Raw genomic sequence first — 288,358 nt, 5'->3', positions numbered from 1 at the left:
ATTTACACATGGTAGAAATTTGACATCCATTGTAAATGTACTTTCTCTTCCATGCAAGAGTCCTCCATTATCCAAATCTTCCTTGAAGTCCCATTGGATGCAATGACCTGGTGATTGGCTTTGGGGAATGAAGGAGAACAGAAGCAAGCTCTCCAGAAAGAGCTGTAGAAGATGAGGTGGCAACAAAGTCTGACAGAAATCAGACTGGAAAACAGAAGACCAGTGGATGAACTGTGAGTCCCCACACACACCTTCTCCTAACCCAGAGAGTCCATAGAGGCATAAATTACTCTTTTCCTCTCAAAGTCAAGGCAGATGATTGAACCGTGGCGAACTGGAAGAGCCATAACATAACACAAGGGGACCCATGTCAGTGTGTGTATGTGCAACAGGGTAACCCAGTTGGGACACTCAAGTTACAAATCTGTTGTCTCATTCCCAACTCCCAGAAGAAACACCCCATTAGCCTTTTCTTAGAGGTAAACAAATGGAGACTCTAGAAGAAGTCATAGATACTCGATGTGTTGAGACTCTGTGCATTCCAACCCCGAATTCACTCTAATCCCGTACTTCATTGACCTCCACAAAGGGGTGGATGAAACCTAGGGCTTCATACTAGGTTATGTTATGTTGTTACTGCAAAACCACAATCTCTCTAAACAAGTAACCCACCAATACTTTAAAGGACCTCAAATCCAACCTATTTGAAATATGGCACCAGGGCGCATGCGCGCTCACGTGCACACGCACACACACACACACACACACACACACACACACACACACACACACACACACACACAAATATGTACACATCAGACCTGATTACTAAGAAAGATCAGACAAAGCTAATCATGATTGCTGATGAGTTGGTAAATGGAGGGAAACTGAGGTGCATGAAGCATCCTACTGGCTTCTGTCTTCTTCCCAGATTGAAACACCATTCTATTTTAAATATGCAGTGCAGTTTAGTAAGACAATTCCAAAAAGGTCAGTGTCCTCATTTGCTTTTCCTTTATGAGAGCTACGATCGCAATCCATTTAAAATATCATAACCAATCAACTCTCAGCACCAGTAGAGACCTGAAAGCAAAGTGAAGTCTTTCTTATTTCCCTGGGGCTTTTCTACCTTCTCCATTATCTTCATCTCTCACCAATAATATCCTTGATATCTCTCATTCTGCTCACAGCCAGGGCATCTGGCTCTGAGTACCACGATCTCAGCTCTTCTGTGCATTTCCATTCTCACATTTATGTCTTCGTTTCCATTCAGTCCTTAGACCCCTCTCTGTGAGAATCAACCTTCAATCAGGAAAGAACATTGCTTTGCTTCTCTGATGCTGTGAGTCCAGTGGAAATCCAGGGGCTACAGATAAATGTTGTATGCCTTATCTTTCTCGTTAACCCACCAAAGAATTTAGACTAGACACAAATTGATTTGCTAAAACAAAGTAAATGTCACAGTGATCCAGAAAACTCACTCAGATGAATTCTTTGACCTTGGTTCTACAGAAGCTTGCCCAGACGTTAGTTGTGATCCAGAAGAATCTTTGTTAAGATGGAATTAGTGGTACCTGTAAAAGACTGATACCACTGTCCTTGCTAACTAGCTCACACAATTCTTAAGCTGCTTCAATCTAAGCCTCAGATCATGACTAGATCCCAGTTCCTATGCTCTGGGGGAAATGGTGTTTGCTTATGTTTGTTATTATTCTTTTGTTTGGTTTGGTTTGGTTTGGTGCTGGTCAGGGAGCTTGAACTCAGGGCCTGAGGCACCTTCCTTTAGATTTTTGTGCTCAAGGCTGGTGCTCTACCACTTGAGCCACAGACCACTTGCAGCTTTTTGGCAATTAATTGGAAATAAGAGGCTCATGGATGTTCCTGCCCAGCCTGGCTCTGAACTACATTTATCTTCACTTGTCAGCCTTCTAAGAAGCAAGAATTATAGGCATGAGCCACCTGTGCCCAGCAAAAATTAGTATGTGAGAGCTCAAGCGTCCTCAATTGAAATGTTTAACATAAAAAAGGAAGTGAACCAGAGCAAAAGCAAATGATCTCTCCCCTTTTTCCCCACCCAGCATTGCTAGCAAACAACATGTTATTTTTTTACTCTAATGTCCAAGTATCCCACAGTGACATTTCTGTAGGCACCTGTACCTTGCTCGCCTTTCACTCTAGTTCAAGTGGACAAAGAAGTCATGGCACCTTCCCTGACTGTGGTTTTCATGGGTCTCTTCAAAGAAGTGAAGGACACAAGAAGGAGTTTGGAGGCTGAGTGAATTCTCGTCTCCTGTATTTGCTAGTCCTCTCCTCAGTGAACTGCAGTGTGTTTGTACTTCATCAAGTTCACAGTGAGTGGATCAGTTAGAAACCAAATTGTTCAAGGCAAAAAGAAAAAAAAAGGAACAAAAGAGAGAAATGTATTGGTTTGTGGCAATGAAAACCCTAGGGTAGCTGGAGCCTGGCAAGGCTGCGTCAGGTGCTCCAACTCTGTCGCCAGAAAGCTGCATCTTTCAAATCCCATCTCATCACTACATGGGAAGAAGACTGCCAGCCGTTCACATCCATATTCTAGTGCTTCAGAAAGCCTCTGAAAAGAGAATGTCTTCCCAGAAGTTGTAAAGACAATCTCAGGATTGTGTTTCACTGCCATGACAAAAAGGGGTGAAATGGGTAGGCTGGGCATGTGTCAGGAGTTGACAGTGAGCGAGGTTGTAGACTTGAACTATCGAACTGAATCATGGAGGAGTGCTCCCACCTAGAACTGAAAATAAATAAACAGAAAATAAGTGAGCCTTTCCACATTTCCGGGTAACCCTCAAACTGGACTACCTCCTGTGCCCAGTGTTTCAGATGAACTGCAGAACTAGTGTCTGAAGACACTGAGAGTACACTATGCCTCAGTCCCCTAGCCAAGAATGGTGGTCAACACGGAGGATCACAATCAGACACCTCTACCCCCAAATCGACTACCATTCCATTTGTTCTCCTGCTCTTCCCTCCAGATCACTCCTAGCTCTTTCCCACAGACCCTAGAGAGTAGACATTTCTTCTTGGGGTTCATTTCTTATCCCTTTCAAATCATCCCATCTGAAACCACTCATGTCAAAATAAAGGCTGACATTTAGAAGCGCTAGATTCATGATCAAGAATTCGTGGGATAAGCCAGATGTCTGACTTTATGCAATTGGAAGGGACAGAAAGAAACCTTACCAAACGTGGGCCTCAGTGCTGCTGGTTCCCTACTCCCTAGGGGATGGCCCAATGGATGTCATCTTTGAATCAAAGATAGGATTCCTGTCTTTAAGACAGTCAATCTTGGGCTGGGAAGGTGGCTCAGTGGTAGAGCGCTTGCCTTGCATGCATGAGGCCCTGGGTTCGATTCCTCAGCACCACATAAGCAAAAAGAAAAAAGCCAGAAGTGGCGCTGTGGCTCAAGTGATAGAGCGCTAGCCTTGAGCTAAGAGCTGAGGGACAGTGCCTAGGCCCAGAGTTCAGGCCCCACAACCTGACCCAAAAAAAACAGTCAATCGTACTTGTCTTTGATTATGAGGAACTCAAAAGCCTGTGTGCAGCTGGGCGCCGGTGGCTCACACCTGTAATCCTACTCAGGAGGCTGAAATCTGAGGATCGAAGTTCAAAGCCAGCCCTGGCAGGAACATCCATGAGACTCTTATCTCCAATAAACCACTAGAAAAACCGGAAGTGGAGCTGTGGCTCAAGCGGTAGAGTGCTTGCCTTGAGCTGAAGAGCACAGGGACAGCGCACAGGCCCAGAGTTCAAGCCCCACAACTGACAAAAAAAAAAAAAAAAAAAAAAAACCTGTGTGCAAGACAGAAAATAAACTTGGCAACTCTGGTGCCAGAGGCATGTGTAGAATTCTGAGTGACTCAGGAAGTCAAGTCTGTCTCATAGTATGGGATGAACATCAGAGGGACTGGTTGTATCTGATCACAATTTTTTTTGATGGAGGGGGAGGTTAATAAACTTGGATTTCAGGCTGGCTTCTTGACCACAGAGAATTTATCACCAAAAGCTATAGTGAGGCTCCAGGAAGTAAAAGAATAGTTAACAGATGGATCTAGTGATCACAGGGGCAGAAGAAAACTGATACCCCAGACAGGATGAAGCTTAAATGAATCACCCCTAGCTGCCTTTTTACGTAGGTAAGATTCTGTTCTGGATCCCAGCAACGAAACTGACTAGCTGAAATCAAGACACATGCCACTCTCTGGCTGGGGGTGGGGAATACAAGGGGACACATCTTCATTGTGTCCACCCAAAGTGCACCCGATGTGGGTCTGGCAATTCCAAATGACACCAAAGTATGCTAGCAAAAGAATAAAACAGTAGAGCCGGGCACTGGTGGCTCACACCTGTAATCCAAGCTACTCAGGAGGCTGAGATATGTGGATCGCAGTTCAAAGCCAGCCCAGGCAGGAAAGTCTGTGAGACTTTTATCTCCAAGAAACCACTCTGAAAACTGGAAGTGGTGCAGTGGCTCAAGTGGTAGAGCACTAGCCTTGAGCTGGAGAGCTGAGGGACAGCGTTCAGGCCCAGAGTTCAAGCCCCATTACTGACAAAAAAAACAAACAAACAAACAAAGAACAAAACAAAAAAACAATAAAGCAGTGAAATTAAATAAAGGAGAAGAGAGAAGAGGAAAAATCTGCTGGGGAGTGGAAAGAAGGGGAGGGAGAGGTGAAGGGAAAAGAGGAAGAAGAAGAGGAAGGATGGAGAATGAAGGAAGAGGGAAAGGAAGAGAGGAGAGGCAAGGGGAGAAAGAAGAAGAAGGGAGAATGTAAAACTAAGAAAGAGAGGGAGAAGGAAGGAAGTCATTCACTTAATTTGTACCCCAGCTCTCTTTTTATGAAACCATTTTTATTCTTTTTTATTATTATCTTTAAGTAGTTGTGCATAGTTGTCATTTAACTAAGCTGTTTATGAACACAATATCCCTAAATCCCTGTCACCCCTCAGCATGCTTCACCCCTCCCCTACCCACCCCTTCTCTCACTCTTCTTAATTTTGTAGGATATACATTGGATTCTTATCTGCATTTACCCCTTCTTATCCTCTTCATTCACCTAACCCTTTTCCCTCACCCCCACTCCACCCCTTTCAAATGCTTGCTTTCTGGTGTTTTATTTTGCTGGACTTTGATTTTGGCTTTCTAAGGAATGACACTATTAAGTCTCCCTTGAATCTACTGTATTTCAGCTAATGCATTGGTATACACTTGCATGCCACCCAGTGCATGTGCTTAGGCGTTTGTAAGCTCACTCCAGCTTCCACACAAAAGTGAAAGCATGGATCCATTGTCTCTTTGGCCTGACTTACTTCACTTAGCCTACTTTTTCCAAGCCTTTACATTGTTTTTTTCTTTTGTCCGTCGTGGGGCTTGAACTCTGGGCCTCAATGCTTCAGCTCAAGGCTAGCGCTCTACCACTTGAAGCCACAGCGCCACCTTTGGTTTTCTGGTGGTTAATTGGAGATACGAATCTCTCAGACTTTCCTCAAGGCTGGCTTTGAACTGCAATCCTCAGATCTCAATATCCTGAGTAGCTAGGATTATAGGCTTTAGCCACTGGCGCCTGGTGACTTTTCCATTTCTTTACAGATGGTACAATATCATTCTTTCTAATACATGAGTGAAGTTGCATTATGTATATTTTCTTGATCCATTTGTTCCCTGAAGGGCATTTGGGCTGATTCTATACCTTGGCTATGGTGAATAGTGCTCCAGTAAACGTGGTTATACTGGTGGCTTTACTGTATCATGGTTTGTAATCTTTTGGGTAAGTGCCCAGGAGTGGAATTTCTGGGTCATAGGGCAGTTGTATGTGTCAATTTTTTTTTTTTTTTTTGGAAACTCCAATACTGCTTTCCAGAGTGGTTGAAAAGTTTACATGCCCACCAACAGTGTATTTGACCACATCCTGCCAGCATCTGTTATCAAAACAACATTGAGATTCTACCTCACCCCAGTTAGAAAGGCTATCGTCAAGAAACCAACAAATTAAATTAAATGTAAAAATTAAAATAAAACACTACATCTGTTTCCAAAAATTATGAGTAACATATGATTCCCTTAGCACAGGGCCTGACCCATAGCAAATGTTGGCTGAATTTTAGACATGGATTCTGTGGCAAGTCACAAAAGAGACACCCATAGGAAATCTAAAGTTGTTTCTGAAATGCCTGTGGAGCAGTTGTTAGATTCTGTTTGTTACTGTGTTGACTTACTTAAGACAATGAAGTGATCAGTGGTTCATGGTAAACAATGAAGCTACAGAAAGAGATAGCCAGTGTCCTGAGGCCCCAAACTAGAAATTTCCAGAGCATCAAGGCATATAAGGAACCAAAACTGATAAACAGTGGACTCTACACAAGAAAGTGGGCTGTTAGCTGAGAACTGATTCTGAGTCCTAACCAGTATCTTCATGCATTGGTGAACATTTGGTCCACAAAGAAGGTCCTGCCATTATGACTCACATGAGCTTTGCCAAGACCCCCACCATACCTGGCTTCTGCCTATGTCTATCAGGCAGGCTCCATCCTACCCAACTGAGCTAATAGGGATCCCCCAACAGAGTAAAGGTGTGGCTAGAGTAGAACCAGCCTTCAACTTGGGTTCATCTCAGATGGCAAATGACACACCGTTCTGCATCAATTCTAATTGTGGGAGGAGGAGAAACCATTTAAGGACGTCCTCGGAATTAAAGATAACCCTCAAGGGAGCAAGACTCCTGAGCCGGAACCCCACCTGCCCAGATGGGCAACTACCCAGTCTGTGCTGCACGTCAGCCTATGCATGTACATCATCACCACGAGCTTCCAGTGGGCGTTTCGCAGTGAGCACGTACATTACTGAAAACCACAGATATGACTTGAGGTGAGTTGAAAGGAAACGGCCTCTCCATCCACCAGCGTGGTCTCCATCCCTGGCAGTGGCTGCTCTGTTCCCTCCTAAAGAGCAACCCTTCTCTTCCCCACCACTGTGTCACTTTTATTATACCAACACATGATAAGGTAAAACCCATCAGCACAAACCGGCCTGTGAAAAACTAACTAACAATGCAAAGCCAGCATGAAGAAGAAAGTCTTACATTTCCTTTCACTTGTAAGAGGGTTAAAAAAAAAAAAAAGATGAAGGCCAAGACAAGCGTCTATCACCATTCAGCAGTCCATCTTCGCTTAAAATACACAGCACACAGACTGAACAGGAAGATTTCTGCTATGCACGGCAATTGTTCCATTTTCTGTATTTCATAACCTGCAATTTTGCAGCCATGCTTGGTACACCCGCTTGTAAAATAGTCATATCAGATAAAAGCAGAGGGATGCTAAACTATTGGAAAATAAATCAAATTCTCAGCAAGCAGTTATATCCATCACGCTGCAGCAAACGCACGTATAGTTTAAGCTCTGCGAGCACAGACTATCCATTGTAATGATGTGGGGTCAGGATCTTGCCACATGCATTTAGCATTCACTAAGAAGGAAGCCTAGGAGTAGAAGAGGGAGGAGGGTAGAGCCGTAGCTTTGGGTCAGGGAAGTTGCCCTTCGTGCATTTATTTGAATCTAGCCATTGTATCTAAGTAGCGGCACAGAGAAGAATGAACACGCACATAGAACTTGATCATTTATAAGATGTTTGACAAACATTATCTCACTTGACCCTCAAAAGAACCGCAGAAGACAAATGGAAAAAAGCATTCACTTATTACAGTAGCAAAAAGGTATTTGGAAACATCTGTGCAATATTGTAAAAAGAAGCTGAAAATTGAGTTGGAGATGTTAGGAAAAGGCGTTTTGGCAACTCAACATATTCACATTGGACGCCAACAAATTTATTATTGACTTTCTTCCCTTTAATGTAAATATGAAGTTTGTTTGTCATTCAGTTGTACAAAACTGTAAAAAAAAAAATTTTTTAATTTAAAGCCAGGCTCTGGTGGCTCATGCCTGTAATCCTAGCTACTCAGGAAGCTGAGATCTAAGGACTGTAGTTCAAAGCTAGCTCAAGCAGACATATCCAAGGAATTATCTCCCATTAAGTAACACAAAGCCAGAAGTGCAGGTATGGCTCAAGTAGTAGAGTACCAGCCATGAGCAAAAAAAGTAGAGCAAGAGAGTACTCAAGCTGGCCACTGGTAGCTGATGCCTGTAATCCTAGCTACTGAGGAGGTTAAGATCTGAGGGTCAGATTTGAAGCCAGCCCAAGTAGGAAAGTCCATGAGATTCTTATCTCCAATAAACTACTCAGAAAATGCCAGAAATGGTGTTGTGGCTCAACTGGTAGAGCGCTAGCCTTGAGCACCAAGAAGTTCAGGGACAGTGCCTAGGCCCTGAGTTCAATCCCCAAGACAGGCAAAAAAAAAAAAAAAAAATAGAAAGAGTGTACTCAGCTTTTCTTATCTGGCTTACAGATAAAAAGTTGGGTGACTTACAGATAGAAAGGTATCACATTTGTCAATGTAATACTTATGATTTGAGACAATGCACTTAGAAAACATTTTCAAATTTAATAAAGTAGAAAGAGATAGTCACACGGGTCAGAAGACAGGGAGTCATAATTATTGATTCTCTGTTTACAAATGGAAAATTCTACTGTAATACCAGTTACAGTCGAATAAACCTGTCTACCTTAAGTTGACACTGCCTCCAAATGACTTTTTAAAACATGGGGTTTAGGAAAAATACTTTGTTTTCTTTGGGTGGCAGACTGAACTCATGGCCTCCTGTTTGTGAGGCAGGTGCTCTACCACTTGAGCCATAGTTACCGCCCTTATTTGCACTGGTTATTTTTCAAGGTACTGTCTTGCTTTGTACTCAGGCTGGCCTGGGATGCAATCCTCCTATTCACACTGGCCATCTACCAGCCTTTTGTGACCTTGAGTTCAATTCTCAATGTGTTTTGCCCTCAGACTCCTTTATCTCAGGTTCTCTTCCAGTTTGGAAACCTTCTAATTCTACAAATTCACAACCATCTTGCACCTGCAGTTCCCTCCGAGATCCATTCAGACAAGTGGTGAGGAGAAATTCTCCCAGATGTGGTTTAAACCCACGCAGTGCTTCTGACATGCGCCACTCTCATATTAGTCAGGCCTTGAGTGCATTACCTCGATTTTCTAATCCATGCAAGTGCTTAATTTGTTGTATGTAATTTGTTCTCTTTCAAGTTAATATCCCGGCATTATAAAAATCAATAAACACACATTGAAAATAATTACAAAGATATAAACCTCTTACTTTGCAAAACTACGTGGTAATGCATGTATTTTTCTACTCAGCAACATTTACTATGTGGGTTTGTTTTTTTTAAAAAAAAAAAACTGATGTTCTATGCAATCTTAGGCAGAAGAAAATGTTTCCTAGGGAAATTTCAAACATCTACACGAGAAAAGAGAATACACATAATCAACATAACGATCTCGGGATGGCATCAACAAGACATAAAATCGCCTCCTTTGATTCTTCTGGGAAAATCGCTCGCTAAAGATAAAATCAATGCTAGCAAGAGGGGTGGCTGTGTTAGCCCACATCAGCGTACAGCTATTCCGTGGGCATATTTGTTTATGGTACTACACAGATCAATGAAGTTGTTTGGGGACCCTAGATTTGCAACTACAGAACTTCTAATGCTGACCCATGGTAGAAGGGAGAAAGGATGAGGAGGGAGAAGGAAGGGGAGGAAATTTGAAAACCTGGCCCCCTTAGCTAGACTTTCTATCACAGATGTTGACTGCTGATAAGGCTCTTCTCAAGAGATCCAGCCATTAGCACCAAGCACTTTACCAAATGAGCTTCCGGAGACACTCACTCAGGTCAATTAAATTTGAAGAATATCACATCTGTCCTCTGCATGAAAACGCATGAGCATATGAAAGTCTCTAGAAAGTTCTCTGTAAAGACATATGCATGAATTGATTTAGGTCACATTCTCTAAAAAACATAATTTGTCTTTAGAACACTCACCCTAATATCTAGGTAATCCAAGGAACTCATTCTTTTTATTTTTCCTTTTTGCCAGTCCTGGGGCTTCAACTCAGAGCCTGGGTGCTATCCCTTAAGGTTTTTTTACTTAAGGCTGGTACTCTACCATTTGAGCCACAGCATCACTTCTGGCTTTTTTCTTATTGATTGGCGATAAGCACCTCATGGACTTTCCTGACCGGGCTAGCTTCAAATCATGATCCTCAGATCTTAGCCTCCTGGGTAGCTAGGGTTACAGCAAAACACATTCTTTAGTCATATCTAAGGCTACTAATTTCCTGATCCTGTGACATGAAGGTTATTAAGACCAAGAGGAAAGACAGACTCCCATTCATGGGTCACCCACCAGGGCCTAGTTGGGTTCAAAGTTAAATGGAAAATAATCAGATTACAAATATAGACTAACAGATGTATACATACACCTATTATTCCTAGTCTAAGAATCGTTAACTAACAGCTTGACCTTTTTTTACTGGAGGCTGGCACCCTACTACTTGAGCCACACCTCCTGTTTGGGCTTTATGCTGACTAATTGAAGAGTCTCTTGGATTTGTCTGCTCAGGTTAGCTTCAAACTGCTTTCCTTAGCTCTCAGCCTCCTGAGTAGCTAGGATTGCAGGAATAAGCTGCCAGCACCTGCTGCCGCTGCTGCTCATTTATTTCTACTTTATTGATACATAATATTCACAATCATTTTGATCATTTGAATCCTTTGATATTGTGAATGATTTAAAATATGGCATGCATCATTAAGGTGATTGATTCCTTGAGAGTGTTTTAATTCAAAACAAACTTTTTATCATCTGCTGAAGTATATTCTCCATTTGCTACTTAGCTTCTCTGTTTTTTTCCCTGCAGTTTTTTACACAGGGTCATCCTCCTAATGCCTTTTAGTGCCTGGATATGTGTACATGGGCATGCATTTGTGTGTGCATGTGCTCATGTGTGTAAGCATGTATGTTGATACTGGGGCTTGAACTCAAGGCTTGGGCGCTATCCCTGAGGTTTTTTTTTTTTTTTTTTTTTTTTTGCTCAAGGCTACTGCTCTACCACTTGAGCCGTAGCTCTGCTCTCAGCTTTTTTGGTAGTTAATTAGAGATAAGAGTCTCACAGACTTTCTTGCCTGGGCTGGTTTTGAACTTCGATCCTCAGATCTCAACCTCTTAAATTAACTAAGATTACAGGCATGAGTCACCAGCACCCAGCTTGGTGGAGTTTTTTTTTTCTTTTTTCTTTTTTTTTAATTGCATTGTGGTTTTGAAAACACAGAAATTCTTGAATTTTCTTTTTCCTATTGCATAATTCCTGGGGTCAGAAGAAAAGAAATCCTGTCATGTATAGCTTAGCTCTCCAGAAGCTTGACAATATTGTAAGGAATATATTTTAAAGAAGGTTTGTGCTTCCAGTTTTATCCTGGTTGACTTTAGTTTTATTACTCTTATTGCGATGAATTTACTCTCCATAAAATCATTTGCTTTCTTCTCACATGGTATGTGCAGATAGCTTGTTTAGTCCCCCAGAGGATTTCTAAGCAAGGGCAAAACATTTCATCTGAGAAAGCATAAATAATAATGTAAAGGGAAGGATAAACCCAGATGCAATGCAATCCTTCTACTAGTCAATCCTGAAACAGAGGCAGGATTATGGCAAACCAATGTCGGACGCCTTACCAGCTGCTGAATTGGATCCTGCTTTAACTCTGCAAGATGACAGGATGAACTGATTTTCTCTCCTATAATGAAACCAGGATCTTTCTTGGTCAGGAAGAGTGTGGAAGCATCTGGATTCATTGACTGCAACAGACCTTCCTAGTGTGCAACTCGCTGGGGGAAAATTGTGCGTATCACGGTGTCATTTTGCATCTGTTCCTCCGATTCGGATCACTGTGATACATTCAAATTCATTAATGGCGGCTACTTTGGCTCTCTAAATAATTAATGGAATCATAGGTGTCTCCCAAAGCAACAACCTGGTGGCACCATGTTTTAGGCAGCTCAGAATAAATAGCTCTGACACACTGCATCTGTTTGCCAGACTTCACCTCTTACGCCAGCTTCCCGTAGCCAAGCCTGGAAAAAAAACCAAGAGCAAGGAACAAAGTAAAGCAGCCTTCACACAGAGCAGGTAAGTTCTAAATACAGGGTGCAGGGCTCAATTTACCCAATGAGTCAGGACTCCTGAATGGAGGAGTCTAGAAATCAGACACCCTATGGACTGAGAAACTCTAGGGACAGATCTGTTGTTCCCCAGAGAGAAAAAATCAGCAAGATGGGGAAGAACCTGTTGTGAATTCTAGTCCACCAGAAGCTGTAAGATTATATGGATGTTTTTTGCCCCAAATGCCTAATATAATTTCAAGGCTTGAAGGAAAGACTTTCTCCTACTTCTAAAACATGAAAAATCTATCTGGGTATCAGTAGCTCACATCTGTCATCCTAGCTACTCAAAGAGGCTGAGATATTGGGATCATGGTTCAAAATCAGCCTGTGTAGGATAGTCCATGAGAATCTTTATTTCCAATTGACCATCAGAAAGTCTGAAGTGAAGCTAGGACTTACGTAATAGAGCACCAACCTTAGGCATAAAAGCTAAAAAACAGCACCTAGGCCTGAACTATTGGTACACACACACACACACACACACACACACACACACACACACACACACACACACACACACACACACACACTGAGGTGTGAATCAGCCTGTGTGTGAAGCAAATGTGTCAAGATTCTGACTCTTTTCAAGATCAAACTTGAAGGGATACATTTGAAAAGACCATTTATTAAGTTCTAGTTAAGACATACACATACAATTCATTGCAAAATGCTTGTTTCTCATTGTCCCCAGGAAAAAGATACGAGGCAGATTTTTCCATTTAATCTGCACCTCATCAACATGGAAGGTACACAGATCAAAGGCAGAGGCATCTGCTAGGGCATTGAAGAGGTTATGAGACATCTACAGCCATTACAATTGCAAGCACAAATAAAGATGATGCTCCAGTCAGAAATTGAAGGGTTTATTTGTGTTTGTCAATAAATGTCTCAGGGGTAGGAGAGAGGTGGAAGAGAAAGAGAAAGGAAAAAAAAGTGAGAGAGGCAAAGAGGAAGAAAGATCAAGGAACTCTGATACAATTTATATTCCACAAGCACTCTCCTGGTAGGGAGAAAGAACCGGTCAGCACAGACTTTCTTCCTACAATAGCCTTCAAAAACTATCCACAGACATGCCAATAGCCTCTGTCACTGTCTCCATTAGAAAATCAGATATCAGAATATCAAAGGCCATGCAGGGAACCGGAAGATGCATGCAGGTGCTTCCGAAACAGCAAAATAATATCACACACACACACACACACACACACACACACACACACACACACACACACACACACACACACACACACACACACACACACACACACGGGACTCATAAAAATGGGTAAGAGGCATCCTTGCAAATGGAAACAGGTGTTGTTGGGAAGAGAAATTTACAAAAAAAAAAATGTTACTAATCGCCATGATTTGTCAGGCCTTACTAGGTGTCAAACATTTACAGATGGTCCCTGACTTAACCACAGTAAGGCTTACAATTTGTCAATGTTACAAAGCTGCGGAAGTGATAGCATTCAGTAGAAACTTCAACTTTTGAAAGTGGATTATTTCTGAGCTAGTGACATATGGTAGATCCTCTCTTAGAGGCTGAGCAGATCAAGGACCCGCACTCGATCAGCCACGCGACGGTGAGGGTAACAACTGGTATTTCATTGAGCAATGACTTGCTATGCTATGGTGTTTACTCATTTAGATATAGTAGATGCGTTTCAGATTATAAGTCCAGGTAAGAACCATGTTTATTTCAGTTTAATCCTTGCTGTAAGCTTTCTAGGCTTGCACTCATTTTGCTAATAAGAAAACTCAATGTATAATAAGGACACACACCTGGGTGTAATAGAACCAATTTAGCAGCCATTGTACAACTAACTCCAAAGTTCATGTTTTTAACCAGCGCTCTACCAGGGAAGACACTGTATGTTTGTTCTTCTGGTAAGATAGGCACGTGACAAGATGAGGGACACATAGATATAGGGCAACCAATCTGGCTTTGGACACAAGAATCACACGTTAACTTCCTGACTGAGGGCTGAGACCAGAATACAAAAATTCCAGTTCCCTGTACACTGCATGTAGATAATAAATATTCATTAAGTGCATGATTTAATTTTTTCTTTGTCAATCTCTATTCCCAGTGTTAAACATAATATTGCTTGGCACATAAAAAGGGCCCCTAGAATACATAATGAATGAATCAATAAATACATGAGCTCATGAATGAATGAATGAATGAATGAATGAATCATTTTCTATGGAACAAAGTGCTGGGCATTGATGGCTCACCCTGTAATCCTAGCTACTCAGGAGGCTGAGATCTGAGGAACTTGGTTTGAAGCCAGCCAGGACAGGAAAGAAGTCCATGGAGCATTTTATCTCCAGTTGATCAAAGAAAACACCAGACATGGCGTTGTGGCTCAAGTGGTAGAATGCAAGTCTTGAGCAAAAGAAGCTCAGGGACAGTGCCCAGACCCAGAGTTGAAGTCCTAAGATCAGGAGGAAGGAAAAAAAAAAGAAAGAAAGAAGCATTCCACACTGTTTAGTAGGAAATCATTGCCACCAACTTAACAAAATTGATTTTTTTCCATGTGTCAGTGTCCAAATGTACCTCAAAGTAGAGGAGACACAATATTATCACAATCTTACTTTCATAACAGGAGGTACCAAAAGAGGAGTCAATAAAGCTCAGGCTATGAGCATTCGTTGGGGGGGGGGGAGGAGGGGGAGGAGAGAGGATGGTCCTGGACATTATTTTTGACAATTTCCTTGCACAACCCTTTCACTGTAAGAATCAATGCAGACTTCTCACTTGTTCCTTGACCTGAAGCATATGGATTTGCAGCATACCTTCCAGGGCTAGACGATCTTTTATCTTGGATTTTCTATACTTTAAAAAATCAATTTCAACTAATCAGGGCTAATTAGAGATCAACAAACCCTTCCAATCTCTATGTAGGACATATGAAAGGATTGAAGAACCTGCAGAATTTCCCAACTGAGTCACAGTTCATTTCTGGGGCAAATACAGAAAGAATCCACAGTTAGGAAATAAAGTCTTTAATGGTACAGCTTTCAGTGGAAAATATACTTTCATGTTAGGAAAAAACATAGGACAAGGAGCTAGATCTCCTTATCAGCCACTTTGTTACCACTATTAAGTGTGCAACCTCAAGTAGACCACTAACCCACACCAAATCTCAGTGCTATCTGCAAGACAGAGGATTGAACAATCTCTATGTGAATATGCCAGTCATTTTATTCCATTCCTTCTTATTACATAAGTTTCTCTAGTTATTTAACAAGGTTTTACATTACTTGGCTAAAACTTTCTTCCTCTTCTTCCTCCTCCTCTTCTTCTTCTCCTTTTCTCCCTTCCTCTTCTTCCTCCTCTTCATCCTCCTCTTCTTCTTCCTCCTCCTTCTTCTGGTTGATCATGGGGCTTGAACTCAGGGCCTAGGCACTGTTTTTTAGCTTTTTTGCTTAAGGCCGGCTCTCTACGACTTGAGCCACAGTGCTACTTCCAGCTTTTTCTGTGTGCTTTATTGGAGATAAGAATCTCACAGACTTTCCTGCCCAGGCTGACTTTGAACTGTGATCCTCAGATCTCAGCCTTCTGAGTAGCTAGGATTACAGGTATGAGACCCTGGCACCTAGCTAAAACTTTCTTCATCTGTTCCATTGCTTCTAAGAATGATGAAAGGTGACATTGATCAAGATGCATTGTACTTATGAATTGATATGTAGAATTGAACCCCTTTATACAATCACTTAAAGATAATTTCTTAATTAAAATTAAAAAAAGGTTGATCATCAGGCAACGGGTTGATATACATCAAAATTTCCCATGTTACCCTATTAAGAGCGCAAAAATGTATCCAAACTTGTACAGAGATCTTCTTGGGAATCAGGACATTATGTTATACTTAAATGGGGTTTTTCTTTCTGTCTATCTTTTTATTTCTCAGGAATGTAAGATCCCTTTAACAATGTGCGTGTCTGCATGCATTTAAAACCATCTATGCATCTTTCACTCTTGATTAACAATTCTAATGGCTTTCCTACATGACTGCCCCAAGTGAAATTTTTATTGAAAATTGAAAAGGCTCCATTTCTGTTTGTACTAAGTGGTTTAAAATGCATGACAATTAACAAATGAGTCACATACATTCTCTTTCTGTAACTAATGCACTGTATGCCGAATTCATCAATTACAGCAAGGATACGATATCTGCTTGACCAAGCATCCACATTTCTTAGAATTTGCCTCTTTTTTCTCATTTGTTGCTTTGTCCTTCTACACGCTCTATTTATAAATTGCCCCTGACAAATTATAGCAAAGGCATCCCCCTTCTCCTAGTCCACTTTGATATCTATCCTGAATCTCAAGATACCAGCAATGGAAGCTACTCAACTTCTGCTTTCTAAATCTCGCAGCTACAGCTTGTGAAGAATCTTGCATTAGGGTGTTCCATGCTAGATTTAATGCGAATGTTGTAGTCTGATGCGAAAATTATTTTGTGCAGCTGGAATATAACATTTGCATAAGTTACAATTAAAAGGGAAAATATAATTACAAATTTTCAACTTAATTTGAATGGTTGTTAAAATGCTTATTTGGCATAGGCAATGGCTCAGAGGCATACAGAACAACACATTCTCTACGTTGCATCCCTTTGTCTGGGTAGCAGTCATGAGCCCACTTTGAAGGGCTGGCTTTAACCCCTGAATCCCAACAGCAATCAGCACTGAGCATCTAAAGGATGAGGCGATGCTTGTTTTCAAAATAGAACTCTAACATGCTCGGCGATTCATAAATATTTGCATCTTCTAGTTGTTTCTAAAACTAAAAGAGCAAGTGGCATCACACAGAATGTTCCGCGTCCTCAGGATGGAAGGAGCACAGGAATTTTAACTAGCTTCATTCCCTTTCGACTCTCTGATCTGAGATCTTCAGTCACATCTCCTGTACAATGCTTTCCTCATATCACAGTCTCTTTAATGGTTCCAGTTTCTGAGTCTCCTCCCACTACCTCCCCCCTCTTAATTACACATCTTTTTCTTGTAGCTTCTTCATGCTGAAGATATGTCATTCTTCCCAGAGACCATCTCAGTTAGGTATCCATGGGCCAAGTCTGTTCGCTTATTCATTTGCAAGATTCCTTGCCTACAAGACAAAGGAATCTCTTTACCATCCTCAGACACAAGAATCAAAATTTTCATAAAATACTCTATACAACATGTGTACTTAAACTCCTGTTTCCCAAAGTCAGAGTAACTGATCATTATAGAATAGGTATTGGGTTACATTGGTGAATTTTGGAGGAAAGATATGAAAAAGAGAAAATTATTCTAATCAGTCTTTCCCAGAAAAAAAAAAAAAACGCATCCAAAATAGCATACAAACAAAGAAAAAACACTATTACTGTGAGCTGCACAATTAACTATGCCTCTCTATTTTTCTAATCCTTTTTCTTCCCATTGCTATCTTCAAATAATGAGTCAATGTGGGGTGGGGGGGGTAGGGAATGAATTATAAAGAAGCGATGCTTTGTTCTATTTACCATGGAACCTAAAAAGGAAATTCTATGGCAAATACAAAGCTACAAAGTAGTAATACAACTTACTTTGTCCTTCTCCTGAGAAACCACAAAAATTTCAATTGGTTGATAGTATTATTAAGTTGTGTGTGTGTGTGTGTGTGTGTGTGTGTGTATGTGTGTGTGTGTTGTAATCATAGAACCCTTTAATAACAAGTAACAAATACAGGAAAATGAGAGGTTACCATGTTACAATGACTCACTGAACCATGATACCATTATCAGGTCCCTCCTACTGTTAGTCATTATTGGGGCACATTTTAGAAGAATTTTATCAATCAAATGTGAGATATATATATAATGTTTATCATCTATATTGGTATATAAGATAAATGCATAGACATGTGATTGATATTGAAAAAAAGCCATGTGTTTAGTAAATTTTATCCTGTAACCTAAACCTTCCCTTCAGACTGCTGAGCCAGCAGCTTTCCCATATGGTAAAGTGGGGTTTCCCAAAGGGCAGAACATGTAGCACTAGTGGAAGCATTTGAGTCACCATGTACCCCAGTATTTTCATTATTTCTGTTTATGGGGTGTGTGTGTGTGTGTGTGTGTGTGTGTGTGTGTGTGTGTGTGTGTGTGTGTGTGTGTGTGTGTGTGTGTGTGTGTGTGTGTGTGTGTGTGTGTGTGTGTACTGGGGCTTGTGCTCTTGCTTGGGTTTTTCACTCAAGGCTGGCTGGTGATCTACATTTGAACCATGCCTCTTCATCTGGCTTTTTGCTGGTTAATTGGAGAAAAGAGTCTCTTGGTTTTATCTTCTTGGGCTGACTTTCAACAGCAGTCTTCAGATCCCAGTTTCCTGAGTAACTAGGATGAAAGGCATGAGCCACCAGCCATTTATGTTTTGCTTTATTTTAATTAATAATACATCTTTTTCACCAATTTGATGATTGTTCTAGGGTAATTAATATTTATTAATTATGATCAATAGGGGAAACTATTCCATTTTAACTTGAAAAATATTGAGAGAAATAGATCAGAAAGCACTTCTCAAAAAAAAATGGAAGCAGGGGCTGGAAATGTGGCTTAGTGGTAGAGTGCTTGCTTAACATTCATGAAGCCCTGGGTTCGATTCCTCAGTACCACATAAACAGAAAAGGCCAGAAGTGGTGCTGTGGCTCAAGTGGTAGAGTGCTAGCCTTAAGTACAGAGAGACTCAGGGACAAAGCTCAGGTCCTGAGTTCAAGCTCCAGGATGAAAAAAAAATGGAAGCAAATTAAAAATACCAAAGAGAAAACTATTTCTCATTTTTCTTTTTCTCTTTGATTCACAGAAAACATGTCTCCAAACCCTGAGAGCATGAGGCTCAGGAACTTTCCTTGAGTACAGAGACGGATCTGGCACAGGTCCTATAAAAGAAGCTGGATTTCTGCACAGAGGAACTTCCTCACAAGACAAGTGGTAATGTAGGAAGAAGTGGTACAGATTGCATACCAGGTTGCACAGGGCAAGATGGGAGGGAGGCTGCCGGTCATGTGACACTCATTCATGGAGTCATGGCATGTGGAAGCAAACAAGGGTCTAGGGACTGGCCAGACCTACCTGTCTCCCAAGTTTTACATTTCTGCTCCTCCTCCTTCTTCCCTGTCCTCTTTCTTTTTCTCCCCTATCTTTCACCAACTGAACTAACTACATAGTTCATTTGTCATCTTGCAGTTATGATCTTAAGTTTCTTACTTCTTTCTTGTTTTAAATGTACGTGACTATATCTGATTTCAAAAACAAAAAAAAAGATCAGCATTAGACTAAAAATCATAAACTGGTTTTCATCCTGAGATATTCCATCCCAGCCATTTAAAATAGAGCAGTAGTGAGGCTGAAGCAAAGGGATCCATTTCCCCTCTTGAGGAAAGAATAATAGATTAGAAAAATAGTTGTGGAAGGGTTGGGAATAGAAGAAGAAGAGAAGACCCAGAAGAGAGAGGATTCTGCAAACTGCTCTCATACCCTCAAGAACTGAGGCTGGTTCCAATGGTAATTAAGAAGTCTAGAGTAAATTCACTATTAAGATAAATTTGATCATTTTTAAATGTTCCTTTGCATTCTTTTTTCATATAAGCAATGCCTCGAAGAGCAAATGTCAGAATGAATGGGTGTATTCATAAATTCACAAATGTTGAATTGAAACCCCTTTGCATATCTCCAGGAAGAAGGAAAGAGAAGAAGGAAGAGGGGGAAGAGTGGAAAGAGGAGGAAGAGGAGGAGGAGGAGGAGGAGGAGGAAGAAGAAGAAGAAGAAAAGGGGGAGGAGGAGGAAGAGGAAGAAGAGGAGGAGGAGGGGGAGAAAGGAAGGAGGAAGGGGAGGAAGGAGGAAGGGGAGGAAGGGAGGAAGGGAGGAAGGAAGGAAAGAAGGAAATGCAAAAAGAGGTCTGAGCTGTGACCTAGTAATACAAGACCCTGAGTTCAATCCCCAGTACTGCAAATTTAAAAAAAAAAATGAAAGAAGCAAAGTGAAAGGTAAATAACTGCCTGCCTAGTTAGGCGAACAGAAAAACGAGAGCGAGTTCCCAAAATTATTGGCAAATTTCTAAAGTTCTGTTCTTTCATCTCTTCACAACTGGGAGGAGGCCAGGAGATTGCATCTTGGGTCTCCAACATCTGTTTAACCTGGATAAAGCCATTCAAGGCAATCTGGTGTGAGATCACATATATGGGAGTCCTCCAGGTCCTAGAACTTCTTGGAGCTACTCCAAGAGAATTCATTTAGGAATGAATTTCCCTCCTGCCAGAGTAGGGGGGAAGGGGCACAGGAATAAAGGGGCTAAAATAGATTCTGATAAGGGGCATTGTAAGTAATTAGTCCACATTAGAACCATGAAAACAGAATCCTGTCCCAAGGAGTTAGTCCACAGACCACCCACAGACCAGACATGAAGTAGACTGAACCCTAGATTGAAAGCTTTCCCTCTCCAAAAGGAATGTGGGAGAGTAGTTCTTTATCCAGCTCCCCATGTGAGCACAGCTGCATCCCACCCCCCACCCCCACCCCATCCCTCTGCTTCTTGTCACTACGAAATCAAGTGCAAACCCCTTAGCCCTGATCAACCTTCCTCAAGATCCATTCCATTCTCCTTTCACAGCCTCACCTCTCCTAGATCTTGGCTGATCCCTTGACTTGCATGGTGTGTAGTTCATAGTTCTTAGTATGCTTACGTCCTTTTCCAAAGTCTCTGAAACAAACTCATGTTCATCTTTCAGGCTGCAGGTCAAATTTCACTTCCTCCCTGCAGTGTTCCTTTGTGTTAGAGACATGGTTCCATGCATCTACCTTAGCACCTTTCTGGGAAGAGCATATGGGTCCCAAAGTCCTTACTGGACCCTAAGATTAGACATGATTGCACAGATCTAGCAAATACCAGTGGATGTGTACCAAGTGACCTGTGCATTGGGGGCCAATGAGGAATGTAACTACAAGCAGTGGAAGAGAGACTCTGAATACAGCATTGTACCAATCTATCCTCATGGTCTTTAAACATGGTTAACTAAGGGCAGGGGCTCGAAAACCAATGACCTCGATTTCTATCTTCAACATATCACTCATTAATAGTCCTGAATGAGACCATGAACCTCTGGCACCAATGGGGATGAGGACATTGGGATTCTTGCCACAGGTATTTGTTGTAAAGATTACACAAGTCAGTGTATGCACAGCTCTCAACAGTGCAAGGCACAGGACCAGTGTCATGTAAGTACTAGTTATTGTGTTTTTTGTTTGTTTGGTTTTTGGTTTTGGTTTGGTGTTTTTGGTTTTTGGTTTGGGGTGGGGGGTTTGGTCAGTCATGGGTCTTGAATGCTGGGCCTGGGCACTGTCCTTGAGCTCTTCAGCTCAAGGCTAGTGCTCTACCACTTGAGCCACTGCACCATTCCTGGTTTTCTGGTGGTTTATTGGAGATAAGAGTCACACAGACTTTCCTGCCTGGGTTGGCTCTGAACTGCGATCCTCATATCTCCACCTCCTGAGTAGCTAGGATTACAGGCATGAGCCACCAGTGCCCAGCCTAGCTATTGTGTTTAAGAAGTATTGGTGGGCACTAGAAATAGAAACTTCTTTCATTTAGAAGCAGCACTCATTGAAAATCACTACGTTGAGAAAAATTCATATGCACACCAATAAAGGATGTTCTGTCCCAGCTCCCTCCCCTGAGGGAGGGAGATACAAGTGAACACACTTGTATCTTTGATGTGGTGGCATCTAGTGTGACTGGAGACCACAATGGTTCTGGGCAAAGCTCAGTGCTTGACAGGCAGTGCAGCTCAGAATTTGGGACTCTCAGCAGAGGGGCCAGCAGGAGCCATGGCCATCAGCAATGGGCTCTGTGGTCCCCAGAGAGTGTCCCAATACGCCCAATATCCCAAGTGTCTTTTTTTTTTCCAATCAGGTGTAGGGATTGAACTCAGAGCCTGTCTCTGAGCTCTTTTTGCTCATAAATAATGCTCTACCACTTTGAGCCACAGCTCCACTTCTGAGGGGTTTTGTTTTTGTTTTGATTGTTGTTGTTGTTGTTCTTGTTGTTGCTGTTGTTTGGGGATGGCTAATTGGAGATAAGAGTCTCAGGGACACTTTTCTGCCCAGGCTGGCTTTGAACCCTGATCCTCAGATCTCAGCCTTGAAAGTTGCTAGAATTACAGGCATGAGCCACCGATGCCCAGCTTCAAGGTATCCACAGAGTACAGAAGCATCCACGAAGCTATGCATGAAGACAGTGGAGCTTATTGCCAGTAAGGACAAGCAGGGGACATGGCAGCCGTGTCAGCTGAGGCGGTGACCTATAACAGGGTTCAACACACAACGGGAGGCAGGAGGCAAGACATAAACTTGGAAGAAGCTCATGGGAGGAATTCCAGGTCAACCAGAAACGCATGTTGGTGAGACTGTGCCTGTGTGCAGAGGCCCTCTACGAACCCAGTGCAATTACCAAAAACTAAAAAATATTGAGAAACTATTAAATACACACACTTTAGATTTCAAGAGTTGTACTCCTTTCGACTACAGGTATATACTCAGTCTCTGTTGTGCACCACAGCCTCTGCTCTGGTTGGTAGAAATTCTACCATGAGCAAGACAATCAAGATTCCTCCTCATATAGAACACACCTTAGAGAACACACAGATAGTGAACAAGCAAGCAAGTTAGGGAGCACTTTCCTGCCATAAAAGCTGTGAAGACAATGATATAAAAGGCTGATGGATAGCACTGCTGTAGAACAGGATGACACAAATATGGGTCATATACCTGTGACCCTAGCTACTCGGGAAACTGAGACTTGGAAGACCGTGGTTCAAAGCCAGACTGGGCAGAAACATCTGTGAAAGTCTAGTTCAAATTAATCTGCCAAAATGTCTGGCTGGATGTATGCCTCAAATGGTAGCACACCAGCCATGAGGAAAAAAGTTGGGTTAGAGCCTGAGCCCTGAGCTCAAGCCCTGGAATCAGCATAAAATTGTGTGTGTGTGTGTGTGTGTGTGTGTGTGTGTGTGTGTGTGTTCTCTTATTCACAATGAGGGTTCAACTGGTAAGATCTGGAGACAGTTGGAGCCCCAAACTTCTTTGCAAGTTAGAGGAACAAAAGGAAGGATAGAAAGTGGACAAAGGTCAAGGGTCATGGGCTAAATCCAGCCTGCTGCCCATTTATAAAAATGAAATTTAAAGTTGCTTTTCTGCCATAAGAGCAGAATTGGATAGTTGCAATAAACATCCATGGCCTAGAAAAGCATGCTGATCCCTGGTCTGAGACAGACATAGTGAATGAGCTTCATGATTTGCAAAGGGACCTGATGTTTAAGAGATGATGGGAAAATGCAAGCTCCACTGAGGAGAAGTGTTCAACTTATATTCTATTAGGCAAAATGAACCCCAAGATAAGCACTCAAATGGTTTTTCTTGCTTGTTATTGTTTCTAACATATTTATAAGATATTTCTTTGTTGCTTTGTATGGCCCTCCCCCATGGTGTAATCCATGTTTTCACTGTATTTGATGTTGGTATAATTTGTGGAGGGGAAGGAAAACAAATTGTTTAAATAGAGATATGGGTGGACCCATTGCAACAATGAGATGTACAAGACATTATGTCAAAAAACGAACTTTACAACTTTGGCACGAGGGGGAGGGCTGGGGGGTAGATGGGAAGGGATGGGAAGGGGAAACAAAGGAGGAGTCAAGAATGCTTGATAAGAAATGTACTCATGGGGCTGGGAAGGTGGCTCAGTGGTATAGTGCTTGCTTTGCATGCATGAGGCCCTGGGTTCGATTCCTCAGCACCATATAAGCAGGAAAAAAGAGCTGGAAGTGGCACTGTGGCTCAAGTGGTAGAGTGCTAGCCTTGAGCTGAAGAGCTGAGGGACAGTGCCCAGGCCCAGAGGTCAGGCCCCACTACCGGACCCCCCCCAAAAAAAAGAAAAGAAAAAGAAAGAAATGTACTCATTACCTTGCTCATGTAATTATAACCCCTCTGCATGGTATTTTCCCAATAAAAAAGAAAGAAAGAGAAAAAACTCACAAATTAGTTCCAATTTGGAAGAAAAAATAACAACATGCTGTTGGAAGGGCCTGGAAGAAGAGACATGTGATCCATTTGTGCTCTGGGACAACTCTGGGAGCTTTGAGGAGTCTGACGATAAAGGCAAAGTTATGGCTGGAAAGCCAGTTAGGCAGTCTCTGCAGAGCCCAGTGAGAAAAGAAGGTGCCACTTGCTATTTGCAAGTGGAACAAGTTGGAGAACTCCAATTCAACTGTGTGACCCTAGGCAAGTGACTCAGAGTCTTTGAGTCTCCGTTTCTTCCCAAGAAAGCCATCCTGCCACTATTGTGCAGGGTACATTGCCAAAGGGACCTGGAGTCCCTGTCAAAGAGAAGCTACATTGTTACAGGTTGCCGATGATTTCCATTACCGCCGGTGACTGCCACAGCTTGAGGGATCCTTGTCTTAGCTCACCATGATAGCCAATGGCATGCTTCAAGGCCTGATTACACTTACCATTTCTCTACAGCCAGAGACTTTCTCTTATTCATCTTTAGATCCCTCAAACTATGCCTGGCACATATTAGATGTTTCATCAATGTCCATTGATTTAAGAAATTTTTTAAGGAAGAATATCCATCATTCTCCTATTTTTCACCAGAAGTATTTTGCTTTCAGGATGGCTAGGGCACATTTTTAGTATACAAAAGCATTCTCAAGTTGCAGACATAGTTGTCTCTAAGGAGACCTGGTACCCAGAATCCTGACCATGTGAAAGAAAACACAGAGGCTACTCCCCCAAGAAATAGCCCACCCAATAAAATATGTCAAGAATGGGACTAACACACTGAATCTAGACTACAAACCGCACAACCCCATACAAGAAATTCTATCGTATCAAAGGTATCTACATTTCAAAATCCTCTCCACAAAGTGGACCCAAAGAGAATCAAAAATCACTTTCTAATATCAAGTTGTATTCAGACTTGTAGTTCAAACCAGTTGAACATTCTGATGCCTAGTGCAGCTGTTTTGCATGGTCCTCTCTGGCCCTCTACATTATTACCCTCTCTCATTTATTGATTAATTAGCCTATAAATAAAACAGGATTTTCATTAAAATTGGGATTTCAGAATTGGTTGTCAACCTCCCAATTCTCTGCAAATACCACTTGCCATTATGGTAGCTGACCACTTTGAAAAACAAAAGCAAAAATGAAACCATTAAAAGGTGGGGTGGGAATGTGGCTTAGTGGTAGATTGCTTGTCTAGCATGCACAAAGCCCTGGGTTCGATTCCACAGTACCAAATAAAGAGAAAATGCCAGAAGTGTTGCTGTGGCTCAAGTGGCAGAGTGTTAATCTTGAGCAAAAGAAGCTCAGGGACAGTGCCTAGATCCTGAGCTCAAGCCCCAGGACTTGCAAAAAATAATAATAAAATTAAAAGGTCACTTAGACATATACACTGACTCAATAGGTATATTTAGGGAAATAATTTCTGTCATCATAAAATGTTCAGGACCATTGAAACAATGATTTCAAATGAAACCAAGCATGAAATCTATATTTTAAGTGGAAAAAAATGCCATCTATAGAATAGATATATACTTCTAAGTGACCTTTTTAATTTTTTTCGAAGTGGCAAGCTACCAAAATGGTCATCCAGTAGAAAATTGCAAAATTCTCAATGGGGTCACAAACATAATGCACTGGGGGCTGGGATATGGTTCAGGTGGTAAGAATGCCTGCTTAGTAAATGCAAGGCCTTGAACTCAAACACTAGAACTGCACAAAATAAAAAGTACATTCACCTGTGTTATTCACACTGAGCATGTTCTTTCCATATGCATGCTGCTACAATTAAAAATAAAATTATCATTATTTTAATTAACCAAATAAGACAAGGTGAGAAAATGTCTTGATGGTAGTTAGCAAATCGTGGTGCAGGACTGTGCAAATATATCGATTGAGCTAACAAACTCTAAAAGTATGAGAGAAAGAAAATATTTAAAATGACAGGATATTAAATAAGAAAATCCCTCCTAATAGTAAAGAAAAGATAGAAATCCTTGAAACATCAGTGAGCAGCCATGAGGAGGGAGATTGTTGGGTGATATTTTTTTTTAACACGAAGCCTGGCATCTCACAAATAACGTATGTTCCATATTATGTGGCAGTTGCTATGGTAACAACCTTTACTTTCTGAAACAGTACACAGATGTGTACAACATACTAACTCGCTGGTTATAAATTACAGCTTTCCCCATCATTCAATAACTTAAGAATTTTACGTTTTCGAAATCTCCAAAGTTCGGTTGTTATTAAATTTCTTTTATGAGATAATTTCCCTCGTACTTTCAAAATGAGAATGTTCCCAAGCAGGCCCAGAGAAAGGAGCAAGGAGAAAATTGAGTGTCTTGGAGAGTAGCTGCTGAGTTCTGCTCCTGCAGAGTCTATGTGAGCCCCACTGAAATAACTACAAATCACTTTAATGAATCAGGCATCATGTACAATAGCCATGAGAAATAAGTTGCCCGCAAAATGATGTCACAAATAAAGTTATGAATTGATTTCTTATTACGAGGTGCCCGATTTGCAGTTTTAAAATACCTGACGATTATTTCTTAGAAATATTACAGCATTAATACAATTTTACAAGCTACAGTGGTGTGTGAGAATGAGTTAACCTGGTTAGTTGACTTCCAATAAAATTATTTGAATCTTGAAAGGACCTGAGTCTGAAAGATGATTCATGGTACTCTATTTAATAAGAGCTTAGCATCTCTTTGCCAGATCACAAAACAGAAGACAAATCTGTATTGATTAGGATACTGTCCTTTTTTTATATTCTTTATCTTAATCAACAAGTATTTATCAATTACCTTCATGACTCTATACATGTCTGTATGTATAGGAACACATCTGATAGAAAAATTGAGTTTTATAGATTTTGTCCTATTGTGAAATTTCACATTATATTTTCTATGTGTTGGGTCTGAATATTTCCTTAAACTATTTAGTGCACTTTATAGATGTTTAAATCTTACCAGAAAGAATCATCTCTATAGCATTTACCTGGTTAAAGTTTATAATCTGGGCTACATATTTGAAGACTGTGTAGTCGACATGTACAGTTAAAATCCATAGATAGATAGATAGATACACAGAAATAAATACATATATGTATACATATTTAGAAATGTATGCATACTAATAAATACTTGCCTTATACTTAGAAATTAAGTAGAAACAGTCTTATACAAAAAGTAACAAATTACCCCTGAACTTACAAGTCCAGAAATTATACTGTTAATGGATTTTCTTAACACATATAAAACATTTTGAAATGCTATTAATACTAAGTCCCAGTATGGGTACATTCCCATTCAACAGTGTCTTATAGCATTACTGACAGAAAGAAAAACAATTGAGTAGAGGGAAGTTCAGAATGAAACGTTTTGCAAAGCTTGTACCAATAAGTGATGGTAATGCTTTCTACACTCTTTTCTCTATCTTGGTAACATATATTGGTGGGGAGAGGGACACAGGACCATGACTAATTACATTCAAATTGCTGCATTATCAGAGAAAGAGAAGTTATCACCTAATGGGGATCTAGAAGCTAGAACTCAGAACCTGGTAGAAAAAGGAGTATTTTCACCACTACATGCATTTTAAAAGTATTACTTAAATTACATTTAAGTCATAAGATAATTATGAACTTTCTTCTCTTTTATATTTATATGGTGTATTTATTGAATTGCACAGTATGCTTTTACAATAAAGTGCTTTTTTTGCGTTGTCGCTTTGTTCATCCAAAATAAAACTGACAGTTATCCTTTTAGAAGCTATTCCAAGAACATTTTTCTCTTCTTTGAAGCTGATTGATGCACTACTTTAAATGTTCCTGCAAATATCTTTTCAATTCAAGTTTTTTGCATAATGTAATAAGAAGATAAAAGAATTCTATACTTCAACAAGAGACATTACAAAGCAAGTAGAGACATTATCAGGGCATTAACAGGCTCCTAATAGTAATAAAACCTTTTAACTGTCTGATGTAGAACAAGCTCCCACCAAACCACCACATATTATGATAATTGGCTCCAATTTCGGAATCTTACATTGTAAAGTTACAAAGAGTTAGGTAGAACTGAAAAACAAATGTACACTTCTCATCCTGTTACCATTCCCATTATACAATATTTTCTTTCTACCTCTAATGAGGAAAGGTCTGATTCATTCAGCTGTTCATTACTGGGTATCATATTTTTAATACTGTCTTCTTTTTTATTTCTACCTGCTGATATATATAATATGTATATATGTATATACAATTTTCCCCTAATAACCCCTTTCTAACTCCAAAACACCCCAGTAACACAAACGACATTTCCCTCACACTCTCAGTGTAACAAATGTGTTCTGTGCACGCCTGTGTCACATGGCATTCGCTTTCTGTGTTCTTTCATCAGGGAAAGATAGGGTGGGAAGGGGGAACTATTCCAAAAGGATACTTTGATTTTTTTCTTTACGACACGCTACTAAATTACATGAGTAGCCATGCCAGCCCAGCCCAAAAGGAGACAGAGGATTTCAAAGGAAAAGTTAAGCTCTGTTCAAGTAAACAGAGAAGAAAAAGAAAGAAGAAAAGGAAAAATGATTCTTGTCTTTCTTCCTCTTCGAGAGGACCCAGGGCAATGGGGAATTGACAGAAGCCGTTCCTCCGTGATTAACCTGCCTTTCTGTTGTGTTTGTAGGTGAGGGCCCATCTTGTGGAATGCCTCTCACAGGCTGGCGACAGCAACCCGCCGCTTTGAGAACTATCAAGACCCAACTGTCATTTCATGTCTCAGAAACAGCTTCTGATTTAATGTACAAGATGTCAGAAAGAAACGGACAATAAAATAAAAGCCAGGGGAGGGTGGAAGGGAAAGAACTGTTTCAATTAAGAAGCATTTTTATAACTGATCCTTGGAAATCACGTAAAATAAAAGCTGTCAGAATCAATCTGTGTTTAAAGGGTTGATGTGTGTGTGTGTGTGTGTGTGTGTGTGTGTGTGTGTGTGTGTGTGGTGCTTACATACAACATACAGGAGAGAGAGGAATTCAGATTATGAACATAGAGCAGCTGAGCTTTAAAATTTTGTTTCTTACTAGATGTGTATTTAGATATCAAATTTGTCTACTGGATCTAAAAGAAAATGTGTGTAGGATAACGGCTGAAAGCTGGAGAAAGGAAGGAAGGAAGGAAGAAGGAAGGAAGGAAGGAAGGAAGGAAATCCTCATTCAAAGAAGCAACATATGTAATTTGCAAACCTGTGAGAAATTTCATGTATTTTTCAAGGATTTAATCTTTAATTGTCAATCATTCAAAGCTTTTTATAATAGTCTAGAAACTTGTCATTTGGGGGAAGGGGTTAACCAGCTGTTTGGGGGATATTTTCTTTGTCTTTTCTTTTTTGCTACTGGGTATCAAACCCAGGACCTTCTACTTGCTTATCCTTTACTGCTGTGGCTGTCCAGTGATGTTTGAATGTCTTTTTCAAAGGAAGATAAATGTTTCTACAAAGACTGCCCTATCACCCCAGTAATTAAATATCCTAAAGATGAATGAGAAAGAAAAATCTTTATGAAATTTGAGTCAACTTTTCAAATGAAAGTGTAATACTAAATAAAGACATAAGTATTGCCAAAACAAATAGATAAAATTCTTCCACCTGTGACATCTTACAAAACGCATGGCTTTGCCTTTTCCTGTCAAATTGTTTTGATTTTTTAATTGGCAGGTAAAACTGCATGCATTTATCATGTACAACATGATGATTAAGAGAATACATACATGTCCATGGATGTGTGTGGTGAACTTCAATTCAGCCTTATCTTAGCATTTTTATTATGCTTTTTTATTCTCCATGTTCTTTTGAAAGTAATATTGGGCAGAGGAAATAAAAGACAAATTCACATGCTGTCTCCCAAATGATCTGCGAATTTCAGTGGCATGCTCCTTTCAATGGCCTCTTTTTCTGGCTCATATACATATGTATGTGTATATGTATACACATACATATCTATACACACATATATATAATGTGTATGTGTGTTTCTAAAGGGAGTACTCAAAGGAAAAAAATCATTCACTCATCATCAAATCAAGAACTTTTCTTACAGTTCAGCTTCCACAAGCAGTAAGAGAAACAGCCTAAGAACTGCCTCCAATCAAAAGAAGAAAAATAACAAAATCAGTTCACCCATGATTTCCTTAATACACTTAAAAGAGATAAAATCCCACTGATGCCTCTAAAAATAAAACTGAGGAAAGGGCAACTTCATTGATTTCCTGCAAACCAACGAATGTGTAGCTTATTGATAACACTAAACGCCATCTAAGCCTTTAGTGATTTTCCAACCAAAAGTCTGCTTCTGAATGAAGGTTTAAATCATCGTATTAATATATTAGAGAGAAAATTACCATGGGAGACACTAGGAAATTAATTAAAAACCCCACACTCTGGTTTGTTTGTGAGAGAAGATAAATATCACACATGGAAAAGAGGCCTGACAACCACCCTCATTCTCAGATCCAAAATTAGACCCTGACAGCTATGTCTTTGTATGACAATCCTTGGGGTAGGATAAGTAGAGATGTGGAATATGAAGATTTCTGATGGAAGTATTTATTACTGACACTTCCGGAACATTCCATGTGGGGCATCACCAAAGCACGCTTCACCTCAGACAGAAATGTCAGGTTTGCATCCAAGATGTATTTTTCCCATTTCTCTTCCCCCCATTGCCATAGTTCAACCCCATCCACCGCTCCCCCACATGGTTCCAACCCCATCCACCGTTCCCCCACATTTTCCTCCAAGATAGGATCTTTTTTAGAAGTTCAACAGCAACCCCTGGTGGAACTCGGCTGCTGTTTCAGCCAAGCAGTTGTTCAGGCAACCCGGTCCATCCCATCAACAAGAAGAAAAGAAAAGCACGTTCCTGCCTGTGTTTCCACACCAGTGCCCTGTTCCCACCCACCGGCCAGGGATCAGATCACAACACTGCATGTACCAATGCAGTACGTTGTGATGGTAATTTCAGCCCATTGCAGGAGCCAAAGTTTGGGGGTGGGGAGGGGAAGAATCTATATATGTAACAAACAATAAACATCTGCTTCAAATGTCACATTCATTTTATGCGTGAAGACCAATAATTAACTGCTCGTGAATAATGCTTATGACCACAGAGCAAGTCAAAAGGAAGAGAGGCTTCACATGTAGGAGGGGGAGGGGGAGATCATCATTTTGTTTGGGTCGCATGGTGACAGATTCCATTTTGTCATTTAGCAAAATCAGCTCTACAAAGTGACAACGGAAGGATCGGGTCAGTGCTCAGCAAGCACCATAGAATGCCAACCCCATCAGAATAGCAAGCAAAGGTTAATCGGACAGCACCAAAATACTCCTCCTGGACGCCAGGGCGGTGTCCCTCTTGGTACTTCATGAACTGCCATAAACTGCCCTCCAGAGCAAGGAAAAAATGTAGAGTCCTTTGTCTACACTACCCAGGATAAGTCACTTCACAATGGTGCCTGGTTCAGAGGCTCTCAGACTAGAGGTTTCAGACTAGAGGGCAGTCATCTTTTTTGTAGCCCAAAGGCATAGTTCCATTTCTAAGCTCTGAGCCTTGGGAGTCTCATTACCTCCAAAAGAGTTTCCATCCCCTTCACATAATGTGCTACAAAAGCTACGGAAACCCTAGTGCCAGGCAAGAAGAGAGAGAATGACATGGTGAAGAAGATTGCTTTCCTGACTGAGATTCTCGAGTGTTCCAGCCACGGAGGCCATGACAGACATTCAGGTTCCATAAGGCCAACTTCAAGACAAAGGAACAATTGCAAATTTACTCAAAAGACCCAGAAGGTTACTTGAGGGAATTTATTCCACTTCTTCCACTTGGATCTTTTGACTTGTCTCTTTTTGAATGATGCAGTCTGTGAGAAAGAAAAAGCAAGGAGTCCTTTTAAAGCTTAACGGGGATCTATGATAAATACAGAGACTAGAATAAATAATATTGTATGTGAAAAGATGGCTTCTAAATTTTGAAAGTGGCCCCCCCAAAGCCACTTTCATCTCTTGAATGATAGATGAGTCTGAACCAATGAGCTAAGACCAGAGAGAACTGTATGAGAGGCTTCTCCCTGAGCACTGGGAAGGAAGAGGGACAGAAAGACAAGAGACTTGGTCTCCAATGACTTACCACTCAGTGGGAGAGACAGATGTGTCTAGATGAAATCATGTAATATGGTAGCAACACGCAATAGAAGAGACACAATAGGGACTGTTTCAGCCAGCAGTCAACTGCATAGAAATACAGGAATGACACTTTCAAAGCATTAAAAATTAGAAATTAGCTACAGAAAAGAGGGGAGAGGGGATTATGGAGAAGAATCATTGTGACCCAAGGACTCGAGGTGTAAAAACCTACATCATTTGGGTGGAACATTCCTAATCCAAATTTTTTAATCCAAAATGCTCTAAAACCTGAGTCTTTTTGATCACCAATGTGACATTCAAAACGTTTTAGACTTTGCTGGGTCCTGGGGGCTCATCTCTGTAATCTTAGCTAGTCAGGAAGCTGAGATCTAAGAGTCGAAGTTTGAAGCCAGCCTGGGCGGGAAGGTCTATGAGACTCTTATCTCCAATCAACCAGCAAAAGGCCAGAAGTGGCGATATAGCTCAAGTAGTAGAGCATTGCCTTGAGCACAAAAGATCAAGGATAGTGCCCAAGGCCCAAGTTCAAGCCCCAGGGACCAGCACACACACACACACACACACACACACACACACACACACACACACACACACACATACACACACACACACACAGAGTTTCAGACTTTGGAACATTTCATATTTTGGATTAGGGATTTGGGAATTAGGGATGCCAAACCAGTAAAGTCTATACAATGAATCCAAAAACAAAATCTCTACAATCTGGAACACTTCCGCTCCCAAGCACTTAGGATAATGAAACTAAATAACTATATACAAGAGAACTCCAGATATGATATTGCCAGTGTATAAAATAGAAGGCTATGACCAATGCCAAGGCTGGAGGGTGAAGAGCAGGCAGGCAGAGTCTCTTCCACCCTCTTAGGGAGATGGATTTGCCCTCTGAGCCACGGGGAACAAGTGAAAGAGTGAGCAAGTGGAGGAGGAATCGAAAATCAGAAGATGATCAGATTTTTTTTTTTTTTTTTTGCCAAGACTGTTCAAGAGAAAGAAGAAGCTGAGGTCTGGTGATGGAGAGCAAAGAGTCATCTTATGAAATAGGCAGAGGTAGTCACAGCTGAGACAACATAGTGCTATATAGGATGTGGACCGTAAGTACTGGATAATTCCCAGGTTTCAGGCCAAGGAGATATAGCATAGATGTTGGCACCCACAACCAAGCTGTAGACACAGAGGCCCAAGTAGGTTTGAAGGCAGACAAGGACACTCTGAAGGAGTGCTCTTCGACCGTGTCCTCAAGTACCCTCCACTGGCCTCCAGACTGCCCCTCACACAGGGCCCCCAGGTCCTCGACGCTGGAGAAGGACCTGGCAGCCCATTAAGTCCAGTCACTTTCAGACTGTGCAGCTTAGGGCTGGGCAGGGCAGGCAGGGCTCCTTTCAGAACGGTCACCTTTACCTACTGTGGACACCAGAATTCATCCTGAGACTGAATTTATATATATTTATATTTATATATATATATATCACCTTTTTAAAAACTGCTGAGAACCCCTTCCTTTCCAAGGAGGAAGCTGCAACCCACAGAGGAGAAAACTTGTCCACAGACACAGTTCTAGCAGAGGCTGAGCCCATGACAGTTCAGCACCTGTCAGCTCCCAGGGTCCTCCACGTGGTGGTTTCCTCTGCGGAGGTCGATTTTTCTGTCGCCAGGTATAATTATAATTAGCACCAAAATCCTCCTCATCAAGAACCCTCGGAAGTTTCTCCAGTTTTGTTCAAACAAAACATACTTACACTGAGCACCTTTCAAATGCTAAGACCTCTTTGACCAACCAAGATGGTATGAATAGTTTTGTTTGGAGCCCAGTTGGAATCTTTTTTACTCATTGGTGGAATTCTCACACTGCCCTAATCGCTTGGCCATCCACTATCACTGAATGTAGTATGACTCCCCAAAAGAGGAGTTATTTTCACCCCCAACTAAAGGATGATTACCAAAGTGAGACTTTCTTGATTTACCAGAAAAGTACAACTAATTTATTTTTAAATTAGTTTTTCTTAATGCTTTTTTATGTGAACAGGTTTAAGGGGCTCTCAATCCCTGGATAATAAATAATAATGTGTATTGCCTGGGTTCCTTTTCTGGGTTTGCTAGCTGCCTTCCTTCTGAGAATGCTTCAGACTGCCCTGTGGACTCATCTAGTCTGCCTACAAGGTCACTGGGTCAGAAATTTATGGAATCTCACAGAGCACATGAATACTGTCTGGGAACATTTAACAAAATTACCCAAAGTCCAATGCCCTAAGATGCCCTAGAATAGAGAGATACACAAGAATGAGAAACAGGAGACAGAGGGTTCAAAATCTTCTGTCAAGTCCTTGGAAAAAAACCTGATGAAATGCTATTAAAAATCCAAATGCTTTAAGGTAACTATGAAAATTAACATAGGCTCACATACTTAGGGCTTAAAGAACATTTATTAAGCCTAAAATGTAGCAAATCACTCTTTTTTTAAAAAGGCAGATTATTAGTCAGCTGTTGGTGGCTCACACCTGTAATCCTAGCTATTCACTAGACTGAGATTTGAAGATCTTTTCAAAGCCACCTAGACAGGAAAGTCCATAAGACCAATTAACCATCAAAAAAACAGAAGCAGAGTTGTAGCTCAAGTGGTAGAGCACTAGCCTTGAGCAAATGAGCTCAGGGACAGCACACAAGCCCTGAGTTCAAGCCTTAGGACTCACACACACATACATACACACACATACACACACACACACACACACACACACACACACACACACACACACACACAGAAAGACAGAGAGAAAGAGAGAGAGAGCAATTTTTAAAAATGGAAAATATTTCTAAAAATTAAGAATAGATCCCACCTGATACCTGAAGTAGTCAAATTTGCAGTCAGGCAGTAGAATGGTAGTTTTGGAGGTTGGAAAAAAATAAACAACAGGAAGGAAGAGGCATGGAATGATAAATACAGAAGTTTAATTGGTAAAGATGGAAAAAGGAGGTGGTAGGATCATATGGTAGTGTGTTTAATGCCACCAAATTATATAATTTAAAACCATTAAAATGGTTAAGATTCATGTTATATATACATGATCATAATTGTTCATGAAAGCTGGGCAAAAGAAATAAAAAGTAAATTACCACATTGGGTACAAGCTGCCTTGTTACCTAAACCATAATTCATCAATATGAAAAGTTCGGGTTCTTTCTTATATAAAATGCTGGTCATAGTCCCAAATTCAATTTTGCATGAAAGACTCAAGTAATTTCTTGGATGTGAAGGAAATAAAGGCAATAGCTAATGCAAGCATTCAATAGATCTTAGCTATTATCACATATCTCTTGAACATTTCATTCTGCTGCTTATTAGTAGGATCAAAATATTATTCAGTGCTTCCAGTAAACCTGTGAAAATTTACTTTAATTAGCATGTTGGAAAGAATTTTCATTTTGGAAAGAATAATGCACTGTACCACATGTATAAAAAATATTTTTGAAACATTATTCTCGCCTCACCATTTTGCTCAATTTAATGAGTATAGGGTCAAAATCAACGCAAACTTTTCGTGAACTCTCAGAGTTTTACTAACACTAGGAAGGCCCTATTGGTCAAAAAAATCAAGTGGTCAAAAGAGTCTTGTAACAGACTTTGGAACTTTTTTTTGTTTGGCTTTTTCCTCTAAATTACCAGAATGTTGTAGAATATCAAAGGAGAACCTTTAGGAAAATGTACATCAGTAAATGTAATTACACGTTTACTGAGTATGTATATGGTACCAAAATACTGTGCATGGTGCTCTGAGAGACTTAGAGGGTCACACACGTGTCCTGGTTATCATGAAGCTTGCTATCACAAAGAGAGTTCTGGTACCTCAGGTCTTATTTCCCATTCTTCCAAAGTCATGATGAATAAAGATGAGAAAAATCCACATATTTTTTTCTTCTAAACCCTAAGAAACCTTTGGTTGAATCACTGTATCTTCTACCATAGCTAAAAGAATGTATTTTTCCTTTATGCATTTTGATATTTGAGAATAATGAATTCAGAAATTACTAGGAAAAGAAGGTCTGTAATTGACCGCCTAGGGAAACTATGCAAAAAAAAAAAAAAAATCCCTTCAAAATTCCCACCAGAAATAGAAGTGGATTCAGATTTAGTCCAAATGCTTCCCAATCTTGCTCCACTGGAATTCTAATTAGTCAAACCCCTTTAAGCAACTTTGTAGCTCTTCATTTAAATACAGGAAGTGTTTCCTTAGGCTCTATAATACCTTGGCTGAGCTGATCCTATTTCCTGAGATTAAATAAGAGAAAACTCTTCCCTGGGGAGATTGAACCACATACAATAAGATCATTCATTAGAATGTTCCCATACATTCCAAATATACCGGAGAAAGAGTAAATGTCTCCTTCTTCATTAAGAGTCATGTCCTGGAAACGCTAACTGGAGTAATGACTAGTTTCACTCTTAAGACTTGGCCTTTGTGGAATACAACCTCTCCAGAAAGAATTAAATTTTTTAACAATAAAACTAAGTTCTAGCTGGGTACCTGTGGCTCTCCCTGCAATCCTAGCTACTAGGGAGGCTGAGATCTGAGGATGGGTTCAAAGCCAGCCCAAAGAGGAAAGTCCATGAGACTGTTAGCTCCAATTAACTACCAAAAGTCCAGATGAGGAGCTGTGGCTCAAGTGGTAGAGTGCTACCTTTGAGCATAGAACCTTATGAAGTTCAAGTCCCAGGACTGGCAGAAAAAAAGTACCAGATAACAACAACAAATATGAATGGCTCTTTTTTTTCCTATGAAAGAACATATATCATTATTACATTCTTTATTTCTTTTTGTACTACTGGGGACCCAACCCAGGGCCTTGCTGGCCAAGTGTTCTTCCACTGAGCCACACCCCCAGCCCTTTTGTTTACAGTGGTAAAAAATAAAGCTCTATTTTCTAAATCCAAATCGTACTCTATTTTGTACCACTTAAGATTTAACAGTAAGGAAATCACATAAGCTTTTTAAAAGTCTACATGTGGACCAATCAGAGAAGGAGGATGCTTTATATTGATACCCATTTCTCTAATGCCTGCTTAGGAAAGGAAATGGGGGAGCAAGCACTTCAAATACTTTTTTATTGTCCAAGAAAACGAAAGAGAACACTCTTCAATCTCTTCCTGTCCTTCTGTAAATTTACATCACCTCACTAAATTTGATAGCTAAATAGTGTTCTGACAGTGTTGTTGAGACTGACGTGTCAGATTTAGAAGTGTTATTGTTGAGGCTTACTTTGATGGTGAGATTTTAGAAGCCTATTTCCCTGCTAAACAAATGTGTTATAGAGTGATGGATAACAGAGATTCAAAGGATTACAATGAAAGATCAAGGAGTTCACCTGCAATATCTATCGCATTGACAGCCGACTTTATTGAAGTTTCACAATATTAACTGCCTCTCTGTGGACTGGCTTAGCTGGGTTGGTGATTATCAATTTATCACCAGTCAAAACACAAATTGCTTCATGTACAATGTCTGTGGCATAATCATGTACCCTGAATCCCATCAAAATGATCCTACTAGAATGATTCTTGTAAGAGTGAGAAAAAACAATAGTTAGGGACTTCTTTAATGAAACTGGGTCTAATCCTTGGTTAGACAGAACATCTTTCCTGGAGCCTGGATCATACCTGTAATCCTAGCTACTCAGGAGGCTGAGACCTGAGACTCTCAGTTTTAAGCTAGCCTGGGCAGGAAAATCCATGAGACTCTTACCAAAAAGCTGGAAGTGGAGCTGTGGCTCAAGTGGAAAGCACTAGCCTATTACTTGTAGTGCTAAACCCAGGAGTCCAGGGCAACGAAGATGGCTAGGTTGGTCACCTAGAGGTGAGAAAGAGAGGTGACATGAGAAGAAAGGAGTAGGGGGGTTGTCCGGGACCATGAAGAACCATAGGACCATTTTGATGATGCTGATTTTCCAAATGAAGCAAGGGGCGCTATTGTTTTGGAAAGAGGAATGGAACCATCTTATTAACCCTGTAAACAACTCGTTCTGGTTGCTGTGTTGAAAAGGAAAGTTCATCTCAAGCACTACCACCATCATCCATGTGATAGCTGATGGTACTTAGACCAAGGATGTTTTGATAGAAATAGTGGTCAGATTCTGGATATATTTTGAAGGTAAAAAAGATAAGGTTTCCTAACAGGTTGGATGAGAGTGAAAAAGAAGGGTGATTTTCTAGGGACTGTATCCAAGCAACTGGGAAAAAGGAGCTGCCATCAGCTGAGATGTGAAAGACAACATTCAGCCAGCTTGGGGAGAAAAACAAATCAGTTCCATCCTTGAACACTTATGTCCCATTTCCTGCTTTATTTTTCTGCATAGCTGTGAACAACGTTGGCATACTGTATATTTAACTTATTTATTGTCTATATTCAGTCAGTAGAATATAATCTCCAAGAAGACAAAGGATTCGATTTTGCTCGCTGCTGGGTCATCAGCATCTAGAATAAAGTCCTTCATTTTGTAAGCACATAGGGACAGGGTTGAACCCTTAAAATACAATAAGACATGATGTGTGTTCTTAGAGGGGCCACAGAAAATAAAGGAATTATGTTTGAAAAGGATGTACACAAGGAAGTATTTTTAATAATTGTGTCCAGTATTATATCGAATGTCTATGTCTACAGTCAAAACTCCAATTTGGGGACATACATAGAATAAAAAAACACTTGTTTGACGTCCAGATGCTGACCACAGGCTGTGTTCTTACACTGACTATAGAAAGAGAAGGCAGAGTAAACCTATCCCATATACACCTCAGCCCAGACCCCACGCAGGTCGGTATTGTGAATGGGGAGACATGGGGTATGGGGGAGGTTTATCTGCAAATCAAATGTTTTTCTCTGCTAAATCTGAAGAAACTTCATGTGTTCTTTGCCTTCAAGGAGCATACAACAGGCTAAAGAGTATAACCCAGGCACTAGTGGCTCAAGCTTGTAATCCTAGCTAGGAAAAAGGCTGAGATCTGAGAGTTGTGGTTCAAAGCCAGCCCAGACCCGAGAGTTCATGAGACTCTGATCTCCAATTAACCAGCCAAAGGCCAGAAGTGGAGCTGGGGCTCAAGTAGTTGAGTTCCAGCCTTGAGTGAAAAAGCTAAGGGATAATACCCAGGACTTGCATTCAAGCCCCAGGACTAGCACAGGCATGTTCATACATGCACATGTGCACATGCACATGGACACACACACGCGCGCGCACACACACACACACACACACACACACACACACACACACACACACACATACTATTTAAGAAAGAATAGTAAAGAAAGTGGATAAACACTGAACTAGAACAAAGCTCTACCTGAGGAGATTAGAAGTGTATAAAAGATATGTCATCCTGGGAGAAGGTAGAAAGCAGGGATGGGAAAAACAGGGCAGAAAAGACCCCCCCACACACAAAAAGGCCCATATGTAAGCTTCCAGGAAAAGGAAAAGGTAAACAACACACAATGCAATCCTGTGGTCGAATAAGATAAGGTCTGAGAAGGGTTTATTGGATTTAGCAATTAGGAGGTCACTGGTCACTTAACCTCTTTGTGCTTCTGTTTCAATACTTGTTAAATTAAATTGAAAAATAATCTCTAAGGCAACTTACAGCCTAAAGTCTCTCTTACCAGGTTGGGTCTTTGTGTACCCAGAGACACACAAACATATCCACACATTTACACACACTCCCAATACACATGCTAATTTTCTTCCTTAATCTAATTTTCCTATCTCTCTGCAGCTATATTTGCCTTTGGAGAATTCTAGTTCTCTTTGTTTAATTATAACAATGCTCTGAAATAAATCAGTTATGAGAGTCTACAGTGCTCTGAGAAACTGAGCTGCTGGACAATAAGCTGGTTATTAGCAGTTCCCATAAACATTTCTAATGCTTGTAAATGTCTGTTGCAATGCAATAAACATTTTAGAATGTCTATGCTGGATTTTGTCATTTCTTTTTTTAAAAAAATGACTCTAAAACCCATGTTCATTCAAATAAAGCAAAAAAATTATTTCTTAACTATATCATATGTTCATTAGCTGCTAAGTGCTTGTATGGGTCAGATGATAAAATATTTGCTTGGGAAGTGTCAGTGAATAAGACAAATAATTCATGGCTTCCAGTTGCTGAGGAGGAGGAAGGATGGGTATAAGTAACATCAGCAGGACTCAGATACTGCTGTCATCTGACCTCACTCAGGACAAGTTCTGACCTTGAACCTGTTCCTGAGGAACACCAAATGTCTTGGTACTCCAACTGAAGCAATGGTAGCATAGACAATAAATAGCCTCTCAGCACCATGGGAAGCCATAGACCTCTGAGAAGGAAGGGTCCTTCTCAGAATTACATTTTGTTTGTGTGTGTGTGTGTGTGTGTGTGTGTGTGTGTGTGTGTGTGTGTGTGTCCATCTGTCTGTCTGTCTGTCTGTCCTGGAGCTTGAACTCAGTTCCTGAGCACTGTTCCTAAACAAAGCTAGTGCTCTACTATTGGAGCCCTAGCCAAGCTCCTTTGTAGTTTAGTGAAGATAAGAGTCTCACAAATTTTCCTGCCCAAGCCAGCTTTGAACTGTGATCCTCAGATCTCAGCCTCCTGAATGGCTAGGATTACAGGTATGAGCCACCGGGGCCCAACCCAGCTTCAGAATTACGTGTTTAAATGTCTAAAAGATTATCAATTAACTTAATCCATATTTTTAAGTTACTGATAAAATCATATATATATATATCTACATATACATGTATATATAAACATATATATATATATATATATACATTTACTTTAAGTAACTAGTTGAGCAGGTATCTTAATGAGGTTGCTTTGGTGTGTTTTTGTTTTTGTTTTTATAAGCATCAAGGATGCTTATAAATCCTGTACCATGTTCTGAAAAGATCTGTGGCTTCTTAGTGATGACAGAGTCACACATTGGGCTAATAATTCCTCAGTGTCATGACTACATTTATAATTGAATAGACTATTATGTTTCAGTTAGGAGTTAATCAAATGGAAGACTTCTTCCTGCTCAATTCACCAACTCCCCTGAGTTCCCTCCACAGACACCCCTCCTCAGGGTCTGCGCCCTCCCCACCCCATTCTAGGGCATTCCACCAACTCAGGATTCTCTCTTTGAAATAATATCACTGCACCTTCACTTGTAGAGCTGCATGAATGAAACTCCCAGATGTGTAGCTTGTCCATTATTTGGGTCACACTGCCCTCCGATGGCCCTCTTCATGAAGGGGTTACATTAATAATACATCCACAACAAAGCAGCCTTTTAGGGCATCAGACCAAACCTGCAAATTAATGCATGGGTTCATCACAATTCATTAATCAAACTCAGAGTGGATTTAACAACAGATTATTAAAGACTCAAAATTATATCCACGGGGGTGGAGGGGGGGGAGAAAAAGCAGCGCCCAGAGGGTCAAATGTAATGTGAATGGTTTTGCATAAAACTATAAACCTGCTATTAAATTAAAAACAGGAAAAAATTATGTTCATGCCTTATCTCCAGTCATTTAAAAAAAAAGGACTGCCATATTAATTTATTTTTTTTACTGTTCCTGGCTACACAGTAAAAAAGACTCAAAGGTTAAAATGCAATGGTTCTTTTGATATTTGGTTGAGTAACTTACACTAATATATACTGGCAGAGGTGAAGAAATTAATAAAATTGTTCCCATAATTCATTACTAATGGAACACTGTCAGTGCTTTCAACTGACAGTTCACACAAATTGTCCTGAGACACTGAGACACTTTATGGTGTCCCACTTCAGGATGAGACAAAGCAAAACTCAGCTCCTCTGAACCCCTACTGTCTGATCTCTCACTTTCTAGGGTAGGTTCTTGACAAACTGGTCTGTTCTCTTTGTGAACAAAAGAGAGACACACAGAGAGACAGACAGAGACAGACAGAGGAGAAAACAGAAGTAAAAAGTATGATTTAACATTCCTTTCATTCAAGAAATTTCAGTAGATTTATTGGAGATTCTGCAAAACTTATGAACATACCAAATGATATTTTAAAAACTGGCAAGAAAATTTTTTATTTCGTGCAATGAATTTTTTTAAGTTAATGTCTACAGCAGCAATCATGGATCAAGAGTATAACATTAATAAGAGGTATGGGGGGAAATTAATGAACTGTATGACTTTGACAGTTTCACTCTTTTCCCATTACAATTGATCCATTAGTATTTTCTGTTTTTGCAAACCCATATGCAAATTGATTAGCACATGCTGAGTAAGATAGAGAAGAAACAAGTCTAGAAAAACAAAATGTTTTGTTCAACTTGTAGGTTCTTGTTTTATATATATATATATATGTATGTATGTATGTATGTATATATACATGTATGTTCAAACTATTGTTTGGTGATACTGTGTCTATTTTAAACTCTAAATTCTTAAAAGGCAGGGATGATGCTTTTGTTATCTATCTAAGACAAATAATAACTTCCATTTGAAAATAAGCTCTTTAACATTGGTCGTATCAAGATAGAATGAAATGACCAAAAGCACCAAATGTCATAGAATATATGAATAAAATACTGCCATACCTGCAGAGCACAATAGAAAACAGTCCAAGACAGCATCTTCAAAGTACTTTATTCATAGAGTGAGATTGTAATATAACATGACTCAGACTGGAGCTCGGGGTGATATTGTCATGGTTACATCCTGAGCAAGAAGCACACAGTCTATTTTCTAACCCACCCACCCTCAGCCCTGGAACTCCTCCCTGCTGGCTCAGAATCCATCGTAACACAGCATCACAGACAGCCTCTGCTAATTACTCAGTGCTCATAAAAATGAAATGTATTTACTCAATCCAGGTACAATACCTGGCACACATTATTAAAATTAAAAAACAAAATCCTTTCCCTCTTTCCAAATGAAACTATGTTATAGACTTTCTTTCCAAAACTCACCATTAACTCTCCCAAGGCTTAACTGCAAGTAAACACACAGTACAAACATTTTGGGTTTTCTACCATGAATGAGCCTGAGATCTTATGCAGCTGTTTGTCATTGGATCACAAGGGAAGATGTATACATTGCATGGCAAAGTTCTCTTCGCTTTACACACAACTATAAAACCCCTAACCTCCAAAGATCTACTTCATTGTCAAAAATAAAGTAGATCTTAAGTTTTGCGTGCCGGTAGTCTGGGCAAATGAATTCTACTGAGAGCCTTGTTTCTCTTGGGTGAAATAAGTAGGCCAATTACAAGAACTACTACAGTGTATAAAGCCCTTACCTGACATTCGCTAGTAGGTGACATGAAACAACTCAAGACGCCAGTGATGTGGGTTTTGTCATCCTTGCCTTCCTGAGCAGGAAATTGAAGGAATGGAGGTGATTCACCTCGGGTAACACAAAGGAATTGACCAGCCAACATGCAAGGTGACACTGAGCCCCAGTGACACAAATACTCTCTTTTGATGCTCTTTGTACATTGTCCCCATCTGTGCCCTCTATTAGAGCTACCACAAATCACAAAAATAAACAATGGAAGAAAGATCTGGACCCTAACATGTTGTGGAACCAAGTCTCCACCTTCCCCAATAAAGATGGCAGAATAGCAACATTGTCAACACCCTGGACTGTGACATCAGACTGCATTTCACATCTATGACTTCTTTATATGTACAATTTTTTTATCTTGTTGCCTTGGTGTTCCTATAGGGAAAATTGTCAATAAAAACAACATCATAAGGTTGTAGTAGAAATTAAATGAGTTAATAAAGCTGAAGTGCTCAGTGAAAGAGAGGATTGCATAAATATTGAACTATTTGATGCTACTTTAACTCTTAGGACTATAATGGAAGCAGATAGGGTCAGCCATGATTTAGCATGCAAGTTGACTAATGTCTCTCACCAAGTTTTATTGAATTTCTAAACCTCTGCAAACACTGGAGGCCTGGGTCAAATGTAAGAGTGCCTGTCTAGAACTTTGCAGCCAGAACAACAAAACAGCCTTGAAGTAGTTTTAGTCTAAAACATTTGTGTCAAATTCTTTGACACAGAGAATAAACTAGTCATTCTCAGTGAGTCTTAGTTATATAACTCTGCTTAGTCATATAACATGAAATAATGTCATCTACCATGTCCAATATATGATAAAAAAAACAAAGTCCCTAAATACTTCAGAATTCTTAGTAAATTAAAAATTAAATATTAGGCCAGGCAACAGTAGCTCATGCCTATAATCCTAGGTACTCAGGAGACGGAGATCTGAGGATCACAGTTCAAAGCCAGCCTGGGCAAGAAAGTCCATGAAACTTTTATCTCCAATGAACCACTAGAAAACCAGAAGTGGCGGTGTGGCTCAAGTAGTAGAATGTTAGCCTCGAACTGACTAGCCTAGGGACAGCGCCCAGGCTCAGAGTTCAAGCCCCACAACCAACAATAAATAAATAAAAATTACTATGTTGAAAACAAGCTATGCAACTTGTAGGTGGGGATATGAGGAAAATACTGGGGGAGAAAAAAGGAAATGGTGATATTGCCCAAAAAGAAATGTACTCATTACCTGACTTATGAAATGATAACCTCTCTGTACATCACCTTTATAATAACAACTTAAAAATTAATAATGATAAATGTTTAATGGCCATTCCATAAAATCTTAATTAGACTTTGGATACATTACATTTAGAGATAGGAATGTAGCACATTGGTGCAGCATTTCCCTGGCCCAAAGGTAAACAATAAAGTATAAATTCCTTCTCTGAGAAAGCTTCATACTCTAAATCACTCAGGTAAAAATGTCCAAGTGAAAGCTAGTAACTCACACCTGCCTGCAATCCTAACTCCTCAGGAAGCTGAGATCTGAGGATCAGGATTCAAAGCCAGCCCAGGCAGGAAAGCTTCTGAGACTCTTAGCTCCAAATAACCACCAGAAAGCTAAAAGTGGGGCTGTTGCTCTGTGTGGTAGAAGACTAGCCTTGAACAAAAGAGCTCAAGGACAGCTCCCAGGCCCTGAGTTCAAACCCCCCAACTGAGGAGGAGGAGGAGGAGGAGGAGGAGGAGGAGGAGGAGGAGGAGGAGGAGGAGGAGGAGGAGGAGGGGGAGGGGGAGGAGGGGGAAGAGGAGGGGGGAGGAGGAGGAGGAGGAGGAGGAGGAGGAGGAGGAGGAGGAGGAGGAGAAGGAGGAGGAGGAAGAAGAGGAAGAAGAAGGAGGAGAAGGAGGAGAAGGAGAAGAAGAAGGAGAAGGAGAAGAAGGAGAAGAAGAAGAAGAAGAAGAAGAAGAAGAAGAAGAAGAAGAAGAAGAAGAAGAAGAAGAAGAAGAAGAAGAAGAAGAAGAAGAAGAAGAAGAAGAAGAAGAAGAAGAAGAAGAAGAAGAAGAAGAAGAAGAAGTCAGTCACGGTGGTACTCAGAGAGGTTGAGGCAAGATGGTGAGTTTGAACACAGTTATTGGATACATAATGAGATATTGTCATAAATAAAAAGGTAGGAAGAGAGAGAGAGAGAGAGCGCCAGGTGCTAGTGACTCACCCCTGTAATCCTAGCTACTCAGGAGGCTGAGATCTGAAGATCACGGTTGGAAACCAGCCTGGCAGACAAATCTGAGAGACTCTTATTTCGAATTAACCTGTAAAATACCAGAAGTAGAGGTCTGGCTCAAGTAAATGGTAGAGTGCAAGCCATGAGTGAAAAAGCCAAGCAAGAGTACAAGGCCCTAAGTTCAAGCCCCAGTACCGGCACACAAAAGAAGTCACCTGACTGGAATTGTAACCCTTCTATACAACTACTTAATAATAATAAAATAAAATAAAAAGCCCAAGTGACAAAAGTTGTCACCATAAATCAAAAATCCAGATGACCACAGGTGATCTTACCTTAAAGTATATTTCCTCAAATCATGATCTCTAATAAAATCCACATATCAAAATTATCGTAACTATCAAAATAAAAGAAACTTTAGGATAACGTTGCCATTCTTAATTAAAATGGGTTCTTTAACTCTGCTATTCTAACTTACTAAAGTAGATACTAATATTTTGAACCTTTAGCTAAGTAAAGATTCTTATCTATACTCCCAATTAGTGAACACTTAATTTATATATTATGCAGCTGGCTCAAACTATTTAGCACTGTGATTGGGGTAAGTCTCATTGGCCTGTTTGTTAAATGATTAAACACTCCCTACCCAACTAAATAGATATCTTCAGAGTTATATTTTGCATGCTTAAACATACAAGCCATCGCTAAGATTTAAGAGTTAAAAAAAAACCTTAGAATCAGTCCATTTATTATGTTTTTATTAAAGCTAGGCTTTTCCATGGGGTTATAAGCAGCTGAAATGAAGCTCAGTTTAATAACAAAGCCAGCATCCCTAGCACTGCAAAAATTATAAAATTTTAATGTTGAATGTGTTCCTTAATTATAGAAAACTGCAAAGAATAACATCCTTGAAATTTACTATGCAAATGTTCTTAATTTATGACAAATTGCTCCGTAAAACATAGGCATTAAATCTCTATTAGATTTGTTGGGTAATGTACTAATATGTATCACTAAGGTCTTAAATTTCTAAGTAGGGATGCTGTTTGTTAGATGCAAATAAGGATTACCTTAATTAAAATACACTATCCCCAGCCTCTCCACAGATTTAGCTCCATCTTTATATAGGACAGGTTCATTATCTATCTCAAGTTAATAAAAGAATGACCTACTGTGGTTATTTCTTTTAAAATTTAATTTTAATTACTATTTTGTTAATGGAAATAAAGCACTAAAGAGTTGTGAATATGATCCAAAGGCAATTTTGAAAACTTAATTAAAATACTTCTTGAAAGCTTCAGAAGGAATTTAGCACTTGCATGACTTGAGAACCCATGACCTCACAGAGCCAGCATTAGATATCAGCGCCATAAAAATGCTGCGTGAAAGACACATTGCATTGCCCCACACTTCCTCAGACTGCATCTTGAACCAATGGCCCAACTACACAGGGGAAAACATTAAACTTTTAATTCAAAATTTTAATATTAGACAAAGAAATAAAATGAATAACTGCTATGCAATTCCTCTATAATAAATAATAGTTCCTCAATACATAATACTTAATACATAATAATTCCTCATAAGTGTATCCAGAATTTCATTTTGTTTTGTTTTGAGGGGTTTTTTTTGGGGGGGCAGGGAAAATTGTTCTTGATTTCAGAAAACCATCTTAATTTAATCCAGAAGATTGTAGATGTGTTTGGTTTGTCCTCTGGTCTATCAGGACCTGAATATAAAATTAAAAGGCTGGTGTATGTTGTATAAGATTCAGTACCAGAGTTTGATTAGGCAGCCTCCTCTCCAATCTAAATTTCAAAGGTTTACACATATTTTATTGATCTTATCTGTGAACATATTGGTTCAGTAAGGAGAGTTTAAACATAACACAAGCTATAGACTTTACTGAGATTCACTTCTCCTCATGAATAAGATAAGAAGACGAGATACAGGATATAACAAAGAGCATGCTCCAGGCAAGAAACAGTCTTTGTGATATTCAAAATATATTTAGCAGCTCTTCCTTACAAACCTAATAGTGTTACAGCTCTAATGTAATATGTGTTTTTGTACCAGGCTACGTGGCTATTTTTGGTAAGTAAAATCCCCAAATTAATAGGCAATAATAAATGTTTTCTTCTTGTTCTAATGAATGGAAAAGACATTTTACCAAGCTCTTCTCCCAACCCTGTCCAGAAAAGAGAGAGAGAGAGAGAGAGAGAGAGAGAGAGAGAGAGAGAGAGAGAGAGAGAGAGAGAGAGAGAGAGAGAGAGAGAGAGAGAAACTGGTTTAACATTCTATTTAACATAATGTCATGGATCTCAACTTTTAAACTCTGAAATTCCAAATTGATTTTTAAATGAAAGCTATATTGCTAAAATGATAGGATAGCAATTAAGATGAGCATTAAAAGAATCTGTAATTATATATTAATTTACAGATAAAACTTAAATTCATACCACAAATTTGACCTAATTGAACTAACTTTGGGGATTTCTTTTTATCCAGGAAAATGCCAATTTATAACTGAGTTGTTTTCTAAGAACTTATTCACATAGCAGTTGTTGTTGTTGTTGCTTAATTTATAATGAGTATTACCCTAGAAGCAGTAAGTAGGGATAAGGTTTATACTAAAACAAATCTATAAAAGCTTAATTTAGTCTTATAGCATAGCTGAAAGATTCACAGTGAAATATAGCATAGAGCAAAACTGTTTCAATACTAGTAATTAAAGAAAATGGAAAGTCAAATTGAATAAAAGATGCTTTATTATTCTTAAATGTTCTACCAATAATATATTTCATAGGAAGAGCAAGCAAATGAAGATGAATATTCTCAAGAGGCCTTTGAGCTTTTCAAGCTCCCTAGCTACCAGTCCAGTGTTAGGGCTTAGTTCCGAGTGAATACTTAATAGCATGTATTAATGGTGAACTTACAATAATTTTAAAAATAATTTCCTCAGATAATACAAATACTGAGCGTCCTCCTCACATAGAGTTGGGAGTTTAAAACATTAGTCTCATAGAAATAGTAAAGTCAGCATGGCACAGGTGGCTCACATCTATAATCCTAGCTATTCAGGAGGCTGAGATCTGAGTTCTGCAGATCAAAGCCAGCCTGGGCAGGAAAGTCCATGAGACTCTGATCTCCAATAAACCACCAGAAAACCAGAAGTGGCACTGTGGCTCAAGTGGTAGAGCACTAGCCTTGAGCTGAAGAGCTCAGGGACAGCACCCAGGCCCAGAGTTCAAGCCCCACAACTGCCAAAAAAGAAATAAAGAAAATAAAAAGAAATAGTAAAGTCATCATAGCAAAGAATGGGAAAGGTAGAGGGAAGAGGAAGAAGAGAGGCTGGTTAGCAGATTCAGGGGTACAGTTGGATAGGAGGAATTAACACCTGATATTCTACAGCACAGTAGATAATTATGGCCAACAGCAATTTATTGTATAATTCAAAATCACTAGTAGAAAAGATTTTGAGTTTCCAACATGAAGAAATGAGTACTGGTTGGAGGCATAAATGTGCCAGTTAGCTTGATCTGATCATTACACGTTGCTTACATATATTGCAATATTACACTGTAACACATAAACAAATATACACTATATCCAAACAAGATAATACAATGTAAAGTCAAACTATGTTAGAGAAAACTTTCAATAAAAAATAAACTTCCAGACCCTAGAAAAGGAAAATGCCTTTTTACTCCATTGTTGCCAGGATTCCATATTATTAACTATTTTTATCAGTAATGATAAGAATAACTTTTAACTTTTTGTTGGGATTGAAGAAATTTATCTGGAGGTAATTAAGGATGTATTTGCAGAATGGAAAGGAGGGAGAAAGGAAAATAGGAAGGAAAGAAGAAACGAATGAAGAAAATGGTAACTTGAGGTGCATTGATGGATAGAAATTGTTTGTTGAGGTGTGTGTGTGTGTGTGTGTGTGTGTGTGTGTGTGTGTGTGTGTGAAAGAGAAAGAGAGAGAGAAAGAGAGAGAGAAGAGAGATGGAAGAAAAAGGAGCAAGAACTAGCACAACCATGTTCACTGCAACATTATTTACCATGGCTAAGATGAATAGTAGATGAATAGATCAAGAAAATATGGTATGTATACACAATGGAATTCTATGCTTCCATCAGAAAGAATGGCATGTCCCCATTTGTAAGGAAAGGAAAGACCTGGAAAAATCATATTGAGTGAAGTAAGCCAGTCTCAAAGAAACATAGGCTCCATGGCTTCCCTCATTTGTAATAATTAGTATGTCTAGGATAGTCCTAGCAGAAGATCACAATAGTTCAATAGCTATGTGCATAAGACTATATAAAATGATGCTGATCGAAATGAACTCCAAGATATGGAAACAAGAGGTTTGTTGTTGTTGTTGTTGTTGTTGTTGTTGTTTTGGTCCGGTCGTGGGGCCTGAACTCTGGGCCTGGGTGCTGTCCCTCAGCTCTTCAGCTCAAGGCTAGCGCTCTACCACTTGAGCCACAGTGCCACTTCCGGCTTTTTTCTTTTTGTTTATGTGGTGCTGAGGAATCGAACCCAGGGCCTCAAGCATGCAAGGCAAGTGCTCTACCACTGAGCCACCTTCCCAGCCCCCTTGTTGTTGTTGTTTTAATGAACTGTGTGAAGTTATTTCTTTTTATCTTTCGGGAGTTTTTTCCCTTTTGGTTTATCCTCTGTTGTCACTGTTTTTTGTTTTGGGTTTTTTTTTTTTTTTTTTGGTGCCTTGTGTCTTGTATACATGATTATCTGATTTGGGGAAGGGAAGAGGAATAACAAACTGGTGAGACAATGGATAAAGGGTGAACCCATGCAACAACAGCAATACTCACAAGACACTATGTTGGAAATGAACTTTACAACTTTGGGGGGAGGGGAGTTGCAGGGAGGGAAAATGGGAGAAAACAAGGGAGGGGGTAACAATGTTCAACAAGAAGTGTACTCATTACCTTATTTAAGTAACTGTAACCCCTCTGTACATCACTTTTACAATAAAATCAAATTAAATTTAAAAAAAGAAAAAGGAGCAATAATAATATGCCATCCTTACACCAGACTTTCTTTCATTTAGTGTTCTTTTTTTTTTCATCTCAATTGCTTCCTTTGAAGGCAAAACACATCCAAAGGAAGATGCCATACATGATCCCTAAAATATAAAATACAATGGCTTATCTTTCAGTAGTAATAATAACTGAAGACAGGCATAGTAAATAAACCTTAAAATAATTGTCTAAAAATTAATGAAGTCTGAGTTTATACATTAAACCATAGAGGTTTCGCTACATTATTATAAATTATTTTGTTTATATTTTGGTCCTTCAGGATCTATGCAAATTGTTGAACTTTATAATGTACATCATGAAATTCAATATCACAGTTATATCTGGCAAGAGCAAAACAAAAACAACAAAAACCCGGTTTCTGTGCACAGGGATTTTCAAAGACTTGAGCATTGCTTCCCAGACAAGTGCAAATGTTTCTTAAGAGGTAGCTCTGTGAATCCCTCTCTTGGAAAAGCTAAGGAGGAGACAGAGATTCTTTCTAACACCCCTACTGGCCAATGATTCCCATTAACACTTGCATGGTTCAGTGTTTTATAGGATCTGGCCAAAACAGGATAGAGGAAATTGTAGCATAAATTAGAAAGGAAGACTGAGTACTATCATTCACTGCAAATAATATTAGAAAGTCAAGAGAACTGAGCAAACTCTATTATCATGAATAAAAGAATTCAGACGAAACATATGGAACAAAATATCAAATCAATGTTTTTACTTAGATTACCAAGAATCAGTTGGGAAATATAATAGAAAATAAACATTTCACTCATAATAGGAATCAAAGAGAGACAGAAAAAGAAAGAGAAAGAGAGAGAGGGGGTGAAAGAGAGAGATCACCCAAAAGAAAAATGGGCAAAGAATATTAACAAGCAATTAACAGAAATATGCAAATAGCCAATTAACATATGAACAGATGTTCAAGCTCAATAATAATCAAAAAAATATAAATTAAAACAAGATGCCATTTTCCCCTTATGAGAATTGAAATGATTAAAAACGTGGGTAATGCCATATCTTGACATGAAATGTGAGGCAAAGATGATTTTTGTATAAACAATATTACTCAAAGTCCAGACAGGAAACAAAGAGCACACTCAGATTGGGTAGCTTCAAGAACATTTAAGAGGATTTATTTCTAGGGTGTGGTTGCAGAAGATAGAGCCCACAAGGCATCTTGAAGTGCACAGGGCTTTAAACAAGAAGCGCAAAGCTGAGTGGACAGGTTCAACCACCAGGGCCTGTGACCTCAGATCAAGGGAAGCAGCCAATCCAGGAACAATAAGAGATGAAGACCCCAAATTAACCTCTCTCCATCCTTACCACAAACCAGAATACTGGAACTTGTGCTTCCAAACAAGCCTCCTTAGAGCACAAAACAGGCAGAAAAGAGCATAAATAGAAAAGACTGATTGGCCAACAGAAGATGCATAGCAGTTAATCGTTAGCTAAGCATAAATTAGGAAGGCCAACTTAGATAATAATTTGGCACTAAGTTGCAAATTTTAACTTGTAGTTATTTTTAAGCTGAGACACTTGGGGGCTTACAGCTCTGATACTAGGCATTTAGTAAGCTGAGACCTGTAGGATCAAAATTCAAAGCTATCTAAGAAAAGACTTTGAGTCTCCATCTTCAAATAAGCAGCAAAATGCCAAACTGGAGGTATGAGTCAAGTGATAAAGCTCCCATATTGAGCAAGAAAACCAAGCAAAAGTGTAAGGCCTTGAGTTCAAGCCATGGTACTGTCAGAAAAGAGTGAGGTGGAAAGAAAAAAGAGAAAGAGAGATCAAGCCATCAGCAGTAGTAGTAGTCTTTAGACAGAATTAAAAGAGAAGCTCAGAGCTCTAAGATTACAAAGATCTAGGTTCTCATTCTCATTATCTACACAGTTCATGTTTTTGTTTTGGGAGGTTTCTTTGACTGGAAATAAGGGAGACAAAAAAAAATCAAACTGGCCTGTGGGGGAAAAAAAGGTTATCTGGTCAACATTTTCATCCTCAAACCATGGGGAAGTCATTGCCTTTAGAAATATTCAGATGCAGGCATTCAAGGGTCATCTGGCACACTCTCTCTTCCTCTCTTTCTCTCTCCTCCCCCCTTTCTCTCCCCCTCTCTAGTCCTCTCATCTTCTCATCTTCTCTCTCCCAGAGTTGGCCAACACTGTCTCCTCCTTGCACTGGGGTCATTCTCTCAGGCCAACTGCTTCCACAAATTTAGTATGTGGCCAAAATAATGCTAAATTTCTGTTATTCAAATCTCATGAGCAAAGAGTATCCCTAATTAAATTTCAATCTAAATTATCCCAGGAAATGCCATTGATTGGTCATGCCATTGAGTCATAAGGTCAACCATGACAAATCATATAGCAGATCAGAGGAAGGGCATGGCAACTAAACATTTCTGGACCATACACAGACAATGTGGCCAAAGGATATGAGAATTTGGTTGACTCCCAACCATAACCAGAGGTTTGAAATAAAGAATAATCTTCCTAAGAGAGAAATTAATACCATATAAATGTTAACTTAAGCAAATTAACATCCCCAAGCCTCAGTTTACTTAGATATAAAATGAGAAAGATGATGGTATCTTATGTGTAATGGAATTATGGGATGAATCTTATCTTGTTATTTTTGTGATTTTTATAGTCATATTATCTTGTTTTTGAAAAGAACATGTACTCCTTTTAATCTTAATAAAGATGGTTCCATTTGGCCAGAAAAGAAACCAACATTTATTTATGATAACTTGTGTGATAAATTGATCATTAAGGATGTAAATTTTATATTGCCTTTATATTTACCATTTACAAAGTGTCTACCTTAACAATTATTTTATTATGAGTTTATAGGTTATCATATTTCATCATCACCAATAATTCATAAAGTAGATGCTAGTCCATTTTATGGGCAAAATTGAAACTACAAAAGTGAACCAACTTGCCCCAAAACACAATGCCAACAATTCACACAACTGCCATGTAAACCCAGATATGCCTGAGGTAGCGATCTGCAAATGAAAGAGCCAAAATCCTACCCATCTCACTTTTCTTTTCCTAAGGCCCATCTGCTAAGAATGGTTTTAAATTTTTAATTGTTGAGCCAACTCAAAAGCATATTTGCAGCACTTGAAAATTATATAATGTTCAAATTTCAATGTCTATAAATACCTCTGCATGGGGACTTGCTATGCACATTTATGTTTTCTCTACAGCACCTCTGTGCTACAGTGTCAAGAATGGAGTAGCTGGGACTGAGATTGGGTGGACCACAGTGACTACTAGAATATTTACTAGCTTGCCTTTCACAGAAAAGGTTTGCTGGCCCCTGGTTTAAAGCCAAAGCATAGTAGCTTTCAAATACATTTCACCACCTCTCCTCATATTGTCAAAATCTTTTTTGGATGCCACCATTATGAGATCTCTAATGGTACTGGGCAAGGTGGTGTAGGGCAAAAAAAAATAGAAAAGGGTGAGCAAGTTAACTGAGAGGGATGAAGACAATCAAGAGGTTTTAAAAATGTACCAAATATGCTGGCAAAATTGGTTAACTACATGTAGAAAACTGAAGCTAGATCCTTATATATCACCTTGCACCAGAATCAACTCCAAATGGATCAAAGACCTTGAACTCAAAGCAGACACTCTGAAAACATTACTGGATGGAATAGGAGAAACCCTAGGTCTCCTTGGCTCAGGCAGAAACTTTCTGAATAGAGACCCGGAAACACAACAAATCAAAGAAAGGTTAGACAAATGGGATTGCATAAAGTTGCAGAGCTTCTGCAGGGCAAATGACATAGCTAGCAAGATCAATAGAAAGCCCACGGATTGGGAGAAGATCTTTACTAGCCATACAACGGACAAGGGTCTCATATCTAAAATATACTTGGAACTCAAAAAATTAAACCCCCCAACAACAAATCCTCAAAGAAACAACTGCCCAATAAATAAGTGGGTGAAAGACTTAAAGAGAAACTTCTCTGAAGAAGAAAGAAGGATGGCCAATAGACACATGAAGAAATGTTCAACATCCCTAGCCATAAAAGAAACGCAAATCAAAACAACATTGAGATATCACCTCACTCCAGTTAGAACGGCAAAAATCAAGAACTCTAACAACAACAGATGCTGGAGGGGATGTGGACAGAAAGGAACCTTACTTCATTGTTGGTGGGAATGTAAACTTGTTCAACCACTTTGGAAAGCAGTATGGAGGTTCCTCAAAAGACTTCACATAGAACTCCCCTATGACCCAGCAATCCCACTTTTGGGCATTTACCCAAATGTTTACAAACAAGACCACACTAAAGCTACCAGCACAACTATGTTTATTGCAGCATTATTTACCATAGCTAAGATATGGAACCAACCCAGATGCCCCTCAGTAGATAAATGGATCAAGAAAATGTGGTATATATACACAATGGAATTCTATGCCTCCATCAGAAAGAATGACATTGCCCCATTTGTTAGGAAATGGAAAAACTTGGAAAAAATTATATTAAGTGAAGTAAGCCAGGCCCAAAGAAACATAGGTCCCATGGTTTCCCTTATTTGTAATATCTAGTATATGTATGAATCAAGCAGAAAAGGTCAGATAATGTGATGTCAGGAAAATGAACCCTTAGATGTGTATTTTAATGTTTTTTTCTTTCATGCATGTGTTTCTAACGCATTTATAAGATTATCTCTTTGTTGCTTTGTATGTCCCTCCCCCACAGTATAACCCCTGCTTTCACTATATTTGATGTCAGTATAACTTGTGGAGGAGATGGGGAAAAACAAGTCGTTTAAGGATACAGGTGGACCTGTTGCAACAATGAGAAGTACAAGTTGTCATGTCCAAAACGAGCTTTACAACGTCGGGGGGGGGGGGAGAAGGGGGGGAAGGAGAAGGATTGGGATTGGGGGGAGGGGGGAGGCTGGGAAGGGATGTGAAGGGTAAACAAAGGAGGAGGCTGCAATGCTTGGTAAGAAATGTACGCATTATCCTGCCCATGTAACTGTAACTCCTCTGTACAGTATGTTCACAAATAAAATTAAATTAAATTTTTAAAAAAATGTACCAAATAGGCTGGACGCTGGTGGCTCATGCCTGTAATCCTAGCTACTCAGGAGGCTGAGATCTGAGGATCCCAGTTCAAAGCCAGCCCAGGCAGAAAAGTCCGTGAGACTCTTATCTTCAATAAACCACTAGAAAACTGGAGGTGACGCTATAGCTCAAGGGGTAGAGCACTCACCTTGACCTGAAAAGCACAGGGACAGTGCCCAAGCCCAGAGTTCAAGCTGCATGACTGACAAAAAAATTTTTTTACCAAATAAGAGCATCTACTTGGGACAGGTCAGAGAAGGGAATGAAATTATTGATTCTTATATGGTGTGTGGATAGATCATTCAGTTATATAAAATGTTATTAAAAGAATGCCTCAACTCAGTATCAGATATCATTCACAACACTGACATGATTAGGAAAACTTTCTTCAGAATAAAAAAGTTAGAAGTCTCTGGGCACTGGCAGCTCATGCTTGTAAATCTTGCTACTCAAGAAGTTGAGATCTAAGGCTCAAGGTTTGAAGCCAGCACAGGCAGACAAATCTGTAAAACTCTTATCTCCATTTAATCATCAAAAAGCCATAAATGGAGGTATGGCTCAAGTTATAGAGAGCCAACTTTGGATGGAAAAAGTAAAGCAAGAGCTCAAGGCCCTAAACTCAAGCCCCTAGCAGCAGGCACACTCATGTGCACATATACACACACATACATGCACACACACAAAGTAAAACCTAAAAAAATCTGTGTTGCATTCTAAATTTATTCTATTCAAAAAAAACAAAAATGGAAAGAAGTATGAACAAATAATGACATTAAAATTCTTACAATTAATTTTTTAATTGAAGCAGCTTGTAAATATGAGGAAATAGTCTTTTGCTTTTCTTTACACACACACATGGTCATCCATATTCAGAGCAGCTATGTGGGTATAATTACTGCTTTCCCTGATCCATTATACTAGTACTACTTTTTTAAAAAATTGTATTGTTATTATGAAGCTGATGTACAGAGGAGTGAGTTACACAAATCCCAGTAGTAATTTTAAACCATCCTTCAAAAATTATCATCTACTAATTTCTTATAAATCTCTTAAGACTGAAGACTTTCCTGAGTTCACATACTCTTTCTTCCTACCCCTTACTCTTAAGCATTGGCTCTGACATAAAGAAAAATTGTGAAGCAGAGAGATGAAATAGCAAATTTGTGGTTCCCTTTTGTCATTAATCTATCATGTAAATTAGATGTAAAGGAATCTTGTCTATGCTCTAAGTTCTTTATTTAAGTACCTAAGCAATACAGAATATTTTAAGAATTGGAAATAGAAACTTCATAAATTCCATGATAGTCCCTGAAAATAGCAGATATTCATGGCATCTACTGGGGTTTGAATGTTTGTATCTCATGATAGTCCCTGAAAATAGCAGGTATTCATGGCATCTACTGGGGTTTGAATGTTTGTATCTCTCTCTCTCTAAAATTTATTTGGAAACTTCATTTCCACTGTTAAATTATCTTAATAGTACTAAGAGGTGGGACCTTTTGGTAAGTTATTAAGCCATGAGGCCCTGCCTGGCCTTTCAGTCCTTCCTCCACAGGAGGGCATGGCTGCTGCACCCTCTGGAGGACACAGCAGGAAGATGCCAACTTAGAAGCAGAGAGTGAGGGCTGCGGAGGTGGTTCAGCGGTAGAACACTTGCCTTGCATGCATGAGGCCCTGGGTTCCATTCCTCAGCACCACATAAGCAGAAAAATCTGGAAGTGGTGTTGTGGCTCAAGTGGTAGAGCACTTGCCTTGAGCTGAAGAGCCAAGGGACAGCACCCAAGCCCAGAGTTCAGGCCCCACAACCAGCAAAAAAAAAAAAAAAAGAAGAAGAAGCAGAGAGTGAATCCTTAACAGACACTAAATCTTTTTGTGCCTTGAACTTAGTCTGTCCAGCATCCACAACTGTAAGAAATATGTATTGTTTATAAATTACTTACTCAGGACTGGGAAGGTGGCTCAGTGGTAGAGCACTTGCCTTGCATGCCTAAGGCCTTGGGTTTGATTCCTCAGCACCACATAAGCAAAAAGAAAAAAGCCGGAAGTGGCGCTGTGGCTCAAGTGGTAGAGCGCTAGCCTTGAGCTGAAGAGCTGAGGGACAGCGCCCAGGCCCAGAGTTCAGGCCCCACGACCGGGCCCCCCCCCAAAAAAAAGACATAAATTACCTACTCTACACAGTCTAAGGTATCTTGTTAGAAGGGGAATGTACTAACCATATACTAGACTCTTGTTCAAAGGTAAAAGTATGAAATAAGAAGAAATAAGGAGCCACTGAGCTACTAGAGAAAGATGACAAAACTGAAGATAGAATGTGAGTACTAACTTGAGGGGAGGGATGGGTGGGATTGGGAAAAATGGGTGAGAATGATGGAAGGGGTTGATCATGATCTAGATGTATCATATTCATAATGTGACTTACAGAATTAAAACTCTTTTCTGCAACTACTTACTTTAAAACAACTACGTAATTTAAAATGTGTGTGCTAAAGCCCAAGGACATAAATCGAGTGGTAGATCATATGTATACGGTCATGGTTTCAATCCCACTGTTAAAGAAAAAAGAAGTATGAGAGTGCCAATCACTACTGGTTAACCTGGTGATCTTTAGCAAGTCACTCAGCCTCTTAGCCTGTCTTTTGCTACCATCTGAGCAATTGTGTTATACGCATTGAAAGTCTTTTGTATGGGGCAAAGTGTTATAAGAGATGTGTTTGAATTCTTTTCCTCTATAATTTTTCTTAGAATGTCAAAGACAACTGATTTAAAAACACTAAATGTTTCAGAGACAGAGCCAGACCATATTTAAGCAAGTTTCCATGACTACCTAGGGTTAAGAAATCATGGTACATATGTCACACCCAGTGTTACAAGTAAGAATTAAATAGGAAAGGTTGATGGGATGAAGGGAATACAGTACATCTTCTTCTAACTCACAATTTCTTTGTCTCACTGTGCTCTAGGCTTGATTGGAGATTGTATATTACCAAGCAGGTTGAACTTCTCTACATGTCCAGATCTGGGTTCAAGAGCTGATGACAAAACCACCATGTGTCTAAAAAGCTAATCTTCTGAATTCAAACGATGTAAGCCAACTGAGACTGCTATGCCTGTTAATTAACCCCTGTATCCCATCAAGGTAATTGAAGCATAAACTTAAGATGAAGACTTTTATGTCAGGTGAAGTAAAGCATTCGAGAGCACACAGCTCCCAGCCTGCTTGCCCTCTTTCTATCTCAGTTTGACAAAAGGCAACTGCCTTAGCTCCAATCTACTGAAAGGACAAAATGTTCACATGGCAATCAAACAACATTATCAAATACACATAGAAAGATGTCTAGTCTTACAGAATTTTCTTGTTCCACTTGTAAGTGTGTACTTTTTAATGTGTACAGGAAGATAAACAGATTCAGTTACTGTTGGTTTTTTTTTTAATTGGGTTAAACATTGTAATGTTAGGCCAATGATAAGATATCAATCACTTTTATGTAGAAATTATTTTAGTTGTAGACAATGATCTGTTTGCCTTTATTCAAAATCAGCTCCAGGATAGTCCTTCTTATATTTCCATTAACTATGAAATTAAATAGAAGAGGCAATTTTTAAAAGAGAAATATTGCTTTTAGCCTGAAACTCTTAAGTGTTGAGTTTCTGCCTGCAGTGAGTTTTTTCAATTAAATTATAAACCATGGGTAATAGAGATTTATAATGGGAGTGCTGATACAATCTTAAGTATAGGGAAGCCATCCGACTCGCTCTGTGCAGTATACGGATGGATTATTTGCATTAAATTATCTTTAGGAAATGCAAACAAAACAAAGAAAAATGTAAAGCTTGTCGCTTTATTAGCATAAAATTAATGTCCTGAATGCATAATTGTTCCATACCCAAAGCATTAACGGATTTTATTCGTAGAGTTCAAAGACCTCCTAATTAATATGCAAAATGGCCTCATTTTATAAGTGAGCCTTTTTCTCCTAAGCAAAGATACAGTTCTTTGCTGGAGGAAAATATTATGAAGTTTGGAAAATACTAATATTGATATAAAAACCCACACATTCATATAGCCAAAAACAATAACCAGTAAATGCTATTAGAATATTTATAAATCTTTAGTCTATACATGACTATAAATTGCATGATTAAGCAAATAACACCTACCTCAAGAAGATTATATTTTAAAAGTAGACAAAGAAAGTACAGTGTTTAACCATTTTTAAAAACTATTAAGAAGAAAATAAATCTAACAGAAGGAGAAATTCTGGGCCTGGTATAACAAACAAATTTAATTGTACAAAGCAGGGTCCCTTCAGTGGGCAAGATTTATAACAAGAAAAGAAAATAAAGTTTAAATTGCACAAATTTTTAAACTGCACCAAAATGGATGAATATACATTTTTTTTTACTTTACTAAATATAGATTTAAAAATATTATAATTCTTGAAAGTGATTTACTGGGTTTTCTTTAAATAGATTTACTAAACAACTAATTTTTATTCTCAACATGCATGCATGCATGTATTTTTAAATAATTTATACTCTTCAGAGTATTTGACATGCACAAATTAAACCATAAATACTGCAATATGGTCACATTTTAGAACATATAGTAATTTCTTTTGACAAAGAAAAGAAATGTTACTACAGAAGATATATAAAGTTTTAAAATACTACAGTCCCAAAGTGTCCTGTCTATTTGAATAATGGCACATTAATCAATGGGATTTCAACTTCCAGCTATGATGTCCAGTTCATTGCCAAGAATAATACTTCTCTCATATACAGTATTCATCTGACAAAAATTGCTTAAGAATTTATTGTGGTCAGGTGCTAGTGGCTCACGCCTATAATCCTAGCTTCTCAGGAGATTGAGATCTGAGCATGACAGTTCAAAGCCAGCCCAAGCAGGAAAATCCACGAGACATTTTTGTCCAATTAATCACCAAAAAGCCAGAAGTGAAGTTATCATGGCTCAAGTGGTAGAGCACTAGCCCTAAGCTAATACTAGGGACAGCACCCAGACCCTAAGTTCAAGCCCCAGTTCTAACACACACACACACACACACACACACACACACACACACACACACACACACACGAACAAGGAAGAAAGAAAGAAAAACCAAAAAAAGAAAAAAGAAAGAGAGAGGGAGAGAGGGAAGGAAGGAGGGAGGGAAAGAAGGAAAGAAGGAACGAACGAACAAACAAAGAAACGAAGAAAGGAAGGAAAGGAATCTATTAGGTTAAAGTTAGCTTGATTCTATTGTTGGCAGCTTGGTTCTTGGTATGGTGGTACTGGGATGAGGTGTGTGTGGGGGGTGTATTAAGCTTGGTTCTTGGTATGGTGGTACTGGGATGAGGTGTGTGGGGGGGGGGGTGTATTAAGAGTTAGGCATACTGGAAAATAATTGGTACTCATAGTGCTACCCATGGAAGGAAGTCAGAAATTCTCCTGGAGCCCAGGAAATTGCTGCACGAGGGTCACTATAAAACATCAAACCTGAGCTTCCCTCTCTTTCTGCATTTCTATTTTTCTCCCTCCCTAAGTTTCTCACCAGCAGCCCCCCAGGACTTCCAGACTCTAAAACTAGAACCTCTAAAACTAGGAGCTAAATAAATTTCTCTGTAAAGTACTTAACCTTGGGTTATTCATTACAGCATCAGAAAACAGACTAGTATATGTGCAGGAAATGAGAGGCCTCTTCATTACTTTATTCCACTTTGCCCTTGTATTTATATTTCACAATGAAATTTATACACATTTAAATTCACCAGTATAATGTAGGTTAGAATGCTTTATCAGAATATTTGAGGTATAAATATACATCATGCACATCAGGAAAAAAGATATACATATATTCTTTTCAAAAATTCTTCTAGAGTTAAGGGAATGAGAAAGAAAACAGTAAATGTCTTTTCCAAATTCTTAACATGTAATGAATAATTGAGGATAAATAAGTATATGACAATATTAAGCCATATTCAGGCCAGGGTCCCATTATACTCAAAAGTAGTTAAAAATCAGAAAATTTTGAAAGTATATATCAAAATAGAAGGAAAACAGATGACATATTAAAAACTGCTTTGAGAATAGTTCTACTTACTAAAATGGCCTGTCAGTACATTCTCCCATTATCTCATTAAATAAGTATGTACAAATGAAAAGATACCATTTCTCATCTACTTAGAACATGTCTTCCAAAACTCACTTTATGATTTAAAACTTATTTGACTCAGAAAGAGCCCAAAATTCCCTTAAAGGAGCTGAGATCAATGATCTTCACACTTGCCCAGAAAAAACAAACAAAACAAGCAAACAACAACAACAAAAAAAATCTACTGGTCTTTTTGCTAACTCTGCAGACACAAAGTTAGGTCAGCATTTCATCACAAGATATAACAGTGAAAAACACTTATTCTTTGATTATTTGTTGTACCTTAAAGTCTTAAAAGGACTATTTAATTTATAAAGCATACCTTTTCCAATTGATTTCGTGCAAGTCTCTTCTTTTATGGCAATTTTTTGTTTGTTTGTTTGTAGTGATGGAATCAAACCTAGTATTTAAATAATGGGAGGCAAGGGCTCCATCACTCAGCTGCACCTCCAGCCTACCTTTTAAGAGTTTCAGCCCATCTGAAGAAGAAGTCTTCCCTGAGAAATTACAACCCACAGATCACCATCCATGACAGTTCTTTTGTGTTTCTGGCTAGTTCAACTCTGTCCATACCATGGAATTCAATTCTGGATGCCACATTTTGAGACACATTGGCCAATTAAAATGTAAAGAAAGACAAATGTCCAGGTAAATGGGAAAAGCTATATATTTGATGTTATTCAAGCAACTTAGGACATGAAGAATAAAAAATAAGGCACAGTACCTCCCTGAAATGTTTGATACGCTATTACAGAGAAGTATACATTGCTTCTATGCTATTTCAAAGGCCAGGCGAGGATAAAAGGCTAGAAGTTAAGGAGCCCAGATTTTTATTCACTGACAAAGAACCTATTGGCTGTCACCTTGTCCAGTAATAACAACACCTCCCCAATGGGGGTGGGGGTAACGAAGTGGTCCCTAGAGGGTCCCAAGCAGGACTTGCAGGACTATCATAGGTGTGTGTGTGTGTGTGTGTGTGTGTGTGTGTGTGTGTGTGTGTATAGAGGGAGAGAGAGAGATTGTATCACTACCAGGTGCTGGTGGCTTACCCCTGTAATCCTAGCAACTCAGGAGGCTGAGATCTGAGGATCACAATTCCAAGCCAGCCCAAGTAGGAAAGACTATAAGAGCCCTATCTCCAACTAATCACTAAAAAGCTAGAAGTAGAGCTATGGCTCAAGTGGTAGAGCACTAGCCTTGAGGTGAAGAGCTCAGGAACAGATGCTGAGTTCAAGCACCAATACTCACACACACACACACACACACACACACACACACACACACACACACACACACACACACACATTTCATCTCCAGTATGATTTCAAAAAAGATTTGCTTTCAAAGGAATTGACCTTTGAGTCCTGGGGACTTCATTCATGCAAAGCTATTTAACCTATTTTCTTATAGATCCATGAATGATTAGAAAAATAGATGACAATAATTTAGTACTTGAGAGCCTAGAACAAAGCTCTAATTAGGAAAAAAATCAAACGTAGTCTGCCTTTCTCTCTGTTTTATTTCTACTTGGATTTCTTGGGACTTCACATTCATGTGAGCTTCAATGTAAATCCGGGATTGGACTTACTAAAAACCAAGAAGTGAGCATAATTTTAATTCAGAGGAAATTTTTCTTTACTTTTCCACTGTCATTTTCATAGGATTCTGTAGATTAAGACAATTCAGAACAAAAAGTTTCATCTCACTCTGACTCTCCTCACTATCTTAGCACCATACATATTTCCAATAATTATTAGCAATCATCTTAAAGAATAATTACAATAATAAAAATGAAAGCATGCCAAATTGACATGTACTTCATTAGCAATATGGAAATGTAAACTAAGAATGTTCTAGGGTGATATTTCTATATAAATAGTTAAAAATAATCTGTTTTGGTAAGATGTGGGATGGAATTTAAAATACTGTCTTGTTGGTTTTTTCCCTTGTACTCACTGCCTTATATCTTTGTCTCAGGCTAAATGATAAGGTATCCTACCTTACACAACAGCAAACAGCCACCAAATGGGACAAGTGTGAACCAGAAAATCAAACCGTGGATTATCAAATGCTTCCTTGAATTAAAGAAAATCTAGTTTCTAAGAACTGAGAAAAAAACCAAATACCCCATAAAGAACAGATGTGGAACAATTCTCAATCAGTCCTAGTAAAGTAACAAATTCATAGATATCACAGAGGAATTTGATAACATCTGATAGAAAACATAAGAGCTACAAAGAACTATCCTTTCTCACAAAAACAAATAAACAAAGGAACCAGGTGCTGGTGGCTTACATCCGTAAGCTTAGCTACTCAAGAGGCTGTGATCTGAGAATCATAGTTCAAAGCCACCCTGGGAAGAAAAGTCTGCAAGATTCTATGGCCAATTAACCAGCAAAAAAAAGAAAGGAAAGGAAAGGAAAATAGCACTGTGAGACATGTCAGCAATGTACCATGCTGGAGTTCACACACAAAAAATAGTACAATTCCTGTATTCTCTCCTTTAACTACTTCAAGTGTCTTGCAAACACTGAACTGAGCAAACACAAGTTTAGAACTCCAGAAAGATACCTCAAAGTAGATGAGTCCACTTTCTTTAAAAAAAAAATCAATACATGTCTCTGAGTCCATATCTTTCATACTCATGGCCTAGAAGAAATGTCACTTTTCCTAGAATGTGTTATTATGGCCAGTTCTGACTGGATCAGACATTCAAGCAAGCCAAAGTAAGCTACAGTTTGTCAAGTTGTTAACTTCCATTGTAAACAGTATCCTTTAACCAGTAACTCAGGGTTTTATAACTGCAGAAAGAAGGCAGTCCAATAAGTTCAGTAAATATGAGCTGAAAACCTCTTCCTCTCTTCTAAAATTCCAGCTATCAAATCAGAGCAAAATTTGGTTTAATGCATCAACTGACAAACAAATCAAGATATCAGAACAGTTCCAAATGTGAACAGCAGCTTCATTTTACAGAGCTACATTTTAACAACTGATGCCAATATTGTCACTGTTTTATGCCTTTGCCTTCCCTGCTATTTCCTATCTTTAAATAAACCTTATTCTGGTAAGTGACCAGTAGTATCCCATTGTGGGTTTAATTTGTATTTCTCCTGATTGCTAATGAAGCTGATGTGTGTGTGTGTGTGTGTGTGTGTGTGTGTGTGTGTGTGTGTGTGTGTGTGTGTGTGTGTGTGTGTGTGTGTAAAACATTTGGTTTCTCAGTTGGGAAATGCCCAATTTACCTGATGGTATCTGTCTCTTACTAATATTCTGGAACACAAAATGGATTCAAATATCTTCTTCTAATTTTGTATTTGTATTTCTATTGTCTTCAATATCTTCCAGTCAACAGTTGTTCTTAACTTTGATGTAGTCCAAGTCAGCTTTGCTACAAAATTATTGCTTTGGTGTCTTGCTTAAGATTGGGACCCAAACATCAATAAAATATTCTTGTCTTTTCAAACTTAGTTCTGTAACTTACATGTCATTAATTCAGGATATGAGATGAGATGAAGTAGAGGAAATTTTTGCTTTATTTTTTTCCATTATGGATATTCAGTCATTCCAAGCCATGTACTCAAAATAGTATTCTAGCCAGTATAATTTCCACAGCATTCCCATTTAATTCACTCGCTGGGCTTATGTAGAAGTAGCTGGATCTTAGAAAACTGCTATAGATAATCAAACTTAAGTGAGTCATAACTCCAATTGTGGTTGTTCTTCCAAATTGAGTCTTGGACTGCAGCAAATCAACACAGCTCTGAGTACTTGGTATCTACTTCTTGGGCAGGCAAATGCTTCTTAGTGTATATCAATTTGCAAAGACCTCTAGAACAGCCACATACTTCCCCTTCTGGACTCTTATCTTACTTAAGGATTATATCAACTTAATGGCTCAGGGTCGTAAGTCACTATTAAAGAGCTTTCCACATTTCACTATCCCATTAAATTTCTTGTTAAACCTAGTGAATAGAAAGTAGCAAGCACTTCACATACCTTAGAAGACTTTATTTTTGTATGTGCACCTTTCCTGGGGCTTGAACTCAGGGCCTGGGTGCTATCCTTAAGCTTTTTGCTCAAGGCTAGCACTCTACCACTTAAGCCACAGCTCCATTTATGTTTTGTTTTGTTTTTTTGGTAGTTTATTGGAGATAAGAGTCTCCTCCAGGAAATGGAATCAAGAGGATTTTTTTCTTTGCATTTTTCTTTTCTTTTTGCCTTGTTTTTTATGTCTTTGGGAGGGTAAGGGGAGGCACAGAAAACTAGACACTATGTTGAAAATGAGCTCTAAAACTTGTGGGTAGGGCTGGAAGAGAAAAAGGGGGAGAGTATGAGGGAAGAGATGACATTGTCCAAAAAGAAATGTATTCTATTCAACTTATGTAACTGTAACCCCTCTAAACATCACCTTAATAAATAACAATAAAAAAAAATTTTAAGTCTCACAGACTTTTTTTCCCACACTGGCTTTGAACTTTGATCCTCAGATCTTAGCTAAGATTACAGGTGTGCCTATTTTTAAGAGGGAGATCAAGTCCATAAAAAATCTACAAGCCCATCAGCTTGGTGACAGTTTTAGGATCTAATGTTTTGAAGGACACTCCAGTGTGAAAGAACCAGTAAGCACCCTCTCCAACAGTGTAACAAGGATGTCAGCCTTAGCAGCTTTTGGACTCCAGTGTTCCACCCTTTTCTTCTACCTTCTGTCCAGCCCCCACGCCCTCCCTCTCATTCTCCTTTTCCAAGCACAGTCAACAGGTTTTTAACTGACCTAGAACCTAGACTGGTTTGGTCTCCTAGGTGCACTGATTAACCATGCCCTGATCTATTGCCATGTTTCAATTCTAGAATTTCTGTTTGGTTGACAGGTTTTGTTCAAATATGCCTTGCCACCTTTACAGTTTCTAATTCCATTTTACACTTTGGTTTTTATTTCCTGGAGCATTTCAGGCATAACAGCTCTAGGATCTATGTCTGAAAATGCCAGCATGTGGAGTCCACATGGGTGCAGTTCTATTGCCTGTTGCTTCTGCTGCTTCTGTCTTTCATTTCCACATGTATCTTATTATCTCTGATACTTTGTTAAATATTGAATTTTAAAAATAAATCATAAAGCTTGGGGTTTCTGATGTAATTTTTCCTCCAAAGATGATCAGAAAATTTGAAAGCTTTAAAATCATGGATTTCCTTATTCCAAGTTCGAGATTTAAGATTTTTCAGGACTTGGATACTTTTTAAAGGATGTGTCTCATATATATATATACACATATACATATATATACATATACATATATATGTATACATATATATATACACATATACGTATATATACATATACATATATATGTATACATATATACATATACATACATATACATATATGATATACATATATATATTCAGTTTTACTCAATGAGAAGCTCATTACTCACCAAAGGAGAATTCCTAATTATTTTTCTCGAAGTACTGCAAACTAAAAGAACAACAGCAGTCTGAGGCAAACATATCAACAAAAACTACATAGATCCTCTTCATCTAATAGGAACATTTAAAAAATACCATGGACAGATAGCTTTTGGCATATAATTTTTTATCCAAAGGTCAAGTTAATTGTACAGATACTGTAAATACTATCAAAGTTTAGTTTTCCATTCTGGATGAATATGTATTTGTGAAAGATTTAAATATAACTATCTAAGAAAGTAAAAACCAATACTTTTTACACTTTACCAGCCAGACTAGGAGTGAGGGCCATTAAAAAGGGTAAATGAAGGTGAGACGACAAAACTAACAGGACTTAAGAAACAAAGAACTCCCACTCATCTGGTTGAACCACTACTAAATATCCCCATGCTGCTGATCACATATATGGTATATAACATGTGAACACCGTTATATGTTACAGACTGTGATAGACAATTTGCTCCAGGAAAGTTAGAATGAACTTGTAACTTTAAATGAGCATCATTACTCCACAATACTGTGAAATTCTGGAAATTATGTAATCACTTAATCACAATCAAAAAAAAAAAAGAACCTCGGGGAAGGGAGGGAGGGAGGTGATGGTAGGGGGAAAACAATGGAGGGGGTAACAATGTTCAAGAGGAAGTGTACTCATTACCTCACTCATGTAACTGTAACCCTCTGTATAGTATCTTTACAATAAAAAAAAAAGAAAAGGAGGAACTTGGGGGACGGTTGTGATGATGATGATATTTATAATTGAAGTGTAAGAAAAAAAAAAAGGGTAAATGAGGGTGAGTATGGCCAAAGTACTTTATATGTGTGTATGAAGATAGAACCAGGAAACCATAAGGAGGAAGAGGGAAAGGGAAGAGAAAAGTAGAGGTGAATTTGACTGGGTACACTATATGTATTTATGGAAATGACACTGAAAGCCTTTGTAGAACTAATAAATGCTAATACAAACCTTTTCACCCAGTCTCTCAGTATCGCTGTCAGTCTTGATAGAATAAGCCACATTACAATGTTATGATCCGCCAGCTCATATCAGCCATATGGTCAATATTCTGAATACTGTTCTTTTCCATACTTTAATTTTCACTAAAACTACAACAAATCAAATGAAAGGGTAATAATAACCAGCCCAAAGTTTTTGAGCTAATTTCTTGTTTTGCACAGAGACAGGGTGGCTTCATCTTGCCATATATTCTGGTCCCCTAGAATGATACTAACTCCATCTGCCAGTATTTCAGAAAAACTCATAAATGCCCCCCCCAAAAAACGCAATAAATGAAACTGAACAATCCCATCTCGTGAATGGTGCTCTATAACATAACCGTAGGCAGGCGTAATTTAATAACAAGGGTGCCTGAAAATACGGTCATCAGACTGAATCCCGGTCACACAGCAGCACCAGCAAATGGTCCTCAGCATGCCATGTCTCCTCACTTCTGCCCCAACCTGTTAAAACTTTTTAAAGTGCTAAGTGTGGTTGTGCACACCTGTAATGTCAGCTACATGGCCCATAGGTGGGAGCAAAGTCCACAAGCACCTACTAAAGGCCCTGAGCAAAGTCCACAAGCACCTACTAAAGTATTAAGGGCTAAAGGTGTGACTCAAGTGGTAAAGCATCTGCTTAATAAGCATGAGGCCTTGTGTTCAAACCCCAGTACTGCCAAAAAGAGAATATATAAAGACATCAAGGCACTCTGTAGGTTGCAGTGAGGACTGGATTTCCTCCATTCCTTGGCTTCTTATAGAAGCCCAGCTGGCTTCACACACACAAATGTCCTCTCAGATGCAAGCAACTTTTTTGTTGTTGTTAGATTTCAATGCCATCTTTTACTTTGAAACTTTCTCTCTCTTAGGTCATAGTTACCATGATTTTAGAAGATCTCATAACTACTATAGCTATGTAATTTCTTCTATTCAGCCAGCCAAATTCATTTTCTGTAAACATTTCGCCCCTTGAAAAACCAGAAATCAAACATTTCAAATAGAATGTTAATTTAAAAATGTCTTATTTCAAAATGCCAAAGAAAGCAATTCCAACTCAGGTTATAAATGTTTTGGTTTTGTGCTTTGTTTTTGTTTGGGGTACTAAGTCAGGTACTAAGCACTTCACCACCTGGAACACACCTCCTGACATTTTTGCTTTTATTTTTCAGATAGGATCTTGAGAGTTTTATCCATGGCCAGCCTCAGACCTTGGTCCTCTTATCTACATCTCCCTTGTAGTTGGGATTACAGGCATAAACCACCACACCTGGCCCCACATTCTATAGTTTTTCGTTGCTTCACATTTAAAGCAATAATTGATGCAATTCCACAAAAAAAAATCAGTGTTTTTCTTAACATTCAACTTAAAACATAAGACATAGTAAGCTGAATGGAGAAGAATCATGATTAAATGTCAAAAACACAAACACGAGAAATAAACACATGAACAAATGCCTTTAAAAAAAAATCATTTAATTGGAAGAAAATTAGCCAGAAAATTGCATAGTTCCAGTCTATATAAAACAAGGGCTCAGATGACAATGTCCAAAAAGAAATATACTTATTACCTGACTTGTAAAACTGTACCCCTCTGTATATCAATAGCAATATGTTAAAAGTTAATTTTAAAAAAGAACACAGGAAGCACAGATCTGTTTCATAAAGACACCATAAAAAAGTAAAAAATAATAAATAAATAAATAAAACAAAGGCTTGTTATCTCTTTTTATTATCACCTAATTAATATTCTGTCTAGTAAGCCCAGGTTTTCTTGGCAAAAATTAGGACATAAGGGGTATTTTCTTGTGTAATATTCCATGAAACACAACTGGTTTTTGTCCCTGAAATGAGGAAGACTGTACTTCAGAGAAACTTTAAAATTGCCCCCTTGTGATTCTTTCAATGAGCCCATCCCCCACCCTGGGCAAAAACAACAAAACCCTGCTGCTTGATCCAGACTCCTGTCATTCATTTCATTTTACCAGCCCAAGCACAAATTCAGAGAAAAGCTTCTGAAGTCCTGCAGCTTCAAATTCCTTTTGTAAGTCATCCAGTACCGAATACTCTTTGACTTCAAATGCCAGAAACCTGAATTAGACAAGAGAAACTCATGAATATGCCTAGATTTGTCAGAGTATAATTATCGATTCCGTTGCTTTTCCATCTGCAATAGTACTAAATTATACCTTTTGTGTTCTGTCTGTACTTTTGTTTCCAATAGTACACTAATCATTTTCTCTTTGCATTTCTTTCCACTTGAGTCCACATCGACTTTGGCTGTTTTCTGAAGCATCAGGTACTCCTAAAGTGATAGATCAGTACATGAAATACTTCTGAGCCTCAAAGACTTAAAGAGGTCATAAACCTGTGGGCTTATTTTTATGCTTATAGAGGACTTCACTGGGTCAAACAGTAAAACAGTTACATTGCAGCATGCAGAATGTGCATAAGGAGGGATATAACTGAACTGTACACGTTTCAATCTAGAATGGACTACCAGCCACCTCTGATTCTGGGTTGGTTGTTTAAATCCCCTATGCCAGAGCCGGGTCCTGGTGGCTCACGCCTATAATCCTAGCTACTCTGGAGGCTGAGATCTGAGGATCATGGTTCAAAGACAGTCCGAGCAGGAAAGTCCATGATACTCTTATCTCCAATAAAACCACCAGAAAACAGAAAGTGGTGCTGTGGCTCAAGTGGTAGAGCACTAGGCTTGAGCTGAAGGGCTCAGGGACAGAGTTCAAACTCAGAGTTCAAGCCCCATGACCTACAAAAAAAAAAAAAAAATCCCCCCTCCCCTCAGTACCACATAAACAGAAAAAAGCCAGAAGTAGCGCTGTGGCTCAAGTGTAGAGTACTCACCTTGAGCACAGAGAGGCTCAGGGATAGTGCCCAGGTGTCGAGTTCAAGACCCAGGATTGGAAAAAAAAAAAAAAAATTCCCCCAGGCCTTGTTTACCTCCTTTCTAAAATAGGACTCCCAACAGCACCTACATGCTAGGTGGCGTGATAGATAGATAAATAAAACAGGGCACGCTTAGCACACACAGGGACCAGGCTGTGATGTTCAGGCACATTTCACAGACAAGCTCTCACTGTCGTAACCAGCATCTGCACAGAGTCATCAGGCGGGCGCTCAGGCCTCCTCCATGCCAAATCAGGGGTCTCTGGCAAAGCATGGGCAAAGCACTCTCAATCCTACTAAAGAATCTTATTTAAAAAATCAGAGAAATTCACATAAACTGACATTTCAGAAACCACTATTCAACAAAAAGAAAAAAACTCAGAAAAACATAATTTCTCTGTATTAGCAGAGTTACAGTCATATGAATAGAGTTGTTAATTAATTGATGATTCAATCCTAGTAACAGCATGTACAAAATACTGCACTTATCCTAATAGGCCCACACTGGTTCCAAGAAAAATCTGAATTTCAGGTAAATATGAGTGAGAAAATTAATTAGTATTCATTTCTGTCAGATGGTATTTTACTCAGAGATCAAAGTCTATAAATGCACTATGAATTGCCTGAATATCAGTGAGTTCCTTGTTCAGGCACCAATCCAGCATAGACAATAAATGTGATTTTTTTGTTGTATATACTGTATACTGTAACTCAGCCAAAGCCCAGGAAATCAATGTCAAACAGGTTCTGTAATAAGAGCCCACCTTGAAAAAAACTTGATCATTACTCCACACAAGATTACAGGTTGTTCATACTCAGTCTCTTTTAAATAAATTCTACTGTAATTATTCCTGACCCAACCTATCTGAAAGTGTGAAACTTATGAAATGATTTGTATCTCTTTTAAGATCTAAAATATAATAAGCAGTTCTCCTTGTCTGGTCCCTCATAAAATAGGTTAGAGGGGTTCAGAGTAAGCATTTGAAAAATCCGAAGATGATGGTTTTGAAAGCCACCACTGTGATAAGTCAAGCAGAAAGCAGGGTAGGCAGGAGGTGACAGGCTGACAGTCCTCCTGATTCTAGCTCTAGGCTGTAAGGGCCAAGCCCCTGCTCTCCAGGTTGTACAGATACAAAGTTAAACTGTCAGGATTTATTTTTAACTGCCAGCAAGTTACAAATGTTGCAGGCTACCCACCAATATACATCTTGCTGTGCCTAACTACTGAAAGAAATATTAACATTCACAAGCTTTTAGTGTGTACTTATAAAGTTGAGACTTATAGCTAATTATAAAAACAAACATATGGGCCACACTTGTTTTTTTTAATTGCCTATCACTTTCATTAAGTGGCATGGTTTTTTAAATACAATCCTATTCTTCCTATTCTTGAGGTGTGCTAGTTTGTAGCTGTAATTAGGAGCAAGACATGCTTCAAAAAGAAAATGAAGATCCATTTATAGAGTGATATGGAAAGCAGAAACATCTTCATGAATACTCTACCCCATTGTTATAAGGCACACTTAAAGGCACACCATTTTAAGGAGAAAAAAATCAGGTTCACATTCAGCACTTAATTTGGAGGCACCTTGATGTTGCTCCGGTCTCCTTGTAGTAAAATCAGTATTATTTTACCCATGAACATCAGTCTTCCAGTGAGCCTTAAGTCGGAAGCCCATTTCTGCACGGTTCTGATGTATTTAGTCTTTGCCCTCATATGATCTAGATGCAAAAGAGCCAGCCACAATCCATCATCCGTGGTAAGGCTGACTGCAAAAGCATCCTGACCACTGCCCTCTCTGGGCTCTGGTTGGTTGAGGATATGCTGGAGATTCTGCTGAAGCCAGAGGACCAGCTCATGAACCATAGGTTCTGACAGGAGGGTCTCTGCTTGGTCCAGTAACTTATCTTTCACAGTCTCGCACTGGGCCCTGGTCAGATGTTCAGAATTAACGGAGATCCTGGGCAGGCATGAGGGGTAGGTGACAGGTAATTGGAATACCAACTCTATGGGTATGTCTACATCTCCAAGTCCTTCAGCCTTTGTGTGAATCCTGAATACAGTCCCATCTGTTTCTGAAAGACATAGAAAAAGAACCATTAGGTGAACAGCTTTCAATTCCAATGGAATGCTAATAAGTGAAAAGTTTTGTTTTGGATTATAATTTCTTTTATGGAAAGTAAATCACAGAGTGATTTTAGGAAGAGGCATACAATACTAAGAAAGCCAAGACTTACAGAGCATGTCCTTCAACCATAAATAGATAAATACACACATTTGCACACACCACCATCCAAGACTTACCTGAAGTTAAACTATCCCATCCCTCACCCCCTTTCTCCCTCAGTCCTGGGCTTGAACTCAAGGCCTAGATGCTGTCCCTGAGCTTTTCACTCAAGGCTAATGCTCTATCATCTGAGCTATGGCTCCACTTCTGGCTTTTTTTTTGGTGCTTAATTGGAAACAAGCATCTCAACAGACTTTCGCCTAGGCTGGCTTTGAACTCCAATCTTCAGATCTCAGCCTCCTGAGTAACTAGGTTTGTAGGTGGAAGTCACTAGTGTCCAGACCACTTTTTACTAAATTATCAAAAGTTTCTCACCATACAATTCATAGCTTATAATGCTGGAAATCACTGATAATCTCTTAGGAATTTTCCAAGCAACAGTCCCCTGTAAACATTAAGATAAGTGATGACAAAGTTGTGTGCTAACTCATGAAAGAGTATCTTGTAACAAGTCACAGTGGAACCCCAGGAGGCTGGCACGGCTGCATGTGACACTGTGACTGCCTGGTCCCCTCCTGTCTTTCTTCTGATACAGGAAGGCTGGTGTGACATGAAGCGGAGAGATGAACTGAAACAGAGTGTATATCAATTTAACCTGTCTGGCTCCCTGAGGGGAAGGCAGGGGAAGGGACACAGGATATGGCATGAAATACTCTGTTCTCTTTCAGACATGCTCAGCTTCCCCTTCTGATGTGTTCCACACCACTTCACCCCACTTTCCACAGAGTTGATGAAAGAGCAGGCTTATTCATTCTGCAAGGGGCAGAGGCACAGGGACCAGAAGCGGTCAGCTGGGTGCTGGTGGATCACACCTGTAATCCTAGCAGTTCAGGAGGCTAAAATCTGAGGATCGAAGTTCAAAGCCAATGGGGAAAGAAAGTCCATGAGATTCTTATTTCCAACTAACCACCAATAAAAAGGCTGGAAATGGAGCTGTGGTTCAAGTGGTAGAGTACCAGCCTAGCACCCACGCTACTGAGAAAAGGACAGAACTGGGCACAGAATCTCTTGGAGTCAAAGCAGCCTCTACCTCCTTGGTTCTCCATCTGCCTATTTTATTCCTCTTCATGAGGAAAGCAGTCAAAATTGTTCTTGAATTTCATACTTGGGTCACTGTTTAGGAGCCTCAACAACTGAGATGTAACCCCATTTTAAAGACCCTAACAGAGCTCTAACTAATCTCTTCCGAACCTCTAACTGCATGTATATAAAAGCCCCGGTGACATTATGCTCGTTCATGCATGTCTGTTGCACAAAGATTTACTGTTTCAGGACAGAACACAGACAGTAACCAGCCTAAAGACTATGGTCTTATAACTATGGTCCTATAACTGAAACTTCGTTTACACAAGTGAAAAGAGTACTATATAAAGAAACATTTCCCAAATCTAACAGCGTACATCCCTCTGAAACCTACCACATTTCTCAAGATTCTTTTCTTTCATTGAGTTTATGGGGTTATTGTTGTTATTACTGTTGTTTTGTTTTTGTGCCAATCCTGTGGCTTTAACTCAGGGCCTGGGTGCTCTCCCTGAGCTCTTGTGCTCATGGCTAGCACTCTACTATTTGAGGCACACCTCTACTTCCAGCTTTTTGCAGGCTAACTGGAGATAAGACTCTCACAGATTCTCCTGCCCAGGTGGGCTTCAAACTGCAATCCTCAGATCTCAGCCTTCTTGAGTAGCTGGAATTACAGGTGTGAGCCACCAGCACCCAGTAAGGTTCTGTTTTTAAAAAACATATTTGGTAAAAATGTTTATACATCAGTCACATAAATCCAATTCACTTTGACACTTGCATTTATAAACAGACCTGCAGACCTATAACAGATCCATATGACTGTATAAACTCCCATAATGACCTGCAGAAGCCAGTCTTCCTCAAGCCCTTCAAGCATTCATCATCCCTCAGTCACTGAGCATGACCATGCAGTGGTCCCTGAAGGGAGGGGGCTGTGTAAGACACAGACCCTGTCACGTGGACTGCATCAGTGTTTCAGAACATGACATGAAGGATAGCCATTCCAGAGAGGTCTTCCTTAAGGTCTATGCTTTAAAATGTCTTAATTTATAACTATAAATACAGATGATCCACTTCTGGCTGTTTGATAGTTTATTGGAGATTAAGAATCTCATGGGCTTTCTGGCCTGGGCTGGCTTCAAACTATGGATCCTCAAATCTCAGCCTCCTGAGTAGCTAAGAATACAAGTGTGATCCCCTAGCACCCAGCGTGTTGTTTCTTTTCGAACAAGAAGATGAGCATTTTGTAAGGGAGGAGTAGGATCAGGAATGCAAGCGCAGCCAGTGAGTCAGAGATGGGGGCTGGCTGTAGAATGCAAAGATGTTTCTGAGAGTGAAAAGGAGAAAGCAAGATGGTAAAAACAAACATTTAACCAACAAAAAGCTGGAAGTAGAGGTGTGGCTCAGTAGATCACTAACTTTGAGGGGAAAGATAAGCCAAGACTGCAAGGCCCAATATTTAACTCCAGTATCAGCACACATACCAAAAAAAAAAAAAAAATGCCGAGCCCCTGGTGGCTTATGCCTGTAATCCTAGCTACTGAGGCTGAGAGGTAAGAATTGCAGTTCAAAGCCAGCCCAGGAGGAAAGTCCATGAGACTCGTATCTCCAATTAACTATTAAAATAATAATAACATAAATGGCACTGTGGCTCAAAGTGGTAGAGCACTAACCTTGAGCACAAAAGCTCAGGGACAGCATCCAAGCCCTGAATTTAAGCTCCAGGATCAGCACCAAAAATAAATAATTTATACACACACACACACACACACACACACACACACACACTTAACAGGTTATAAGCGGTTATAACCACTTTCATATGAACTTGCTATGACTAATGTAGACACCAAAACATATCTACATTCCCTAAAATACTTAGCATAAATCACCCAAGTACACAGCCTCTTCAATCTTAGGGCCTTAACAGCTGGTCCCCCGGCCTGCCCAGGCCATGGTCTCGGCAGACATACCATCCCTCCTCTGAAGTCTCCTGACTCCACTGGGACAGGGAGAAGGGTGGCCAGGTTGGCTGCACATTTCCTATGGTCTGACAGCTTACCTTGCTTTCCCCAGCAGTAGGCATCAGACACGGCTATTTCAATCACCCAGTTGTTCTACTCACCACTGAACCTTTCAGCAACAAAATGTCCTAAGTTGTTACACTAAATTCTTTTATAATTCAATTACTTATTGATGCCAGAACCCCGAATTAAATTAATTAGGAGGCCTGGCTTCAAAGTCATGCTCAATTTAACAGCAGATAAAGGGCCCACAGTGTTCTCTGCAGGAAGAAACTGCTGTCTCGCTTCCAGCACTTTGGGGGGAGGTTTCCTCTCACCCAGAAGCAGTTGTCAACCCTCAGCCATGGACTCAGACCATGTCCACCTCGTTAAAGTGCAATGGACATCATCCATCCATTTTCCCACATATTCCCAACTGGGCCATTAGAAAGGAATCTAGGAAAACTAATGATTTTTCCAGACAGCAGCCTTGGGCAGAGGATATTATCAATACAGACAGCAATGGAGACAGAGGATGCTGGTAAAGAATTCAGAATGCCAGCCGGGTATGGCTCATGCCTGTAATCCTAGCTACTCAGGAGGCTGAGATCTGAGGATCCCAGTTCAAAGCCAGCTCAGGCAGGAAAGTCCTTGAGACTCTTATCTCCAAAAAACTACTCAGAAAAAGCTGGAAGTGGTGCTGTGGCTCAAGTGATAGAGGCTCACGGTCAGGCCCAGGCCCTGAGTTCAAACCCCAGGACCAGCAACAAAAAAAAAAAGACAGAAGTAGAACTGTTGCTCAAGTGGCAGAGAGTGCTAGCCAGCCTTGAGCAAAAGAAGCTCAGGGACAGCACCCCAGCCAAGTTCACTCCCAAGACTGGAAAAAATAAAAAATAAATCAGAATGCCGTCCCATCAGTAAAGGGATGATAGTACACAACACTAAACAGGAGTAAATCCATTCCTCTGAATTTTTTTTTGGGGGGGGTCCAGTCGTGGGGCCTGAACTCTGGGCCTGGGCACTGTCCCTCAGCTCTTCAGCTCAAGGTTAGCGCCCTACCACTTGAGCCACAGCACCACTTCCGGATTTTTCTTTTTGCTTATGTGGTGCTGAGGAATCGAACCCAGGGCCTCATGCATGCAAGGCAAGCGCTCTACCACTGAGCCACCTTTCCAGTCCCTCTTCTGAATTTTTAAGGAACTGTTTCCAAAAGACACAGGCAAGTTAGGCATGGGTGGCTTAGACCTATAAATCCTAGCTACTCAGGAGGCCAACAACTGAGGATCATGGTTCTAAGCCAGTCCAGGAAGGCAGAAGTGTGTGACTCAAGTGGTAGAGCTCCAGCCCTCAGTAGCAAAGCCTTGAATTCAAACCCTAGTGTACACACACACTCTCTCTCTCTCTCTCTCTCTCTCTCTCTCTCTCTCTCTCTCTCTCTCTCTCTCTCTCTCTCTCTCTCTCTCTACTAAAAAGAAAGCAGCTCCCCTCTTCCAATAGGTTCCCAGTGTCTGGGCACAGCTGTCCTCCATAGATGTGTGGGGGTGTACAGATGCATGAAGGCTAAGAAAAAGATAGCAGTTCACAGGCCATGGAGACTCCAAAACGACCTTCCTCCAGCACAGCTTCCTGTAACCACACACTGCTGACTGCTGCCTGCCTGCCTGCAGGCCAGGCCATGTATAGTCATTCCAATAGAAGACACACTATTCCCTAAGAAGGGGTAATCCTAGTCCCCCAGCCCTGCCCCTCCCCTCCCCCATGTACTTCATTAATGTGCTTTCTCATAAATGTCAAGTTCGGAATTTTCTGGAGTTGTTTTTACTATTTTTTAATAGCTGACATTCATAGGATAAGGGGTACCACTGTGTTCGTTCCATAGATCTGTATGAAGTAGGTGTGTGCGTGTGCTAGTACTGGGGCTTGAACTCGGGGCCTCAAGCTCTCAAGTAACTTTTTCCCTCAAGGCTGGCTGTGGTTCCACTTCTGGCTTTTTAGTGGTTAACTGTAGATAAGAGTCTCTTTCCTTAGTCACTTTTCTTGCCTGGGCTGGCTTTGGAGTACGATCCTCGACCTCGGATCTCAGCCTCCTGTGTAGCTAGGGTCACAGGCAGGAGCCCCTGGTGCTGGCTAGTACAGAGTACTTTGAACAAGTCCATCCCTCTCCCTTGATCCTGCTCATCCCCAGGTACCCTCTCCTTTCCCCCTCACTCCCACCCCAAAACAGTCTGAGAGATAGTTCGGGTTGCTTTGTTTTTGTGTTTTTTTTTTAACTTCAGGGAATCTAAGACAGAAACCAAAGGCTCCATTAAGCTTTGCAGTCCTTAAGCTCCAGGAAAGGCCGGTGACCCACAAGTTCTTCAGGGTTCAGGGGCTCACCAAGCACGGGCTGGATGATTAAGCCGCCCCCCCCCCACGGCCCAGACCTGTCACTGGCAGCCACTTTTCCATGGACTAGGAGGAGGAGGAGGAAAGCAGTCTCCTGTTGCATCTGTAAAAGGTTAGGCCAAATATTGGGGGTGAATCCAAAGACAGACTGAGCACACACCCCGAGCAGGTGCCTGGCTCTGCTCTAGGCGCCCAGACACCCCCAACTCACCAAGGCCCGGATGAAGGACCCCGAGGCGGAGGCAGCGTGGGCCTCAGTGCGACGGGCTGGGCCAAGGCCGCGCCGAGGGCGGGCCGCTGGGCTGGGGGGGTGGGGGGGCGGGCCGCTGGGCTGGGGGGGCGGGCCGCTGGGCTGGGGGTGGGGGGGCGGGCCGCTGGGCTGGGGGGGGCGGGCCGCTGGGCTGGGGGTGGGGGGGCGGGCCGCTGGCTGGGGGGGCGGGCCGCTGGGCTGGGGGGGGGGCGGGCCGCTGGGCTGGGGGTGGGGGGGCGGGCCGCTGGCTGGGGGGGTGGGGGGGCGGGCCGCTGGGCTGGGGGGGCGGGGGGTGTCGTCTACACCCCGGCCGGCCTCGCGGAGAGCACTGGATGCCGACGGCCCGGGGGTATTCACCTGAGCGGCTCAGCACCTCCCATTCGCGGGGGCCGCAGAAAATCGCCGCCAAGGCCACCAGCTCCTCGCGCACCAGCGCCGCCGCCATGTCCCGCGACGCACCGCAGCCTCCAAGCCACTTCCGGCGCGGCCGCTCTCCCTCGGCCAGGTGCGGCAGCATAGCCTCAGGACCACTGGAGGGCGCCCCGCGCCTCCGCAGCCAGGAAGGACGGAAATGGGAGGGCGGGACAGTGAGTGGGTGGGCGGGGCTGGCGGGGTGGGCGGGGCTGGCGCGGGGTGGGCGGGGCTGGCGCGGGGTCCCTAGAAGCCACGCCCATGCTCTCTGATCTTTAACTCCTGGGGCCTACACAAAGTTCCAGTTCCTCTAAATTAGGTTGCTGGAGTGGGGCTGGACTGAGAGAAAGAAATTTGTCAATTGAAAAAAAAAAGCGACGAAGAGCACAGAACAGGTGAGTGCTTCTCCAGCCCTGGAAGTGTTTTTAAGATACAGTTGGGAACCAAACAGGCACGTTCTCTGCCACCATGGGACTCTGGATCAGCCAGGACTGAGGTGATGATGGTCCTGATAAGAAATCACTGCTGCTGGAGGGCAGACTTCACTCTTGACACAAAGATGTTTCTCAATCAGTCCTATCCTCTCCAGACACAAGGTAACTGGCAGGAAAAAGAGGCTCAGGGTAAAAGTTACAAAGTTAAACTGGCATCTGTGGATCACACCTGTAGTCTGTAAGGTTCTCCAGAAAGGAAAACCCACCACATGGTTGAGGCAGAAAAGAGTTTGGGGGATGTGGGGGGGGGGGGGAAGCAATGGAAGCAGGCGGGACCAGAGTGGATTCGGAAGTGATCTCAGAACCTGAGGAACCTCTCACTGTCCAAAGGAGCCATGACCAGGGCGGTTCAGAAAGTGACAAGCAGATGAGGAAGAGACCTCAGAGCCTGGGATTCTTTGCTGACTCAGTCAGGTGATGACTGCTTTCAGGCAGAAGAGGAAGCAGGTGGTAATCCTGAACTACTCAGGAGCCAGCCCAGGTAAAAAATTACATGAAGAGACACTGTACAAAAAGAAATATACTCCCGGGGCTGGGAAGGTGGCTCCGTGGTACAGTGCCTGCCTTGCATGCATGAGGCCCTGGGTTCGATTCCTCAGCACCAAATAAGCAGAAAAAGCCGGAAGTGGCGCTGTGGCTCAAGTGGTAGAGTGCTAGCCTTGAGCCAAGAGCTGAGGGATAGCGCCCAGGCCCAGAGTTCAGCCCCCAGGACTGACAAAAGAAAAAAGAAAGAAATATATTCCTTTCCTGTTACATGTAATTGTAATCCCTCTGTATATCACCTCTACAATAACAATAAATTAATTTTTAAAAGTCTGAGATTCTTATCTCTAATCAATTGTAATAAGAAAAAACAAGTGGAAGGGGGCTCAAATGGCGGAATGCTAACACTGAGCACAGAAGCTCAGCACTCAGGCCCTAAATTCAAATCCCAGGACACACACACACACACACACACACACACACACACACACACACACACACACACACACACACACACACACACACACACACACGAGTTAATTTATAAAGCTCAAGAGGTAAAAATGGAGAGGGATGAAGTGGAGTTTGTTAGGTGATTACCTCCTTCAAATTATGCATGTCAAGTCTTCTATGGAAGGTTAAGTTGAAAAGGTAATTTTTTTTTTTTCAGAAACTACTTCCACTGATAGGGAGCAATGTAGGAATCTTGGCATTACAAACCTTGATGGGTTTAGAAAACTGTTTTCCTTTTCCTTCAGACTTCAAGAGGAATGAAAGAGGTTCCATCTTAATGGTTTTCTGAGTCATTAACATGGCTGTGTGCAGAGTTAACCAGATCTGACCCATTGTTTTAAGACAAAGGAGTTAGATATAAAATGAAGCCAGAGGGCCACAGGTTTTAGCCTGCTTTTAGTTGACTTGTGGGTCTAACTAAGGAGTTAATGCTTTGTGGCAGAAAAACATTTTCTAAGTATCTGTTTGAGACCTACAGACATCAGAATAAACTTACCTGACTTTAAGACTCATAATCCATATAAGCATCATCACTTTTATTTTCTCTGCTGCTAAAAAAGGAGTTTTGTTGTTTTTTGTTTGTTTGTTTGTTTTTTTTTTAAGCAGAAGATCTGGCCATCCAAATACCGAAAACTAACAAGATGGACTGTAAGGGCAAATGGTTCCAGAATGTCATGGGATTTCAGTGACCCCAAGTAATTAAGAACCCTGCTGTGCACATAATTGGAAAGACAAAGGTTTATTTAAACTCATAATTATCTCTAATGCGGCCAATTTGTTTTAAAAGACAAGAAAAGGAATTCCTTTGAGTTATTTCTAACATAGCAGTACTTCAGTAGGCTCATAATTAACCACTAAATAGATTGGTGAAGAAAAAAATAAAATTTTAATTTAAAATGTCACTAAATTGCCTGGCCACCCTTGGCTCATACCTGTATCCCAGCTACTCAGGAGGCTGAGATCTGAGGATTGTGGCTCAAAGCCAGCCCAGGCAGAAAAGTCTGTGAGATGCTTATCTCCAATTAATCTCAGAAAAAGCCAGAAGTGGCACTGTGGCTCAAGTAGTAGAGTGTTAGCCTTGAGCAAAAGGAGACCAGGGACAGCACTAAACCCAGAGTTCAAGCCCCAGGACCAGCAAAAAAGAAAAGAAAAATTTGCTCCAATGTTACTATGAAAAGTGTTAGGAGCCTGGGTTCCTGATGGTTCACACTTAGAATCCTAGCTATAGTCCAGGCTGAGAACTGGAGGATTGCAGTTCTACACTGGTGGTGGCAAAAAAGGCTGAGACTCCATCTCTAAAACAGCCAGCACAAACCCAAACTGGAGCCATGTATGCATCACGGGGTAGAGCACCGGTTTTTTGTGAGCATGCAAGCTGACTAAGAGTACGAGCCTTGAGTTCAAGCCCTGCTACTAACACCAAAAAGCAGAGTGGTAGTAAAACATTAGTTATTTGACTCATTAAAGATAATATAGATAATAAATCTGGGTGGTGGAGCACATGCCCATCATCTCAGCACACTAGAGGATGAGGCTAGATCTTCAACTAGAGACTAGCCTAGAGATGACAACAGACTATCTCAAAAACTTAAAAAACAATAAACATTTTTTAAATATGAAATAACTGAATAGTTCTCATCTACTTTTAATTTTTCAACTTCAATAGGAACAATGAGTGAAATCATCAACAGCAAAATTACTACGGTCAGCCCAGCACTGGTGGCTCACGCCTGTAATTCTAGCTATTCAGGAGACTGATATCTGAGGAACTCCCTCTAGCCTGGGCTGGAAAGTCCAGGGGACTCTTATCTCCAATTAATCACAAAAAAGGTGGAAGTAGAGCTGGGATTTTTGCATTAGCCTTGAGCAAAAAAAGCTCAGGGACAGCAGCCAGACCCTAAATTCAAGCCCCAGTACCAGCATGCACACCAGCCTACGTGCACACACACAAAAGAAAGATTACAGATTACAGCTGTCAAAAGTGTGAGGTGGCAATCGCTGGTGTCTGCTGTCAGCAAGAGGTCTATGGAAATTAACATGAAAGTACAGCAGTGTATCACTGTATTTAAAATCTTTTAGATAGTAGATTGCATCTTTGCTTTGCTTTTCCCTATTGATTTCTTTACTTGCCTTTCATAGCTCATTTAGCATGTTTAAGTAAAGAAGAAGTGGATAAGAATGCCCTGTCGATTGGATTGGATTGTCGCTGTCTTCCAGCGTTGATGTCCTATGAACAAGTCTGCAACCTGACATTTGGAAGGAACCTATCAGAGACAGTGCTATGTCACCTTGATAGTTCTCACACTATAAAAATCTCAGCCACATGTCAAATCTCTCCATCTACCTCAATGCAAGAAAGAAATGTTTTGGTATTTACAGGCTACTGGAAATTCTGAATATTTAAATGTGGAGCCAGTGTCTTCTACAATTAAGATTATCTCTCTTAAAGAGAAACTTCTCTGAAGAGGAAAGAAGGATGGCCAATAGACACATGAAGAAATGCTCAATCTCCCTAGCCATAAAAGAAATGCAAATCAAAACAACATTGAGATACCACCCAGTTAGAATGGCTAGAATCAAGAATTCTAATAACAACAGATGCTGGAGGGGTTGTGGACAGAAGGGAACCTTACTGCATTGTTGGTGGGAGCGTAAACTTGTTCAACCACTTTGGAAAGCAGTATGGAGGTTCCTCAAAAGACTCCACAGAGAGCTCCCCTATGACCCAGCAATCCCACTTTTGGGTATTTACCCAAATGATCACAAACAAGACCACACTAAAGCTACCAGCACAACTATGTTTATTGCAGCATTATTTACCATAGCTAAGATATGGAACCAACCCAGATGCCCCTCAGTAGATGAATGGATCAAGAAAATGTGGTATATATACACAATGGAATTCTATGCCTCCATCAGAAAGAATGACATTGCTCCATTTGTTAGGAAATGGAAAGACTTGGAAAAATTATATTAAGTGAAGTAAGCCAGGCCCAAAGAAACATAGGTCCTATGGTTTCGCTTATTTACAATAACTAGTATATGTCTGAGACAAGTAGAAATGGTCAGATAAGTTGATGTTAGGCTAAATGAACCCCAAGATAAGGAACCAAATGTTTTTCTTTCTTGCGATGTTTCTAACATATTTATAAGATATTTCTTTGATGCTTTGTATGTCCCTCCCCAATGGTATAACCCCTGTTTTCACTGTATTTGATGTTGGTATAATTTGTGGAGGGGAAGGGAAAAAACAAATTGTTTAAATAGGGATACAGGTGGACCCATTGCAACAACGAGATGTACAAGACATGTCGAAAAATGAACTTTACAACTTTGGCGTGGGGGGGAGGGATGTGGGGAGGCGAGATGGGAAGGGATTGGAAGGGGAAACAAAGGAGAAGGCAACAATGCTTGATAAGAAATGTACTCATTACCTTGCTCATGTAATTGTAACCCCTCTGTATGGTATTTTCACAATAATAAAAAAAAAAGTCAAGCCACACAAAAAGAAGATTATATCTCCCTATCTCTCCCCCCCACAAGCACACACAATAGACTGTGACTTTCTACAACCATAGTATTTTTTCCACGCAATTAGTGTGTGTGGGTGTACATGTGCACGCATACACATGCCAGTCCTGAGGTTTGAACTCAGGGCCTGAGTACTATCCCTGAACTATTGTGCTCAAGGCTAGTGCGCTACCACTTGAGCCACAGCTCCACCTCCAGATTTTTGGTAGTTAATTGGAGATAAGAGTCTCACAGACTTTCCTGCCTGGGCAGAAATCAAACTGAATTCCTCAGATCTCAGCCTCCTGAGTAGCTGTGATTACAGGCAGCAGTCACTGCTGCCTAGCAAGCTTGCCATTTTTGTTTTGTTTTGTTTTGTTGGGGTCCAGTCGTGGTCTTAACTCTAGGCCTGGGAGCTGTCCCTCAGCTCTTCACCTCAAGGCTAGCGCTCTACCACTTGAGCCACAGCGCCACTTCCGGCTTTTTTTTCCTGCTTACGCGGTGCTGAGCCACCTTCCCAGCCCCCACTTGCAGTTATTTTTAAAGAGTCCCTTCCCCAAGTCTATTAACCTTTCATCTCTGGTAGAAACTGCTAAGCCAGGAAGGTGATGTATACTGATAATTCTTTTAACCTTTTTTTTGAGAAAGCATTTCTACTTACTTTCTAATGAGCAGTTTATATTCCTGAAGACTCCATTCTTAGGTCTAAAATCTTAAACTAAAACCCATTTGGGGCTGGGAATGTGTCTTGGTGATAGAATGCTTACCTAGCATGTATGAAGCCCTGGGTTCCATTTCTCAGTACCACATACACAGAAAAGGCCAGCAGTGGCACTGTGGCTCAAGTGGTAGAGTACTAGCCTTAAGCAAAAGAAGCTGAAAGACAGTGCCCAGGCCCTGAGTTCAAGCCCCAGGACTAGCCAAAAAAAACCCAAAAAGTTGGACTTGGAACTAAGGATACACAATATTAAGAGTATTGGGAAAGAATATTCCTTTCATGGAAAGAAAGCTATGTGTCATAGATACTAAAATAAGAAGCAATAAGGAAAATTATCATGTGGGAAAAGCAAAAATACTTTCAAGAACCACTAAGAAGCTGGGCATCTGTGGCTCATTGCTGTAATCCTAGCAACACAGGTGGCTGAGATTTGAGAATCAAGGCTCAAAGCCAGCCTAGGCAGGAAAGTCCGTGAGACTCTCCAATGAACCAATGAAAAAGCCAGAAGTGAACAGAGTGCCAGCCTTGAGTGAAAAGGCTAAGGGACAGTCCCAGGTTCTGAGTCTAATCTCCAGTTCCAACACACACACACACACACACACACACACGCACGCACGCACGCACGCACACACACACACACACACACACACACACACACACACACACACACACACAGAACCCCTAAGAAAAAAGCTGGGAATGTAACTTGGTAGAAGGGTGCTTGCCTGGCATCTAGCATGCACAAGGCCTTCATTTCATCCAGAACACTACAAAGGAAATAAAACAGCATCCAATACCAACTTCCTGGGTAAACTGCCTGCCAAGAAGCTGTGCTGTGGTTCTCTGTAAGGGCTCAGGTCTTGACGCATTTCTCTGAAGTTCGCAGGGGTTCAGTGAGGCCGCGTGCACAGATCCACAGAGCAAAGCCACCTGTCCTTGCTCTCAAGGACTTGTCTCTTCCACCAGCACACTTGTAATGTACATATAGCAATTGCACAAGCTTTCGCTGCCCTGAGGACATAAGGATTACGCAGTTCCTCATCAGTGAGAAGTTCAATACCATGATGAAGTAAAACCAAGTGGACTGGGACAGCAGTACCCAGAGAAGAATTTTGTAAGTTCAAGAATATATATGCCAGGTGACAGTGGCTCACGCCTGTAAACCTGGCCACTCAAAAGGCTGAGATCTGAGGATGGCAGCTCGAAGCCATTCCCCCAGGCAGGAAAGTCTGAGACACTCTTATCGCCAATTAACCACCAAAAAAGAAACTGGAAATAGGGCTGTGGCTCAAGTGGTAGAGTGCTAACCTTGAGCAAAAAGGCTCAGGGACAGTTCCCAGGACTAGGAAAGGAAAGGAAAGGGAATACAGTCAGCCTCCGGAGGTACACAATGCTGTTCATTGTTCAGGTTTTTTTTCTGTTTTATTCGGTTTGTTTTTTAATAGTGTAGTATTACAAGTTGCGAATTTATTTTTTACCATGATACCAAAATGAAATTGGATGCTGAGTATTTTAATCCTGCCATTTTTAGAGAAAGATCTGCCTCCACCATATCTAAATAATCTGTATGCCCTCCAAAATATTGATTGCTCCATGCCTGCCCTTGATTCTTAAGCAAGAGTGATAATCAAAACAGGTCCAGCTTTGTGTAAAAAAAAAAATCATCCCCAAGCTGAGTTCATCCTCTGATAGGAGCAATTGCTCATCAAGGTTAGTAAAACAAGGTTTTCTTATCTTTGTTTAAGAGTTTGCCTTGTTAAAATACCATCTAACAATTAATTCCAGTTGCCAGTGAAGGTAGATTCTTTCTACTGGTTGTTTTTCTCAGTGTATATTTCTAGCATAGTCATTTATTATCTGAGGTGGAGTTGAGAATTGTGTGACTTTTAGAAGAAAAATCATTTTTCTTGCTAGGTATTGGTTAGCTCACACCTGTAATCCTGGATACTCAGGAGGCTGAGATCTCAGGATTTTTGTTTGAAGCCAGCCCAGACAGATAAACCTGAGAGACTCTTACTTCCAATTAACCAGCAAAAGGCCAGAAATGGAGGTGTGACTTGGGTACAGAGGACCAGCCTTGAGTGGAAAAAGCTAAGGGATACTGAAAGGCCCTAGGTTCAAGCCACAATACTGATACACACTTGTACACATATCCCACACACACACATAAGAAAACAAACAAAAGAAATCCTTTTTCTCAAACTCATAAAAGTACTATAAATGAGAAATCTCAGCCATTTTGGCAAGATCAATTTCCACTAATGGAATAGAAAAAGAGGGGCTGGGAAGGTGGCTCAATGGTAGAGTGCTTGCCTTGCATGCATGAGACCCTGGGTTCCATTTCTCAGCACCACATAAGCAGGAAGTAGCACTGTGGCTCAAGTGGTAGAGGGCTAGCACAGGCCCAGAGTTCAGGCCCCATGACCAACAAAAAAAAAAAAAAAAAGAAAATGGAAAAAGAGGTATATCAAGGAACCACAGCTATGACTGGGAAAATTGGACCTGAAATTGAAATAAATAAACCAACAGACAAACAAAAGCAGGAGAGAAGATCATACCAAGGGGAGGAATAAAAGAGGAAGGAAAGCCAAGGGGGAAAAGGCTGTGGAAATAAGAATGATTTAAGCTTTTTGTTTTTACTTTGAAATTGAGTCTTACCAAGCCAGGTACCAGTGGCTCACACCTGTAATCCTAGCTACTCAGGAGGTTGAGATCTCAGGATCATGGTTCAAAGCCAGCCCAGGCAGGAAAGTCCATGAGACTCTTATCTCCAATAAACTACCAGAAAACCAGAAGTGGCTGGTGCTGTGGCTCAAGTGGTGGAGCGCTGACGAGCTGAGGGACAGCGCCCAGGCCCAGAGTTCAAGCCCCATGACTGACAAAAAAAAATGAAAGAAAGAAAGAAAAAAGAAATTGAGTCTTACCATGTAGCCCAGGCTAGCTTCAAAAGCTAAAATTTGTCTGAAAACTTTACTGACTTTAACAAGATCCAAGTGGTTTTCTCTTACAAGTCCTAACCTCAAGGTAGACATTGTCTAGATCCAAGCTTCTATTTTGTGTCTCTACTCTGCTTTAATTCCCTTCTGGGCTTCTGATGGCCTGTTGCCCCTGACTTTCTCTACATCCCATCAGGAGATGAGACCCAGCTGGAAGCCATTAGACTCTCTCAGTCTCTGTCTCTTCTCGGTCTCCGTCTCTGTCTCTGTCTCTGCCTCTGTCTCTGTCTCTTCTCACTCACCCCCGCTCCCACCACACTCTCTACCTGAGAGCAGACATTTGCTAGTTGACAACTTCAAATCATGGGAGCAGATGAGACTCCTGCCTGCCTAGAAGAATTCCAACAAGGAGACAAAGCAGCACTATTTTACTGATCTTTCTAACACACTCTGCGTCAACACAATAGTCCCATTGTGGAAATGTGTCTATGGTTCCCAGGCATTTTCCACTTTGTAATTTCATCCTGCTTTTAGTGGGGAGAAAAGTCAAGAATATAGAAAAACACATGGCTCCATCTGGAACTCTTACCACCTGGCAATATCACATCAGTCTCTGTGTCTCTGTCTTTCTGTGTCTCTTTCTGTCTCAGTGTCTCTGTTTCTTTCTCTGTCTCACTGTCTCACTGTCTCTGTCTCTGTCTCTGTCTCACTGTCTCTCCCCCCCCCCTTCCTTCCTTGGTGATAGCAAAACTCTAAGAAGAAAAATCTGGGCTAGACTTTTGTCATTTCAGATAAACTCTATGTGAGTTTCACCGTCCTTAGAGACCTTTCCTCCTGGATGGCGCCATTTTGTTTCAGACTCCTAGAAGAAGGATCAGGGCTGCTGTTGTTCAGATTTGATCACTCCCTCCCCCGTTCACTTTGTCCTTACCTTTCCTCCTTTCTTCTAAACACCATTTCTACTTCTGCCTGAAGAACTCTCAGTGGCTCCTCAGGTTTTAAATCATCCCCATCCTTCCCAGTGTAGGCTGAGGACCTTCCTGTCTGCCCATAATTTTTCACAGTTCCTCACTTGTCAGACTATACTGTCATGGTGCCTCTGGCCATAGTCCCAGTGGATGATGAGTTGGATGACAGAGCATTTCTGTGTCGTTGATGACTGTATCTCCCAACTCGACCTACAGTGCTTATCATATAAAAGGTGTCCAGAAAAAAAATAAATAAATAATAAAAAATAAAAGGTGTCCAGTCTTTGCAGAATGACTCAGAATGAATGAATGTAAAATTGCAGTGTGTCCATATTTAGGTCAGGTTCACTTTTCGGGTTTGCTGCTCATGGCCTTCCTTGTTCCTTGAACGTATTGCCACACATCAGTATTAAACAGATTCTACCACTGTCTTTACTGGAACATCCAACATCATAAAGGAAGTACAGATGAGGCCATATCTTTTGCTTTTTTCTGATGCTTCAATATGTTGTTGATTATGGCTTAAATTAAAAGACCAGATTGTGTTCAAGAGGACAGGGTCCTGTTGGAGAGAGATGGGGGAAAGGGGAAAACTTCTGTCTGAATGAAAGGTGCACTTCCTTGATTAGGGTGATATTTAACTTTACCATTAAGATCTGTGCATTTTGTTTTATATGTATTAGGCTTCAACATTTCTTAAGTATTGGGAAAAACAGGTTAATAAATTTGTAATATTTTCATAAAAAATTTCCCCCTCCTTGGATCATAGCTGAGCTTCCCCTCAGCTTGACAACTGAAGGACATCGATTCTTTTCAAAAAAAACCTTTAAGCCTTGCCACTGTTTGATTTTTATGTAATAATCCAAATCTTGGCAAGCAAAGCTCTAGGTTTCAAGTGTGTTCAAATGGTGTTGGTGTTTTCAGTGAGTTAGATGCGGATTAAAGTGGAGAAAGCCGTTCCTTCATTGACAGTAATTTAATTTTAGCCAGAGAACCCAGTCTACTATTTTGTGATTGACAATGCTGGGCTAGGTAGCTCATGTCTATAATCATAGCCACTCTGAAGATTAAGATCTGAGGATCAAGCCTGGACAGATAAACCCAGAGAAACTCTTGCCTCACGTTTACTAGCAAAAGTCCAGAAGTAAAGGTGTGGCTCAACTAGTAGAGTTCCAGGCTTGAATGAAAAAAAGCTAAGAGATGGCATCCAGGCCCTGAGTTCAAGCTCTAGTACTAGAACAAACAAACAAACAAATAAAAATAAAAATTTAAAAAGAAAGCTATAAATTCCAGGGCAAGTAACAGTATAAAAGAATGGTTATTTGTATGATGCTGAATGCACTAGAGAAACTGATTATTTCAAATAATTTTATGAATTTCTATATTATATATATATATATATATATATATATATATATATATATATAGTACAGTAAGGGACCATAGTGATACAGGTAGTCTATATAGGGGTACACATCAATCCTTAGGAGTGCGTCGTGTGTGTGTGTGTGTGTGTGTGTGTGTGTGTGTGTGTGTGTGTTGTGTGCGTGTGTGTACAGGTCTTAGGGCCTGGGTGCTGTCCTTGAGCTTCTTTTGCTCATTGCTAAGCACTCTACCACTTGAACCAGTGTTCCAACTCTCAATTTTTCTCTTCTCTCCCTCTCTCTCTCTCTCTCCCTCTCTCTCCCTCTCTCCCCTCTCTTTCTCTCTCTCTCTCCCTCTCTCTCTCCCTCTCTCTCTCTCTCTCTCTCTCTCTCTTTCTCTTTCTCTCTCTCATTATTTATTGAAAAGTCTCCTGGACTCCCTGAGCTGGCTTCAAACCTAGATCCTCAGCATTCAGCTTTCTGAGTAGCTGGGCATAGAGGCGTGAGCCACTTGCATCCAACATTTGCTTTCTTTGTACTCCAAAATAATTATCTAAAACAACTCACATTAATAACTGATTTGAAATTATTTTTAAAATAATAGTTTTCTTTTATGTTTTAAGGATGTTTCTATTCTTGATCTCAATCAACCTACACTTTTTACAAAACAAAAATTAAACTCTTCAGCCAAGTCATTGACTTTGAAAAACAAAGCATGACATGTAACAAAAAAATACATTTTTCTTTAAAAAAAAAAAAAAAAAAAAAGCACTAAGCTTTTCTTCCTGTAATGAGAATTTCCAAGTTTGGCTTTTAGATTTTTTTCCAAAATCTGGTGGAATTTGATGAACTACCTTCAAATATAATGCAATTTCAGAGATATTACTCATTTAGTTTCCCTGACCAGGTAATTCCCAGGAACAGTAATTTCCAAACTCAGTAATAAATATAGCTTGGAATGTTTGCTCTGATACCTAACTCACATGTACTAAAGAAATCGTGAAGGGATGTGATTTTCCTCGTGGCTTTATTACTTTGGAGAACATTTTCACAGCAGAAAAACGAAGGAAAGGAAAAAGACATCCACATACAAAATTCCCCACCTTAAACATGGTAAGCTCAAGCAAAAGAGTGTCCACACATCCATGGGTTGGAAGGAGGCCTATCTGTCTGTCTGTCTGTCTGCACACACTGTGATATGTCAACATGCCTTGCTAATTCCAGGCGATTCCTTCAGAGGAAACTTTACTTGGCACCAGTGGCTCACGCCTATAATTCTAGCTACTCAGGAATCTGAGATCTGAGGATCATAGTTTGAAGTCAGCCCAGGTAGGAAAGTCCATAAGACTCCTATTGCCAATAAACTACTCAGAAAGAGCTGGAAGTAGGGCCGTGGCTCAGGTGGTAGAGCACTAGTCTGGAGCAAAAAGAAGCTGAGGGGGCTGGGAAGGTGGCTCAGTGGTAGAGCACTTGCCTTGCAATGCATGAGGCCCTGGGTTCGATTCCTCAGCACCACATAAGCAAAAAGAAAAAAGCCAGAAGTGGCGCTGTGGCTCAAGTGGTAGAGCGCTAGCCTTGAGCTGAAGAGCTGAGGGAAAGCACCCAGGCCCAGAGTTCAGGCCCCACAACCGGACCCAAAAACAAAAAGAAGCTGAGGGACAGCGCCCAAGATGAGTTCAAGCCCCAGGACCAGCAAAAAACAATACAAAAAAAAAAAACCCAACAAACTCAGCAGGGGAGATCCCTGGCTCCCTATCTTTATAGGGGAGATATCAGGGCATCTTTATCACTCATATGTAGTGAGGGTGACAGTGAAGGTGGGCAGGAGGAAGCTGATTCCGTGTGGACTCTCAGCAGCCAGCAGCAGGGCCATCAAACCTTTACTGTCTAATGGAGCTTAGGCCCTGGCTAACTGATGAGCATTAGCACAGATCCCTCCACTACTTCAAGCCTGCACCTTGCAGTCAGCCAGCCCAGGAATTCATGTCAGCAGCTAGCATAGCTTCAGAATTGACACAACCATTTAAAGGTATATTTTCCCATTTAATCCTCAAAAGCTCTACATGTAGACATCAATACTTTTCTCAATTCATGGGTTAGAACATGGAAGCTCACAGGAATGATAAAGCCTACTAGAATACCTGTTAAGGCAATTAGTTTGTCTTGTTTTCTTCCATTCCCAGGGCTAATGATGTTTGTGTGTGTGTGTGTGTGTGTGTGTGTGTGTGTGTGTGTGTGTGTGTGTGTGTGTATGTGTGTGTGTGTGTGTACACACGCACACATGAACATGTGCGCACACCTGCACTACATCTTGAGCTCTGAGCTCAAGATGTCCTATTTACCCCAGGCTAGCACTCTACCACGTAAGCCACACCTCCACTTTTGGCTTTTCGCTGGTTAACTGGACAGAAGAGTCTCACAGACTGGCTTTGAACCACCATCCTCAGATCTCAGCCTTCTGAGTAGCTGGGATTACAAGCCAGAGCCCCTGGCTCCAGGCTCCTAGTACTAATTATAAGGCCAATAAACTTCCTAATCTTATCTTTTTTACACAAAGATACCTATGCGACAATTAGGAAATTAAAGTAACAAAAATGTTGACACATCTGGACACGGATCACTCACACCTGTAATCCTAGCTCCTCAGGAGGTTAAGTTCTGTGAATCTCCATTTTAAGTCAGCCCAGGTAGAAAAATAAGGGACCCTGTTTTCTCCAATTAACCAGCAAAAAGCTAGAAGTGGAAGTGTGGCTCAAGTGGTGGAGCAGCAAGTAGGAGGGAAAAAGCCAAGTTGGATCATGACACTACCACTTAAGCCATACTCCACCCCTTTCTGATTTGGTTCATTTTGAGATGAAGACTCATTGTCTTCCCCAAGGCTAGACCGGACCACAATCTTCCTATTTCTACTTCATAACATAGCTAGACGACAGACCTGTGGCACTACCCCCAGCTTTCTCCATTGAAATGGACTCTGTAAATTCATGCCTAGAACAGGTCTCAAACCATCTCAGCCTCCTGAGTAGCTAGGGTTACAGGTGTGAGCCACCAGCACCCGGCTCAATACTGTTTTTATGAGCTCCTTTACTATGCTCAGTTTAGGCCACTATGAGCATGTTAATAATCTGCACTGAAAAATATGAACCAAATAACTAAGTTCTTGTATGAAAATTATCTATGAGTTTAATCTTAGTAAACACATAAAATCATGGAGTGTATTTAGGATTAAAATTTTCCATATCCTGAGAAAAGACAACATTTTGGGGCTGAAGGATTACAATCATTTATGTAGATACTCCACTCTGGAGTGAGACCAGGTCCCAGTGGTTCATGCCTGTAATCCTAACTACTCAGGAAGCTGAGATCTGAGGATCATGGTTTGAAGCCAGCCCAGGCAGGAAAGTCTGTGAGGCTCTTATCTCCACTAAACTATCAAGAAAGCCAGAATCAGAGCTATGGCTCAAGTGGTAGAGTGCTGACCTTGAGCACAAAAGCTCAGGGACAGTGCCCAGGCCCAGAGTTCAAGCTCCAGGACAGACATTTTAAAAAAAAGAGAGCTTGAGTGAACTATCTCATCTTTAAGTATGGGAATAATGTCTTCCATGCAAAGAGCATCTTAAAAAAGGAAGGCAGGTGGCAGGGAGAATAACTTTACTAACAGCTTCAGCCCTGTGATACCCACTCACTATCACTATGTTCATAACATGAGCCTTTGATAACAATGTGATTAAAATTATACTTACTTCTGTGATCTACCTATCAAAAGCCTTTCACCCAAGTTTTAGTCAGGAGGAAAGCATCAGACAAATCCCAGCTGAGGTAGAGTCTCTGGAATACCTCAAAAGCTGACAAGGCCATCAAAAGCAAGCAGTCTTGAGAGAGGATCACAGCCAAGAGGAAACTTTTGAAAAAGAAACTTAGGGACATTAGCATTTTAAAGAGTTTGAGCGTACAGTGATTCTTAAGTCTGACAGTGCCAAAGCACAGTTTGGGCTCTGTGGATGGGACATTCACAGAAGTGAGACAATGTTTGATTGGTCAAGGTGGAACAGTAGCCTCAATAGAGGTTAGTTGGTTAGTTTCTTATTGATAAGTTTAGTTTGAGTTGGGGTTTGCTTCTATAGAAACTCTACAATGCTATTGTGCTGTCAGCTGCCTACATTTTTAAAAAAATCTTGATGATTTGTTATCTAACATAGATGAGACCTTATAGCAAGAAAAGGACATCAGGGGAAAAAAAACTAGTGGAATCTGAATATACTCGGCATTAATTAGTTAATAATGTGTGGATATTAGTTGAGTACAGTATACCGAGGTAGTGGCATGTTCGTAGTGGAGGAAATCTATTATATATTTACAATATGGTTTTATTGGGGGGGGGGGTTGTGGGGCCTGAACTCTGGGCCTAGGCGCTGTCCCTCAGCTCTTCATCTCAAAGCTAGCTCTCTACCACTTGAGCCATAGCACCACTTCCAGCTTTTTCTGCTTACGTGGTGCTGAGGAATCGAACCCAAGGCCTCATGCATGCAAGGCAAGCACTCTACCACTGAGCCACCTTCCCAGCCCCTTTACAATATGTTTTGCAAAACTAAAATTATTTAAGAAATAAGGGTCTCTTTTTAAAATAATTCACTTGTTATTTGGGCATTTCAATAATGGATTATTCCAGATCTGGCTGGTGGATAACAACAACATTTAATATAAGGATGACATTGTCCAAAAAGAAATGTACTCATCATGCTCCTTACATAACTTTAACCCCTCTAGACATCACCTTTATAATAATAAAAAATTAAGTAATAATTTTATTATTATTATTATTACTAAGGTATTTAGGGGCTTGTATCAGGGCCTGGGTGCTGTCCTTTAGTTTTGTGCTCAAGGCTAGCACTCTACCACTTGGGCCATAGCTCCACTTCCAGATTTTTGATGGTTATTTGGAGAGAAGAGTGCCCTGGACTTTCCTGCATGAGGTGGGTTAGAACCATGATCCTCAGGTCTCAACCTCCTGAGTAGCTAGGATTAGAAGTGTGAGCCACCAGTGCCCACCCTCTACCAGTTTTTAAAAATTACCTTTGTAAAACTGATGGAACTTGAGCTGACTGGTAGGTAGAATTATTAGTTACTCCTTGAGCTATGCAAGTATACAATGAATAAGCTGTGATTCATTTGGGGATGAAGAATTTGTTGTTGTTGTTTGTCTGGGTTTTGCTGGATCTTGCTCTGCTTCTGTCACTGGTGGGACAGGGACCGGGCCTGACGCGCCTGCCACTGTCATCAGGTCATGGAGAGGGGACTTCAGCTCAGTCTGGGGAAGTCAAGGGCAGCAGAACTGGAAATGAGAAGTATTTTTCAACCAGAGGAGACAACCAACGGGCTTGGAGAAGTTAAGATTCAAAGTTATGAAAAGTTCATTCATCAAAAAGTCATGAGCAAGCTGGGTGTGGGTGACTCATGCGTGTAATCCTAGCTACTTCAGGAGACTGAACAAAGCCAAACTAAGCAGGAAAGTCCATGAGCCTTTTTGGTTTGTTTTGTTTTTTGCCAGTCCCGGGTCTTGAACTCAAGGACTGGGCACTGTCCTTGGTAGGCTAGTGCTCTACCACTTGAGCCACAGTGCCACTTCCAGCTATTTCTGAGTATATTGGAGATAAGAGTCTCATGGACTTTCCTGCCCAGGCTGGCTTGGAACTATGATCTTCAGATCTCAGCCTCATGAGTAGCTAGGATTGCAGGCAGGTGTGAGCAACCACCACCTCGCTTCCATCAAAGTGGTAAAGTGCTAGCCTTGAACAAAAAAACTTCAGGGCAAGGGCCTTAGGGCCCTGAGTTCAAGACCCAACACAGCAAAAGTTCTTCCTATTTTCCTATCTGTTTCCCTTTCCCTTCACCTCCTCGGTTTGGTGCCTGATCACAGGGCTGGAGTTCCTTGCCTGGATCTAGTTGATCTCCCCTGGTTAGATTATGGACTCTGGGAGGGGAATTCGACTCATTTCCCAGGGCAGCTTTGCAGCCTAGCGCCATGCCTAGCACCTAGGAGGTGTTCACAAATAATAACTGATTCCTTCCTTTCAGTCTCTCCCCTTCAGTCTGTCACCATAGTTCATTCTCCTGGTGTGGTTGGAAAGTCAATCACATTACTCTGGAGCTTAAAATCTCATCATTTGTCTTTCTGTTTTCCACAGGATCATTTCTCAATAGTGTTCCATGTGACACTGCTCTGAGGGGTGGGAGGAAGGAAGCAAAGCTAACGATATTATGATGTTTTTCTTCTGAAACATATTGAGAAAGGAAGAAAGTAGCCTTTTACATTCAGCTGGGTCTGATATTACTGGCCAGGCTTTGGGGTTCTGCTGTTGAACATAAGCAATTTCATAGAACATTAACATTCAACAAGGCCAACAACGGTCCACAGCAGTGGACAGTGACAGGTCAGAACAAAATAAAAGCACTGCAGGATCACATTTGAGTATAGACACAACAGAAATACTATTGAAGCTACCCAAATGACCCTCTTATCCAAGCTGACATGGGGGACTGATGTGTGTGTGTGTGTGTGTGTGTGTGTGTGTCTGTGTGTGTGTGTGTGTGTGTGTGTGTCTGTGTCTGTGTCTGTGTGTGCACATGTGCATACACAACCACTCATGTGTGCATGCTGGCACTGGGTCTTGAAAGCAGAGCCTCACACTCTTACTTGTCCTTTTCACTCAAGGCTGGCACTCTACCACGTGAACCACTGCTCCACTTGCAGCTTTTTGCTGGGTAATTGGAGTTAAATGGCTCATGGACTTTCCTGCCCACAGTGGCTTTGAAGTGTGATCCTCAGATCTCAATCCCCTAAGTAGTGAAGATTACAGGTGTGGTTTTTCCACTCAGTCATTTGGTTTTAGTAAGACCTACATTGTCAAAAAAATCAAACTATAAAATCAATATTTAAGTTTATAATTTGGATCCTCTGAAAACTGTGAACTAAAAGTCTTTTCACCAGCTGAAGTTTTTCAGCCTTTGCTAAGCTTAAAAGAGCACTGAAGGTCATGATGTTACTTGCCAATGAACTTTCGTGCATAAATAACCTTGCTGATAAGAAGCACTTTGAGAATTCTGAGTAATGTGCTGGCTCTTAGCCTTCTTAGCAAAGATAAGTCCATTGCATTGACCTTACAGGCACAATAAACAAAGGGCTCTTGGTCTAGAAGGGAAGACAACCTATTTAAAAGTGGTTTTGAATCTCTCATTGTTTGCTGGAAGAGAAAGATGGTTTCCCTTCCCCCCCACCAAGAAATTTCAACCATTAGCCTCAAATACTTCACATTTCTGATAAATCAAAATCATGTGAGAACCACATGCCTTGCAAAACATCATGAGATTACATAATGCCTATAAACAGTTGCCATTTACTATTAATATCTTACATTAGCATGGTGTCTCATTCTATAATTAATGTAGATCATGCTTTGTGAAAGGTCAGAATTTTGAATTTCTGGCATCATTTCCAACTTAAAACAAATATTAGTCTTAGCTAGATATTCTAGGTGCTGTCTGTGCCAGAACTCTTGTTGTTTTTTTTAAAGATAAGAAAGCCCAGGCATGAAAAGTCCTTAAGTATTTTAACTAAGACTACCCTGTAGAATGAAGCCATGTTGGCAACCAGCTCCCTGAGTGGGTAAAGGGCTCCCATCCCTCATCACTCAGAAGGATACAAGAGTGGAGGAAATGATGCCCCTTTTAACCAGTACACAGCCAGTTTCTGTGACGGTTGTGATGGTGATGGTGGTGGTGGTGTTTATGGTGCTGGTATAGAACAAGAGAAACGACCCTGGCAGACCTCCAACTCCAGGAGTTGACATTGTAACTATTAGCAAGTTGAGATCACAAAGCAAAAAGACATTGGGCTTCTTTCTTCCTTTGGTGAAGTGGCAAGGGCAAAGCATACTAGGAGAATAGAACCCAGTCTACAAGGTAAAAATAGATCATTAGACATTATGGGGTGACTATATACATGCACTTTTAAGTTTGGGGTTTATTTTTTGATTTTTGATTTTTTTGTCAGTTGTGGGGCTTGAACTCAGGGCCCGAGCACTGTTCCTGAGCTCTTTTGCTCAAAGCTCTCCACTTTGACCCACAGTTTCACTTCTGGTTTTCTGGTGGTTCATTGGAGATCAGAGTCTCACGGACTTTCCTGCCTGGCCTGGCTTTGAACTGTGATCCTCAGATCTCAGCCTCCGGAGTGGATAGGATAACAGATCAGGGTAGTGGGTGACAGCCAGCATTTCCTCTCTCACAGTGAAAGAAAATAGAAAATCTCCAGGCCCATCACTCCTGGGATGGCTATTTATTGATCATGAAATATTTGTGCACATGTGTTTATGTGCTGAATTGTCACACACATAAAACATGTCTCTTCCTATGAATTGTAGCTTCCACTATGCTTGAAAGTCTAGATTTAAGCCCACATTATTTGACCTGGTCTGCTTACAGTCAGGGTTCTTATTTTATGCATGATGAGAGACTCAAGCCCATGTGATGATCTCACACACCAGCATGGCATGTCATCTGCTTACCTATCCCATCATACTTGGAACCTCCCAGGTTCCTCACTATCCAAGCTGTAATCACACTGGTCTGTCACTGCATGCACCAAGATAACCCACCTCGGGGGATTTGCACTTGCTATTTCCTCCAAGCAGAATGTTCTTCTCAAATCATGCTGCAGCTGCCTCCTAGTCTGCATCCAAATGCCTTTCTAAAGTGTCCCCCAACCTCTACTCTCTTCTGCTTCTTTCACGACAGTTGTTCCTATCTGAAACTACTTTATTTGGTTTTCTTTTTCAGATTTTCTTACTTGCCTGACTCCATATGCTAGAATGGAGCCTTGTCTGCATCCTTTAGTGATGTATTCCCATTGACTAAAACCGTTCCTGGTACATGCATAGTACATAGTGACTTTTTTGTCATTGGTTGGGGGGGGGACTTGAACTTGGGGTCTGGGCACTGTCTCTGAGCTGTTTTGCTCAAGGCTAGTGGCTTCACCATTAGTGAAGCCACAGCTCCACTTCTGGTTTTCTGGTGGTCAACTAGAGATAAGAGTCTCACTGACTTTTTGCCCAGGCTAGCTTCAAACTGCGATCCCCAGCTCTCAGCTTCCTGAGTATCTAGGATTACAGGCATGAGCCACTAGCACCCAGCTATAGTGATTATTTTTTAACTGAATGACTTCTCACTGAAGGTTTCAACATTATGCCAGACCAGAGAACTCAGAGAAAGACTCATCCCACATAATCAGCTGACACACACCTGCTTCCCTCTATTCCTTATCTCTTAGTCCATTAGGGCTTTTGTAACAGAATACCATAAACAACAGAAATTTACTCTTCCCTGACTGGAGACTAGGAAGCCCAAGATCAAGGCAGCAGCAGGTGTAGTGAAGCTGGCGACCTTATAGATGGCATCTGTTCACTGAAAACTCACATGGTAGAAGGGACAAAGGATTGGTCCTCTGAGATCTTCCTCTTCCTTCCTTCCTTCCTTCCTTCCTTCCTTCCTTCCTTCCTTCCTTCCTTCCTTCCTTCCTTCCTTCCTTCCCTCCTTCCCTCCTTCCTTCCTTCCTTCCTTCCTTCCTTCCTTCCTTGTTCTCTCACTCCTCCCTCCCTCCCTGCCTTCTTTCCTTCTTTCCTTCCTTTTCTTTCTGTCATTTCTTTCCTTTTTTTTTTTAAATTGCCAGTTCTGGGGCCTGGACACTGTCCCTCTGCTTTTTTGCTCAAGACTAGAGCTCTACCACTTGATCCACACCCCTACTTTTGGCTCTTTGGTGGTTAAGGGATATGAGCCTCAGAGACATATCTGGTGGCTGGCTTAGAATTGTAATTCTCAGATCTCCACTCCCTAAATAGCTAGGATTACAGGTGTGAGTCACTGATTTGTTGTTGTTGTTTGGTGAAACTGCGGTAGAACTCAGGGCCTCATTCTTACTAAGCAGGAGCTTTGCCACTTGAACCATGCCATTAGCATCTATTATTGGCTATTTTGGAAGTAAAGTCTTCTTTTGTGCTTTATGCCCAGATGAACATGGGCTGAGATCCTTCTTCTTGTGCTTCCCAGTGTCACTGGGGATGATGGGAGCACCAGCCATTTTTTTCTTCCGTAGCTGGGACAACAGTTATGTTGTCATCAAGCCTAGCCATTAGTTGAGATGTAGTCTTGAATTTTTTTTTTTTTTTTTTTTTTTTGTCAGTCTTGGGGCTTGAACTCTGGACCTGGGCGCTGTCCCTCAGCTCTTCAGCTCAAGGCGAGCGCTCTACCACTTGAGCTACAGCGCCACTTCCGGTTTTCTGGTGGTTTATTGGAGATAGGAGTCTCACGGTCTCTCCTGCCCCGGCTGGCTTTGAACCGCGATCCTCAGATCTCAGCCTCCTGAGTAGCTAGGATTACAGGCGTGAGCCACCAGCGCCCGGCGAGTCTTGAAATTTTTTATGTCCCAGATGATCTTGAATTGCATTCCTCTTGAGCTACAACTCGACTTCTGGCTTTTTTGACTTTTAATTAGAGACGGAGTCTCATGGACTTTCCTGCCTGGGCTGGCTTCAAACTGACATCCTCAGATCTGAGCTTCCTAAGTAGCTAGGTTTACAGGCTTGAGCCATTGGCACCTGGCTGAAGTTTGCTTTTTAAGAGCACTAATCCCATTCATGATCACCTTGTTCTCCTGACCTAATCTCCCCAAAGCACCATCTCCTAATATTAGTATCTTCAGTTAGGATTTTAATATTTAATTTGGGGACATATGAACATTCAATCCACTGCAACCTCCATTCCTCCCCAAGCTTTCTGTGGTCAAGGATCCTGACAGTGTACTGATTATACCCTTTGCCTTGCGTGGAACCTAGAATGGAAGATTAACATTGTTTAAGTGAATGATTGATACTTGAAATGTACTGGTTCCACCACACAGGGTTGGATAAATTTCCAGCAGATCTCTGCAGTTGTAGTTAAACATGAATAATGTGAGCATTCGATGTGATCCAACATAAAAATATATAACAGCTGAAGCTCAAGTTTAAAAAGGCTGGGAATGTGGCTTAATGGTAGAGTGCTTGTCTAGCATGCATGAAGCCCTGGGTTCCATTCCTCAGTACTACATAAACAGAAAAAGCCAGAGGTGGCACTGTGGCTCAAGTGGTAGAGTTCTAGCCTTGAGCAAAATAAGTTCAGGGACAGTGTCCAGACCCTGAGCTCAAGCCCCAAGCCTGACCAAAAAAAAAAGTCATGAAAGGAGTAGACAAGATACTATAGATGTCTTCTGGCTTAATTTATTTATTTATATTTATTAATTTATTATTTACTTATTCATTTTGAAAATGATTCTCCTATACATAATTTCATCACCAGGCAGTGAAAGATTAATAAAGCTACAGTCAACAACAGTACCATGCAGCCAGGTCATAGACAATAACCATTGTCATAACAATTCCCCCATTCCAACTTATCTTGAGCCTTGACTTTCCACAAAACTCTCACGTTGCTGGGTATTGGTGGCTCATGCCTGTCATCTAAGCTCTGAGGAGGCTGAGATCTGAGGATCACAGTTTGAAGCCAGCCCAGGCAAGAAATGAAACTCCTTTAAAAACACCCAGAAGAGTTGAAAATGGAGCTGTGGCTCAAGTAGTAGAACACTAGTCTTGAGCAAAAGCAGCTCAGGGACAGTGCCTAGACCCTGGGTCTTTCCATCGGCCTGTTATCACCAGGACCACTGAAAATCTTAATGAAAGTCCCGCTTGTACTATATTGAGTTAAACAAACAAATCTGTTTATGATGTTCTGGCTTCTCAAGATAATGCATGATTTGGATATTTTTGTTTTAAATAACTGTTCATATTTTTATTAGTCACCCACTTCCCATTTTGATATTTAATTGTGGGAAAGAGAGAAAATGAGTTCCATATTTGGCTAGTATGATCAAGAGACTTATCTCTTCCCATAATTAATGTTAGGAAGAATATTTTACAAATCAACTTGGCTGCAAGAACAGTGGGAAGATAGATCATTAAAACTTTATCTCTTGCTCCTGAAAAAATGGTGAAGCCCTCAACAAATGTTATACTCAGCCTTTTTGGCTTTATTTCATAACTACAAATCATCTCTTCTTGGAAGTGAGACTCATAGATTCTAAACAAATGGTACACTCACAGACACCAACTTTGCAATCAAAATTAGAATGCAGGCTCCTTCCCAAAACATACACAACTGGAACCAATATTCTGGAACTGCTGTCTGATACGGATTATGTTCATAGCCTGTCATACATAGGACTTTCTCCTAATCTTGATTTAATTATCATAATTATTGAATTAACAGACTGTGGAGAAAAGATAGCCAGTTTTCTTTCTCACTTTACAGATGTCAAAAAATAGATTCTAGGAAGGTGAGAGCATGTGTCAGCATTGTGTGGATGAGGCACATTGGAATCCAAGATGCTAGACTCCCTGATGTAGTCTTCCCAAGATGTTAGGTGAGATGGTCAAAGTCTGTGCTCAAGTCTGAAACGTTTGTGTTCAAGTCACAGGAGTGATGAACACACTCCTCTGACCTTTAAGCTAGAGGTCAGAGCAGCTCAGCTGTGGTCATAGAAGCTTACTCCAGACAGGAAGTTCTGAGAGCAGGCTGTCAATCAAGAATGAGTGGGGCTGGGAAGTTGGCTCAGTGGCAGAGAGCTTGCCTTGCATGCCTGAAGCCTTGGGTTCGATTCCTCAGCACCACATAAGCAAAAAGAAAAAAGCTGGAAGTGGTGCTGTAGCTCAAGTGGTAGAGCGCTAGCCTTGAGCTGAAGAGCTGAGGGACAGTGCTCAGGCCCAGAGTTCAGGCCCCACAACTGGACCAAAAAAAAAAAAAAAAAAAAAGAATGAGTTTATTTATCCTGGTTGTTTCAGGAACATATACTATCAAAAATATTCAGATAGCAGGGAGCTGGTGGCTCACGCCTGTAATCCTAGCTACTCAGGAGGCTGAGATCTTAGGATCACAGTTCAAAGCCAGTCCATGAGACTCTTATCTCCAATAAACCACTCAGAAAACCAGAAGTGGTGCCGTGGCTCAAGTGGTAGAGCACTAGCCTTGAGCTGGAGCTGAAGGCAGAGCCCAGGCCCAGAGTTCAAGCTCTACGACTGACCAAAAAAACCCAAACAAACAAAAATCAGAAAATTGAATGACTTTACTTCTCTCAGCTTCATCTGAATGTGTTTGTTTCTGATTTGTTTCTAGAGAGGGATAAACCATTTTTTGTGTGTCTGTGCCAGTCTTGTGACTTGAACTCAGAGCATGGGTGCTGTCCCTAAGTTCTTTTTGCTTAAGCCTAGTACTGTATCACTTGAGCCACAGTTTTACTTCTTTTTTTTTTTTTTTTGGTGTTTCACTGGACATAGGCATCTCAAAGACTTTCCTGCTTGGGCTGGCTTTGGATCTCGAGCCTCAGATCCCAGGCCTCCTGAGTAGCTAGGATTATAGATGTGAGCCACTGGCACCCCCCAGCTTATTTCTCACATCTTTACTTAGAAGTTTGCAAGTATGGGCTGGGAATGTGGCTTAATGGTAGAGTGCTTCAATAGCATGCTTGAAGCCCTGGGCTTAATTCCTCAGTACCACATAAATAGTAAAAGGCCAGAAGTGGCTCAAGTGGTAGATTGCCAGCCTTGAGCAAAAGAAGCTTCTCTTATCTACTGTGTCCCCTGTGTCACAACTCCATGACACCTAGCTCCTTTTATTTTCACAGTCTTCTTCAGGATGTAGGTTCAGCCCTTTTATTTTTCTTGATCTACTATGTCATCATCATCATCATCATCATCATCATCATCATCATCATCATCATCATCATCATCATCATCATCCCTTCTATCATTCTCCCCTATTTTTCCCTCCCATCCTTGCCCTCAAATTTCATAGTTCCATCTTAATATAAAGTACATAGAATGACTGCATTTTCTCACCTTCCTCCCTCCCTCCATGAGTGCCCCCCTTTGCCCTCTCCCACCCCCAGACATGTTATATCATTGATAATTTGACTCTAATTCACAGAAAAAAAAGGGTCTTTGACTTGTTTAGTTCTACCAAAGAATGTAAAATTTCAAAATGACAATTTCACCTTCTCTTATTTTGTTTCTCACTCAAATACTTTATTTTCTCACACTTCTATTTTCCAGAGGTCTGAGATGAAGGTATGGCAAGGATGGTTTCTTTGGGGTCCTTTACCTTTGGCTTGCAGATAGATGTCATCTGTGTGTGTGTTAGTATTTACATAAGTGAGGTAAGGAGTTTTGTGGGGTTTTTGTTTGTTTGTTTGTTTTTTCCAATCCTGGGGCTTGAACTCAGGGCCTGGGCACTGCCCCCTAGCTTCTTTTGCTCAAGGCTAGCGTTCTACCACTTGAGAGCCACAGCACCACTTCTGGCTTTTTCTGCTTATGTGGTCCTGAGGAATGGAACCCAGGGCTTCATGCATGCTACCGAAGCACTCTACCATTAAGCCACATTCCCAGCCCTAAGCAAAAATGTAAAACCAATTCCTCAGCCCATGGGTTTATTTTTGGGAGGACACTGTCACCCCTTCCCTCGCTCTCTCCCAGTTTTTCCCTCCCATTTCCACTTACTAGTTGTACAGTTCATTTTTCCAATGTCTAGTTAGTACCACTGCTGCATTTGTTCACCCTTTGTCCCTCCGTTGATACTCAGCTTTTCTGTTTGGTTTGCTCTATTTATCACCTTCATCCGTTTTGGTCTATTGTGTTTGTCTCAGGCCAGTTGAGCTTAAGCACTTTGCTAAGGGTTTATGGGTTTTCCCCCACTTAACACTTAACCTCTCTGTTCTCTCATTCATCTAGTTTGATGGGAAGAACACCCTGCAGACGTCGTGTAAGTCCTATTGCTAAGCCATCCCAAAGTACATTTGTTCTTCCTAAATTGCCTTGTTTCAAATTAAAGCTCTCTTGCTAATAGGATGGGATAGCTGACAGGACTGCCGGAGATACTTCCATTATTCTACAAAAAACAAAACCAAGACTGGAAGCTTAAGATCCTTCTTCATGGTTTCCATGGACTCTTAGCTCTTTCCAAGTTACTCTTTCCCAGTGAGCAATTCCTACCAATTTCCTTCCTGTCTAAAACGAAGTCTCCGTTGAAAAGTCCATTCCTTTTGTCTGCTAAAACTTAAGGGGATGTGCCTGCTTGGCAACTCAGATCTTCCCTGAAAGTTTCATTGTTGGGTATTTGGTGAGGACAACAGATCGGGACTTGGGCTCTCCTGAACACAGGAGCAGCTGCCCCAAGGCGAGGACAGTAACCTCCTAGCTGCTGCCTCTCAATGCACGCATCTGGTTGCTGGTAGTGGGTGAAGCATTGGTAAAGTATGTTCTTCTCAGATATAAATAACTTTGACACTGTAGGGAAAATCATGTCCTAGCAGATGTGTGTCTACATAGATAGAGAAGCATATCTGACCCAATATATGTATATATCTACATGTGTGTGTGTGTGTGTGTACATATCGCATTTGAATGTTAAAGTCCATAAAACTTCCTATACCCTAATGTGAATAAGCAAACTGTTTCTAAGTTCCTATCAACCAAGATACAAGGCACAGATAGCATTTTTTCCCCATTCTCTAGTCATTTCCTCCTTCCTTTTGTGTTTTTCCATCCCAATTTCCAGCTCACCTGTATCTTGAGCCTAGATAGAAATGCCCTTCGTCCCTGTTCCCTTCCCTTCTACTGAGGAGTCCCCTAGGAGAGTTCTCAGGTGATTTCTGCTGTTTAGCCAGGCATCTGGTAAGATGATGGGAGAAGTGGTCCTGGAATTTAGCTGGAGGTGGATGTGAGAGGAAAGGGCAGAGAGGAGCAAGGAGCACTGTGACCATGGTAACTGGCACTGCCCTTATGGCAGCATCTAGGAATGTGTGTCAGATTTATCAGCAATGACCCCTGAGAAAAGTTACACATTCTCCAGATCACTCCCACTGGGCACGCTTAAAGACCCAAGGAAAGGGAAGTGAGAATAGGAGAATAAAGGGTAATAATTACATTTGAGACAACCTGAGGTGTAGGAGAGAGACTCCATTTCCAGTGGCTTCAAATGGCTCTGAATCCTTGCAAGTTCACCTGTTGGCTTCTCTCCACTGACAGCTGTGATGGCTATTTTCATTTTGAAATTCAGCTGTTCCTTTGCCAGTCTTGACACAATATTTTAAGCATGTCCTAAAGCATGACTCATGGTTCGCCTCCAAAGGCAGAAAGCACTTCAATATTCTATTTGATTAGTGCTCTGCTTTCGGATCCACTGGATATCTTAGCCCATGATGTAATATTAAGACCACAAGCAATTTGAGTAGGTAGGAATTCCAGCCAAGACATTTGGCAAAACACACTTGAGGCCACATGAGAGGTCTAAGGGAAGGACATTAAAAATGTAACTGCAAAAGTTTTACTTAATCTAAAAGAGCCTATTGATTAGATAGCACTATTCTTTCCATTAAGGAGCAGGACTAAAATGTTTACAACTACTTAGATTTGTTGCAAGGCGTCTAAGTAGAGAGAGAGAGAGACCGGGAGGGAAGGGTTTCAATAAAAACTTCTTTTTAGCATTCAGATTCTATAAGAGATTTGTCAGTCATAGGGCTGGAACTCAGGGCCTACGTGCTGTCACTGAGCTCTTTTTGATCAAGGCTAGCATTTCACCATGTTGAGTCATAGTTCCACTTTCAATTTTCTGGTAGTTAATTGGAGATGAAAGTCTCTCAGACTTTCCTGCTGGGGCTGGCATTGAACTGTGATCCTCAGATCTCAGCCTTCTAAGAAGCTAGGATTATAGATATGAGCCACCAGCACCCAGCTTATAAGAGATTTTTTTTAGGAAAGTAATCTCATCATGCTATTCATTAACTACTATTAAAAAATATACACCACACGATGTTTTGCACTAAATAATTGTGATTTTATTTTTTCACAAAATACAAAGCTTTTTTTCTTGTGTACTAACACAAGAAAAATCCTCAAAGTGTTTATGGGAAAAATCAATGTTTATTTTTCATTCTTAAAATATTAAAATTGTCATGACAAAGTATGCTCACTTTGTATAGCATGCAGTTTATTGCTTAGGAGTTGCATATGCTTTAAAAGGGCACACATACAAATATACAAACATTTCAAAAGTTTAATGAAAATACTGAAAGACATTTGATTATCTCTTCAAACAAACCACAATCTGAAACCAAAATAAAGGATACCAAACTGTATTTTAATTACTGATAGTAGGTCTTAGTAACACTCATTTATAAATTACCTTGGCTTATGTTTTGTAAATAGAAGTTCTCTGGCCTTCTAGAAATAAATTAGAAAGTATATTCTCAAAATATTAAGTGTATTTTGAGACTTCAAAAGTCTTTATGACAATTAAATATTATATACCATATTTTCAGAAAAATTGTACCTATCACTATAGCTTATTGCATTACTTTAGTTTCAGTAGCTTTTCCAAACAAAATCTACCTCTAATTGTTTTAATTATTATAAATTCTAACAGCTGGCAAAACATCTCATAACTTATCCTAGTTAGAAGAGGTACTATTGAAAGAGAAATCCTTAAATAAAAGGAAACAAAATTCTACCAGACACATACAAAAAAACAAACAAACAAGAATACACAGCACATTTTATTTACAGCTACATTTTTAGGTTTCCTTAACCAAGAAGCAGCAAAGGGCTCCAATGCACATTTAATTATAGAATTACATAGAAAGAAAAAATTACAGATATTTGACAAATTTTCAGGCGGAGGTATAATACAAATTTTTTGAGATTTAGAAATATTTCTCTTTTTTAAAGAAATCTTTGAGATCATAGAAATACTTCTCATTTTTTTTTTTGGTCTGGTTTATAGGGCCTGGTAGCAAAACTGTCTGTTGTTCAGAGTCTGTAAGTGTAAACATTTTCATTGCAAAGAAACCAATCTTTAGGGGCTGTGTGCTATTCTTCACGGCAGTCCAAAGCATCTCCTAATCAAGGTCTGATGTCTTATCAAAGCAAGGAGAGGCTTGCTTTGAAGTCCAGGCTAGAAAAGAATAGGGCCCACTTCCTTGACTGTTGTTGTACTTTAGGAAATATGAAGTAATGCATTAAGCTAGTAAGTGGTTTCTAAAGAAATACCACCAGAATAAAGTTAGCTGTATTGAAAAGTAGTACTCAATTCTGCCACAAGCCAGATTCCAGCGAGACTACCTCATTCCAACTCCACTGCAATTCAAAGAGTAAGTAGAACACTTAGATAATTAACATACCTATGATAACCTCAGCTGAAACACTGCAGAAATGCATTGCTCTAGACTAAAAAGGATTACATGGTAAGATCCCAGATCAAACAAACAAGTCAAAAAAGAAATGTAGTGCTAAACTAGTTTTAGAAAAGGAGGCTACAGATGTGTTTTAATAAAACTATAATTAGCATTGTTTTGTATTGCAAACAGGTACTATTAAATGAGGTGTGGCTTCTTCCAGTCTCTTTTTTTGCTAGTCCTGGGGCCTGGGCACTGTCCCTGAGCTTCTTTTGCTCAAAGCTAGCACTCTACCACTTGAGCCAACAGCGCCACTTCCAGCTTTTTCTGTGTATGTGGTACTGAGGAATCCAACCCAGGGCTTCATGCATGCTAGGCACTCTACCACAAAGCCAGTCTCAATGTGGTTTGTCTGATCTTTACTGAGACTTACTATAATTATGTTTTTCAGTAAGAGATATGTTTTGCATTTGTAAATGTTTAAAGTTGCCACAAGAGAAGTTGAGGAATGGTGAATTCTGAGATGATACCGACAGGTTTTGGCATAAAAGAGGGAGGTACTACGCTGATGGCTCAAGCCTGCCTATAATCCTAGCTACTCAGAAGGCTGAAATCTGAGGATCATGACTCAAAGCCAGCCGAGAGAGTCCATGAGACTCTCATCTCCAATTAACCACCAGGAAGCCGGAAGTGGAAATGTGGCTCAAGTGGCAGAGTTCCAACTTTGAGCAGAAAAAGCCAAACAAGAGAATAAGGCCATAAGTTCAAGCCCCAAAACTGCTTGGAGGAAGATCTATTATCTTTTAAGAGAAAATCTGTTATGGTGTCTCCAACCAACTTCATGTCCTGATGGCTTTTCTTGCTCCTATACATTTAATATCACCTGTTTCAGTATCTTCAGCATAAACCATCTGTGGTTAAGGCTGAGAGGCGTGTGTACATCCATTCAGTCTCTGCACACACAAAGGGACACACTATTGGGCTGGCTCATGCCTACTGAGAAATACTGTGTCATGCTTCTGATGACATTATATAAATGATATGTTAAGTTTTTATGGAATCCCAAACACACAAAAGTACATCAGCTTCTATGGAAATATTATTGATAATGGCAAAAAAAAAGGTGTGGGTTTTTCAATTTCATGCATCCAACTAAACCACTTTGAACCAATTAAGATGCATATTTACATATTTGAAGTTGAGAGCAACCCAGGAATAGAAATTAATTCAAACATGAACTTCAAGGGTGTCTTCTAGAACATGCTTCTCTCCCTTGAAAAGGAAACAGAAGAATCTTGCATTACATCCTTTCCCTACTACGTTCCCATGTGAGTGAGAGTTGTGAATGGCACCCAGATGGTACTCAGGAAGAGCTGACTTTAAATCGTGAGAACCAAGCTCCTACTGCCCAATGCTTTCAGAGGAAGTATACAATTTAAAAAACTGACATTTACCAAAACTTTGTGTCAAATAAATTCTTAAAATTTAGGAATGATTTTTATTCAAATACCAAATAAACTAGGCAGTTTTAAAAACTAGATCTTTCAAACACAGTATTGGGTTATCCATAATATCTGGATGTCACCCTTAGAGATGGTAGCAATGTAACTATGACATAACAAAATAACACCTGGAGTAGTAATCATTAAACAAAACAAAGTGATCATACCAGACTTAAGCATGAGTTAATTCTCACACTCATATGTAACTCCATTTTGAGTTTTAAGTAAATGCAAATGATCTTTAAAAGGTTTTAGACATTAGAATGCAAACCCCGTAAACTTAAACTCATAACTTTGAAATCTCACAAATAATATACTTAAATATACGATCTTGCATGCTACTGTTGATTTTCAATTTCTTTTTAAGTGTCACAAGAACTTTTATTTTCTAGAATACTACACATTCAGATTGTCTCTGATCTTGTCTAGAAAAATAGAATTGCTTAAAAATTTATACCAATTTGCCTTTGCATTTTTATAAATATTTTCATACAATTGTGAAATATCAGAATGCCTAATAGAATCATTTTAAATTAATCCATGTAGCCAAAATACTTAATATCTAAAATACCTAGCAAAATGTTTATCACTGAATAAATGAAACATTGTTTCATTAAATGATATGTTCTGTCTTTATTTGTGTTTTAGGTTGATGGATTCAATCACAGAATATTGAAGATTAGCTCTTGTAATTATCTGTAGAGTAGGGTCATCTCCATTTCATTTCTGTGTAGGAAGAAATACAGCCTAGTTTTAGATCCTACATTTGGTTTGTGGCATTAGCTGTCATGCAATCAGGATGAGATAAGGATTGCTGCCTAAAGTAATATAACAAGGCTTACTTTAAAACATTGATATTTTAAATTGGTTTAGTAAACAGGTATGCCAATCAGTGAAAGTAAAAATGAGCTTTGAAGCAAGAAACTTCTCTGGAAAATGCTCTGATTAGTAAGCCTCACTGGCATAGCCTAACATTGACCTTTGAAGTGGTGGGACTAAAAACTGTGTTCAGAACTACTGCAGTATTCAAAGAGTCAAAAATGGTTATTTCAAAATTTGTTTCTTTTTCAAAGGAATTAATTCCCAAAATAGTTTTTAATATAAATATTATCCTTTTCTTTTTTTTTAAAAAAAGCTACTTTTCTTACAAAAGAACAAAAAAATCACTCACTTTCCTCACCTGCACACTCTGCCCCACCAATGAGTCTTTGATGCCAATGAGGTGGCCAGCAATAAATTTAGTGACCAATTTATAACACAAGCAACTTAAAAAAAAACTCCTATATTTTACATTACTTTGTCTTTTAAAAATAAATTTACCAGCCTGGCACCTGTGTCTCACACCTGTAATCCTAGCTGTTCAGGAGGCTGAGATCTGAGGATAGCGGTTCAAAGCCAGCTCCAGCAGAAGAGCCCATGAGACGCTTATCTCCAATTAACCAGTTAAAAAGCCAAAAGTAGAGTTGTGGCTCAGGTGGTAGAGTGACAGCCTTGAGTGGAAAAAGCTGAGGGCCCTGAGTTCCAGCCCCAGTACCAGCATACATATGCCAAAATTACCTGATATAAGCCAATCAATCCCATTTAGTTGACTGAAGTATAAAGTGTAGAACTCCTCAGGTTCTCACTGCATTAGGACAATCAAATTGGGTTAAATGTCTTGATCATATTCAGCCAGCCTTCTGTCATCTCCAAAATAGGAACAAGGAATTCAGAGTCAAACATTCTCCTTCAAACTGAGAAACTACATGGATTCAGTCTTTTGGTTGGGTTCAATTAAGTTCAAGTATTCCTCACTAGATGAACTAAGTACTCTCCCTCCCTTTAGAACAATCATTTAAAAGGTCAAGTATGTGAGTGAAATAAAGGCAATAATAGCTAAATATATAATTCTAGTATTTATATTGTTAGAATCAAAGTAAAAGTATAGAAACACGCACACAACATAAGTAGTCATTTATCTTCATGTAAGACAATTATTTTGATAATCAGAATACTTGGATTGAATTACCTTCTTTCCTGCTCTTTCTTTTTCCAGAAAGACAAGAAAATCTAAAGCACTCAAAATGCTGACTAAGCAAGCAGGAATAGAAACTGAATAAAATATGAATACTGATTCTTTTGTTGTCCAGTCTTACCAACAAGAGGCCTATTTTCGGGGCATGACAAAGGCAAACTGCATTATTACCAGTGTGGAGCTCAGTTGTGAACCCAGGGGAAATGCTATGTTTTTCTATGAAAAACATAGAAAAAAATGCCAAGGAAGACAAGACAGCAGTGTTAAAGCATTTTTCCTTAATGATTAACTTAAGTAATCACCAAACACCTACCAATATGCACTTTGAAAAGAAATCCATCCCTTAAGAAGACCCATCATCTTTCTTAAAATATAAAAACAACAATTTGAGAAAATGCTAGAAATAGGAGGAGACAAATAATTAAATGTATGAAGCATATTTCCATAACTAAAAGAAGGAAATATTCTCAAGTGAACAAAATGTATCCGGCATCAACAGATGATAGCAGATCTGAAATCAAAACCAGAACTTTTTGAATAGCCTAGGAAAAAAGAGATGACAGCAATCTGAAAAGGAAACCTGCCATGGTACTGATGTTAGAGCTGTCTACATACTGAAAAGTAGTTCCCATACTTTCAACAGAACCACTGGCTACACTAAGTGTGCACCAACTTATCACAATCATCATCATAAAGAGAAAACTACCACTTGCAGGCTAGGAGATTCCTGGGAAGATTTGCCACTAGATTTGTAACTTTTATTTAAACCTCTCAATTTTTAATCCATGCTTCTAATGCAGAGGGAAAGAAATTTTGGAAAGAGAAACTAAATTTGAAGTTTCTCTTTTCTAAAAGTTAAAAAAAGACAACAAAACCCCGAATAATAATTCTAATTAATAGAGAAGCACAAGAACATGCCAAGAATTCATCCTATTAGTAGATATAGATGAGTAGTAATGAGGATTGCTTATCTAAACAAGGTGTTTGACAAAAGCACACCTTCAGTCAAGTTTTCCATTCTGAAGACTACTTCTGGCTTTCTCTTGTCTGATGAGAGAGATGACTTTGATGCACCCTTTTGAAATTTTGATCATCCACATGACATTCATCACATCCAAAACAAAACAACTACAGATCCAGGAACACTGGACAAAGAAGCCAAGTCTTTTGTAGGGTTCTGTTCCACACACAGAATATATGAAGATATAAAATGGAGGTATCACGATGATCCGCACGATGAAGAACACTATGGTCATGAGTATCCCATTGAGGACATTCGCTTTGGAAAACTTAGGGTACTTCAGGACTTCAAAGAACCACCTGAAAAGAGAATGAATAAAATATCACATCCATCGGAAAACTCTAGAAGTTAATCGGCTTTGTGATTGTACACAAGTCAGAGAACATCCCTTTCCAATTCATATGAAGATCACTAGGTTGCCTGTGGCTCACATCTGTAATACATGCCACTCAGGGGGCTGAGATCTGAGGATCACAGGTCAAAGCCAGTCTTGTTAGGGAATTCTGTGCCTCTCATGTCCATTTAATCAGCAAAAAACTGGAAGGGGAGGTAAGGCTTAAATGGCAGAATGCCACCCTTGAGCACAAAAGCACAAAAAAGCATTCAGGCCATGAATTCATGTCCCAGTACCAACTGACACACATGTACACATGGATGTACACACACACACACACACACACACACACACACACACACACACTGTACACTGGCCAACAGCACGTTGGGCCCACAAGCCCAACTTTTCTGACCTGACCTCAAGCAACAGTAAAAATGTCCTGCTTAATTTCAGTGGCCACAAATCATATAAGGCTACAAAAACATTTGAAACATTCAAAGTCTGCCTGAGGAATTGGTTTTACATTTTTGCTTAGGACTGGGAATGTGGCTTAGTGGTAGAGTGCTTGCCTAGCCTGCATGAAGCCCTGGGTTGCATTCCTCAGTATCACATACACAGAAAAAGCCAGAAGTAGCGCTGTGGCTCAAGTGGTAGAGTGCTAGCCTTGAGCACAGAGAAGAGGCTCAGGGCCAGTGCCCAGGCACTATGTTCAAACCTCAGGACTGGCAAAAAATATACATACATTTTTGCTCATTTTAATCAACTAAAACATAGGTTTGGGATCCCTAATCACAAAAATCTCAATCTTGAGATGTTCTAAACATCTAAAACATTTTTTTGAGCACCAACATGATGCCGCAAATGGAAAACTTCTCAATTGACTTCCTCTGACACATCACAATCAAAATTCTATCGGCTCTGTGTATAAAGTATTTATGAAACACAAATGAATTTCATATATAGATGTTTCATATACATTTCATACATATCCTCTTCATCACATTATGCAATATGTAAATGTTCTAAAATCCTTAAAAATAAACATCTGAAATCTGAAATGCCTCTGGCCCAGAGCATTTCAGATTAAGGGATATTTGAACTGCACATGGCTTGTGGGTACTCCATTGGACAATGGTGATTTGCAGGAAGATAAAACCGCCCGGGAAAGAGGAGATGACCAAGAACACTGACAATAGAAATGGAGACGTGGTAAGCAATATTGAGTAGTCTTCTGGAACCGTCCAGAAGACTCCAGCTGGGAGATGTAGGTCATTGATAGAACACCTGCTGACCATGCGCCAGGCCTGAGTTTAAGCCCCACCTCTGGGACAACTGAGCCATGTGCTGATCAAGCAAATGCAAGATCAAGCAATGGCACATGATTTTCTGAGAGAAAAAATTCAACTGTAATATGAGGCAGTAGCTAGTATTAAGCATGCTCTTTTTATATACAGAACACAACTGAAGACAGGAATATTAAATTATGTGCCTGATCCAAGTAGTAATAGCAAGGAAGGAGCAAAGCTAACCTAAAACTTGAGTTTACTTGATTCCAAAACTTATTCATAGACCACTGCACCAAGATGAATAAGACCTGACAGAGAAAAACTGAACCAGGCCAAAGCATCACTCAGCAATGCTTAAGGAACCATCTCTTATGAAAAAAGCGGCGGGGGGGGGGGTAGGGGGGAAGTGGGGGAGTAGTGAGGAAATATAAAGAGAACTAGCTGTAGTATCCATTGGGAAAGTCAATAACGTTTGGCAATAGTGTGGCCAATACAACCAAGTCCACAGATGCAGCAGGCGCCAAAGCAAATTCATTGGATTTTGCAACTGGAAATCATTGATATCTTTTTTTTTTTTTCTTTTTGTCGGTGGTGGGGCTTGAACTCAGGGCTTGGGCACTGTCCCTCAGCTCTTCAGCTCAAGGCAAGCACTCTACTGCTTGAGCCACAGCGCTACTTCCCGTTTTCTAGTGCTTTATTGGAGATAAGAGTCTCACCGACTTTCCTTCCCAGGCTGGCTTTGAACCAGGATCCTCAGATCTCAGCCTCCTGAGTAGCTAGGGTAACAGGCGTGAGCCAACAGCGCCCAGATTCATTGATACATTTAATTTAAAAAAAACAACACACATTCCAGCCAAATGGCAAAGGAAGAAACCTAATTGCAGTGGTTTACTCACAAAGAAGATATGACAGTGTATAGCAATCAAGTGTAAACTATGTATTTCCAAGGTTTCTTAGGTTTACCACTTGCTGAATATGTACTGAGTGATGAGCACTGTGCCTGGGGCTTTAAGTATCTAATCCTATCGAATCTTCTCCACAAACTAGGAGAGGGGGTGGGAGGCTGGGTCATCATCCCTACTTTGTAGGCAAGAAGACAGGCTTAGAGAAGATAAATCATCTTCCTTTCATAAGCAGTGACAAAGGGAGAGCCTGATTTGAATCCAGGTCTTTCAGCTTTCCCTCTGTTTCCTCTTTATCCTTAAGGCTTGCAAAAATTACCTTGGCCTCAAGCCCAAGGAATGGATTATCTTCCAAACATATGAAAAACTGACAAGATTAGGTAATAGTTGAAGAAGCAAAGATTGTACAACATATCTGCAATTCCTTCTTTCCTCCTGGGGTGGAAAGATCAACCTCTCACCATCCCATTGCTTAAAAAGACCTGTAAATATACTAATACTAGACATCCTAATAAAGAGGCTGAAAGTATTTATAGAGGAAGAGACTTCTCTCCTGAGTCTGAGGAGCTTATGGTAAGGGATTCAAAAGGCATGAATTTCTGGGCAATGACTGGGTGAGCAATAGCACACAAGTGAAGCAACTATTTGAAACCAGAACTCCTCTATGTCAGCAATATAAACTGCATGACTTAAAGAGCCCTGACAGATAATCTTGTTCCAAAGTATGTCCAGTGCACAAAGGATGCTAGGAAGTTAATGCCCTAAACATTTCCCTCCTTTGCTTGTGCCCTGAGATTGCAGATAGCATTGAAATCATTCACAAGGCTTCATGCAGGGTAGACTCTGTCACTCAAATGTTTGCTTTGAGACTCACCTTCTGAGTTATCCCTGCACAAAATATCCTTCAGGTCTTGTGATTTTGAAGGATAGATAGGTAAAATTCATTCACAAGATCTGGGAAAAATGAAAGATATGAAAACTAAAGGAAGCAAGACAAGAAAGACCAGAGGTACAACAGACAGTAAGAACCTAACACTGATTTTGAGTAGTAAGAAACAAGGTTGAAAACCAAGGGAGCACATTGACAGAGAACTGCAAAGGTCAGTGAGAAAGCTGTCAACAGGACAAGGTTCTTAGTAAGAACATAAGTACTAAACATTAAGTGGTAGAGAAGTGGAACTGTGACTCAAATGGTAAACACTAGCTTTGAACACAGAAACTCAGGGACAACACCCAGGCCCTGTGTTCAAGCTCCAGAAGCAGCACAATGCCAGGTGCTTGTGGCTCACACCTGTAATCCTAGCTATTCAGGAAGTTAAGATCTGAGGATCCAGGTTCCAAACCAGCCCAGGCTAGAAAAGTCCATGAGACTCTTATCTCAAATTAACCACCAGAAAACTGGGAGTGGTGCTGTGGCCCAAAGTAGTAGAGCACTAGCCTTGAGTGGAAAGAGCTCGTGAACAGCACCAGCCCTGATCAAGCCCTACAATCAGCCAAAACAATTGTTTTAAGACCAGGTAAGAGTGATAAAGGTAAGAAATAGACTCAAGATCTAGGGAATGTACTATATGCTTCAGTGCTTTTTTCTAAGGAAGAGAAAATGGACAAGAAAAACCCATCCCAGTAGAGGAAGAATCATTAGCCACCACCTTACCACTTCCCCCCTGTTAACCATCCAGATAAGATATGATAAAGAGTTCTCCATAAACAAAACTGGGCACCAGTGGCTCACGCCTATAATCCTAACTACTCAGGAGGTTGAGATCTGAGGATTGAGGTTCAAAGCCAGCCTGGGCAGGAAAGTCCATGAGACTCTTATCTCCAATAAACCACCAGAAAACCAGAAGTGGTGCTGTGGTTCAAGAGGTAGAGTGCTTGCCTTGAGCTGAAGAGCTGAGGGACAGCGCCCAAGCCCAGAGTTCAAGCCCCATGACTGACCAAAAAAAAAAAAAAAAAAAGAGTCCTCCACTTCTAGGTGATTTCTGTATTATCTATTCATGAGAAAAGCATCAACCACACACAGACTGTACTGGGAGAAAGCTGGCCCCTACTCCTTGACCAGGAGTCAAGGTCAAGAAACACAAGGACAGGGTAAGAAACTGTTACAGAACATTAGAGGCCAGGAAGACATGGCCCCAGACTGAGCAGATAAAGCAGAAGGACTGGCTGGGTTGTATCCTGTAACAGAAACCACTGAAGAGAAAACCAAGCCAGAAGTTTTCTTGGTAACAATGTATCTGGTCTGTTTTCTTAGTTTTAGGAATGCTTGCTCCATGATAAATAAGATAACAACAGAGGAATCTGGGTGAAGGGTAAACTGGAGTTCGGAACAACTTTGCAACTTTTCTATAAGTCTAAAATAAAAACAAGGGCCCAAAATGACTTTATACTATAATTTTAAAAAAACACCTGAAATCAAGGATAAATAAGTGGATGGTCAAGGAGAAGGGTTCATAAATAAGTGGGTGTGCTCAAGAATGAAAACAAGTAGGATTATTAAAATCTTCACACTTCCCAAAGCAATCTACATGTACAATGTAATTCATTCATTCTCTATGACACACTTACTGTTCACTAGTGGCTTCTGGAAAACTTAAAGTTATTTGGAAGAATGAGGTCAGGAGGATTGCAGTCAAAGGTAGCCCAGGCAGAAAAGTTTTTGAGACTCGCCCCCACTTCTCAACCTTTATCTAAGCACAGTGGGACATTCCTTTCACCACAAGCTATATGGGAGGCTGAAATGAGAATGATCACACACAGTTCCAGGCCAGAAAGCCCATGAAAACTGCATCTCTACAGAGAGAAGGTAGATGTGGCAGCATGCACTTATGATCCTATAAATGGAGAGCCCCAAGTAACCCTAGCTGCTCAGGAGGCTGAGATCTGACAATCCAACTCCAGGCAATCTACAACTAACTACCAAAAAAGCTGGAAGTAGAGCTGTGGCTCAATTTGTAGAGTGCTATCCTAGAACAACAAAAAAAAAGCTCAGGGACAGTGCCCTGCCCTGGAGTTTAAGCCCAAGAACTTGCAACAACAAGAAATAGTAAAAGAAAAAGAAAATACACAAATGATCAATGAGTATATGAAAAGAGGCTTAACACCATGAATCAAAGAAACACAAATATTAAAGTTACAATGAGGTATTACCTCATACCCATTAATATTGTCAATGATTAAAAAAAAGGGAAGGGGTAGAAAAATACACATACTGATGAATCTATGGAGGAATTAGAATCCTGTGCATTGTTGGAAGGAATGTAAACAGATATTCTAAAAAATAAGCATGGAGGCTCCTCAAAATGATCAAGGAAAGCCTATGACATGCTCTGATATGATGAGTCTTCATGATGTTATACTGAACTCAGTATGTCAGTCACAAAAAAAAGCAAATATTGTACTACTCTAGTCATAGACAGTTTCTACTCTTTGAGGAGGGGGAATAAGAATTTAGTGGAAGGGCTGGGAAGATGGCTCAGTGGAAGAGTGCTTGCCTTGCAGGCATGAGGCCCTGGGTTCGATTCCTTAGCACCACATAAGAAGAAAAAGCTGGAAGTAGTGCTGTGGCTCAAGTGGTAAAGCGCCAGCCTTGAGCTGAAGAGCTGAGGGACAGTGCCTAGTTCCCACGACCGACCGACCAAAAAAAAAAAATAGAATTTAGTGGATACAGTTTTCATCCAGCAAGATAAAGTTGTAGCTTCCTTTCTGTTGTACAAACAGTGTGGAGGATAGGGTCAGATCTGTAGTCTTCAAAATGGTTCAAATGGCTTAAAAACCTCTGATAACTATTAACATTATGTGTGTGCTGTATATTTGCAATAAAAAAAGTAGTCTGTGAAATAGAAAAGATTCATAAATGGACCAAGATAATGTTGGTATCAAAATTTGGAGACAGAAGGAAATGATGAGTTTCAGCAAAAGAACTGGACCTGAGAGGAGATGGACTAGGGCTTTGTCTGTTTTCTCCACAAATCACTGCAGTGAACTGTAAGGTTAAGCGTGTAGCGCCATTGTGGAGGTGTACCACCCCCACTGACCAGCGGGGACAGCTGAAATACACTTCTTGAGCCTTTTCAAGGCTTGTTTTCCTCATCTATACTACCATGACAGTATTTCATTCATAACACAGGGTCTCATGTTTGATACGGTGGCTCCAGCAACTGGGGGCCGGGAGGAGGCGGGCAGATGTCCCCAACTAAAAAAGTAAACAGCAAACTTTAATTGGTCGATTGATCAGAATAACTTACCGCTGATTCACAAAAGGGCTGGAAAGTTCTGCAAGTAGGCGAAAATTGGCAATGAACGCCAGCATTCCTTGGGTCTGTATGGTAAATGTAAAACATGGTGTCAAGGCCAAGATTCTTACTGAAATGTTCACATACTTGAGAAATAATTCATATCTCCTAGACATACTGTAATAATCAATATGAACACATCCTACCCATTACTGCTAAAGCAATTTTCTTCTTTATAAGATTTTACAAATGTGCTGAGCATTATAGAGCATTTTAAAGACATACTTGCTGGAAGTGGTGCTGTGGCTCAAGTGGTAGAGAGCCAGTCTTGAGCAAAAAGAGGCTCAGGTTCAAGCCCCAGGACCAGCAAGGAAAAAAAAAAGACACACTCATGTTCATTTTGCATATGTACTGTGAACATGAAAGGACAGGTTTCAGTTCGCTGACTCAGGCTTGATTAATGAACTCTATAATGAACCATTAGTGATGGCATTCTCAAATTACTACAGAAAGAATGATCAAGTGCTAGTGTGAATCTCAAAGTTAAAGAACTTTAAAGTAGTTAAACACCCAATAGGATCCCATTTTTTAAAATCCATTTGTCCAACATATTATTAGTTCTTCATCCTTTTCCTCCCAAAATGGAAGTAAGGAAATAAGGAAATAAAGACCAGTTGATGGACGGTGACTGACACCTGACTAGGGTTTATTGTTGTTGTTGTTTGTTTCCTTCCCTACTGGCATCTCCAGACTTAGGGTCAGGAACCCTTCCCTCTTAGGGTTACAGCTTTGGGTGATCTGTGTCCAACATTCAGCAGCTCAGTGTGCTGTTACAGCTCTGAGCTGCTCCTCAGAGCGGGAACTGGGAACTTTAGGTGGCTTTCAGGAATTCTTCCAGCAGCCATGACTTGCAGCCTGTCCAGTCTCAGTTCTCTACCATTTCTCACTCTATCCCCTCTCTTGGTCCATTATTCCTAGTCTCTGCTTTCCAAGTCCCATCTCTTACTCCTCCCGTCTCTGAAACTACTCTGTTCTTCACCCGGCTAGCTCAGTCCATTCCCCCCAGGATAAGTGATTATTTGGCTGAGGCTTTATTGGGACCCATGCCTCAGCACAGCACCAGGTCTCCTTGACTGCTGCCCTGAAGTGAGAGGAGCCGGCTGCTTACCTAGCTGGCCAGTCATACAACATGCACACTAGCTGCCATGCATGGGGGAAGGCCTCCCTTACCTGAGGTTCTAAGCCAAAACTGAGCAAGATGTTGCAGGAGCTTAGCTCTGTGTGGAATCGTGGGTTGGGGAGGGGTATTAGATCAGATATTCCATATTAAACAGGAAATGCTGAAGCACATTCAAAAATCACACACACACACACACACATACACACACCACTTAACATTATTGCTATGACCAATCCCTAATTCATAATGACTTGTAAATTATATATTTATGCTTCTAGGTAGATTTATTTCTCTAAGAGCTACAGAAATATCAATAAGCTTAATTCATAAGAATTACTTCTGTCAATCTTTGCTTATTAGTATGTAAGAAGTTAAAAGAAAATCAGTAGGAAAAAAAGATTGTTACACATATTATTTGAGGTTTTAAGATACTTTATTGGGTATTGTTAAGCATATTACTTAAGGTTTTAAGACTTTTTTATTGGATAAATAATGAATTACTTAATGTAAGCTTAGTGGAAAACAGAAATCTCCTAGATCTTTTTTTTTTTTTTTTGGCCAGTCCTGGGGCTTGAACACAAGGCTTTGGTGCTATCTGTGAGCTTCTTTTGCTTAAAGCTAGCACTCTACCATTTGAGCCACAGCAACCCTTCAAGCTTTTTCTGAGTAATTTATTGGAAATAAGAGTTACAAGGACTTTCCTGCCCAAGTTGGCTTTGAACTTTGATCCTAATATCTCAGCCTCCTGAGTAGCTAAGATTACAGGTATGAGCCACCAGTGCCCAGCTCTCATTCATTTCTAATAGATCTTAATTTTGCTTTGGTAAGCTATACTAATTAGGTGGTAAAAAAAAAAAACACACACACACACAACAGAAATTTTTACCACTCACACTTGTTTTCCAAATGTACTATAACTCACTATCTACAGGCATAACTTGACCAGGGAGAGGAGGTGATTCCCAAGAAAGAGGAAAAACACCTGAGCATACTAACCAAGCCAGAAGAAATATAGATATGTACAAAAGGATCATGGTTTGTCCTTTAAAATAAGAAAGCAAGGGCCAGGCATGGCAGCCCAGGTCTTTAATCTCACCTATTTGGGTGGCAGAATCAGTTGGCTCCAGGGAGGCCTGGCAAGATGTCACTGAAACCCTCTCTCAAAAACAAGTCATGCTAGGTGCCTGTGCTTCACGCCTGTAATCCTAACCAGGAGGCTGAGATCTGAGAATCACAACTGAAAGTTATCCGAGGAAGGAAAGTCCACGATACTCTTACACCTAAAAAGCTGGAAGTGGAGCTTTGGCTCAATGGTAGAGTACTAACTTTGAGTGGAAAAGCTAAGAGACAGTGCCCAAACCCCAAGTTCAAGCCCCAGGACAAACACTAAGTAAATAAACAAAAATGGATGAATGAATGAATGAATACACAAATAAATGAATGAAAAGTCAGATGTAGTACCCATGCCTATAATCCTCACTATTCTGCATGGTCCCCAGCCTGTCCTTGACAAAAACATTAAGACATTAAAGCACAGACAGGCTCCTTTCCCTTTCCCCATCCTCTTCCAAAAAATATAGCCTGCCATTGTTTTCCTTGGTTATTATGATGCTTTTCTCCAGGGTGAATACTGAATGCCAGGCAAAAAAGATACAGGATTTTTTTAACCTCTCTCTATAGACAAGAAGAAGTTAAGATCTAAATTACTCTGTCAGAGAATTTTTAAACTTTAGCAAATTTAGCAGAGGTACAGAAATAGTGATCAAGATATTATATAATCTAGAAATAACCTATAATAACTTAGATGCAAAGAATCTTGTTATTCATCTTTTCCTTCAGTGTGCCATATATTTCAAACCTACTTCTATTCATCACTGTAAGTTTTATTTAGTACCAATGTCAAAATCATTTAAGAAAAAAAAGTTTAAATAGTTGCAGAATTCTCAAGTCAAAGCACTTTCCAAACACGAACCCTTATACCACAGTAAAAATTTCAGAACTGGCCAGGCACTAGTGGCTCATGCTTGTAATCCTAATTACTCAGGAGGCTGAGATCTGAGGACCACAGTTCAAAGCCAGACCAGGCAGGGAAGTCCATGAGACTCTTATCTCCAATTAACTACCAAAAAAGCCAGAAGTGGCTCAAGTGGTAGAGCACTACCCTTGAGGAAAAAAAAAAAGCTCAGGGACAGTACCCAGACCCTGAGTTCAAGCCCTAGGAACAGCACACATGCACGCACGCACGCGCGCGCACACACACACACACACACACACACACACACACTCACTCACTCACATTTTCAGAACTGTTTACAACCAAGAGTAATAATGATAACTTTTCTAGTGAGCAACAAAAATGCAGAGTTGGAATTTACTGCACCACAGAGAAAATTTCATATATTGAATGAAGAAAAATAAGATCTAAAAATACCACAGAATCTCTCTAACTATAAAACTATAAACATTCTTCATTCCATCTATTTTATTTCTATTTTTCTGCTATGAATAGAATCACAAGATAAATTTATTTCAGACTAAAATAACAGAAGAGGAAGCTATATCAAAACAGCTACTAATTTCTTTTTTTCTGCAAGTTCCAGCGTGCATTTGATTTTTTTTAAGGCATGAAAACCCAAAGGGAAACTAGTATTCATCTCACATAATTGAACATTCAACTTGCCAATTCAGACACTGTTTGCCAAGCCTGTGATTTTAACAGCAAAACAGAACAGCAGTTCATAATGCCCACATTTTAAAATGCTCTGTAAAGTGCTCTCTTACCTTTCATCAAAGTTTGTATAATTCTTTCATAGCCCACTGGTTATTTGTCCAGGGAATATGCTTCTAAATTGTAGCAAGATATTGAACTCAGGATTGTTAATCAGTCTGCATGTCCTCTAAGCAAAAATTCCCAGGAAACAAAATATCTGCATAAGAAGTCTCTAAGACCTCTATAAAACCAGGTTCAATTGATTTAAACTTTTTAAAAAGAGGATGAAAGCAAAGAGTAGAAATCACACACACACACACACACACACACACACACACCCCACACACACATATCTATTGTTTCAGGAAAATAAAGCAAATGTGGATTCTTTACACAAGCACTCACACATTCAAAAAAAGTTTTTAAATATAAATATAAGTGTGAATTATTTAGATTTGTGTCTGAGTGGGTAATATAGAGGGATGTTTTGATACAGCTAATTCTGGCAGAAATGATGGCCAAATCTTCTTTGGATTCATAATCCCCCCATGTGTCAACAAAAACAAAAACAGAAGAATCTGGAATTTTAAAAATCCCCCAAATACTCATAAGTACTCAATAATACAAGGATTTAAAACTACTAAGTTGGAGGGGTGGGGAAGCAAGAGTTTACATACAAGTTTTAAAACAGAAAAAAAAAAACAGAATTGGATACCACATCGATTACTTAAAATTCATAAAGTTCTAGTTTGCTTTCATCACTTACAAAATGTCTATTTTAAGCATGTTGGAATATCTAGGTTAAAAACAATGATTGTAGAGAAATCTAACAAACATGCAAGGAATAGCAACTGCCAGTTTATGAACTCTGTGTGCAATTTTAGACACAGGATTTAATATGCTTTAGTGCCTGAGAGTTGTTTCAAGAATTCTCTCTTAAGTTCTGTTTTTAAGCAGGTGCAGTGTGGCACACCTATAGTCCTAACTAATTGAGAGGCTGAATCAGAAAGATCACTTAAGCCCAGAAGTTTGGGGGTCAACCTGGGCAGCACAGCAAAATTTTGCCTTTTGGGGAGAAAAAAAAACTCCAAAAAAACAAAACAAAACAAAACAAAACCCCCTGAAAACTTCAGTTGTGAAACACTATTGATAAAATCTCTGAGCAAGATTCTCCTAGTGATTAAGCCTACTTAATTTTATTTATGTATGAATTTATATAGAATTAAACAGAAATCATGGACTGAGAAGGAGGCTCAGTGGTAGAGTGCTTGCCTCCCATGCATGAGGCCCTGGGTTCAATTCCTCAGCACTACATAAGCAGAAAAAGCCAGAAATGGCGCTGTGGCTCAAGTACTAGAGTGCTAGCCTTGAGGTGAAGAGCTGAGGGACAGCGCCCAAACCCTGAGTTCAGGCCCCATTACTGACAAAAAATAAATAAAAAATAAAACAGAAATTATATGGATTTTAGACCTCAAAAATATAAAGATATATGTAAACACAAATAGAATATGTGTGTTCCCATATTGAAGGTCAAACTGGTAATGGTATACACGGGAGGGAGAGTCTACGGTGAAACCCCTTTGAACAATTTACAGACAGTTTAACAAAGCAAGGGCTTCGCGGAATGGAAAGAGGAATGGAGGGTGAATAGAGTCCTAAGACTCAATGTGTGTATGTGAAAATGGAAGTAGGAAACAAGATTGGTGGAGGAAGGAAATGTGGGAGGAAGTGAGAATGATGGAAGGATTATCTCTGATCAAGATGCATTGTACGCATTGAAATCCCCTTTTACAACTACTTAAAGATAATAAAAAATTGAAAATATATGTACTGGTCACAGTAAATTATTCCCCCTTTGTATAACCAGTTGAAGATATTACTACTACTAGAAAGAAATCTTTCAGCTTATATAGCTAAATAGGAATTTGTACTTATCTCTCGCTATTAAATGATACATGCATCTAGAAAAGACAAATACCTACAGCTACATACCCAGTGTTTTTGAACAGACACTTGGGGCTGAAGGAGAGGCTCAGGTAGAGCGTCAGCCCAATGAGCAAAAGCTTCAGATACCAAGTTTGAGTCTTGGTCTCTGACAAAAATAAATAAATACAAAAATATATGAATAAATAAAAATAAATACAAACTCAAAGAATAGGGTCATCTGTCTGTCTCTGTTTATGAGTACATATAGACACTCTAATAGAAACACATGTGAAGATAACACCTCACAAGAGTGATCCCTGAATGAATTTGAAGATGGTATGTATAAATTAAGACTTGTACATTGAGTTACATTCACCCCTGAGTTTCTGTTACCCAGTCTGATTGACTAGTAAGGCCACAGGAAATTCTGGCACTCACCAGTACTATGTAGTATGCATACAGTGCTGTACAATGATGAATCACAAAAAATTTGTCACCAATCACTTTCCAATTGAAAAGGATAATCAACAAATCTGTAAAGAGGAAAAAGAAGTAAGACATTACACAGGAAGAAAGCACCATTGGGTCACATGTGTATTTAACTCACCCTCTGGACAGCTCAACACCTCTCACACCAAGGCCACAAAACTTCCTTCTTCCCGCATCCACTCTAGTACCCCTGGTTCTCAGAAGGTATTGGCTTCTGTGCCCTTTGAGCCTGCCTCCCCTCACTGTTTTGTGGCCAAGCCATGGGTATCTTTATACCCTCAGAATTCTAACACAGACCCGGGAATACAGTTTGTAATCAACCTAATATTTGTTGAGGGTATAAATGAATTACTTTGTCCCCAATGCTAAATAAAATAAAATATTACCAAATATAAATAAATTTAAAATAAGCCCAAATTACTGGTATTTGTCACTACAATAATACAAAAAGATTAGTGACAGGCAAAATACAAAATGATCAACTTATTTATAACAAGAGTTACTTAACAAAGGATGCAATGAAATATCAATTCAAAATAGTAAACACAGCAAGGCTGATAACTAGGTGCTAGAGGCATGGCTCAGATGGTAGAGCACTAGTTTTGAGTGAAGTGTAAAACACAGTTCAAGTCTAAGTCCAAAGGAAGAAAAAAAACTGACTATAAAAAAGACAAAGAGTTCAATCTATCAAGTTCCCTTTAAAAGCTTCTCAATCTAAATACTATGATTCAGAAAACAGATCTTGCTCAAAATGTCAACACTCATGTTTTGTTTACCAAATGGTTAAACCTGAAATGTCCACAGGGGAAATAAATGGCTGTCATAGATGAAGACTGAGGCAGGACAGGTTGCATCAGGTCAGAGCTTATAGACTATAGGATTTTTATGGGATCAACCTTTAAAAAATACTAACACAAGCATGAATGTTCAGAAAGAGAAATCAAAACTACAACTTTTCAAGAGAAATCGGATACTCTAATGGTGAAGATCAAGGAGAGTGATATAACATTATCAGTAGCTAAGTACCTGATACCTTTCTCTAAAAATCACTAATTTTTCCTACATATTTGGCTGTACATACTTTTGGGGGACCAATTTATGTAATGATTTTACTTATTTATTTTGCCAATCCAGAGGCTTGAACTCAGGGCCTGGGCACTGTCCCTGAGCTGCTTTTTGCTCTACCACTTGAGCCACGGGACAGGCAAGCACGCTAACCGTTAAGCCTCATTCCTAGCCCTGTAATGATTTTATAACAATGGTCTATAAGAAGAATAAAATGAACTCACTTCTCATTCAAATTGGTTCAAACGTTTGTTTTCAATTCACTCCTTTTGTTTGTGAATTTTTGTGGTTTTTTCGGACTGCCACGTTTTGGGGGATAATCTTTCTCTTTTTTTTTTTTTTTTTTTTTTTGCTGATCTGGGGCTTGAACTCAGGACCTAGGCACTGTCCCTGAGCTGCTTTTGCTCAAGACTAGCACTCTCTCACTTGAGCCACAGCGCCACTTCCAGTTTTTTCTGTTTATGTAGTACTGAGGAATTGAACCCAGGGCTTCATGCATACTAGGCAAGCACTCTACCCCTAAGCCCCATTCCCAGCCCTGGGTATAATCAGTTTTCTTTCACACAGGATTTCCCAAGTGGTTACTCTTCTCTGAACTGACAGCATTCATAACCAGTGCATGTGGTATACTGGCATATTATAAATTCTGAGTAATCCTTATTAATGACACTGTTGTGTCAAATTTCCAAGATGTTCACGAGTGTGTGTGTGTGTGTGTGTCTGTGTCTGTGTGTGTGTGTGTGTACTGACCCTGGGGCTTGCCTGGATGCTGTACCTGAGCTTCCTTGCTCTAGGCTAGTATTCTTCCACTTGAGCCATCACCCTACTTCTGGCTTTTTGGTGGTTCATTGGAGGTAAGAGTCTGATGGATTTTCCCGCAGGTGTTGGCTTTGAACAGCTATCCTCTGATCTCAGTCTCTTGAGTAGCTAGGATTATAAACATAAGCCACCAGCACCAAGCCAGTACTAGGGTTTGAACTCAGGGCTGGCTCAAATGGCACTCTACAACATGAGCCACACCTTTAGTCTGGCATTTTGCTGATTAATTGGAGGTAGACTCTTGGGGATTTATTTGTCCCAACTTGTCTTCAAACCTTGATCCTCCAGGTCTCAGCTAGGACTAAAAATGTGAACTGCAGGTACCCAGCCAGGATTCACTTTTTTAAATTAGGCTACCTGATAATCCAACAGTCTAGTCATTATTTCTCATCAAGATGTATCTCTTTTTATTAATGAGTTACTGGTTTTGACAGAATCTAATTTTCTTTGTTAGAATTCACTTCTTCACATATACCAACTTCAAGTCCTATAAACATCCAAATCATAGATTTCTTATTTTTCTGTGGTTTTTATTAAAATGATCCAAAATGTCACTTCAAATTGTGGTTAGAATGGCACATTCTCAATCTTGGCGGCCTTGTTGTAAAAAGTGCCACTCTGTCCCCATGTAACATGTAAGAAAATATACTAGATGGTAATATGGAGTAGAAGATTCCAGAACATTAACTGATAAGGGCAAAGTTTTGCCAAAATTTTGACTGGTGGAAGACACATCACTGGTATCAACAAGTAAGTACCAGAGTCTAAGGCTTAAACTTCATAGTAATTACACAGGAAAAAAAAAATCTCAGATCATCAGTGAGAATCAGAAAGGTAAAAAGAGTTTCACATTCTACCACCATTGCATGTATTATTGTATTATTGCTTTTGCTGGTCCCATGAATTAACTAAAGGCAAGCAAAGGCTTTGCATCTCCACTTTGATTTTATTTATTTGTTTATTTATTTACTGCCAGTTCCCAGCATTTTAGTTTTCTTTCTAGTCCTGGGGCTTGAACTCAGGGCCTGGCACTGTCCCTGAGCTTCTCTGGCTCAAGGCTAGCACTCTACCACTTGAGCCACAGTGCCACTTACGGCTTTTTTCTCTTTATGTGGTACTGAGGAATCAAACCCAGGGTTTAATGCATGCTAGGCAAGCACTCTACCACTAAGCTACATTCCCAGCCCTTCACCTCCATTTTATACGTGTTTTTGCTCGAAGACACTATCTGCAGTCACCAATGGACTTCTCATAGAATATCCATGCCATGTAATAAATCTCTTACCATGTCTTCTTGGTATTTTGGAGTGAACAGCTGGAACTGACATATCAACTCTGGGGTTTGAGACAGATCTAAAACTCTGATTCATTATTTATCTTGGGACAGGTCCTAAAAGCTACTTCTCAAATAAGCCAAAATAAAAACAAACAGAAAAGAATACAGATACTGTAAATAATCCCATGATCCATTTAATGAGAACTATACAATGTATAACATTATCACATACCAGAAATGAGGTAGCCTGAGGCAGTAGCAATATTCACAATCACATGTTTTGGATCACCCCTGAAAATATTTAAGACAAAATAAAAAGGGTTGGTTGGTTTTCTTTTTAAAGCATATGGGTTATAGATGACCAGTGCACCTTTTCTACTGAGATTTAAGTACAATAAAAATGCTTTCTTTGATTTTCAAATGGTAAAGCTGTTGTTTTCAAACATAAATCGCAAAGCACCAGCCTCCATTTAATTGAGCCATGATGCCTCCTGGCTAGTAGAAGACAGATGCTGTTCCAGAATAATATAAACCCACGTCCCCTGAGGAAATCTAGTAACTTCTCATCTGAGATGAATTGTTAGCGATCTGCTGCCCATAGTGGACATGAAGTTTCTACTCTAGCCTGAGCAAGTTTCCAAAATCTCCTTGATGATAAATCAGAAACTCTTGGAATTAAAATAAGCTGAGATCCTTTAAAAGCATTTAAAGCCAAACCATACTGAGGTCCCAATATTTAAAAAAAAAAAAAGAGGCCTCTTGAAGGTGGCTGAGAGAACACAATGCATTGATGAACCAAAGTTAAAACTGCCCCACAACTTCCAAATCCAAAAGCAGAGTAGAGGGTTTGCTTTGTGTGAAATGAGAAGGAATCATCCTACCACATATGGTGTTTCCATAGATCCAGAAGATGACTAAGAGCTCCATCCATCTGCATCTGACTTCTCAATCCTATCCTGTCAGAGAACTGTGCAAGCTGAGAGACTACTTCTAACTGCATGAATCAACTATTTCTTTATACACACACAACTATGCTAAAGATGTTATTTAAAAACTGTAAATGTACCAGATACTGGTGGCTTACGCCTGTAATCCTAGCTACTCAGGAGACTAAGATCTGAGGATTGTAGTTCAAAATCAGAAAGTCCATGAGACTCTTACCTACAAGAACTCTGGAAGTGAAGCTGTGGCTTAAAGTGGTAGAGCACTATCCTTGAGCAAAAAGAGCTCAGGGACAGTGCCCAAGTCCTGAGCTCAAGTCCCACGACCAACCAAAAAAAGACTATGTATTCTATGATTTGTAAAAGGACTCCAATAGAATTGTAAGTACCAAAGGTTTTTATTCTTTATTCTGAACTAAACTCACCATGGGAAACCATGTACCCCATTTTTGATTTTCAAAGCAATCTAGATCGTCATCCTCACTCAAGGATTTTCCATTATCACACAATTAGGAAAATGGTTAGAAGAGGAGAGCCCTGCTCTTTTGACCCCTACACACATCAAGATGGCACAATTTCTTACCACTCAACAACATCCTATGCTTGATTAATAATACTTGTGGAAATAGCCCAAAATGAAACTGATAGTGGAAGCAATGGAAATAAACAAGGGCTTTTTTAAATATAAATTTTGTTCTGCAAATATAACCCAAGAAATGTGGACTTGAAATAAATCATGGCATGAAATACACACCCACACCCACACACCTAATATATCAGATTAAATCTTAATAAAACAATATGGACTAATGAGTCCAATCTTGGTGCAACATTTACTTCATAAGAAAACTGGTTCTGCCAATAGAAGTAAAGAAAATTTAAGCTAGGTATTACTTAAGGAGATGATATAAAAGTCTGGTCAAAGAACTAAATGTACTAAATTGGATCCCTTTTGAAAAATATCCTCTTTGTGAAATGTATCAATCAGTATGATTCTAATGAGAATAGCTTCACACTTACAACCAAACCCTAGCAGACCAATAATAATAGTTACGTTGTCTTCTAACCTACAAAGCTCATAACTACCATTCCACTCCTTCCAACACAGTACCTCTTCTTGTAAACTAAGCTGACCTAAGCCATAATGTTGAATGTGTCTTTGGAATGACATTTGATATTTTGTGTGTGTGCCAGTCCTGAGGTTTGAAATCAGGGCCTGGGCAATGTTCCTGAGTTTTTGTGCTCAAGGCTCATGCTCTACCACTTTGACCTACCACATCGCATTCCAGCTTTTTGGTAGTTAACTGTAGATAAGAGTGTCATGGACTTTCCTGCGTAGGCTGACTTCAAACTGTGATACTCAGAGCTCAGCCTCCTGAGTAGCTAGGATTATAGATGTGAGCTACTGATGCCTGGCTGGAATGACATTTTAAATTTGTCAAAAAGACTCATACTTTATCTTACTACTGCCAAATTGAATCATTACTACTGCTCCTCATCTGGCACTAATCTCACAAAGCCACTTTTAATTCCCATTTCATTTCTTTGGTATTGAACAACAGATCGAACATAAATTTGAAGACAAAGACTTTAGTAGGTTTTATTCCAAGCTGACCATCCCATGTCAAATATAAGTCAGTTTGGCAAAATCAGTGTTCATCTCTTCACCATATTTTCCTTTTTTGAAAACAATCCTTTGGGCTGGGAAGGTGGCTCAGTGGTAGAGCACTTGCCTTGCATGCTTGAGGCCCTGGGTTCGATTCCTCAGCACCACATAAGCAAAAAGAAAAAGCCGGAAGTGGCACTGTGGCTCAAGTGGTAGAGTGCTAGCCTTGAGCTGAAGAGCTGAGGGACAGCACCCAGGCTCAGAGTTCAGGCCCACAACTGGACCCCCCCCCCCAAAAAAAAAGAAAACAATTCTTAAAACTAAAGCAAAACTACCCACCCCCATTATTGGCATTCAAAGCTAAAACCATTTTAACGTACTTTGCTGGAATATATGAGAACACCAGCAATTTAATAAAACATACACCATAAATACATTTCCTGTTTTAAAATAAATGACCCTCATTAATAATTAAGAGCAAACAATAAATCTAAATGACTATGTTAGAAAAGAGCTTACCAAAGTGGATCCGCTATAGTAGCTTCATCAAAGAGGAAAAGGTAGAGGCCAAAAGTCCCAACCACCAAAGAATGGCATGTAGATACTACCCTGAAATGAAAAAAGAAAAAAAAAAAAAGAAATGTAGGTAAACACTTCATGTCCCTTGCAATAAACTTTCATTCTTGTAAGCCAGTTAACATTCTGAAGTTGCACCTTAGAACATTCAAACATAAGAGCGCATGGAAAACTGACACAGAGTAGGCATTTAGAAATGGGGGCCAGGAGCCTTGCTTCACTTGGGATAGAGTATCAGGAATTCCAAGGTCTGCCATTTCATGACTCATCAGTGCTTGGGCTAAGATTCTAAAGCAGACGCAGCACACAGGATTGTGTAGTTATGAGCACCTCTTGGAAGTGAAGGGGTAGCTCAAGGGATAGGGTACCAGCCTTGAGGAAACAACAACAACAAAAAAAAACTCTGGGTCAGTGTTTAGGCCCTTAGTTCAAGCCTAGGACTGGGGGACAAGGAGGGGTATGGTCTCAACAAACTGATGACAGTGAAAGGGCTACTGCCCTGCCCCTCCAAGTTACATACCGAATGATCTCACTGCAGGATGAGTTCCCTGCTCCAATCAGGTGGGAAAGACATTTACTTCCAAATCTTCCACATCAATCAACTCTCTCTATAGAGAGGTTTTTTGTTTTTGGTGGTTTTTTGGTGCTAGTCTTGGGGCTTGAACTCAGGGGCCTGGGCTGTCCCTAAGCTCTTTTTCCTTAAGTCTAGTACTATACCACTTGACCCACAGCTCCAGTTCTGTGGTTTTTAGTGTTTCATTGGAGATAGGCATCTCGCTTTCCTATCTGGGCTGGCTTTGTACCTGGTGCCTCAGATCCCAGGCCTCCTGAGTAGCTAGGATTACAGATGTGAGCCACTGGCACTCAGCCTATTTCTCACATCTTTATTTAGAAGTTTGCAAGTATGGGCTAGGAATATGGCTTAGTGGTTGAGTGCTTTGCTAGCATGCATGAAGTCCTGGGATCTATTCCTTAGTACCACATAAACAGAAAAGCCGGAAGTGGTACTTTGGTTCAAGTGGTAGAGTGCTAGCCCTGAGCCAAAGAAGCTCAGGGAGCACTGCCCAGGCCCTGAGTTCAAGCCACAGCACTGGCCCCAAAAAAAAACAAAAACAAAAAACAAAAGCATATATATAATATATATATATATACATATATATATATAATATTTTAATATATATAATATTAAAAAAAATAATTTAGTCCACAAAAGTAGTTTTTAAAGACAGCTACATGCCTATGTTTTTACCTTGAGTTCCATTCAATCTTCTTTTCGTTGCTTAGATTATTATAACCTGAAGAAACCTTTGCTGAAAACCTATGACTTACAAAATGGAAAAGCAACTGAAAGGTGAAAAAACTGGTACACACAATGCTGAAAACCATGTGGTTGTTGTTGTCCATATTTCTTTAACCTGTTAAGAGAAATGGTACTGTAAGTTACTAGTTCTTTAAAGAGCACATATTCCTATTTTATAGTAGTTTTGAAAATTAGCACAAATTAGGAGAAGAAACCCTAAGAATTGGAAATCTTTCATGCTTTTCAACCTTACCATTTATTTGTTATATAACTTATTTTTGTATTTAAAATAAAAAACTTTGATTTTTAAAGATTTGTGAATTGTAGAATGTATTTAAAATGATCTCTAAGTCTTAGAGTTCAACATTAAAAATGAAGATATTATTTTAATAATATATTTAATTATATTTAAGACAAATCCCCTTATTTCCACTATTTCCTCATCTATAAATTGGAGAGTCAGATAATTTCTAAGTACCAATTAAGTTTAAAGTACTAGAACATCACCTATATTAAAAAAAACAGAAAATTATATAATAAAAATTAGTTATACAGTGGTGCAAACCACATTTAAAACAAAATTAAAATAATAATAACAATAATGGTCTTAGAAATAAACACCATATGTTGGTGGGAATGTAAATTACACAGTATGGAGATTCCTCAAAAAAATTAAAAATAAGCATCAATGACTCATGCTTATAATCCTAGCTACTTAGGAGTCTGAGATCTGAGGATCACAGCTAAGCTAGTCCTAGAAAGTCTATGAGACTCTGCTCTTCTAATTCATCACCCAACAAGCCAGAAGTGGAGTTGTAGCTCACTTGGGAGAACTCCAAACTTGAGCCAAAAGGCTAAGAGACAGTGCCCAGGCCTTGAGTTCAAGCCCCAGTACCAGAAGACACACATACACAACCAAAAATTACCTAATCTAAAAACAGAACTCCCCTATGATCTAGTGATAGCACTCTTGGGTATTTATCCAAATAATTACAAGCCAACATATATAATAAACTCTTGCATAACCAAGTTTATGGTTGAAATATTCACCGTAGCTAGGTTATGAAAACAGCTCTAATGCTCTACAACTGACAAATGAAACATGTACATATACACACATGCATGGGCATGAATTATTCTTAAGAAAGAATATCTGGCCAGGCACTAGTGGCTCACGCCTGTAATCCTAGCTACTCAGGAGGCTGAGATCTGAGGATCGCGGTTCAAAGCCAGCCCAGGCAGGAGAGACCTTGAGACTCCTATCTCCAATAAACCACCAGAAAACCGGAAGTGGCACTGTAGCTCAAGTGGTAGAGTGCTCGCCTTGAGCTGAAGAGCTGAGGGACAGCGCCCAAGCCCAGAGTTCAAGCCCCACGACCAACAAAAAAAAAAAAAAAAAAAAGAATATCTGTCCAAAACAGAAATGTACTCTTTACCTGACTTATGTAACTGCAACTTCTCTGTACATCATAACAATATTTTTTAAAAGAAAGAAATGTTACGTCATTTACAGAGAAATGGAAAGACCTGAAGAAAGATTATATTAAATGAAGTCAGGCTCAGAGAGACAAAGGGCTCATGTTTTCTCTCAAATATGGAAATCAGACCTAAAAATAAACATATATAACACACACATATATAAACCCACAAATACACATGTGTGTGGATATATAACCAGTATAAACAGAATACCAGTACACTGAGGGAAGTAGGTTTAAGGTAATGATTGGTGAATTAATGGAGAGAGGAGTAATGGATGAATACAGTCATAATACTCAATATGCATATGTGAAAATGGAACTAGAAAACTTGAGGTTGAGGATAGATAGGAGAAGGATGATGGGAAGGGTGACACTGATCAAGATGTGTAGTACTCATAAATTGATATGGTGAAATTAAACCTCCTTCTATAACTAAAGATTTAAAAAAGAAAGAATCATATCATTATCTAAAACTACTATTTCACATTTTCCCCTTCGGCCAAAAGGTCTCTATACCTTTTCATCTCTATTTAAAAATTTTTTTAAGAACTATAGATTTTTCCAGGCACTGGTGGCTCAATCCTGTAATCCTACCTACTCAGGAGGCTGAGATCTGTTCTAAGCCAGCTTAGAAAGTCTGTGAGACTCTTAGCTCCAATTAACCACCAAAAAGCCAGAAGTGGAGATGTGGCTCAAGTGGTAGAGCACTATCCTTGAGTAAAGTTAACTCAGGAGCAACTCCCAGACCCTAATTCCAAGCTCCAGGATGCACACAATAAGTAAATAAAAAAAAACTTACAAATTTTAAGGAGTTAAAGTATAATAATATGCTTATACACACACTCAAAGTCTGTTTTCTATCTTATTGAGCTGAAAACTTTATTTGGCTACTAAAAATCTCAAGAACATTCAGGTGTTAAAAAGCCACCAAAGCATTTGTTCATATCCAGCAAATGTAGCATTTTTCTGGCTCTATTTCTCTACTACAGCTGATCCTCAAATGATCGGAGGAAACAAATCAATACACATTTCCAGCTGCCTAATGTGAAGAAATAAAGTCACTTACTGAAACTGACTCACTGGAGAAAATCCAAGTCATTGGCTGCACTAGTAAATGCAATACCTCACTTCATTCCCTTCCAGCCAGGATGTCATAATGAGCATCAATCTCCCACAGGGCCCCCATGATAGAGTTCAGATGTCTGTAATGAATTCTTCCTTTCCATCCCCCTTTTTTGAGGGGTACGTGTACTTGGTAAAATTATTGATACTGCAATTCTTCTCTGTGAGACTCCATTAATTTCAATTCTCCTTTACTTCTTTGGGTTCAACATGTGTTTATGGGGTAATTAAATAAATATTTAATTTAGTCTAGGCTTCATATTAACCAAACAATACATAAAAGTAAGCTTTGTACATATATTGGACATCATTATAATCTGCTAAGTGATGTAAAAAAGGAAAGTGATTTCTAAGATGAAAGCAAATAGGGATGTGGAGGCCAGGTGGACAGATCATTGAAGAAAATGGAATCAGTAATGACAAGAGAGCTAGGATGATTTGTCCTGAAGGCTACACATGCTTTCTGCTGATGTTAGAGCATGGATAGGCAAGGGCTATTCAGGCTCTTTTGTTCAAATTCAATGTGTACACACATGAGCTTTTTGTTTTCAGAAGCTCTCATGAAACATGAATATCATACACGGCATTATCCAGTTAAGGAATGGTTAGTTTAATACATTAAAAAACACTCTAACAATTGTCAGTTACAAAAAGAAGTACCACCCCTCCCCCAATAGGTTGATAATCTCCCCTTGCAAAAATGTTTGATTTGAAACTAAATAAAGAGGCTCAGATATTCACCCTGTAGTTTTTATTACAGGCTGGGCAGGGAGAGCCATTTAAATTCCTCTTCCATCAGCCTTGCTTCTTAATAAGTAGCTGCTTGCCTAACCAAAGCCAAGACCAAGACTTTTTTTTTACACAAATTCCCCCAGATAGGACAGCTTAAGTGGAGACTCATTAGGGGCTAGCAAGGGGCAGAAGGCTGGGACTTACTAGCTGTCCTAGAAAGGAGTGGCTGAAACAGACATGGAATACCTCAAGAGTGTCTACAATATCATTACCCCATCCCTGGTTCACAGGAATGATGGACACCAGAGAAACTTCCAGAGGCCTACTGAACACACTGATGACTGTCCTTGTTCCAAGACAGCAAACAGCCACTGAAGCTGGTGTCTTAGAAGGAAAAAAGCATGAAGACATTGGAAGTACACATCTCTATCAGGAAAGCCCTCCTCTTCCAGAAAGACACTCCCACCCAGAGACAAGGTCCTCAAACACAGCACAACCAACATGTAGTTGTCACTTTAGCCAACAGCCCATCCAACAACTGTCACTTGTCTACCAAATACCAAGTTCTGCTGGTGTTTGGAAGACACATTTATAAGCTAAGAGATTAAAGGAACCCATTTAACATGTCTGGGATGCTAAAGAGAATAAATGGAGTCCTCTCGAGAGATGACAGTGAAGATGACACATAAACAGTGAGGAGATAGCCAATGGAATTCAAGGTGAAGCAAGGAGTCTATCTTTTTTGTTGAAATCCCAAGATGCTTTGAGGTAGAGGCTAGAAAAACTCAGTTCTGCTAGGAGTTTAGAGCCAACTTCCACAACCCAACCAACATCTGGGACTCCCATTTCCTCCAGTCTATTATTCCTTTGTAAGTATATGGTTCCTTGGGACTTTGAGAATCACCAGTGAGAATACCAGACATAGCCTGCATCACTCCCCACCCCCCACCCCCATCTCCAACTCCACTGTGATACCAGATAGGAGTTAGCAGTAAAAATTCTTAATGGAGTAGAAGTGGGAGAGAGGTCTATGTGTGTGTTGTTTGCTTTTTGTTTGTTTTTTGACAGTCTTGGGGCTTGAACTCAGGGTCTGGGCACTGTCCTTGAGCTTCTTTGGCTCAAAGCTAGCACTCTACCACTTGAGCCACAGTACCACTTCCGGCTTTTTCTGTGTATGTGGTACTGAGGAAGGGAACCCAAGGGCTTCATGCATGCTAGGCAAGCACTCCACCACTAAGCCACATTCCCAGCTTCTGTGTTTGTTTTAAATGCCAGCAGGGAAAAGGGAAGCTGAGAAGAAAGCCTCACTCACACTCAGCATTTCCCTTTTCCATCCCTAGTAGGTTGCCTTTCCTATTTCCCAACTGATTCTAAATATGTGTTCACTAATAGCAAATCTCCATTTCTCCCCCTTCTTGTAGCAGATGAGGTTTCTTCCCATTTCACCAAGTAAATGAATGCTATGAAACATCAACTCCCGTAACAGGGCATTGTTAAGGACAATCACCACAACATGGAGTCTCTTCTTGGTGCTCTGCGGGTTCTGCCTGACTATATAGCCCACTCTCTCAACAATGCTTATGTTGTGTACAATCAACATAAACTTACAGCTGCCCCCCCCCCTACATACACAGTACACCAGGACTGGGTAGACAGCTGGCCTCTGAATGGTTCCATATGGGCATTCCGGAAGCCCTTGCAGGTTCTATCTGGTCCAAGATGAACGAAATGCATAACCATCCCTTCTTCCATGGCTCCCAATCTCAGTGACTGACACTGCCATTCACAGTATCTCCCAAGCTAGAACAGCTCAGCCCTGTCCCTTCTTCCCACACAGCAATGACTGGCAAATTCTGGCAGATTGGAGAATGCCAAATAAAGGGTAACTTAATTCTAGTCTCACCTCTCATGATAGACTAATACAAAGAAATATGACTGGGGAAGAAAATTTGGCAAATACAGGGTAGATCAATGATCTGAAGTAGACCTGAGACATTATCTCCTCCTACCACTTGATAAATTCTTCTCTTCTTGATCCTGTTTTATAAAAACATTTTTACAAATATTTGTATGTCAACTGCATTCTATATATAACAGAGCTGGGAAGAGAGATGATATACTGAATTAACAGAGTCAAGTTTCAGAATTGTCCTCATTGATAATTCACTAGAATAATGAATCTAGTCACAAAGACAAAATATAATGGGGATAAACTTTTCAATGATAACACTTAAGTACAGGATTTACATAATAGCATGCACATACACATACACACACAACCTTAACATTGTAAGTAACACAACTCAATGAGATGACAAATATATATGATGCCAGATACAAAAGATATAAAACACAGAAAAAGAAATTAGGCAAGGCAAAGTATGCCTTTTGATCAAGATAAGAGCCAGCCTCATTTAATTCAGAATGAATCACATATTAACACACCCTTAAGGTAGTATAAATAAAACATTTTTTCAGAAAGCATACCATATTATAAAGATGTATTAAAGAGCTAAGAAATATCAGCTTGAAGGAAAAAAATTTTTCTTAGAAAGTACTTGAGCAGCTGGGCGCAGGTGGCTCATGCCTGTAATCCTAGCTACTCAAGAGGCTGAGATCTGAGGATAATGGCCCAAAGCAGCCCAGGCAGGAAAGACCATGAGACTCTAATCTCCAATTAACCACCAGAAAACCAGAAGTGGTGTTATGGTTCAAAGTGGTAGGGTGCTAGCCTTGAGCAAAAAAGCTCAGGGACAGCATCCAGGTCCTTAGTTGAAGCCCCATGGCTGATGGGGAAAAAAAAGTACTTGAATGGCATCTTTGAACATTTAAAAAACACTCAATGTAAAATGAGAGGAAAAACTTGTCATTAGTCATAATAGCATAATTAGGCAAAACCTATAATAAGGGGAGAGTTGAGATTGATTAAAGAACCAACTATTTTCTTACAATGTAGAAATGGCCAAGTATTATTCACCGTGGATGTGGAGAAGGACTGCTAGAAGGATGGTCAGGAAGAATGAGCCATAGGCTGACCTTCAAAGTGCTAAGAGAAAGTCTGATTCCAAGACTGAGCTGAAATTTACTATTTTTTTTTCTTTTGGGTTGGTCAAGGGGCCTAAACTCTGGGCCTGAGCACTGACCCTCAGCTCTTCAGCTCAAGGCTAGCACTCTACCACTTGAGCCACAGTGCCACTTCCAGCCTTTTCTGCTTATTTGGTGCTGAGGAATCAAACCCAGGGCCTCATGTATGGAAGGCAAGCGCTCTACTGCTGAGCCACCTCCATAGCCCTGAATTTTACTATCTAAAAAGAGGATTTTAACCACATTGATTTCTCAGCACTCTGTCGCTTGCATTCAACAGTTAACATTTCACCTGTAAGGAAATGGTATGTACATGTAACATAATGGGAAGTGCAGAGGCACCAAGTCTTGAGATGGAATCAAGACCCAAGTGTGAGCCAAACAACCTCACTTCCTGGGTGGAAACTCAGTGTCCTCTTCCTACACTGAAGATAGCCTAAGTACCAGCCTGACTGCTGTTGTGGAGGAATACATGATATCATGTTCAGGGGACACAAGGACAGTATTGAGGGAATGGGTCACACTCATCCTACCTGCTTCCAATACTGTCTGTCTCTGGAAGCATGGAGCTCGAGACATCTCTGGGCCTATTGCTACTGCAGCCTGGAGAGTCTAGGCCATTTCATAATTCTGTGTTTCTACTTACCTCCTCCACCATCTGAGGGGTTATGTCATGACCCAAAGTTCTTTCCAGCCATCTGTCCCAGCCCATTGTCCCCTGTACTTCCCAGCCCCTTCCACCAAGCTCCCTAGAACTGCTTTCTCAGCCAGGTACTGGTGGCTCACACCTGTCATTCTAGCTACTCAGAAGGCTGATCTAAGCATCATGGTTTGAAGCCAGTCCAGGTAAGTCTGTGACATTCTGATCTTCAGTTACCAAAAAGAAAAGCCGAAAATGGAGCTTGGCTCAAGGAGTAGAATGGAAAGAGCATGAACCTTGAGGGAAAAAAAAAAAGCTCAAGGACAGTACTCAGGCTCTGAGTTCAAGCCCCAGGACTGGCACACACACAGAACAGTGCTATCTCTTTGGCCTCTCTTAGGCACACTCTGAAAACACCATCTTCTGCACACTTTTCAGGGGGAGGCCACTGAGCCTGACACCTCAGTACCTCAGTCAGGAGACATTCCAATAACCTTCCGTCGCCTCCTCGAGCCTTACTCCTCCCCCACCCACTGTCTATTACAGACCCGTATCCCTTTTGGTCTTCCATTTGTTCCCCCTCTTAATTTGTCTCTTATTCTAACCTCCCAATCAATCAAAAAGATCAGCCCCAGCTCACCAGTGTCCCAAAGTTCAAAGTAACTCAAGTGACTTCCTATTATTTTCATGGAACAGTACCTTGTCCTTCCCTGCCCCTCCCAATCACCCACAGATCTTCACGAGGGCCTAACCCATCGCTTCTCCATCTCCAAAATAACATCTCAGGTATTCCTTTGTTGAACACCGCTTCCTTGCTCAATGTCATAACAGTAAGGAATCCACTGACCTCTCAGCGTCCCCCTGAAGCATTAGCCTTTCCACTCTTTAAAGAAAAATGTCTCTCTTTAATCAGCTTAGATCCTAGAGTCATCATTTCCCTAAGGCTCTTACTAACCTCATCTGTTGCCAAGAGCTGGCAAAACCCAAGGCGTGGATGTGTCCAACTATTTACTCAACAATGAGCCCCGAACAATCAGAGCACTGTTCAAGAGAGTCATACACAGGAAGGGATTGAAGTTGGTGAGCATGAAATTATACAGGGATCAAACAGCCTTCTCTACTCTCTGGGCTAAAACCACACAGCCTTGGCCAACCAATCCTCTCATATTTCACAGTAAAATTTCCAAACCGTCCCAACTTTTTTCAAGCTTCCAATCATCTAGCCCCATTCTACTCGACCAAAAAAAAAAAAAAATCAAAACACATGAAAATTTTCTGGATCTTACCACCAACTACACAAACCACCAGCACTAAACCAGCCTTTTTTCACTTGGGTTCCATCCTTTTTAGCGATTTGGGGAACCTTTTCTCACAAGCATCCTTTATTTTCTCCTCAACTGTCTCTGTTAGTTTATTTATTTATATTTTTTTGTCGATCATGAAACTTGAACGCAGGGCCTGAGAGATGTCCCTGGGCTCTTTTACTCAAGGCAAGCGCTCTATCACTTTGAGCCACAGTGCCACTTCCAGTTTTCTGGTGGTTAACTGGAGATAAGAGTCTCATGGCCTTTCCTTCCTGAGCTGGCTTTGAACCACAACCCTCAATCTTAGCCTCCTTAGTTACAGGTGTGAGCCACCAGCACCTGGCTTCTTCTCACTTCTGAGTATGTGTTCTTTCATTCCCTCCACTCCTTCACAAAAATGTAACATGATTTTGTTCATACTCTGTCATCATTCATTTCCAACTCATTCCATCCTCTTCTCCATCCCTCTCCTGAACTAATCATTGCCAAGGTCAACGACAGCTCCTCCTACTGGACAGTTCTGCTATTGTCTGCCTTCCTGGACACTTCTTCCTTGCAACACTTTCTTAGTGAGCTTCCCTCACCTCATACTTCCTTGACCTCACCACTAAAGAGAGCATTTCCTAAGGCTCCAGACCACCTGCTCCCTTTCTTGCCTTCTTATGTGATTTCAGTCATCTCTGGAGCTTTGGTTATCAATTACATGAAGGGAAAAAAATCAAGTTTAAATATCTATTCCAAACTCTATATGGAGCTCTGGACATATTTAGCTAACTTGTCATTTTGACACAGTGTCTCAAAAGCATCTCAAACAAAGCTCACAACCAGCCACATCTGATTCTTCATTTCAGCAAATGGTGTCACCATACATCCAAATCTGACAGAGGGAAACCAGGAGTCCTCCCTGAGAACTTGTTCTCTACACCTTGCTAAAACTCTGTCCCTGCCTCCAATCTACCACCAAGTCCTACAGATTTCAAGTCTCAAATTGCTTTCACAATTCATGTATATCTCACACTACTCTATCACTTTCCCAGAATGGCTCCAGACTGGCTTCCTTAGTGTGCAGAACAGGACTGAAAGGCTCCAAGAGAATCTTAGGAGAGGATGCGCCCCCCCCCCCACCAAAACACATTACCTCCTTACCTACTGTCAACTTACAGTCATTAATGTTCCCCAGTACTCTCCCAAAGACTTCACCTTCTTCAGCCTCAACTGGTCCTTGCCTCTCTTGCTGCATTCTAGCCATGTGGCCTTCTCTCTGTTCCTTGGGGACCTGGTGTTCCCTCCCTGCAGGAGGCCTTGCAATTCCTATTTCCCACTCTCATGCCTTCCCCCTCACCTTAACTCCCATGCTTCTTCACCCCTCAGGATAATCCTTTCGTCCTCAGGGAGGCTTTCTCTGAGCTCTGCCAACAGGTCACTTCCCCCATTATCGCCTCTAATCCTAGCTACTTACAAAGGCTGAAATCTAAGGATTGTGGTTTGAAGTCAGCCCAGGCAGGAAAAGTCTATGAGACTCCTATCTCCAATTAACTACCCAAAAGTCAGAAGTGGAGCTGTGGATTAAGTGGTAGAGCACTAGCCTTGAGTATGAAAGGTCAGGATCAGCACCCAAGCCCAGAGTTCAAGACTTAGGAGTAACACACACGTGCGTGCGTGCACACGTGCGTGCGCGCACACGCGCGCACACACACACACACACACAAAGACATTCCTATTCTGACATATACTTTCCACTCTGCTAGCACCTCATCAATCACTGGGCCTTTATTGTTACATCAATAGAATATTGAAAATATTTCTAAATTTCTAAATTCTCAGCCCTACTTTTTTTTTTTTGGTAGGTTGTGGGACCTGAACTCTGGGCCTGGGTGCTGCCCCTCAGCTCTTCAGCTCAAGGCTAGCTCTCCGCCACTTGAGCCACAGCCCCACTTCTGGCTTTTTCTGCTTATGTGGTGCTGAGGAATTGAACCTAGGGCCTCATGCATGCAAGGCAAGCAATCTACCACTGAGCCACCTTCCCAGACCCATCAGCCCTATTTTTAAAGCAAGAAAGTACTTTGCCCTCAAAAAGGTTCTTACCTCCAAATATGTCCATAAGCAAAGTGTACCAACATTACAAATGAATTAATATTAAATGCAGTATCCATTCCATACTCCCTACAATATATAAATGTATTCAAAAGTTTCATAGGTATGAATACATAATAATCTGTACTTGGCCATTCTTACCAACTATGGGGAACACTTTTACTTATCTTTATCAATGGCCCTAACATTCTATTCTATGAGCAGTCTATCTGTGATTGGCAACTCCTTTGTCCATGGACTGCAGAAGAAAAGAAAGTGCAGCTTTTTTGTTAAGATGAGATCTTGCTGTAACTTTTTGCCCACAATAGCCTCAAACCACTATCCTCTCAATTTCTGCCTTCTGAGTGTCTGGGATTACAGGGGAAAGCCACTCTGAAAATACTTTTTGATCCCTGTCCTTTTGTGCCTATGTGTCCTGGGGGTAGACCACAAGGCTTCCCACATGTGAGGCAAGCACTTTACCACTCACAACAATGGACTCACAACAATTCAAATGACAGAGAGACAAAGTCTTCACTCCTACCAGTGACAGAGCTGCTAACTGACCCAGCATTGAAACAAATGTTTTGATTTAACAACAACAATTAAAAAAAACATTTTAGGTCAAATGGTCATACTTTTCGAAGATTTTATTTTCCACACAATTCTGTGCACAAGCAAAGGATGTTAGAGCAGGGAGGGAGAAAGGTAGCCCGTTACCTAATCAGACAGATCACTATGGGTCACCAAAATCATATACAGACTCACAAACTGCGGGGTGGCCCCACCCCACTACCACGGGCTCACAGAATGGTTTTAACAGTTAATTCCTATCTCTGCTATGAATCTCACATGTGTGTGTGTATGTGTGTGTGTGTGCACATGTACCAGTACTGGGACTTGAACACAAGACCTGGACAATGTCCCTTAGCTTTTTTTGCTCAAGGCTGGTGCTCTACCACTTGAGCCACAGTTCCACTTACAGCTTTTTGGTGGTTAGAGGTAAGAGTCTCACGGTCTCATGAACTTTCCTGCCCAGGCTGGCTTTGAATCTCGATCTTTAGATCTCAGCCTCCTGAGTAGCTAGGATTATAGGAGTGAGCCACTTGGGATCTGAACAAAACTTTTACTGGTATTTCCCTAGCTTCCATTTAAATGTCATATGTTCTAGCTTTTACCTTAAAAATAAATGGACTCTAGTAATAATTCATGGCCACCCTTAATCACCTGTCACATGTGAAATGTTGCCTGAGTTCTAGCACTTACCCCTTTCTACTTGGGCCTCATCTGCACTAGTGCCTAAGAAGCAGCATGGCTGCAGGCACACTGTGTGCTAAGAAAGGCAAGCGTGCCCTTTCCTCTCTCCTTTCCCAGCTCTCTTCACTGCTCCTCTGTTCCCAGCCACTGAGGAATTCCACCTTAGGAAATTCAGTTCTTTTTCTAGAGCCCACCCAAAGGCTCAGGACGGAATGGCACATGTGATTTTCCCAGATAAATGATGCTTCTTCCCATCACAGTCAATTAAAAGTTTTATAAAGAAGGCTTTCTTTTTGTAAACCACTAAGTTCCAATTACAGCCACTGCATTTGAATAAACCAGAACATCTTAAGCCCAGAGACCTCAGTAATTGGAAGGGCACGTTAATACAGCAGCTGGCATATATACAAAGGGCTTTGATGCTGATACAATTTGAGTTTCCTCTGACAGGAAATAGCCATTGCTACTGCAACACTAAGCAGGTCTTAGATGGGATCTATGCTGTAAAGACTTTGATGCTAAAGGAGGGACCCGGTGGCTCTGGCTGTATCACCTGAGGCCTCAGGAAGAGGTCAAGGGCTCTGCAGACTGTTATCTTTTCTACCCCATTTCTCATGTACCTTGTTCCATACCTGCGTGCTTCCTTCCTCTCCTGGAGGATCACAGAAGGAGCCTCTTGGCTTGAACCATCCTTGGCTTCCTGCCAACACTGTGAAATCAAGGAAAAGCTGGACAAAGCATGGTTTTCCCCAAAATCTATTTTGCTCTTTCTTTTTTTTTTTTTAAGGGACTATTGGGGACACCTGCCAAAGTACCCAGGAAGTCAACAGAACCTACAGAGACAAGAAGGTTCTTCTAACCTCCAAACCAATAATCTGGTCACAGTAAGAAAGATCTTAGGATGTGGTGAGGAGACAAAGGCAGGGCTTTGTCTACAGATTTCCATTTCCCTGTCTTATCGCGTGTGTGTGTGTGTGTGTGTGTGTTAGCACTGGGGCTTGAAATCATGACCTCATGCTGTCACCTGGCTTTTTTGCTTAAGGCTAGCATTCTACCACATGAATCACAGCTCCATTTCCAGATTTTTCTTGGTTAATTGGGGGCAAGAGTCCTGGGGACTTTCCTCCCTGGGCTGGCCTTGAATTGCAACCCTCAGATCTCAGCCTCCCGAGTAGCAAGGAATGGAGGCATAAGCCACCAGCTGCCAGCTCACTTAAATTCTTAAAGTGAACTTTGCTTAGCTAGAGAACTAGAAATAAATCCTAGGTCGAACACTTTCAGTGGCCTTGGGTAAGAGGAAGATGGCCTCTCTAACCTGCCAAACAACACTGCATTGCCAGATGGTTCTCTGGCTTAAATGATAATACCTGGCTGGCACCTGGTTGGTACAGGTAGCCATTTGTGGTAAATCATTTAAAGGCCATCAGTCCCTTCTGCCAGGGGATACTACCACTCCAAACCAGAGATGGGAGTCTCCTCCTCCATGCATCTGGCCTGGCTTCCTGCAGACACACAGAACACCAGAAGGGAAGCCCTGGGTATGCTGGAGGCTGAGCAGGGCTCACAAGATTTCACAGTATCACAGTGTCTGTCTGCAGGCCACTGGTTAACTGAAAGACAAGAGTCCCGGGGCCTCTGCCCTGCCACAGCCAATGAAGGAAAGCTGTCTAAATTACTGAAGGGTCAGAGGCCAGGAGGAGGAAACTGAGGCTGCCCAGCTGGCAGATAACACTTGATACTCCCAGATCTCTAGTCCAGCTGTCCCTGCAAGTGACTGTCCCCTCTTACTCAAGATGTAACCAGCAGAGAACTTCCAAGCATGTCTCCAGAATGTCAAGAAATAAAAACACTGGTTTCAAACGACCAGGACTTGGGGATGATTTGTGTTGGGCAGTAGATAGATATAACACCCAATAACAAACAATGCTTGAGCACTAGCCCTTTCCAGTGGAGAAGTGCTGCTCTAGTATCAACAAATCAGAGAAAAATACAAGATTTTGCATGTTAGAGTAAATTAGACTTTGCCAGAAAACCATGCAGAGAACCAGGTACAAAGAACAAAGAAAAGGTTTATTGCAAGTAAAGGGACCAGCAAGACCTCTTCTCACAAGAGAGAAGTGCCAGCTATTGTGCCCAGTGACCTTTTATAATCTACGAGGTTTAGGAGGCGGAGACCCTGGTGTGGACGTGAGGACCAGGGCCTTCATCATGGTAGCTTAGGATTTATGGCTGCTGCCCAAATAGTAGATAAGGGGTCTTGAAACTGCCCACACCAGAAGGTCACTCTAGGGGCTCTTGTTGCCTTAGATGGTGGTAGCTGCCCCAGAGGAGTGCGATCTTAAGGTAAACGGGGGGGGGGGGGGGGGGGAACTGGAGGCTGATTAGTTACTGCCTTTGCTACATGGGCCTAGTATTGCCTAGAAAAGGAGCATGCTAAGCTATGGAAAGGGAGCTTATTGGGCTAACACTGCACCAATCACAAGTGACATCCCTTTTTTTCTCTTCTGTTTAAGAGCCCCACAGATTTCCTACTCCAGTGACCTGATAAGAATTTGGTGGCTCAAATGAGAAGCTAGCCAAGGACTTCCTAAAATTCAAACAGAAGCTGGGTACTGGTGGCTCACACCTGTAATGTTAGTTACTCAGGTGACTGAGATCTGAGAATCACAGGTCAAAGCCAGCTTGGGCAGGAAAGTTGGTAAGATTCTTTATCTCTAATTAACTATCTAAGAGATAGAAGTGGACCTGTGGCTCAAGTGGTAGAGTGTTAGTCTTGAGCAAAAAGTTCAGGGACAGTGCCCAGGCCCTGAGTTCAAGCCTCAGAACTGGAAGAAGAAGAAAAACAAACTCAGAGTGACATGTATCTTTGAACTACCTCACCATCCTTAAATTCAAGAATGGCAATTGCAGAAGGTAGAGACAGAAGGATGGTAATTTGAGGCCAGCCTGGGCATGGCAATTTATATCTATAATCTTAACTCCTTGGGAGGTTAGAGAGTCTAAGCACAGCAGCCAGTCTGAACCAAATTAGTAAGATCCTATGTGAGAAACAAACTAAAAGCAAAATGGACTGAGGTTGGAATTCAATAGGTAGAGTGTTGGTACAACATCCCTAGTTCCAATTCCAGTACTAAAAGTTAGATAAGAGGGCCTAAGCGTGGTCGATGGCCTTGGTAATGATCAATGGCTCTAACATAAGAATTTGGTGGTTTGGGTCATGGAAGCTGAGACCCAGGTGGCTGAAGAGAAAGAGGGTACTTCCTAAATTTATAAACAAGGGCCAAGCTTCCTTAACATTCAGGTGTCCAAGCTCTAGAGATCAATCACACTCATTTTCAAGCCAGCTTGAAGATGTTCAAGACTTTTTACAATGGTGATTCCAATTCTTCTGTCTTGAGGGTTGACCAATGCAAACAATTATTATCCTTGCACAGACCAAATGTACTGTTGTGGGTTTTGGGAAAATATTTTGCTGGGTCATTGTAATTAATTCTAGTTCAGACTACCTTGGTTCCAAGTCAAGTATTGTTGGGCAACGGATTTCACTCACAGAAATGTCACACAGGTTGCATACTTGATCCTGCCTTGTGGAATAATCCTAACACATTATTGCTTACATTGGGTAAGTGTCCCTTGAGGGCCTCTTAAAGCTATTTCTGGAGTAAGTGCCTGAACTTACATCTCTCCCTCCTAACCTTTCACTGGACAGTGCGGTGGTGTGACACCCCTGGCTAGCACTGAGGAACATGATCTGAAGTGGCATCAGGAAGCCAAGTCTTGAGCTGTACTACAGCCCTGGGAATGGTGTTGGGGGTTGCTGACCTCTTCAAGTTGAGTGCTTTCTTGAAAACCCTGAGATCTCTTTCTCACTTCTTGGGGACTGGTTGGGATTTTACCATTTCGTTTTCTTTTCTAGTCTTGAAGCTACAAGACTTCAAAGAGGAGATCTGAGGATCTGAAGCTGGGGTAGGGAAGTCTGTGAGATGCTTGTCTCTGATTAACCACCAAAAAGCCAGGGTCTGAGTTTTGGCTCAAGTGGTAGAGTACTAGCTTGAGCAAAAAAGCTAAAGGACAGTGGATACAGTATCCAGGCCCTGAGTATAAGACTCAGTATAGGGGGCTGGGAAGGTGGCTCAGTGGTAGAGCACTTGCCTTGCATGCTCGAGGCCCTGGGTTCGATTCCTCAGCACCACATAAGAAAAAAGCCGGAAGTGGCGCTGTGGCTCAAGTGGTAGAGCACTAGCCTTGAGCTGAAGAGCTGAGGGACAGCGCCCAGGCCCAGAGTTCAGGCCCCACAACCAGACCCCCCCAAAAAAAGACTCAGTATAGGCATGCATGTGCACGCATGCACATACGCAAAAGGAAAAAAACAACTCTACCTCCTCCACCTTAAGTTCCCGTGATCCACTGAATTCACTTAATCTTATCAGTGTCCGTATCCCTGTAAGCCATTAAAATCCTCAAATCCCTTTTGGAACAAGAGTGGGGTCCAAATCACTCTAAAGGCCTTACATTTAAGGTGAATGCCTAAGGCCAACTATAGGATGTGTTCTAAACAAGAGCTGGACCCACTCTGAAATTCCTGCCACATCCACGCTGCACCTCACTACTGATGGAGAACTAAGCAGCTGACCAAGGCAATTTAGGTAGCATTTGAATTATAAAACAAGCAAAACACTAATGAGCTAACTTTTACCCTATATACAATTCATACAAACAGTACATAAGGGTCTTTTGGCAGCCCTGGGGTTTGAACTCAGACATTCTATTATCTGAACCACTTCAGCTTCCTGCCCTCTCCCCTTTTTGAGGCTTTATTTTTCAGATAGGGTCTAACACTTTTTGCTCAGGGCTGGCCTCAGTCTGAAATTCTCCTGCCCATGCATCCCACATATCTGGGATTAACAGGCATAGACCACCATACCTGGCTAGATAGTTGGGATGGAGCAAGGGTGGGTCTCATTGCCTTTTTACCCAGGCTGGCCTAGAACTGCAATCCTCCCAATCTCTACCTCCCAAGTAGCTGATATTATAGGTATGAAGCACCGCAACTGGGTGAAGGGCATTCATTTGCAGCATCATGAGTAGCACCATTAGCCATAGCCATTGAAATGTTTAAATGTACAGATATGGTGATATGGCCAGCTATAGAAATAAGGTGATATTCTGCAGAAAAATCAGTCTTTCATAAATAACTGAGCACATTTCACAGAGAAAAGTCTATAGGGCTACACCTCAAAACTTGGAACACATGCTGTTCGCAGTTAAACTAGGGGAGGTGGGAGGTGGGAAAGTGGGAAGAGATTAACTTTTACTGGCTTTTCTCCTGGTTACTGGTTGTAATGCTGCTAGCTTCACTACTCTGAAAAAAACGAAAAAACACCAGAGATAACATTTATGATCTCAGGCTATATCATGCATTCTCAAATTCCCAAAACATGCAATGTCTTACAGATTCACAGGCAAAAGGCCAGGAGTTGTTCAGTGTCCCAACTATACTCTGGACGGGCTTTCCCACACCCTCACCTTTATCCTGCTCTGAAGTCTTCCATAATTCTACAAAGCATGTAAGAAACCTATATGGAAGCACTCAGAGAAGCTAAAAAAGCCAAGAGCTCTTTCTCAATCTAAATAAAGTTGTGAGTTGTTGTTTTTTTAAATGTCTTTAAAATAGCATGTGACAAAGTATAAAACATTTTATAATTCATCATTGTCTCAATATTTTTACATGTATTAGAGCCAATATGCTAATCAAGCAAGATTAGTTTTTTTAATCATATAAACAATCCAAAAAGGGGGCTCTAAGATTATTTCAAAACATTTCATCCAATAAAAATTCCTTCTTCCTTCCATCCCACTAAATAATACATTATCAAATAGGAAGACAGTTTCAATATCTTCATTCTTTCCTTGTGTCTGTGCGCACATGCCAGGGATTTAACCCACGTCCTCACATCTGCTAGGCAAGCGTTCTACCATTAAGCAGTATCTCTTACTTCCCAATTATGCTTTTGGTGTGAGGAGTGGGGAGGAGGGACAGTACTAAGAATTGAACTCAGGGCCTTACACTTGCAAGCTGGGCATGTGTTCTACCACTTAAGCCATCCGCTCCCCCGCCCCCCCCCCCAGCCCTTTTGCTTTGAGTTTGTTTTTCAGAATAGGGTCCCATGCTTTTACCATGGCCAACCTCAGACACATCTCTCCTACTTCCATCTCCCAAGTACCTGGAATTACAGGTGTATACCATCATACCTAGCCCAAAATACACTTTTAACCTGCATCTTTAAGTCTATTTGGATGAAACAAATTTAAAATTAACTTAACCAAGTTTCTCCATGTCCCAACTTTTAAAGTTTAATCAGAACCCAAGATAAACTTATCAGTGTACAGCTCTTTCCAGGGTTCAGGGTGCAAAACCAGGCTCCACAGGAAGAGGCTGGTGGGAACTCCAAGTCAGAGGAGTCAGAGGTATCATTAGAGAAGCCAGAAGTGAAGGTGTTAGACGCTTGCCAGACAGCAGACAGAGAGAGAAGTCAGACCCCCAGTAAATACCACTTAAGGTAAGAAAAGTAAACAAGGAAGCAAGCTGGCTCAAGGAACATCCAAGTAGGTGGTAAAGAGGGTGTCAAAAGGCAAGCAGTAGCTAAGCAACTCGTCTGGGTGAACTCTGATACTTGTGTCCTTTTCCCCAGGCTTTGTTTTACTTGCTGGTGGGAGTGTTGCATGTTGGGAGCCAGATTTTACTGTGATGACACTGAAGATCAAACACCTACAGATTAGACTCTACCCTTGATTAACTCCAGGACCCACACTGGAATTAGTACCCAGATGCAGCCTGAGACAGAAGCTTGAGTCTGAGGGTGGCTCATGAAACAAACTTCTGAGGAAGTCTTGATAACCTAATCCTTTTCTAGAATGCAATGAGAATACTCTTCCAGTTCTTGGGAGAGGCAAGCAGCCAACTTTCAAGCAAATCTGATCAGCAAGTAGGACTCAGAAACAACACATTCCATCCACTTGGCTCAAACATCTCAAAGCTGGAAAGGGAGGTGGGTGCCTCCTACTCATCCATTATACATTTGAAGCCCTGAGTACCCTATCCAGCCCACAAGAGTGGTCCTGACCTAAATCCATCAGCGAATTTGTTTGGGGCCCATTTGTTTTCTCATTTCGCCAGAGAGAAAGGAGCTTTGGTTTTTATCTAAAGAGATCTGCTTTCAAATCCAAATACACTCCTCCTCGTCCTCCAAACCCAGTTTCTTTGCTTTTCCTTGCAAGGAACTGTGGGAAGGCCCTTCTAGCACCTGCCCCATCCAGCTGCCTTTTATCTATGTGAGTCCTATACCCATCAGACAGCAGATGAATTCCCACATTCCTTCTGTTCTCACCAGCAGAGCAGAGAGCTGGGTCACCTTCTCTACCATCTCCACCCTCCTCAACCCCCCCACTCCTCATCAGACAAATGGCTTCCAAATAGTGGACCGTGAATCATTCACAGGTCAAGAGTTCTAAAGAACACAGGAGAGAAACAGAAATAGAAACTTGTTTCAGATACACAGATTACTTACTCCTGTTCTGTGTCTCAAAGTAAAAAAAGAAAAGAAAATGCATTCTGTACTATGGTAGCCAAAAAAAAAAAGCTGGAAACAGTACTTTCAACAAGGCTTTGCCATCGAGTTAGACTTCCCTCTCAACCCAGTGGCAACACTTCTCCACATTGGCTCAAGCTCTGAGAAGACTTCTAGCTATCTTGTTGGTCAGCTATTAAAAAAAAAAAAAATGCTGGCTTTTGATGTTCATTCATAAGCTTCTTCCCCCAAACACCAATATTCTGTGCATGGAAACACCTCTGCTCATGCTGCCTAATCCTGCCTTCTCCGGGCTCCCTTCGGCCTGTAATACATCCAACTGCCTTGCCAGGAACAGCAGGCCTCGGAGCAGCATGAGCTCCATTTCTTTGCATCCTGCCTTTCATCTTCAATCAGAACAAATACGGGCCAAAGTCACTCTTGAAGTACCTTCAGCTTTCTTACAAAATTAGCCTCCATCTCCTGATGTGATGCATTCTTTCCCAATGCCAGGTAAAAACAGCCAGGCCTAAGGTTCAGTTCAAGCCCCATTCACCATTCTAAGGGTAAATGGCTCTGCTCTCTTCTTCCTCTCCCAGGGCGAATGGAAGGAGGCCAGCAGAGAGAGGTGACAAGCTTAGTGTGAACGTGATGTCCAAACTAACTCTACCCACATGCCTGCTGTGCTCTGACCAGGCTGCCCACAATTCTCACCTAGACAATTAATTCATTGTCTTTCATCAAAAGAAAAACAACTTTTCTGTATCCGTGTAGCCGGCTCAGCTGGCTCTTCTCAACCAAACAGAATATCCTACTTTTTAGCTTTCCAAGAGATACGGAAACCAAAATGAATCATTCATCTGTACAAGATGGGATGTCAATTTGGAAAGAAAGGTAAACAGAGACAATGTGGTCTGAAGGGTTTCTTTTTAACTGTTTGGTGTCCTCTAAGTCATGTAAAACCAAACCAGGAACCATCTGTAATCCTAGCCACTCAAGAGGCTGAGACCCAGAGGATGTCAAGTGGTAGCCAGCCTGAGCCAAAAGTCTCCAAGACTCCATCTCCAATTAACCAGCAAAATGCTAGACTGGAACTGTGGAGATGTGTGCACCAGCCATGAGCAAGAGAAAGAATCAGGGGAGTAAGGTCCTGAATTTAAGCCCCAGTACTGACATAAAGAGAGATGAGAGAAGGGGACCAGTGGCTCACACCTGTAATCTTAGCTACTCAGGAGGCAGACATCTGAGAATAATGGAGATCTCTGGATTATGGTTTGAAAACAGTGGGCAGAAAAATTTGTGAGACTCTTACCTCCAATCAATGACCAAAAAGCCTCAAGTGCAGCTGTGGTTCAAGTGGTAGAGTGCCAGTCTTGAGCAGAAATAGCTAAGGGACAGCACCCAGGCCCTGAGTTCAAGCACCAGCACAGAAGAAAAAAAAATGCCAGCTTTGAGAGAACACAGATACCAGGGACCACCTTCAGAACGCCACAGGTGGCTGAATGGTCTGCCACACCAAACGCTGAGCAACAAGAAACTCCCAAAGCCTGAGGACACAGAGGGTCTACTAAATAAACCTCAGGCCCATCACACTCCAGAACTAGCCCCAAGAATGCACCACTCCCTTTTCACAAGCCCACCCCTTCCCATTTCACAGGGGCAAGCCAGCATTCCAGGGAAGGGGAGGATCCTGGGAGGAAGTTCTCAACCCTCCTAAGCCTACTCCTACTTCCCAGCCCTCAAGGCTCCCCTTACCAACCAAAAGTACTTCCCCAAGAAGATTTCAGAAAAGTAAGGAACGTCTGTTCTGGAATCCATACAGTGGGGGTCTATTCATAGGATCCTGGCAAAGATCTAAACTTCTCTAGGGATTGCTATAAAGTGTCAGCAGCCAGTTCTAGTCACCTTCAAGTCAGCACAGGGTGTAAGCAGCAAAGAGGCATCATTCTTTCCATTGGGGTACAGAACCTGTGGATGGAGAGAGAAGAAAGGAAAGCTAATAGTAATGACTAAGCAGCTGGCTTCCAAGGCATCTGGCCTAGACAGATAAACAAGACCACACAGTCAAGTCTGAGAGCAGCAATGTGGTTAAAGGTGTTGCAGAGGAAAGAAAAACAGAAGTAGCCTCAAAGTAAATAATTCTCCAGGTCCCCACAAGGCACAGGCAAGGACTGGCAAATCAATTCCACCCCACCATTCCTCAAGCCATAACAATGGAAGGTGGACACATTTCAGAGTTCATCTCGCCCATCCCACAGAAGGAAGATTAGGCCCAAGGGGAGATAGTTTAACTAGTACACTAGCACACTTAAAAGGAAACTGGGATTCTTTCTGAGTTCATCTCACCCAACCCACAGAAGAAAGATTAGACCCAAGGGGAGATAGTCTAACTAGTACACTAGCACACTTAAAAGGGAACTGGGATTCTTCCAAAGGAGAGCTCCTTACACCAGGCGTTCACGCTGCAGTAACTCAACTAAAACCACCTGCCATCCAAGGTCTATCAGTTTCCATCGATGTAACACTTTTATTGGCCTGTTTCATTCATCAATCCCACCATCCACACGAACTCTTCTTCCCTCTACTCCAAAGGGGTATCTGTATTTAAACATCACCAAAGATCACTGCCAAGTAAAACCTACAATTTCATAGAAGGACCAGCACATTCACATTCGAATGAATACCACTGAGAAGAGCCTGTCGACCAGCCGGACAGCTCCAAAGGACCTTCCCAGGGGTTTTCCCCCTTCGCTGACAAGGTAGGGAGATGCTGACGTTGCAAAGCCCATTTCCTGGCTGTGCAAACTGAGGGACTTCGTTTGATCAACCGGGGGGGGGGGGTGTACCAAAGTAGAGCTAGAATTTTAAATTAAAAATAAAAGCACCAACAGTTTCTCCCTCTGACTCAGTGGCTAGAATGGGACCACCCCCCCCCGCGCCTGGGGGAGCTGCCCGGGGAAATAAAAGCCACTTGTTTTAGACAGACGCGGGGGCGGGGGGTGTTGCCATTTGGCATGCTTGATGGGGGGGGGGGGAGAGGGGGGCAGAAAGCCAGCGTTCCCCGGATGCCCACGGGTCGCACACACACTCACTGGGATGCGAACCCCCCACCCCGACCCCCAGCTCCCCTGGATGCACCGCCGGGCCGGAGCGGGAAGACACGGGGTGGCCGGGCGTGGGGGGGGGGGGCACCTGCTCCGGAGCGGCCGCGGGCAGGGATGCTGCGCCCGCCGGCTCCTGCCGACCCCAGCCGGGACCCCCGCCGACCCCTGCCGGAGCCCAGCCGGACCCCCGCCACCCCCCCAGCCGGGACCCCCGCCGCACCCCTGCCGAGACCCCGCCACCCCCCCCGCCGGAGCCCCCAGCCGGGACCCCCGCCGCACCCCTGCCGGGACCCCGCCACCCCCCCCCCGCCGCACCCCTGCCGGAGCCCAGCCGGACCCCCGCCACCCCCCCGCCGGAGCCCCCAGCAGGGACCCCCGCCGCACCCCTGCCGGAGCCCAGCCGGGACCCCCGCCACCCCCCCGCCGGAGCCCCCAGCCGGGACCCCCGCCACGGCCGCGCTAGGCCGGGGGCGGGAGCCGCGGCGCCCCTAGCCAGCACCCGGGGCCGCGCGGGGCGAAGACGAGCCCGCCCGCCGCCCCGATCCCTGCCGAACCGCGTCACCTGTGCGGGGTCCCGGGACGGCTCGCGGCGCCAGGCCGGGGTGTCGGGGGGCGGCAGCGGCGCGGGTCACAGGCGCCGGGTCATCGGGCCGGGCCCCCGGGGCGGGTGCCGGCCGGAGCCACCCGCGAGCTGCGGGCGGGAGCCGGGGAAGCCGCGGGCTCGGGGCCGCCGCCGGGAGGAGCAGTGGCCGAGGCTCCGGCGCCGCCGCGCCCGCCCGGACTGCGGGCTCGGGTATACCGCAGAGCGGCTCCTTAAAGGGGCCGCGGCCGCCGGGCTCGGGTTCGGGCTCCGGCCGGGCTCCGGCTCCGGCTCCGGCTCCGGCTCCGGCTCCGGTCGACGTGGGCGGGGCCCGAGGCCGGCGGCGGGGCCCAGATCGGCGCGCGGGGACGCGGGTCCGGGGGTCCGCTGCGCTCCCCGCGTACCTGCGGAGGGGGGTCCGCGTCCGGGGTCCCCGGACGACCTCACCCCGCCGAGCGGCTCCCGGGCTGCCCTCAGGAGCGGGGGGAACCGGGCGAGCCTGTGCCCAGCACCCTCGAGAGCCAGGACCGCCTCGGCCTGTGGACTGGCATGCTGCCTTAAATGCCCCGACTCTGTGCGCACGGACGGCGCGCTCCGGTCCTGGCGAAGGGGACGAAGGGCAGCCCGGGCCCGCCACGTCTGACGTGGCCCAAGTCGAGTCCCGCCCCGCCCTGGCCTCCTGGGGCGGCAGGTGCAGCCGGGACCCGGAGGGGGGGCGGGGAAGGGGGAAGCCTCCCTCCCACCGCCCCCAGCCTCCCCCCCCCCCCGGGGCAGGCCGGCCCAAGAGCTGCTCTAGTGCGTGCCCGAGGCCCTGGGTTCGATCCCAGCCACCCACCTACATTCTCCACCCGCCAGTTGTCAGGGTGTGGTGGGAAGGGTTTGCATTGCTGGTGCTGGCTGTGAGTCCCTAGCTGCCTAAATGAATAAAGTTTAGCATTCAGTGGAGCCGACCAAGTTACCTAGGGCCTGCCTGCCACACTGCCACGTGACCTGAATCCACCGGCTGGGAGGGTTTGGAATAAAAATCCAGAAAAGGAATATTTAGGCAATTATAATGTGCAAAAAGCAATAGCAAATCCCCCCCCCCCGTGTGTGTGTGTGTGTGTGTGTGTGTGTGTGTGTGTGTGCTCTTGAACTCAGGGTCTGAGCACTGCCCTTTGGGTGTGTAGCTCAGATTGGTGCTTTACCACTTGAGCCACAGCCCTATTTGCAGATTTTTGGTGGTTAAGTGGAGATAGGCATGTCATAGACTTTCCTGCTCAAACTGGCTTCAAACCATGATCCTCAAATCTCAGCCTCCTGAGGAGTTAAATCTCTCCTTTTCTTTATTTGAAAAGAAGTACATCCTAAAGAAACCATCTCACCCCTCCCTACATGAATAATAATTTGAGAGAAATGATCCTTTGAGAGAAATATCCATAGGTAGAGCTAACACATTTAACCTAATACATACATGCACACAAACACTGAAAATACACATCTTCACACATCTTCCTATTTCTTTTCAACTAGAAAAGCAACAGAAGGGATAGAGTGTGACTCAGGAGGTAGATGGTTACTTAGCAAATAGAAGGATCTGAGTTCAAACCCTGGAACAGGAAGGGAGGGAGGGAGGAAGAAGGGAGGAAGGAAGGAAGGAAGGAAGGGAGGAAGGGAAGGAAAGAGGGAGGGAGGGAATCAAAGTCAGAACCTGGGACTCTTATTAGAGACACTTAGCTTTAGCTAACCTGACTGACGTACAATCTGTTCATCTATAAAGTGGGCATGATGATTCCATTATTTCTGAAAAGTTCTTATCAGAAAAATCTCAGACTGAGGAAAGGTAATTTTCTACACCCCCCCCCCCACCTTATAGAGACAAAAATTTGTCTGCACAGGACCTGCCTTCCTCCTCCCTCAAGTTCACCATTTGGTGTTCTCTCCCCAGAATCAGAATGTAGCAGGGCATCACTGCACTTTGACCACACTGTGCACAGGACCTAGCTACCTTAGTTTGTCCCATACCTGCTTTATTACTATCAGTGGGTAGGTTGGTTGTAGGTGGAGATCTGTGGGGTTAGTCCAAAAAGACATATTTCACAATGTCATTTCCAGCTGCTATATCAAGACCATGTCTTACAGATACTCTCCCGTGTTTATCAAGGGCTGTTCATTGCTTTGGCCTCTCCTGATAAGTGTGAATCGTTCTTTCATTGATATCTATAATTATTTAACACTAACAGCAACAAACCAGGCCGAGTAAAAAACCCCAGAAATAACTATTTTCTGCAGCTCACTTGATTCCTTATCGTTGGGCCTCTATGAACAGAAGTAAATGTATTCACCTTCACTTAAAGAAAAAACAAATACAAAAACTTGTCTGAAATCCATTTTCCTTAATGAATTTCTCTTTTGCAAAATTCTTTAACTCCTTTTGTTTTTAATGTCTGTGATGAGATTTAAACTCAGGCTCTAGATGATGCTCTTTAGCTTTTTCACTAAAGGCTGATGCTCTACCACTTGAGCCACAGCTCAAGTAGAGCAGTTGAGCTGTGATTCAAATGGTAGAACAGTTGTAGCTTTTTGCTGGTTAATTGGAGGTAAGCAGCTCATGAACTTTCCTGCCCAGGTTGGCTTTGAACCACAATCCTCAAATCTTAGTCTCCTGAGTAACTTAGTACAGGTGTGAAACAGACCCAATTGTTTTCAAAACTTGAGATCCAAGCTGCTTCTTTCTAAATTATCAAGAAAATTAACACCAACAATGGTGGGAAAATTCCACTTTTCTGCTGTTTATAAAGATGTAACCCAAACAACAGCAAACATTTTGATTGGAAAGGTTTTGATTAGGGATAGAAGGATAGCTCATAAGTTATAGTGCTTACCTAGCATGTGGAAGGGCCTGGGTTCCCCATCAGCACAGCAAAAATAAAGAAAAAAAAAAAGATTTGAGTTAAAAGAAATAGTGAACAACTTCAGGCATTACTTTGCCTACACTGTTCCATTTTAGTGTATCAAGATTTTTTTTTATAAAAGCCAAATCTAATAGTAAACACTTGTAATCCCAGCACTTGAGGGGTTGAGGCAGAATGATCATAGGTATGGAGCAGCCTGGGCTGCTTAGTAAGACCTTATCAAGAGACAGCAAAAGAGGAGAGAGAAAGGGAAGGAGGGAGGGAGAGAGAAAGGGAAAGAAGGAAGGAAGGAGAGAGAATAATTTTATAAGTTTCAGGAAAAAAATAATTCAAGATATTAAACAACATCTCTGAAATTCTGGACATGTTTTGTGTTTTAGGGGAGTGCCTACTTTATGTGATTCCCCCCCCCATGTATGTGTGCTGCTTCTGTTGACATTTTTACTTTGTGTGTGTGTGTGTGTGTGTGTGTGTGTGTGTGTGTGTGTGTGTGTGTGTGTGTGTGTGTGTGTGTGTGTGTGTGTGTGTGTGTGTGTGCCAATCCTGGTGCTTGAATTCAGGGTCTGTGTGCTGTTCCTGAGGTATTTTGGTTTTTTAGTTTTTTTTAGGTCAAGGCTACCACTTGGGCCACAACTCTGCTTCCAACTTTTTGGTGGTTATTTGAAGATGACAGTCTCACAGACTTTGCTGCCTGGGCTGGCTTTGAACCAGGATCCTCATATCTCAACCTCCTGAGTACCTAGGGTTAATGTATGAGCCACCAGGGCCTAGTTGCATTTTTATGTTTCATAAAATCAGTATAAGTAAGCGAAAACTCAAATGGTTCTTAAAAGCTTAAAACAAAAGCTATGCACAAGTCCTACCAGCCCCGTCTGTCTCCACCCCTCGTTCCTAATAATCCTGATGAGTGTTCCTCATTTCCTTATGCCAATGTTTCTACCATTTCTCAGACACTGTATACTGACATCTTATCAGAGTATGAAGGACCTATCTCATGCTACCATTAGCACTACATTGCCCCACCCTTGCTCTCAATTAGATATACCAAAACAAACAACAGTGAGGGCTTACATCATCCTGACAATATAAACAGAATGCATTGCTGAACCAAATAACATACTATGATAACATTTTTTTTAATCCCTCTTTGGACTCTAATTGATTCTTCCATTGAAAAGAAAACAAAGCCCTGTATCTAACCTTTACCCATTCTTTCTTCAACATATCAAATTCCCATCAATATCTTCCAATGCCTAAACATGGAATTTTTAGTTTACTCCTATTTTTTTTTAAAGACAAAGTACCTTACTCAGAGGGAGTACTTAGGAATAAATATTAGAGTACTTTTATGTCTGAAAATATTTTTATTCCTGATTAATAGTTCAAAGATGTTGAAACTGAGTTTCCCCCAATCTTGTTTTTTTTTTTTTTTTTGTCGGTCCTGGGGCTTGAACTCTGGGCCTGGGCACTGTCCCTCAGCTCTTTAGCTCAAGGCAAGCGCTCTACCACTTGAGCTACAGCACCACTTCCAGTTTTCTGGTGGTTTATTGGAGATAGGAGTCTCACGGTCTCTCCTGCCCGGGCTGACTTTGAACCACGATCCTCAGATCTCAGCCTCCTGAGTAGCTAGGATTACAGGTGTGAGCCATCAAAGCCCGGCTTTCCCCAATCTTGTAAAAAAACATTCTTCCATTGTTTTACTTCCAGTGTTGCTGTTGAAATGTCTGCTGATTTCTGATCACCTTTGTGTCTCACTTGTTTTTGTTTCTAGCATCTTCTCATTGTCCCTGGAAGTCTGAAATTCCACAATGATGTATCTTTCTTTCTTTGTATCTTTCTTTTAGTATAAGGGATCCTTTTAATCTTATCTGTAATTTTTCCCTTTATTTCTCTGCTAATTTCTTTTCTTCCATTTTTTTTACAATTCACTTTGTGAATTCTTTAGGGTTTTAGAACATCTATATTATTCTCAAGCGTTAGCCTATTGAACATGTCTGCTTCTTTCTTTTGTCTGAGCCAAGTCAGAGAGAGTTGATGCATCTGATTAATTCCACAGGGGCCATGTGTCAACAGCTGGAGGAATTTGGGGTTGTCATGACAGGAACTCAGGGGATACACTGTCATCTAATAAGCAGAGGTCAGGACTTTTGCTAAACATCTTACAATGCCCAAAACAACCTCCCACTAATACCCCATTCCAAATGTCAATCACACCAAGACTGAGAACTCCACAGGAAGTGACTTCACAGAAGGATGGCTTTGATTGTGGTACCATTAGAGTGGGATGCACTGGGGTATACTGGCTGGATGAGAAGACAAAAGGATGCAAAGACCCCAAAGCTTCGAGTTAACTTTAGGATAATCCTTCACTCTGGTGCCTAACCCCTGCCTTCCACAGTACAGAACTTCCCAGTGCTAATTCTCTTCCAAATACTTATATTAGTCCTTCTTCTACTTTGCCAGGCTAGCTGCCACTACTTTATTCAATTTCTGAATTCTAAAATTTACTGACATCTCTCATCTTCTGTAGTTTTCTCCACATCAAAATAGAAAACAAAAGAACAGCCAGGCACCGGGTCTCATACCTATAATCCTAGGTAATGAGGAGACTGAGATCTAAGGATAGCAGTTCAAAGCCAGCCTGGGCAGGAAAGGCTGTGAGACTCTTTATCTCCAATTAACCACCAGAAAACCGGAAGTGGAACTGTAGCTCAGAGTGGTAGAGTGCTAAGCTTTGAGTGAATAAGCCTTGAGCGAATAAGCTCAGGGACAGCACCCAGGCCCTGAATTCAAGCCACATGATGGGAAAAGCAAAGTTTTCTGATGGATTTGTTTGCCAAAGCTTTTTTTTTTTTTTTTCCCCGTGCTGCATTTCCCAGCGTGGCTTTGAACTCCTAGATCTAAGCAATCTTCTTCTTTTTTTTTGGTTGGTCATGGGGCTTGAACTCTGGGCTTCGGCGCTGTCCCTGTGTTTTTTAGCTCAAGGCGTCCACTCTACCACTTGAGCCACAGCGCCACTTCCTAAGCAATCTTCTTGATTTAGCTTCCCAATTCCTAGGGCTGCAGATATACACCATTGCCTTGTAGCTTATATCTTGTGAACCTTTTGTTGTGTTATTATTATCATGTTATTTTGCAGTGAATAAATGACAAACACCTGTGGTCATAATATAATATTTAAACAATGGAATCTTATTTTTATACTAGGAAGCAAGTAAATAATAACAAAAAGGATGCAAAATAAGAAGTGGGAAGAACAATAGGCCTAAATTTATAAATTTCTAACTTATTTTAATGACTATTTTCAACTTAATCTTTTTATATCTAACTTTATTTTTCATAGATTTTGAAAAAATTTATAAATTCATTAAAATTGATATTACTCATCACTTTTAGATCAGTTTGTTAAATATCTTTCCAGGTATCTTTTCATCCATACCTGCATGACCTATGTGGTAAAGCAACTGCCTAGTGAGTGTAAGATTTTTAGTTCAAACTCCAGTATCATTATTAAATTATTTTTGAAAGATGGTTAGAATTCAGCGTCTTCTTCATCAATATATTCTTTTAACAAATGTATAGTATCCCCAAATGCTAACATAATGTTTAATTGCCAAAAGTTTATCGAAGAAATGGATTCTGTAATACAGGAAACTTTTTTTTTTTTGAGGGGAGAGGAGTTGGTATCAGGGCTTGATCCTAGGGTCTCACTTTCATTCAGCTTGCTTGCTTAGGGCTGGCACTCTGCCACTTCAGCCACACTTCTAGCCCTGCTTTGTGCTGGTTACTTTTGGAAATGGACTTGACAACTTTTTCCCATGGCTGTCCTCAAACCTTAATCCTCCATTTTAATCTGGAGGATTACAGCCATGAACCACTTGACTAAAACACTTTTATTTATTAATACTCTCTATAAAATATAACATATTAGAAACTACAGTATTGTTTATGAAAAAACACCACCAGGATAAGGAAATGTAACTTATCTACTAAATCTCTCCTATCAAGTAGAAGAATTTCACAAGCATATAAAATAGATGTGAGCATAGTAATTAATTTTTTGATCAAAATTAAAACCCATTTTATATCCAAATATTTACAAGTTGAACTTGAGGTCTTTAAAAGTCCAACGTCCATCGATAAAACAGTTTTCAGATAGAATGTTATCTACAATGATTTTTTTTTTTTTGGAGTAGGGGGAAAGGCATTGCCTTTACTAGGGCTTGAATTCATGGCCTCACAATCTCAGTTGGCTGTTTTGCCCAAGGCTAGCACTCTAACACTTAAACCACACCTCCACTTTCTATGCTTTGATTCTAACTCTCCATTTGGCTACCAGACTGGTCAAACCATCACAAAAACCTGAAGTTCCCCTTGACTACTTCCTCATCCACAGTAGACAAATGGTGTGTGCATTAGAGCAACTACTTCCAACCTAGTCCCCTATGTTCCAGTACACAGTTCTCACAACAACCCTTCCCATTAGCATCTATGACCACCATTGATAAGTAAATATTTTCAAAATTTAGAAATTAACAAAGTCATATATTTATCCATATTCCACGTTTCTTAGTCAAAAGACCAAGTAAGAAAATCCACTCTCCATTAAAGAGGGAATTAAGTGATCTATGGGGCTATTTGTTGTTCATCTTGAATTTCTTCCAAAGAAACTTCCTTCTGGTTTTACATACATGAAGTCCTGTCCTAGATGATATTTTTGTGTGCACACACCAATCCTGGGGCTTGAGCTCCAGACCTGGCATTGTCCCTTAGCTTTTTCACTCAAGGTGGGAGCTCTACCACTTAAGCCACAGCTCTAATTCTGGATTTTTGGTGATTAATTAGAAATTAAGAATCTTACCCAGATGTCTCAGGCTGGCTTTGAATTGCAATCCTCAGATCTCGGCTTCCTGAGTAGCTAGGATTACAGGTGTTTGCCAGCAGTGCCAGGCCGTGTTATTTTCATAACTACCAGAATTTGGCTTTTTAGACTTTTATTTGCACACATTATTTCGCTAAGACAGAAAGGGAAAATAGCCCTCTAGTGAATTTTTAAAAATGAAAGGAATTCAATTTCAATTTACTTTTTGTTTTAATCCAAATGATTGATTCTTTCAATAAAAATGTGCATTGTAAGAGCAGGATGAGTCAACTTGGAAAATATTAACTATGACAGATAGCTGAAAACACCAACTATCTAGATTCAACATTTGTCCTATCGATTTGGGCAGAAAGGATGGACAATCAAATAGAGTTGAAGTTCAAAACCATGTCTCCTAAATACATGAAATGTGGTTTTTTATTATTATTTTGGTCTTTGTTTTTGTTGTGACCATTTTAATAGTAATGACCAATCATACTTTGACTGTGTGGACATAAATAAAAATACAAAGAAGCAATTCACCACCATCCCCACATTACTTCATTACCTTAACTCAGAATTTAATGTCTACAGGAAGTTATCTTCAAGTATTTTGATGATCACCTAACTTTACTGTATGGAAATAAACAAAAATGCAAAGAATCAGCCTGGCACCAGTGGCTCACGTCTATAATCCTAGCTACTCAGGAAGCAGAGATCTGAAGATCACAGTTCTAAGCCAGCCTGGGCAGGAAAGTCTGTGAGACTCTTATCTCCAATTAACCTCCAAAAGGCTAGAAATGGAGCTGTATCTCAAGTGGTAGAATGCTAAGTCTTGAGTGAAAAAGCTAAGAAACAGTGCCTAGGTTCTCAGTACAAGCACTACTGACACACACACACACACACACACACACACAGCTCAACAACATCACCACATTACTTCATTATTTTACCTCAGAATGCAACAACTACAGGAAGACATCTTTAAGTATTTCCATAGTTGTTGTTGTTGCTCAACCCCTTAAGAGTTTCACTGTTCTTCTGAGTTCTTCTGAGTAAACACTCCCAACAAGCAATTCTTCAAAAGAAACATTCTTCAACCTTACCCATCACCTTTGCTACAATGCTCTATCCTTTGGGCTTTTCCTTGGGCCTGACATTGTCCTAGCACAATCTGTAATGCTTTTCAGAACATATACACCTTATATGTTGATACTCATCTCTATATTTCTCAATTAACCTTTTGCTCCATTCATTTTCAGGTAATGTCCTTATTCAATGTTAACCCTACCTCAGCCATGCCTTAATTTGTCCTGTTTCCTCATGTTACTACGCTGTACTAGATACCAACTCTACTTACATAATTGCTATCTAAACTCTTTCTAGAGCTCTGGGATCTCACCATGCTTTCTCAAGTTTTTCAAATGCAATAAAATATATATAACTATAATAATTTTAATTACAGTTTAATAAAAATCTTCTGTATTCCTTACTCCATTTATGGAGTCACCACCAATTCAGAAACCTCATTTCCCTCCCCTCCCAAGTCTTCCCTCCCCCTTCACACTATATTCAAGCACAGTCCTACTTAGAAAATTACTTTATCTCCCAGACTCTTTCCTTTTCACTCATTACATTCTTTTTTATTTATTTATTTTTTTTTTGGGTCTGGTCATGGGGACTGAACTCTGGGCCTGGGCACTGTCCCTCAGCTCTTCAGCTCAAGGCTAGCACTCTACCACTTGAGCTACAGTGCCACTTCCGGCTTTTTTTTCTTTTTGCTTATGTGGTGCTGAGGAATCGAACCCAGGGCCTCAGGCATGCAAGGCAAGCACTCTACCACTGAGCCACCTTCTCAGCCCCACTCATTACATTCTTTACCTCTGAGTTCTCCCTGTATCATACCAAAATAATTTTCCTTAGACCATCAATAAATATTTATTAATTATAGAAGACATTTCAAATCTGTAGCATCTTACATCTTTCTTTTTCTTTCTTTCTTTCTTTCTTTTTTTTTTTTTTTTTGTCAATCATGGGGCTAGAACTCGAGGCCTGGGTATTATGTCCCTAAACTCTTTATGCTCAAGGCTAGTACTCTACCACTTTGAGCTACAGTGCCACTTCTGGTTTTCTGGGAGTTAATCTGAGATAAGAGTTTCACAGACTTTCCTGTCCAGACTGGCTTTCAACTGTGAGCCTCAGATCTCAGCCTCCTGAGTAGCTAGAATTACAGGTATGAGTCACCAGTGCCTGGCTTCCTTGTCATTTATAAATTGCCTCTCTCTCTCTCCAACTTCAGACCTCTTTAGAATTCTTGTGATCTGTTATTGGCCATTTTCCTTTTTAGTTGGTTTTTAAATTTTTGTGCCGGTGGTAGCTTTATTGCTTAAGGCTAGTACTGTGCCACTTGAGCCACATCTCCACTTTAGGCTTTTTACTGGCTAGTTGGAGATAAGAATCTCTCAGACTTGTCTGCCCAGGCTGGCTGGGAACCTTGATCCTCAGAATTCAGTAGCTAGAATTACAGGCATGAGCCACAAGTATCCAGCGGTTATTTTCTTATTCTTTTGCTTTGAGACAAAAGCTTTCTTTCCACTGCTCTTTATTACCTATAAAAGTCCTCCATTCTAACTCAGACACACCTCTTCAGTGGCATCCTTTATAATCTACTCAGTCTAGCCAAATCTATCCAGTAGCCATTCAAAAACTCAAATAAAAATAAACCTATATTCCACCCCAGGCCTTTGCTCATTCTGTCCTTAAAACAGAATGTCTTTTCCTCAAATCTTTCCTTGTCATATCTTTTTTTCTTAAGGCCCATATTGATTCTGTGTGAAACACAGAATCATTCCTCCTAATGGAATTTGTCTCTTCTCTCCTAGTGGAATTTGTCTATTCTCTCCTTTGAGAGTTGGAAAAGTGCACAAATTATCTTCTACAAGCATTTTATTTTTTCTACTAAGAAAGCAGTATAACAGTAGTTGGGTGTTTTCCAGACCACCTGCAAAAGAATACTAGTCTTGTTAAAAACACAAAAGTAAAGGCCACCCAGATCAGACTGTGATCTGGGAGGCCTCTCTCTCTCTACCTTAAGAACAGACTCTCCAGCAAAGCATACAGTGTTGTTGGTGAGGAAGAAATGAGCATTGAAGAAATGAGCTCTGAGTCTGTCACTGCAGAATTCAATTCTAGGTGATCTGTTAAGTGGTAATTTTTGCTGTGTGCTGGTGGCTCACACCTATAATCCTAGCTACTCGGGAGACTGAGATCTGAGATCTGAGTTAAAAGTCAGCCTGGGCAACAGAGCCCTTGAGACTCACATCTCCAATTAATCACCAAAAAGATGAAAATGGAGCTGTGGTCCAAGTAGCAGAGCACTAGCCTTGAGTACAAAAGCTTAGGGACAGCACCTAGGCCCTGAATTCAAGCCCCAGGACTGGCACAAAGAGAGAGAGAGAGAGAGAGAGAGAGAGAGAGAGAGAGAGAGAGAGAGAGAAAGAGAGAGAGAGAGAGAGAGAGATACTTTTAACATTAAGTAAAAATATGAGGCCCTGAGTTCAAACTTCAGTACTGGTACAAAAAAATTAAAACCAATAATAAAAAAAGAGATAGTTTCACAAAAACTTAAACATCATGACTGTGATGCAGACAGAAAAGACAAAAAAGTTGACTATTTTCTTTAATTCATTCAGTGAGAAACCAAGGCAGGCTTTAGAACCTGTTTTTATTTAAAGAAAATTTGAAAAAGACACACTTAAGCTGCAGTATAAATTATTTAAAGATGATCAAAGGCAGGAATCAGATGATATGGAAGTTATCTTCTGTGAAACAGAGCTTTCTATTGAAACACCAAAATAATTTTTGTATTTCTTACTAGTTATATAGGTTTGAGTGATAATAGTAATATTTCATAATTGTGAAAAAATTTATGAGAATAATACCTTAATAGGGTTATTGTGAGAATTAAGATGGAGTAGTTTGGAAAGTGTAAAGTGAATTATACTCAAAATGTTACCCATTAGTAGTAATATTGTAGTAATACTATTACTCAGTAATGTTACTTGAGACTTGTCCCTTGGGGTATTTTTGTTGGTGGTGGTTGTGGGGCTTGGACTCGGGGCATGGGCACTGTCCCTGAACTTTTTTTTTTTTTTGCTCAAGTCTAGCATTCTACCATTTAGATCCATAGTGACACTTCCTGTTTTTCTGGTGGTTAACTAGAAATAAGAGTCTCATGGACTTTCCTGTCTGGGCTGGCTCTGAACCTTGATCCTCAGATCTCAGCCTCTTGCATTGCTAGAATTATAGGCATGAGCCACTAGTGTCTGGTTTGTCCCTGTTTATTAACAAATATACCCATTCTAGCAACCAGTATATACAAATTACTAATTTATACCAGGTTTAGGTTGATAATAAAGTAGTCCATGTCCACAACATGTCTGCACTAGCAGAGATGAGAGCTTACTTAGATAAATATTTACATGGGATATAATTAGTAAAATCAGAAGTATGACAGTACAACTGAAAACAAAAAAGCTAGCCATGTATAAAACTAGAAAAGGATTACAAGGGCTAGTTTGAACAGAATCTCAAAAGGGTGACCAGGAAATCACAAAGGAAGCTCAGTGTCCTAACAATATTCATGCTACAATAATGTTGCTGACTAATTTAATTGCATAAGGGCTCTATAATAATAGCTTATCCCAAGTATTGTCAGCACTGTTTAAAAGCACCATTATTACCCTATTTTATGAAGAAAAATCAAAACCCCCTGAGGCTTGAAGAAGCTAAGCAACTTTTCCAAGAAAGTCTAGTAAATGGGATAATGATACCAATGTATTCCAGATAAATTGTTTCCAGACCGAGGAAAAATTTCACTTTTTCCAATATGATCCAGACCCTGAGAGATTTAGGCAATCTCAGAGACTGGTAGAACTTGAGTCTCTGGTCTTATGTCCAGGCAGATGAGAAGGAATAATACTCTAGTAAGAGGGAGAACCAGTTAGGTGCAGGTGGTTCACGCTTGTAATCCCAGCTAGTCAAGAGGCTGAGATCTGGATTGTGGTTCAAAGCCAGCCCACACAGGAAAGTCAAAGTGAAAGAGCTCAGGGACAACACCCAAGCCCTATGATGAAAGAGGAGAGAAAGACAGAAAGAAAGACAGAAAGAAAGACAGAAAGAAAGACAGAAAGAAAGACAGAAAGAAAGAAAGAAAGAAAGACAGAAAGAAAGAAAGAAAGAAAGACAGACAGAAAGAAAGAAAGAAAGAAAGAAAGACAGACAGAAAGAAAGAAAGAAAGAAAGAAAGAAAGAAAGAAAGAAAGAAAGAAAGAGAAAGAAAGGGAGAGAGAGGGAGAGAGGGAGGTAGGGAGGGAAGAAAGGAAGAAGTGAAGGAAGGAAAGAAGGAAGGAAGGAAGGAAGGAAGGAAGGAAAAAGAGGGAGGAAGGAAGGAGACAGGGAGGGAGGGACACAGGGAGGGAGGAAGAAAGGAAGAAAGGAAGAAGGAGGGAGAACCATGCCAAACCAAGAGCCCAGCACAATTCCGGGAGACATAAGTACTGAAACTCAGTGTGCACTTGTAGAAGCAGTAGCAGAAGGCTACTAAAGTAGTAAAGGTTTCTAAAGTAGGCTGGGATTATGAAAACTAAATTATACCACATTGAATTATGTAGCTTCTGCTCTGAGGAGATGAGCAGATAATGAGGGATCTTAAGCAAGGGGATGAGGAAGTCAAAGGTTTAGAAATAGGAGTCAGGACCACTTGCTATGAGGCAGCAAGAGCTAATGTGACTGAGGAGGTTTGATGTCACAGAAACTGCCACTTATGGTGGCTTTAGAAAAGAGCTCTTTGAGCCAGAGCCTCTTCATCTGTAAAAAGAAATGTAATAATAAGGTATTATAAAGATGAAGTCCAAGAACCCAGGCCAGCATCTGATACTATATGTCAGTTCTAGTAGACACTTCATAGATGATGGTGGTCATATTTTGTTCACTGATAACATTGTTGTGACACAAATACATTGAGTCCTAATTGAGGTGGGCTTGAGGTACAGATAAATTCAATACATTTACCAACATGCTGTTGCTTAGGTTGTTGGAAAATAAAACCAGTGCTGCTTGATTTGTGCAGGCACAATAGATTGGTTTGTATCACAACAGTGAAGCCTCAAGACCACAAAGATAACCAGGTTTCAGGAATTACATGAGGTTAAGGATTTATGTCTTGTACCCCTATTATGTATCTAACATTGCATATTGCATTGATTACACACACACACACACACACACACACACACACACACACACACACACACACACACACACTTCCTTTCATTTGGAGTTGAGGCTACAAGGCAATTTTTTTGGTTGATTTCTTTCACTTCCAATCCTTCTCTTTGATTTATAACCTCATGCTTACACCTTATTTACATTACAACTGTGAGCAATCTTGGCTTACCTGTTTGATTACCTTCATCTTAGACTTCTTCCTATTCTATATACTCCTACTGAGGGTATGCTACCCTGGTTCCAAGATGCCTTACTAGCTAAATGCTGCCAAATGCTAGAATTCTTGTCAGAAGAAACATCCTGATGAGTCAGTGTACATAATGGTCCAGATAATGGAGATTTGGAAGATATGAATAACAAAAGTAGGACTCTTTTACCTTAGAAATTAATTTGGTAATATGGATATAGTTAGTGATAAGAGAAGAGAGACAGGAAAATAGAGTAACTAACTTCAGAGTATGTCTCAAACACTTCTTGAGATGTATAATATTCTAAGCTACTTGTATTTCTTTAACCCCTCTTGTTCCCAAATCTTCAATAATCTTTCTACCATCTCCCCCATGCGTGAGCCAAAGTGGAGGTTAAAAGAAGAGACCAGAGAGTAGAGCTGGGCACCCGAGGCTCACACCTGTAATCCTAGCTACTCAGGAGGCTGAGATCTGATGGTGGTGGTTCAAAGCCAGCCTGGGCAGTAAAGTCCAAGAGACTCTTAATCTCCAATTGACCACCAGAAAACTGGAAGTGGCACTGTGGCTCAAGTGGTAGAGTGCTTGCCTTGAGCTGAAGAGCTGAGGGACAAAGTTCAAGACCCACGACACCCCCGCCCCCCCCCAAAAAAAAGAAAAGAAAAGAAACCAGAGAGTGGGGAAAAGCTGCACTGTTAAATCAGTACAGTGAGACAGAGTGAGATAGTCTATCATACCCTTTCCACAATCTGTCTTTCCAGTTTTTTCCTGTGCTTTCCCTTAAGTTAACCACCATTATTGTATACCAGATTATTCCAACCGTCTCTTGGGATCAACCAACTTTTTTTTGTGTGTGTCAGTCGTGGGACCTGAGCTCTGGGCCTGGACGCTGTCCCTCAGCTCTTCAGCTCAAGGCTATCGCTCTACCACTTGAGCCACAACACTGCTTCTGGTTTTCTGGTGGTTAATTGGAGATAAGAGTCTCATGGACTTTCCTGCCCTGGCTGGCTTTGAACCACGATCCTCAGATCTCAGCCTCTTGATTAGCTAGGATTACAGGCATTGTGCCACTGGCATCCGGCCATTTTTTTCTTTTAAGGCCAGATAGTACAAAGATCAGTCTCTGTAAGCCAGCTGGTCAGTTATTCAACTCTATCCTTAAGGTCTCCTAGCAGCTATTTTATTTTTTATTTTTTTTCCTAGCAGCTATTTTAAATAATACCAAATGAATAGCTAACTGGTATGCTCCAATAAAAACTTTATTGGAGGCTGGGAAGGTGGTTCAGTGGTAGAGCACTTGCCTTGCATGTTTGAGGCCCTAGGTTCGATTCATCAGCACCACATAAGAAAAAAGCCGGAAGTGGCACTGTGGCTCAAGTGGTAGAGCGCTAGCCTTGAGCTGAAGAGCTGAGGGACAGCACCCAGGCGCAGGGTTCAGGCCCCACGACTGGACCACCCAAAAAATAAAAAAATAAAATAAAAACTTTATCGGAAAAAAAGACGGCAAATGTTCTGTCACAATAATTCTGTTTTTCACCTTGTAGTCAGTGTTATTTCTAAGCCTCACTCCTGTGTTTAAACCCTTAAATGGCTTCCCATTGCCCTTCGGATCAAGTACAAATTCCTTAACTGGGTAAACAGAGTCCATGGCCACTTTTGGCTCCTAATGCAATTGTTCATCGATGTTGGCTTATTTTAATTCTCCAAGTTTCTAGGTTTTTTTCTTCCTTCTGCCCATTTATATATGCTGTTTTAGAGGGGTTTAGAAAATTACCATCTCACACTAGCTATACCCACCACCATCTCTACCCCAACTGTCTACTCATCCATGTCCCAAATCTCACCTTATCCATAATTCTTTTCCCATGTCCATCCAATCCCCTTCCCCCCGGCTTTCAGCAGTGAGATAGCTGGTGTTATGGGCCAAATCTATTAGTCAGAAGCTCTGTGAGAACAGAAATTGACCTGTCATTCACTCTTGTATTCCGGAGTGTTCAAGAAATAATTAATGAATGTGAATTCTTGACTTCGGAGTTATAAAAAAAAGAAGAAAGGAAGAAAAGGCAAACAAGAACCAACCTGAAGATGGAGGGGATTGTCAAAGGCTAAGGTGGTAGGAAATGAACTGTGATTGTTTGAGTGTTTTCCTCTAACCTTAAGTCTGCAGCTCTAATACTTCCTGCTCACTCTTGGAGTTTCTTTTACAGAGGCTTAGGAAAATGACATCTGCAAGGCTTCCTGATCCAGTCACCAAGATAAAGTTATCCTCGGTAATTTTTCCATCTCAAAGTGACCTTGACTTGCTTTTCTAACCTTCATGTGCATTAAATATCATGTAATTGGCATGCTCTATGTGTCAGGCCTTTAAGACTTAATCTGCATGACAAGAGACTTTTTCTTTATTGTTTCTGCTTTATAATTAACAAAACTAAGACATACTTTCCAAAGAAACAACACGTGGCAACACTGATAGGTGAGGGAAAAAAGTCTGACCTCGTATTACATTAAAGTTCTCTAGGACCCTAACGGCTTTCTGCCTCTGAAAACTGTCCCTCCACAATCCCAGAAGTCTCCACTACAAGTTTTATCTGGAATGAATGGATCAAGAAAATGTGGTATATATACACAATGGAATTCTATGCCTCCATTAGAAAGAATGACATTGCCCCATTTGTTAGGAAATGGAAAAACTTGGAAAAAATTATATTAAGTGAAGTAAGCCAGGCCCAAAGAAACATAGGTCCCATGGTTTCCCTTATTTGCAATATCTAGTATATGTCTGAGTCAAGCGGAAAAGGTCAGATAATGTGATGTTAGGAAAATGAACCCTTAGATATGTATTTTAACGTTTTTTTCTTTCATGCATGTGTTTCTAACGCATTTATAAGATTATTTCTTTGTTGCTTTGTATGTCCCTCCCCCACAGTATAACCCCTGCTTTCACTATATTTGATGTCAGTATAACTTGTGGAGGAGATGGGGAAAAACAAGCCGTTTAAGGATACAGGTGGACCTGTTGCAACAATGAGAAGTACAAGTTGTCATGTAGAAAACGAGCTTTACAACATAGGTGCCGGGGCTGGGGGAGGGGGTGGGGAGGAGGATTTGGGGGGAGGGGGAGGCTGGGAAGGGATGTGAAGGGTAAACAAAGGAGGAGGCTGCAATGCTTGGTAAGAAATGTATGCATTATCCTGCCCATGTAATTGTAACCCCTCTGTACAATATGTTCACAAATAAAACATAAAATAAAAATTATAATTTAATCCTCAAAAAGAAAAGTTTTATCTGGAGTTTCATGGTCAGTGTTGTTGAATCCAAGATAATTGTAACAGTAACATGATAATTAGCTTAGTGCTTGTACCCAGATCACCTTATCTGAATTTCATCTACCCAAATTAAAAAAAAAAGACAAGGTTATTTCTATTTTAAAGATGAGAACACACAAGCACAAAGAGGTAAAATAATGTTCTCCACAATACACACTTCTAACACTAAAGAGGCTGAGACAGGAGAATTTTAAGTACAAAGCCTGCCTCAGCTATGAAGTAAGGTCTTGTGTCAAACATGAAACCAAATAAAACATTTTCCCCAATCAGTCTCTCCATTAGTAATAAAAGAGTTAGAATTTAAATCCATGCACTCGGACTCCACAACCACTATTTCTAGTTCAAAGAGAATGTATATGGAAGGCGAGAACTTAAAAACAATCTCTAGCACTCATACGATGGGGTTGAAAGCATACGTTAGTTCAGTGATTCAGATTTTAAATATCTTGGGAGGGAATATATCTTTGTTATTTTATGCTGTGTATGAAGCTATTGGAAAACTTCATGGCTTCAAGCATTTGTTTACCAGTGAAAAATTCTATGGCTAAGTATTGGATTGCACTTTGCCGGCAGGTTCTTCACACTTTCCCCTGGATTCATTCATGTGCTGACAGTTGTCTGGCAGCTTCATGGTGCTTGATGATACAAGATGGTTTCCCAAGCAGTCAAAACTAGTACGTGGAGACCAATCGATGCAAATGCTTATGCTTGCTTTGCTGTTGCTATCCTGACATTCTTTAATATTTATGAAACAAAGGACCACAATTCACATGTATGTTGTCAGTCCTGTTGGCTGTGGTATCAAATGTCAAGAGGGCATCTTTCTCTCTTTAGCCTTTCACCATGGTTTCTAGCCATGGTGTCATCAGATGACAGGAGTTTTATAAGAGAATGAAAACAAGAACTCTCTCTCTCCAGCCATGTATCCAGCTTGTTTTTTTCTGGTTAATGTGTATGTATGTGTTTGTCTTCTATTAATTGCACAAGGAAGTTTCATTTTGACATGTCTATTTTTTGTACACAATGCACCTTCATCAATCACCCCCCTCCATCTTTTCTCCACCTCTCACCTCTACATTCCCATACAAGTTGTATCATGTTTCCTTATTCTGTTTCACAAAAGTACATTGAGTAATATGACATTTACCCTTCTTTCCTCTCTCCATTCATCTTTTCTGACTTCACTGACACCTCTTCCCTGGCAAGATATGCTTCAACTTCCTATGATTCTTTCTGTCAGACTGTATGTTCGTTGTTCAAATGGGTTACAAATTGTAATCTGACTCTTGCATATACCATAGTTTAGTCAGTTTGATCATATATATATATATATATATATATATATATATACATATGACTCTACAAATATGTTTATATTTTAGGTCTAATATCCACATATAAGAGATGGTATATGCCTTTGTTCTTCTAAGCCTGGCTTACTTCACTCAAGATGATGTTTGCTAGATTCAACCATTTCCAGACAAATAACACAACTTGATTCTTTTAGATGGCTAAATAAAATTCTATTATATACATGTACATATATGTATATATGTGTGTATATGCATGCACACACAAATACATGTCACATTTTTAAAAAATGATTCAAAGGTTGTAGGGCATCTGGGTTGTTTCCATAAAGTGGCAATTGTAAATAGTGCTTCAATGAACAGGTGGGCAGGTATATCTATTTTGTCCTGTTCTTCAGATAAATCCCCGAGTGGTATTGATAGATTATAAGGTCATTGTATTTAAAATTTTTGAGAAATCTCCATATTGACTTCCATAATGGTTGCATTAATTTACATTCTCACCATTAGTGTAATATGGGTTCTTTTTCTCTGTATTCTTGTCAGCACATATTGTCATCTTCTTGATTATGGCCATTCTGGTGACTGAGATGGAATCCCAGTGTAGTTTTGATTTGTATTTCCTTTATGGAGAGGGATCTTGAGTATTTCTTTATGCATTTATTGATCACTTTTATTTCTTTTCCAAAGTATCTAAGTACTTAGCCAATTTATTAATTGGGTTATTGATGATTTAGGCTTTCAATTTTTAATCTCTCTGTATATTCTAGTCATTAGTCCATTGTCAGAGGTATAGGTGGCAGAAAATTTTCTGATTCTGTAGACTATATTTTTAGTCTAGTGACTACTTCTTTTGCTGTGCAGAAGCGTTATAGCTTCATGCAATCTCATTTGTCAATCTTCAATTGTATTTGTTCAGCTGTTTTCCCTATTCTTTCCCATAAAAGTGTCAAAGTTTCAGGCCTTACATAAAGGTCTTTGATTTACTTTGAATTGGTATTAGTACAGTTGAGAGATAGGGGTCCAATTTCAGTCTTCTGTATTTGGATATCCAGTTCTTCAAGCATAATTTGCTGAAGAGATGATCTTTTCTCCAATGTATATTCTTTGCTCCTCTGTTGAAACATAAATTGGCTATGGGTATATGGATTAATAGTGTGTGCCCTTGCCTTTGGGCCTGGTATGTTTGCCAGTACCATCCTGTTTTTGTATTATGGGTCTATAGTATAATTTGAAGTCTGATATTGTGAGTTGACTTTAAATCTTGATCCTTCATATCTTAGCCTCCTGAATAGCTAGTATATTTATATAATCTTAATTATCTAAGATTATATATCATATATTATATATTATATATTTATGACATATATATATATATATTTGTGTGTATGTAAATGTGCTTTTGACCCTGAAATTCCTGAGCTTCCAATAATTATGGCAGAAACTAGATTTCAATGAGTTGAAGTACAATTAAACAAGAGAAAAAAAGAAACAGCAAACATAGACTAGTCTTTTTTTTAAAAAACACAGGCTCTCAAGAAAAGAAATAAGGTAGTTAGTGTAGCCAGTCCTAGAGGCTAGAGTGACTCATAGTTCTACCTTCCCTGCCTATGTATAAAGTGCATCTTCAAAAGCTAGATGAACATAATATTCCTAGACTGTTGAAGTTATCCAAACTTCCAATATTTAGATGTGATGGTTGAATAAGATCCCACAGCCTCCAGAAAACATTCCTCCATTTTTGGTCCTATAGTCAGCAACTGTCACTTCTGCATTAGATAGCATATTACCTGGAGAGTCAAAGGGCTCCAGGCTGGGTATGGAAATAAGCAAGTACCAGTAATACCTGAGTGATAGCTGCAGTGTGGGAAAAGCTCACCCCACTAGAATATCAGTTGAGGGAGAACAAAATATATGAATAAGTCTGAGTGGAAGAAATATGAATTGGCAATAAGTAAAACATAAAATTTTCAGTATTGTTTATAGTCAAAACTTCCATCAAAGATGATGTAATTAGCCAGGAGTAGTGGGCCATGCCTGCCATCCTAGACTTGGGAGCTGAGATCAGGAGAATCCCAGTTCAAGGCCAGCCAGGGGAAAGGTTCATTTTACCCAATGAAAGGCCAGTGTAATGACGGGAGCCTGTCATCTGAGCTATATGGGAAGCATAAATAGGATTGTGGTCCAGACTGACCTCAGCAAAAAGAAAGCTCTATTTGGAGAATAAGGAAAGTATAAAGGATTGGTGGTATGGTTCAAGTGATAGAGATAACAGACAAACAAATGGGAAAGAGAATGCAAAGTCAACACATTCTGATTAAAGTTGGAAGTAAAAGCCAGAGTCTTTTGTTCTGATATGATGAGTCAAAAATTCCTTGAAGAAAAAAAATTATTTCATAGAGAAAGGAGCAGGTGGTGCTGCGTAACAAGTTGGATGTTTCTTATTGTAACATGTGCTTACATTCTGGGTGACTTCTGTTGCATTGAGCAGAATGACCAACTAGGGGAAGGTTTATCTTTTATCTTATCTACAGAACTTTATCCCATTATCTTCAAATTCTCATTCAGATGATATCTGAGGCTTTATGACATGGAAGAATAAACCAAAGAATGAATCCTCCTTGAGTGGGAAGCGATTGAATATGTCAGGTGGGAAATATGGCTGCCACATTGAGAGATTTGGGGGAGGAGGAAGCAAAGCTGGGCAGGAGACATCAGAGATGTTAAGGAAATGTCTTCCTTGAGGGGCCTAGGTTAGGAAAGCCCCTTGCTTGGGCAGTTTTTTGTCATCTCCTTGAGGAAGAACATTAAAGGGCTAGATGTGATGGCTCATGCCTATAATCCCAGCACTCGGGAGACTCTGAGGCAGAAAGATGGAGCATTCTAGGCCAGTCTGAGCTATATCAGGGGACCCTGTCTCAAAAAAAAAAAAACAGTAAGCAATAAATAGATAAGAAAACATAAAGAAAAAAATCAAAAAGTTGCTGTAAAACCATGGTTTGCAATGACTACTTCTAACATCTGAATCCTCACCTTGTGCTCAGTGGAAGGTTTCAGATCTGTGACAGTCAAACTGCATAAAAAATAGACCTGGGAGTGGAAAAGCAGTCCAGCAAAGGACAAAAGGCATGGTTAAAGATTTCAGTGCCATTTTAATGTGGTTGGGCTGTGTAATTTAAAGGCGTTATGCTGAGTCAGAACAGATGGAGGTAGGGTTTTATTGATTTTGCTTTTTATTTTTTAATGGGAAAGACTTAAGCCAGTTTATAGGTTAAGAGTAAAGACACAGTAAGTGTCAGTGGTTCGAGATAGAAGAGAGGACATAATTGATGGACTCTTCTAAATGTTAAGTTCAGACATAGTTATTCCACAGGCCCATTATCAAGTATTAATCAAATGTTTCTTTTTTTTTTAAATCAAATGTTTCTAAGTTAAGACTTTTGCAGATCCATTTCTATAATGGTTTAAGTTCCCTAATACAAACATAATTTTTTAAAAACCTCACTTAGTGCTAGTATGGAGAAGAAAGGAACATTAACTTTACGAAACAGCTAACACTCACCTGAGATTGATAATGAAAACAAAATGTCACTCAATTAACAAATCTGTTTTGTAATAAATTAAGAAGACCACAGTGAATAGGGTACCTAATGTGGATGAATGAGAAACAGGACATGAAATGCTGAGATTTCACAGAGATGCTGAGAAGAAACAAAGTTAAATTTAGAAAATAGCAAGTCTCTGCATATTGGGAAGTACTTTCACTGATGACTTACAAAAGATTTTCAAGGGAAAAGGCCACTGATCTTTAAGTAGTACACCTGCAACTTTCATTTTTCTTATCCTGTCCTATCAGTAGAATGCTTTCTGTATTAAGCACTCTCCCCAATTATTACTATATTCTGAAGCCGCTAGATGGCCACAACATGTGCACAGGAAGTAAATCAAAGTACTAAGATCAGAGATTTAGCATGATAAAGTCACTAAATGGAAATAATAATGGTACTTAAGCTGGTTGTGAAAGGTAGCTGAGAAGGTATGTACATACTGCCTAAGTGTAGACACATTATTATTGTATATGGATTTCATAGAAGGTTTGACAAGCTTATATATGCATATATATTTAAGGAATGACAAATTAAAATGAAGACAGAATTTGTATGTTTCCACCAAGGGAAAATAAGTTCTATGGTGGCAGAAAGGAATTCTAGAAAGACACAGAAAAATGCATAGGCAAGGAGGTTCCAGGTAGAAGCTTTGTGAGCAAGAGAGTATTGATATGATTAAAACAACAACAACAAAAAAAAACCCTCAAGTTCAGCGCTGGTGTCTCAGTCCTGTAATTTTACTTACTTGGGATCCTGAGAATGGGAGGATTATGGTTCTAGGCCAGCCTAGGCAGAAGAGTTCAAAAAATGCCTTGTCATTCCATCATTGGGTAGGGTTGCATGCACCTGTCATCCTAAACAATGTGAGAGGGAGGCTGAGATTGGGAGGATCACAGATCTAGGCCAGCCTGGGCAGAAAAGTCTGACAGAGTCCATCTCCACTGAGGGAAGCTTTCCTCTGGAAGCTGGGTGACACATACTTGTCAAACCAGCTACACTGGAAAGCCTAAAAGTAGGTGGATCACAGCTCAGGCTTAGGGTGAAAACGAGGACTCTATCCTAAAAAATAACCAGTGAAAACCAGGGCTAGACATGTGGCTCAGGTCAACAAGTGTTAAGCCTAAGTTCAAATCCCAGTACCAGAGGGGGGGGGGAGGGAGGGGGGAGGAGTGCACACACACACACACACACACACACACACACACACACACACACACACACACAGACTGAGACAGAGAGACAGAGAGGTCTGTAAAGATAAGCAATGGTTGGGCTGGGAAGTTGGCTCAGTGATAGAGCACTTGCCTTGCATGCATGAGGCCCTGGGTTCGATTCCTCAGCACCACATAAGCAGGAAAAAAAAAGCTGGAAGTGGCGCTGTGGCGCTAGCCTTGAGCGGAAGAGCTGAGGGACAGCGCCCAGGCCCAGAGTTCAGGCCCACAACTGGACCCAAAACAATACAAAACAAAAAAGATAAGCAATGGTCAGTGCAGAAATATATTTTTACTGTATTATTCTGGTAAATTTGAAAAACTACTGCTAATACTATTATGGCAATTAAAAAAAGAATGCAATGCAGTAGATATCCCACAATAGTCTGGAAATGTCTTGTTAAATAACATTTTAATGTCCTGTTAAATTTTGAACTAAGAAGGCATTATTGAGTATACAGCGTTAGAACAAGGGGCTTCTAAATATCTGTGTATAAATGTATGCAAGATAAATGGACATAAAGTGAGAAAGAGAAAATAAATCATGTTGTTTTCTTTTTTTGTTGTTATTGTTGTTGGTTCTCCTCCTGGAATTTGAACTCAGGGCCTGGGCGCTGTATCAGAGCTCTTTTGCTCAAAGGTAGCGCTTTACCTCTTTGAGTCACAGCACTACTTCTAGCTTTCTTATGGTTAATTGGAGATAAGAGTATCAGGGACTTTGCTGCCTGGCTGACTTCAAACCATGGTCCTCAGATCTCCGCCTCCTGAGTATCTAGGATTACAGGTGTGAGCCATCTGCACCTGTCAAAGACTTTATATAAATACAGTATAGAGGCTTGGAATTTGGCTTAGTGGTAGAGTGCTTGCCCAGCATGCATGAAGCCCTGGGTTCAATTCCTCAGTACCACATAAACAGAAAAGGCTGGATGTGGTGCTGTGGCTCAAGTGGTAGAGTGCTAGCCTTGAGCAAAAAGAAGCTCAGGGACAGTGCCCAGGCCCTAAGTTAAAGCCCAGGACTGGCAAAAAATAAATAAATAAATAAAAAATAAAAAACAAATATAAATACATACATATGTGGTAACCCTTTTTGAGTCCACTTGGAAAAAAAAAGCTATAAAAAAGTAATGCAATTCTTTACTAGAATGTTTAAGAAAAAACATTTAAAAATCTTTTTCCTATTTAATTTTATAAATGGAAAGTCAGGAATAGAAAATAATACTGCCCTTTCTAACTTTCTTTAATATACAGTACAGTAGCTGGTATTAATATACAACAATTTGATTTTTTGTTGTTTTGTTTTTGTCGGTTGTGGGGCTCTAATTCTGGGCCTAGGTGCTGTTCCTCAGCTCTTCAGCTCAAAGCTAGCGCTCTACCACTTGAGCACAGTGCCACTTCTGGATTTCTGGTGGTTTATTGGAGATAAAAGTCTCACAGACGTTCCTGCCTGGGCTGGCTTTGAACTGCCATACTCAATTTCAGCCTCCTGAGTAGCTAGGATTACAGGCGTGAGCTACCAGTGCCCAGCAACAATTAAATTTTAATGATACTATTGATGATAAAGGGGTAGACCACAGAATCAGATTATGACCAAATCCTGATTTGACCACTTTCTGTATGACATTTCTGTACCTCAGTGTCCTCATTTTAAAAATGAGAATCACATAGCGTCTATCTCAAAACATAGTCAATTCACATTTTGGGGCTTGGCATAGAGCAAGCACATGGTGAATGCTAATTAATAGAATTCGTAAATACCTGCTTTTGTTTCAAGGCTTACCATCTAAAGAATCTACTCAGGAGAGGGGCACTAACAGAGACTCGTATATTTGACAAGAAAAATTCTTGCCTATAACTAAGGCATATATATATATATACATATTACTAGGACAATTCCTGTCCCCTAACTTAACAGTAAGGTATATAGCCATTAGTAATGGCCCCAACTCTGTATCTAACCTGGACTGAGTGCTCCGGGAGTTATCCTACCTTGTCATGGACAAGCATAATGCTAATCAAAGTGGTCTCTGGGGTTCTTACAGGAAAGCTTCAGTCTTCTTTGTCCATACTTCTCTACCTTCATTAGGATTGATGGTTGAACTCTGGCAGAAAGAGGCCTGCCAGAATCTCTAGCAGTCCAGTCCATGAGATGGGTGGCTTTTCTCTAGGAGACCCCTGACAAGAGGTCTGGGTCCTGCTGTACATAGTCAGGCTTATTGTTAAGTCACTGCTTAGGTGTTAACTGTTATCACTTTACCACTGGACCCTCAGTGCCTTGCCTAGTGTCTGATGAAAAATAGCACTAGTAGATCTGAACTCAAATAAATAGCCTGTCCACGCCCCTGTTCATTGCGGGCATGCACAGTCATCCCGAGCCTTCTCTCCATAGTTCATGGGAAAAACCCCCATCGGACCAAGCCCCATTCTTCATCAGCTTCAAACCTTTCCCTGCATCCTGTGTCAACATTCCTCTGCCGTATCAGCAAATATTCTTTTATTTAACAAATTTAATTTTAAAAAATACATTTCCTGGGGCTGGGAGTGGAGTTCAGTGTGGGAACATGCGCCTTGTATTCCAAGGCCCTAGGTTCAATACTCAGCAGTTTGAGGGGGGAAAAAAGCAAAATCAAACATCAAATGGTTCCACAAATGATTCCAAATTCCCTTCTATCACTACCTCATATACCTATTTCCCATAAAAGAAAAACATGAAACACTGTCTCGAGACACTTCTGCTTTTCTTTATCTCCAATTCCCTTTTTTGCTCATTCCTGTCTGATTTCCAGCATGTCATCCCGAGGAACACTACTCTTGTTTACATGCTCAGAGACTGACTTGTCCCAGAGTCCCCTGACCCTATCCATGAGCAGCATGTGACACAGCTGGCTGAACTTTCCTTCTCAAGTTGTTTTCCTTTCTCCACTTTTCCGATACTATTCTTTCCTGATTTTTCCTCATTTCCTCAAGTTGTGTTTCTCCATCCCCTCTGCCAGACTGTGTAAGCAACTCCAAACTCTTCTTTAGCTGTGCCGTCTCATACAACAGACATTAGGTACACAATCTTTTTTAGATTTAGGATAATGGAGCTGGTTGTGGTAGCAAACTCTCACCACCCCAGCACTTCAGAGGCTGAGTTAGAAGGATAAGCCTCATGGGATACAGCAAAACTCTGTCTCAAAAAATATATATGGATATATATGTACATAATGAGGTAAAATATTAAAAGAAAGTTCAGTTTCTCAGTATTACTAGGTCTATTTCATTAGGAAGATGTGGAGGGGGTACATCACAGGTACAAAACACTTCCATCAACACAGAAAGTTCTATTGGACAGGAATGACCTACCACCTTAGAAGATCTTTCCCAACCCTGGGCTTTTAATACCATCCATATGCTAATGAATTCTAAATTTGTACCTCTAAATATGACCTAAGCTTCAGATCTCTACATATAACTGCTTATTTGATATAACAACCTGCATGTTTAACAGGTTATTCCAACCAAACTGCAAAACAGAACATTTCATTTTCATCCTCTTCTCCTCCCTCTTCCCTACCCACAAAGGTTTCTTTCTCCTCTAGTCCCATTTATTTGTAGCAAATGACACCATCTAACCAGTACCTACTCCCCCCAAACACACAAAGAAAATTTTAACAATATGAATGAAAAAATAGATGTTTACCATAGAAATTTTAGGAAATAGATTAAAAAATAATCACCTCCTGGGCAAGCTTTGTTCATGATTAATTTGAACCACACTCATATGGTTGCCAACTTCTTTCTTGTAGAATCTGTTATCTGTGTTGTCAGTGTGTGCACTTTCTAAGAAATTTCAGTTGTTGCTTCTTCTGGCTCAGACTTAACATTCTTGATTAATTCACTTTAACCTCCTGATCCCTTGATTATCTGCACATTTTGATATAGCCCAGGATTCAGCTCACCCAGTAGACAGTTTAAATTTTTTTCTACCGTATTATATATATAGATAGATAGAATGCCGTACAAGGAGTAGGGTTTTGTGAATTCCCATTCATACATACAATTTCCTCAGTCAAACTTACCCCCCCTCTCTCCCTCCTTTCACAGTGTACCAGACAGCTTTTGAATCAGAATTTCAAGGGTAGCCCCTGAGATCAGCTTATACAATCAGTTTTTCCATTCTGAGAGTCTGCACAAAGATGACCATCAATCAAGCTGAGTTTAGCTAAGGGGTGCATGATGTGGTGCTCTTACAGTGCAGGGGTTAGGACTACTGGTTTCTAATTCTAGATCAGACACTATTCCACTTTGGAAAATTAGCCTACTCACCTATTAAACTGTACTGTGTAACCTACAAGTATATGGAAATTCAAAGGAAAATCACATTTGGAGTCAAGGGGCTTCTTTAACCGCAGTATGAAAGTAGACATAAAAACAAGTATAGGCTGGGAATGTGGCTCAGTGGTAGAGTGCTTGCCTAGCATGCATGAAGCCCCGGTTTGATTCCATATAAACAGAAAAGGCTGGAAGTGGTGCTGTAGCTCAAGTGGTAGAGTGCTAGCCTTAAGCAAAAGAAGTTCAGGGACAGTGCCCAAGCCTTGAGTTCAAGCCCTGTGACTGGCAACACACACACACACACACACACACACTCACCACAACACAAGTATCACTAGGACTGGAGGGGGTGGTGACTTTGGCTGAGGACATGGGGTAAAATGTTTTGGGGTAAAATTAACTGAGTAGCTACTCTGTTTCGGGGAACTTCCATTTCTCTAGGGAACGTGGTATAACTCCAGGTGATCACCTGCTTGAGATCTGTGAAATTACCTAGAAAACTAAAAAACAAAAGTGTTCAGAAAGAGTAGGTATGAAATGTGACTGGCAAAACCTTCAGTTGTGTCTATTAAGCAACAGCAACATGTCCTTTGAGAGAAGTGAAGGAAAAGGGACAGAAAGAATGGGTTGGGAAAGAAGGCTGGGAGGGAGAGAGAGAAGGAGGAAGGGGAAGATCTGAGGGAAGAAGAGAGGAAGAGAGGACTAGGAGGAATAGGAAGGAGGAAGGGAAGGTGGAAAGGAAGAAGGGAGGGAGAATTTCAGATGATCCGTTTGGACAGAAGGAAGGACTGACGTAATCTGTTAGCCTCAGCCAAAAGTCAGTAGAGCTGGAACTCCTAACGAGATAACTTCAGAGCCTTTCGGACCCACAGACGGCCTGACCTCATCAGCAGACGTCTAGGATGTCTCGGCTTAGGTTCCAGGCGACAAGCGCCTTAAAATCCGGTAGGGAAGAAGGCCCGACTGCCGGCAAAACCCGCCTTTTCCTCTCCCGCCCTCAACCCCGCCCATCTCTGGTAAGCCCCGCCCACCTGGAAGCGCCGCGCTCGGCGTTTGAGTCCCCTCGGCTCCCGTAAGTCTCGCACTTTGCCGGCGCCAGGAGCAGTGCGCATGCGCCCTTTCTTCGCATGGTATGCTTATTCTCGCCGTCGCGATAGGAGCTGTGGCGGTCATCCTCGTCCTGCGACTATGGATAGTGCTTCGGACCCAGGAGGTTATTCCCCGGGAGTGTTTCAGTCTCTTGGTAGTGGCTGGGTCGGGTAAGTCTCAAGGCGGCGAGGTGGAGTTGGGGCCGGTCACTACAAGCTCCACAATCCACCGCGACTCTTTTCTCGGTTCCTCTCAGCGCTTCGCGCCGCGCGGCACGCTGGGACTTGTAGTTTCTCCCCGTCACCGGAAGTGGTGGGCCCACCCTGGGAAGATGGCGGCGTGCTGACGCTACGGAGACGGCTTGAGTGATTCACTCTTGTCTGTAATTAAGCTTCTCGGCTGCGTGTAACTTCACAACAGATAATTAGCGAGCCGAGAGCGTTCCGACGCCTTTTGATGCTAGCATGCCGCTGCTCCATCATGGCCGCCGTGCAATACTAATCGAGGCGTTTTCCTAAACTAGAAGTTTGGGGAGGCACAGAGACTGCTGGGTAGAGGAGGCCACGTGGACTGTGCACCGACTCCTACGCGAAACGGGCGAGGACGAGGGCGGAATCCACAGGCCTTAGACCAGTACATACTTGGGGCCCGGGTATGAGCCAAGCCTCCAAGTCAGCCATCCAAATCCACCCACTCTGAAAGCACTTAGGTGTTAGGGTTTTGATTGTCTTGACAGGTGCACTAGCTTCTTTGGGGAAAGGAGTCCTTGTTGTAACGTCGGTGTCCTTACCTGAGCCTAACCTGTGTCCTATACATAGTATCCCCAGGCCATGTGGCAGGTACGCTTAGTGTAGGGTCAGGTGAACCATCAACACAAGATTAAATCAAGCACAGCAGAAAATGATGCAATCTAGAGACACAGAAACACAAGACATACAAGGCTGCCGCCTCCACAGCAGGGCATGTTTTATAGTAAGCTGGTTTTGTTTTTTAAGTAGGAGTATATTCTAAAATAACAGGTATAGTATCATAAATAGATACACCAGTTGTACACTTGCTTATTATCGTTCACCAGGTGAACTGGACATAATTGTATGTGCTACACATTTATATATGTAGTGGACAGCACAGCCAGTTTGTGTATACCAGAATCGCCACACACTTGTGAGCATTGCCTTGTGCTGCTATGTTATGATGTCTGTGATGTCACTGGCTAGTATGAATAGTTATGTCCCTGTAATTTCATGGGATCACTGCCATGCATGCCATTCATTACTGATGGGAGGAAGCATCATTATGCAGCAAATGACTACATGCAGAGTGTGTTCATTTGGAAATGCCAGGTGATTTTATCCAGGTAGAATAATATTTCTACTGTAACCGAGTGTGAGAAACTTATCTTCAAGTATAATCCACTATTGCCTGACATACTTTAATCTGGAGCAGCTATCAGGCTCTGAAGGAAGCCCTCTAAATAACAAAACTGAATAGTATTACTTGCTATGAAGAGCCCACTCTGTACCCAGCACCATGAAAAGTTCAAAGATACAGCAGTGAGTGAAACAGAAAATATAGAAAACCTAACAGGAAGACCAAACAAAATGGGTACTTGCCACTGTGAGAGATGACCTAAATCTTACATTGTGTAAGAAACATATCTGTACTATGGCTATGCATTCTTCAGAAAAATCACCATTTATCAGAACTTTCCCTATGGAAAAGCTAACAGTTGATATCTGTGGTTTTTACTTGAACAACAGCTGTTCACTTGATAATACTAGATTTGGTGAACTAGAAACCAAAATTAAGATAGAGAGTTCAAGCATGCTCTCCCTCATTCAGATCATTTAGGGTCAAGGGCATTAAAGAGTCACTCAAGTCATAAAATGACCTATAATTAAATAAACACTTCTAAAAAATAGTCTGTACTCAAAAAAGCCTCTACTCACAATTGTAGAGGTGGAAGAAGGCTTTTTCAATGTTTATCTTAGAACTAAAATACTTAATCTTTAGGTACCATGAAAGATTATTAGTTGATCACTATATTCAGAGATAATTTTCAAAATTATTTTTCTGTGATACACATTATGTGTTCCTTAGGTAAATTTTGTATTTGATATCTAACTCTCATTCACTAAGCACAAGATGGGGCTCCTGTTTTCTAGGCCCTGAGATTACAGTAGTAACAAAATTAACCAAAATCCCTGGCCTTATGGTGCTTTCCATCTCAATTGGGTAAGGATAGGGGAATATAAAAAGCAAAATAAATAGAGCACATTGCAAGTTCTATATTGATAACTACTATCACATGGGGAGTATTACATTTCATTTATTATTTATTTATTTATTTATTTATTTATTGGGTTGATCCTGGGGCTTGAACTCAGGGTCTAAGCTCTGCCCCTGAGCTTTTTTAGCTCAAGGTTAGCTTCTTACCACTGGAGCAACAGCTCCATTTCCAGCTTTTTTCTGGACTTTCCTGTGCAGGCTGGAATCAATTCAAGAGCCTCACATCTCAGCCTCCTACTGGCACCTGGTTTAAGGAATACATTTTAAAAGAAGTACCAGACAAAGCTTCCTAGAATGGGGCAGATTATCAACAGCAAGAAAGCAGAGTGATGGGAAGAATGAGTAAGGGGAAAGCAGGAGGTAAGGTCCAAGAAGTAAACAGGCAATAAAAAACTTTTTGTGTGTGGGTCCTGGGGCTTGAACTCACTGAGCTTTTTTGCTCAAAGCTAGTACTCTACCACTTAAGCCACAGCTCCACTTCCGGCTTTTTTTTTTAGTAGTAGTTAATTGGAGATGTCTCACGGGCTTTTCTGCCTGGGTTGGCTTTGAACTGTAATCCTCAGATCTCAGCCTTCCCCCACCCCCCTTTTTTTTTTTTTTGGTTGTGGGGCTTGAACTCTGGGCCTAAGCACTGTCGCTGCGCTCAAGGCTAGCTCTCTGCCACTTGAGCCACAGTGCCACTCCGGTTTTCTGAGTGGCTTATTAGAGATAAAGAGTCTCACAGACTTTCCTTCCTCAGGGTGGCTTTGAGCTGTGATCCTCAGATCTCAGCCTCCAGAGTAGGTAGGATTACCGGTGTGAGCCACCGGCGCCCAGCTGATCTCAGCCTCTTGAGTACCTAGGATTGTAGGCATTGAGCACCCGGCAAGATACCTTTTATTCCATATGATTTGCAAAGCCGTTTAAGAGTTTTAAACAGAGACATGTAATTTGACAGCTTTTTAAAATAGGATCACAGTGGATAGGGATAGGGAATTAACATCCAGAACCTATGTTCATATTATATGGAAGAGGGGATAGTGGTTTGGAGCAGGACGATAGCTAAGAAGGGATTGGATACTGGATGTGTTTTAAAGTACACTCCCCAGCCCTCCCCCCACCCCCCCCCCCCCAAATGTATCTTTTAAAAGAGCAAAACAGGCCAGGCAGTGGTGGCTCACACAGAGATTGGAAGATCTCTATTCAAAGCAGTAAGTCCTGGAGACTTTTATCTCCAGTTATCTTCCAGCTGTTAGCTGGAAGTGGAGGGGTGGCTCAAGTGGTAGATCATCAGCTTTGCATGAAAAAACTAAATAAGAAAGCAAAGCCCTGGGTCCAAGCCCAGTACTGGTTAGAGGGGGAAAAAAAAGAGCAAAATAAACTCAGTAGTAAAAGAGTCCATGATTTTAAGACTTCATTCCGTAACAAGTTAAATTTTCAATGAATGTATTCAGTGAGGGTTTCATTTTTTAAAAAAAGAAAGACTAAAGACTATTGAAGCAGGAATAATAAAGTTTCCATTGAACTGGAAAAGGTGGCTTTTAAGTTTTATCGTTAATTATTCTAGCTGTGAAAACAAGTACCTCCTTAACAAACCACACCACTTTTTCAAGGCTAAAAATAAAGATTCTGAAATGAGTAAAATCAAATGTGTAAATTTCATGTCTCAGTCAAGATGGGTGAAAGTCATGAAGTGAATGTGTGATTCAGATTCCTGAAATATACTAAATCTATGATATATTTCTTTCCTTTTTATTAGTTAATTGTATCATAAAATGTGCCTATTATTTCTTGCCTGTATTTTTCCCCTCTGGTACTAGGTGGGAATTGAATCCAAGGCTTCATGCTTGGTAGGCAATCACTGTACCACTGAATTATATACCCTTAGCTTGGTGTCATATTTCTTTCTATATGTAATTCCCTCTAGAACCTAGAAAGAATTTTTTTGTTGTTGTTGTTAGGCATGGGGCTTGAACTCTAGGCCTGGGCACTATCCCTGAGCTCTTCAGCTCAAGGCTAATGCTCTACCACTTAAGCCACAGTGCCACTTCCAGCCTTTTTTGTTTATGTGGTGCTAAGGAATCGAACCCAGAGCCTCATGCATGTGAGGCAAGCACTCTACCACTGAGCCACCTTCCCAGCCCAAGCTAGAAAGAAATTTTCTCTGTTCCACTATTTTTTAAAAAAGATATTGAGGGAAGTACGTAGCTTGTTTATCTGCCTTTGTGTTCATATATTGTTACTAAAAGCCCATTCTTAGAACAAAAGCAGTTAGGTGAAAGGGAGCTTTTCTTTTCTTTTTTCTTTTTTCCGGTCGTGGGGCCTGAACTCTGGGCCTGGGCGCTGTCCCCAGCTCTTCAGCTCAAGGCTAGCACTCTACCACTTGAGTCACAGCGCCACTTCCAGCTTTTTTCTTTTTGCTTATGTGGTGCTGAGGAATCGAACCCAGGGCCTCAGGTATGCAAGGCAAGCGCTCTACCACTGAGCCACCTTCCCAGCCCAAGGGAGCTTTTCTAAGTAGGTAAACAGCCTAACCAAAGATGTGGAGGATGTAACAATAAGATAATGGAGAGAATGTTGAAGACACCTACCTGGCTGAAGCACAGAGCTTATAAAGTGAAATGAATGTTTTGTGGTAAATGTCCTTTTCTTGTTGGTGGTGGTGTTTGAGTGAAAGAAACCCCATGAACTTACACTTGGCCCTCTTCCTTGTGCCAACCACAGATCCAAAATACTTGAAGAAAACTTGCATCTCTGTTAAACATATGCAGACCTTATTTCTTGTGATTATTCCCTGAACAATACAGCATAATAACATTTACATTGTACTAGATGTCTTGAGTCATCTAGAGATGATTTAAAATGTATAGGAAGAGTCCTATATAATTTACTGTGTCCTGTTGTATTTTTAGATCTAACTTCTGCATATGAGAGAAAACACATGTCGTTGTCTCTATGAGCTTGGTTTCCCTGAAAATGACTGTGTAAAATTACATTATTGGCTTTTAGCTTTTTTTGCTTTATACCATTTGAATCACACGTCAAGTTCTGCTTTTTGCTAGTTATTTAAGAGATAGAGTCTAAGGGCTTTTCTGTCTGGTCTGACTTCGACCCACTTGTCTTTGGGATCTCAGCCTCCTGGATAAGTAGAGTCTCTCAGATTTTTATTTCCTTAGGGTTCTTGGATGCAATGCCCTATAAATACTGGGGAAGTGATTAGTTGATTTTGAAATTAAAGTATTAAAACTTTAGAGATTGGTCAGCCACCAGTAGTTTACACCTATAATCCTAGCTGCAGGCTGAGATCTGATCCAAGTTCAGAGTGAACTTGGGCAGCCAAATCTGGGAGACTCTCATTTCTAATTACAGCTGGAAATGGAGGCAGGGTTCAAGTGTTAGAGCAGCAGCTGTGCATGAAAAAGCCAAGTGAGAACTGAAGGCCTGATTAAGCCCTAGTACTAGCCCTCACTAAAAATAAATGAGTGAAGAAACAAATAAATAAATAAGAGGTTGTACTTGATTAGTGAAATTGGTAAATATTTAAGCACCTGTGGTTTGTTAAGATTACCACAGTGATGAGCAACTGTCCCTAGGAACAGCCAAGTCTCATGAGTCAGTGAGCATGCCTTCCTTACCTTACTTCTCTATACAGAAGCTTTGGTGACTGTCTTTATCCTTCTTCCCCCGACTTCACCTTTACCCTTCTGTCCAGCATTCTCATTGCCCTACAAGCATTATCTCAGATCTAGCCATTTCAAGTTATAAGGATCTTTGCCCCTGTTCCCTGGCCTTCTGCCTATCTGTCCATTATCTTCACTTTCCAAGTGATTTTAGCCTTTACAGGGGCATTCATTTTTTTCACAGTCATTTGTTTGTGTCCCCGTTTTGGTTTTTTTGCTGACTTGCATTCTCTTTATATTTATAAGTATGTTGTCCTTTCCCACAGTCTTTCTGATTGCAAGAAGTGTATCTTATACTTCTGTGTTCCTTCCCCAGTGCCCACTGTTAGTGCCAATTTTATTTTTATTCATTAATGATTTCTCTCATATAAAATATATTTATACAAGGGCATAGATTATTGTTTTCCAAACATTCTTGTATATTTTGAGAAATATGCTGTTACAGCAGAATATGACATTGGTATAGTGTGACCAAATAGATAATGTCCATTGTGGGTTTCTTAATCTTAGCCTTACTTTCATTTTCAGGTGGGCATACCATGGAGATCCTGAGGCTAGTTGGAAGCTTGTCCAATGCTTACTCGCCTAGACATTATATCATTGCTGATACTGATAAAATGAGTGCCAGTAAAATTAAGTCTTTTGAATCTGATCGTGCTGAAAGAGAACCTAGTACCATGGTAAGTGATTATTTCCTTGATACAAGTTTTATGTTGTCTTAATTGTCTCTGAAAATAATGTCATGGCACTTCAGTACCCTCCCCATGTCAGGCAATCAAATGTTTACTAGTAATGAATTATATTTCTTTACTGCCAAAGAGTTTTCTTCAGAGTAAATCTCCAAATTAAAAATGGCTGCTTAATCTTTTGTTTACAATAACTTTTCTTCTGGTAGAGAAAACACTTTGTCACTCAATTTTTATTTATAGTCATATAGATAAAATGATATATTTTTTGGTTCTTCAGAAGTTCTTTATCAATGTATTTATATTTGATTTATCTATAACTTCTTAATTTGTAATTCTCTACCCCTTCATACACTTCATTTTAGTTTTTTATTCAGAATTTGTAGTTTTGTGTTGTTTTTTTTTTTTTAAGTGAAACCGCTTCTTTGTTGAATAGGGACATTAGACCTGTTCATTCTATATACTGTCACCTTCTGTCTCTTCTTCTGACAACTATCTGGCCACAGGGCTGTAAGAGGTAGTTCAGGAGTGGACATCTACGGTAGACTAGGTCCATCAGAGTCTACCACTTGGCTGTTTGCTCTTGAGACCCAGAAAATGGAGTTGGTCTTTCTTCAGAAATAAGCTCTGTAAAAGATAAATTTGGGGTAGTACTGGCAGTCATATTTTCTCCTGATAAGTAGAAGTGGGCTCTAGATAGAGGTATGAAGATGACACATAGGAAGAAAAAGACAAGCCAGATGGTAGAGCTGCCTTCAGTGGCTCTGAATGCCCTGCTCATCTGGCTTGTTCCTGGCTTGGTCTGTCTTCTCTTGTTTAGAAATTGAGATCTTCTAATGGATCTCTTTCTCCATTCCTTCATTTCCCCATGGCCACCCTCCAGACACATTTTTTAAAACACCTGTTCGAATCTTAATTATTTGTAACCATAATCTCTAACTAACATACTACTAAAATGTGTTTTTAAAAAAGACATATCCAACGAGAGTGGAACATAAATCTACATGCTATTATCAGCCCTTAAAATATATATACATGGGCTGGGAAGGTGGCTCAGTGGTAGAGTGCTTGCCTTGCATTCATGAGGCCCTGGGTTCGATTCCTCAGCACCACATAAGCAAAAAGAAAAAAGCCGGAAGTGGCGCTGTGGCTCAAGTGGTAGAGCATTAGCCTTGAGCTGAAGAGCTGAGGGACAGCACCCAGGCCCAGAGTTCAGGCCCCACGACCAGACCCCCCCCCCAAAAAAAGACCCTATTTCTAAATGATATCCTATTCATATTTTCTAGATAGATAGATAGATAGATAGATAGATAGATAGATAGATAGATAGATAGATGTAAATTTTGAAAGGACACTGTTCAACCCAATGCAAGAAAGTTCACAGGCCTGTTTCAGGAAAGTCTACATTGACATGTAACCACAAACTTGAAAGGAGACTAGGCTTATCAGTTTGGTAATCATTATCTGTTTCAGCCATTGTGAGACCAATAATAGTATTCTCCCTTAACAAATAAGAAAATTGAGGCTCACACATGCAAATAACTTCAGGGTCCTGTCAAAAATGTGTACTCTGCCTGGGTTTATGCAAATCCTCTGCTTCTCCTGCCTAATCACTCTGCCTCATTTATTTCTTTTCCAATTCAAAAACCTCAGTGAAAAAAGAATGCCCTGGTAATTTTTTTCATCCACAACATTGGGGACTATACATGTCCATCTTATTTTATATTTGTTTGCTTTTCCATTTCCTAGAATTCATTTTGATAAGTATTTCAAATCTTATTTTAGAGTATACCTGAGAATTTGGAGAAAACTGATGATTTTACTCCCATAAGAAGAATGTAAAAGTATTATAATTTACCAGTGGTATAGGCTACTTGAAAATCCATAAAGTGCTGAACCTGATGAAACACCCAAATATTTAACAAATATTTAACAAAATATTTAACAAAAGTCCCTTTTGTTTTATAAAAGAAATCCACATAGTCTGGCACCAGTGGCTCATGCTTGTAATCCTAGCTATTCAAGAGGCTAAGGTCTGAGGGTTGTGAGGTTTGAAACCAGCCTGAGAAGGAAAGTCTGTGACTCTTGTATCTTCAATTAAGCACCAAAAAGCTGAAAGTGGAGTTGTGGCTCAAATATAGAGCATTAGACTTGAGCACAAAAGCCCAGAGACAGCATCTAGGCACTAAGACTGGCACAAAGTAAATAAATAAAACACATAAAGGTTAAAATAATCACAAAGTTCTTACTGTTAATTTCAACCTAAGGAATAGGTATGTTTGGTTTTACTCATTTATTCTTTCTGAAGTTACATTCAGTTTGGAGGTAGCTTTAATTTAGCATGTGCATAGAATTTTCTGACTCATTGTTTAATGTAATACTTGAAAGATTTGTTGATGTTGTTGTTGTTGTTGTTGTTGTCATCAGTGGTGGTTATGGGCTTAATCTCTGGGTATGGGTCCTGTCCCTGACCTTTTTTTATGCTTTACCACTTTGAGTCATAGCTCCACTTCCAGCTTTCTAGTGGTTAATTGCAGAAAAGAATCTCACAGACTTTCCTACCTCCAGTCTTCAAATCTCAGCCTCCTATGTAGCTAGGATTACAAGCATGAGTCACTAACACCCTTTTTTTAAAAAAAAAAAAAAAGTCATATGCTGTGGATTACATTTTAGAATCTATTAGGGTTTCATTCACATTGAAAAGAAAGCAAACAATTTTGGATTTTTCCAGTCATGGGATTTTGTCAGTCATGGGGCCTGGATGCTGTCCCTCAGCTCTTCAATTCAAGGCTAGTGCACTACCACTTGAGCCACAGCACCACTTCCAGTTTTTTCTGCATATGTGGTGCTGAGGAATTGAACCCAGGGCCTCATGCATGAAAGGCAAAAGCAGTGTACCACTGAGCCATCTTCCCAGCCCCCCATTATATTTTTTATTTATTTTTTATTTTTTATTTTTTTGGGGGGTCCGGTTGTGGGACCTGAGGAACTCTGGGCCTGGGCACTGTCCCTCAGCTCTTCAGTTCAAGGCAATCACTCTACCATTTGAGCCACAGTGCCACTTCCAGCTTTTTTTTCCCCGGCTTACGTGGTGCTGAGGAATTGAACCCAGGACCTCAGGCATGCAAGGCAAGCGCTCTACCACTGAGCCACGTTCCCAGCCCCCATTATATTTTTTAATCATAAAAGTGGTGCCGCAATCAGTGTGGCCTTGGCATCTGGCTTGAAATCCTTCCCTGTCAGTTAATCTCCTCTGAGGGCAATGAAACCACTTTTAGAGAAAGACAAACTGCACCATTCTTGAGAGAGTCCCTACATATGAATCTGATAGGGACAGAGATGCAAGAGAGAGCTGTTGAGGATGTTAGTGTAAACATGGTCTACATCCTTTTGTCTTGGACAGGATTGTTTACCACTCTGTGTGTGTGTGTGTGTGTGTGTGTGTGTGTGTGTGTGTGTGTGTGATAATGAAAGAGAAGGAAGCAGGTAGATAGATACTTTGCCATCCCCACAGAGCCATGCTGAAGAGGAGGGTCCACCTACTGGCCTTTGTCTGCATGACATCCTGGAGCTTGGCCCTGCCATGACAGCCACCCACACCATACTGTAGGTGGAACTAGCACTGACACAGGAAAAACCAAAACCAGAACCAAAACTTGTTGAAATCTTCATGGCTTTGAAATTTGCTTATTGTATTGCTCATGCCCAATTGTTTCGTGTGTCCTTAAGAAAAAGCTGTATTTTCCAATTATTGAATTCATTAACCATGATGATCAGATGACGCTTACTACTGATAGCGTTCAGATCTGTGTGACCTTACTAGTGTTCTCATGTGCTTAACATATCTGTTACTACAAGAAATAATGTTGATGCCGAGTACTGGTGGTTCATGCCTGTAATCCTAGCTACTCAGGGGACTGAGATCTGAGGATTGCAGCTCAAAGCCAGCCCAATCAGGAACATCTGTGAAACTCTAATCTCTAATAAACCACTAGAAAAACAAAGTGGTGCTGTGGCTCAAGTGGTAGAACGCTAGCCTGGAGCTGAAGAGCTCAGGGGCAGCACCCAGGCCCAGACCCATGACCAATAGAAAAAAAAAGGAAAAGAAATATGTTGAAATTTCCCTCTGTAATGAGATGTGTAATTTCTTTCTGTGCTTATTTTATTATTTGTGTAGACTAAGACTTTTATTAGACATATTCAACTCTAGAATTGTTATAGCCTACTGGCCAGTTGAACTTTTTTTTATTACAGTATTTCATATTTGTCCTTAAAATACTTTTTCTTGGGCTGGGAAGGTGGCTCAGTGGTAGAGTGCTTGCCTTGCATGCATGAGGTCCTGGGTTCGATTACTCAGCACCACATAAGCAAAAAGAAAAAAGCCCGAAGTGGTGCTGTGGCTCAAGTGGTAGAGTGCTAGCCTTGAGCTAAAGAGCTGAGGGATAGCGCCCAGGCCCAGAGTTCAGGCCCCATGACCGGAACCCCCCCCAAAAAATACTTTTTCTTAAACTATATTTTTCTGTATTAATATGTGTATCTTTTCTTTTCTTTTTTTTTTTTTTAAGAAAAAGCTGTGTATTAACATATCAGTTATACAGGAATGGGTTTCATGTAGCATTTCCATACCTGCATACAATGTACCCAAACTCATTCGCTCTATCTCCCTGCCTTCCTCTCTTCTCCCTTCTAAAACAATTTCAACAGGTTTCATCTTTCTGTTTTCATATTTGCAATTTTAAAGCACTTTAGCCTCATTACTCCTCATTTACCCTTCAGTCACCCTTCCTGCAGCAGAGCCTGTTTTACATTCCTGTCACTCTTTTTTAAAATTGTGTCTTAATTGTGCCCAGAGATTTCACCATGCATACTCTCCTCTATTGTTCTCTGTGTCCTCATTTCCCCATGCCCTATTGATCCGCAGCTTTCAGTGAGATTCCGCACGTCATCTCCATGTATAGTTACCAGGTATTTCAAAATTATTCACCCTTCATCACTCTTTTTTCCTCTTCTTTCCTTTTTATCCCCCTAAAAGTCCCATAGTTAGAAACATGTTGTATGTATATGTATATGTATATGTTTGAATATGTATATGGCAAATATACAATGTATATATATATATACGTATATATATTCTTTGGGTCTACCATCTACAAACACATAGTATTTGGCTTTTTAGCTTGGCTTTTCTTACTCATAACTTTTTGTTCTTCATCCTTTCAGGTGGCTATATTTTTCTCTCTGATGTGTCTTTCATAAGTAACAGGTAGTCAAAATTTTTTTTTTTTTGTCAAATTCGAATCTTATTTTATGGGCAGAGAATGTGTTCTTATGACAGGAGAAGTTTGTTTGTACTATATACTAAGGCTTTTTCTGTGACCTGGGATATAATTTGTTTGAGGTAAATCTTATGTGTTCAAAAAGGAAGTTATTTTCTACTGTTTTATACAAGATTATTTTATTGGGGGGGGGATGAGAAGTATTGGGGATAGAACTCGGGGCTTCATGCTTACTAAGCAATCACTCAACCACTTGATCCATACCTCTCTCCCCTCCCCCACGTACCTTTTTTTTTTTTTTTTTTCTGATCCTGGGGCTTGAATTCTGGGCCTGGGCACTGTTCCTGCTCAGGGACAAGTGCCCTGGGACAAAGTGCTTGCTCAAGGCAAGCACTTTACCATTTGAGCCACAGTGCCACTTCTGACTTTTTTTTGTGTGTGTAGTTTATTGGAGATAAGAGTCTCACAAACTTTCCTGCCCAGGCTGGCTTCAAACTGTGATCTTCAGATCTCAGTCTCCTGAGTAGCTAAGATTAGAGGTATGAGAGCCACTAGCACCTAGCAGTCCCTGCCCTTTTATGCTGTAGTTTATTTTTGATAGAATTTTAAGCTTTTGCCCATGCTGGTCTCAGACCACAATTCTATCTTTACCTCCCAAATAGCTAGGATTATAAGCATGAACCACCATGTCCAGCTTTTGCTTTTCTTTTCTTTTGAGATAAGATCTTATAAACTTTGCCTAAGGTAGCCTTAAACCACAATCCTCCTGTCTTCATGGTAAAGATTGTTTGATGCTCATAAACAAATCATCTTTTATGTTCTTATTAATTATTTGATTCCTTGATCTATTAATTACTGAGAGTATATAAATACCTAAAACTGTTTTGTCTGATATTGGCAAAATGCCACCTCCTTTCTGACTCATGTTTGCATGGTATATCTTTTTCTGTTTGTTTATTTTATACCTTGTATGTGTCATAGTATGTCTTTTATAAATGGTATGTAGCATAATTTTAAAAACAGAAAACAAATGTCTTTTAATTGCTTTATTTGGCACATGTCCATTTGTTCTGATTGCTAATATATTAATTTCAACCTTTCTACTCACTATACTTTTTTCTCTGAGTTGTCCCCCCTCTTTTGTTGTCTTTTTTGCTTAATTGAGATTTCTTTTGTTGTTGTTGTTTTCAGTTTTGTTTCGGTCCTGGGGCTTGAACTCAGGGCCTGGGCACTGTCCCTGAGCTTTTTTGGTCAAAGCTAGCACTCTACTAGTTGAGACATAGCTCCAATTCTGGCTTTTGGGGTGGGTTATTGGGGATAAGAGTCTCACGGACTTTCCGGCCCAGGCTGGCTTCAAACGATGATCCTCGGATCTCAGCCTCCTGAGTCTGAAATTCAGGAAAGGGGTCCAGTCTGGAATATAAATTTTGGAATCATCCTGTGTATAGATGATTTTCCTTAAAACAAGAAAGAGAATTCAATTCCCCAGGAGCAAGCAGAAAACCAAGAACGAGGCTCTTGGGTGCTGTCACATCCAGATACTTGGGAGCTGGCACTGGGGAAAGTTTGTGTCTCCTTTATAAGGCCCCTTGGGAGGCACTGCAGCAGCCCTAGGCCTCTGGCGTAACTCACCCTCCTTCCACAAACCTCATTGTCACAGGCCTCTGCTCCCTTCGCACTTTCTTCTTTCTGGCAAGTAGGCATTTCCCTTTCTCTGTGCAGAGAAAATAATATTTTGCTGTTTCTTACAGCACCATAATTGGTTTATAGAAGGAAAATTTTTAGTTAGCATCTATTGCCATTATATCAGAAGCAGAGTCAAATTTGAGTTCTAATTAAAATCAGAGTTTTGAGGCACAGTCTGTGTGTCTGTTCTGTACCACTCCTGCCTACTCAAAGTTTCCTCACTTTTTTTCTTCCTTTGGAGGTGACACCAGTGATGCTTTCAGAAATACTCCTATAGCTACAGGCCTTGAACTATCTCATTTTTTGGGGGGGTCCAGTCGTGGGGCCTGAACTCTGGGCCTGCGTGCTGTCCCTCAGCTCTTCAGCTCAAGGCTAGCACTCTACCACTTGAGCCACAGCACCACTTCCGGCTTTTTTCTTTTTGCTTATGTGGTGCTGAGGAATAGAACCCAGGGCCTCATGCATACAAGGCAAGCACTCTACCACTAAGCCACCTTCCCAGCCCAGAACTATCTCTTTATAGATCAACTTTTTCAGGCTTCTTCTTCTTCCTCCTCCTCCTCCTCCTCCCCCCCCCCTCCTCCTTCTCCTCTTCCTTCTGCTGCTGCTGCTCCTCCTCCTCCTTCTTTTTCTCTCTTATGGTATAGGGGATTGAACCCACGACGTTGCACTTGCTAGGCAAGCGCTTTGCCCCTGAGCTATGTCCCAGCCCTTTCCAGGCTTCTTAAGTGAACCAGAAAATGTGCACCATCATAAAGCGTTAGCACTCTGCCAGTCCCATCCATCTCACTGCAGGCACTAAGGAACAGCAGTGAATGGGTTCACAGGTGTGCTGGTGAAGCCAGCTGACCCAGGCTTGCCCTTCCAGGAGCATGAAGACTTCCCTGAAACTAGGAGAGGCACATCACCACTGTTTGCCACTCAGTCACCCAAGCAACAAGAATTTTCTCTCATTTGCCTCCAACAACTCACTATGACCTAGAACAAAATTACTTAATAGATATCTAAATGTTTGCTAGTTTTTACAAAATATATCAATTTACCCCTTCGCTATAGAGAAATATATAAAATATCTACGTAATACATTGTATAATATATAATTATATATAATATAATTGTATTTTATGTAATAATAGGATATATGAATATATATTACATTATAATATATTGCATTATATAAATATATATTATATTTTATTATATATTTGTGGATTATATTATTCCTCTGTATACATACATATGGAAATTATATATTTGAAAATTTAAACATCAGTGATTATTCCTGGTATATATTTTTAAAACTCCTCTATTCCATCTATGTTCCTCTGAGTAATTGAACTATCTTTTCATGAAAAACTGGCTTCCCTTGACTAATAACAATCGAGATTAAAAAAGTGAAGGGCGTTTGACTGTGAAATTGCTTATATGAAAATATATACCTTGAAAAATCCTCCTAAAGAAAACTGCAGCTTCCGCTGAGATTAGTTCCAGCATCAGGAGTGGCGAAAAGTAATATTTTCCAGCCAAAATTGGATGGTAACCTTTCCAAGTAGAGCCAATTACTAGGGTGGGGTGAAAGGTAGCAAGCGGTGACTCAAAGCAGCTTTCTTGAGGAGGTTGGTCCTCTTGGCGTAGGTGTCAGTGGAGCTCATCCGTCCCTGGAAGGAGCATTTCACAGTGAGCTTTGGTTCATCCCTTTGTTTTGCTTCTGAATTAGAGCCTTGTTTCCACTGCCTCCCTGCACACCAATATTACCCCTGTGCCTTCTGTCAGGCTGTCAGGCGACTCTTTGTATCATGTGGCTGACGAATAAAAACTCAGTAACTCTAGATTTACATGTTTTAAACTGCATGTGAAGATATAGATTGAACTCTTTTCATGCATAAAACAATAGTAGAAGTTCCCCAAAACGAATTTGAAAGGCCAAAAATTATAGCCAACCTTCTTTACTTTCAGGTCAGATGATTATTGGATTTTTCCACTACTCTACAAATCGCTTTTTAGTGTTTTCTCAGGAAAAGTTGTTTGTCTGGTCATTAAAAATATGTTGAATGTTGAGCCTGTACAGAGTATCCACTCAGTGGATATTTCAGTCAGAAGTAACTCTGGAATGTTTTTCCTCCTAAATTTTATTCCTTTGTTTGTTTCTTAGCTGAAAGCATTGGGTGATAAAGAAGGATAGGAAGTAAAAAGTTGGGGCGTAACCTGTTCTAGAGGCAACCCTGATACCAGCTGGAGTTCCAACAACTTTTTTTTCTGTACTTGCTTTCCATGTTGCTACATTGTAAGTCTCCTTGTACTTGGAAATGATTGCCTTTAGTATTTTTGTTTTACTTACTCTGTGTGTGTGTGTGTGTGTGTGTGTGTGTGTATGTGTGTGTGCGTGCGCGCGTGCATGCGCACACGCATGTTCGCACGCTGATCCTGGGGCTTGAACTCAGGGCCTAGATACTGTCTTTGAGCTTTTGTAATGGAGGCTAGCACTCTACCACTTGAACCATAGTTCCATTTCCAGCTTTTTGGTAGTCTTACATTTTTTCCTGCCCAGGCTGGCTTCACATGTCTAATCTGATCCTCAGATCTCAGCCTCCCGAGTAGCTAGGATCACAGGCGTGAGCCACCATTGACTGGCAGGCAGTAAATATTTTTGTACTCATATACATTCTTCAACTATTCCAAGTTTTCTACAATAAGTATGTGGATGTTCCTTTGATGAGGGGGAAAAAAGAAAAACAAAGAAACCCAAGTTAAATGACCTGCTAACATTAACTTTTTCCTCCTTTAGCATTCTGGCAGATTATTAATTGAATTTCTGTGTTTCTTGTACATATTTATACAAGAGTATAAATATATGTGTTAGAAACCAGTCACAGGTCTCCACATTCATGTAGTTTGAGCTTCTAAATGAAACCCATGCCCTCTGTTCATACTGTTTTAGTAATTTGCTTAAACTGCCATATGGGAAATCCCATTGTATGGAGATCTTACACAGCCCCTGAAGCTCTACACCACCTGCAGAACCAGAGCTGCCCACATTTTGCTTGATGTGGAAAAGTATATTTAGAGCCAGAAGCCAGTATCCATTAGAAGCATTCTTTTTTTGTTTTGGTTTTTTTGGTTTTTTTTTTTTTTTTGCCAGTCCTGGGGCTTGAACTCTACACCTGGGCAAAATCCCTGAGCTGCTTTTGCTCAAGGCTACCATTTGAGCCACAACACCGCTCCTGGCTGTTTTTGTGTGTGTGGTACTGAGGAATTGAACCCAGGGCTTCATGCATGCAAGGCAAGCACTCTACCACTAAGCCATATTCCCAGTCCTAGAAATATTCTTTATCTCCCAAATCAGAACCAAAATAAAAGCCTCTGCCATTAGGCATTTTTTTTGCTTTGAAATAGAGGTATAAATATTCAAAAGGAAGAAACAAGTCATCATATCTAGAAAAAGGGGTTAACAAATAATAGAAATTTAGAAATGTGTTAGGTCCAAGCTGAATATACAAAACAATAGCAGTAACTAGCAGAAAATAGTGATGAAAAAAAACACACCTATATAAAATGCTGGAAAGAATCTTTCCCAGTGAAGTGATGGTAATGTAAAGTAATGGTGAGATTTTTTTTTTAACAAGAGACATTAAATAGAATGCAGTGTATACACATGTATATTCTTGATACTTAAAAACAGATAAGGACTAACAACTTTCCAAATTTTTGGCAGCAACCCAAGTAGAAATAAGTGTGGCTTGTACCTGTAAAGGGAGGAATAGGGGAAACAATTGGATTATGGTTGTGCACGCGCGCACGTGTGTGTGTGTGTGTGTGTGTGTGTGTGTGTGTGTGTGTGTGTGTGTGTGTGTGTGTGTTGGTACTGGTGTGTGAACTGAGGACCTTGTGCTTTCGTTCATCTTTTTTAGCTTATAGCTAGCACTCCTTAAGTCACACATCTAGTACTGGCTTCTTGCTGGGGAAGTGGAGATAAGAGTCTGACAGACTTTCCTGCCTGGGCTGGTTTTGAACTGTGATTCTCAGATCTCAGCCTCTTGAGTAGCTAGAATTATAGGCATGAATTGTTACCACACATACCTAGCTGGTTATTTTTAAGTAGAGTTACCAAAGTTTTTGCAGACTGGCTATGGGATTTGAAGGGAAGAGCCAAAGTATTTGGTCTGGGCAATTTTAAACAAGGAATTGCTTTATCTCTACTGACTGGAGAAGTATCTAAGCCAGAATCTTGTCTGCATCTTCGTAGTGTTTCCTCCTAATTCAGATTGGTCGGCAATCTCTGCCAGCGTCGGGAGCTTCCCAAGGTTCCTTCAACTGATCGACAGTTCTTTAAGTGCTGTATACTTGATCCAATCCCATCCCCTTTCTCTCTTCTTCTCCCTCCTCGTTCTCCCCTTTCGTCTTCTTCTTCTCACTTGCCCTCTCCAGAGCTCTCTCAGACCTCAAACCTGGCCCTGTGAAATCCCTCCATGTTATATGTTGAAGAGCTTTTATTACCACACTTTCCCTCTGTACTCTCCCAGTCCCTGTTGATGTTATTCCCCCATCGGACCACCAGGTGGCAGCACAGCTCGTAACATTGAGCCACACTCCTCCATGGTGAAGGGTGTAGAGGGGCTGAGTTTAAGGAGGAATTGCATGTTACCGATGAATCTGGAGGAGGCAGATGTGCAGAGGATTTTGTCCTCTTTTTTTTTGTATCATTGTTAGGGATGATTTCGCTCTCTCAAATTAGAACAAGTTTTCTATGACTTTGCAGTTGTATTTTATGTGGAGAAAGTTTTCGCTGGAAACCTTCCTTTAAGGTCTGGGGATACAACTCAGTGGTAGAGTGCCAGCCTATCAGATACAAGCCTGGGTTTGAGTTCCACCACCTTAAGAATGAAAATGAAATAAAGACTTTTCTTCACCAGGTAGGTTGCATGCTGGTCCGTTTACTTAAGATGCTCCTTGGGTGGGACAGCTCGCTAGAAGCTTTGCCACCCCAAAAGTAAAAAATCTTCCTTCAAAAGTGGATAGTAGTGATAGAGCACTTCTGTATGCAAAACTGCGCTTTTTAAATGAAGAACAGGAGTGAAAGGAAGTTTTGGATGCAATTGGAGAGGAAAGGGCATGAATCCTGGAGACCTTGGGGTGAATAAAAGGCACCAGTGGGCAGTAGCAGTGAGTAACCAATAATGAAGGTGTTAGGCTCCCAGAAGCCTGGACAGCAAGGAGAGCTGGGCCGGTCTGCCTGTAGAGCAGTTAAACACCCACACTCTATCTGACACAGCTCTGTAAACCCATGAAAGTTGAACTGAGTAGTTTTGGGCTTTTGTGAGCAGTAAGCGAGAATGGGGAAGAGGTAAGCTACAGCCCTAGAAAACAAGGGGGAAGGCTTCCTCAGAGGGCCAGCCCTGTCCCCTCTAGCACTTTCCACCCAGCTCCCCTTCCAGGATCCTTCCCAGAATGCTACATTTCTGTCCTCCACACTATAAACTGAAGGTTACATTTGACGAAATTGATTTGCCTAAGAGAACAGAACTAACTGTAAATTCTAACACTTGGGCCCTTTTTTTTTTTCCTCTCTCTTTTTAACTCTTCAGTAAGCCCGATGCAGCACACGGGTCTCCTAACATGACTCAAATGCATCATTCCTTAATTCGAACCAGATCTTTCATTCTCAAGTCGGATTGACATTTGGCTCATGGAGATCTTGGTTTGGGGGAATGTTCTGTGTATTGTAGGATGCTTAGCAACAGCCCTGGCTTGCACCCATCAGATGCCATCGCAGGAGCCCACCGCCTTACCCGTCATGGCAACCTGAATGAAGTATCTGCAGGCCTGGCTAAGTGCAGTGGGAGGAGTCTTTTCCTCCTCCTCTTCTTGAAAATCACTGGTTTGAGCCAGCAGAGAGGAATGCCAGTGACATAAATGAAACTAACACTATTCATCAGTGAAAGGAACTGTGAGAAAAGAAATCAGAGGCTAGGCAGAAGCTTGAAAAAGAATACAGTTTGTTCAGAGAAATGAAAGGATATTATACCCCTCAGAATGAGATTTTTAAAAACAACAACTCAGTATCAGAGTGAGCGATTAAAATTTTGATTGTGGGAATTAAAAAAATAAGTCTATGAATAATTAGCAGGCTATTAAAGACCTCTGCTATAAAGCATAAGAATAAAGAAGAAAAACAGAGAAAACAAAGTTAGACAATCAGACTGAATATTAAAGTCTACCATCCATAAAGAGCAAGAGAATAAAAGGAAGTTCTAACCAAAACCAACTCATGTCCCAGGAAAAACATGTCCCAGAACAAGAACATGGCCTTTAAATGAAAAGAACAACCCTCAGCTCAGTTAAACTGTAACCACAACAAGACAAGTCAACTACAATTTCAAAGCTAACTGTAGAAAGAAGATAACCCACACTTCTAGAAAGTGTAAGAAAATGTATCACAGTGGGAAGGTGGCACTTAGAACAAGGAAGCCCTAATAGGGGTAATTATTTACTGATATGAATTATTTACTACAAAAGTAACCTGAGTACCTACCAAAAGCATCAATGTTTCAAGGCTTGTATTTTGTACTTTGTACTTGTGCCTTGGAAGCAGAGGAGTTTTAGTTATTTCAATAGGGCAGAGATTTTGCTGCTGTTGTTGGTTTTTGATTTTGCATGTTTGGTTTGTATCTGAAGCAGTCATAGTTTATCACTAGCACCTCTAAAATGCCCTACCTTGCTCCCACTTATCATTGCCTGCCCCTTCCACAAGGTGGGGTGCTACTGCATTCAGTGGACCAGGCCTGGACTCAGCTTCCAGAGACTTCTAAATTTCATGCATATGGTATCCAGCAGTTCTCAAACGATTCTAAAAGAAATCGTTGTAAAATACACAACTGTGATCGTAAGGCTTTTAATTTGTAAATTATGTTACAACTCCTGGCTTAATATACTTCTCTTGTAAGAGTGTATTACACACATACACACACTCCCACACCCCACACACATTTTTCCTCATTCTAATGAGCCTGAACTATAGTTGATTGTAGTTAAAAGTAAAGATACATATAGTTTAGAAGAAAGCCAGTCCAACTGAGCCCCGTGGAGACAGTCAGAGAGAAGTCATGTCCCATAAGTGGCAAGGTTGGGCCTAGCAATGTACTTCCTGTTTTAATCAGGATTGACTGAGGCACTGAGGATGGCAAGTAAAAGTAAAAAGGAAACTGAGTGCAGAGGGCTGGTCCCTTGTCAGGAGTGGTGCTGTGGTAGAGTGCTAGCCTAGAACAAAAGAACCTCAGGGACAATGCCTAGGCCCTGAGTCCAAGCCCCAGGGCTGACAAAAAAAAGATCAACAAAGACAAAGAAGACAACAAATATCCATAAAGAGAGCTTAAAATTCTTCATGCCAGAATCTCTTCATTATTTCCCCAGCAAACTACGCATTCATTTCCTAAAACCTTCCAGCAGGCAAGAAGAGACTTCTCAAGATGAAGTGAGGAGTGGCTTTCAAGCCAAAGGGGAGCACTGCAGCGGCAGCCTTGTTGGCTTTCGACAGTTCATCCTTGAGGGACAGCTGTGGGGTCCTGGTAGCCCGTTGAGGGTCCCTGATCAGATCCATGCCTACTTGCTTCGCAGTGGGAGACAGAGGTCTGCGGAGATGGGCCTACTAAAGGTGACAGACAGCGGGTGGCCAGCAGGACTCTGTCTGGAGCATAGCTCCCACACTCAGACGTGTGGGGCTCTGACTGCTTGTGGGATTGAGAGATGACGCCTCCACATTACTTCCTCCTCATTTCCCATGAACTCAAGAAAATCTACCAAGTGTTTGAGAAAAGTTTTCAATTAGCAATAATCACGCCTCAGATAGACCTCATTGGCTACACTTCTGCCACTGCACAAAGCTTCTACCAAGTATTTGAAGGAACTGTCTGCAGAAGTGTGTGTGTGTGTGTCTGTGTGTATGTGTGTGTTGCACATTGTGGTCATCTCAGTTTCAGAATGACTGGTTAAACCATTATGTACATACACATAGCATTATTTTTAAATGTTCTCAAAGAAAGCTGAAACCATATTTGGACGACTGAAATCTTACCATTTTAGCTTTTGTCTTCTTTCCAAGATTCTGTAATAGTGTGACATTCACTAAATAATAAGTGTTTTGTATGTTTCAGTATGTGGCAAGAGCAAAAAATGACTTCACAGGCCACTTCATCTGCTCTGTTGTGGTTTATGATGCCATCTGGATTCTTTGGTGGAATTATTTCCCTCTAAATCACTATAAACTTCTATTTAGTTTTCCCCAATCTGAAGCCAGATATGTTTGTGGTTTTTAGCCATGATGTAATTCTGGAACTTCTTTGAAAGGTCTAGGTTGTCCTGTTCTATCAGTATTTAACTCAATGTTTCATGTAATTTCAAACAAACTAGAAGCTTGGAGGGGGGGAACATTCTGCACTTTATGTTTTTACTCTTCAGCATTCTACTTTTCTTGCCACTGAATACTTGGTTGTACATCAGTCAAGTAGGTACGGGAGCCTTTGGGAGGCCCTACGGGTACACAGACTAAGATGTGGGCACTGCCTGTCCTTAATTAGAAAGCTCACTAGCTAGATAGAAAGTTTTATTAGGTTGTTTTTCTATATGATGGAGAGAGAGGAGTCTTACTTCTTTGGCTAATTGTGAAAAAAGAAGGTCATGTGACACATTATATACATATTCATCATAAACACATTAAAGTTCACAGAAAGAAAGGCCTCAACTAAATTTATCCTTTCTAGGAGTATGTAACCCAAGCAAGAGCAAAACCAAAATAGCAGAACTTTCCCAAAGTCCTCTTTTTTTTGGTCAGTCATAGGGCTTGAACTTAGGGCCTAGGCTCTGTCCTTGAGCTTTTTTTGCTCAAGGCTAGTGCTCTACCACTTTGAGTCACAGCACCACTCCTAGTTTTCTGGTCGTTAGTTGGAGATGAGAGTCTCACAGACTTTCCTGCCCAGTGTGGATCCTCAGATCTCAGCCTCCTGAGTAGCTAGGATTATAGGTGTGAGCCACTGGTGCCAGGCTGGTCCTGTGTTCACAAAAGAAGAGTGAGGGGCGGTGGGGAAACTTCATGGTATCAGCAATGGATGGTAAGCCATAACTACAGTGCAGGATGGAGAGACAGGAGGAGACAAAGCCAGGGTAACTCACAGCAAGCTTTGTGGGTTTGAGGTTAGAAGTATATAAAGGAGATGAGTTTAATAACAAAATGAGAAAAGGAAATGTGTCAGGATCAGTGGTTGGCTGTGTGTTGGAAAAATAAGAGGCAAGAGTAGATGCCATAGAAGCTGGTAGAGCTCTGTGGGTATTAGGGAAGATCTGTGTCTCAGCAGTGAGGCACAGAAACCCCAGAAGGGTGAGTCATTATATTTTAGGACATGTGGGGAACCTGGCCCAGGTCCTGGCACTGTCTGTCACCTGACAAAAGCCCACATTCCTTACGGGTGAAACAAGGAGATTGGGTCAGTTGGTCTCATAAAGCCTCACAATAATATGAGGACATTTTCAAAACCAGCATTGTGTCTATCAACATCCCACGCAAAGATATCATAGTTTGGAATTCTAGAAACTGTAACAATAAACATTTATCTCTATGGTAAACATTTACTACATACTCACGATGTAGGAAGTGCCACCACTAATGTTCGCTAATAGTAAGCAAAACAAAATCTTCCTGTCTCATGAAGCTGCATTTTAGGGAAAGCGGCAGAAAATCAAATACACACATAAATGAACACGTTAGTTTGAGGTGCCGATAATTGCCACTAAGACAATAAATTATGCTGATAGCTCACGCCTGTAATCCTAGCTACTCCAGAGACTGAGATCTAAGGACTGCAGTTCAAAGCCAGCCTGGGCAGAAAAATCCCCATGAGACTCTTGCTGTGACTTAAAGTGGTAGAGCACTAGCCTTGAGCAAAAGAGCTCAGGGATAGTGCCCAGACCCTGAGTTCAAGCCCCATGAGAAGAGAGAGAGAGAGAAAAAAAAAAAGACAATAAATTACAAAGTGTAAAGGGTGTCCATGTATGAGGGGAAGAACCATCTCTGAGAATATAATATTCAAATGAGGCTAATTTTAGGAAGAAAAAAGCTGTGAGACTGAAGCTAGTTAGGATGAACTGAAAAGACCCCAGGAAGGAATGCGTTTGACACACTTAAACAAGAGAAGTGTGGCTCCATTAATTGAGCAAGGAGAACGTAGAGAATTAAACCAGCATCAAATCAAATGAGAACGTGGGAGCAATTGTAAGCAATTTAGACCTCATTCCAGTTGTAAAGTTTTAAGCAGGAAAATGAGTGCATCTACTTTAGGAAAAGATGGCTTTGGTGATTCCATTACAGAATAACTGGTAACAGAATTCAGTGTAGGAGTGCTGCCTCTGCTCCAGTCTTAGTAACAACTATGGACATTTTCTTCCTTGGGGGAAGTAAGATGAGTAACAAGAGCCAGAGTTAAACTGACTCTCCCTTCATTCTCTTAGGGTCCTGTTCCTATGTAATCCAGAAACATTGTTTGCTGCTTTTTTTTTTTTTTTAATTACATGCGCACAGCTTTAAAAAAAATTAAAACAACATGACAGCTTCTTTTGCTTTTAAAGATACTGAGATCAGGCCATGAAGGTTAGTGGCCACAAAGTTTTGGGTGTTGAAAGTAACACCATCAAAATTTTATAATCATACCTTATTGGGTATTTGTTAGTTTGTTTTTTCCATTCCTGGGGCTTGAACTCTGGGACTGTGCACTTTCCCTGAGCTTCTTTGCTCAAGACTAGCACTCAACTACTTGAGCCAAGTAGAGGCCAACCCTTCTGATTTTTTTTCTGAGTAGTTTATCAGAGATAAGAGTCTCATGGACTTTCTTGCGTGGGCTGGCTTCAAACTGCAATGCTTAGATCCTGCATAGCTAGGATTACAGGCCACCGGTGCCTGGCCTCCTATGAGGTAATTTAAAAAATCATACTAATCACAGTGACATGATAACTTATTGGATTCAAATGTTTTGTAATATGAATCCACAGTCCCTTATGTGAAATACTAGAGGACCAAAAACCTCCGTTTTCATAAACATACATAATACCTAAAGCTACTATGAACATGTTTGATGCTTATAGTCTCTTTTTAATCTCACTTCCTGTGACTATTCATGTTTCACGGCAGAAGTATTCATATATTTGATTACTTCTCCAAACTCCAGAGGAGGATACCCTATAATCTATGACATATGTTTACCACACACTTCTGACAGTAATATGCGGTTCGGTAGTACTACTTGGCATGTGACTTGGTTTTCAGTTAGTAATTCCAGTAATAAGCAAACATACACGTTTACCTCTGATTGGTTATTTCTCCATGTGTAAGCTATAGTTTGAAAAATAGTATCAGTTTGTAGTTAATGTTTAATACCTCAAGCCTTTGAAAGGAAAAATAGTTTTTAAAAAAAGATTATCTTTTGTCTTTTCTTTCTTTTTTTTTTTGGTCAGTCGTGGGGCTTAAACTCTGGGCCTGGGTGTTGTCCCTCAGCTCTTCAGCTCAAGGCTAGCACTCTACCACTTGAGCCACAGCACCACTTCCGGCTTTTTCTGCTTATGTAGTGCTGAGGAATCGAACCCAAGGCCTCATGCATGCAAGGCAAGCACTCTACCACTGAGCCACCTTCCCAGCCCCTTGTCTTGTCTTTTCTTTCTTTCTTTTTTATTTTTATTTTTTTCCTTTTCAATCCTGGGGCTTGTACTCAGGGTCTGGACACTGTCCCTGAGCTGCATTTGCTCAAGGCTAGCACCCTATCACTTGAGCCACAGCGCCACTTCAGCTTTTCTGTTAATGTGGTACTGACAAATCGAACCCAGGGCTTCATGCATGCTAGGCAAGCACTCTACCACTGAGCCACCTTCCCAGCCAAGGGAAAATAATTTTACTTCATAGATGACTGATAAAAGTGGAAACACACTGAGCCCCAAACTCACATTCTCCACTGTGGGTCGTGTCATTCTCTGGGGAGGCAGTGGTCGCATGCAGTCCCTCTGCCTTCAGTTCTAACTGTCTAAGAATAGCACTCAGGCCCTCTTCCAGTGTTAAGAGATGCCTGCAAACACCTTGTTCTGAATACAAACTGAATACATAGCTGAGAAAGGGGATTTCTATTCTTTTTACAAGGAACATGTAATTGTTCCTCAATGCCAAAGGAGAAGGACTTAAGTTGTTCACCCTCTGACCTAACTGTGTGGTAGCCAGGCTCTAAGAAAACCATCAATGATTCTCTCCTCCTGCTATTCATGCTTCTGTGTGCTCCCTTCCATTTAGAATAAGGTTAACCTGTATACGCAATAGGATTTTTTCTGAAGTGGCCAAGTGTGTGACTTCTGAGGTTTGGACATAAAAGACACTTTGGTTTCTGCCTTGCCCTCCCTTAGAACATACATTTTGGAAGCTAACTGTGGTATCATGAGAACACTCAAGCAGTCCTGTAGAAAGTTTCATTTGGCTAGCAGCTGACAGCCAGCCAATAGCAAGCACAAAATTGACAGACATTCTAAGTCATCTTGGAAGTATATTCTCCTCACTGCTTAAACCTTCAGTGGCTTGCAGCCCCAGACAACAACTTGGTTTCAAGTTCATGAGATACCTCAAGCCAAATTAACCCAGCCAAGCCACTCCTAGATTCCTGGAATCAGTTGAGGAAAAAAAAAAATGTTGTTTTAAGCTGCTAAGTTAGGGGGTTGTTACACAGCAGTATGTAATCAATATCCTTGGAGCTTTGATTCAAGGAAAATATGTTGCTTTCTCTGATTATAAAAGTAATAAGACGTTTTTGAATTTCAGACATATATATGACCTGGAAAAATGGAAATTTCCTATAACATAATCTTGATAATGTATAGAATATAGTTCTATATTTTCTCCACGTAAAATACTAATGAATATGTGTATACAAATAGGCGTGTAAATTGTATGACTGTTTTGTTAAAAGGCACTAATCATATTAAACATACTGACAACTTGTAGGATTCTCTCAATGTGGTATATTCTATAGAAGTTCACATAGATAGATAGATAGATAGATAGATAGATAGATAGATAGATAGATAGATAGATAGATAGATAGATAGAGTCATCAACATATTTATATTTTATCAACATATTTATATTTTATTGTAAATCTCCTACTGGAGATTTGCTGCCTTAGTTTCCGCACATATAAACAGAGAGACAGTGAATGAGCATGTGGGCAAACCTGCGGCATATATTTTCAGAAAGAGAAATACTGGATCAAAAGTGGGTACATCTAATATTGTGATAGGTGGGCTAGGGTCATGGGGCTCTGGATTAGATCTCCCACACCAGAAAATAAAATAAAAAGCAAACAAATAAAGTAAAAAAAATTCTGACAAGTACTTCCAAATTGCCCTCCCCAAACTTTGGACTAATGCATTTGCTCAGCTCATCTAAAGATCTAGGTGATCTATACGTTGCCCCTTGAATAGCACTGGGTATGCACTGTCACTGTTAGTCAGGCAGGTGCAGTTGTTTTCTTTAGTGCTTCATTGTTAGCCATAATTTCAAATGTTTGCAGGTCACTTGTTGCTCTTGTGGTTGAAATTACCTTCTGTCTTTGCCTGTCTTGATACCAGTTTGTCTTATATATCAGTTTGTAAGAACTCTTTGGGTGCATGTGTGTGTGCCAGTCCTGAGGCTTGAACTCAGAGCCTGGGAGCTGTTCTTGAGCATCTTTTTGCTCAAGGCTAACACTCTACCACTTGAGCCACAGCCACTTCTGGCGTTAGACTTTCCAGCCAGGAATAGCTTCAAACTGTGATCCTCAGCTTCCTGAGGAGCTAGGATTATAGGTGTGAGCCACCAGTATCCAGCAAGCCCTCTTTTTAATGTATCATTGTGTTCAGCTCTTTACCTATAACAGAGTGGGTAGAAAATTTCTCCTTAGGGTCAAACATAACTCTTTTTAAACATTGCATTTAGAAACTTTCCTGTCATGATGTCATCACCCAATGATAAAGCATGAAATAGGCTTCACAACTCTTAAGTGATTAGCAGGAAAATAAAAAGAAGAAAGCATTTCCTAAAAAGTCATTTCTACAAATGTCATCCATGTTTAACTTCAGTACTGATGACCCAGTTGTCTCTTGTCTCCTTCCAGTACACAGAATACCACATCCACCAAATTCCAAGAAGCCGTGAGGTCCAGCAGTCCTGGCTGTCCACAGTGCTCACTACCATGTGGGCCATTTGGTTCTCCTTTCCCATGGTTTTCCGGATAAAGCCAGATTTGGTATGTAAGACCATCTCCAAGGAAAGGGAGGCCAACTCTCCTTTGGGCCTTTCAGTAATGATAAGATGTATTATTTCATTAAGCAGTTATCACTTAATAGTGTACCAGGTAATGTACTAAGCTTTTCAAAAGGTACGTTAAAATCTATCATTTTAAGAGCATGTTGCTGAAGAACTGAGAAGTTGGCCTTCTTTTCTAGCCATTCACTTGAACTCAAAATTTCCCCCTTTCTCTTCTTTGTTCTATGTTGATAAACCAACAGAGCGGTGTCTTTAGCCCACTTATATGCCTATTCACCTGTGGTCAGCCAGAGAATCATCATTCCTTTACTTGTTTCCAGTAGGCTTTGCAGTTTTATCAAGATGTTTTCAGGGGCACAGGCAGTACTAGGGCTTGAATTCAGACATTATGCTTAGTGGACAGGCACTCTACCATCTGAGCCACACCTTCAGCCTAAGACACTTACCAAGTGTGGAATAAGACTCTTACCAAGTATGGTATGCAGCAGGCAGAATGTCATAAGCACTTAACACTTGGCCAGCTTTTTTTGCTCTTGGCTGATGCTCTATCACTTGAGCCACTCCTCTTTTTGCTGGTTAATTGGAGATAAGAGTCTTGTGGATTTGTCTCCCCTGACAGACTTTGAACCTCAATCCTTAGTTCTTTGCCTCCTGAATAGCTAGGATTACACAGGCGCCTGCCTTAAGTAGGAGTGTTTAAGTTAGCCTGATAATCTCATTCTCTGAGAAACACCTCCTGGAAGAGAAATTAGTTTGTTTTAGGGACAAGATGAGAAAGTTCAATTTGCCAGGTGAAGAGGTCTGCCTGTGTGGGAGGAGGGGAAATCTGTGAACTTCTTGAGGGTAAGGTCCAAGTATTTGGGGGTTTCCCATGGTCCTTTCCTAGAAAAGTGTTTCCACATATTTGTAGAATGACTTAAAAAGAAATGAATGAATGCTGGATGATGTGAGTCATGACACAAACAAAAACACCCACTCCCTAAATTGGTACTCCCCTTGAGCTTTTCTTAAGAATCTGAAAACCCAGGAGCTGTTTCCAAAGTTTTCAAGAGTTTTATCACTGGCTTCATTCCAACTTGGCTGTTGTTAAATGAAACATTTAAAGAAAGAGCCCTGAATTTAAAAAAAAAATAGAAAGAAAAAAGAGAAACCTAATTTAGTATCTAATTGAGTAAAAAAAATAAATTTTAGATATCCAATATGTAACAAATTGGAAATAAATAGGCCTTTCCTGTCTAATAGGCTGCCTCTTTGCCTGAGGCTGATTTGGTTCACCATGGCAAATTTAGATGTACTTTTAACATCTCCACTCATACTTCATATGAAAGAAGGCCCTTGTTTTACTTGCACATTTTTTCCCATTCCATACCCAGCTTGAGCAAAGAATGTCTAAGTTCATAGCAGTGAGTGAGTTGACAACATTAGGTAGCAGGTTATTGTTCTTAATAGGATAGTGTAACTTTTTCTAATGGAATCTTTTCTGTGGTGAACCACAAACTAGGTAGCACCAAGATTATCTGTTTGAATAGCATATAAAATTTTGATTGACTTACTAATTAACATGTGTTTGACACATTATAAGGCGTTGATTAACTTTTTGTCCATGTGCCAGAACACTTAAGAGAAACTTTGTTTTTTCCTTTGTTGATTTGATTCTATTTGTAACACAACCTTCATCTGGTATTATATTTGGGGGTGATTAAGAAAACCTTTATAATATAGTTCAAAGGAAATTTAGCTAGACAAAGAAACGATCTGCTATCTCAAGATGCCTATCTAGAAATGAAGTTCAGTGAGAATAAGATTTTAAGCCAAACCCGGTGAGAAACAATTAGACCACACCGTGTGTAACTGCTGCTTGCTTTCCAAGATGAATGAAATCATACTTGGGAGCCACAGTTCCTGTGTTGCTCAGTCCACTGTAAAGCATTAAGATACTGCCCACATTTCTCTTTCCCAGCCTGATTCTTTTCACCTATGCTTTATAAGATAAGCAATTGCCAGATACAGAAGTACCAGCTCCCAACTTTACACGCACTTAGCCAGTCTAACGATGGTCAGAGTAAGAAATGATTTGATGTGAAAAGCCTTTCCACTATCAGGTTTCTTATGACTGACATACTGCTTTTCTCAACTCCATGGACAAACTACCAGCTGTGCCACTGCGATGCTGGGTGGGCAACAACCTGTGGTTACTTGTGCCCACAGATGAGGTATTTACTCTAACTGTTATGGCTTCTGTTTCCCATTGAGAGAGAAAAATCACATTGAGAGAACAAAATCAGTGCCAAAATCAGGTGATGTATTATCAGAAATGTCCTTGAACTGTTTTGATCATGTTCTCTGTGTTAAGGGACTCTCAGAAGCCTGAAGGTTTTCTTTTCCTACTTTGATTCCTTTTTCCACTTGACAAACATTACACATTTTTCCCTCCCTGCAGAAGCCAGCGTGGCTTCGCCTACCATTTTTGCTCTCTTGTTGAGCTTTGCTTGCGTCATTGGCTCAGCTGTTCCTGATCCAGACCACCAGGCATGTCAGGTGTGGGCCTGGTGTGGCCTCTTCTTTCAAGGTGAAAGCAGGTGTGTTCTGAGGGTCAGCAGTGTAGCTACAGCAGAAAAACAGAAATGAAAGTGGAAGGAAAAGGAACGCAGTGAAGAGAACATTAGGAAGGGGTGGCATGGGAGGAGGCAGAGCTACATGCAAAGAAAGGGCCAATGTGCAGCCACAGAGACCATGGATGTGGAGAGACCTGGCCTTGTGGACAGGGTGCCCGGAGGTGCTGGGCTTCCTGGAAACACAGGGTGGAATAAAGAGGAAGGAAATCTTCACAGTGACCTTGGAAGCATAAGTAGCTCCTAGAGCCAGTCCAGCTTTGTATACTTTCAATGCCTATTTGTAGTCTGTTTTAAAATTAAAAGTTAGAAATTAATTAATTAAAATTTTGGATTTTAATTACAAATTTAAAAAAGAAAAGCTTTAGTGGCACTGGGGTTTGAACTTAGGGTCTTTGGCTTGCTAGACAATTGTTTTACCATTTGAACCATGCTTTCCAACTCTTCCTTCCCCCCTCCCCCCGGCCCAGTACCCATCTTTGTATAGCATCTGAAAAATCAATGAATGGATGCTTTTGCTTTTTCAAGTCCTCTTTTAATCTGACAAAAGACAAGACACAAAAAGTGGAAACAGTTGCCTATGGAACTGGAAGAGCTTAGGGAGAACACTACAGCCCAAGCTAAGTAGGATTGCTAAAGGTCTGGAGACTTTGTAAGTAGAATTGTTTGGAAGTGGCCAATTGTTGGGAGATGTTGTAAGTTTGAATATAGGGAGTGAGCCCCTTCAGGAGTGGCCAGTTGTATTGCTCCTTGTGGCCACCCTGGCACTGTGCAAGCGTGTCTGCGGTCCTCTGGTATTGAGAGAGAAGTTGGGTGAGAGGGGAACAGGAAGGGAGAAGTCAGCAGTGCCTTCAAAATTTGAGGTCTGGTTACAGCCTAAGGTGGGGTAGAAGAAATCGAAATTGTATAACTGGTTCTTGATTGACGTTTGCTTCCTCTGAATTTATCCCTGGAATTCAGCTAAGGATTTTCATGTATAACACATTTGGGAAATGCTAAGCATTCTCTTGGTCTGAATAATCAAAAGGGAATGGCAAATAGTTACAAAACCAGCAGGCACCAAAACAGACACTGAGACCAAGGAATGAAATAAAGGACCCAGAAATGGACTCACATAGCTACAAGTACCTGACTCTCAGTGAAGATGCTAAAACATGCATTGCAGAAAAGACAGCCTCTTCAAATGGTGCTAGGAGAACAGAATATCCACACATAGAACACTGAAACAAGTTCCTGATCTATTACCTTGTAAAAAAAAAATCAATTAGAATAGGCCAAAGTCCTTAATGTAAGACCTGAAACTTAATTTGTGCATGTACATGCTCTAGGGTTTGACTCGGGGCCTTGAGTCCTCTTTTGACTTTTTCTGCTCATAGCTGGGTACTCTACCACTCCTCCAGTCTGATTTTTGCTGGTTAATTGAAGATAGAATCTCTCAGACTTTCCTTTGCTCTCCTCCAGATCTCCGTCCCTTGAGCAACTTAGATCACAGGCATGAGTACCCATTGCCTGGTTTTCTTCCTAATTCTTTGTTTTCTTGCCATGTTTACCCCCTAGTCATTGGGTAAATGTATCCTTTTTTTCCCCTTAAGGTTAGCATTTACTCTTGCTGGCAAAGTAAAGCGTTTATTCCCAGCATAAAACATGTGACGTTAAATCAGCTCTAGAAAACTGATTGCTCTGCCAGTTAGGATGCAGTTTGACATTCCACTTATACCAGCACAGCATTTTGTAGCATATGTAGGCCACGCTGTTGCTCACTTTCCATGGTGCCTTTTCCACATAGACAGAAGGATAGACTGAGGCTGCAGGTGCAGCGCAAATGGTAGAGTACCTGCCTTAGTGAGAACAAGGCCTCGAGTTCAAAGCAAAACTTATTTTCTCTAAGATGCATGGCAAATGATTATAGAAGTAGTCTTCAAATAGATCGTCCACTCAGGGATAAGGAAGCTGCACTTACCACAGACTTACTGAGAACTCTGTAAACACTTTACACATTTCAAACATTGTTGTGGTTTATAGAAAATGATATGTTCACATTATTGTTCAGAAGGCCATAAAAGGTCAGATTAGAAACAGATTAGGAAGCCTGAACTGATATTACACACTCTTAAAAATAGCAACAAGTTCCCCAGTGATAAGATGTTTGAATTACAGAAAGAACAGGTTGTGACTGGTCATTCCTTTCAGATATGTGAATAGGAGATTTATAAGTTTCATGGTTATGACGTCAAAATGTCCGTATTCTGCTCTGAGGAATGAAATCCTGCAGTGGAATCAGCTGTAGAATTGCAAAGGGCAGCAAATTCCACTTATTAACAAAGTGCTGCTTTGCATTCTTGATCTTCCTGAATTCACAGTTAAGCCCTTTACACAAATCTTTGACCCAAGCAGTTTTTCTTTCAAATGTTTACAGATGACAGTTTGTGCAAACAGGGCTCAGTTTGCTTTTGTGGACTAAATAATCACTTTTCTCTAAAGACAGGTGCCTCGTACTCAAATCAGTTGTGTCCACATCTTTAAAAGCTCCAGATGCTATTTTCAAAAGATTTGCTTACACAATACAGCGTTGTGTAGAAAAGTCTTGCTGGTAGAGGCTGTGCCTGGTTGCTGATTTATTATTCTCAAGCCACCTTTCAATTTCCCAAGGAGCCATGTTCTTCAGTGTACACGGGAAGCAAGAAGGTCTTTGTGGATCATCCAATAGGAGAACAGAATTGGGATGGGGAAGGGCTAGGGGCAGTTTAGGACTGGGAGCAGGAAAGGGTAAATTTCCTTCCTCTCTGTGTGAGAGTCATGTGAAGCTTATGTAAGACAAAGTTCCAGTCTTCAGGTCCTAGAAGGATATTCCTTATATATGTTTTATCGAGAATACCTTAGAATCTGTCTCACCTTTTTCTTATATTTCCCAATCTATGTCTTCCTCTGGTTTATATCCATTACACTTTGTTGTGTACAGAATCAGGAGAATTGGCAATTGTTCATGGCTCTGTCAATAACTAGGGCTGGTGGCTCGAAACTGGTTTGCTCTCCTCTCTGAGCATGGCCGCTCCTTATCAAAAGGGCATAAGTAGGTACAGAAGAAGGGGCACATCCTTGTCTAGGAAGGTCATACCTGCAAGCCATTCAGAACCAATAACTGGCGTTGGCTTCCTGCCAAAATGAAAAGCTCCTTGTTCATCATCATACCTTAGAGACTATACATTTTTTTATGTTATATTCTTTTATTTACTTATTTTTAAAAATTTTACTGCCAAGGTGATGTACAGAGGGTTTACAGTTACATAAGTAAGGCAGTGATTTCTTGTCTAACTCGTTACCCCTTCCCTCATTTTTCTCCCTCTTTCCCTCCCTCCCTCAGTCCCCCCCCCAGAGTTATATAGATCATTTCCAACATATTGTCTTATGAGTGTCACTGTTGCATAGGTTCCCCCTTTGCCCTTTGTCTCACCATTTCTTAGATACTATACATTTTTGAAAAACGTTTGCTAGGGTGCTGATGGTAGCCTAGCTCTTCCAGTCATTCTGGGTTCCTCCTGGTTTATTAAGAAGCACACACCTCCTCAGGTGATTTGGGTGTCTCCCGGTCCTGCCCCACGCTTAGTGGTCCCCTCTTTTCCTATTTGCACTGTGCTTTGTGTTTCTTCCTCTCCCCGCTTGCACCTCTGTCCTCCCATTGAAATACTTGTGTTTCTCCTCTCACGGATGCTTCCTTTCTTCCCAACAGTCATGGGATGTGGCCTTGCACCAGGACCGCTTTCCAGCTGCCTCTGTTGTGAGATTTCTTTGTGTCTTAGGATTCCGGAACATAAACTTAATTTTAATCACCAGTTCTCCTGCTTTTGTTCTTGCTGGCACACTAACTCTGTTTCTGTTTTATTTGTTTTTTTTTTCAAGATTTGTTGCTGCTATTGTTTTGTTTTGCTTAATTGCTGTTGTTTTTCTCCTTACTGGGCTCCTCAATTCACCAGGGGCCATAACTGGGTATTTTTAAGGGTTTTCTTGCTGTTTAACCTTAAGCAGCATGTTAGATAATTTAAAAAACCGTAAGTGTCATGGGAGTTAGATGTACAAGAGCTTTTGGGGTATGGGTGAACTTTATTCAAATGGGAAATGGACAAGCTTCCTCTGTGCCTTTCCTTGTTTCCTTGAGTGAACTTTTTTTTTTTTTTTTAATTTCTAAGTCTAGCACTGAACCAGCTTCCCTCCATCTTTTTTTAATCAACCATCTCTCTGAAACAAACTGATGATCCTTAGGCATGTTTTATCTGATTGGTGAGTTATTTCACATTAAACAATAATCCATATCCCTGGCTCCTTTTGCAAAATTAGAAGGGCTGGTGACTTGAGGACAGATTTCAGTGAAAGCTAACAGTAACTGCTCTATCTGAGATTCTGACCCCCGCCCCCCCCCCCATTTGCTCTGTCTTCTCTCCTTATCTTTTATCTCTGCTTATTTCATTCCCTTCCTGAGCCAGGGTTTGGTCCAGCTTCAGTCCTTTCTCTGAGGCCTCATAGATGTTATGCTATATTACATGTAAGTGAAGGCAGTCAGTTTATTGTATAATTGGAACACAGACCTGCTATCATGAAGCCCCTCTTCCGTAAAGCCCTGGAGCTGCCACAGTAGCTGTGGCATAATAGTTAGTCTTTGTCTGATTATTTGTATCTTGGTGGATTTCTACACATAAAAATCAGTATATAGCTTTATATTGCTCTTCTGTTCTTATTGAAGTAGTTATAATAAGCCATTTCCTGATGGGGAATTCATTTGTATCCTTTGAATCCCACACATATTCATATGATATCTTTGCTATAATTTAATACCCTATCCTGTTTTTAAAGTTTAAATAATAGAACTAAGAGAAGGGGAGTAGCTTGTTCAGAGACCTAGATCCAATAGCAAAGAAGGGACAAAAACTTAATTGTCCTCATTCACAGCTCCAGGCTCAGATCTAGACCACGCTACAAATGAGTCATTGCACCATGGTTTGAAATTAGGTAGGTCTGCCATATTGATATTTAGATAAACTCAGGTAAACTATTTAATCTCCACAAACTTCCCTTTCCTCATGTATAGAACAGGAATCATAAGTGTAGTGTGTGAACATGTGCTGAGAAGGAGCTGTCTTGGTGGGTTCCTGGGTCTCCTCCCTACCCCACCACCCATGAAAATGAAGAGGCTAACAAGGAGTTAATAAACATTTTGACTTGGACGGAGGAATGTTCCTACAGTGCCCAGTTTGGTTGTGTCTGGCTGTTTTCACACTGATTTTCATGCCACAGTGAGCTGCTTCGGGCGTGAAAACAACCAAGGATTATTTGCTTCTCTGTTTTTCTTTTGGAGCCCTCTTGTTATGTTTTCCTCACAGACTTTGGCCCTTCCAAAAGCCATATGTCATGAATCCCACCTCTCTCCTACTGGACCGTCGTTCAGGGGCATCCTCTGAACTTCCTCCTCTTGAAGGGCTTGTCAGCTTGGGCCTGATTCACAGTGCTCGTTCCACAGTTGAGTTTCTTGATTTCTTGAGGTTTCTTCTGAGACATTATGCCATTCCAACCTTTCCTATGAACTCTCTTTGAACTTAGAGTTTCACAATTAATTGTTCTCCCATCATTTGAGTTGTTATTTTTTTTCCTTTGAGGAGAGAGAATTACAATTAATTTACAGTTAAAATTTTAAATTAAAAAATAAAAAATTATTTTTTTTACATTTTAACATAGAATTTTAATTTTTTCTCTCCTCAGAGTGAAGGCCTCCTAACCAAGTCTTCTGGGCTTATTTTCATCCCCTAAGGAGCTTAGCAATATGTTGGGTGTCTAGAAAGGTCTTCGACTAGTAATGGAATCATACAGAACTAGGACACAGCAGTGCCTGGTCCCAGCCTCCCTTTCATGCCACAGCACTGCACCCCCTTGTCTCTGAATTAAATGTCTCCTCCTTAGATAACATCCTCAGATCCTGCCTGGATCCCACTGAGAGGTGAGCGGAGTTTAGGAGCCCCTTGGTGGATCACTTTAGTGACCCCCTTCTCACTGTCTCCCCTGTTCTGAGTGTCATGCAAGTTCAAAACTATGTGAAGTTGTCTTTAGATTGAAAAGGATGAGAATCCATAACAAAGTCTTATGACTCAGGTCTCCTTCTGCCACCACTGACTAATTTGCTGGCTTAAAACCACTGGCTTAAAATTTGCTTTGTCTATTGTGAGAATAGATACTCTTGCTTGCTTTCAGATTCTCTTTACTAGAATATCATAGTCCATACTTTCACTATCAGTCTGTGTATGCTCACTGTGCGTGCCAATAAAGTGAGTTCCTTCTGGACAACAAACATTTGAGTCTTGTTTTTCATTTCATTCAGTGTTGACTCTCTTCATTGGAAAGTTAAAACCATTGATTTATATCTAGTTTTATGATTGGGGGTTATGTACTAACTTCTCCTTTCCTCATCTTAGAAGGCTGCTGGTTTATTGAGCTAATAATGGTTGTTCCTTGTTTTATTTTATTCTCCTAATGAGATTCTTTCTCTTTCCTAAGCGCTCATGCTTGTGTACTTATGTCTTCTTTTTTCTATCTGCAGGTTTCCTTTAAGTATCTTGTACAATGCTGGCTTAGAGCTCATGAAGCACTTCAGTGTAGGCTTTCTCATGGAAGGTCTTAGATGTGAGGATAATGTGGCTGTGACATAGGTCACACCAATAATTGCCAGGGTTCATTCAGCTGATATGGCTGGGCTAGGCATGTGTCCTCTTCCTCCCTCACCATTCCATTTGCTTCCCTCCTGAAGTTACATGCTTGCTCATAGAGGACAGCCATCTCTGATAGAAGAGGATCATTCTTTGGTCAAGGGTATACAAGTATCTATACTCCCCTGCTAGGACCTCCAAACCAGCTCTCAGTCCACCTTCAAGAATAACTTTGCTGGTTGTAGTAGTCTCTGTTGGTTTTTATTTTGCTTCAAGACCTGAAATACATCAGTCCTTTTCCTCCTGGCCTTTAGACTTTCTCCTGAGAGATCTGCTGTTATTCTGATATATGTGCCTTTATAAATATCTTAACAGTTCTCTTTCCTCCCTCCCTCCCTGCCTCCTTCCTTCCCTTTCTCCCTCCCTCCCTCCTTGACTCCCTCCTTGACTCCCTCCTTCCCTCCCTTCTTCCTTTCCTTCCTTCCTTCCTTCCTTCCTTCCTATCTTTATTGTTGTTTTATTCTCTTGGCATTTCAACTGCAATATGATATGGAGAGGTTATTTTCTGATCATGTCTATTTGAGGTTCTAAAGGACTCGTATGTCCATTCCTTTACATGCCTTTTGTCTGTATCTTGGTTCCCTTTTCTATATGATAGATTTATAGGTTTGAGATTTGGTCTCTTAATTCTATCTCAGAGTTCTTAGGTATTTTAGTCATATTTTTACTTCCACTACTATTTGCATGTACTAATTCTCAACCTTGTATTTATCCCTAATACCCTTTCTTCTTCCTGATGGTCTAACTGTTGGCGATGCTTCTGCAATGAGGTTTTGTTTTTGTTTTTTCTTTTTCATTTCCAAGATTTCCATTTGGGTTTTGGTGTGCATTTGTTGGTTTTTTTTTCCAGAATCTCTGTCACTCACTTTACTGAATTCTCATTGAAGTTATTCACTTTGTCATCAAGCTCTTAAATTGACTTTTTGATCCAGGGGTAGGGGGGTGACTTCTTTATTTCATTTTTTAATTTTTTTTAAATTAGACTTTCTAATTCTTTGACATTCCAATCATTTCAGCATCTTTAGATTCAGTTATCGTTGGGTTGTGTACTTTTGGAGGACTCATATGGTCTTGCTTTTTTATATTGTGTTTCTACATTTTATTCTGTTAAACTTTTATTCATGAATCTTTTTTTTTTTTTTTGTCAGTCGTGGGGCTTGAACTCTGGGCCTAGGCGCTACCCCTGTACTCTTCAGCTCAAGGCAAGTGCTCTACCACTTGAGCCACAGCGCCACTTCCAGTTTTTGAGTGGTTTATTAGAGATAAGAGTCTCATGGACTTTTCTGCCCGGTCTGGCTTTGAACTGAGATCCTCAGTTCTCAGCCTCCTGAGTAACTAGGATTACAGGCATGAGCCACCAGCGCCCTGCCATGAATCTTCTTACTAAGCAGCTTTCTCTTGAGAGTTCAGTCTCCAGTGGGTAAAACAGATGACCATAATGGCAACAATACCAGACAGAGCCAACCAAATGTATAAAAACAATTAAAACCAATAAAAGCCAACCATTAAATCACCAGTTACCTTAGGGGGAAAAAATCTGTAAAAAGTCAGGCACTGGTAGCTTATACCTGTAATTCTAGCTGTTCAGGAGATTGAGATCTAAAGGATAGCAATTCAAAGCCAGCTGAGGTGAAGTTTGCTAGGTTTCATCTCTAAAGTAACCAGCTAAAAAGCTTGGCTAGAAGCATGGCTCCAGTGGTAGAGTGACAGCTTAGGAAACACAAAGCCCTGAATTCAAACATCTCCAGAAAGAAAAAAGAGAGAGGAAGAAAGAGGAATAATATAGAATAAGCTAATTAAAGATAAAAATGACACTGAATGAAATAAAAGAAGCAGGGGAATGGAAAAAGAAAGAGGCAAGTTAATTTTTTAAAGGAGAACAATGTGAGGAAGAAGCAAAGAAGAAGAGAAAAAAATCAAATTGCAAAATAAAATACATAAATGAAATTAAATAAAGGTAATAAGAGGAATAAAAATGACATTAGGGAGCTGGGAAGGTGGCTCAGTGGTGGAGCTTTGGCCTTGCATGCCTGAGGCCCTGTGTTCGATTCCTCAGCACCACAGAAGCAAAAAAGAAAAAGCCGGAAGTGGCACTGTGGCTCAAGTGGTAGAGTGCTAGCCTTGAGCTGAAGAGCTGAGGGACAGTGCCCAGGCCCAGAGTTCAGGCCCCACGACTGGACCCAAAAAATAAATAACTAAATAAAAATAAAAATAAAAATGAGATTAGAAGCTGGGTGCTAGTGGCTCACACCTGTAATCCTAGCTACTCAGGAGGCTGAGATCAGAGGATCACTATTTGAAGCCAGCCCTGGCAGGAAGCCTGTGAGGCACTTATCTCCAATTAATCACAGTAAAAGATGGAAGTGGCACTGTGGCTCATGTGATAGATTGCTAGCCTTGACCTTGTCCAGGCCAAGAGGTCAGCCCCAGCTCTGGAAGAAAAAAAAAAAAAGACATTAGAAATTAAATAAAATAAACAATATTAAAATATATTTTAAAAGTGTAATAAACTTAAAGTTCAAAATGACAAAGCTGGTCACTGGTGGCTCACACCTGTAATCCTAGCTACTCAGGAGGCTGAGATCTGAGGATCGCAGTTCAAAGCCAGCCCAGGCAGGAAAAGTCCATGAGACTCTTATCTCCAATAAACACTAGAAAACTGGAAGTGGCACCGTGGCTCAAGTGGTAGAGTGCTAGCCTTGAGCTGAAGAGGCCCAGAGTTCAAGTCCCAGGACTGACCAAAAAAAAAAAAGACAAATAATCGAGGCTTCTCTCTGGGTCTGCAATATTGTAATCTGCCGCAGAGAGGGAGCTTGTTCCCCGCTGCTGCTGTTTGCAGGCTGCAAGCTGGGCAGGTCAGGGGTGTGTTGGCAGTGTCATGGCTGCCCTCACTTTAGAAGCGTCCCTTCTTTGCATATTTGCAGCACTGGTTTAGTGGCCGTGCTTAGTTTAGGCTTATCATGGATGGTCTTTATTTTGAATGCCCTAACTCACCCCAGAGCCCTGTAATCTCTTGCACCCAGGGGTGGTCAACCTCCAACCCATCAGGGAGTGGGGGAAGCAAACAACACTGAGCTGGGCATTGCAAGGGAGAGCCGAGGGAACCTGGCACTCTGCCTGCTGATCTTACCACCTTTAGACCCTGTCCTACAGTAAACCACGCCCCGTAGGAGAGAGGAAGCTGCAGAAATCTAACAATTCGCAGAGCTGGCATCGGACTCTCACTCTTAGCCCACAGCAAACCACATGGCAGAGAAGCAGTTCTGTGGCAGAGCAGGCCTTCAGCCCTAGGCTCAAAATTCTCAGTCTCCATATTAATCCTCAGTAATAGGGCTTTGTCCTTGCCACAAAAGGCGGGCCACTGAACACCACAAATATTCAGACTCCAGCAAGAAGTCATAATAATCTTCAGGTTTCTTTACGCTGTTGATGTGAATCTCTTGGTCTCCAGCTTATTCTTTCTGAATTGACTCTCTCTCTGATCATCCTGTGACTCAATCAGCACACAGTATTCTAAATATAGGGTCAAAACAATCCCTCAGACTTTTATCAACATCTTTGTTTACATATGGAAGAAATCTGCTTGTTTTTGCTTCTTGCTAGGCCCTGTTAGACTTGGAATTTTATCTTGTAAAACTTTTTACTAAATATGGAATGATATTCTGATATTTTTTTCCCCTTCCAGTATAGAAGAACTCCCTTTTCTTTGTAGAATTCAAGAGTGGAAAAAGAACAAACCCATTTTTGAGGTGTTTTCTAAATCCCTAATACACAAATGAGTAGTCACATAGTTAACAGAAATTCAGTATATAACAGATTCATTCTCTTTTAAGTCAAAAAGAGCATTTGTACCATCAAAAATCCCATATTAACCTATAAACAATTTCTACAACCATTTTGTAACTCTTCAGGCTGAAAGGAGATTTATATTTTACTCATTAAGAGATAATAGTTTTGTGACTATCGATGATAAAGATAATTTAATTGCAACTTTATACCTAGTGCATAGATATATTGCATTCAATACTTCAGTGTAGACCAAGATACTGTTTGGGAGCTAAGAGTAAAGATTGTCGAATTTAAGGCAAAGAGATCCTGTGTTTCTCACTTGGGTAGGTGAATCAGGCTTTGGTTGATTTCGGAAGTAGGGATATCCAGTAGGCCACTGGATGTACTGTCAGAACTCAGAGAGCAATCTGAACTAGAAACATTAATATGGAAACATTTGAAGAGGACAATTATTCAAGAAGATGTAAATGTTAGGAAGACCTTTTCTATGTAAAGTTAGTTCTAGAAGGTGAAGTTGGAAGCACCAGAAGAATACGTGTAGAGAGGAGAAATATACCTCCAGTATGACAATGGGAATAGAGGAGACAATCGGTTATTAGAAGTACTAGTAGCCCATTAGTTAGAAAACAAAAGTTTTCTCATCTATGTATGCTAGAGGCTCATTCAAGACTCACTCATAAATTTGTCAAATTCAAATTTAATAAATTCAGACTTACTATTAATATTTCTAATTATTTGGCTTAATAATTTTGGGTACCTATTAAAGCTTAGGCACTGTAATTATTTTTCAACTTTTCATTTTGAAACCATTTTAAATGTACACAGAATTTGCAAATAGTAGAGGATTCCTGTATACCTTACACCTGGCTTCTACTCTGGTTAACACCTTATATAACCATGCTCTTGCTTTACCAAAGCTATCAATGCTGACAATACTATTGACTAAATTATAGACTTTATGCAGGTTTTACCAGTTTCATCACCACTGTCCTTTTTTCTGTTCTAGTGGCAGTTTCATTGCATTTTATTATCGGGTCTCCCTAATTTCTTTAAATCTCCACAGTTCTGTCATCTTTATTTGTCTTTCATACCTCTTTTACTTTTGAAGAGTATTAATTGATTATTTTATATACAGAGATGGTAACTGTGTAACCAAGTAAAGAGATTTGTTCTTACTTCTTGTTAGGATACAGTTATTGTGAGGGAGTCTGTTGTTAATCCATTTTCTCCTCCTGAACTGCAAGGACATGAGGTGAGCGTTTATGAAATTATTATGCCTTTTGGAGCCAAACCTGAGGTTCACTAGATACATGGGAACATAGGGGCTTTCCACACACATACCAAATCCCAGCGTAAGTGTGAGATACCCATTGTGTTTTATAGACCAAGCCCCTGGGAAGGGCGGTGACTGACTAACTTAGTTAGATTGACTTGGGAAATGGGCAGGACCGGAGTCTATGAAGAGAAAAATGTCTCAAACAGGAAATGACAGTAGGAGGCTGGCAGACAGATGCTATTGGCAAATAAAAATAATTGTTAGTATTTGTTAGCCAGACCCACATTTTTTTCTTTTAACTCTCACAACAAAAAAAGGAGAAAAAATACTTGTTGAGATCAGCAGTTTCATTGCATTGAAAATTAAAATAGAATTTGCTTCAACAAGGAAGGAAATTTTTTGGTATGGAGATACAATGATTATTAAGTTAGATTCCCACCTGGCACTTCCTCCATAGTGATCTGTCTAAGGGGAGATTATTAGGAAGTACAGTTATATATTTCTACTCTGGAAACCACATTTGGTTCTGGACACCACACTTTTAAAGGCCATTGACAAATTGGAGCATGTTCAGAGGAAAACGACCCAGATGGCAAGGGAATATGAAACCATGCTATATGAGAAACAGTTGGAGGAACTAGGGAGATTTAGCCAGAGAGAGAGAGAGAGAGAGAGAGAGAAAGAGAGAGAGAGAGAGAGAGAGAGAGAGAGAGAGAGAGAGAGAGAGAGAGAGAGAGAGAGAGAGAGAGAGAGAATATTAACCAGAAGGTATTTCAGAGCCACAGTGTTCAGAATCTGGAAGAGGTACCCCCAAAGTTTAGAGACACATCATGCTCTTCCCAGTGGAGCATCCTAAAAGAAGGCCTTTGTGGGGAGATGCAACAAGAGCATCTACAAGAACTCAGTACTCTAGGCACCCTTGGAGGTAGATAATGAGTTGCATTTCTGGAAGTATGTAAGAAGGGTATCAGCCAGCCTGTGTTCACATCATACTTCCTTTAGGGATCTTTCATGATTTCCCTTGGTGAGTAATCTTTCTTCCTTGTTAATAACCTTGTGAGGCTTCTTAAACTCCCTTTGTACTCTTTAACCTTTCTAAAGTTCTTTCATTGGGTTGCTTTGCATTTAGTTCCTTTGTATTTACTTCTCAAACCCTTTGCAACCTAATATATCCATTTTACAACACAATTTCCCATCATGGATGAAATTCATAGCTTATGTAGCCTGCCTCGGTACACAATTCCAGGAATTCAGCATAATACTTTAATTGTAATAAAGAGGAAAAGACAAAGGCAAAATGAATTGTAAACAAAATGTATACATATATGTGTGTATAAATGGGTGTTTTTATCCTTTTTATTATTATAAAGGTGATGTACAGAGGAGATATAGTGTGAGATACACACACACACGCACGCACGCACACACCACACACACACACACACACACACACACACACACACACACATGTTTTTAAAACTAGTATTAGGGGTTGAACTCAGGACCTGACATTCTTGCTGGCCTTTTTGCTCACAGTGGATGGTGCTATACCATTGAGCTCCACCTCTACTTTCAACATTTTGCTGATTATTTGGAGATAAGAATATAAGAATCTCCTGGATTTATCTCTCTGGGCTAGCCTGCAACTGTGATTTCCAGATCTCAGCCTGCTCAGTAGCTAGAATTATAGGTGTGAGCCACTGGCACATGGCTCAAATTATATCTTTCTTTGATAGTCTATAAATGCCTAAGAATGACAACACAGAAAGACATAATCAAATAAGTAGATTCTGAATATAGAATCACCATGAGTAACACAACTATAGTTCAGGCTGATCTAAGTTCATTGTGTTTGATAACTTAAAAAACTGAGTATCTTTGCTGCCCATGAATATATCAAACAGTAGACAGCTCTTGATGAAGTCCCAAAGAAAACAAGTGTAATCTTTCCCATTTTCTGTGGAGGCTCTACTGAGGACAATTCAATGTATGTTTAAGACATGCCTCCCCCAAAATATTTGTCTTTCTGTGTGAAACAGAATTGAGTTTGATTCAGACAGTTTTGCAGTGATTATCACCCCGTGGATACCCAGTGGACACTTGAAAGTCAAGAGGGATGTACAACAGTGCTTCATAGGGTTAGGCAGTCCCAAGTATTGATATATGATTGCCAGGAAGGAGGGACCCAGGTTTGTTCCTCTTTTAATTGCCTTAGCACTTGGTAGAAGACTGGGTATAAGCAGAGAAGTACGGTAGGAAGCATTGTCCAGATGTCCCTTATATAATTCACAGAGTTCTCCAAAAGTGAACCAAGGTATCTTCCTATTTCCGATCCCTGCTCTCAGTGTGTTTACCTCCATAATTCCCAGTCTTAAACTGGACAGTGATGTAAAAAGCCAGCACACCTGGGTCCATCTTCCTCACCATGTACATCCAGTAGGTCACCAGTCCATTTTGCTTCTGGCTCAGAAATAAATCTTCCCTGATGCTGCCTCCTCCATTTTCCTCCTTTTTCCTCTCTTTCCATCTTCACCTGGGCTGTCCTAACTGTCCTATTTCCCTGTTTCCAGACTTCTTCCTTCAAAGCCCACACCAGCCTCTGAAAATGGACATGGACATGGCAAGCCCTGAAAACTTCAGTAACTTTTACCTTTTTACCTAAAAATACTGCTGCATGCTTCCAGACTTGACTCTCAGTGTCTCTTCTTCTGTGACATCTTCCTAGACTAGGCTCAGTGTATCTCTTACTTGTTTTGTGGCATTTCTTTCAATCATCTTTATTTCTTTGTTGGCCTGTGGTCTCTAATACACACAGAATTAAATATTCAAGTCTTTAGGAGTCAATGGCCAGAGTTTAAATCTCACCTGATTTAGTAGTTGTGTGATCTTAGGCAAAGTCCTTAACCCCTTGAATCCCAGTTTTCTTATCTGTAAAATGGAGGTAGTAGTAACCACCCCATAAAGATATTGAAGATTGCCAGGCACTGGTGGCTCATGCCTGTAATCCTAGCCACTCAGGAGGCTGAGATCTGAATATCTTAATTCCAAACCAACCCTTGCAGGAAAGTCCCTGAGACTCATAACCCCATTGAAACAAACAAACAAACCAACAAAAACCGCCCAAAGAGCCAGAAGTGAAGCTGTGGCTTAATTGGTAGAGGCCTGGCCTTGAGCAAAAGAAGCTCAGGGAAAGCAACCAGCCCAGGCCCTGAGTCCAAGCCCCAGGACTGGCATATGCACATGTGTACACACACACACACACACACACACACACACACACACACACACACACACACACACACACACACACACACACACACACACACACACACACACACACACACACACACACACACACACACACACACACACACACACACACACAGAGATAGATATTAAGGATTAAATACAATGTTTCTATGGTATTTAAAGCAAAGCTTGCAATGTTAAGCAGCATCATTAGCTTTTTGTATCTGACCAGCCTATCACATTAAACATTAATTGGGACAGTACAAGGCCTGCCAATACTGTGTAATTCAGGGATTTTATATCTAATCATAATAATGGATGTTATCATTGGACAGCCTAGCCAGTTTTGTCAAACATTTAACAGAAGTAAGTAAATTAATCCATGGAAAACATGCTTCAAAGGCGGGGGAGGTAGAGGGACGGGGAAGTGATCTACTTTCTCCTATAATTTATTTGGTCCTTTTAAAGGCATTCATCTAAAACAATAATGTAAAATAAAACCCTTGGGCCTTTAAAGTCCATGCTCATTGTGGGAAATCCTGTGCCTGGAAGGATCTGTGCTTGGGATCTCGATTTATACCTTCTAAAGTGTGCAGCGTGGGGGAAATGTGGCCTTCCCACTCCACCTGGGGCTGGGACCATCAAGAGCACCGCTGGTATGTTGCACTAACACTGCAGTAGCTTTTGGCTGAAAATATGTATTCTTACCCAGCCTGTCTCAATTGTTTCCCTGCTTAAAAGTAGCCTTTCTTTTGTATGTCTTACGTGCTATTTGAAATACAAAACTGAGTCCTAAATTTTTGAAACTTCCATAGTTAGTTCTCTGCTAAATGTGTAAAGCCTGACATCTAATCTTCCTGTACTGGGAGATTTGCTCTGATTTCACCGTTTTCAGCTATGAATGTCACTCCAGCAAGCATTGTTGTGGTGTTCACTCATTTTCAGTGGGTGCAATGGGTCAGAGAATTCTTTGTGTACCTCTCCACAGAGGGGGGAAAAAGAATAAGCCCGGCCTTTAAACATGGGCATGGCAGACAACCCAGCTTTTATGTGGTACTTGTGGACAACCAAGCCTGAGTTCTGCCAGATCTCCTTTAAAAGCAACTCCACTAGCTCAGTTAGGGCTGGCTGCCTCTGAGCTTCCTCCCCGCCATCTCCCCACCCCCCATTCTGTGACATGATGGGGGACGATGGGACATGATGGGAGGATGTCATTACTCTGGAGGACTCTAGTCATCTGACTCCCAAAACTATTTCCATCGGGGGTATCTTTTTAGTTTCTGCAGGCTGCGTTGATACAGGCCCAGCTCTCGCCTTGCATCTTTTGTTGTTATTGTTGTTTGGTTTGGTTTACTTGAGGTCTCACTATTTAGCCTAGGCTAGTCTCAAATTCACAGTCCTCCTGCCTCAGCCTTCAGAGTGCTGAGATTACAGGCCTGAACCACCCATGCACAGCAAGTAATTATTCCCTCTTGTTCTTTGTCGCATCTCCTGGCTGCTGAATTGAAGTCTAGAAATTGAACAGCATTCTAAGCCCTGGAATAGAATTTTAGAAAACCACAAGCTTTCCTTCACACCGCCGTTGAAGTCCTTACTGTGTTACTTACTAGCTGTGTAACCTTGGACAAATTAACAAATTTGAAATTAACAGATTCATTTTTATTACCTTTTTTTAAAAAAACAAAAAAAAACAGCACTCTATCGCTTGAACCACATCTCTGGTCCTTTTTGGTTTTAGTTAGCTTTTCTTATATTTTTGTTCCAGGCCAACCTTGGACTACAATCTTCCTATGTTTGCCTCTCAGTATATGGTAATTACAAGTGTGAAGCACTATGCCTGGCTTATTGGTTAGGATGGACTCTCTATAAATTTTTGCTTTGGCGTGCCTTGAACTACAATCCTCCCTGTCTCTATCTTTGGAATCAATTAGGATTACAGGCCTGAGTTACCATACCTGGCTGCTTAACAGATGTTAATTATTCAACTAATTGAATAATTAACATCTGTTTAATTTTTAGCTTTTTGTATAATTGACCAAGGTTGAATTCTTCTGTCTTCCCCTCTTACATTCACAAGGAATTCAGAAGTAAGATACTGGGCTGGACTTTTAGCTCAGAGGTAGAGAGCTTTCTTAGCTCCTTGCTTCTATCCTTGGTACTGCAAAAGGTAGAGAAGGGGTGGTAAAGAGAGAGATAAAAGAGACAGAGAAGGAGGGACAGAGGGAGGGAAGGAAGAAGGAAAGAAGGAAGGAAGGAAGCCAGAATTAGGTTACTAGTTTTATCAATTGAAAAATGTGGAACTGGAGGATGTGGCTTGCACGCACAGCCCCATAGGTTTATGAGCTTCTGTCCTCAGTGAGATCAGGGGCTGTCTGTATGCAGTCACAGGGTGTAGCAAGCTGAATTGCACAAAGTGAAGAAGCTCCTAGAGGCTGCTGGCTGAGCATCCTCTGTTCTAAACTCACTGTCAGTCTAGCCCCTCTTCCCTGGGGAAAGACAATGAAAAGGCGGAGAGACCCTTCTTTTTCCCTTTGGGGTCTGGACATTCCCTCCTCTGTGTTATACTTTACCATAGTAAGCAAAGTAAATATTACTTGTGTATTCTGTCAGCCATAAAATACAGATAATGACAGCGAGCTGTTTTTTAACTATAATTTTTATTATTAAAATGTAGTGTAAAGAGGTTACCATTTCATAAGTCGAGTAATGACTACATTTCTTTTTTTTGCTTTGCTTTCCTTTCCCCCAGGTTCTCCCTCCCTCCCTGCCCACAAGTTACACAGTTCACTTTCCACATAGTGTAATTCTGAATAGAATAACATGATTGTATTTGTTCACCCTTCCTCCCTCCCTTTCTGTTATCCCCCCCCCCCCCAAAAAAAGCAAAAATGACCACCAACACCAACAAAAATCCCATTTCCTGGAGTTTGTTTCAAGGAATAATGTTTTAAATGTTCAGAGAAGTTACACCTTTGGGTTCCTCCCCTATGGGTATCCTTTTTAGTCTCTGTGTGTGTGAATGCCCAGAGTCCTTCATAGGTTACTTTGTCCAGTTATATTTTAGACCTAGCTTCCACCTATAAGAGAAAATATGTGCCATTATAGCTACCTTGTGACATGGCCAAGACTCCCTGAAACAAGGCACTTTCCAAAAACCCTGAGTTTGCACTTCTCTCTTTGATTAGGACCAGCCTGACCTAGAATCGCCCTTTTGTAGGCCTGGCACATCTTTGTTGTCTCTTTTTCTTCTCTTTCTAACCCCAGTTCCTTTACTTTCCTCCTGCCTTACTCCTGCTTTGCTTTGTTTCATTTTGACTTGTTTTATCTTGTTTTGTTTTGTTTTGATATGGGAATACTGCTCCTAGAGCTTTTGATTTCCAGTAAGCATGGGTTGAATTAATTCAAACTGGCCAAATCTTTGCTAATCCTGACTTACATGTGCCAGAACTCATTAATTTGCACAAAGAAAGCATTTGGAACAATTAAGTCTACTTTGGAACTACAAAACTGGCTGTACCTGAATGGTCAGCAAGGGACAATAATACATGGCCTCCCACATATATTATTATCTGAGAATATATTTCTTGATTCCACACATGTATTGTTGTTAAAGGAACTGGAATAAGGGGTACACAATGCCACCATCGCACAGGACATAACTCGGGTGAGCCTTGAAACTACAATAAGAAGCAAAAGGATAGGAATGAGTTTAGGAAAGACTTGTAGCACAGGGTGCTTGGGCCTTCTGTGTAGACAGAAAGAAGCTGCAGAAAGATTGGTGGAGACAAGATTTCATTTGTGGGAAAGTTGTGTGGCGAGGTAAAGCTGGGAAGAAGGAAGCAGAAGGGGATAAAGCTGGGAAAGCTGGGGGAAGATTGGGGAGCCAGGTGAGAAGAGAGGTAGGAGGAGGAGGAGGGAGAGGGGGAGGAGGGGAAGGAGGAGGAGGGGGGGGGAGGGGGAGGAGGAGGAGGTAGTGGTTAGAGAATAGAGAATAAAACTTTTTTGTTTCATTTTATTTTTTGTTAATCCCTAGACTTGAATTCGGGGCCTGGGTGTTGCCCCTGATTTTTTTTTTTCTCAAGGCTAGTACTCTTCCACTTGAGCCATACCTCAACTTTGGGCTTTTTGGCAGTTAATTGGAGAAAAGAGTCTCACAGATTATTGCCTGGGCTGGCTTTGGAGCATAATCTCTCAAATCTCAGCCTCCTGAGTAGATAGGATTACAACTCCCAACCTAAAACTGTTTTTGTTTTTGTTTTTTGCGAATCCTGGGGCTTGAATTCAGAGCCTGGGCACTATTCCTGAGCTTCTTTTGCTCATGGCTAGCACTCTACCACCTGAACCACAGCACCATTTCTGGCTTTTTCTGTGTATGTGGTACTGAGGAAGCAAACCCAGGGCTTCATGCATGCTAGGCAAGCACTCTACCACTGAGCCACATTCCCAGCTATAAACTATTGTTTCTTAAAAACTTGCATGTAACTGTTTTCTGAGGTATTATGATACTAAATTGGCCAGCACCTTTAGACATCTAAGTTTCTTAAGGTTCCCCCTTGAAACTTGTGTGCACCTGTTTGGTGCAAAGCACGTGAAAGGGGTCCATGCAATGCCACATTTCTAGGGCGTGAATGCCCTGTCAGCATGTCTTCTCCAGCTGAGAAAAAGGCGAGGCCCTTGTGAATATTAACTCACTCCTTCCTCACAGCAACTCTGTGAGATAGTTACCTGCCATTTTTATCGCCACTTTGAAAAACACAACTGGAGCATAAGAAAGAAAATTGACTTGGCCCATAGTTTGATAACTCAGTGGACAAGATAGGAACCAAACCCCCATCCCTGAGATGTAGCACCCAGCCCCAGTGCCCTTCTCCTGGGGAGGTGGCCACTGAATTCCTGCATGAAATTTCTCAGAGAAGACCTGGAGATGAGACAACTCAAAGAGATGGGCTGGCACTAGTTATTAGAATTACAGCCTGGGTTTTTTTTTTTTTTTTTTTTTTTAACCACACTTGCTTCTAATTAGCATGGAATTTGAAGTTTGGTCGGTGGCACTTGTGAGTCCCTTGTCCCCATCCCCTTTCAGGCTGCCCCACTGCCAATATTTCCCTCCATCAAAGCGGGCCTGGCTTTGTTTCCAGTCCCAGCAGCTCTGTTTCGAAGCTCCACACCATGGTGGGCCAGCAGGACAGGCCAAAGGCGGGACAGCCAGTGGAGGCAGAGTCCCTGGCAACAATGGAACAGTAGCATTGGAGCTGTGTGCCACTTAACTCTCCCTGGAAACGTGCTGTCACACTCAGGAAGTGCCATTTCATCTTGGCGAAGAAAATTCCTTTTTATACCCCAGAATGGACTGCCTACAGTCTTTAATGGAATCTTATTCTAAATCTCACCCTGAGAAGTTCTACTGGTAAATAACTTGCTGTCCATTATTTGCCCTATTAGCTGGGCCACACAAAGTAGGGGTTTATTTTTTTTTTTTTCCTTCCCATCTCTTTTTCCATTAAAAGGCTCTTAAAAGAGAACCTGAGAACCCACTGCCCTGGACCGTAGCCCAGCAGTGCCCTCAGCGGGCTGGGGTGGGGGTCTGGGGGGAGGAAGCAAATTCAATCAAAGAGCCACTGTGGAGCTTGAAAGAACATCAGCTATACATATGCCACAAAGACTCTCTTCCCCCTCAGCTCTCAGATCTATCTTTTGGTATTTGTGAAGCTGCCCTAAGCCCAGAGACTGGGAGTAACAGCAGCAAGGACATGCTCTGATCTAAGGGCTTTGCAGACTTTCCCTTAGTCCTCACCACGAGAGAGCTGCCACTCTGATCCTCCTTTTACAGATGATCAGAGACATGGACAGGTGAGCTAACAAGCCCAAGGTCGCACAGGTTGGAAGTGAGGGAGCCAGTCTTCACTCCTAGGCAGCGCAGCTCCTAAGTACACACTCCCACCAACGTCTTCCTTGAACTTGCTGTACCTCACATACTCCCTGTTGCTTGCAATCCAGCAGACACTCTTATTTCAAGAAATGGAAGTGGAGCAGGATGGACATACATTTGAATTAGGAAAGCTACCATTTTAGTATTCTTACCACAGCACCTACCAATTGCTTCCTGAACACATTTGAGCTTTTGATGAGGCCAGATGCTTCCCAGATTACTTGCTGGTTTAAAATCTCTGCCCCTGCCCTTAAGACTGCTCAGGCAGAGGCTTTACTCTCATGCTGCTGACAGACTGAACCCCAGAACTGAGCCCTTGCTTATGCACCTGTCACCTCCCCAACTCTCAAGTTGTATGAGCAGTAAACTATTCCCACGTGCTTTTTAGTAGAGATGACACAGGATGGGATCCCATAGAAGGTGACCTTGAGTGGAAGGGAATATGGTGCCTTGTTTCCTGCCACCTCCCTCTTAGTGTTGGAAAACATGTGGACAATCAAAAGAACATAATCTTTGAGACCTTGAATGTGTAGAGTAAAGCACATGTTCTTCTGAGCCCTCAGTGCTATTCATGGCTCCAAAGTGCTGTGTTCTTTTTTTTGTTTTTGTTTGTTTTTGTTTTTGTTTGTTTTTTGGGGTCTGGTTGTGGGGCCTGAACTCTGGGCCTGGGCGCTGTCCCTCAGCTCTTCAGCTCAAGGCTAGTGCTCTACCACTTGAGCCACAGCACCACTTCCGGCTTTTTTTTTCTGCTTATGTGGTGCTGAGGAATCAAACCCAGGGCCTCATGCATACAAGACAAGCACTCTACTGCTGAGCTACCTTCCCAGCCCAAGTGCTGTGTTCTTTAACCTTACCAAGAGTACAGTGGCTTAATGCATCCAAGTTTGTGAGATTCTGTCTTGTCTTCTTACCTCTGCTTCATGGTCTGTAAGTATTATAAGCATTATCTCTCTGTCTCTGTCTGTCTGTGTATCTGTCTGTGTCTCTGTCTCTGTCTCTCTATCTCCCTCTGTTTCTGTCTCTCTGTCTCTGACACACACACACACACACACACACCCAGAATCTCACAGACAAATATTCTTTTACACACACACACACACACACACACACACACACACACACACACACACACACACACACACACACACACACACACACACACACACACACACACACACACACACACACACACACACACACACACACACACACACACACACACACACACACACACACACACACACACACACACCCAGAATCTCACAGACAAATATTCTTTTTTTTTTTTGCCGGTCATGAGGCCTGAACTCTGGGTCTGGGCACTGTCCCTCAGCTCTTCAGCTCAAAAATTCTTAAACTTTTTTATGCTATAAAATAGTTGCCCAAATCAGGCACCTGTGGCTCATGCCTGTAATCCTAGCTACTCAGGAGGCTGAGATCTAAGTATCAAGTAGTGGGTGCCCAGTAAATTATCAATCTGAAAGGAGATTGAATTAAATGATTGCTCTAGGTCACTTCTGACTTTAGCTATCCATGCTTTGGAGAGCTATGCATGATGCAGGGTACAGACATGGGAAAACAAAAGGGAAAAAATACCACATTCCTAAGCTTCAGAGACCTTGGTAAAAACAATGAAAATACAAAGAAAACCAAAAAGAACGCCAGTGAGCACAAAACAGTCACCTTGACCATTTGGTCCAGGAAACAGGAAAACTAAAAGATTGACTTTCCTCAAATGAAAGTAGAAGCAACTAGAAAGGTTGAAAAAACAATGACTCAGCTTGGTGATGGCCTTTAGTGACACTGCTAAGCAGGCTTAGCCTGGCCATTCTGACAAACAGATTTTTAAAGTTTTTACTTTATGTGTGTATTTTTTTTTCTTTTTGTCAGTCATGGGGCCTGAACTCTGGGTCTGGGCACTCTACCACTGAGCCACCTTCCCAGCCAGTGTGTACTTTTTTTAATGATGGCAGGAACATGAAACACCAGCTTCATATAAGCACTGATAACTGAACACTGTGGCCTACTCTGTACTACAGTTGTGGAAACAGTCACTAGCATATCGAAACTGTGCAGTCTTAGGTCTGGTGTGTGTCTCCAGTATGTACCAAAACCACAGCTGAAGCCAAGCATAGTGGTACATGGTTGTTATTTCAACAGTTTGGATAGCTGAGGCAGGAAGATGATGAATTTGAGGCCAGTCTGAGCTAATAAAGAGACCCTGTTTAAAAACAAAAACAAGCAAACAAACAAAAAAACACCCCACAAGTTAACTATCCCTGCATTGTGGAGGAGATATTAGAGACAGATAATATCTGGCACCTGTTTCCTTCTACCCCTTTACCCTAATCCAAACCCTCAAGTTAGGATGGTCACAAATACATTGGGAAGTCTCATTCCCTATGCAAGAGCAAATATTGCCAATTCTTATTTTGAAATGAGCAAGATCAGGCTTGCTTATCATGTCATCTGGCTTGCTCACCATATTCTGGCCATGAACTTTCAAGGCCATTTGGCTATAAACTAAGAAATACATTACAAGAGCACTGCAGATTCAGAGGAAAAGCTCTGAAATCCTGCAGTAATTTACCACATGTAGAAATCCAGAAAGTGCCTTGCTAGCAATCAGGTGCTTTTTATCATTTTTAAAAATATGAATGTCACTTAGAGTAGGCTGGATGATAAATTGACTGAAAGAGATAGTTAGATTACTCTAATTAGGTATCCTTGGAAGGTAGGGATAAATCATGCCAGATCAAAGCTGTGCCTGCAACAGAGTTGACAGACCTTGAGGAGAAGATCAGCACAGTGCATTTAATCTCTCTTTATGTTCTGCCTCCAGCCTTTATTCCACACAACACTCAATTCCACTATATACTATTGTACTTTGTGGTAGAGTATTATAGCCACTTTTGTATTTAGTTTGTTGGTCCTGGGGCTTGAACTCAGGACCTGGGCACTGTCACTGAGCCTTAAAAAAATAATAATTGTAAAGATGATGTACAGAGGGATTACAGTTACATAAATCAGGTATTGAGTACATTTATTTTGAACATTTTCACTCTTCCCTCATTTTCTCCTGAGCTCTTTTTGATCAAGGCTAGCCCTCTACCACTCTGAGCCACAGCACCACTTCTGGTTTTCCGGGGGTTAATTGGAGATAGGAGTATCACAGACTTTTCCTGCTCCAGCTAACTTCAAACTGTGATCCTCAACCCTCAGCCTCTTGAGAAACTAGGATTACTGGTGTAAACCACCTGCAATGGCCACTACTGACATTTTGTCATGGGCCAGACACTGTGTTAAATACTTTACCTTTTACTTAATCTATACAACAGCACTGTGTAGCAGATCCAATCTTATATGTTTGGTTCTGACTGGATTGTTATATTTGGTTCTGACTGGATTGCTATTTCCATTCTAACATTCCTTGCCTTTACTATTACAGACTCAAGATGAAAATAGGTTCAAATTGCCACATCCCTCCTAAAAACCATAGAGCCAATTCCATCTTTGTTTTAAATCTGCATCTTTGTTAACATTATTACTACAAGAAGCTCAAAGCTCCGAGATACAGTTCAGCATCTCTGCTTGATAATATCACATCTCCAGGTCTCTCCTTTCCAGCCCCAACCCAAACCCTTTTATTGGCCCTCAGTAACTCAGTCCACTTGTCCTGCTGTGTATTGTATATTCATATGCCTGTCTTTTGCTTTGTTTTGTTGTTGACCTACTGGAGTGTAAACTTCATTAAGCTATACATCCCTGATACCAAGAACAGTACCTGGCACATTGTTCGTGCTCAATAAATTGTTTCTTGAAAGAATGGATCCATGATTGGAGAAACTGAAGCATGGATAGATAAATTAGTTTTGCTGGGTCACTTGCCATAGAGCAGCCAACCCTGGTCAGCATGATTGCAAAGCCCTGGTCCCTAAACACCATGCTGTTCATCTTCTTTAAAAAAAATAAATTTAAAAAAATCAGTTAACATTTTTTCATTCATTTGTAGAGTATAAGGTAATTCAAAACACATTTAAAATGTGAAATTATTATTATTATCATTTCTCAGTACTGGGAGCCTTCACACTCCTGCTCAAGTTATTTTGAAATACATCATTATTGTAGCCTGTAGTTCTTCTGTGCTGTGTACCATTAGAACTGCTTCTTCCCTCCACTGTGTTTTGGTGCTCATTACCCAGCCTCTCCCTCTCCCCTTGCAGAAGCCTCTAAGGGCCTCTGTTCTGCTCTCTGCTTTTATGTCATCAACTTTATTTAGCTTCTACACACAGGTGAGAACAGAAGGTGTTTGTCTTTCTGTGCCTGACTTAACGCACTTAACCTGACACTCTCCGGTTCTATCTACAGTACCACAAATGGCTGGATCTCCTCCTCTCCTCTGGCTCTTATGCAGCTTCTCGGCGGACTGCATGCAAGCATGACTGCAGAGGAATGGGGTCATGGACATGGAATCTCTTCAGAGTACTAATTGAGGAGGATTTTTTTTTTTAAGTTGTGAACATTTTTGTTTAAGTTGTGTACAAGGAAAACTCAAGTAACTTCTATTTGAGGAGCCAACAATAAATTCATTATTCTTAAAACAATTAGTGTATTAGTCTAGACAAAAACTACTTTGAGCTCGGCACTGGTGGCTCACCTCTGTAATCCCAGTTACTCAGGAAGCTGATATCTGAGGATCGTGGTTTGAAGCCGGCCTGAAAGACTCTTTATCTCCAGTTAACCAACAAAAAGCTAGAAGTGGAGGTATAGCTCATAGTGATAGAGCACCAGCCAGCCTGGAGCAAAAAAGCTAAGCAAGACCGCAAGGCCCTGAGTTCAAAACCCAGTACTGGCATCAAAAAACAAAACAAAAACCCCACAACCCAGTTTGTAACTTTCTTACTTTTTAAAATGGCTTAGAAGATGAAAGGTGTGCGTCTAGATAAAGAGAAATAGAAAAGTTGTTGAGAGGTGGTATGTGTTCTCTGGTTGGTTAATGTTAACCTGAAACTATCACCTCCACCTCCCTTTCTTGCTGTCAGCCTCATGCCATTTTTGAAGTCAGTTTGGTAGAAATTAGTAAATATGATTTCCAACATAAAAATAAAAGTGTCTAGCTAGGCTGTGGCATGTTCTCACTGTGAAGGAGCTCACTCCGTCACAAAAACACAGGACAGAATCTGTGTGATAAATGGGAAAGCAGACCTCAGAATGTTGTGTACCCAGTGATGACAGACTCAGAAAATTCTGTTAGCAGTGGGATCATAGGAGACTTTGAAGTTCATAAGGAGTGATTCGGTTGCTTAGGATTTATTTGACCCATGTTGGTCTTGATAGTTAGATGTTTCTGTTTATCACTACTCAGATGATTACATATACACAAAAAGGAAGAAATGAAGCGTACCATAACCTAAGCCAGACACGTGCGTCACCCCATCTGCCACACATCCTTTTCCTTCCTGCTGTCCACCTCCACTGATTGCTGACAGGGAGTCCCGCCCTTCCTCAGCCTCAGCCCAGATTCCTGTCCCCCGCACGGCAGAGACACCTGCCCTGCAACTGCATTTTCTTCTTCACTCCCTGATGCTTCACTCAGATGCTTCTCTGTTCAGTTTTTGGAGGCTTTTGGTCCACTGCTCTTGCCTTCCTCTTGTCTTGGATGTGACCTGTATTGCCTATTTTTTCCATACCCTGGAATGGTCACCAGATTTGTTCTGCCAGTAATTCTGACCCATGTTCCACCCTGACTCTTCCTGTGCTCACAGCCCAGCTTTTGAAAGCCCTGCCTAAGGAAATCCTGCCACTGCTCTAATGGGATCTGTTCTTCCCTGACTCTCCTTTGTTGCCCTCATCATCTTCATTCTTATTAGCCTTCATCATCCTTTCTGATGGACTGAAGCAGATGAAGATTTTAGCAGCTATGGTCAGTTCTTCTCTCTGCCTCACTTTGTTTCCACTCATCTTCATATTCACATATTGCCCATTGGCTCCTTTCTGTAAGTCCACCTCAGCTCCTTCTTCCCTGCCCTGTATTTTAACCTCATAACACATAAGTAGCCGTTACTGAAAGTAATGGAATCCTCAGATCAGAGGCCAAATCTAAAGATCTCTTCTCTTTCTCTATCTTGGTAGCTTTGCTGACTGCAAGATGCACATTCATCTTTCTTGTTTTTTCACACTTTAGAAACTAGACAAGGGACTTTGTGGCTTTCCTCTTAATTTCTTGAACCATTCTTAAAGTGGTTTGTTTAGTTTTGCTTCTTTTTACACTGTTCATTCCCCTCCTAATCTCCCCCTTAGCCTTTCTGCATGGCATATCCATTATCCAGTAAGCAGAACCATTAAATCTGCTAACACCTGTGACCTTTGTCTAGCCTGCTTGTTTGGGTCAGCTCAAATTTTTCACCATGGATTCTAGTTCTCTGGCTCTTTATCTATGGCTCATGGCTCATAGAACATGATAAAACTTCCCTGAAGCTCTGTTCTGTGCTTTCTGGACTCCTTGTAGCCTCCACATCCAATAGCAGGAGACTGATTTTTCAGGCCTGTGACACAACATTGGACTCTGCTTCTTTCTAGCCCCAAGACTGAAGCCTTAGCTGGGCTCCACATGGCTCACAGCCACATGTTCTGTCTTAGATCACCCCCAACTACATGATCTCTGCCCTACAACCAATCTGAGACCCCAAGTTCTTTGAGGAGGAGGGGAGGTGCTCCTGCTGGGTTAGCAGTTAAGTTCAGACTACAAAAGATAAACACATCTTTTCATACATACCAGTGTTATTTCAGCCAGTGGGACTTGACCTGCAATGACCCAAATCTACAGAACAATAAACATGTTCGAATTGTTCTTGATTCTTGATATGCCTCATCTAACCCCATGACTTCATACTTAAAGTAGCCCTGGCCCCTTTCCAGTTTCTAGACCTATAACTTACATTATTTTTAGTCCATTTCATGGGCTTTCTGCTCTTGGAGAACTTTATTTATTGATTTGGCCATGCATCCAGCAGACATATTGAACACCTGCTGGTAGACGTTTCAGATTGTCCACGGCTGGTTGAGGAGTTAGGCACAATAAAGGATTGTGTCATTTAGTGTGCCTTTTATTGCCAGTGACAGAAATCCTATTTCAAACTGGCTTACACAAAAATAGAATATGTTCATTTTCTCATGTACCTGGCACGGCTAGGAAGAGATCTGTTTTTTTTCAGGCGAAGCTGGAACTTCTGTGCTGCTTCAGAACCTGGTGTCCTTATTGCCCTGTTTTGCTCTGCTGTGTTCTACGATGGCTTTGTTCTCAAGCTCTCCACTTGGTAGTAAAGTAGATGTCGGCAGTGCCGGGTCCATGCATCTTAACGCTTCCAGAACAGTAGGAGAGGCACCATTCTCTCAGCAGCTCCAGCAGACAGCCCACTAAAACTTGTGGTTTCTGCCTGAATTATGTACTCTTCTCTGAGCCAGTGCTTTTCACCACGGGAATTCCATGCTCTGATTGCTCAGTCATAAGTCTTCTTATAGCCAGATGTGGAGTCAGCTCTACTTAAATTGAAAGCAAGGGGTGCAGTGGTTTCCCTAAGAAAAAGGTGAACAGATGTGGGATAGTTTTTAAAAAGAAGGAGAAAGTTGGGGTGCCAGTGGCTCAGGCCTGTAATCCTGCTATTCAGGAGGCTGAGATCTGAGGATCGCAGTTTGAAGCTACCCAGGCAGGAAACTTGGTGAGACTCTTATCTCCAATAAACTACACAGAAAAAGCCGGAAGTGACACTGTGGTTTAAGTGGTAGAGCACTAGCCTTGAACACAAAGAGGCTCAAGGACAGAGCCCAGGCCCTGAGTTCAAGCCCAAGGACTGGCAAAGAGAGAGAGAGAGAGAGAGAGAGAGAGAGAGAGAGAGAGAGAGAGAGAGAGAGAGAGAGAAGAAAGAGTCAAGAGTCAGACACTGGTGGTTCATGCCCATAATCCTAACTAGTCAGGTGGCTAGATCTGAGGATCATGGTTTGATGAGGAGGAAAAAATAACAATGTATATAACAGAGTTACAAATGGCCAATCTGTCCAATAGAAGCATTTGGCTCCACACAGGCTAAACAAGGAAGACTCTTCCCTTGTCTTCTTGCTCCATCCTTTCCTTGCAGCCTGCTCTGTTCCACATGAAGAGTATAGATCAGCCTAAGAGTGGTCTCTGCCCACAAAGAGCTTCCAGTAGTAAGGAGGAGAGATGGCATGACCCCACATTCACTACAGAAATGTAGACTTTTTTTTTGGTAAAAAGACAGCTCTAACCATTATATTACTTAACATCTACTTTATGCAGGCTGTCTCAGTGGGTATTTTTTTATTGTTGTTGTTCAGTCCTTGGAATAAATCTGTTTGGTATGCTTTGAATAATGAAATATCCATAATCCACACTAAAGAAAATGTCTAGGCTGCTAGAAACAAAACTGTGCTTAATTAAGTGATTTTTCTTGAGATTTGTTTGCCTTTTCTTTTTCTAAGTCTTTTTCCTCCCTGGTGCTGAGGGTTGCCTAGGCCCTTGCATATGTTGAGGCAGTGCTGGAGTTTGAAATCAGGACACGTGCTTGCTAGGTTGACCCTCCACCATGTCTTCCATCCTCTTTTGCTCTCTCCACTTTGAAATAGGGTCTTGCTTTTTCCTAAGCCCATGTTGCCCCTATTTTACACCTCCATTGTAGTTTGGATACCAGGTGTATGCCACCACACCCATCTTCTTTTATTGAATGGTCATCTCCTAGTCCTTTTGTGTTTGACCAGTCTCCCATGTAGCTAGGATGACAGGTATATACCATGGCCCCCACCTATTGGGTGTCTGCCCAGACTGCTTGCCGGTCTGCCTAGGCTGGCCTTGAACTACAATCCTTCCCATCTCAGGATTACAGGTGTGAGCCACTGGTACCTATCTGTGTCCACTTAATTATGATTTTTATGATTTTCTTGTACCTGGGACTTTTGTATTAAGGTACCTCAAAACATGAATATATGCAACAAATATAAAACAAAATTCCTTTAAGTTAAACTCTATTTCTAATCTGTGTCAGGTTTTTAGTGCATCTCCTACCAATACCCAATCATAGGCAGTCATCTCTATAATGTAGAAATAATGTAGAGCCAGGTATGTGACACACCCCTGTAATCTCAACATTCAGCAGGCTGGGGCATGAGAATCACAAGTTTGAGGCCAGGCTGAACTTCATAGTAAGTTCCAAGCTAACCTAGGGTACCTAAGGAGACCTTGCCTCAAAACACCAAAAGAAAAATATATAAATAATTTGTCTATAGAGGGTCCATCAGATGTTGAAATGAACAACAAAATAGGAAAATCATTTTGTGACATTCAAGGTCCAGCAAGATTTCCTTACCTTCTTTTAGCTATAATTGCATTTTGTCCTATAAAATTGAAAAGAAGATTGAAAAAAGCAACACAAATAGTCCAGGGCTTAAGAAGTACTAAATACAGTGCTTTTCAGCTAGACACACATGTCAATGCACAGAGTCATGTCAATGCATGGGTTGCATAGGACTGGCCCACAGCTTAAATACATTTGCACAACCACAGTCCAACATGTCAGCAGTGCCATACATTCTTAGCGGTTCTAGAATTCTAAGTCCTAGCCGGGCGCCAGTGGCTCACACCTGTAATCCTAGCTACTCAGGAGGCTGAAATCTGAGGATCGCAGTTCAAAGCCAGCCCTGGCAGGAAAGTCTGTGAAATTCTTTTTTTTCTTTTTTTTTTTTTTATTGTGAACATACTGTACAGAGGGGTTACAATTACATGGGCAAGATAATGAGTACATTTCTTATCAAGCATTGCAGCCTGCTCCTTGGTTTACCCTTCACATCCCTTCCCAGCCTCCTTCCACCCCCCCACCCAATCCTCCCCCCCCCCCAACCAAAGTTATAAAGTTTGTTTTTGATATGACAACTTGTACTTCTCATTGTTGTAACGGGTCCACCTGTATCCTTAAATGACTTGTTTTTCCCCTTCTCCTCCACAAATTATACCGACATCAAATATAGTGAAAGCAGGGGTTATACTGTGGGGGAGCGACATACAAAGAAACAAAGAAATAATCTTTTAAATGTGTTAGAAACAAATGCATGAAAGAAAAAAAAAGTTAAATACATGTCTAAGGCTTCATTTTCCTAACATCACATTATCTGACCTTTTCTGCTTGACTCATACATATACTAGATATTGCAAATAAGGGAAACCATGGGACCTATGTTTCTTTGGGCTTGGCTTGGCTTCACTTAATATAATTTTTTCCAAGCCAATAGACACATGAAGAAATTCTCAACCTCCCTAGCCATAAAAGAAATGCAAATCAAAACAACATTGAGATACCACCTCACCCCAGTTAGAACGGCAACAATCAAGAACTCTAATAACAGATGCTGGAGGGGATGTGGACAGAAGGGAACCTTACTTCATTGTTGGTGTGAATGTAAATTTGTTCAACCACTTTGGAAAGCAGTATGGAGGTTCCTCAAAAGACTTCACAAGAGCTCTCCTATGACCCAGCAATCCCACTTTTGGGCATTTACCCAAATGTTTACAAACAAGACCACACTAAAGCTACCAGCACAACTATGTTTATTGCAGCATTATTTACCATAGCTAAGATATGGAACCAACCCAGATGCCCCTCAGTAGATGAATGGATCAAGAAACTGTGGTATATATACACAATGGAATTCTATGCCTCCATCAGAAAGAATGACATTGCCCCATTTGTTAGGAAATGGAAAGTCTGTGAAATTCTTATCTCCAATAAACCACCAGAAAACTGGAAGTGGCTCTGTAGCTCAAGTGGTAGAGCACTAGCCTTGAGCTGAAGAGCTGAGGGACAGCGCTCAGGTCCATAGTTCAAGCCCCACGACCAAAAAAAAAAAAGCTAAATCCTGAGACAAGTTTGTAATATGAGGCAAATTCAAGTCACAGGATCACAGAATCATAGAATCCTGGCTGACCTAGAATATCCTTTAGTCCAGTGTTTCTGATTTTAGATAGGATAATTTAACCACAGAAGAAAAAGTGACCTGAAACAAAATGACTCTTTCACCTACTAAATAGGACTGAACAACTACCATAGTGTCTCTGTGGCACATTTTCTTCATCTGCAAATAAGAATTAAAATTTAGGCTAAGTGTGATGATAATTAATTTAGAATGTGAAAACAGGCCAAACTGGGCAAAAGATAGGGAGACCCTATCTCAAAAGCAATCCAACCAGGGTTAGTGCAGATCTGTGGCCCTTGTACTTGGGAAACAGAGGTAGGAGGATCATGATTGGAGGCAGTGTTTGGGCAAAGTTAGCAGGAGAAAAACTAATAGTAAAAAGACAAGGGATATAGCTCACAGTGCTTGCTAGGCAAGTATAGGCTTGATTTCATACCCCAATACCGCACACAAAAAACTATGTAATAATGGTTGCTATGAGAATTAATTAAAATAGGATATATGTGAAATGTTCAGCCCAGTGCTTTGCTATGGCAAGTTATTAGTAATGATGGAGAGAGCTGAGGTGGTGAATGTCACTGCTGCTGCCCAGAATAACAGAGCTAGTCCACAGGCTCTTAGCTCTGCTGCTTAGCCCCTTGTTCTTTCTATTATATTGCCTTGGGGGTCTATTTAGACAGGTTGGAGAGTTTGTTTGCTTGCTTTGAGACAAGGTCTCACTCTGTAGCTCAGGCTGGTCTTAAAGTTGTAATCCTCCTCCCTTCGCCTCCGCAGTGCAGGGATTACAGGCAGGTATCTCGTAGAACCTGGGCGCCAGTGACTCATGCCTGTAATCCTAGCTATTCAGAAGGCTGAGTTCTGAGCATAGTGATTTGATGCCAGCCTGGGCAGAAAAATCCTAGACACTCTTATCTCTAGTTAACCAGCCAATCATCAGAAGTAGGGGTATGACAAGTGGGAGAGTACCGGCTATGAGCAATAAAAAACAGCAGCCAGCACCCGTGATCACAGCTGTAATCCTAGCTACTCAAGAGTCTGAGGTCTAAGGATTTCAGTTCAAAGTCATCTCAGGCAGGAAAATCATTGAGACTCTTTATCTATGATTAACCAACAAAAAGCCACAAGTGGAGGTGTGGCTCCAGTGCTAGAGCACCAGGTTTCAGCAGAAAAAAACTAAGTGACAGTGCCCAGGCCCTAAGTGCAAGCTCCAGTACTGGCACCAAAGAAAATAAATAAAGGAACAAGTTAAGAGTCTGGAGAACAGTATAGCAGATGGTTACTCAAGAGAAATTATTTAAATTTTAAGTAAAGAGTTTCAGGAAAGGGCTGGGAAGGTGGCTCAGTGGTAGAGCGCTTGCCTTGCATGCCTGAGGCCCTGGGTTCGATTCCTCAGCACCACATAAGCAAAAAAGAAAAAAGCCGGAAGTGGTGCCGTGGCTCAAATGGTAGAGCGCTAGCCTTGAGCTGAAGAGCTGAGGGACAGTGCCCAGGCCCCACGACTGGACCCCCCCCCCAAAAAAAAGAGCTTCAGGAAAATGGACAGAAGATTGCTCCCCCCCCCCAAACAACAACAACAACAACAACAAGTTATGTTACCCACTCTCTTCCCAAAGCTTTCCAAATGGTCACTCCTCAGGAGGGGCATAATCAATCCAAACCAGACCACTTTTAGCAAAACTTTGCAACTCTGACCACAGGCCATGAGGAAGCAGGAGTGTCTGTCTGTCTAGGGGACTCCCTGCATTGCTGAAGTGGTTAAACAGTGTAATGGGAGGTGCATCCCACTATTAGAGTCTTGTGCTCATGGCCTTGAAAGGTCATGTGACATTGTAGATCATGCCAATTGGCATAGACCCAGATGCCTCCAATTTTAAGGTTTTAGGAGTAAAACACTTTGTTAGGTATCACTAATTTGGTCACTGTGAACATATGATTAAGATACTGGGTAAGATTCTTTTTCCTCTAAAAATAACAATAGATTATCAACAAATTATGTAAAGTAAGCATCTTCTCATTTTCTTCAGACATACAAACATTCTTTGCAGTCATTCTGTGGATTGAATTTTTTGTTTCTCTTGTTAGGTTAGTCAATTAAATTGTTTTTAATCAGTAGCTTTCTATAAAAATTAGCACACTTTCAAACTTGTTTAACCACTTTGGAAAGTAGTATGGAGGTTCCTCAAACAGCTCCACATAGAGCTCCCCTATGGCCCAGCAATCCCACTTTTGGGCATTTACCCAAATGGTTACAAACAAGACCACACTAAAGCTACCAGCACGATTATGTTTATTGCAGCACTATTTACTATAGCTAAGATATAGAACCAACCCAGATGCCCCTCAGTAGATGAATGGATCAAGAAAATGTGGTATATATACACAATGGAATTCTATGCCTCCATCAGAAAGAATGACATTACCCCATTTGTTAGGAAATGGAAAGACTTGGAAAAAATTATATTAAGTGAAGTAAGCCAGGCCCAAAGAAACATAGGTCCCATGGTTTCCCTTATTTGCAATATCTAGTATATGTCTGAGTCAAGCAGAAAAGGTCAGATAAGGTGATGTTAGGGAAATGAACCCTAAGATATGTATTCAAATGTTTTTTTTTCTTTCATGTGATTGTTTCTAACACATTTATAAGATTATTTCTTTGTTGCTTTGTATGTCACTCCCCCACAGTATAACCCCTGCTTTCACTGTATTTGATGTCGGTATAATTTGTGGAGGGGAAGGGGAAAAACAAATCGTTTAAATTGGGATACAGATGGACCCATTGCAACAATGAGATGTACAAGTTGTTATGTCGAAAACAAACTTTACAACTTTGGTGGCGGGGGGGGGGGGAAGCAGGGAGGATTGGGTGGGGGGGCAGGGGGAGGATGAGAAGGGATGGGAAGGGGAAACAAAGGAGGAGGGTACAATGCTTGGTAAGAAATGTACTCATTATCTTGCCCATGTAAATGTAACCCCTCTGTACAGTATTTTCACAATAAAAAAAAAACAAAGGAAAAAAATTAGCACACTTTCAAAAGCATTAAAAGTTGGCTGGCTTTCAAACACAGATTAACCCCTCTTAAGGGTTTAATGAGAATAAGAAAAATCTTGGGCTGGGAAAGTGGCTCAGTGGTAGAGTGCTTGCCTTGCATGCATGAGGCCCTGGGTTCCATTCCTCAGCACCACATAAGCAAAAAGAAAAAAAGCTGGAAGTGGCTCAAGTGGTAGCACACTAGCCTTGAGCTGAAGAGCTGAGGGACAGTGCCTAGGCCCAGAGTTCAGTCCCCACAACCAGACCCCACAAAAAAAAATCTCATTCATGTGGTTGCCACCCTGAAAATTATTTCATATCTCACAAAAATATCCTATAAGATAGCCATCCAGGACATTTTCTCCTACCTCCAAAGTACAGTAGTAGAAGAAAGAAAACAGAATGAATCTTAATAACTCGGTCTGTTTCAGTATATTTGGAGACAGATAAGATTTACAGAGAAGAACCACATGTGTCTGTGAGCCCCAGGCTCTTGTTAGAAGTTCAGAATTGGTTCCCAGTCCCGGAGCTGGTGACCAGGAGAGCCAAGGCAAAATGCTCACATGGTTTCCACGAGCATTGGCTTCCACGTGCTCTGCCCGCTACATCCAGGTTCTTCACCAAGAAAGACTTACTGGACTAATACACAAATCTCTTAAAGTGCAGGAGGTCTTAATGCAAGATACCTCATTTTGATTAATCTTCTGTATTGTAATTTAACCTTTAATTTTTTTTAAAGGTGTTGTGTAACGGACCAGGAACATGTGTTCCTATCTGTGTATCTGCCCTCTTCCTTGGGATCCTTGGAATAAAGAAGGTGATCATTGTCTACGTTGAGAGCATCTGCCGAGTGGAAACATTATCTCTGTCCGGAAAGATTCTGTTCCATCTCTCGGATTACTTCATTGTTCAGTGGCCAGCTCTTAAGGAGAAGTATCCCAAATCTGTGTACCTTGGGCGAATTATTTGACCAATGGCAATTTAACTTCTTTAGAATTTTGCAGTCAACGATATTGACTTAGAACACTGATCAAGACTTCTGAAAGTCTTAAGAATTATGGATGATCATAGTTAAATAATGTACAAATATCTCGCTAGAGAAACTGAGATGCCAGAGTTATAGCACACACCTGTAATCCCAACACAAGGGCAGCTGAAGCAGGAAGAGTGCAGGCTCTAGAACAATCTGTATTATGTAGCAAATCCCTGTATAAGAAAGAGAGAGAGAGAGGAAGGAAGGAAAGAAGGAAGGAAGGAAGGAAGAAAGAAAGAAGAGAGAAGGAAGAAAGAAGAGAGAAGGAAAGAGAAAGGGAGGGAGTCCTCTCATAGAATTATTAAAATATTAATAAACAGTTCATATCAAATATTTATGCCTCCATACACCAAATTTCTTCCTAGGTTAAAATATGAAACACTACTTGCAGGTTTTCTTACAAATTTAATACTTTTTTCTCAACCTAATAGAATTTATATGAAATAGAAAAATGTGTGTGTGTGTGTGTGTGTGTGTGTGTGTGTGTATGAAATAAAAAGCAGCATTTCCTATCCTATGACTTTTGCTTTTTAAAACAGTATTCTGAATCATTAAAAGAAAGGTTATTTCTTCCTTTTTTGTTCTGATGCAACAGCTTTATTTCCTGTGTGGAGTCAGTGATGTCCCTGCTGAGCGCTTCTACATGAAGGAAGCAGTTGTGTGAAGCTGGCATCATGACAGCTTGCACTCCACAGGCTTCCCAGCCCTTGACTGAGGACGAGTATCTTCTTTCATTCTGCAATCTTGCTTTATGACTTGTTGGCCTCAAGCCAGACTCTCTCTCAAAATACCTCATTTAATTGTTAAAAATAAATTAAAAGGCCCAGTGCTGATGGCTCACACCTGTAATCCTAGCTACTCAGGAGGCTGAGATCTGAGGATTGCCAGCCCAGGCAAGAACATCCTTGAGACTCTTATCTCCAGGAAACTGCTCTAAAAGCCAGACACGACCCTGTGGCTCAAGTGGTAGAGCACCCACCTTGAGCAAAAGAAATCATGGACAGCACCCAGGCCCAGAGTTCAAGCCCCAGGACCCACAATAATTAATTAATTAAAAGGTGACCACTGTCATTGTAATAAAAACATAATTCTATTTATCAGGAACCCAGGTTTTTTAAAACATCAAAAAAATGTTCATAAATTCATGATGTCTTGACCAATAGTTACCTCTGGCAGGTTAAGATACTTATTAGTCTTGCTGTAGTATATATATTTACTATACATTTATCTAATGTTTGCTTTATGCCAGATATTCTAGACACTTTTCAAACCAGAGAACTTGATGAGGTAGATGCCTTGTCCAGAATCACATAACTGAACACTTTCTTTTCTTTTTTTCTTTTCTTTTTTTTTTTTTGGTCGTGGGGCCTGAACTCTGGGCCTGGGTGCTGTCCCTCAGCTCTTCAGCTCAAAGCTGACGCTCTACCACTTGAGCCACAGCACCACTTCCAGCTTTTTCTGCTTATGTGGTATTGAAGAATCGAACCCAGGACCTCATGCATGCAAGGCAAGCATTCTACCACTGAGCCATTTTCCCAGCCCCCACTTAACACATTTTCAAAGCCAGACACGACCCTGTGGCTCAAGTGGTAGAGCACCCACCTTGAGCAAAAGAAACTCATGGACAACACCCAGGCCCAGAGTTCAAGCCCCAGGACCCACAATAATTAATTAATTAATTAAAAGGTCTGGCTTGGGAGGCGGGAGAGGGGGGCAGTCACAGTGGGATGTGGGTCACAAAGGTGACACACTGAGGTGCGCCTCTGAACTTGACTCAACACTTGGCTGTCCCTTTGGAATTTCTTGGTAATTTTGATTGCTGGTCAGTTTTTGTTGTTCTTCTGCAGTGCTGGAACTAGAACCCAGATCCTTGCACGTGATAAATGAGCACTCTGCCACTGAACTCCACCCCCAGCCCTTTTAGAAATTTAGTTCTTGAGCAGGAACTCATACTTCAACCCCCCAACCAGTTATGTAGCTTGTTCTGGCTACTACAGCACAAGCATCTCTACACTGCTCCTTTGTTCCTTAAGCAGAAAGAGAGAGAGAGAGCTATCTATGCTTATGTCAGTTTATGGATTATTCTTCTGAATCTTTTATTGTAGAACTGTGATATAAATGGAATAAGAATGGAGAATGATTAATAAAGGGATTTGATTTACTTAAAAGAGGCATGGTCACCCATGATTCTGTCTGGACTCATGCTCTGCCCACTAGTGCCAGTGCTGATGCTCACTGATCTCAGTCCTGGAGGTCATGGAACCAGAGGGGTCTGCTTTGAGATTGTTGGAGGGTCCTGGTTTCTCCAGGATCAATTATTCATACATTCATTCATTCGTGTGTATGTGTATGCTGGTACTGGTGCTTGAATTCAGAGCCTTGCCCTCTTACTTGACTATTTTTTTCTCTTATGCAAGGATAGTGTTCTGCAACTTGAGTCACTCCTTCACTTCCACCTTTTTTCCATTTCCCAGAATTCATTTCAATAAATATTATTTTATATGATGAGAGGCAATGTGCCTTTGTCTTCCTCCCCTAAGAGTCTCCTCCTATTAGTCTCACTTTGTGTGAATGCCTAGACTCCTGTATAATTCATTATGTCCCAGACTTCTACCTTTTTGCTGGTTAACAGAGAGCAGGGTCTCACAGACTTTCCTGCCTGGTCTGGCTTCAAACCTTCTGTATCGTTCAGGAACCAGCCCTCTAGTGACCACTCAAACGGAAGGTCAGTAGCTGGCTTGTAATCTTTTCCAGTGTCTCTTACTAGGAATGCATCATTTTTATGAAATACTCGATGAATCAGCCCACAAATGAGAGGCATTGGGCGCACACATCTGCTCACACCTGCTTCCCTGGAAGACTCAAATCTGCAGTTCACTGTCCTCAAAGGTTCAGCAGCTTGTCGGGTCCCCAGGGCCAACTGTTTCAAACAGGGTGCCCCAAGGCATGGCAGGAAGCTTAGCCTGGAACAAAGAGTGACCTGACACTCACAGCACAAGGAGTGTGTGCAGTTTTCAACTGTTCAGTGAGAGGTCTCAGCTATAAAGTTGATGACCCCAGCTTCCACTTACGAATAGGGATTTTTTTTCCCAGTCCTGGGGTCTGAACTCAGGGCCTGGGCACTCACTGTACCTAAGCTTTTTTTGCTCCAGGCTGGCACTCTTAACACTTGAACCACAGCACCACTTCTGGCTTTTTCTGTGTATGTGGTACTGAGGAATTGAACCCAGGGCTTCATGCATGCTAGGCCACCACTAAGCCACATTCCTAGCCTTGCTTCATTTTTCATGTCACTAGAATTTTCCCTGGCCTCTGTTGCCTCTTTTCTCTTTGGGATTACCTTTGCTGTTCATCTCCCTTGTCCTAATTCATCTGCTGATTCTACCATTGATCCAGTCGATGTCTACCTTTTTACCCTTTTCAGTCCTGTAGTCACAACTGATGTGTTTGTTGGCTTGTTTTTCTTGAGTGTTGAGAATTGAACCCATGATCTTGTTGCATGGTAGGCAAGTACTCTGCCAAATCCCTAACCATGACTCAACAAAATTTCCTTGTTTCAGTAGCACATTTTTTTAAAGGAACTAAGGCACAGAAACATATCCCAGCCTGGTGGCACACATATGTAATTCCAGTCCTTTAGAGGCTACAGCAGTATGCTCTAGAATTTGGGGCCAGTCTGGGCTACATACCCAGATTATGTCTCAAAAATAAAAGTTAATCACTATATTGAAAATGAACTATACAACTTGTGAGTGAAGACCGGAGGGAAAAACTGGGAGAGAGGGAGGGAAGGAAGGAGTGACATTGTCCAAAAAGAAATGTACTGTTTACCTAACTTATCTAACTGTAGCCCCCCTGTACATCACCATCACAATAAATTGTTTAAAGTTATATAATTAGAAATTAACAGAACCAAGATCTAACCCAAGATACTTTAGCCCTAGCCAGATTTTCCCTCTCCACCCACTTTGTGTTTTGCTGGGGATTGAGCTAGGGGCCCCATGCCTGGCTGCTGCCCTACTTACTCTTAACAACTCCATTAGGTTTTTAAAGTAAAAGGTGAAAAAGGAAATAGGTGGGTGCCATGATGAAGTGGGGGTACAGGGTATTCTGGACAGAGGTTCCAGGGAAGGTCTATGAAACTGGGAACATTTTAGCTGAGAACTGAAGAGGGCTACCTGACATATTTGTCCAGCTACTTCTTCCCGCCAGCTTTCCTAGTTTGAGCTGCCTCTTCTCTTAACACCTCTGCAGACAAACACCCATGCATCAGAGATTACCACTGAGCATGAAAGAACCCTGCACTCCCTCAGTGAAGAAGGACCACACGCTGGCAAAGGCCCTCCCGCCTCTCTAAGCCAGTAGGGCTGAGGTGAACTGTACTTTTTTTTTTTTTTTCCACAGTTGGTCTCCACATGCTCTTCTGCACTCACTGCCTGGATCTTTCTCCATGCCAAGGAGGAGCTTGATTCTTCTGCCTCCCATCAGAACTAACTCGGCCTGAGTCTGAGTTTGCCTGTCCACTGGAATACAGCCAGCATGACATTCTGACTCTTTCTTGTCATATTTGTTCTCTGAAGGTATGCCTGTCTCAGAATCCCATCAGCACCCAAGGAGAAACTCAAGCCACCTTGGAAAAGCCATGTATAATTGCTCAGTTGCATCTTGCTGCGGGCTGAGTCACCTCAGTTGCTAGGCCTGAGTGCAGAAGGCTTCAGATGATCCCAGCTCTGACACAATGTCACTCCCAGCCTTTAAGTCTTCCCCGCAGAGGCATAGATGCCACAAGCCAAGAAAAGCCCTCTCCGTGCACTGCTGATCTGCAGGGCCCACTGACAGGCATGCTTAAATGGTAGTTGCTTGCCAGCATGGAGTTAGGTTGCAGAGCAATACATAATTAGAAAAAGAACCTCTCCAAGGAAGCCAGTTTCTTCAAAGTTTGGTTACATTGGCTTGCTATTAGAAAAGGAAGCAATTTCTTACCCCCACAGCTAATGGAAGATAGATTTCCATACCATGAATAGGGAAGAGTGTTTGTTTCATTTGGGGTTTGGGTTGTTTTTTGTTTTTTTTTTTTCTTTTTCTTTTTGCTTCTTGGCCTGCATGTAGTGAGGAAACAGGAACTAGTAGATTCCTTTAAGTGTTTTAACCCGTATACAGATGAATAAGCAAATGGTTGGACTCGCTTCCTAATCTTTTTTCCTTTCCTGTATAACTGAGAATTGGTTTCCACTCTAATAAACTTAAGCATTTAACCAGAAGTCATGTGTCATGCGGATGACGATTTGCAGCAGGAATGCAGAGCAGGCAATCGAGGCTGAAGACAAGCCCTTAGATTCCCCAGCCATTCTGAAAATACAGACGGCAATGATTCTGGCAGGGAAGTGTCAAATCCTTTTTCTGTTTAACTTGTCATCCTTTTTTTTTTTTTTAAACTCCCTCCTAGTTCTCCTGGTTTCATGGAAGAATGATTTCAAATGTAATGACGATAAAGGGAACTTTACATTTTCAGGTTAGCTCTAGTGAGTGAAATAACAGTCATCTTTCTGTGACTTGGAGTCAGGCCACTGTCCACATTTCTGGGCTCCCACATAGATGACCATTGTGTAAATCTCAGAATGCACAAGAACCAGACTGAAGAAATGTCAAGCCACAGCGGGAGGGAGGGGAGATTCTGGAATGACAGCCTCTTGTCGCCAAGAAGAAAAGGAAAAAGAAGTTCCATTCTTCAAAGAAAAGGCAAAAGAAAAACAAGACTTTTATGGACATACCATATTCAGAGCTGGCAGAAATTCAGCAAGGAATAAAGAAAACTATCCAAAACGTTCCCTTATTCAGTTCCAGTCTGGCAGGCAAATTAAAAGAGGTTCAACTTTCAAACAGTTCCCTGAATTATGTAGACCTAAAACCGCGAGAGGCATCTAAAGGGGCCTGTGCTGTGGTCCATGGAGGGTGCAGAAATCAGCTGAATCTAACAGTCAGACAGAGAGAGACCCTGAGATGTTCTCGTGGAAATCTTGCAGCCAGCTAAGGAGTTATGGATAACAGGCTCACAAATCCATTGCCAGGAGAGGGAGGAAGAAGTCACAGGTAAACCAGGACTAACCAGGCCTGGCCATCATGGCACCTGGATGCACAGTGTGTGCACCAGGAATGGTCACTGTACAAACCCTCCAGAATCTCTACTTTTTGTGTATGTGTGAGGCCTTTCTATAACGATAAGTTCCTTTAAAAAAGTCTACCAATTACCTGAGCCTCTGTGGCTCATGCCTGTAATCCTAGCTGATACTCAAGATGAGATCTGAGGATCTAGGCAGGAAAGTCCTTGAGACTCTTTTATCTCCAATTAACCACCAAAACGGCTAGAAGTACAACTGTGGCTCAAATGGCACAGCACTAGTCTTGAGTCCAAAAAGCTCAGGGACAGCACCCAGGCCCTGAGCTCAAGGCTTAGGACCACAAAAACAAAAGCCCATGAATGGATTTATTCATGATAGTTAAGCTAAAACTGGGCTTTAAGATGAGAACAAGTAATGCCACTTAATTATTTGTCTTCCATGGGAAAGAAAAAAATTCTGTCTGCAAATTGATTTCCTGAACCTGAATCTGTTTTTCTAACTTGATTTGTAGGCCGTTTAATACACTGCTACCTCATAGGAAAAGTTGCCTTACCCTTTCTGTGCCTGAGGGCAGTGCTGTTCATTGCTGAGTAAATATTTGCTGTGTTCCCACATCACCTTGCGAAGACCTTTACCAGAGGCTCAAAGTCTCTGACTCCTTCTGAAGTCCTTCCAAGGTCACACCCCCTTAACCCTGAGCCAAAGACTGTGATAACTCAGGTCACCTCTGTTGGCCATGAAGATTAGAAATGAGGCTGGCCCATGGGCTTCTTCTGCGAGACAGGCTGCCCGGGAAAGGCCACTGGGCGAGGGAAGCCCTGGGTCCTGTGTGCAAGTTACTTGGCTTCGTCACCTGTGGATATGTTTAATCATGGCTAACTTCCTTCCCCCCATTCCCTGCCTCCTCACGCAGGGGGTTAGGGCCTTGTGCATGCCAGGCATGTGCTCTACCATGGAACTCCTCTGCCAATCCTTGGAATTTTTAGCACAGAATTTTACAGTGTTGCCCGGGCTCACCTCAAATTTCAATCCTCCTGCTTATGCCTCCCAAGTGCTGGAATTATAAGCATGAATGGGGCTTAATCATGTGGAGCTTTTACTTTTCAGTGTTTTAATCTTCTCATCGCTTAACATAAAGGATTATGGTCCTTTGGTTGACAGGAACTACTGCCACCACAGTGACAGTGACAGTCTCCATCATTTACTAACAGCCAGCAGCAGGCCAGCTACCATGAGTACTCTATAGACCTAGACAGGCAACTGAGGCCCTACACATTGGAGATGCTCATTTACCAAGTCTTTCCCTGGTTGGGGGAGGGGGTGTGGAATGGATGTGGCAACTCCTTTTTTCTTCTTTCTTTGTTTTTATGGTGGCACTGGGATTTGAACTCAAGGCCTCACAGTTGCTCTGCAAAGACTCTACCACTTGAGCCATGCCTCTAGCCCTGCCACCCCCCTTTTTCTAAGCCAAACTCTGGCAGACCAGGACTGCAGAACTCTCCCTACCTCAGTGGGTCTCTTTGTCTCATCAGGTTCAGCTGAGTCAGGCCTGGGGCTGAGAGCCAAACATTTTTGGCAGTGAAGAAGGACGTGGGAGGATCTAGGAACTGCAGGACGCAGCCAGGTGGACATCAAAGGGAGGGAGACCTAGTCTTAGAAAGCCACAAGTGAAAAAGAATGTGATTTGCCTCAGGTGGCACAGCCAGCTGGTGGCTAAGCCAGAACTGAGACTCATTCTTATGGTCCCGTACCCATACCCTTCCTTCCTAGGCCCCCACAACACAGTCCGCAGAATCTGAAGGTCCCTGAGTGCATCCTGGAAAGCTGTCTTCCATCAACAGTTGCTTTTCTATTCCGTGTGATCTTATTGGTGCCAGTGGAGATTGTGGCCCACAGCAGTGATGGCATCCTGGTCCAGAAACAATTACCATGGGAAGCTGATTCATCAGAAAAGTATTTGATCCAAAAGAGAAGGACAGTTAATCCTGGGATTTCACTTGTTCTGAACTTCTGACCTACTGCTGCTAGGCCAACCAGAGACTAGCAAGAAGGTCACTTCACTAGATTGTAACTTGGGTGCACAAGTGTTTGGCCAGTCAAATCAGTACGTCTTTGTTTCTTTCCTTTAAACTTTAAAACCAGGAAATTGCTTCTGCTATACTAAGATCTCCGCCTTTACTCCAAGCACATCCTGAGGCCCCAAATAAAATCCAGACAAACATAGTCTCAACTACTCAATTACTATTCAAAAGGAAACACCCGGCAAAAGTACAGGTAATTTTTAAAAAGCAAATTGTGTGTGGGGGGGAAACCTACAAAAATATTATAAAATTTGTAGAAGGCATAATTGGATGTACTTAATACCAAGTAGTCAATTTAGTTATGTTTTGGATCCTAACCACTAATAACTAAGGTTAGTAATAATAATAGCAGCCAACATGATTTAGTGCCAAAACACTAAATAAGTCTCATAGATATGCACATTCATTATAAGATATTAATCTTATAAATATTAATTCAGTCTTCATGATGCCCTTAGGAAATGCCCTTAAGAATAATTTTTCTTATTATTCTTAGGAATAATAATTATAATTCTTGTAGATGAACAAACAGATAAAGAAGAAGAGTAATCTTGAAAATAAGATTATACACAAAGGTGTTTTACAAATCATTATAATAGAAGAAATGGAAACAATCTAAATTGCCAGATATTTAATAAATTGTTGTATATCCATATAATCATGCAACCATTAAAAATCCTGCTTGGGGGGACTGGAGAGTATAGTTCAATGACACTGCCTAGCATATGTGAGGCCCTGAGTTTAATCCCCAGCAGCACGCACACACACACACACACACACACACACACACACACACACACACACACACACATCATATTCTTAGCCAGGTGCTATGGTATGTACTTGTAATCCCAGTAATTCTGGAGACTCAGCAAGGAGGACCACTTGAGCAAAAGAGTTTCAGACCAGCCCAGGCAAACATCAACACGATGTCTCAAAATGATGATGATGATGATGATGATGATGATGATGATGGTGGTGGTGGTGATGATGATACAGTCAGCATCCTCAGCCATTAAGGAACTGAAAAATCACCATTAAGATTGCATGAGGTCTGGTCGAACCACTACTAAATATCCCCATGCTGCTGATCACATGTATGGTGTATATGTGTACACCGTTATATGTTATAGACTAGGATAGACAATTTGCTCCAGGAAAGTTAGAATGAACTTGTGACTTTAAATGAGCATCATTATTCCACAATACTGTGAAATTTGGGAAATTATGCAATCACTTAATCAAAATTAAAAAAAAAAAAGAACCTGGGGAAGATGGAGAGGGAAGGGATGATAGGGGGAAAATAATGGAGGGGGTAACAATGCTCAATAGGAAGTGTACTCATTACCTTGCTCATGTAACTGTAACCCTCTGTATAGTATCTTTACAATAAAAAATTTTTAAAAAAAGATTGCATGAGGAAGATTAGGGGGGAAGGGAAAGCAAGAGAAAATGAGGGAGTTGGACATGTACTCACTATCTTACCCTCTATTTCACCTTGACAATAGAATTCAATTTTTAAAAAATGGTTTAAAAAAAAAAGATTGCATCTCACCCAAGCCAGAATGATTCTCTTTAAGAAACAAACCACAGTAATGATGAAGATGTGAGAGAAAATGAACTATAAATTAATGTAGCCACTCTGGAAGTCCATGTGGAGATTCCTCAAAAGCATCCATGAAAATAGAAATACCCTAAGATCCTACTATTACTGCTCCGTGGCATACCTCTGAAGGATGTCGAGACCTGTGCATCCATGTTTATAGCAGCACTTTTCACAATAGCCAAATATGGCATTGCCTGGGTGCCCATGAGCCAATGAATGAAGAAAAATTATATATATATAGTTCCTTTTTCCCTTGTATGTATTATTCATCCATAAAGAAGAATGAAAATGAATAGAACTAGAGATCATTATGTTAAGGAAAATAAACCAGACAAATAGTGTGCATTCTTTTTTTTTTTTTTTTTTTTTTTTTTTGGGTCCGGTCGTGGGGCCTGAACTCTGGGCCTGGGCACTGTCCCTCAGCTCTTCAGCTCAAGGCTAGCGCTCTACCTCTTGAGCCACAGCACCATTTCCGGCTTTTTTCTTTTTGCTTATGTGGTGCTGAGGAATTGAACCCAGGGCCTCATGCATGCAAGGCAAGCACTCTACCACTGAGCCACCTTCCCAGCCCTGCATTCTTAACCTTAAAAATGAACAGCAAGAATGTAAAATGGGTTCTGTTTAGAAAGGGCTACCAGCAGGATCAAGGGAGGGCTGAAAAGAAAGAATGAATGGCCTTGAATGTGGTCAGAGTACTTTGTTTACATGGAAATAGAAACCCAGTTGAAATTGTTTTAATAAGGGATCTCATGGAGGGAGTGAATACAACCTAGTACTTCATATGCATGTATGAAAATACAACAATGAAACTCCTCTTTACCACCGATATATTCTAAAATTATGTAAAAAATGTAAGAAAAAGTACATGTGTATGTGTGTGTGTGAGTCATGGTGCTCGAACTCAGAGCTTGGACACTGTCCCTGAGCTCTTTTGCTGAAGGCTAGCACTCTACCACTTGACCCACAGAGCTACTTCTCTGAGTAAATTATCGGAGATAAGAGTCTCTTGGACTCTTTTGCTTGGGCTGGCTTGGAACAGCAATCCTCAGATCTCAACTTCCTTAGTAGCTAACATTGCAGGTGTGAGTCACCAGCACCTGGCAAGAACATTTAATGATATAGAAAAATTCCTACAATACAAAAGTCACACCTATAATCCCAGCCGCTTGGAAGACTAAGGCATGAAAATCACAAGTTCTAGGTCAGACTGGGAGTCTATGTCTCAAAAAAAAATGTAAAGGGCTGGTGATATAGTTCAGTAGTAGAGCACCTGCCTAGCATAAGGCCCTGGGTTCAATCCCCAACACTGCAATAAATAATTTTTTGGGGGGGTCCAGTCGTGGGGCCTGAACTCTGGGTTTGGGCGCTGTCCCTCAGCTCTTCAGCTCAAGGCTAGCGCTCTACCACTTGAGCCACAGTACCACTTCTGGCTTTTTTCTTTTTGCTTATGTGGTGCTAAGGAATCAAACCCAGGGCCTCATGCATGCAAGGCAAGTGCTCTACCACTGAGCCACCTTCCCAGCCCCAATAAATAACCAATAACCAATAACCCCAATAAATAACCTTTAATATGACATTAAGTACATTTTTCAGATTTGAACTAAGGCCTTGATGTTTACTAAGCAGACATTCTGCTGCTGAGCCGTATCTCCAGCCATTTTTATGCGGCTTTGTTTTTGAGCTAGGATCTTGCTTTCTGCCCAGGATCCTCTGCTGAGATGCAATCTCCCACCACTATACCCAGCTTCTGCTGAGATGGAGTCTCAAGGATTTTTCTGCCCAAGCTGACCTAGAACCATAATCCTACTGATCTCAGTTTCCCATGTAGCTGAAATGATAGGTACATGTCACCATGCCAAGCTCTTGAGATGGAGTCTTGTGAACTTTTCTGCCAGAATGGTCTTGAAACACAATCCTCCTGTTCTCAGCCTCCCAAGAAGCTAGGATTATATTCATGAGTGACCAGCACCTGGCTACTACAGTTTTTAGTGACCAAAAAAAAAATGTGTGTTATCAGCACTATCTAACAAACCATCTACATAAAGTTTAAATAGGTCTGAAATAAAATATTAAAATTGTGCATTATCCTGCCCATGTAATTGTAGCACCTCTGTACAGTATGTTCTCAAATAAAATAAAATAAAATTTAAAAAAAAATATTAAAATTGATGCCTGTAAGTAAAGCATAAAGTTTATTCCTTTTTTTTGTGCTGGTCCTGGGGCTTGAATTCAGGGCCTGAGCATTATCCCCAATCCTCTCCATTCAAGGCTACCACTTGAGCCAGATCTCTACTTCTGGCTTTTTTTTTCCTGGTTAACTGGAGATAAGAGTCTCACAGACTTTCCTGCCCTTACTGACTTCCTAAGGTTAAGATAATATAAATGCCTATAAAGGAAGGAGTTTATATCATTCAGTTTTGGTCTGGTGGGTCCTTCATTCTGTGTGCAAGTGCAGACTCTATATTGACAAGCAAATCTTGTTACTACACCAGACTTGCATCCTCCCAACTCAACAACTCCAAGAACCTCTCTCTCTCTTTCTCCCTCTCTCTCTCTCTTTCTCTCTCTCTCTGTCCCATGAACCAAATTACATTATTGGCATCAGGGTTTGCAATTGATTACCCATCAATATCAATGGCTCGTGGAGTCGGGGAGAGATTACCAACAGAAGCCAAAAGAAGAGAGAGGAACAGCAAGCAGACGGCAGGCCAAGGTAGAGCTGACAGTTTCTGCTATTAAAAGGAGATTAATCCCAGTGTGGTGGCTCACACCTATAATCCCAGCTACTCAGGAGGCTGAGATCTGAGAAGGTTCAAAGCCCTCCCAAGCAGGAAAGTCTGTGAGACTCTTATCTCTGTTAACCACCCAAAAAAAAAGCCAGAAGTAGAGCTGTGGCTCAATCCAGTGCCAGCCTTGAATGCAAATGCACCCAGGCCCTGAATTCAAGCCCAGGTACCAGCATACACACACACACACACACACACACACACACACACACACACACACACACACACACACACACACACACACACACACACACAGTGATAGTGATTAGTTGAGGAAACAGGCATATGAATCAAAAGATAATACAAAGACATATACACTTACTTAATGAGTGGTGCTCGGAAAGAGAAATCACTGTGAACTGAAGACAGAGCCAAGGAATGAGGAATGCAATGCAGAAGGGCCCGCCTTTCCTCCTCTCCAGAGGCCTTTTGAACATGCCCTTTGGTGTGGATCTCCCAACTCCTTGGCAGTTACTCTCCACCCCACCTCCTTTCATCAACTTCCTGTAGCTTTCCCTGGTACCAGCTCCCCCCATACTGGTGGGAACAGATGGAAGCCCACTGGAGAAAATGGTGCAGCAGTGAGATGAGTTCCCCACTCACGCGTGTGTCTAGGACCCAAAAACCGGTGAACAAAGAGCCAACAGTATGACAGGAAAGATTTGGTTCTAATGTGAAATCGTTCATCTCTTTTGCTGAACATTCGTTGAGTAACAAGGTGACCTTTCTTCAAAGACAAAAGCTCTGTTCCTGATGCTGGTTTGAGAAGCAATGAGTCAGCCTCCTCATCTTTTAGAGTGGTGGGCTTCATTGAGCCCCTCCACAATCCCCCCCTCCCTGTCTTCTCGCTCTCATCACCTCCTGTCTGTTTTCTACAAAATCTTTCAAAGAAGATTGCTTTTCTCTGCAGATCAGTGAGAATTAAAATTCATGAAGAACAAGGATGGTTCTGTCCTAAGTGACTGTCCTAAAAACAACACCTAAGTGGCCACACACCTTCAGGGCGACCCACACGTCCCTCCTATCAGCCTTGTCTGAAGTGATCCAGATTGAGCAATCTTCATTAAAATTCTTATACATATCGGTGATTTCTATGGGGTATGTGCACATTCTCACTTAGAATCAGCCAAACAACTCTCATTTCGTTTTGTCAGTGTTTCATGGGAGTTTCGTTTTTTCTGTTACTAAGAGCATTTTAGAGGGGTTTCCACACCCTGGCCATATCCCGAGGGCCCCTCACGAAACTGGCTCTCGTGGGTGCTAAATGTACAGAGGTAAGAACAATGCAGTGTATGCGGTGTGTGGTGCAGGCAGTGTCGGTTATACAATGGAAGGATTTCCTTGCTTTTTCCTCTACAGTTCTTGAAAAGGTATGATGGTCTGAAACCCAGAGTTCTTTTACTAAACATTTCACAAGTTTTGTTTTCATCCACTTGCTATGTTGTAGATAGGAATTGGTTCTAGAATACTAAGGGTCTGACTTCCAGCTATTAGCTCTCTAGTTTTAGTCAGTAAATGTTTAGCATTTTAACACCCACACCCACCCACATACACACACTTTTAAGCCAGGGATTCTTAACTGGAGTCCAGGGAATGCAGTGTGAAGAATTATGTACATCTGTGCATTTTCCAGAAAGCATCTTTTCTTTCCATCAGAGGCTTGAAATTTAATGGAAAACAAACATCTCTTTTCCTTCTTTTCCTATTCAATCATACCTCTCCTCCAAAAAATGAAATGTGTATGCATGTGTATACATATATGTATGTGTGCGCACATGCCTGTGTATATTTGTGTGCATATGTGTGTGCAAATGTGTGGGCATGTGTGTATACTGTTATATGTTTGTATGTATGCCTATGAGCATGAACATACAAGTGCACTGGATATGGTTGTATATTATATGTATGCTCACATGTGTATGTATGCTGTATAGGTGTGTGCTGTATATATGTTCATTTATGAATGTGTATATATGTGTGCCTGTGTGTGTTCTTAAAACTCTGAGAGCAACAAAAGGTAAAATACTGAGAAGAGAAAGAATTATGCTGATTTGTTTCAGAAAATAAGAGTGGTTGTTTTTTTTTTTTTTTTTCATCAGAAATTTGCCTTGAACTGTTTTATTTCTCTCAGGAGTCTCTTAGATATTATTTAGTGTTACTTAGTGAATTTCTTTTGTGGGTGACTGTAAATTACTAGATCTATTTTAACTAGAGGAGCCAACACAGCAAACATGGGTTCTGTTATAAATTAGGCGACGTGATGACATAGGCTTAGTGGTCAGCCTGACATAAAGAGAAGGTCAGATGGTGATCATTTGCATATCAGTCCAAGACAGCAAATAAACCATTGTGGGGTGGAAAAAAAGACAGAACCATCTTAGCAGCACTCGGCCAAAGTACAAACATGCTGACTGCGCAAAAGAAGCATAGATTCAGTTCGATCCTTTCCTCTCCTCTGAGGCCCAGCAAGGGAAGGTAATAACTGAGATGTGAAGATCTGGAGTTGAGAGTGAAGATGAAAGACCAAAGCCATGTCCGTGTTCTAGATGACACACTCTCTGACCACTAAAGCTCAGATGTTTGTCTGAACTTCCAGGCCTGCTTTCCATTCCCTCTTTTCTGAAGCACTAAAGAAAGAACATGCTGGCACTGGTGGGCTCATGCCTGTAATCCTAGCTACTCAGGAGGCTGAGATCTGAAGATTGCAGTTCAAAGCCAGCCTGGGCAGGAAAGTCTAGGAGAATCTTATCTCCAATGAACCACCAGAAAACTAAAAGTGGCACTGTGGCTCAAGTGGTAGAGGGCTCACCTTGAGCTGAAGAGCTGAGGGACAGCACTCAGGCTGAGTTCAAGCCCCACAACTAACAAAAAAGAAAAAGAAAGAAGGAAAGAAAGAAAGAAAGAAAAGAAAGAAAGAAAGAAAGAAAGAAAGAAAGAAAGAAAGAAAGAAAGAAAGAAAGATAAAGAAAGGGAGGGAGGGAGGGAAGGAAGGAAGGAGGGAGGGAGGGAGGCAAGGGAGGGAAGGAAGGAAGGGAGGGAGGGAGGGAAGGAAGGGAGGGAGGGAAGAAAGGAAGGAAAAAAGAAAAGAAAAAGAAAGACAGAAAGAAAAGGAAGGAAGGAAGGAAAGAGGAAGGAAGAAAGAAGGAAAGAATGAACGAACAATGAACGTGCAAATTGTCATGCAACGCTGTTAAGGAATGCACAGTTAGAACACACTTATAATAATACCTGCATCTCAGGTAACAAATCTCAGATAACAGTCTCATTATCAGGAGAGCCAAAAAGATACTGTCTACCGATCACTAAATGATACCCAGAACAAATGTAAAGCTGAGGTTAAACTTTAGTCATTGTGCTTCTCATGCTTCTGGCCTTTCGTTTTTTAAGTCAACTTAAAAAAATTAACTTCATTCAAATCATTTTCTTTATTTAAAGTCATACTTGCCTTGTGGTACAATAGCAAAGGAAAGAAGTACAGGGCTAGGTACAGTAGCTCTTGCCTACCAGCCCAGCTACTTGGGAGGCAGGAGGATTGCAGGTTGAGGCTAGCCTGGGGGAAAAGAAATTGTCACAACTTCATCACAAAGAACAGGGTGAGCTTGTTGGTGATCTGGGATTCCAAGGACTTCTGTGGTTTCTGCAAACAGAGGCCTCTTTTCTTCCATCTAGCCTCCCCTGACCTGGGAACTGAAGTGCTAAGACAGAGCAAACCCAAACAACTGGCTTCCCATTGGCTTTCATTAGCTTGCATTGGGCTGTCTCAAAGAGACAGTGAGTGATACTATGGGGTTTGTCTGTGGGAGTCAGCGGCCTCACAGAGCTGTCTCATCTTGGTGTGACACAAGTGTTTTGTCAGTCCAGTAGATGCTACACACACATTTTTCTCTTCAGGACAATCCTGGAGGATACTGCTTGCTTGCTTTTTTTTTTTTTTTTTTTTTGCTGGTGATGGGATTTGAACTCTGGACCTAAGTGCTGTCCTTTACCTTTTGTGCTCTGGGCTCTACCTCTTGAGCCATGGCTCCACTTCCAACCTTTTTCCCCCAGTGGTTCATTGGAGATAAGAATCTCATGGACTTGCCTGTCCAGGCTGAACCATAATCCTCAGATCTCAACCTCCTGTGTAGCTTAGATGACAGGCAGGCGTCAATAGCACCGGGCTGAATTCTTGTTTTTACATATATTTTTATTATCTTTTTTTTTTTTTTTTGTCGGTCGTGGGGCCTGAACTCTGGGCCTGGGCACTGTCCCTCAGCTCTTCAGCTCAAGGCTAGCGCTCTACCACTTGAGCCATAGCACCACTTCCGGCTTTTTTTTCTGCTTATGTGGTGCTAAGGAATTGAACCCAGCAAGCACTCTACCACTGAGCTACCTTCCTAGCCCTATTTTTATTATCTTTAAGTAGTTGTACAGAAGAGTTCCCATTTGTTTTGTTGAACTCTTTGGAAGAAAAAAAAAAAGACACACAACTTAAGAATCTGCAGCGCAGTGAAGCATCAAGTTCCGCCGACACCGAGGAGGCTACTGTGAGGTTGTTCGTCACCTGGAAGCTGAGCCTGAGCAGCCGAGGCTCCCATCTGTTCTTCTCTCGCCTTGGGAAAGTGGCTCAGCTCCACGCCTCAGCTGTCTGCCTCGCTGGGGCTGTAGCTGTAACTTCTTTATAGGGTTGTTTTGAAGATGAAGTGAATTAATAGATGTAAAGCACACCGGAACACACACAAAACACACAGTTAAAAGGCTTTATTAACTTACATGCCTTTCTTTGTAACCCCCATAAAATCTTTGCCACCCTTTTGCAGCAGACTATTTTCAGAAAGTATTTAGTGGGCTGGGAAGGTGACTCCGTGGTAGAGCGTTTGCCTTGCATGCATGAGGCCCTGGGTTCGATTCCTCGGCACCACATAAGCAAAAAGAAAAAAGCCGGAAGTGGCGCTCTGGCTCAAGTGGTAGAGCGCTAGCCTTGAGCTGAAGAGCTGAGGGACTGCGCCCAGGCCCAGAGTTCAGGCCCCACAACTGGACCCAAAAAGAAAGAAAGAAAGAAAGAAAGAAAGAAAGAAAGAAAGAAAGAAAGAAAGAAAGAAAGAAAGAAAGAAAGAAAGAAAGAAAGAAAGAAAGAAAGAAAGAAAGAAAGAAAGAAAGAAAGAAAGAAAGAAAGAGAGAGAAGGAAGAAGCAAAGAAAGAAGGAAAGAAAGAAGGAAAGAAAGAAAGAAAGAAAGAAAGAAAGAAAGAAAGAAAGAAAGAAAGAAAGGAAAGAAAGAAAGGAAAGAAGGAAGGAAGGAAGGAAAGAAGGAAGGAAGGAAGGAAGGAAGGATGGATTTAGTGATGTCTGTCCAGGGCACTCTGTGCTCCTTTCCCAAGGGCTCCTGAGAGCGAGCCTGGAGTCACACTGCTAACATGGCCTGAGGGCAATGTTGGTGGGGGTTTTCCAGGCAGCCTAGGAGCCTGGGGCCTGGTTGGAGGAATCCAAATGGCAAAAAGGGAAAGCCAAATAGAATCTAATTAGAGACACAGAGACAGAGAGAGGTGGAAGAAAGAAGTGAGACAGAGACAGAGAGAGGGAGGGAGGGAAGAAGGAAGGGAGGGGAGGGGAGAGGAAGGAAGGGGTAGGGGAGGATGCTTTGTAAGCATCCTGCTTCCTTGTGTACATCTGCTGTCTATCTACTCTGGATTTTCTAGAACAATCCTAATTTTAAACCTCTTTGGTGCTTTTTCAAGGAGATACATTAGCACAGAAGAGGGGGGAAAAAGCCTTTCTCCGCACTGCACCCAGAGTTTTGTGACATGTGGGCATGGCTGTGTCTCTTCGAGCCTGCAGTCAGGAGCTGCCAGTTTAGCAAGGTCCTGGGAGGCAGAAGCCGGCCTGTCCTATCCAGGAAGAGTTTTAAGTGTCCAGTTGTCAAGTGTAATTGTGATGGTTTCTCTGAGGCTGTCAACACTTGAAACTAACATTCCATTCTCTCTCTCTCTCTCTCTCTCTCTCTCTCTCTCTCTCTCTCTCTCTCTCTCTCTCTCTATATATATATATATATATATATATATATATATATATATATATATATAGTCCTGGGGCTTGAACTCAGGGAACCATATCACCACTTCCAGCTCTTTTCTGAGTGGTTTATTGGAGATAAGAGTCTCACAGACTTTCCTGCCCAGGCTGTCTTTGAACTGCGATCCTCAGATCTCAGTCTCCTGCATAGCTAGGATTACAGGCATGAGCCACTAGTACCCAACTTATTATATTCTTAAAGTGTTGTTTTTTCATTTTGTAATGAGCTTCATTACTGTGATAAGTGATAAGAAGTTTATAGCGGAGTCTTTAGACTGCTGGCTGTCACAAACAACATGGACGTGGCTGTTTGCCTAAGTGAGAATGTTAAGGGGTAGAAAAAAAGCTATGGGTTCCATGAGGGCAGGGAGAGAAAGGAAGGGACAGCGAGAGAAAGAGGTGGGTGAGGGAGGGGAGAGGGGCTGGGCCACTATCACCTTAGCACCCTACAGAAGGGTACCAATAAACATCTAACAAAGGAATGGGCAGGCCTCTGCTATTCCCCTTAAAACTCCTTTGCTTTCCCCAATAGGAAGATGGCAGCTCACCCTTGGCATGCCTAGACGTATATGTGTGGCCGGGCACTGGTGGCTCATGCCTGTAATCCTAGCTACTCAGGAGGCTGAGATCTGAGGATCAAGGTTCAAAGCCAGTCGGGGCAGGAAAAGTCCATGAGACACTTATCTCCAATAAACCACTCAGAAAACCGGAAGTGGCGCTGTGGCTCAAGTGGTAGAGTGTTAGCCTTGAGCTGAAGAGCTGAGGGACAGAACCTAGTCCCAGAGTTCAAGCCCCATGCCCAACAAACAACAACAACAACAAAAGTGTGTGTGTGTATGTGTGAAACATCTGGATTTACATTGAGTTTACAGACTATTATTTACTAAGTGAAAGGATTCCCCATATTTCTTTACACAGCAAACTTCCAGCAGTTAAAGTATGACTTGATTTACCTCCCTATCCGTATGAGGTAGTGGAGTAAAGTAGCTTTGGTAAGCTAGGAGAGCAGGTTTGAACCCTGCTCCACTCTTGACTCTGGGGGTTCCTAGGCGGGTTTCTCTGATCATCTCTTTCACCTCTGCATCCTCTGATCTATCTATGCCAACCTCTGAGGATTAACCAGAGAGAAGGAAAGAAAAGAAAAGTAATAGTCAGCAGCTGCTCAGTTTGGATGTTAGAACACTCAGCGTCAGTGTGAACTCTTCTTACTGACCCATAGATTCAGAGCTGCCTGCAGTGGTGAGGCTAAGAAGAAACACGTTTGTCCCCCGCCCCCCCCCCCCACCATGCCACCATCCCTTCTCTTCCAGGCATGGAAGAGTCTGAGGGGCTGAGAGCCAGGGTTCAAGATCCCACATAGCCAAACAAAGAGCATTTGGTTCAGGTTCATGTCAAGAACAAGTTGGGAGGGCAGATGGGGTGGGGGAGCGGGCAGCTGTGTTTTGTGTCTCTTGCTGCGGAACCTGCCCTCTCTGGGAGTTCTGGTTACATGTGCCCAGCCTCCCTGTGCCCCTGGGTGGCTTCCAGGGCCGTGGGGTGCTCTGCGGGTCAGGCTCTCCGGCTTCCTCCCTGGTCATGCCTGCTCTGATCTTCCAGAACAAGGGAGGGCTTCCATGAAGGCAAAGGCCTTCCATCGCGGGGTTGCTGGCTGCCCTCATCCTGACTCACAGGGGAGATCTTGTTTCTCTTTCTGTATCCCAGGCTCTCTCTCTCGAGTTGCTGTAGAATCCATTCCAGCTCACAGGAGAGGAAGAGTAGCCTTTAAGAGCAGAGACCTACCATCTAACCCTTCCTACCGATCCCAAACAGTGTCAGATGCTCCCAGGAAACCAAGTCCAGGAAGAACACAGGGTCAACATGGGAGTCTGCTGTTCTTTAACACACACACACACACACTACACACACCACACCTATTATGTACACACTTGCACACCTCAGGCATACACATCACACATATCGCATACACATACTTGCACACACACCATGCAATTTCTCTGCCTAGGCTGACTTTGAACTCCTACCCTCAGATCTGAGGAGCTAGGCTGACAGGCATGACCACTGGTGCTCTGCTTCCCATACAGACACAAAGGACACCAGTGCTGTGACTGTTGTGTTCTATGATGCTCGTGCAAGAAATCCCTTATGTCTTTATAGAAAGTAGGATGCTTTCGCATACCTTGAAAATAAGTATTTTTCTTTACCTGGGGTAAGAATGGCCTCCAAATGAAGATGGGAATGAGGTATATCCCGTTTCTGCATGGGGTAGTCATTCATGTCGTGACATCTTGGTGTAGTTTGAGGAAGTACTGGCTGCTTGGGATGGCTAATTTTATGTTTCAATTTGGCTGAACCATGCAGCCAGACCATTTCTCTGGATATTTCTGTGAGGGTACTTTGGGATGAGATTAATGTTTCAATCCACGAGTAAAGCAAATTACCTTGTATGTGAAGGATGGATAGCTTCACCTCATATCTCTCTCTCTCTCTCTCTCTCTCTCTCTCTCTCTCTCTCTCTCTCTCTCTCTCTCTCTCTTTCTCTCTCCCTCTCTCTTTGTCTGTCTGTCTGTCTCTCACTCTCTCTCTCTCTCTCTCTCTCTCTCTCACACACACACACACACACACACGTACATACACACACACACACACACACACACACATCCTACTGACCTGTGTCTTCAACTAACACACTATTGTAACAAACCATCTTCCCCATTGCTGAACACAATCAACTTTGCCTCTCTTGGGGAGCAGGCCAATACCAATGTTTCTTCCTAAGGGACAGCCTCCTTGTGGTAAGGCGGAGAGAAGGATCATCCTTCACCCTCCAGATGCTCACTCAGAGTCCCTGTGTCAGCAGCAGAAAGGACAGTGAGAATGAAGAAATGGCTGTGAGCTCAGTATTCCGGCCCAGGTGTGACCCTCATGGCTTCTGCTCAGAGAACATCTTCCAGTCCATTGAGCAGAACGACCTGGGCTGTGGTTCTTGGTTGGGCACCAACCACTTCCCACTACATAAAAGGCAGTGAGAATTTGATAGCTAGCACAGTCTTCTTTGTAAACCCTCATTTCCTTATGTTACATATTTTTAAAGAAATCTTGATGTAATTCCTTCTGCATTTTCATTGACAAAACTCCCAATGCTATTTGTTTCCATCTGACGGGACAAAACACCTGTCATCAACTTTCTGAGTTTGAACGTGGTTTGACTATGTCCCCAAAGTTCATGTGGAAAGCTTCATCCCCGTGCAACAGTGGGATCAGACTTAGGGCCTGATGGGAAGTGATTGGGTCAGGAGGCTCTACCTCTATGAATGGGTTAATGCCAGTGGGTCTGTCCAGGTGTCAGTGCCATGCCCTTGGATTTCTCAGCCTTCAGAGGTGTGTGTGTGTGTGTGTGTGTGTGTGTGTGTGTGTGTGTGTGTGTGTGTGTGTGTGTGTGTTGTGTGTGTTGAACTAAGGGCCTTGCACAAGATAGACCAAAAATTCTACCACTAAGCTACCCTCAACCCTTTTTATTTTTGATGGTACTGGGATTTGAACTCAAGGGCCTCACTCTTACTAGGTAGGCATTCTACCATTTGAGCCAAGACCTTCTCCCTTTTTGTCTTGTTTTGTTGTTTGAAATAAGATCTTGCATTTATATGCCTAGTTTAGCCTGGATCACAATCTTCCTATTTACACTTCCTACTTCGGTTGGGTTGACAGGTACATACTACCATGCTTAGCTTTTTTATTGATTGAAATGGCATCTCAAGAACCCATTTTTTCCAGGACTTTCTTGAACTTCAGTTCTCCTAATTTTTTCCCAGGCAGAGTTCCAACTTGCTTGCAACCCCTTCTACCACAGCCTCCTGAGTAAGATGACAGGAGTGAGCCACTACACACAGCTAAATTTTATAAGTTATTCAATGTGTGGTAGTCTATTAGAGCAGCAGAAAATAGACAACACCTTTCTGTGACTTACTTATCATCTTTAAATTTAACAAGGAAAACTTACTTATCAACTTTAAAATTTAACAAGGAAAACGACCATGGTGGCACCTGCCCGCCAGCATGTAGGGAACCGAGGCCAGTTTGGGCAAAATCCTGTCTTAGCCCTCACTCCTAAAGAAGGGAAAAGATGACAAGATAAACAAGAGTAACACAAAGGAAAAGACTAAATGCCAACATATGACAGCGTATCTGTATATGAAAAGAGCAGGGTTGAGTATACTGTGGGCTTCGGAGACAACGCCATGACCCTTCTACCTGCCGCCATCCTCCTCCTCAGGACCTGTGAGACAGGTGAGGTGAGCACATCTCCCATCCTGCAAGGTCTCCACAGCTCCCGCACAGTGCTGCCCCTCTGTGATCCTTGACACATGGGGAAATTATGGTTTTCTTTCCCTGAAGCCCAGTAGGTTGTGGGGCAGTGGCAGGGGGATAAGATGGAACAGACAGATGGGGAGACAGGGTAGATTGGAGTAGGTGGAGGTACTTGGGGTCTTAATGCTAATAACGAATGGCTTCCAATTCTAATATATATATATATGTGTGTGTGTGTGTATACATATATATACATGTGTGTGTGCATGTGCACACACACACCAGAGGGAAACCAGGAGGTTTCTAATGTGGTGCTGAGGAATTGAACCCAGGGCCTCGAGCATTTAAGGTAAGTGCTCTACCACTGAGCCACCTTCCCAGCCCGAGAAAGTAGTTTTGAGGTACAGTCAACAATCAATGTGAGCAGAGGGAATCCTAGGAAAATATTAGTTTAAAAAAAAGGAAAAAAAAAGAATCTGGATCACGTTTGAACTGAATTAAAATAGTATATAAATAACAGAAGTCCTTTGGGGATTTTTTTTTTGCATGACAAAGTATTGGTTTGGAAGAATAGTAGAATGTGCAGGATGGTTGGAAGGGGATTCCACAGAAGGAAGAGGCAGGGGTCTTCAGGACCCTGATTGTACAACCTTGTGCTTGTTTCTGTGTTTGTTATTCAGGACTTTCTTAGTTGCCCTGTGTAAGAAATCCAACTTTATGTAGCCTAAGCAGAAAAGGGAAGTTCTTAGTTTACCTACGAGGAAATCTGGGCTGCCTCTGCTTGAGACCTGGCCGGATCCAGGAGCCAAAAAGAAATGTATCATTCCAGTGTTTGGTCTTTCCATCTCTCAGCCCTGTGTGTGTGGCTTTGTCTTTTTGTACACAATGAACAGAAGGATACTGACTCCTCCAACTACACATTTACACAGCTTGGCAATTCCAGCAAAAAAAATTTTCTCAGTAGGGCCTGTAATGAAGGCCTGGAGCTAATGTATATCGAACAGGCTTCCATCAACCTGCCCCAGAACCACATTTGAAGGCCAGAGAAGTAGATGACTCTGGGCAGGGCTGAGCTCTGTGCCTCTGAGTGGGAAGCTAGGTATATTTACAGAGAGAGTCCTAAATATATTCAGCCCTGGCTGAAACACCGTAAAACGGGTCCACCTTGAGGACAAGCGGTTGGTTGGTTTTAGTGTTGCTTTTTGTGCCTGGGTTCTGTCCTTTCATTTTTTCACTCAAGGCTGGAGCTCTACCACTTGAGCCACATCTCCACGATCAGCTTTTTGGTGGCTACTTGGAGATAAGAATCTCACAGACTTTCCTTCCTGGCCTTGCTTTGAACCTGGATCTTCAGATCTCTGCCTTCTGCCTAGCCAGGATTGCAGGTATGAGTCACCAGCACCTGGCAGAACAAGAGAGTATGATAGCAAGCCAAGGAAAGAGTACACTTCACTATAGATGATTTACTTGGGGGGGGTGGATTTGCTTTTTATTTTTCCCCCAAAGATTTATAGTTTCTCCTTAGCTAGACAAACATTAGAGTATCTGTGTCTTGACCAGATGATGCTTGACTAACAGCTAATCACATTCCCTACATCACAGGATCTAGTGCTGAACGTGTAGGAAACACGCATTCATTCTTCCACTTGAATCCCACATCTCTACCGTATGAACAATGCTTTCTGCCTTTCTAACTCATTCTGCACAAACTACCAGCGTTATCATCCCAAACCACAGGTCATCTGGTGATAAACATAAGACCAATTCCAGAGGCCTTAACTTGGCAACCAGGTAGTTTGTTTAGTGGCTACAAATTTCTCCTATCTCCCTCTGTACATTTGTTTGCAATAGGACCTCACTGATTCTTCTCTGGGAACTGGAGTCCATTTTTCCATGCCCTAAAATGTATGCTGACCTTGTGACGGGGTTTGACAAAACAAGACACAACAGATGTGACCTAACAGTTGTGAAACTTAGGCTTAACAGGCCTGGCAACTTCCACCTTTGCTTGTTTGGAAGGTTGCCCTGGGACGAAGGCAAGGAAACCAGCCTGGCCTACTGGAGGACCAGTGGCCGCCCGGAGAACTGAGATTCTCTAGCAAACAACTAGCACCCAGTGTCACCTGGAAGACAGCAGCGAGGCCAGGCGGGGTCCCCCCTGGCCAGCTGAGGGTGGTTGGATGGGCCCTAAGAGACAACCAGAGGATTTGGGGGTGGTAGGAAGACATTCAATGGGGGGGCTGGAACAGGTTGAGTGACAGACAGGATGTGTTGGAAAGTGCGGGAACCTTCTAAAATGCCCGCCCCATAATAGAGGTTAGGGACGTGGTAAGTACTGATGGATAGTGATAAGTAGTGATACGATCAGGGCCTTTGGGGCATCTCATACAGACACCAAGTGGAGAGATAAACACATGACCTCATCCTGCATTGCTGCTGTCATCAGTTTCAGTAGTTGAGCTTTAAATCACCCAGGGCCAGCCAGTGAGAGAAGACGAGGAGCCAAAGGTCAGACAGACCTCAAGACATTTATCCATGGGGAGAGGGGGAAGAAAGCCAGCAGAGAGTGAATTTGGCAATACAACTCCAAGAGGATAAAATATATTTCTTTACTTTGCTTTTATTGTTCACTGATTTTTTTCCCCCATCCAAATATTAAGGAGGCAAAAAGAAGCTGTCGAAGAAGCCGAGAAAGATACCTGGAACAGAAGGTCAACGAAGGAAGTCCCAAGGATCTCTGAATGCAGACAACTCTGGAAACCTCAAGTCAGGGCCAAGATACTTACAATGGCATGTCAGGGCCCTGGAGAAGGGCTTAGCTGAGAATCAGAGCCAGACAGGCAGCAAAAGTCACTCTCCTGCCTGGCTCCTCCTACATCTGTTTCCCCAGACAAAGGTCTCAGGAAAACCCAAACAAATTCACAGAAAAGAGACAAACGAGCCACTCTAATCAATGCCAGAAGAGACAGAAATGTGTAGAGACACAGTCACAGTAAGGCACATGGGAAAATACCCTGAGCACAGACAACACAGGAAAAACAGCAATAGAGATCCAGGAGGCATTTCCTGAACTGTCTCCCCTCCCCCCCCTCCCTCCTTCTCTCTCTCTCTCTCTCTCTCTCTTCCAGTCACAACATCACTTGCAGCTTTATGGGCGACTTACTGCCTGTGGGAAACTTGATTGCTCCTTTTATACTTTAAGATGTAGGTATGTAATTACATATTTATGTCAGAGTCAGAAACTCCCAATCCAAACACCCTAACAGCTTAACAAAGCTGCTGATGCTGCTTAAAATATGTGGGTAGTGTGTGTGTGTGTGTGTGTGTGTGTGTGTGTGTGTGTGTGTGTGTGTGTGTGTGTGTGTGTGTGTGTGTGTGTGTGTGTGTGTGTGTGTGTGTGTGTGTGTGTGTGTGTGGTAATCTCAGTGTGTTCCACATAGAAACTCAGCTATCTTGAAGCTAGTCTTCTCTTTTTACAATGCTTGGGACATTTTGAACAAAAGCTGCTAGCACTGTTTGCAGCTCTGCCGCTTAACTGAAGATTCAAGTTTACAAGCATTTCGAGTGCTCGCACCACGCAGGACCGTCCACAGAGCATACACAGATGCAAAAGTGATATGCTGGTAAAAACCAGCACTCCAGAAAAAAGAGACTTAATTTTGCAGCATTTGACAATTTTTGTGGAGTTAATATTCCCATCCTGGCTGATTTCAAGTTGCCAGTGGTTTAACAATTAGCTCTAAAAATCCTGGAAATGGCTGGGTGCCAGTGGCTCACACCTGTCATCCTAGTTACTCAGGAGACTGAGATCTGAGGATGGTGGTTCAAAGCCAGCCCAGGCAGGAAAGTCCACGAGACTCTCACCTTCAATTAACCACCAAAAAACTGGAAGTGGAGTTGTAGCACAAGTACAGAGTGCCAGCCTTGAGTGAAAAAGCTAGGTGAGTTCAAGCCCCAGCAAATAAATGAATAAATGAAATCAAATAAAAATTCTGAAAATTTAGCTTCCCTGAGACAAACACAGAAGCTATGAAATGTGAAGTCCTTCAGACAAGAGTCACTATCGGCTCACAGCTCTATGTGTGTAAAGCCTTTTTCCTTCCAGCCCAATGACTCAGTGGCCCTCGGGCACAGTCCTAAGGGCGGGGGGAGGCTAGGAGGATGGGCAGGGAGGTGGGGGACAGGGTAGGAGCTCCCTAAGAATTTCCTCAGCAAATCAAAGAATCACAAGAAGTAGTCGGTTGTTGGGTTAAGCCACTAAGATTTGGGGGTGGTTTGTTACACAGCAATAGTTAACTGATACACACACAGTATAAATGGCATGAGGAAGGGTCAGGCTATAGAGAAACAAGAGCTTCTTCTCCTTCATTGCATTCCCAGTCAGATTGCCACACAATCTGGAACATCTAGGCCCTCTCTTAGCATACACCAAGATTCCATGGACCCCTGCTTCTAAACACATCATGGATCTCACTTATGCTGTGCCCCCTTGATGGATAGTCAGCTCCATTCTCAATCACACTAGGGGATGGACAAAGAAAAACCCCATGTCCATAGGAAGTTATACTCAAAATTTTTGTTTTATTGAGAAGTCAGGGACCTGGTGTAGTGGTGCATGCTGATAATCCCAGCACTCAGGAGGCTGAGTCAAGAGGATCAAGAGTTTAAGGGGTCAAATTTTGAGAACCTATCTCAAAAAAGAGGTTGTGGGGAGAAAGAGAGAGAGAAAGAGAGAGCAAGCAAGCATCAGGAGTATAAATGCCATCAAATGAGCAGAATTGGAACTATGCCAAGCCGTATCAGTGAGAAACGTTACAACGTTCAGTAACACCCTTGTCACCTGCTTTATGGTCTTTGGATGCCAACATTTCTTATCTGCCCCGCCATCAATAACGGACTTAGAACAACTCTATCTGATCTGTTAAATAGTAACTTGACTTAGTAAAGAGGATCCAGAATCTGTTTGGGTTTTTTTTTTTTTTTGGTCAGAAAACTTCATTCCTAAAGTTTAGTTTAGTTTTTTTTTTTTTTTGTGCCATTCTGGGGCTTGAACTCAGGGCTTGGGCATGGTCCTTGAGCTTCTTTGGCTTAAAGCTAGCACTATACCACTTGAGCCACAGCTCCACTTGTGGCTTTTTGGTAGTTTATTGGAGATAAGAGTCTCACGGGCTTTCTTGCCTGGCCTGGCTTTGAACCTTGATCCTCAGATCTCAGCCTCTTAAGTAGTTAGGATTACAGGCTTGAGCCACCCGCACCTAGCTTTAAAGTTCTTATTTCAGATGGTGTACCCTCCCTTTTCTGAACACTTGCTGAACAGACCCAAATTCAGACTTCTCTAAAGAATTACCTCCTATCAGAGATTTTGAAATATAAGATTATCTTTTAAAAGCTTCTGCATACTTTTTCCATGTGTGAAATATTCATTTTTTCAGTGTCAGACACAGAATAACTAGATAGATAGATAGATAGATAGATAGATAGATAGATAGATAGATAGATAGGTAGATAGGGATAGATAGATAGGTAGATAGATAGACAGGTAGATAGATAGATAGATAGATAGATAGATAGATAGATAGATAGATAGATAGATATCTTCAAAGAATCCACAGATTACAAAAGTCAAGAACGTTTGGTCTCCTGTGAGGAGCAGCTTTCCAGTGCTGTAGTTTTTTTATTGTAAAAATATTATATAGAGGGGTTACAGTTACATGAGCAAAGTAATGAGTACATTTACTATGATGTTCTGATTCTTACCTAGGAGGTAGATTCACATAACTCTTCGCTTTAATAACTTTTAAGGTATTCATGCAACTTTTATGCCTCTTGTGACGGTAGGCTTAATTTCACAATAAAAAAAGCAAATCTGAGGCCAGGCACCAGTGGCTCGTATCTATAATCCTAGCTACTCAAGAGACTGAAATCAGGGCTGGGAAGGTGGCTCAGTGTTAGAGCACTTGCCTTGCATGCATGAGGCCCTGGGTTCGATTCCTCAGCACCACATAAGCAAAAAAGAAAAAAGCCAGAAGTGGCACTGTGGCTCAAATGGTAGAGTGCTAGCCTTGAGCTGAAGAGCTGAGGGACAGCGCCCAGGCCCAGACTTCAGGCGCCACGACTGGACCTCCCCCCCCAAAAAAAAAGAGAGAGACTGAAATCTGAGGATCGTGATTTGAAGCTAGCAGGGGCAGAAAAGTCCAAGAAACTTCTATCTCCAATGAATCACTGCAAATGCTGGGAGTGGAGCTGCGGTTCAAGTGGTAGCATGCTAGCCTTGAGTATAAAAGCTCAGGAAGAAAGCCCGGACTCTGAGTTCAAGCTCTAGTATGGTGCACAAGCACCCACCCACACCCCCACATCCCGACACACACACACACACACACACACACACACACACACACACACACACACACACACACACACACACACACTCCAGAAGTGCTCCTTGATTCAGGATAAGCAGTTATGTTCTGTTAACCCCTTAAAAGTTAAAAAGTATTCTAAGTTGGAAATGTATTAAATATGTCTTACTTCTCAAACACCCTAGCTCAGGCTGGACTCCCTTCAACTTGTTTAGAATATTAGGGAAGCCTGCAGTGGGATGAACTCATCTAATACCAAGCCTATTTGATAAGCAATTGTTGAGTGGCTCGTGTAATTGGTTGAATACCATATTAAAAGTGAAGAAGAGAATGGTTTCACACTATTGTAAACAGTGGGGAATGGAAGCCACTCCAACCTTATCAAAGCCACATATGAGTCATCTCAATCTATGGCAAGTCAGGGACTGTCATAATGCAGTTCGTGCTCTGATTTCTCATTTTGTGACTGGACAGCTTGACCCCCAGGCCAGACCTGTTGGACCTCCTGATCCATGAGAGATCTGTCTTCTCCCTGAAGCCTGAGCAGCGCTGTCCAAGACTGCAAGGCCTGGGCTGGGAAAAGTCACTTTTTCCCACTTTTTCCCATCTCATCTGTGAAACAGGTGTAATATAATGCAGGCCTGTTCCCTGCTCCAGCCTGCTGTGAGGATGGCGTGAGTTGATCTGCGTGAGAGGCCTTTGAGGATCAATTACACATTCCATCATCCTGGGACAGAGTTCTGCAGCAATCCATTGCAGAGAAGAAATAATGATCATCTCCTTGAACTCCATGCTTCCTGGAATAGTTTGAGCTCTAATGTACTGATGCACTTGAGTGCCTGGATTCTGCTGTAGCAGGATAGACATGGGGTCATCCAGACCCACTGCAGGGCTCTAAAGCAGATTCCCTCTGCCCCTTCTTTTGCCGAGCCCTGGAATCCCCATCCTGACTTTTTGACCAATCAGGTCACAGCATTGGCTGCCTGCTGAGAGACGATGGAATCTGGCCTCACTTGGGCTCCATGGTTGCATTTGTGAGTCTCCTGGAGGACCTCAGGAGCTTGTGCTTGCACTGTACGTTTTATTCCCCTTTACTTCTTGCCCAGAGTGCAGGCATCTTGTCGTTGGGCCAGAGGTTGGCATGAGAAGGATTGTGTAGGAGTTCTTCTTGGGAACCATCAAACCTACTGCTCTTAGGGGCTTCTCCATGCAATGCAGTACTAGTTACCATAAACAAAAACAAAACAAAACAACAACAAAAAAACGTGTTTTGTGTGTGTGTGTGTGTGTGTGTGTGTGTGTGTGTGTGTGTGTGTGTGTGTGTGTGTGTGTGTGTGTGTGTGTGTGGTGGGGAATGCTGGTGTTGCAGCGTTGTCTAACTCAATGCAGATGGATGAACCTACAATTTTCAAGATTCAGAAACATGAGGTTCAAAGAAAAAAAGACTCAAACCGTGGAAGGTAAAAAGGCTGCAAAGCAACATTCTGTCACCCATGACTCTTCCTAACACTGTAACAGCAAGAAACTTTGGTACTGTGGAATTTAGCTGCATTGCAGAGAGTAAAGCAGCAAGTGGCGATGCTGCCATTTACCATTTTTAGATCATTATACATTAAAAACTCTCTGATCCATGTCCATAGGTCATTAGATTGGATTTCCTCAATAGATTGGATTTCCTTTCCCTCCCTTTCTTCCTTCCTTCCTTCCTTCCTTCCTCCCTCCCTTCCTCCCTCCCTTCCTCCCTTCCTCCCTTCCTCTCTTCCCCCCTTCCTCCCTTCCTCCCTTCCTCTCTTCCCCCCTTCTTCCCTTCCTTCTTCTTTCTTTTCTTTTGTGTAACAGGGTTTTGCTGTGAAGCCCAGAGTGTCTGAAACTTGAATCCTCTTATCTGGGCCTCCAGCATGCATGTTGGGAAACAGTCCTTTTTTAAAAAAAAAGTAAGTTTTTTGTTTGCTTTGTTTTTGGTGTTTGTTTTATTTGCGATGCTAGGTATCAAACCCAGAAGGGTCCTGGGCTTGGTTAGGCACTGAGCTCCCATCTCCAGCCCAAATAAAGCCGATTCCATGTTAACAGTTTTAAACTACTTTTTTGCGCATCCATTTGAAACATATGAATGAATACTGTGACCTTTAGTACAATGCCTAAGTGCAGCTTAGAAGCCCTTGTTAGGCAAGCCTCTGGAAACTTGAGTTCTCTTTTCTTTTTTTTTTCTTTCTTACTTTTTTTTGGTTTTTCTTTTGCTCCAGTAGTAGGGCTTGAACTCAGGACCTGGGCAGCACTGCCCCTTAGCTTTTCTCACTCAAGTATGACACTCTACCACTTGTGCCACTGCTCCACTTGTGGTGGTAATTGGAGATAAGAGTCTCATGGATTTTTCTGTCCTTCCTGGCTTCCAACTTCTATCCTCAGATCTTGGCCTCCTAAGTAGTTAGGATTACAGGCGTGAACATCGGCACTGGCTTATTTTTCTGTTGAAGATGATCAGTATCACCATTCATTTAAGGAGTATCACTGGTCTTGACTGTGTGTTCAATGAGCTAGTTAAAAGTATTGTTTTCCATCCCTCTGATGGAATGCAGATTTCTCAAAAGGTTTAGTGAAGCCAGACTCCTGAGGCTCAGGCCTGTAAGCCTAGCCATTCAGGAGACTGAGATCTGAGAATCACGGTTTAACTCCAATAATCTACTAAGAAAAAGCCAGCCAGCAGAAGTGGTGCCATGGCTCAAAGTGGTAGAGCACTAGCTTTGAGGAAAAGAAGCTCAGGGACAGTGCCCAGGTCCTGAGTTCAAGCCCCAAGAGCAGCAACCAACCAACCAAACAAACAAACAAAAAATGGTTTAGTGAAAATAATTTTACTAAATCATTTCTTTCCAGCTTGAGGGAAAAAACTTGTATATAAGCCTCTTTTTGCACATCTGGACTAGAGCATTTTCATTTGGTTGCCCAACTTTCAGACCTGCAAGCCTTTGCTCTACAAGGGAAGCATGCCCTGAGCTCCTCCAGCCCTTCTGATTTGAATGATCGGGTGGGTCTCTGCATTGTGGCTGCTGCAACCCCTCCCTTACAGTGCTGACAGATCCAGAGAAGGGCTATACCACAACTGTTATGATTTTCCTCTTCTGATTCCCCAGTTGCCTCATGACTCTATTCATCCTATTTTATTTTTTTTTTTTTGGAGCCAATTGGGACGCCTACATTGCATAACAGGCAAGAATGATGGAGACAGTGCATCCAGCTGCAACAAGAAACATCTCACTGAAACATCTCAGTTATCTGCTGCACATGGGCATTGCCTGAATTCTGGGGTCAGGAATAAAACAGTCAAGCATAGCCCTTGTTTTCCTTGAATTACCTGGGCACCTGTCTAATGGTCTTTGGTGTCAAAGGGCAGGACAGTCTGCTGCCTCTTCTATAGCCAGGGGCTATTCAAGGGGGAGAGGCAGGGGGGGAGACTTCTGCATCCCAAGAACTGAACCCAAGAACTGGCCATCAAGGGTCAAAATTGCTGTTCTGGTCTCCTGGGAGCCCCAAGTTTCTGTGTCTTTATTCTCCAAGCCTCTATGTCCTCCTCACTTCCCACTGTCCAGCTGTACTGGTTTTTGTTTTGTTTTGTTTTGTTTTTTTGTCGGTCATGGGGCTTGAACTCTGGGCCTGGGTGCTATCTCTTGGCTCTTCAGCTCAAGGCGAGCGCTATACCGCTTGAGCTATAGCGCCACTTCCAGTTTTGGAGATAAGAGTCTCATGGACTTTCCTACCCAGGCTGGCTTTGAACCTTGATCCTCAGATCTCAGCCTCCTGAGTAGCTAGGATTACAGGCATGAGCCACTTGTGCCGTGCACTGTGCTGGTTTTGAGACTGGTCATTGTCACCTGTCCTTTGAGAAGAGTTTTGGTTGATCTCATGGCCCTCAACCAACAGATGCATTCAAAAACTTCCCTCGCTTCGAACTGTAAGCATTTGCTAGGATGCAGCCAACACAATAGGGGCAGAGACAGTAAGTATAACTTCTGGTTTTACTCTTTTGTGCATGTGCGTGTGTGTGTGTGTGTGTGTGTGTGTGTGTGTGTGTGTGTGCACGTGCATGCATTAGCACGTGTGTACATACATGCCCACACACACCAGTCCTGGCTTTTGAACTCATGGCCTGTTGCTGGGCCTTTTTGAGCAAGGCTACTACCACTTGAACCACAGTGCCACTTCCAGTTTTTTCTGCTTATGTGGTATTGAGGAGTCAAACCCAGGACCTCGTGCATGCAAGGCAAGCACTCTACCACTGAGCCACCTTCCCAGCCCCAGGTCACACTTTTATATGATAGAACAAAATATTTTTTGGTCTCATTTGGCCTGCTGTTATATCAGACCTTCACTAAAGAAGCAGGACAGAACCTGACATGGGAGACACTCAACAGCTATTGAATGAGCACATGAATTAGATGAAATGATAAACTATTCAGATCAATGTGTGCCAACCTTGGTTCATCCTTTCTGGATTGGTGGCAGATGGCAATGGTAGTTCTGATCTACCTCTGAGCCAAGAAATTCTTGTTATATATTAACCAGATTGTGGATGGTTACATGAATGACACAGCAGTCATTCTGAAACAAACTCAGAAATCCTAAGTCGGCTTGTTCATCAGTTTTTCGCCACTGTGACAATGCACCCAAGACAATCAACTTTGATGGAGGAAAGCTTTCTTGGGGCTCATGGCTTCATCAACATCATCAGCCGGTCTATGGGTCTGTGGTGATCTAGTACATTGCAGCCGTGGTACAGAGCACATGGTAGAATAGAGATGTTTGCTTCATGGGGGTCAGGAAGTGAAATCGAGAGGGGAAAGATCCGAAGTCCTAATGTCCCCTTCAAGGCATGTCCCCAGGGACCTGACTTCTTCTCCCTAGGCCTGACCCTGAGAAGTTTACCATTTCCCATTAGCCAGGGGGTGGGGTAGGATTAGGGACTCCAAACTTCAACACATGAGCCTATGGAACACATCTCAGATCCAAGTCATAACACAGCTCATATTCACAACTCAGATAGGAACCAGCAAGGAACAAGTATCAAATAACTACTGTCCAATGGAGTTAAGATGTTTTGTAGCAATATAGGATCCAGTGGCTCATGCCTTTAATCTCAGCTACTCAGAAGGCTGAGACCTGGAGAATCCAGGTTTAAAGTCAGCTCAAGCAAAAACATCTTCAAAACTCCATCGCCAATATTACCAGCAAATGATTGGACTATAGGTGTGATTCAAGTGGTAGATTGCTAGCTCTGAGGAAGAAAGTTGAAAAAGCTGAGCAAGAGTGCGAGGCCATAATTCATGTCCTGGCACTAGCACTACACACTCACCCTCCCCCCACACACACACAACACACACAAAAGATGTAATATATCTAGATGTGTGTACTCAGGCCTGCAATTCTACATGAAAGACAGAGATCAGAAGAATTACAGTTCAAGGCTAGCCCAGACAAAAAGTTCTCAAAACCCCCATCTTGACCAATAAGAGCTGGACATAATGGTACTGGTCTATCTTCTCTGCCATGTGGTTAGCATAAATAGGAATGCAAGATAAACAATGGAGGGTGACCAGTTAGCATGGCTATAATCAAGAAATCTAATAACAACAGATACTGGAGGGGATGTGGACAAAGGGGAACCCTACTGCATTGTTGCTGGGAGTGTAAACTTGTTCAACGACTCTGGAAAGACATATGGAGGTTCCTCCAAAGACCCCCCACCCACCCACATAGGGGCTGGGAAGGTGGCTCAGTGGTAGAGTGCTTGCCTTGCATGCATGAGGCCCTGGGTTCCATTCCTCAGCACCACATAAGCAAAAAAAAAAAAAAAAAAGGCTCCACATAGAGCTCTCCTATAACCCAGCAATCCTACTTCTGAGCATTTACCCAAACGATCACAAAGAAGGCCATACTAAAGCTACCAGCACAACTATGTTTATCACAGCATTATTCACCATAGCTACCATATGGA

At 41.3% G+C, this 288,358-nt stretch overlaps 3 protein-coding genes, 1 non-coding gene and 1 pseudogene across 15 annotated transcripts; 2 read left to right on the top strand and 3 right to left on the bottom strand.

Annotated features, from left to right (window-relative positions):
• Window positions 1-39,154: 39,154 nt before the first annotated feature.
• LOC138817382 (small nucleolar RNA SNORA51) lies at window positions 39,155-39,283 on the top strand. The gene has a single exon (XR_011368839.1). It is a non-coding gene; the product is annotated as a small nucleolar RNA SNORA51 (small nucleolar RNA).
• A 30,920-nt stretch (window positions 39,284-70,203) lies between these two features.
• Rwdd3 (RWD domain containing 3) lies at window positions 70,204-80,094 on the bottom strand. 3 transcript variants are annotated; one of them, XM_070007728.1, is made up of 4 exons: window positions 79,959-80,094; window positions 73,244-73,731; window positions 70,938-71,053; window positions 70,204-70,839 (listed from the first exon to the last, which is right to left on the bottom strand). In XM_070007728.1, the coding sequence occupies exons 1-4, from the start codon at window positions 80,044-80,046 to the stop codon at window positions 70,725-70,727; spliced, it is 807 nt and encodes a 268-aa protein (XP_069863829.1). In that variant the 5' UTR covers window positions 80,047-80,094; the 3' UTR covers window positions 70,204-70,724. The 3 variants fall into 3 exon arrangements, with proteins under 3 accessions (XP_069863829.1, XP_069863830.1, XP_069863831.1); XM_070007729.1 differs by lacking the exon at window positions 79,959-80,094 and adding an exon at window positions 79,390-79,451; XM_070007730.1 differs by lacking the exon at window positions 70,204-70,839 and having other exon boundaries at window positions 70,979-71,053; window positions 73,191-73,731.
• A 27,850-nt stretch (window positions 80,095-107,944) lies between these two features.
• Window positions 107,945-183,291, bottom strand: Tlcd4 (TLC domain containing 4). 9 transcript variants are annotated; one of them, XR_011368793.1, is made up of 9 exons: window positions 183,102-183,291; window positions 160,297-160,313; window positions 134,437-134,602; window positions 133,131-133,220; window positions 130,297-130,355; window positions 126,854-126,948; window positions 120,612-120,685; window positions 112,362-114,138; window positions 107,945-111,530 (listed from the first exon to the last, which is right to left on the bottom strand). XR_011368793.1 is itself a non-coding variant. In XM_070007725.1 (9 exons), exons 3-8 carry the CDS (start codon window positions 134,589-134,591, stop codon window positions 113,820-113,822), a joined length of 792 nt encoding a protein of 263 aa, XP_069863826.1. In that variant the 5' UTR covers window positions 134,592-134,602; window positions 160,297-160,313; window positions 183,102-183,291; the 3' UTR covers window positions 107,945-112,490; window positions 113,818-113,819. The 9 variants fall into 9 exon arrangements, 8 of the variants coding, with proteins under 8 accessions (XP_069863826.1, XP_069863818.1, XP_069863820.1 ...); XM_070007725.1 differs by having other exon boundaries at window positions 107,945-112,490; window positions 113,818-114,138; XM_070007717.1 differs by having other exon boundaries at window positions 107,945-114,138.
• A 3,172-nt stretch (window positions 183,292-186,463) lies between these two features.
• Alg14 (ALG14 UDP-N-acetylglucosaminyltransferase subunit) lies at window positions 186,464-253,547 on the top strand. Of its 2 annotated transcripts, none has more exons than XM_070007727.1 (4): window positions 186,464-186,685; window positions 192,992-193,143; window positions 214,277-214,408; window positions 242,398-242,591. In XM_070007727.1, exons 1-4 carry the CDS (start codon window positions 186,559-186,561, stop codon window positions 242,539-242,541), a joined length of 555 nt encoding a protein of 184 aa, XP_069863828.1. In that variant the 5' UTR covers window positions 186,464-186,558; the 3' UTR covers window positions 242,542-242,591. The 2 variants fall into 2 exon arrangements, with proteins under 2 accessions (XP_069863828.1, XP_069863827.1); XM_070007726.1 differs by lacking the exon at window positions 242,398-242,591 and adding an exon at window positions 252,774-253,547 and having other exon boundaries at window positions 186,469-186,685.
• LOC138817417 (U4 spliceosomal RNA) lies at window positions 207,877-207,990 on the bottom strand (annotated as a pseudogene).
• Window positions 253,548-288,358: the final 34,811 nt, after the last annotated feature.

The sequence above is a fragment of the Dipodomys merriami genome, unplaced genomic scaffold, assembly GCF_024711535.1.
Source record: "Dipodomys merriami isolate MVZ:Mamm:240054 unplaced genomic scaffold, mDipMer1.0.p SCAF_7, whole genome shotgun sequence".
Classification (NCBI taxonomy): Eukaryota; Metazoa; Chordata; class Mammalia; order Rodentia; family Heteromyidae; genus Dipodomys; species Dipodomys merriami.
Note: the sequence above shows the minus strand (reverse complement) of the source record. Positions and strands in the feature narration are given on the sequence as shown.

What these genes read in the sequence shown, in the direction of transcription:
- Tlcd4 (XM_070007717.1), bottom strand. Translation starts at nt 134,591, where the DNA reads ATGGACAACAACAACCACATGGTTTTCAGCATTGTGTGTACCAGTTTT. An exon ending in CTCAGGCTACCTCATTTCTG is followed by an intron (nt 126,949 to 130,296) that starts GTATGTGATAAT and finishes TCCTCTTTACAG; the next exon opens with ATTTGTTGATTATCCTTTTC. An exon ending in ATGCATACTACATAGTACTG is followed by an intron (nt 120,686 to 126,853) that starts GTGAGTGCCAGA and finishes TTTACCATACAG; the next exon opens with ACCCAAGGAATGCTGGCGTT.
- Rwdd3 (XM_070007728.1), bottom strand. Translation starts at nt 80,046, where the DNA reads ATGGCGGCGGCGCTGGTGCGCGAGGAGCTGGTGGCCTTGGCGGCGATT. An exon ending in GAGACCGGAGCAACATCAAG is followed by an intron (nt 71,054 to 73,243) that starts GTGCCTCCAAAT and finishes CTATCACTTTAG; the next exon opens with GAGTACCTGATGCTTCAGAA. An exon ending in GTACAGACAGAACACAAAAG is followed by an intron (nt 70,840 to 70,937) that starts GTATAATTTAGT and finishes TGTCTAATTCAG; the next exon opens with GTTTCTGGCATTTGAAGTCA.
- Alg14 (XM_070007726.1), top strand. Translation starts at nt 186,559, where the DNA reads ATGCTTATTCTCGCCGTCGCGATAGGAGCTGTGGCGGTCATCCTCGTC. An exon ending in CTTGGTAGTGGCTGGGTCGG is followed by an intron (nt 186,686 to 192,991) that starts GTAAGTCTCAAG and finishes TTTCATTTTCAG; the next exon opens with GTGGGCATACCATGGAGATC. An exon ending in TCCGGATAAAGCCAGATTTG is followed by an intron (nt 214,409 to 252,773) that starts GTATGTAAGACC and finishes TTTTTTTTAAAG; the next exon opens with GTGTTGTGTAACGGACCAGG.